The sequence below is a fragment of the Cricetulus griseus genome (assembly GCF_003668045.3).
Source record: "Cricetulus griseus strain 17A/GY chromosome 1 unlocalized genomic scaffold, alternate assembly CriGri-PICRH-1.0 chr1_1, whole genome shotgun sequence".
NCBI classification, from domain to species: Eukaryota; Metazoa; Chordata; class Mammalia; order Rodentia; family Cricetidae; genus Cricetulus; species Cricetulus griseus.
Window position 1 is genome coordinate 165,253,905 of NW_023276807.1, and position 273,757 is coordinate 165,527,661.

Consider the following 273,757-nt stretch of genomic DNA (forward strand, 5'->3'; position numbering starts at 1 on the left):
AGGAGCCCGACAACATAAAACTAACTACTTGAATACCTCGTTCAGTTGGGTAATTTTAATGTTTTTCATTTATCATTCATTATAAAACCAAGGACAACTCTACAATGTTTTTGTGTGTAGATGTGACAATGAGAATTTGTCTTTAAGTAGGGGTAAATTACTCTTGAAAAAAATGATCTTAGGTAATTTATCTCTCAAACAGAGCATCTTGTTGTTTAAATAAACTTCTATTTTAGATTGAAAAATATGAATAATAGTAATTGACATTCTCTACAAAACGAGTTCTGTGGTAGCCAACACTGTGTAACAGAGACACTCTGTCTTCAAAAACTCAAAATAAATAAATAATTGACATTTTATATCTCAACATCAATGAGAAGGCTTCGAGCCAAAGTTCATACAATTTTAAAAACAAAGTCATGACTTTTTTATGCCAAAATATTGTAGAGAATTTTATATCTCCTCAGTTTTGTCCATATTCTTTAGTTCCAGACCTAAGGAAATCTCTTGTGGCTTACATGTATAACTTAATAAGCTGCTACTCTGGGGTGAATATATAGTCTTAACTCTCTTCAAGTAACCTTATTTCTATAGGTATAGTTCAGAAACAAGTCACTTTGCTCCCCTGTGACAACCAAAATCTTGTCAATCATGATGTTATTTTCTAATGCTCAAAGACAGAATTAAACACATTAATAGGGACCAAGACCACCAAGATGATTTCAGGCAAGGAGGCATTAGACATGGCTCTGTGTTCAGTGAGTTGGTCAGGATTCCACAGCAGAAAATATGCAGCAGGAACAGTTGCTTCATCCCATACTTCATCCTTTGCTTTCAGCAGCCATAAAAGACTGGGTAAGCTCACTGGATTTCTCTTCAAATCCTTCCCTTCCTGCTGAAGCCCAGACCAGTAGAGAAAGACCAGAGTTACTCCCAAAATGCATTGCTCAAATACCTTCCCTCCAGCTCAGCCTGACTTCATTTCCCCACATAGTCTCATCAGATAAACCTTTCTAAATTATAGCCTTGGCTAGTTTATTCCATGACCCCATCAAAAGCTCTTAACCTCCTCCCATCTGATTCACAAGATGTTTAAGAAGGTACCTGGAAGTTGAGAGGGGGAAGCTTCAGGCAGTGAAGCAGTTTTGCCCTCGTGCATTGACAGTCCTCAGAGATGCACGCATTTCTCAAGTCACTATAAGGCACAATTTAATTGTTCTAATTAAAGTCAAGATGAACAGTTTATGGATGGAGTTGTTTGTTTTCTGTGTTGATGCCTATTGCTTAGAAAATAGTCCAAATCAACTGTTTGTCCACAGCTGCGCTTTAGAAACCGGCTGCATCAAACTCCTCCTATCCCTTTCCACATTCTAACATACCCTCCATCCCTGCCAAATTAACCTGATTAGCCTGAAAGCACTTTGCGGTTTCCACCCCCTTATCCTTCCTAATGCCAACTACTTTGAGTAAATCATTACCCCAGTCCTGCCCAAATGCCTGTTCGCTTACCTATTGCCTTTTCTTTAAAAACCCTCCCCTAGGAAGCAGTGTGTTGATCATCCCTCTCCTCAGCTGAGTCACTCACCACTCTTTTCTCAATCTACCTTAACCCCCATTATGCACTTGCCCCCATGAAATTACTTAGCATCCTCACTCTCTCCTCACACCCTCACCCCCTGGCTTGGTCCTCACTGCGAGTATCCACAGCACTGTGCCTTGTTCTCCCTCTCCAATTCTACCTTTAGTGACTGAGCAATTGGAAGAGCTCAGTCTCCCTCCTCTCTTTTAATCATTTCCCTTTAACTCAGCCTGTGGAATTACCTTGTACGGGTCCAGGAAGACTCAGCATGATTTGGCTATTACTACTTTAAAAAGTTAAGCAAGATACTATGCTATGAGATTAGTGATCCTTGAAAGAGGTTTTGCTAAGTGAAATGAGCTCTACAAAAAAGGAAAAGGTTTGCTGGAATTCCATTTATAGTTAGTCAGGGGTGGAGAAAGTATAACAGTGGTCACCTGAGGCTGCTGGGGAGGTGAATGGGGAGTTGTTTAATGGGGAGAGTTCGCCTCAGGAAGACAACAGAGTTCTGGAAACAGATAGTGACCAAGATGGCACAATAAATGTGCTTAATGCTACCAAACTGTGTACATACACATGATTGGAGCAGCAAACTTTATTATGAGTATTTTATCACAAAACAAATGTAAATGAATGATTCAAAAAATACAAAACAGAGAGTTTGAGGCAAAGCTAACGTGATGATCTCCATGAACATGTGTCTTTTCTTAGACACCTCACAAGTGGGCTAAATCCTCTCCTGTAATTTCCCTACCCTGAGTATTTGCTCTACATGTACCTTTGTTCTTTCTCTGTTCTTGGCTCCTGTTTATTCTAAGCTGCTCTGTGGCCTGGCTGTGAATGCTCCTTTAAAATCAAGTATTTAAGCAGTTGGGAGCCAAGAGTTGCTAAACAAACATATTTCACCAAAGTATTGCTTCCTACTGACAGGCCTGCTGTTTGATTTTCCCACCTCTGTGAACTTCATTCCCCGTACACTCAAGCTGATGTTCTCTCTGGGTAGAGAGCTTGTTCCACCTTTGGGAGCTATGGAAACAAATCTTCCCCATAATCTGTCCTTGTGTCACAGAGACACTATCAGGCCACTTGGAAGCACAGGCCCTTGGTATCTACAAAGGTAGAGCCCTAATGCCTCCCTAGGGATCCTGTTGCCATGACCACTGGATTTATTTACCATGTAGCTCCCAAGGCTCTTCATTGTTATTCCTCTTTGCAATTGAACAATGTTTCCTTTGTTACCTGACTTAATGCACAGACACTGGCATATCTTCCCAGTCCCTGCAGTAACTTTCACTGTGTGTCCCATACTTGTTTAGATAAAATCAATCATTAAGGTATGATTTATTAGGAATCATACTATCATTACCAATGGGGAGGAGGAGGCTTAGTTTTTAAATTGACCAGAAAACCTCTTTAAACACATTTGTATCACTTTTCCTTCTGTTTACCTGAGTTCTAACAAACTTATGTATACTGTCATGAGAATGCACTGAGTCCCATGGAGACATCATGTACTACACCTTTGATCACGCCTGCTCACTTTAATGAAAATGTCCACAATGATATCTTCTGGGCACCATTCTTTAGTCCTATGATTCACAAATAACCTCAGCTGGGTACTGAGCCATGAAACTCCTAGACTTTGCCTCGTACTATTGATCACGGTTGTGAAAATGGAGTGAGCACCACCTGCCCAAATCTCCCCAGACTGAAATCCATTGTGACAGCTCATTGGAATGTCATCATCCAATGAAAGGAAATGCATTATGCATTATTGCATTATGATAACTCATTGGAATGTCATTGTTCAGTGAAAGGAAATGGTGGGGTTTCCTTAGAGAAACTTCTCTGAGCTGGGACAGGATGGATCTAATATGAACCCAGTGCTTCCTGTGGCATCAAAAAGCTTAGTCTTGGTGGGGGAAGGTGGGGGTGTAGAGAGATGGCTCAGTGGTTAAGAGCACTGGCTGCTCTTCCAGAGGTCCTGAGTTCAATTCCCAGCAACCACCTGGTGACTCACAACCATCTGTAATAGGATCTGGTGCCCTCTTCTGATGTACAAGCATACATGGAAGCAGAACACTGTGTACATAATAAATAAATAGATCTAAAAAAAAAAAAAGCATAGCCAAGTGTGAACACATCAGAGGAGCACAGAATTCAGCCTGAAAGGGGTTCCAGTGGCCAAGGCTGGGTTAATTAAAGCAGTAACAGAAGCAACTGAACACTGGATTATCACCCAGCATTTACGTAATTACCCATGAGCTCATACTGTTGTAAATAAACAGGGAAGGAAAGAAAGAAGGTGAATTCCACTTAGTAAATCTTACTCTTCCAGGAGGATAAAAGCTAATTCCCCACACGCTCTTCCCACTTCAGTATGAACTAGGGATAGTGGCCTGTTTCCAAAGAATGTAATTTGTAAAAAGAAACGTTGGGACTTCACAACGAAGAAATCTGGCAAGCAACAGGGGAGGTTTACATCACCACACAAACATACTGGGCACCTATGCTCCTGAAGGGCTGCGAGAGGAGGTGCTTCGTGCTTCTTTCTAGAACTTTCTAATCACAAGAAAAAGATCTGGTATCCCCAGATCAGGGCCTTTTTCTACCAAAGACCTACCCAGCTCAACGCATAACATCCAAGTCATAGAAACCAGGACAGACTCACAGATATGACAGCTTTGCATAATGCCATGTCCCAGCTTGGGTCGTGGGACAGGGCATTGCTGAAAAAAAAAAAAAAAGTGAAATCTAGAATCTGAAATTTAGTTATTAGTGATGTTCCAGAGTCAGCTCCTGGGTTGTTTGTTCAAGTTATGTTGTGTTGTTTGAACACTTAAAGATTGTGAATCCAGAGATCCCTGACAAAAGGAAAGTGTTCTACTCTAAGCTGTACCCTTGGAAACCTAGACTAGACAGATACACACTGGCCTCTGAAGACTCTGTCCTCTGAGAATTGTCATGGGGCAGTGTGGGAGCTCTACTACTGTCACAATCTTTCTGTGAGTCTGAAGTAATTCAAAGTTGGGGTTATTTTTGGGTTTTGGGGAGCTTTTTTGTTTGCTTGTTTTATTTTGGTTTTTCGAGATAGGGTTTCTCTGTGGCTTTGGAGACTATCCTGGAACTAGCTCTTGTAGACCAGACCAACCTTGAACTCACAGAGATCTGCCTGCCTCTGCCTCCCGAGTGCTGGGATTAAAGGCATGTGCCACCAACGCCCAGCTAATTCAAAGTTTTTAAAAAATGATTTTTAAGAAACTATTTCACACCATCACCAGTTAATGTGAGAAGCAAAAGATGGCTCTACTTCTACTTTTCTACAATGGAATTTATAGACCCAAACCAGATTCCTATCCACACGAATATGGTGGTCCATGCTCTTCAAGACTGAGGTGTAGCTTGGTGTTAAAGCTTATGACTAGCGTGCACAGAGCTTCAGGTTCTACCTGTTACGGTGAAAGTTCCACCCAAGCCTATCTCTCTCCAAACCCAGCTGCATCTCAGAAAGCCTGCCAAATGGTGGCCCCCTCCCCCAGAAATCCTCAAGACCACTCCCACAGGGTATTTAAACTCACCCAGAAACTAGACTTGTGGTTTTCCGGTCTCTCTTTCCTTTCTCCTCCCTGGGGGGCTGGAAGGCCATCAGGGAGCATTGTATCCATTAAACATGGGCTTTTTTTTTCTAATTCTGTTTGATTTGGTCTGATTTGGATTGTTGCATCGGCCGGAGAGGCTTATCAAGGAAGGCCATCAGGGAGCATTGTATCCATTAAACATGGGCTTTTTTTTCTAATTCTGTTTGATTTGGTCTGATTTGGATTGTTGCATCGGCCGGAGAGGCTTATCAAGGTGTAGAAATTTTTCAGTGCCCACAACAACAGTGGCGTCCTCTCATGATGGGAGCTTTAGGCCCTTATTTACTAGAGCTTCCTGGATAAGTTGAGATGGAAAGACACTTGAAATTTACTTTTAAGGATGGCCATCAGAGTCTTGTGCCAAAGCCAGCAAGTACCAGAAGAGTTTGTTTGCTTTTTTCTTTTTTAATCCTAATGTTTACTAGAAAATAGCACTTACAGGCTGGAGAGATGGCTCAGGGGTTAAGAGCCCTGACTGTTCTTCCAGAGGTCCTGAGTTCAATTCCAAGCAACCACATGGTAGGTCACAACCATCTGAAATGGGATCTGGTGCCCTCTTTTGGCTTGCACTATATACATGATAAATAAATAAATCTTTTAAAAAGAAAAGAAGGAAGGAAGGAAGGAAGGAAGGAAGGAAGGAAGGAAGGAAGGGAGAAGAAAATAGCACTAGCAAAAAAGACAGACCAAAAAAAAAAAAAAAAAAAAAAAGGAGGCAAGGAAGGACTAGCTAGCTAATTCATGTTTGAATACTCTAGCAACTGATTTAAAATTATCAACTCAAACAAACACACAGTAAGTTAACAGTTCCTTCTTATAAACAATATATTGGCCATGTGGTGGTACTTGGGAGGCAGAGGCAGGCAGATCTCCATGAGTTCAAGGCCAGCCTGGTCTATACAGAGTGATCCTGTCTCAAAAAAGAATATATATATATTCTTTTAAATATATATATTCTTTTAAATATATATATATATATTTTTCAAAAAACATTGAAATGAAGGCACATTTTATGCTAGGAGATTTCTGAAGCCCTATATACTCTTTTGCTTTGTTAGTAACACAATTAATTATCCAAGGAAATTAATGCAAACAAGCGGAGCTCTTGGTGTTTGATTACAAATTACCAATGTTGAAATTTCAGGATTTTGCTTGTCTGCTACAACAAAGTGAGAGATACTTGACAACATTTTACTAAATGTGCTAGAGACAGTCCTGTAAGATCTCCTCACTCACTACTCTCTCAGAGGGAAAGGAGGACCCAAGAGAATAGTGAGACGTGCCCACGCAGTTCACAGTGACTCTAGTTATGCAGTAAGAAAGAGATGCAAGAATGTTGTATTTGTTCTTGTTCCCAGAGATGGAAGGTTTTTCATTTTTATTTTTTATTACTATCATTATTATTATCAATTGAAAACCAATGCAGGAATGAAGAAATAGAGAGATAGCCTGGGTTCAAACTTAGGAAATGACAGCACCTACCAAATACCACACTGATACAAAGAAAAATAAGAGTATACACTAGGAATCTACTTAAAATCCCTGACAACAGTCAATATGCTCATGTAAGACAATGCTTTCTTTGGATGGTTTCTGTTTCCCAAGTTTAATTTCACTTGACACACTCCAAAGAAGTGGAGCCAAGGGCAAGAAAGCAGCTTTTTAGTTTATTTTTCCAGCTAGAAACAGATGCGCACATGAGAACAATCATTTCTCTGCAGCTAATGCTCTGCTGACAGGGCTCAGGCACCACTACACTCAGTCATCCTGAAGCCTCCTATTAGTGAGGACACTTTTTTATGTAACTTTAGACACTCGAAAGTTGAAAATTACATGCGGTCTTCTTAAAAAGAAAACTCAACCTCATTAAAATCAAGGTTTTCTTACCTATAAATGAATCAAAAAACAAATTTGCTTTCTTTTTCTTGGTTTATCTTTCTGCCATTTGATTCAAAAATGAAATTGATGTCTATTTCAATATTGTATATTATCATTGAGAGACTCTGACAGAACAGTAAGCACTCTTAGCCACTGACCCATCTCTCCAGCTCCTTTGTGGTCCTATTTTACTACTTGATTTTTACCACTCACTCTCTCAGAAAGAGAGAGTTCTAGAATGTCTTCTAAACATTGGATGGTTCAGGCCAGTGAGATGACTCAGCAGGGAAAGAGCTTGCTGTCAAGTCTGGTGGACTAAATTCCATCTCAGAGCACACATGGTAGGAGGGAGCCCACTCTTACAAATTGTCCTCTGATCATCTCACCCACAAGCCATGGAGAATGCCTGTACATGTGAGCACACACACAGAGAGAACAAATAATGAGTAAATGTGTTCACACAATGTCATCTTCTTGCACTCCAGATTCACTGGGGACACACCCCTTCCTTTGCACTTTAGGATAACCAGTTAACCCAGCAGCACTTACAGAGCATCATCCTCTCCATCAGGGCAACTTGTCATAAGAGCAACCCCACAGCATCCAGTTATTATAACTTTATCATTGATCTAAAACATTTGCTTGGTAAGACTCCTAGGTTTTGGTCTTTTCTTCAAATATATATATATATATACTTTTGTTTTATGAGTATTGGTGTTTTGCCTGCAGATAAATCCATGTGAGTATCAGGTCCCCGAGTTATAGACAGCTGTTAGCTGCCATGTGGGTGCTGAGATTTGAACCCAGGTCCTTTGGGAGAGCAGTCATTGCCCATAACTGCTGAGCCATCTTTCCAGCCCCTCAAATATATATTGGTTTTTCAAGACAGCATTTCTAGGTTTTGCTTTGGAAGCTGTCCTGGAACTCGCTTTGTAGACCAGGCTGGCCTCAAACTCACAGAGATCTGCCTGCCTCTGCCTCGAAAGTGCTGGTATTAAAGGCATGTGCCACCAATGCCAGGCTCAAATATATATTTTTAAGCCTTTTCTCTTCCACATAAATTTTAGAAGAAACTTTTAAGATTTTATTTGTTTGTTTTCCAAGACAGGGTTTCTCTGTTTAATAGCTATGGCTGTCCTGGAACTCGATCTGGAGACCCAGGCTGGCCTAGAACTTAAGAGATCTGCCTCCTGAGTGCTGGGGGTAAGGGTCTTCCCCACCATGCCTGGCTTGAAACTAGAAGACTGGAGCATGGAGTACAGGAAATAGTTGTGGAGTAAAATAATATGACAAGGTAAATTAAATGCCTGGAAAGAAGGAAGAAGGAAAACTCCCTTCTTTGGTTTAGGAAATCACCTGGGAAGAGAAGGAAAAAAGCCAGAAGTAGGAAAAGTCCCTGGGGGGCTGCCCTTCTCTGTCCCCTCCCTGCTTTAAAGGCTCTGACACACTCTTTAAATATAAGTGTCATGGTATGGGGGGAAAAGTATTTGTTAAGGTTTTTTGTTTTTTGGGTTTTTTTGCTTTAAACCTTCCTCCACAAAATTAGGAAGAATTTCAGAATACCCGAAGATCTAATACTATAGACTCAGAATGCCTTTGGTTAACTGTTAACTTAGCCATAAGCTGTGAACCAGGGCTAAAGAGATGGGGCTAGTGACACACACACACACACACACACACACACACACACACACACACACACACACACACACAGAGTCATTGAAATGGGTGGGTGTGCAAAGGAGCTGGGAATAACAGCCAGCTTGCTATGGAGGAATGCGGAAGATGGGAAGGACACTAGCTAATGCCATGTGTGACTGGTTCTTGGCAGCAGGAAGAGGCCATCAAAACTGTAGTGATCGCTCTGCTAAGCACAGAACAAACCCATAGGCAAGCCCATGGAAGGCAATACTTTACCATCTTAGGAGACCAGAAACCCCTCCCTAATGTTAGGGTACTGGAATAGTGGGAGGTCAGGAACTGGGAAAGACCTTAAGAGGGAGTTTGGGCTTTGAGTACAACCTCTGGCACTTGGGACATAAGGGCTTCAGTTACATGGGCATTTGCAGTTACTCTGCACATGCAGTGAGTTTCAAGAGGACATCTGTTCACTCCTAAGGTAGATGCAGCACTGCCCTATCCTGAAGAAAGCAGCTGGAGTCCCTGAAGCTTCCGGACTCCCTGAAAGTTCCATTTTCCCAAGGTCGGGTGTTTCATCCCAGGGTCTGCCAAGAAATTGCTTTCCTCTGAAAATCTGAAACTGGGTCAGTTACTGAGCTTTGAACAAAGCCCGGCTGATACAAAATATATAACCCGATTAACACTGGCATATATATACACACACATACCAGACACACACACGAGAAAGAGGAGAGAGAGAGAGAGAGAGAGAGAGAGAGAGAGAGAGAGAGAGAGAGAACATTAACAGTAAACACGTGTAGGAAATAAGATTGCAAAACACTGTTACTTTGTATTATGTTTTGAAATTTTCTCTCCTCCCCACTTCTTTCCAGTGTTGAGGATCAAACCCAGGGCTTCACACTGGTAGACAAGTGCTGGACCACTGACCACACCCCAGCCTATGTTTCAAAGTTTTCTATTCTTCATAGGAGCCTAAATTATATATTTGGAAAAGGATATATAGAAAAATAATGTTTGAGGGCACGTTACCTCAAAATAATATGCCACAGGACTTTGTCTTTTGCGTTTAGTAAGTGGTGGCCAGGCTGAGGACGTAAGACCCCCTAACTCTGACAAGGGCAGGCTGTGTGGCCTTCTACAAATCTCTTGGCCTCTCTGAACCTTGTTTCTTCATCTGTGAAATAAAAAGCTAAATTCCCCCATGATATCACCAACTGTAGCCACACCCTAGCTCAGATTCCACCTCTCAACATTTCTCAGATACACACATGACTGGACATGCTCCAGTTATCCCAGCAGAATTCTTAACTCCAGAAAATGTTCAAACAAACATGACAGGTGCTGCTTGCTTTGCTTCTGAGCAATATTTAACATCACTTTGATGTTTTCCATCTTGCTTTCAAACCGTCTCTATGAAAAGGAACACAATACAACCCAGCACTGCTTGACACCAAAAAGAAAGCAGAACCAACAGAGAACAATGCCCTCTGGAGCAATAGCTCAGCCAGTGATGTAGGGACAGTACCCCAGCAGCAAGGAACAGGAAGAAGAAAGATCCTTCATACTTTATTCAACAGGGACTTGTGGCTTAAAAACAAAACTTTATCCACAGCAGTGGGAGGTGAAATGGAGGTTAGGACTCAATGATAGAGCATTTACCCAGGATGCATCAAGCGCTCGCTTCAACCCCAGCACCTCAGAGAGAGAAGGTTCCTGAAGGATCCAGTAGCCAAGCCCAGGAGGCACTTCGGAGGAGGCAAGGCGTGGCATCCCCAACAAGTACTGTCTGTTGTGGTGGGTACCACTGAAAGCTGGGGAAGCTGATACACACAGAAGGGATACAGCAGGGCTACTAGTGACTAAACAAGTGACATTTACATCTGTTTATCCATGATCTCATCAGAGTCATTTCCCAGATACATTTCTCTTTCTTTTCTATTCTTGTATCCACTCCTTGCTACTTCCTCTGGGAACTGTGGACTCTCCCAGTAATCCATGTCTGGAGTTTTCTCCTGACTTCTTAAATACAAACTCCCCATATATCAGAGGGATGTGCCATGTGGAACTCAAGCTCACATCTGAAGAGACACCTAACTCATCATCTAAAGAAAACAGAAACTCTCACTGCTTTCAGTCCGTGTTGTGAAAAATCCGAGGCCACTTACTCTGTTTTCTCTGATTTCCAGTAAGGGGAAAATAGAAGGGGAATGAACTGGGTAATTCAATTCTAACAAAACTGGGTTCTTTAAACACCAGAAAAAAGGAGAGAGAGAGAGAGAGAGAGAGAGAGAGAGAGAGAACTAAAATTAAAATTTGAACATACCAAAAAAAAAAAAAAGATACAATTAAGAACACTGGTAACCTTGGCAAGCACACTAAGGGGAGTGAAGGGACTCGACTGTGTGGGAGTCAAGTCCAGGCCAAAGAAAACAGGAACACAGGCTGCAAGATGAGATCTGAAGAGACCAAGTGAGTCACCAGTGAATGGGAAATCAGAACAGAACCCAAGAAATAGCCATGCCACCAAAAATAAATAATAATTAATTTTTAAAAAATATGAGAGAAAAAAAAACAACAAAAACCTGAGAATAGAAGCTAGGACATCTGAAGAAGAAAACAAAGAGGTCCCTTCCACAGAACTGCAGGAAACCCCTCAGCAGACATGTCATGGAAGGTAAGACTGTTAGGCAAAGAGAGATTGAGATTTGGCTCCTTGCCCATTTAATGCTAATGGAGAGAAGATGGAGATATTGGGGGGAGGGAGCACAGGGATGGGGGAAGGGTAGAGATTGAGGACTTTGCTGAAGAACCTCAGAAGGGTTTGTCCACAAGAAAGTAAACCATTATTCTCAATCCAATAGAGTGTGCTCTGTCTTTCTGGTGTTCTGGGTTTTGAACCCTGAGCAGCAAAAAGTTTTCTAATATGAAGTAGGGAATCAGGAGGTGACCCAGGAAAAATAAAGGTCCCCCATATTTTAAACAAAGCAGCTGATGGTGGCTTTGGTGGCCCTGAGGGGAACGGAAACTTTTCCTGATCACAGGCTGTGTTGCAGTCACTGCCCATAGCTATCCTCACCAGAAATACCGCGTCTTTCCAGTTGCTTCAAGCCATTAATGTCATTTTAGTTCAGTGACTCCAAGGGTCACCTGTTTTCATGCTCTACTTTCAAATCTTTTGCCATGATTAATAAAACTCAGCAAAACTACTTTGAGATGGGTGTACTGTGGTGACTTTTTAAAAAATGGTCATTTATATTCTGGTGCCCTTGGAGACTTCTGGGAGTGGGTCTATCTGATAAGCTTGGGAGACAATGGTTCCCTTGAACTGTTGAGAGGAAGTTGTTCTGACCCAATTGCTTCCTGTGAACAGAGAACTTTTCCTGACAAAGCAGCTTCATAGTTACAGACACAAGCCCAAGACATCCGCCCTCCTTCCCAAACCAAAAAAAAAAAAAAAATGGAGAGTGGTTGAGGAGGAGGAGAGGTCGTGGCACAACTTCCCCCATTTCAAGAGTCAGTGTCTTTAAGCTTGCTTCCTGGGCAGTTTGAAAAGGAAGAGAAAAGGCCAGGAACGGGAAACAAGCAAACAAAGGATGACCAGGACGCTGAGTATTGGGTTGGTTTTCCGTTGTTGTTGTTGTTGTATCGTGAAAAAGACATTGGTTAGAGGGAGAACCACAAAGTGTTACCAGGCCTATGTATGTGTCCTAATACAGATAGAACACGTGATGTGCAGGAATTCATTAATCTGAACACTTCTGCTGTGCTGAAGATGGAAGGGGACAGTCGGGTGGGCTGGAGCATGCTGTGGGGCAAGCGGCCTACCACTGAGCTGCATGGGCAGACCACCTATATCAGATAAAAGGGCCAAGTTCTGAGGATAAGTGTGTGGAAAGATAGGGCCCTGTCCCCATCCTGTCAGTACTTTCTCTACCCTGCCCTTCCTATAGAGGGGCTGTCTGGTGAGAACAGAGGGCACTTTAACTACAGTCTCTGAAATCTCACACATGGTGTGAAATCTTTCCCATGGTGACCAGGGCCTGTCCTAGTTAGGGTTACTATTGCTGTGATGAAACAGCATGACCAAAAGTAAGATGGGGAGGAAAAGAGTTTACTTAGTTTACACTTCCTCATCAATAGAAGAGCAGCTGGAGCTCTTAATCACTGACCCAACTTTCCAGCCCTCTTTTTTTTTTTTTTTAATATTTTGTTTTGTTTTTCTCTTTTCTTTTTCTTTTTTGTTTGTTTGTTTTGCTTTTTTGAGACAAAGTCTCACTATGTAGCTCTGGCTGTCCTAGAACTCACTATGCAGACCAGGCTGGCTTCAAACTCATAGAGATATGCCCGCCTGCTTGCATAATGAGGTAGCTACAGGGATGGAGACTCACACACACACAGCGAAGAGACAGGTAGACACTACAGATCCAGACAGAGTAAAATGCAGATATTGGCCTGGTACTAACTACTTAAAGGCAGCTACAAAGGAGAGACATTTATTTTCAGGTTGCTACTATTTTAGATATGTGCCACTCAAAATCAAGTGTTACCTGTTACTAATCCAAAACTTGTTACAAAGTAAGCTGGTTCAACCTCAGAAGCAGGCAGTGTGCAGGTCTGCTTGATAAAAGCAATTGGGATTCTTCCTTAAGGGTGGAAAGTAGAAGCCCTTCTTTCATATTGCAAAACATTTAGAGCTTTTCAGGCAGGCCACCAGCTAACAAAGAGAACAGGCTTGAGAAATGGGTGGGGAAGAATCAGAGTCCGGGTACTCAGTGGCCACGGCTGAATCCTTACAAGTTGGAGGTAGTCAGACTTTAAGCAAAGACTGAAAGCCTTCATATGTATGGAGAGTGACTTGTGCCAAACAGCTTATAATAAAAGAAAACGAAGACCTGACACAGTAGAGACTCTCTGGAGTTAGCGGCCAAGCTTTCTGTCCCCCCACCAGAAGCCACTGGAAATGTCTCAGATAACAGCATCTTAGCTGGTGTAAGACCTGCCTTCCCCAAACCAGCAGGGGTCAGGTGTAAGACTTCCTCAACCACCAGCGATCTGCTTCAGTTGCTTTCAGGACCGGCAAAAGGCTGAATATGGACAGGAGTAGAACCCAGTGTACCAGAGAGTCTATATACTGTATGCTATTGTGTTGTCTTTAAGTTATTTGATTGCTAAGAAAGGAATAACAGCTGCTAAAAGACATTTGTGGCCCAGGTGATCCAACATCCAAAACAGCTGAAATGATGCAGCCTCAGACTACTACAGCCAGGATTTGGACAGGTTTCTGGGTTTTCTTGGGATCCCCATGGTACTGACAACACCGCCCCCCCCAACAGCAGGAAGCAGTTTGGAGAGAATGACACCCAAATTCCCAAATATTTATAAATTCCCAATTGTTTATAAATGTTTGTTTTCATCTAAATGGAGTTGATTATAATGGTTAATGAACACAGTCAATCTCTTTCTAAATAAAAGAAAGAGAATATGATATAGAAATATATACTTTGCATTGGTATGGATTTTAATTTATTGATACAAATTTAAGGTCAATTTTGTTATATGTATATTTCTCCTCTTGTTTAGGTATTGTGTTTATACAGCTCATTTAAAAGTGTAATCTATAATTAAATACAGATCATAGATAGTCACCTATAATAATCAAAATGCATGGTTATATTAGTTAGGTTTTCTAGATATACAGAGATATATTTCAAATGGATAGGCATTCTTCAAAACCTTTTAAAGACCTACAGAATATGCCATTTAAAACGGTTTATCAAGGTTTTTTCATGACAATGAGACACAACTACTCCTGGCAACATCAGAGAGGAAGACGGACATTGAAGAAACTCCTTATGGAGTTTGCCTTCAACATGGCAGAACTAGTCATTTGGGCAAGAAACTGCTCTTGACTGGACTGAGCAGGACCCACAGGACCCACAGGAAAGTGACTGCTGAATTTGCCAAAACAAGATGGGACATTCCTTCAGGGTTCCTGCTTCATAGAAGAGTCTGTCAGACATTCTGCTGGACAGAGAAAAATGACTGAGAAACTGCCAATATAGGCACGATAGTTTCAAATTTTCTGCTTCGCTGAGAAGTCTGTCACTCTAGGCCTGTAGGCTGACAATGAATGCCCCAACATTACAGAAAAACTTTGGGTGACTGTCCAGGCAGTGAAATGTCTCTGTCAATTCTAGAGTTTATATATTATACTTCTGAGGTTTTTGATAGAGTTGAAAACAGAGAGTTGTGGTTATGGTTTTCCTTAGTTATGATAAAAGATAAGTTACACATAAAAGTTTAGACTCACAAAGATAGGGTAGATGATAGAATATTTTCTTTAAATTTTGACAAGTGTTAATAGACTAAATATTATTAACTACAGTTCTTGCTTGATAACTGTTTTGTTATATATACAATTTTACTATATTAAAGTTAAAACCTTTCTTTTTAGACAGAAAGGAGACAATTAGGGTGTTCTTCTGTATATATGTTTCTGTTATTGGCTCAAAATAAAACACTGTTTGGCCAGTAGCCAAGCAGGACGTATAGGCGGGGCTACCAGACTAGGAGAATGGGGGGTAGAGTTAAGAGAGGGAAGCCGCCAGAGGAGACGCCATGCAGCCGAGGAAGGAGTTTCAGGTTCAGACCCTTCTCTGGTAAGATAAAGCCACGTGGAAATACTTAGATTAATAGAAATGGGTTAATAATTAAGACAGAGATAGCCAATAAGAAACCTGAGCTATGGGTCAAGCAGTTTAATAATTAAAAAAAGAACCCAGTGTATCAATGTAGTCCAATGTTTGTGTGAAAACGTGAGTCTATACAAGCATTGTGGCTGTCATGACTTTCCTACCAAATAACCAACTGCAAACACACTGGTTGTCTTAAATTGTTGCAATTTATTAGCAATGAATTTCCACAAGTATTTCTAGACAAGTAATGCAGAATCAGTGGGAAGAAATGAAACAGAACATTTACCAATACCTACTTCAGTTGTGATCTTGGAAGATATAGGCAAGGAAGAATCTTCCAGAAGCTAAGGATAAGGACTACATGGTTAGGAGCAAGGGCAGCCCTCCAAGGAAGCAGAAGTATGGCTTCTAGTGGGAGCTGGGTGAGGAGCTAGAGGCTGTCCAACAAGGTGCTCTCCTTGCGTGTTTGTGCTCCTTAGAGGGAGCATCAACCATTCTCCCTTTTCCAGAGAGACATTTCTGTTTCAGTTCCCCTGTTCCTATGCTACTGTAGTATGGGAAAGGGAAGAAGAAGACTTCCATAACTCTGGGTCACTAGACAAAGGGAAACCAAGTTTGAACTGAGTGGAGAAGACCTGAGAAGACCATCACTTAAAGCCTAGACAGTGAAATTATCTGACTGGGACTCTGGGGTTATTCCTCAGAGAGATGGCAGCAGACATAAGTTTATTGGGAGATTATACAGGAAAGGTGGTCCGAGAAGCAGACTCTGACAAAAACAAAAAACAAAAAACAAACAAAAAAAAATGTGGTTTTACTCAGGAGGTTGCACAAGCCACAGAATTTTTGCTTGTGTCTTTATTTTTCAGATTGTAATTGGAATATATTCCCCACCCCCACTTCCTCCCTCCAGACCTTCCATGTGGCCCTCCCTACTCTCCTTCAAATTTGTGTCCTTTTTTTTTTTCATGGTTATTACACACACACACACATATATGTATATATTATATATATATATATATAATATATATATATATATATAATTTGTATATACATCCCTAAACATAACCTGTTGAATCCTTATAATGCTACATATTTGTATGTTTTCAGGACTGACCATTTGGCGTTGGACAACCAATTGGTGGGCTCTTCCCTGGGGAGGACATCTCTCTTGCTCCCAGCTTTCCTCAATTGCCTGAAGTTCTTTGTGTAGGATTGCACCCTCCTGGGTTTTTTCTTGTCTAGTTTGGTATGTCCATTGGTGTCATTCTTGTTCAGTTCACATCTGGGTGGTCTATACTTTACCAGTGTGCTGTCAGACACTCACAGCAAACTCCCTAACCTCTGGCTGCTACAATCTTTCTGGCCCCTCTTCCAAAATGTTCCCTGAGCCTTGGGTGTTTTGTAGATGTATCCATTAGGACTGAGATCCACCACTCTGAATTTTGACTGGTTGTGATTTTCTGTCGTGGTCTCCATTTGCTCCAAAGAGAAGGTTTCTTGATGAAAAGTGAAGAAAACACTTACCTGTGGATATAAGGGGAAATGTTTATAGGTTGTTGTAAGGGATTATGCTGGGCTAGTAAATTAGTGCTTGTAGATTCCCCTCCAATAACCATGACTCTGCTATCATCTAAATGACTCTGCTAAATCTAGTAGTTAGCTAGATTTCCAGGACAAGCAATGATTTCCCTCTTGTTGAGTGGGTCTTACATTCAGTTAGAGTCATTGGTTATCACTAAGGCATGTGTGCCTCTACTTTACCTGAAGCGTAATGTGGTCTATAGGCATCATAGCTGAGTAGGTCTGTTGTTGGCCTTCCTCCTTTGGAAACTTGCATGACATCTTCTTGTTCTATGAAAGCTAATCCTCAGGGAGGGGCATTCTGATCAGTTACAGTTCAAGGGCCTCTGAGGCCTCTGTCTGAAGTGCACAGTGTCTTCAGCAATAGGGATTTACCTTCCACTTCTAGAGGATATCTAAGTGAAAATGCAATAGGATGTATGCTCTGGGAGTCTCTTAGCCTTGGCCAACAACTCAAAAGAGGGCATCTCATGTGTGGCTGGTTTTTTGTTTTGTTTTGTCTTGTTTTTATGTTGTTTTTTTTTTGCTTGGTGGTCTTTGGCTCTAGAAGTCAGCACCATCGGATAAGATTCATTAAAACCAGTTATGTAGCCGGGAGGTGGTGACACACGCCTTTAGTCCCAGCACTCGGGAGGCAGAGGCAGGCAGATCTCTGTGAGTTCGAGACTAGCCTGGTCTACAAGAGCTAGTTCCAGGACAGCCTCCAAAGCCACAGAGAAACCCTGTCTCAAAAAACCAAAACAAAACAAAACAAAAACAGCTATGTGGCTTTATACCCTGAATTACTCACATTGTACTTTATTAAAGGCAAATAGTTAATAGTATGATTCCTGTGGCCTTTTCAGCCATCCATATTGTTACTTTACCTACCTCTCTCCTTCTACTATATTTGCCTCCTCTTCCTTCCCTAAAAGCTCCCTGCTTTCCCATTTCCCCTATCAGATCACTAGTACCCTGCTGTGCCCCCATCACCTCCTCCCACCTCCTTTTGTGTTTACCTTCCTCCTCCCTTCCTTCCTAAGGAGACCCACCTTTTCCCATTTCCATGATCAGATCTCTTGTACCCTGCTGATCTCCTCTGTCTTGCTCCCCAAACCCCCTATCCTGGCAATGATCCCGTTTTTTACTTTCCTGGTTTCTGGAGTTTCTAGAGACCATGTACTCACATCTGGAGACAAGGATCAAGGGCCTCCAATAAGAGAGAATATGCAACATTTATCTTTCTGGGTCTGGATTATCTCATGCGTTATAACCTTTTCTAGTTCCATCCATTTATCTGCAAACCTCATGATTTCATTTTTTTAATCACTGAATACTATTCAATTGTATATGCGCCATATTTTCATTATTCATTTGTCAGTTGTTGGACAGTTAGCTTGTTTCCATTTCCTAGCTATTGTGAGCAGGGCAGCAATAAACACATACAGCAAGTATGTGTTACATATGTTGTCAAGGCCTTTGGACATATGCCAAGGAGTAATGTAGCTGGGTCATATGTAGACTTATTTTTAGTTTTTTGAGAATTCCCCACACTAATTTCCACAGTGCCATAGCATCAGTTTGCAAACCCAACAACCCAACAACCGTGAGTGAGAGTCATCCCTGTCCCCATCCCCGCCCGCCCCGCCCCTTTCAGCTGTATCATCAGCTGTTTCATTGATCTTTGCCATTCTGACTGGGGTAAAATGAAATCTCAAGTGTTTTGATTTATATTTCTCTAATTTCTGGGGACCATGAGCATTTTTTTTTTGAGACATTTCTTAGCCTTTTTTTTTCTTCTTCTTTTAAGAATTCTCTATTCAGGTCCCAGGCCCATTTTTCAAATGAGACATTTGTGGCTTTTTTTTTTTTTTTTGACTTTTTGTTTTTTGAGTTCATTGTATATTCTAGATAATTAAAGCATATTCTAGATAATTAAAGCATATTCTAGATAATTAAAGCTCTGTCAGATGTATAGCTGGCAAAGACTCTCTCCCATTCTGTAGGGCTTCCTCTTTACCCAGCTGTGCAGAACTTTTTTTCTTTTCTTTTTTCTTTTTTCTTTTTTTTTTGTTGTTGTTTGTCTTTTATCGAGACAGGGTTTCTTTGTTTAGCTTTGGACTTTTTTTATTTTCTAAAGCCCCACTAGTCAATTGTCCTTAATTCTTGAGCAAATGGGAGTCCTATTCAGGATGTCCTTTCCTACACCTTTATCTTGTAGGTTACTGCCTACTGGAAGCTTGGGTGTTTCACATTTCTGATTTAGGTCTTTGATCCATTAGGAGTTAGGTTTTTTATTTGTTTGTTTTAATTTATTATATATACAGTATTCTGCCTGTATTATGCTACAGGCCAGAAGAGGGCACTAGATCTCATTGCAGGTGTTTGTGAGCCACCATGTGGTTGCTGGGAATCGAACTCAGGACCTATGGAAGAGCAGCCAATGCTCTTAACTTCTGAGCCATCTCTCCAGGCCAGGAGTTAGTTTTTATGGAGGGAGATAGACACTGGTCTAATTTCATTCTTCTGCATGTGGACATACAGTGACTTTCCAGCACCATTTATTGAAAGTGTTTTTATTTTTCAGCGTATGTTTTTGCCATCTTTGAAAACAATAAAGTTTGTTGAAATAAAAACACTAAGTGGCTAAAGTTATGTGTACTCATGTTTGGGTCTTTGATTTTGTTACATTGGTCTACACATCTATTTTTGTGTCAATACCATATTGTTTTTATTACTATGGCTCTATAATTTATCTAAGACCTAGAGTATAGTGTCGTGTCCGCGCGCCCCCTCCCCCCGCCCCGCCATTGCTCTTTTTTTCTCAGGATTGTTTTGCCTATCCAGGGTCTTTGCAATAGAATTTTTAATGTTTATCTATATTGTGGCCATCTGAAACAAAAGCTATCTTTCTCAAACTCCTTTAAATGCATTATCTTTCTACCCTGTGGTGAAGCATTGACAAGAAGAATATGGACATTTTTGGAAGTAATCTCAAGGGGACCAGACACATGTTTCTCTGTCCATATCTTCTTCATGGTAACTGGCCTGCAAACACAATGAATGGAATGGACTCACCTATTCCATACGAGAAGTCGACTTTAAGTAGAGGCCACAGGAACCTGGGTCTCTAATTCTACAGAGTGCTTTATAAATAAGTCCTAAACATCTAGACTTGACTCTTTGGGATACAGCTAATCCAAAATGAGCTGTACAAATGTGGGTGATAACATGCACATGAAAGAAATGTCCATGTATCCATTACTGTTCTCACAGTGGTGAAAAAATGGATAACAAAGCAACTCAAAGCAGGAAGTTTCGTGGCTCATAATGTATATATATATTATGGGCTGGTGTTATGAAGCAATGGTAGAATGCTAGCCTAATATGTACAAGGCCATATGTTCAGTTCTCAAACATATCCAAACACACACACACACACACACACACACACACACACACACACACACTTGGAAAAAACCTGAAAACATGAATTTGGTTGACGTGTCTATGCCTATGAGATAGCCAAGATTATACTTACTTGAAAAGATTGATCTGGACCTAGAAATTATAAGTTGGAACTGGATAGAAATTTGGGAATTACATACATAGGTTCTAGCATAGTATCTTAGTCACTGTTCTATTGCTGTGAAGAGAAACCATGACCAAGGCAACTCTTACCAAAAAAATACACTTAACTGGGGGCTTGCTTACAGTTTTAGAGGATTAGTCCATTATCATCATGGTGGGAAGCAGTCAGGTATGGTGCTGGAGCAGTGGCTGGGGGCTTGACATCCTGATCAACACATAGCAGGCAGAGAGAGAGGGACAGAGACTGAGCCTGGCATGGGCTTTTGAAACCTCAAAGCCCACCCCAGTGACAAACCTCCTCCAACATGACACATGTCTTCCAACAAGGACACACCTCCCAGTCCTTCATAAACTGGGGACTAAGCAAACAAATGGATAAGTGTGTGAATGGCATTCTCATTCAAACCCCACAAATGGAAATGAAATCTCTAAAACTGCAGAAGGAACAAAGCACAAAAGATGAGACCCCAGGAGGGAAATTAAGAGTGGAGGGCATCCAAAAGACAAGTTCCTGTTAGGATCACATCCCTATTGCAAACCCTAACTGAATTGCAAGAAACCAGGTAGAACGGACAACTCGAATGTCTTTATCTAACCAAGAATTGAGATTGGAGTACGCTATTCACCTTAAATTCCCCAGTGTAGAGGTGAGCTTGAGGTTTTTATGTCCCTATGGCGACAGGAAGACCTTGACCATGCTTCTAGTTACCTTCCCCTTTTAAACAAATGAGGTCCAGGCAGAGGAGATGTTGGAAGAACCCCAGAGGACTCAGGGAGACTTTGGCTGCATGCCAAAACACATTGGTTGTACTATTAGTGACTCTGCAGCTACTTGTGGCTCAACCCCAGCTAAGTTCTGGTCTTTCTGAGGCCCTGGAATCCTCACCAGTGCAGAGGCTCCAGGGTCCTGTCTTCTTCCCAGCAGGGAGTAAACAGTGACTCCAACATCATCTGTGTGACTTTTTCCAATCTTAGATCTTTCCACTCAGACTAAACATTCACAAATGTGTCATTGGGAGATGCTTGCTCTTCCCGTCTGCCCATAACTACTTCCCCTGAGCATTCACTGCTGAGTCCCAGGGACTCGTTCTGTTCTCAAGATCCCTTGTCTGTCATCATCCCAAAGCTGTCAAGTTAGCTTGCTACACTTTTCTTTCTTTATTTAATTTTATATGCACATTTTGTTTAATTTTATGTTGGTGTGAGGATGTCAGATCTGGAGTTACAGACAGTTGTGAGCTGCCATGTGGGGCCTGGAAATTGAACCTGTGTCTTCTAGGAGACCAGCCAGTGCTCTTAACCACTGAGCCATTTCTTCAGCCCCCACATTAAAATTTTGTTTTATGTGTGTGTGTATTGATGTTTTGTCTGCATTTATCGGTACATCACAAGCACAGTTACAGACAGTTGTGAGCTACCATGTGGTTGCTGGGAATTGAACCGGGGTCTTCTAGAAGAGCAGTCAGTGCTCTTAACCATTGAACTATCTCTTCAGCCCCTACAGTTTTTGAAGATGAGACTCCTGGGCCAGGAAAGAGGGACTCTGTCACTCACAGGACAGCAGGCAGCAGATGCTTCATGTTCCTGCCATTTGAGTCCCCACTGGTCTGGTGAATGTGGCGCGTAGCAGCCAGAGGGAATTTTGTGCATTCTTGGTCTGTAAGCCCTGAGAGACTCTGAACACAGCAAATGCCAGCCACTCAGAGCGACTGCCAGACCTGCAAGCCTTTGTCTTGAGAGGAAACTTATCTTGGTGAAAGGGAGCAAACAAACCTGCACTCTGCTCTAGCGACAGACTCCCTCCTCTTCCAAGGTTGTTCTCTATACAAGCAGCCATGAAAAGCGAATCCCAAGGGTAGAGTCATTCTCCCCAAACTGTGCTCTGTGTGGAGATGTGAGCTCCACAGAGAACTGCCTCCCAGGAAATAGGCTCAGATGATCTTTCTTTTTCCTTTTCAGAAACTCCTTTTATTTCTTTTTTTACATGCTTTGCTCCTTTTTTAGAGATATAATTTACTCCACTCACAGTATTTTTAATAAATCAATATTCCATAATGACAGGTGGGTACTTTTAAGCCCATAAACTTAAAAAATGGTGCCTCAGCCTGTCATGACTACAAAGTGTTGCAAGGGAGAGAGAGGGAAGCCTGTTTCATGGACAAGAGGAAATAAAAAATTAAGAAATTAGCATCACAAAGCCAGGTGTTGGTGGTGCACACCTTTAATCCCAGCACTCAAGAGACAGAGGAAGGCAGATCTCTGTGAGTTTGAGGCCAGCCTGGTCTACAGAGCTAGTTCCAGGACAACCTCCAAAGCTACACAAAGAAACCCTGTCTCCAAAAACCAAAAAAAAAAAAAAAAAGAAAGAAAGAAAGAAAGAAAGAAATTAACATCACTTCATTCTGCCTGCATCATGAGATCATTGAAAAGTAGAAAACACCAACCTTTATGAAATATAATTTTGAAAAATATCGATGTGATCATTATTTCCCTAAAATAGTGACACCATGGTTAAAGGAATAGACATGCTCAAACCTCCCCAAGTAAGGAATGCATTCTGAGAGTTCCTTTCAATCCCAGCATTACAAGGGAGACCATGAGTTTAAGGCCAGCCTGAGCTATGCAATAAGATCCTGGTTAGGAAGAAAGAAAAACAAGGACAGGAAGGATGGAGGGAAAGAGGGAGGGAAGGAGGGAGGAGAGAGGGAAGAAGAGAAGGAGAGTCATAAAGATATGCTTCCTCTGCTTAAGCGTCTACATCTAAATCCTCCACTTGATTTCCCACTCACATCTAAAATCCCACCTCCTCCCCATCTTTCAGCCACTTATTCAATTGGGCCTGTTATAAGTTCATCCCCATACTGATGCCTCATAGTCCCATGTGGGCACTCTCCCATCAGGCTCCTGAAATCCATCTTCTAACATTCCTGTTATAATTTCCTTTCTTACCAAACAAATGTGATTATACCCTTCCCTTTGTCTCTGATTTCCCACTAGCTGCCCTATAAAATCAAGCTCTCTTGTCTGGGTACAGTCCCCTTCGTGATGTAAGTCTGTTCCAATTTCATTTCCCTTCTACTTCCCACCACAACCTTAAACTCAAACCACAGGGAACCCCTCACATATCTTTTCAAATCTCCATGCCTCTGCACATTTTGTTCTCTTTGCCTGAAATGCCCTTTCTTCCTCTCCATACACAGCAAATTCCCATCTGCTTTCAGGCCTTTTCAGGGTCCAGCCACCCCACTTGCTATAGTGTATATTTCTGTGTAACCGTTCCTGTGCTTGCATCTTCCACAGATTAAACTGAGTGCGTGAATCATAACCAGTCTTTCAGATTTCTGTCCTCGAGCGTCTAAGCAGAAATATCTTAAATATGGATGAATAAATGTTGATTCACCTACTAACTTAATTTCCAATACCAAATATCAATGAATCCCTTACCCTGAGACCAAATCTCGAACAACTAAATGATATTTTATACACTTTCATGCTCTATATTGTATCAACTTAACCTCTGCATCTTTCAGTCCTGGAGGACTTCAATTTTGGTCACTTAAACACCACTCATAGATGGCTCGGTGAGTGAGGTGTTTACACCACCAACATGAGAACCTGATATTCAATCCCTGAAATAAGACACAGGACCACAGAGATGGCTCCATGGATAAAAGTGCCTGCCAAGCCTGATGACCCGAGTTCTGTCCCTGGGACCTATATGGTAGAAGGAAAGAACCTATTCCTGCAAGTTGTCCTTTGCTCTCTGTACACAAACACATACACAGGTTCTCTCTCTCTCTCTCTCTCTCTCTCTCTCTCTCTCTCTCTCTCTCTCTCTCACACACACACACACACACACACACACACAACATAATTGAAAAGATTTTAAAGCTGGGCATGGTGGCAGCACATATTCATGAACTCAGCCTTCACAGGCTGATCCCTGAAAAATCATTGGCCAGCCCAGCCAAATGGATGAGCTTCAGATTCCGTGAGACACTCTGTCTCAGAAAATAAAAGTAGAGAATGATTGAGGAAAAGACACCTGACATAAACCTTGGGTCTCCACATGCACATATACCACACACACACACACACACACATACACACACACACACACACACACACACACACACACACACACACACACACTAAAATAAATGTGTATAATGAACTATCATATGGGAAGGAAATCAAGTTTAAATTTTATCCCATGTTAGAAGTATCAGAAACTGATAAAGAACAATAGTATGACTATTAACTAATTAAGCGTAAAGAGCATCTATAAATTGTCCTTGCATATTTCATGGTCATATGAAATTAAGATTCTAGCTGGTCAGTGGTGGTGCACACTTTTAATCCCAGCACTCAGGAAGCAGAGGCAGGCAGATCTCTGTGAGTTCCCGGACAGCCTGGTTTACAAATTGAGTTCCAGGACAGTTGGGGCTGTTACACTAAGAAACTCTGTCTCAAAAAACAAACAAGAAAGAAAGAAAGAAAGAAAGAAAGAAAGAAAGAAAGAAAGAAAGAAAGAGAAGAAGAAAAGAAAGAGAAGAAAAGAAAGAAAGAAGAAAAGAAAGAAATTAAGATTCTGACTGTTGAACTTGGACATGAAATGCATCAACATTACCCTTTACTGCATCCAGAACTCTTAATACAATAAAGATGCTTGGGTGGGGAGGGGTTTTGTTTATTTCAGTACTGGGCACTAAGTACAAGCCCTGTGTATGCTCCAACATTGAGTGGAACTATAGCAAACTAAATGATGTTAACTTGAAGATTCCAAGAGGTTATTCCAGCCATTAAGCTTGGTTTCTGTGTAAAGTGCAGATTTCAGCAATTTGAGCCACATCTTTTTATAGTCCACCACATTTTATTGGTCATTTTATCAAACCAAAATACCTCTGTGCTGTGACATCTTGGTGAGGAATGAGGGGCAAGAAACAATGGGCAACGAAGGACAAAACAGAGAACCAAAATGTGCATTATTGTTATACTGGATTTTACTTTGTTTTTTTTCATTTAATTTTTTTTCTTTTTTGTTTGTTGTTTGTTTTTCAAGACAGTTTCTCTGTGTAGCCCTGGCTATCCTGGAACTCACTCTGTAGACCATGATGGCCTTGAATTCACAGAGATCTACCTGCCTCTGCCTCCTGAGTGCTGGGATTAGGAGCTGCCATGGCCAGCTATTTAAATTCCTTCCTAGCTGATTAAAAAAAAACATTTTAAAAACTCATAAGTACTTAGGAGGTATAGCACGGTTCCAATAGATGTATACATTGGGTATTACTCAACTGAAAGCAAACACACCTCTCTCCTCAAACACTTTCCACCTCTTTATAAGGGTGAGAACATCAAAACTCTTCTTCTGGGCTTTGAAATATGCACAACACAATATTGCTACCTATAGTTATACTGCAACCATACACCAGAACATGGCACGGGTAACATATCCATTGCCCAACCATTCTGCCTCTTTCTCCCTCTTCTCCCCAACCTCTGCTAATGGCCACTCTACTCTTAACTTCTCCAGAGATCAACTTTGAGTAGTGTTCACATGAGTGAGATCACTCTGCATCTATTCTTTCATGTCTGGCTTATTTTCCTTTTAACATAATGCTCTCTTGTTTTATCCATCTTACACAAACAATCAAAATACCCGCATTTTTGTATTAAATGTTACATTACAATATTTACAGATAAATAAAATGACAGGAAATCTGAATTATTTGCATTAGCTACCCTGGTAAACATAAGTTCCTTCTGGATGGAGGGGTTTTTATTCAGCCTCCTTCCTCTTGAGCTAATGTGTGCTGGATATACCTTTGTGGAATGGTAATTAGTGAAATACTTAGCCTTCCCTTTACCAGATGCTAGATGATTAATCAAATCGACTTACCTTTGACAAGCTATGGTCAACGTAACACCTGGGAACCTAAAAGAATAAAAATGCTTACTTTTACTCTTATGCAATATTTATCAAAAAACAAATACAAAGCAATTCCTAGACAATCCTGGGGCAGAAAACCCTGCAGAGTAACCAGTGATCCCATAGCTGGGATGAAAACAGGTTTATGTCTGACAACTGAAAAGATAATCTGTGAGGCAGACATTAGAGAAAGGAGCGGTGTTTTCATTCCACAGAACACAGAATGATGATTGAAAAGAAATAGATGCTGAGCAAAGCAAAAATATGTGTATTTATTCATGGAGCCCTTTCAAGTCCAAAAGAAGAAAAGAGTAACTAAGCAAAAAGATAACTTGGAAAAGTATCTCCTAGAGTCTCAAAACTCTTTAAGACTTTAAAGGAATGAAGAAAGTCAGAACTCCTTTTATGTGTCACTGGCAAGAAAATCGGGTTATGAGCTGTCTTTAAAATGCCACACTCCACCTGAACTCTGCTGTAACCTCCCTGGCTTTGATTTTTCTGAGTAGGCTGGGCAGTGAAACCTGTAAGATTCGCCCTCTGGGACAGAGCCATTTTAAATACAGCGCCCTTCTACTCATCAGACACAAGAAAGATGTGACTCACCTCTGCTGACCAAAAATTAAGATACTTAATTGCCTGGCTATCAACCTTGACAGTTAATGTTTACAGTCAAAATCTGGGATAAAATAAATGGATTTTTACAAAAGAAATATGAAGTGGACCATTAAATGAAGTAAACTGAAGTGACACCCCCCCCCCTGCCCCAACCCTTTCTCTCCTTTTGGATGGCAACAGAACTATTTCAAAGATATCTTGGTGCTTGTTTTCCAGTCTGCCTTTTTCTTGACCACAACCAGCATAGGATATAATAATTCTAAAATAACAGCCTTCCAAGTTATGTTATTGTGGACTAGTTTTACAGCCCAACCCAATGCAAAATAAACACCAGTAATGAATTGTTCCCATGACCTGACACAGGAAAGCCTGCTGCCTGCCATGAAGAGCTAGCATTGGAAGGCAGAGCTGAGACACAAGAATCTCCCTGGCAGCTATAACATCTGGGACTGCTCAACAGAGCCATTGCTTCATTAGGAAACATCTCAAGAGGGTCTGTGGCTCTCGTTGTGATCATTCAGAAACTGCTGATCGATTTGACATTTCAAAGGTAAAGCTGCCTTTCCTGAGCACCAGCTGCATTTGTTAGTAAGACGAAAGTGATGACCTGGAAATGACTGATTCAACAGAACAGGTTTCTCACATCCGTCAGTCATCCAAGACACTCAATGTGTCACAAGGGGGCGGGTGGTACAACAGGAATCACAGTTTGGAAAATGAAATTGCTGGGTTTGTGTGCTCCAAATTCAGAGACTTTAAAGAAGAATATTTCGCTGGATTCAGTGTTCTGACTTAAGTAGTCTGGGAACATCTTTACTCAAGGTGGATCATTGGTATCTTGATGCTAAGTGGTTGCCATGACTCATGTATTCCCAAGAAACACAGCACCCCATCATTCTTTTTGTTAAACACTTGATTATCTCACTGATACATACAGAGGACAGACAACTAAGTTAACTGTATATTCTGAATTCTAACTAGCTGTGTGTGTGTGTGTGTGTGTGTGTGTGTGTGTGTGTGTGTATGTGTGTGTGCTGAGAAATGAACCCAGGTTCTCACACATGCTAGGCAAACATTCCACTACATAGCTACATTCCAGTCTCCCTGGCTATAGTTTTTTTTTCTAAATTATCCCTTCATTTCCAAGTGTTCCTTCATTTCTTTTATTAGCCAACTTTGAAATTTTAGATATTGAACACTTAACCAAAACACAGTATAAATCAATTTATATACTTGTCACCTACATCCAGGAAGAGAGTATTTTTATTCCCTGTTTTAATCTCTACCAATAAAAAATTCTTACAGCCCATCACTTTGAGTGCTAATGGTGAGGCCTTATATGTAAGATGGTGTTTTTTATCCATAGCCTTTGACACATATATGGGTCTTAATTATTCTTTTCCCCGAAAGATAAGTTTTTTGTGTGTGTAGTCCTGGAACTTTCTCTGTAAACCAGGCTGGCCTCGAACTCATAGAGATCTTCCTGCCTATGCTTGCCCAGTGCTGGGATTAAAGGCATACACAAGCACTGCCCAGCTTATGGCCTTAATTATTCTAAGTACCTCCCTTTGTGACAATTTAGTAATATTATCCTCTCTGTACTATGAAGAGACAGAGATATAAGAAATTTCACATGAGATTTACCCAAAGACATAAAACAAAACAAATTTGGTGTGAGCTATTGACTGCTCACAAGTAAGCATGTTGTTGGCCTCTTCATTTCTCTCTCCGTTCAATGTCTTATCATCCTCATCAGAAAAATCATTCTCGATTAATAATACAGTTTAGTTCCTGAACTGCTTTTGCCACTCTGAAAAGTTTACATTTCCTCCTTGATGGTTTTGTTGTTCTTTGCTACAGAATGGGTTTCTGACATGTTGTTACTAGATGTACAGACTGGTGTTAAGAAGGAATTAGAGCATGCATACTTATGAATGGAAATAAAACTTATAAGATTCAGCATGTAATTTCAAATCATTTATAGGGATATTCTGGAGTCTACACATGGCCTAGAAACCCTGTGGTAATATTATTATGATTCAACCTTGAGCAGTGACTCATGCTGGCTTGTTGGGGCCTGTGATCTTTGTGAACTGCCATAAACCCAGTTCCAACCAGTTTCCCTGCTTTCGCCTTAATGCCTCACACTGAATAAGCTTAAAACAAACCTGCACACCCTTTTACTGTTAGAGTGCAGGGGTAAATGTCTGCTGCTGAAGCCAAATGGAGGAATGAGAGTTTTGGGTGTTTTTTACCTTTTTTGTTGCACCGAAGCTGGAACCACACATACAAAGCCCCCTTTCCCATTTTTTTTTTTTTTTTTGTCCTTGTTGAAATGTCTAGCATCTCTTTTTAAGAAAGTGAATGTTATCTTTCCAAAGTGATCTGAAGCCCATGATTTAAAACACAGTGGGCAGGGGACAGCATGCTAGTATAATGCACCCTTAATGCACACAGAACCAGGGCTCTATATCCAGAACTGAAAATTATTTTCTTTTACCTTGTCTAGTTAGAAATATCTATTAGAAAAGATCACTGTGACAGGCTTTATATCAAGCTCAAATTCCTTATGTGCTTTAACTTTCTTTTTGTAAATTTTACTTTTTTTAAAATGTTTATGTGTGTGTGCATGTGTAAATGTGTACATATGTGAGTGTGATGTGTGGTTGGTTCATTCCTTCTCACCCTTCTTTGGGTTGGGGGCATTAAATTCAGATCATCAGGTTAACATAGCAAGAACCATTTCCCACTGAGCCATCTCACTAGCTCTTTGATTTTTCTTATCTATATATTTAAATTATATCCAATTATGGTATCAACAAGTATTTAAATCCCTCCCTCCTTGTTTTCCTTGGGTCTACTTTGGATGAATTATATAGAATGTAAAGCGAAGTTTACCTGGAGGAAAATCTGGGGAAAGAAGTTTGAAAACACACCATTTTAGTTTTGAAACCCCGATAGTCAAATATTTTTCTGTTCTTTATACCCACTCCCTTTCCTTACCTAAAGCCAATCAATTTTTAGATAGAAAACCACGAATACATGACTTCAGAGGGAAATGTTTTGTTTTTAAATTCATCTAGATTACTTCATGGTGAACCTAAAAGCTTTCATGTAAAAGCACATTACATACATTAAGGAACATGACAAGACTTTTTAATGTCACTTTCTCAACATTCCAGAGTCAGATGAACTGATATGTATTGTTATCAAATCTCAGCTGTCATCAATTTTAAAGATTTTCCGAAGTCCCCCTCTGTGTACTTATGTGTACAAAATAAGCCTTTCCTCTTACAGCAGAAAGGAGTCTTACTCTTCTCCAGAGACTTTGCAAGAGAAAAATCCATCTTCTTTCAATATTTATTCTTTATAAATGGCATTATTGTTAGAAGATTTGGACCAAATCACTTGCATTCACTTGTTACATACTGTTGCATACATTCATTTGTTACATACTGTTATATACATTTGTTACATACTGTTACATTCATTGTTACATACTGTTACATGCATTCATTTGTTTCATTCTGTTACATACATTCGTTTGTTACATACTCCCAAATATTTATTTTAGGGAGTAGTTGATAAACCTGCCTGTTCTATCTAGAATCTTAAAACTAGGCCAGTTTTACCATTTGGGGCAAAGCACCATTCATCACCCTTATCTCTCTAACAGCTAATCTGAAGGGCTTTAGTAATATATTTGCATTCCCTGCTTCTAACTGACACAACGAGCTATAAACAGTGTTGCAAAACCAGAGGGAAACTGGCATGATCCTGACTGACTCTGAGGTAGAAATCTTAGAAAATTAGTTTCCGTTCAAAATAAAGAGCCTTAAAGTTGCTTTCCTGCAGTTGGCATCTCCTTCCCTGTGCAGTCTTGGGATAGACTAGAACAGACACACAGTGGGCTATGGAAGGAAAGCAGCCTTCTGGCGGCTTCTCGGGTCCATGCCAGAAATAGAGCAAGGCATCTGAAGTCCACGCACGTGAAGTACAAGGCTTGTTGGATTTCCTGAATAACTGGGTGGGTTGCTGCGTGTCATGAGTTTTTATGATGTAATGTAAATAATGTGAGGCCTGTTAGTAGTTGTGGCAACATTTCTAATGACCATTCCAGCATGCCTTAGAAGTTCAGGCTCTGGTGTGCTCCAGGCATATTTGAACTCTGTTTCAAAAGCTCTTTCTTTCTTCCCCCCTCCCCCCACTGAGAGCAATTCACCAAAACCTCCTCCCTCTATTCACTATCAGTTCTTAACATTGTTGTTTTCATTGCTGATTTACAGTGAAGGAAACTTGTCTTGGTGTTATTGGGATCTGCTTTCTTCAGGGAATACTAGCTGTGCCCGCTGCCTAGAGAGCAGAGAAGATGGGAAAAGATGCTATACTGGCTAACAGTCTATGCAAGGCAAGGTTGTTTTAAACTGGACAATCCAAAGATAGATGAGTTTTCACAGTAAAACACTCCCTTATCCCAAAGAATGTGGTCTCCACTACCCAGATATAGAGCACAGCTGTTTGGCGCCCCCACCCCGTTTTTTTTTTCTTTTTTCTTTTCCCACTCCATTCTCCTTTACTGTATTGGTTTGGGTATCCACCACTTCATATTTGGATTACTGTAAGGTCCTTTGCCTTAATAACCTTTGCCCGTAAGGTCGCAGAATGTTAGAAATTCCCTCCCCCGAAATGATCCTCCTGGATGACTCTTGCATCTTTGACTGCACAATTACCTGTTCAAAAAGGTTCAGCAGTTAAAACCCTTGTAACAAAGTTTTAATTATTAATTGAACCTTAGCCTCAAAGTTTCTTTCTTTTTCTTGGAGGGGGGGAGGTGTAGTTTTGAGACAGGATTTCTCTGTGGCTTTGGAGGCTGTCCTGGAACCAGCTTTTGTAAACCAGGCTGGTCTCGAACTCACAGAGATCTGTCTGCCTCTACCTCCTGAATGCTGGGATTAAAGGTGTGCACCACCACTGGCCGGCCGAAGCCTCAAAGTTTCTTAAATCAGATGCCCACCTACTTATCAATTCAGTTGCTTCAATAGCCATGCTGACACTGTAAATGAGATTCTATAGCACATGAGTCACGCATTTCCCCCTAGGATGGATGGCTCCCTAAATTAGATTTCCCTCCATTGAAATCCTACCCACATAAGGTCAAGTTCATATATCACTTCTTCCACGATGCCTACCCAGGATTCCTTTGACAGAAACCGCTCCCTCCAAATGCTTTAGGTTCCTTCTTGTGTTATTCATACGATGCCAGATACTACCTTGCATTGTTATGCTGATTTCTTTCTTTCTTGCAAATGTACAGCCCCACCCACAACATTACCTTGGGCATTTGTTTTATAGACACAAGGCAGCCAGTTGAAGTTTGCGAGGTGTTGAGTGAACAGAAGCGAGCAAGTGCACAGAAAATGAAAGTAACTGTGGGTGGCAACAGAAATCGTGAAAAACTTCTCAAACAGAGAGAGCTCATGTTGAAAAAGAAATTTTATTCCTTTCATACTAATATCTAGATTTATAGTTTCCTTACAGGAAACTTTCAATTTCTCACACTAACATTTAATTCATTTATAAAATGAGGCAATGCCAGAAATATGTTGAGGTCAATGGATAAAACATTTTGGAAATTCTAGGTAAGAAATAAAATCAGAATATATGAAAAAGGACATGCTTGACAATCTTTCTGCCTTTATGTATATTTTTTTGGCCAACAAAATGCATGGTTCATGGTTAAAGTCACCTGCCACTAAATCTACCAACCTGAACTCCAGCCCCAGAACCTAAAGGGTGGAAAGAGAGAGCTTGTAGATCCTCTGATCTCTACAAGTGTGTGTGGTACATGCACACAAATAAAAGTATAATACATTTTTAAAGTAAAAGCCTTATTTTGTACCTAGAGAATTGACCCCCCAGATCTATGTGCTGAAACCACTATTTGTCTTCTACGTTTATGACAGCCAGGCCCATAGGAGGACTGGAATCTCTTCTCTGATTGCTTGATACTGTGAACCCACGTAGTTTTTATTTGCATAGCTGTGAGACAAGCAGTCGCCTGTCTACTGAACAGTGTTGCATGTATATTGGTTTCAGAAAGAACAAGAGAAGACAAGCAGAAGGACAGCTGCTGTTTGTCCCCTGCCACATCTGAACTACAGACTCTTTGTGTCTCCTTTGCCATCTTCCTCCCCCTTCCACCTTAAGATATAGCATGAGGCCGAAAGGAATGCAGCTCCAACACTGGGCATAAGGCACAGTTGTGTGAAGCATTTGCCTTTCCTGTGAATAAAGACACGCAAAACACCACCAAATGGACAGCTTTATCTACTCCCATACTCTGCAACGGAGAGAAATATGTCTGATCCCATGCAGGAACAGAGCCATGTAGAGTTCCTTTCCCCTCTTCCACCATCACTATAAGCAAATATCACTTAGGGTTTTAGGGTTCAAAATTCTGAGGAGGGAGAGTTTGGGTGGGGAGGGCCATGATAGTCTTGGGGAAGAATTCTTCAAGTGTACAAGGTCAGACATCTCTCTGGAGGGAATACATTGGAGCGTTTGCCTAAGTTTGTGGAACAGTCTGTATTCATTCATGCCAGAGCTGATTCAGGAGGCTCAAAGGCCTCCTCCACTGGAAAGCATGGTTTCAGAGTTGCCATCCTGGAATCCTATCCAGAAGCTCTGAATAGATCTGAAGAGCTCCATGAGGGCTTTTCCACACCACTCCTGTTGAGTGCAGCTGGTGCACATATGGAGGGCCTGTGTTCACTCAGAACATAAAGGGGGGGGGGGCAGAAGAGAAAATGGGTTGGCCTTTATGCACTGGCGTGTTAGTGAAGCAACTTCTGTATGTGAATTTGTTTTTAAAAGGTCAGAGCAACATATTTAATTAATATTTTCAGAGCATATCTACCCACACGTGTCAGTTTGGTCAAGATAAACCTCTGTTAAATGGACTAGAAGTTTCCAACTGTGACATTTTTACTATTTTGTCATTTGTTTTTGAAACAGTCTCATTATGTAAATCTGGCTCCAAGGTTGCAATCCTCCTGCTTCAGCCTCAGGTATGCTGGGATCTGTATTGATTTTAGAAGTGTAGACATTATACAAATCTTGAAAGTCTATGATATGAAATAAAATGTCTCCTAACAATGGTGGACTTTGAAGATGTTCTGGAGCAGATTGTTCTCCAAGAGCTAAGTACTTCAATTCACCCGACATACAATAACTGGTTTTAAAAGGTGTCTGGGAGACAAATGGTTGAGGTTGAGGTATAGGAAGAGTATTATGATACAGCACACAAGATTGGACTTTGTCAGGAAGCTCCAGGGCAGGTCAGGGACAAACATGTCATGCAGATGGAGCTTGTGTGGTGAAGTTTTATTGGGGGGGGAAAGGGAGTGAGGGAGGGGAAGAGAAAGATGGGAGAGACAGAGACAGAGAGACAGAGACACAGAGAGAGAGGAAGAGAGACAGAGGAAGAGAGGGAGAGAGGGAGAGAGACAGAGGAAGAGAGGGAGAGAGGGAGACGGAGAGGGGAAGGGGGAGAGACAGAGGGAGAGAGGGAGAGAGGGAGACGGAGAGGGGAAGGGGGAGAGGGAGAGGGGGAGAGAGAGGGGGGGGAGACAAAAAAAGACCTGCCTGCCTCTTCAGAGGAACAGTTGGGAGAATGGGAGTAGGTGGAGCTTGACTCTTAAAGGAAACTTTTGCGCCTGCCTACAGAGCCAAGGTACTTCTCACCCTCGCCATATGCACAGGGATGACACACTCTGCCAGGTCCTGGATGCTAACAAAAGTCTTTAAGAATTGCTAGAGCTAACTTTGCATGTGACTCTCTGAAAGCTCCAGGAGAACTAAATGACAATGAAAGACAATGATGCTTCATGCAGCAGAAAATGATTAAGGGTTTTCAGATCTGTAACCTGGGAACAGATTCCTCCAAAGCTCCCTTGCAAAAGTTGCTTTTTTTTTTTTTTTTTTTTTGGTTTTTTGAGACAGGGTTTCTCTCTGTGTAGCTTTGGAGCCTATCCTGGCACTCGCTCTGGAGACCAGGCTGGCCTCGAACTCACAGAGATCCACCTGCCTCTGCCTCCCGAGTGCTGAGATTAAAGGCGTGTGCCACCAACGCCCAGCTTGCAAAAGTTTCTTAAACTCCTTCCTCCCAGAAATTTCTGCTGCAGATGAAAAAGTAAATTCATGATAAACACAGCTCCACATTATTGGGCCTTTCTACTTGTAGCCAAGCCATTTTTCCCATGTGTTCTGCCTTTGTTTGATCCTTCTTGATATGTAGTATAACTTCTTCCTCTTCTGGTAGGCCTTTTTAGCCATCTTCCTACTGATGGGGTTGTCCTTCTGTGTATGTTTCTCTTATTGGTTGATGAATAAAACACTGTGTGGCTAGCGGTCAGGTAGGAAGGATAGGCGAGGCTACCAGAGGAGGAGAGTTATGGGAAGTATAGGCAGAGAGCTTGGGAAGAGAGGATGTACATCACACATTCTCCAGTAAGATAAGACCATGTAGAAATAAATAGATTAGTAGTTAGGGGTTAATAATTAAGACAGAGCTAGCCAATAAGAAGCCCAAGCCAACGGCCAACAGTTTAATGACTAATATAGCATCCATGTGATTATTTGGGGCTGAAGAGGTGACAGGACCCCAGCTGGAACAAAGAACCTTTTGTAACACCCTACCAAAACATTCATACACTTTCACATTCCAGTAAAGTGATTTCTTACTCTACTTCCTTGGCAGTGGCAGCTCTGCTGTCCACACTGCCACCTGCTATTGGCTTTCACTGTCTTCTTCCCCCAGAGTCAAGGATGAGGTTTACTACTTCTATCCCTGGAAACTAGAACCAAAAGTACTCAGTAGAAACTGTGGCTGGTAATAAATGATGTTAAGATGATAACAGTAATGAGGCGGGGAGCATGAAAAACCGAGACAAGATGAAATCTCTTAGGGCACAAATGACAAGCAAAAACCTGAGCAGACCCCAATGAAGATGTCCTTCTCTGGTTCCATGTCCCCGACTGTGGAACAGTTGCCAGTCACGCCACATAGGCACATGTCGGCAGTGTTTTCTTTGTTCTCTGTAGGTAGTCATCCTTCTTCCTCCAGCATCACACTGTCTTAAACACCACAGCTTTGTGAATCGAGAAGCCAAGCACTGTGAGGCCCTTCTGCTTTCTTCTTATTTTAAAATAATTTTGCTGATACCAGACCCTTCACCTTTCCAAATAAAACTGAGAGCATATTGTTAATTTCTACCAACAAATCTGGTTAGGTTTTGACTGGATTGTATAGATTATCGATAAATGGGGGCTTAGCTGGCATCTTTCAAAGAGAAACTCAATTCAAGAATGTGGCAAGAATCTGTGTTTAATTTCCCATTTCTCTCACCAGCACTTTGCAGTTTTCAGAGTAGAAACATTCCTCACGACTTAGATTTGCCCTTTAATATTCCTGGTACTGGTCCTGTATTTGAAATTTCAATTTCTAATTATCTCTTATAAGTACATAAAGATATAATTGAACTTTACGCATTAATCTTTTAGCCTGTAACATGTTACAACTCAATTCTAGTAGTATTTTTTGGATTGTGGAGAGAGCTGGGAAAATAGTGTACATGTAAGAACACTGAGAGTCTGTTTTCTTCCTCTATAATCTGCATGCCTTTCCTTTCTTTTTCTTGCTTTGCTGCTGAGCAGGGTGTTCAGGGAAATATTTGTCTCCTTTTATTTTCTGTTGTTGCATCGGGATACATGAGTGGAGGAATTGTAAATGAAAGATGTTTATTTTGGCTTACAGGAAGAGTAAGGCACCACCGTATGCTTGTCTTCCAGTGAGGCCTCATGTGGAATGGCAGGAAGGGATGCGCAAAGGAGAAAAAACAAGGTAGATTGTCTTCCTTTATAACGGCCAGTTTCCACGGTGACTAATCCAATCCCATGAGGCCTAGAGCTCATTGTGGGAAGAAGGTATGAATCCATTTATGTTGATCTGCTCATAAAAGCAACATTTCCCAATGGGCCCCAACTCCCAATGCTGTCACACTAAGGACTTAAGGTCCCAGGACACGAATCTTTAGGGGACTCATTCAAGAGTTTAAGTGTGACCATTAATTTTATGTATCAATTTGATTTGGCAACAGGAACATCAATTCAACAGTATTTCTCTTGTGTCTGTGAAGGTGTATCTGGGTGGAATTAGCATTTGAGTCAGTGGACTCTGTTGATTGCCTTCCCCACAAGGCTTCATTCATACTGTTGAGAGCTGAACGGAGGGTGAAGACGAAGAGAGTGTCTCTTTCCTCTCCCAGTGTACCTCAATGAGACGTTAGTCTTCTGCTTTTGGACCATGATTTACAGTTTTGACTCCCCTTGTTCAGGGGATTCACACTGGAAATATAGCACTGTTGTTTATTTGAACAGCTCTCCAGCTTAGAGATACATACTATGGGATTTCTCATTCTCCACAATAATGATTCTCTCACCAGTACAACAGAAAACGCATTCCATCCTGTTAGCTCTGTCTCTGTGCAGAACCTTGACTGCACACAGGGCAAGGGTTTTGTTTTTGTTCTTGATTGAAGGAAGAAAGTAGACATCTTTCATCATTGGGTAGGACTTAAGCTGTAGTATTTTCCTAGTTATCAATACCAGTTCATTTTCTATTACTGTAGCAAGGAAACAGAAGGATCTGCTTATAAGAAAGGAGTTTCGTTGGGGCTGAGGGTGGAGCTTTCCAAGAGAGTAGATACTCAGTACATGGGTGACCTTGGATCTCAGCCTCTGGTGGGACAGGAGACATTGAGAGAAGAAAACATGAGACAAAGAGAGACAGAGACAGACAGGACAGAGACAGACACAAAAGAGAGAGAGAGAAACTGAGGCAGGGGGGAGACCCCTTCCTAAAACAGGAAGCCAGCTGAGAGCCTGCACCCTACTGACTTAAAGGCCACATCCTACTTCTTACAGGTGCACATGGTTTCTCAACCTGATTTTTTTTCAGGTGACTAACTTTGCATTCTTGGATTAGACCTCACTTGATTATAATGTAAGTAACTCATTCAAATATGGAAAGTGGACAAGGATCATAAGAAATTGGAGAGAAATCTGTGTCATGAAACACAAGATCAAAATAAACAGAAAGAAAGGTACATGGAGTAAAGTGAATGTGACAGCCAGGAAAAAATATTGATGCTGGATGGTGCTGGCACATCCATTTAAACCCGGCGGAGGCAGAGGCTGGCAGATCTCTGTGAGTTCAAGGCCAGCCTGGTCTACAGAGTGAGTTTCAAGACAGCCAGAGCTATCACACAGAGAAACCCTGTTTTGGTGGGGGAAAAAAAGGACAAACATCACTGTTTCCTTCAGAGAGGTGTGAGACATGCATCACATGTTAGAACAAGGAGTGACACATATTTTCAGAGGATCAATCAAAGAACCAGAAAGACCTGCTATAAATTTAAAACACAAGCTGTGTCACTTCTGGAAATATAATGTGGAAAACAAAATTCCATTTGAAGGGATTTTGTACACCCATATACCTTGGGGTACTGTTCACAAAAGCTAAGTTGCAGAATCAGCCTAGGTGTGTATCAGCAGACAAGTGGGTTCAGAAGATGTGGATACACACAATAGAAGTGTCTTCAGCCACAAAGGACAGCAAAACTGTGTCATTTGTGGAGAGATGGACGGAACTGGAGACCATCATGCTAAGCAAAATACGCCAGACTTAAAAAGAGGCAGGCAACTCTCTTGTGAGTCTGAGGCCAGCTTGACCTACCTAAGTTCCAGGATGCATTGTGAGACCCCATCTCTGAAAAACCAAGTCTTATATCTACCTTCATACCATAAAAACCTTGGGAAGAAGGGAGGAAGGGAGGGAGGGAAGGAAGGAAGGAAGGAAGGAAGGAAGGAAGGAAGGAAGGAAGGAAGGAGAGACTCTGTGTGTGTGTGTGTGTGTGTGTGTGTGTGTGTGTGTGTGTGTGTGTATCTGTATGTATGTATGTATGTATGTATGTATGTATGTATGTATGTCTGTCCTGTAGCACAGGCCTGTAATTGACCTACTCTGTTCAAGGCCTGACTGGGTTCCAGAGAAAGTTCAAACCAGTCCCAATAACTCAGCAAGACCCCAGCTCAAAGTAAAAAATAAAACATGAGCTTGGGGATAACTCATTGGTAACATTTTTTGGCCCAATGAGAATGAAGCCTTATGTTCAATTCCCAGAACCAGGGAAAATAGTTTTGAGAAAGGAGACCAGTGGAGGAGAGGAGCGAGGAGGCCTACAGAGAAAAAAGTGGGTAAAATCAAAGCTTGATACTTGCAAGCAAGGAAACACCAAATGAACATTTCACAGTGACAATGAACACGGTATAATTCATGTAACTAAATAATTACAAATTTTAAAAATGAGTAAAATTCCCTGAACATGGATGTCAATGAGGAGGCCTCTGGACTCCAGGGGGCCCCTGGTAGTGAATTAGTATTTTTCCCTGGTGTAAGAAGGGACTTTGAGAACCCATCCCACATGAAGGGATGCACTCTTGCCCTGGACACATGGGGAAGGGCCTAGGCCCAGCCCAGGATGATGTGGTGGACTTTGTGGAGTCCCTGTTGAGGGTCCTACCCTGCCTGGGGAGTGGCAGGTGGATGGGATGGGGGATAGGTCGGGGGTGGGGAAGGAGGGATGGGGGTGAGGAGAGGGAGAGAAAGAAGGGACTTAGATGTGAAACAAGCTTGTTCCTAATTTGAGCTAATAAAAAAAACTATAAAATGTTAAAAAAAAATTGTGACAAGGCCAAAAATAAAAATGAGTAAAATTAGCAAAAATGGTGGATGAGTGAACAGATTTAAGTCTTACCCTCTTTCAGCAACTTTGCTTTTCTGTCCTTCAATGGTCATTTCAGGATTGTTAGAAACAAGGAAGAAAACTCCAGAAAAGAGAGCTGAAAAAATTCAGAGTGGTTACCTCAGTGGATGGATAGACTGGGCAGGGGAGAAAATCCCTGGCCCTGACCATTGCTATTTTTATGGGGTTTTCTTGCTGTTTTCAGTTTTCTCTTAAAAGACTCTAGGCACTATTTGTATTATATAATATCCTCACAATTGTAACATGCTATTTTAAAAATGAGCATTCAGGTCACAAACCATTTGGGGCTTATCATTTCCCACATGTAAGACTGTATATAAGCCGGGCATTGGTGGCGCACACCTTTAATTCCAGCATTCGGGAGGCAGAGGCAGAGGCAGGTGGATCTCTGTGAGTTCGAGGCCAGCCTGGTCTCCAGAGCGAGTGCCAGGATAGGTTCCAAAGCTACACAGAGAAACCCTGTCTTGAAAAAAAAAAAAAAAGACTGTATATAAAACACAGCTTACATGTACTATACCTCTAAATATGTGTGATAAATGCAAAAAAGGAAAAATGTTCATGGAGAAGAAAGTACACAAAAAGGAAATCCTTGACGTGATTGTCATCTTACACATCAAGTTCCAACTTGCAACATAATGAAGCATTTCAGACAGAAAGTCCTGAAGATCCAGCCTTGTGGAGGGAAAGCTGCTCAAACCTTCTAAGCAAAGAAAAACCAGGCTCTGAGGTAATGACAGGGTGCCAGCTCTATCATTACCCGGCGGGAAACACTCTCAGTGCCGGGACAAGGACATTGTTTCTAAAAAAAGACAACACTGCAAACAAGTTAAACCTTTATTCCTAATAACTACCTTTAAACATGGAAATACAGCCTTTAAAAGTCTACAGAGAAATACAAATCCAAGAAACTCTCATCTAAACCCAGTATTTTCTACCTGCAATGATGCACCCTTAATGCAACAGGAAACTTCACATCAGATAGGAAGCAGATGTGAGTTCAATGCACCCCTCTGCAGCACAGTGTTCCACTCTTCAGCCTCTGAGAAAGCAAAGCCAGGTGTTAGAGGCGCCTGCTGTTGTTTCCTTCCTGGCTTCAGTGTTCTGGCCTTGGTGTCTCTTGCTGTTTATCATACAGTATGTATCCTCTTTTTTTTTTTTTTTTTTCCTTTTTTAAGACATGGTAGCTTCACAGGCTCCAAAGATATCATGTGTATACAGTAGGAAGTCATGACTGCCACTGACCCTATTCTCTGCATTTCTCCTTGTCACTCACAGATAGACTTTGCTGCCACTCTCACTGTAGTTCTAGGGGTCAAACGCAGGGTCTAACCACACCAGGCAAGAACTCTACCAACACCCCCAGTACTCAGGAAAACACTTCTAACACTATGAGTCCTCTTCATGTTTCTTTATATCAAAAGTAGAAATACAGATACACATATAGGTATGTATTTTTTATATTTCCCATAAAACTATTCAATATCTTCCACATCATGTTTTAGCATAAATTCTAATATTAGTTGAAATCTGTTCACTTTAGAAATACTGTTTATGTCCAGGGATATTATATCTCTATTAAAATAACAATTATCTTGCTAATTATTTAACATTTTAAAAATCTTTTTTTGTTGTTGCTTTTTTTTTGTTTTTAGATACCATGAGAGAAAATACTTTAAAATCAGGTTTCTGGGCATAAAGGCAAATGTCTGTTATCCCAGCACCCAGGAGGCAGAGGCAGAGTGTCAGGAGGCCAAGGTCATGCTTAACCATATAGCATGTTCAAGTCTGGTCTGGGCTGCATTTCTTCAATGGAAAATATACTATGGTTTTAAGGATTTTAAAAAGCTACCAAACAAGGCAAACCTAAAGAAAATTCACACTTTAACAACTAGTACATTTAGAAACAGACCTCAAGATATCATTTGTGTGAAATAAATCGAAGTCTTTGTTTGGCTTGGTGTTGCATTGTTTTCTTTATTTCTAAATAGAAAATGTTTTAAATTTAAAATTATAACCTAACAACCAGTTAGTTTTATTTTGTTTTTTGTTTTTTTGTTTTGTTTTTTTTTGTTGTTTTTTTCTGAGACAGGGTTTCTCTGTGGCTTTGGAGGCTATCCTGGAACTAGCTCTTGTAGACCAGGCTGGTCTCGAACTCACAGAGATCTGCCTGCCTGTCTCCGGAATGCTGGGACTAAAGACATGTGCCATCACCACCTGGCCTTTTTTTGTACTAGATTTTAATTTTTCATATTCTAAACAGATTGTTGGGACTGATGAGATGGCTCAGCCAGTAAAGTGCTTGTATTGTAAGCTGAGTTTGGTCCCCAAATCCATACACAGAAAAGCTGGGTGTGACAGTGTGTGCATGGAAGCTACTACTGGGGAGGCAGAGACAAATAGAGCTCTGGGCTCACTGGACAGCCAACCTAACCTACTTGGCACATACAGGAGACTCCGTCTCAATGAAAGAGTGGATGGTGTGTGAGCAACATCACCCATTAGTGCCCTCTGTCATCCACACACGTGCACATAGTGAAGCATCAACACAGAAACATGCAGGCTCCTGATAGTGTCACAAAGCAAACCTTAAAACCCACTTAATCACATTGCAATCAGTTTATTTCAGCAAGATTTTAATGGGAAGCCAGGTATAATAGTACAATATTATAGTACTATAATAGTACAATACAATACAATATCTGACCCTAGCATTTGGGATCTACAAACATGAAGGTCAAGAGTTTGAAACCAACCATACCAAAACAGAAAACATCACCATTCATTCACCAACCTTAAAAAAAAAAAAAAAAAAGGAAATCAATGGAAAACCTGAGGGAAGTCCTCTCTCTCTCTCTCTCTCTCTCTCTCTCTCTCTCTCTCTCTCTCTCTCTCTCTCTCTCTCTCTCTCTCTCTCTCTCTCTCTCTCTCTCTCTCTCTCTCTCTCTCTCTCTCTCTCTCTCTGTTTCTCTTTCTCTTTCCCTCCCAAGTGGGCTCTGAGAATTAAATCTGGATCATCAGGCTTGGCATCGATTGACTTTAACCACTGAGCCCTCTCACCAGCTATTATTTTATTTATCAATCCCAGTTCCTTCTTCCTCCCATCCCCCCCATACCATGCCCCCTACCAACCCTCCATCCATCTCCCTTCTGCTCTCCAAGGAGGGTGAGGCCTTCCATGGGGATAATCAAAGTCTGACACATCATTTGGGGCAGGGCTTAGCTCCCCCCCCCACCCTGTGTGTGTGTGTGTGTGTGTGTGTGTGTGTGTGTGTGTGTGTGTGTGTGTGTGTGTTTAAGCTGGGAGAATATCCCTTTGTGGGGAATGGGCTCCCAAAGTCCATTCGTACACTAAGGATAAATACTGTTTCAACAGTTATCATTAATTAATGTTTTAGCAGGAACTGTGGGGCTTGACAGTATGTGGATGATTACACCTCTCCTTACCCCCACAACATGGAAAGCAGAGTTGGGATCAATTTACTTTTGTGGAGTACAACAGAGTCTCACTGTGTAGCCCTGGCTGTCCTGGAACTTGCTCTGTAGTCCAGGCTGGCCTCAAACTCCCAGAGATTAGTCTGCCTCTGCCTCCTGAGTCCTGGGATTAAAGGCATGTGCCACTATGCCTGGCTTTCCTGTTTTAATTTCTCAAAGCTTATGATCATGCCTCTTTCTAGAAAGTGTAGAAAGAAATGGAAAGTCCAAATCTACAAGGCAAGACACAGAGAGAAATGATTTCCACATACGTAAAATAAATGGAAGAAATTCAATATCCATTAAAAATTATTATAATCAAAAGAAGATGAGGAATGCTACATCAATCTTCTAGAGCTTGGAAAATAATAAGTACTATTAGAAATAAGATTAAAAGGGGACCGACAGGTTGCTCATTGTGTAAGGGCACACTGGTCACAGAAGCCTGGTGACCTGAATTTAATACACAGAATTCACAGGAAGGTGGAAAGACAGGACGAACTCTTGAAATTTGACCTCTGTGCACATATACACAATAATAAAGATTAATAAATATGAAAAGTAGTCCAAGTGTCAGCTCTCAAATTAAGGACCTTAAATAAAGATGACTTCATGAAAGTCATGTAGGGTCACAAGTTTAAAAATAAAAACAAAAGAAAAATGGTAAGTACTTTGTCAAAACATGCTTGATGATACTTCAGCCACACTAAATTTTCCCAGGGATGCTTGGTTGGAACAAACTTGCTGTGTTCATTCTTGTTCACTTTTGCCTAACCAAGCTGTCTCTCAGTTGTCTGTCAGTGGCAAATGTGTGAGTGTAAATGCTCTTTGTGTCAGTGACAAATTTGTGTGTGCATTCTCGGTCAGTAGTAAATGTGGGTGCGTGGTAATGCTCTGTTAGTGATAAATGTGTGTGCTCATGCTCTTTCTGGAGCAGATTAGATTTAAGAACTTTAAACCCTTCATAAAATATCTACCGTGCGTCTTTGAACACACTATAAGTTTTTAAACACACTATAAGTTTTTAAACATTAGTAGGACGTAGTCCCTAAAGTGCTAGCTAGCATTAATATCTTTCTGGAAATTTCTGAATGACTGTCAATTATTTACATGTATCATCAGGCACTTGAGGTGGCATGTGAATTATGTAGTCTGGACAACTGTTGTTCAGATATGAAGTTATTTATTTATTAACAGCAGTGTTAAGGATCAAACTGTTGGCTAATTTATGTTCCACAAGTGCTCTGCCATTAAGTTATCACACACACACACACACACACACACACACACACACACACACACAAATGCAGGAATTTATTTGCTGTTAAAACCTAACTTATTAAGCTGGGCACAGTGGATCAGCACTTGGGAGTCTGATGCAGAAGGATCACTGCAAATCCAAGATCAGTCTGGGCTATATAGTGAGTTTCAGGTCATTCTTAGCTAGGCTTTCTCTCAAAATATCAAAATAATTAAATAATAACACCATTTACATTTCAAGAGTGTTCATTTTCTGGAACTTCAAAGTAACTGACTTGAAAAGCACACGAGCATGAAAGTACAGGGAAAGTGTACTGGAGATGGAAATTTCTAAGTAGGGACAGAGGGTAAGGGCAAGAGAAGGGGTTGGGAAGGAAAAACTCATTGTGTCTAAGGATTATGAAAAAGCCATATGGAAAGCTACTATTTCCTAAGCTAAGTTTGAAACATAACTTTAAAAAAACGTTTGAATGTAAGTATCCTGCATGGGTGGACAATGCTGCTTTCAGAAGTCAGCGATTATTAATTCATAAATCCTAGTGCTGGCGTGGGCTACCTCCCTACAGGGTGGTCTGGGAAGCCCCCAGAACGATGCAAGCTGTTATCATTGCTCTTGGTTGACTAGACAGGAAGACCCTATTGCCTGAGGACATCATATACACTGCATGCAGGACACAGAGATCGAGCAGGAGCTGACTGGAAGTCTTCATGGTGCCAGAGAGTGCTCTGCAGACAGCTGTGGGAGAAAACCCATGAGCAGACTTACTCAGGTGTAGACCTTGAAGGCAACAGTACCAGCCTGCCAGGTACTGGCAAGGTTGTGCCCAAGGTACAACTGTGGCATTCGATTAGGAGGGTAGCCAACTGCTTTCTGATGGGATTTGAGTTCTTCTCTACTGGAGAGAATTCATATCAGGTAGTATATAACCTAGTCAAAAACCCTTAGATAGGGATGTCATAGGCCCTAACAGGGATGGAGAACCTACCATTATTTTGCCAGGGGGACAATTTTTTGAACTGCCTTCTAAATATTGTTTATACTTGTAAATTAGATTAGTATTGATCTCAGCCTTGGCCAGAGCAGCCTAAATGAGACACCTATCACTTTTTTTCTTTTTGTAACTGAAAATATTTTGACATACAATATATTCTGATCATGGTAATCCCTCTCTCATCTCTTCCTAGGTCCTCCCCACCTCCCCACCCATCTAACTCTGTGCCTTCTTTCTCTGCCTCTTTAGAAAACAAACAGGCAAATAAAAACAAACAAACAAGAATAAAAACAAACAGAAAAAGAAAACAAAAGGCCCAAGAAACAGATACAGGCACACACGCAAAACCTATAAACATGGAATCAGAAACTGCAATATATAGGAAGAAGAGCAGTAAAGTTAAAAAAAAAATCTCCAAAATACCATGAGTTCATGTTGTGTCTGCCATCTACAACTGGCCGTGAGACTGCCCTTAGGTACACCATTTATTTCTAAAGTGAGACAAAAACCTGTCTAGTTGGGCCAATTCAACAGATACTATCCTGCTACATTAAAAGAATTCGTGTACTTTTGAGAGAAACACAATCAAGTGAACAAAGGTTACTGTGTTTCAAATACATCCTCTCACCTGTTTTCACCACAGTAAATCCTGGTTTCTTCTCTGGTCCTCTTTCTGTAGTGTTCTGTATGCCTTGTGCACCGGACTGAGCATCTCTTTCACTAGACATCCTTGTTAGATTTTGTGTCAATGAGAAAAATGCCTCAATTAGATTGACTGCGAGCAAATCTGTGGGGCATTTTCTTAATCAGTGATTGATGTTGGAAGGACCCGCCCACTGGGCAGTCCCCCTCCCCCTTGCTCGGGTGGTTGTGGGTTGTGGGTTGCATGAGCAAGTCATGGGAGTTAAGTCCATTCCTCCATGATCCCTACTTCAGCCTCGACCTCAAATTGCTGTCCTGACTTCCCTTCATGATCGACTGCAGCTGTAACCTAAAATAAACCGTTCCTTCTGTTGCTTTTGGTCATAGTGTTTATCATGGCCATAGACATTAAGACACCAGGTTTGGGACATTTTCTAGTCTATGATTTTGTTGAAGATATTCTCTGTCCCTTCATTGTGCTATTCTTATCCTATGTCTGTAATTCAAAGGTTCGATCTCATATCTCAAAGATCGCATCTTTCTTATATGTTTAAAATAACTTTCTCATTAACATTTACTGGGTGACCCAATTCCTTGACTTTGTCTTCCAACCCTGACTCTGTTTCCCACATGATCATCTCTGTTGCTGAGGTTTTCATTTGGTTTATTGAGTCTTTTGTTTCTAGCATCATTTCAATTTGGCTTTTCTTCAGCAGTTCTCTTTACTGAATTCTCTATTCTTGTCTTGGATTGACTTCCACATCAGTGTGTAGACTCAGCAGATGAAAGGCACTTGCTACCAAGACTTGAAAAGCTGAGTTTAACACAAGACTCAAACCACTGACCAAGAGAATTGACTCCTAGAAGTTTTCCTCTACCTACCTACCTACACACAGAAACACAGACACACACACAGACACACACAGACACACAGACACACAGACACACACACACCGGTGTGTGGGTGTGGGTGTGGCTGTAAAGAAATAAAGTTCCCTCCTCTCCTTGCTGTTCTTCAAAAAAAGCAACGTGTCTGTGTGTGTGTGTGTGTGTGTGTGTGTGTGTGTGTGTGTGTGTGTGTGTGTAAATTTCCTCAAAGATTGAAACATCCCATCCTGCAGGCAAGCAGGATGGTAAACAACTCAAAATACCTTCAGGAAGTCCCTGAAACTGACCAGATTCTTTAAATTCTCCCTGCTAGAAAAGGAATAAAAGCTGAGAGTCTCAGAGAAGCCAAGATGCAAAGATGCCTCTCAGATAAAACCAAGCAGTCAAGACCCTGAGACAGAATCCCCTGCCTGGAAGAGGTTTAGACTAGAGTAGCTTGGAAAGGATACTCTCCAGCCCATTGAGCTGCCTGCAGGCTGCACAGTATGCTCCAGGTTGGCCAGGTTCTGTGTGCCCCCCAGCTTCTGTAATCTGTCACCCATGCTGGGGTGGGCCTTGGTGATTCAGTTGTCTAAGTCATTTCTGCGAGTAAAAGTAACCCCTCATCCATATTCCTGTAACTCCCCAAAAAACTCATGGTTCACCAACTTGGACTTTGATGGTATTAAAGGGTTGGGTTGGGGTTAGGGTTTGTCTGTCTTTGGGCTTCCTATCTGGAGTGAGTAGGCATGTGTTACATCTTCCCAGGAAAGTTTTGTCACACAACAGATGTTCATATTCATTCTCCCTCCCTCCCTCCCTCCCTCCCTCCCTCCCTCCCTCTCCCTCCCTCCCTCCCTCCCTCTCTCTCTCTTTCCCTTTCTCTCCCCTTCCTCTCTCCATTATCTCCCCATCCTCCCCCTCCCCCTTTCTCTGTGTATATTAGGCTGGCCCCAAACTCAGATCATTTTCTCCTTTTATGTGAATGTCATAAGCCTAGATTTGACCCTGAAATAAGAAGTTATCTCTGTATGAGACAAGCTTCATTCTGAGTTTTCCATTAGACATTATTATAGGAGAAATATAAAAACCGAGGGAACGCCTAAATTCAAGATTAGCAGCCGAAAACCATAAGGCTTTGCTCTACAGCTCACATAGAGATGACAGTATGTTCACATTACCTTGCTTGGTGTCTGTTCCAGCCTGGCTGTCTTTCAAACAAAAGTAGAAGGGTTGTGCTTACTTACTTCCTTCAAACCAAACTGAATAGGCAGTTGCATAACTTGCCAGGACAAGTAGTAGAATGAGTCAAGATGGGACCAACCCCAGGAAAATTGTGAATTAGGCAGTTTGTCTTCAGTGCCACACCTACAAGTACTACATACACCTTCCTGATCCCCTCCCTTGTATCATTAGCCCCGAGGGTCCCTGGCATACCACAGGCCTCTCCCCCTTCACATCACTGAAACTGACTACCCTTCTTGCCTCTTCACTAATTAAAATTTACTGCTTCAGTTTCTCTTTCCCTTGGGGGTTTAAAGTGACAAGTGCCTAATCTGATAATGCCATCCACATTAATATGTGGAGAGAAAGCTAGAAAGGTGAAGTGAATTTTAACCATGATCTTCTAAAGATAACGCCTTTACAGGTTAACTCATTAGCAACTTGCAGTGAGAATTTAGGTGTTTGGGCACAGGGAAAGCCCTCAGCAGGTCAATCCAAGTAGGAACAGAAGGATCACATTAGGTAGACACACTGCCAGCACTAATCTGAGAGATGAACTAGCCTGGTCTAGGTGGCAAATGAGGGAGAACCAGAGGAAATAAGTATCAAGAAGAAGCTTGTGGGGCAAAGGAAGGTTGATTTGGGTGATAGAACAATTAAAATTTTCTATCTTTTACAGGGCTAGCTAGTCCTAGGACCTACTAGCCATTTTCCAAAGTTTTTGTTTAGAAGAAAACTTACTTTCATAAAACATTAAACTAATTCTCCAAGCCATATAGCATTCTCTCATTTTTAATGTTGAGTTTACAAACAGTTCTCAGACAGACTTCTATCTCTATTTCATCCTGCAGAATGTTTCCAACCTCCAAAGTGTTTAGAGTAGGAAAATGAGGGTCACAGAAGGCATATATCTTGCCAAGATTTGTACACAGGTCTTCTGAGAGTTGGGCTGTCCTCACCACTGCTGAGCTACCAGACAGCTTCTCCTGTCAACATTTAGACTTATCTGTGCCCTTGCTGGCATGTAACTATGTCCTAGGGGAATTCTTGTATTTAAAAGAGTTCAGTTACTCCCCTCAAAAAAAAAAAAAAAAAAAAAAAAAAAAAAAAAAAAAAAAAAAACCTATGTATTCAGTGGCCCCGGAGGGTAACTGTATTCCTATCTGATTTGAGTCGCCCCATCCCCCACTCCCCCAGGTAATTCTTCATTCCCTGGGAAGTGTGAACAGTGCTCAGGCCTCACAAAGTCTTTCTTGAGCATGGGAGCTGGTGCGCTCCAATTACCTGCTCATGTCTGGGTGAATAACTTATCTTGCTCCTGCTTCTTACCTGGGCAGAGTTCCCATCACAGTTCTCAGTCTGTTTAGCAAGAAGGAACAATATGTTTCTGGGCTTAACAAGGAGGAAAACACTAACATGGCTCATCCAAGCCAGAATACGAATGTTTCACACTGAGAAGAGCCTAAGAAACCAGCTGGGAAAACAGTGTACAGATGTGGATGAACTCAATTTCAGCCTTTAAGGTAAAAAAGGGGGCATTTTAAAGTGACTGATATTTAAATCATGCAATCTTAACATTTTAGAGAGATTGAGACCCTTCCCCCTCCCCTTTACGGGTGTTTGTTAGAACAGAGAGATGATTCCCTTAGAAACAAAATTTAATCGGGTGTGAAATGTGATATGGCCTTGGGTTGTTGGTCACTCAGAAACCATCCTCGGGACACATGGATTTCAGAAAAGTCTGTGTGGAATGGAAGGGCTACCCTACAGCAGACTCCAACATACATTACACATATGTGAACTCACTCCACAAAGTTGTCCTTTGACTTCCACATGCACATCATTTATGTACACATGATAAATACAATAAAGTAAACAAAATCTCTAAAATGAAAAAATATAAGGTATGATAAACAAACCCACAAGAGTTGTAGAAGATAACATTGGAGGCTATTTTTGGTAACAGGAAGTAAACTAGTTTGTAAGCACACAAAGATGGTCATAAAAGAAATTGAAATCATTCTAACTTGCACTATTATGTTTAATTTTCTAGTCCCTCCCTGGCCTGCAGTTCCTTTGTTGCATAGTCTGACGGAAAGCATTCTTGCCTTCTTCCTGACTTCAGTGGGAATAAATGCTGTGTTTCATTATAATGTACATTGCTGGCTTTGTTGTAAAACATGTATTTTAAAATTATATTTTCCAAATTAATTTTTTATTAAGAATGCTGCTGGATTTACAAAAATTATCAGCATCACTTGAAGCATATTATTTTTTTCCTTTGAGCTAGGAACACAGTCCACTATATACATTTTTTCTATTACTGGACTCTTTCTATATACCTAAAATAATTCCTCTTACATTTGGCATATAAGATAGTACTGGGTCCTATTTATTAATTCTTTCTTTCTTTAAAATACATTAAAAAAGATTAACCTTTTGTGGTTTTGGTTTTATTTTAAACCAACCTTTCAGCTCCTCCCAAACAGAGGGGATTACAGTAGTAAGAAGCCTTGAGGGCAGACACCTGAAATGGCTTCATACAAAAGGATAAAAAACGCTCACGACACTGTAGTTTGTCCATTTTTGTGGAAGTTCACAGCCACTATTTTCTCCATTCTGTTGTACCTTCTTTCTGACCGGTCACAAGGTATGCCAAGCTTTATGGATGATACTTTTCTTTCCAATAAATGTATCCATTTTCTTTCAATGGCAAACAGAGTCAAGTGTTCTGTTTTTGTTCCTCCAAACAGGCCTCTCCCTATCTTACCTCCCTGATAAATGAACCGGAACATTCAAAACTGGGGGAAGGGCTCCAACTATTCTCTGTCTCCACTCCAGCAGGCTGGCCTTGCTCTCTGTTATTTACTGACTGGCTCGTTCCTCCTGCTGCTCTCTAGTTTTACGTGGTTTCCTGTAGCTTCTTTCCCTCATTCAGAGTCCAGATTACGTTCCCTAACTCCCTAACTTTTCCTTTGCTTAAGTACTAAAAACTGGCTGAACCTTCTGGCTCTAGCTTTCAAATTGTTTCTAGAATGCCAGCTTTCTCCCTCGGGTTTAGCTCCTTGAGGACAGGGACCTTAGACTTAGGTTGTATATGTTCCACGGAGTTAGAGGAGTCACATTCGGCGCATGCTTGCAAGGCATATTTGAACACATCCATCATAGTTATTCATTTGGTAAATGAGATAATGAAAACTCAAATAGTAGCCAAACGTAAATCATTAATTAATTCCCTCATTCATCACACCTGTACCAAAGCCTCAGGGGCTGGGGAACCTAGGATTGCAGCTCGCCTGGAGAAGCCACATGACCCTAGTGTCTCCATTTTGAGAAGATCCATTAAGTAAATAAAGATCCATTTAGGGGGTCTTAGGCAAAATTAACCGCGCGCGCACGCGCGTGTGTGTCTTCGTGAGTGTAATAGAATGCTATGTAGTACTTCCAAGAACAACAAAAACTTGCCAAAAACCAGATCACAAGATGCCATTCTGTTCACTAATTCTGTAAGACTTCCTTGCAAATAGTTGAAATTAAAATGTTGTAGTTTGCAAGAAAGAAATCACCATCAGGATACGCCTTCGCCAAGCTGTAGTGTGTCTAGAAAAATAGTTCATTAATCGTGTCCTTTTACTGGAAAAACGTAAACGTTGGGATCACCAATTTCACAAAATAATAGGACAAGAAGTTCCTTGGTTTTTAAGAAAACGTGAGAGCATTTGAGCTTTCAGGGGCGGGGGGCATTTGGGGCTGTGCTGCCACAGCACACACCCTTAGGAGTCTCTCTGCAGATGTGGGAACTTCGCGGAGCTGTCTCCACTGCCCACACCATTTCTCGGTTGCCGAGTAGCTGGGGGAGCCGGCATGGCAATGCTCGCTCCCTCCCTCCGCTTCCTCCTCAGCCTCCCGGGTCGCGCAGAGAGAATCTGGAAGCCAGGCTGCGGGGGAGGGGGAGGGGTCACTTAGATTTCCCGGGCCGGGGTTGGCAGCCACGCGCTTGTCACCCTCCCCCGCGCGCCTCGGAAAGTTGTTTCTGAAGTTGAGGAGCTGTGAGGATTTTGTCCTCGGGTCGCGCAGCAGCAGCAGCAGCAGCAGCAGCAGCAGCAGCAGCATCATCATCAGCAGCAGCAGCAGCAGCAGCAGCAGCAGAACTTTGCTGCGCGGCCATCACCCTGAGCGCCGGGGATCAGTCAAAAGAAGAGCGCGGCGCCCAGGCCCCAGGCACCGGTTGCCACGGCAACCGGGGCGCTGGTCTCCCCGGAGATTCCGTCCCTAGAGACGGGGCGGGGCTCCAGGCGGACCAATGAGGCGGAGCGGAGCGGGGAGTCTGAGATCCGCGGTCCTATCCGGGTGCGGACGTGGTTGAGTGACCGGGCTAGGGGCGGGTCCGGCGCGTCGGGCCGAGGAGGAGCTGCGGGTCCGGCGCGCGAGGAACTCGGCCGGCTGCGTCGCGGCGAGGGTGACACACACACCATGGTCACAGTGCCCCGAGGACTCCGCGCCGCTGCCGAGCAGCACTCCCCGGCTCTCACGTCCTCTTCAGCCGCCTGGGCCGCACCGCGCGCGGGCGGCCGTCGCTGAGGCGCTGCGAAGTCGCCGCGGGCGGGCGGGAGCTCGGCGGGGGTCGCCGCCCGGCGATGCTGCTGCTTCTCCCGTCGCCGTCCCTTTCCGCACACGCTCGAAGCAGCTTGGGGAAGAAGAGGCGGCGGCTCTCGGCGCCCGCGCGCTGCGCTCCGGTGGCCTCACCGGGGCTCCCCACGCACCGGTAAGAAGCACGCGCGGCCCGACCGGGTCAGCGGGATGTGCGGGGCCTCCGGGACGTCCCGTCGGGTTCCCCCCCTCGTCCCCTCGCTTCCGTCGGTTCCGGTGGTGGGGTGCCTGGTGCGCCGAGGGTGGGATGCAAGACCTGCAGTCTCACCCAAGCAGAGATTCCCCCTCCCGCTCCCCTCCCCCCGAGTGGGAGCGGTGGGCCGTGTGGATCACAGCGAGTGACATTGCCCCGTGGAGCTGGTGCGGACGGCGCGCGCGGAGGGAAGGGCTCCCGGAGTCTGTTTCTAATTTCTGTAAATGATTGTGGAGATGGTGTGGTGAGAGGCGGCCCAGAAGAATGTGTCTGTGTAAGGGATCGGAGAAGGGGGTGGGGACAGGGGGGGACAGAGGGACACCGGCTGATCAAGCCCTTTTATTAGTTTGCTTCTCTTCGCTCCAGGTCAGTCTTGCCGAGCCTTTCTTTTGCTCGTTACAGGAGCGCGTAGAGCTGCAGAGTTAAAAGTTAAGCCAAAGTCACGGAACTTTTGGAAACCTAATTTCCTTCTGTTGTGTGTTGGGGCGGGGAGGCGGGGAGTCTCAGGGACGAGTTATACAGCAGTGCAGGTTGCTTTGGCCTTTCCGGAGTTAAGATGGACACCTCCCCACAATTGCGACTAATCTTTTCGACAACCTTCTGTTATTTTCGCTTAATTGCATCTTTGAAATAACAAACGCGGTGACTTCATAGGGAGCTGCCTGGAGCTGAGTTTACCTCTCCGAAAATGGGGCAATCGGGTTTGTTTTCAAGGCGGGCCCTGCACAAAATGTGGGACACCTGAACTGTGGGTTGAAGGACGCTGCTAATTAGGAAGATTTAAAAAGGTGTATCTAGAGAGTTTATTAAAGGATGGGAAGGGGAAAAAAAGTACCTGTATTATGAAACAGGCGTTGGTATTTTCCCAAATTCTTGAACTGGGTTGGCAGGGTCGGGGTGAAAACCTGCTTCATTCTCGTTTTCTGCCAGTAGTGGTGATGAGGTACAAATTATTTCTTCACTCAATAAATTCATAAATTCATTAAGATAAATACCATGTCATTCAGTCCTACGTGTGCTTTGCAGTGTTTTTCATAACATTTTGTTCTAAATTCGGTGTTCTTCAGTTTTCCTGGAAGTACCTGCGGGGAGAAAGGAGATGGCTATTAGAATTTAAAATGGGAACTATTCAGGATTAATTAGAAAAAGGATGCATAGTGTCTTTTACTTTCAACATCAAAGAACTGTGACTTCCTTTTATATCATTACATAGATTTGCCTTTGAATTTACATTGTCCCACCAACACTTTGCTATGCCAAGCCTTTCTTTCTTTCTCTCTCTCTCTCTCTCTCTCTCTCTCTCTCTTTCTTTCTTTCTTTCTTTCTTTCTAGGATGATTATCAACATCCAAAAGCGTGAGCGTGCGTGCACACACACACACACACACACACACACACACACACACACACACACACACACACACACACACACACACCACGTTCAGTATAAAGGGCAGAAATGAATAACACAATAGGGTGTCAAAAGTTGTAAAGCTTGTTTTATCTTGTTTGTTTTTAAGATGCCCCTTAAATGCAGGATTTCAGCAGGAGAATTGACCAGCCATTTGTTTTAGGGTAGATAGTAGGTGTTCATCTTTTAGATGGTGGTGGCGATTGGACTGGGGGTGGAACCCAGGGTCTTGAACAGGCTAGGTGAGTGCTTCATACTGAGCTGCATACCCACACCTAGGATTTATCTTACAGAGCTTATCTTTTATTTATGAGCAATGAATCTAGCCATGTTTCACCTTTAAAGATTAGGGATTGGGTGAATGAGCATTGTTGCTTGTCCATCAACAGCTGGATGTTTTTGTATTTCATCTTCTTGCCAAGTCCCAAATCTATTGTAGAAAAAGAGTATCTGGGAAAACTGGAAATTCTTTTTTCTCTATTTCTTCCCCTTTCTTTCTGCCATAAAAAAGTGAATCACTTTTATAGTATAATCAAATTATAATTAATGTTATTTAAAATTGAGATGAAATACAACCTCACTCCAAGCCAGTACATCTGTTGGCATATTTTTATTTGGAATGTGTTTTGGGAAGTCTGTACCTCTCATTAGAATAGTGAGTTTAAAGTATTGTTTTCAGGCCTCTGATGCAACTGGCATGACTCCTTTGAGTTCATATCACTTTAAAAGGTAGGAGATTGAGAAAAGAGGTACGATCCTGCAGTTTAGGATAGATAGCTCTTCACTAATGGCAAAGGTGGGACATTTGCAACTCTGGATTCTTCCTCCCCCACTTCCTTTCCTGAAAGTTTTTCTACATTTAAAAATTAAATCAGGTCTAGCACACAGGAACTGTATTTTTTGAAAGATAGCTTTTCACCAGTAAATTGATACATGAGCTAATTAAAAGTTATACATTTCATGTTATATCAGAACTAGCATGCTAGCTACACTGAGAGAGGAGACCTTATGATAGTCTAGGGAAAAGTAGAAACATTTTAAAAAGATCCTTCTATTCTGTTTTGTGTTCTGTTTTGTTTTGAGACAGGGTCTCTCTATAGAGCCCTGATTGTTCTGGAACTCCCTATGTAACCAGGCTGGCCTGGAATTCACAGAGCTCTGCCTCCCCCTTTCTCCCTACTCTAGATCCTTCTATTCCAATGTCATGAGCAAATACCCTGTTCTGTCCAAACTCCATTCCCAAATGTGTGGCCATTATTAATAGCTTGTAAAGCAGTAGGAAATCAACTGTTTAATTATTTACAAAAAACAATAAAACAAAAGAGTAACTCCTAAGAGATCACATATAGAAGCTGGTGTAGATACGGCCCTCAAACTTAAAGTGTTTCTGTCATGGCTTGCTTGCTATCTGATTCACAGGAGCTTCAGGAACAGAGGCTGCTGTTACTTGTTTAGATGTCTGATTACCCTATGCCTGACCAAAGAAACTTGCTTTTCTATTGTTTTGTTTTCATGATGGAAAAGTGTGAAAATGTTTTCAAAGGAACTGCCTGGAGCAGAACCTGTGCTGAGGAGTTCAAAGGCCCCAACTGTCTGGCAGAGGTCTCCAAACCCCAAAGACCTTCTGAAGGCCATGCCTCACCGTGAATAATTCAACAGTGTCTCCTTCCAGTTTAGCTAGAAGATGAGATTAAGTATGTGCAGACACGGTTAAGTGCAAGTTCACAGTCTTGTTCAGCCTGTTTGCCCTCCTTGCTAACCTGTTTGTTACAGATTGAAATAGCATTCTTAACTTTAGAAGCTTGTGGCTATCTCCTGAGGTCATTTCTGAATGTCTAGACTGGTGGCTCTCAACCTTCCTAATGCTGTGACCCTTTAATACAGTTCCTCATGCCGAGATGATCCCCAGCCATAAAATTGTTTTGGTTGCTACTTCATAACTGCAATTTTGCTACTGTTATGAATCATAACAAAAATATCTGATATGCAGGATATCTGATATGTGACCCTGGGGGGTTGTAACCCACAAGATGAGAATCACTGGTCTAGACTGTGTAGCTCAAATTTAGTATTAGAGTTCTTTCTTTTTGTTTTGTTTTGTTTTTTGCTTGAATCTGGGTTGTCAAAAGGCCGTCAAAGAAATGTCTGCTTCATTTAGCACCATGCTTCCTTTCTCATGTTCTTTGTAGCTTAGTGGTACCCAGCTACATTATACTTTAGAGTCAATTAGATAGGTTTTAATACTTTGTATGCTCAGACATCAGCCATATCAAATAAAAAAAATCCTTAAGGTAAGACCAGGCATCTGAAGTTCTAAAAGCTACTCAAGAAATTACACCATAGAAATACCTTTGGAAGCAATGCTCTATCTTCACCTACATAGTATAGAAAACTCAATTCTCACAAAGCCAGCTATCTTCTAATGTCATTATAGTCATTCTGTGTGTATTTGTGTGTGCATGGGAGCATCTGCTCATGCATGTGCATGTGTTTTCTGAGTCATTTTTCTTCAGCTTTAAATTTAAACCATGTGCAGTCTATTTACTTGTCTTCTCCGATGCTGGCGTTAAATCTGGAGCCTTGCTTATGTCCACCGACTCCATTCCTAGCCTTGAAGTTGTTCTTTTCTAAGATTTGTTTTATTTGTGTGTATGAGTGTTTTGCCTGTATGTATGTATGTGCAATATGTGTGTCTGGTCCATGGAGTCCTGAAGGCAGCATTGGATACACTGGAACTGGAAATCCAGACACTTGAAGCCTCCGCATGGGTGCTGGGAACTGAGCCTGGGTCCTCTGCTAGAGCAACACGTGACCTCAGCCATCTTTCCAGCCCTCCAAAATTGTTCTTCTTTTTTTTTTTCCAGACAGGGTTTGGAGCCTGTTCTGGAACTTGCTCTGTAGACCAGACTGGCCTCGAACTCACAGAGATCCATCTGTCTCTGCCTCCCGAGTGCTGCAAAATTGTTCTTTTTAGAGGAGATAAATTCCATATCTTTTTTTGTTTTTTGGAGGGGGGTTGTTTTTTGTTGTTTTATTAAAAAATTCTGTTCTTTGTGACTGCAATGCATCATGGTTATGCTTCCCTTATCCCCTTCCTCCATCCCTCCCCCAGTCCTGCCAGTCCCCTTTTCCTTATAAACCTCTTACCCACAGTCGTGTCCATTTGTCTTGTTCTCACAGAGTTTACCCAAGGCTGTCTGTGTGGCCACAGATTTTGAACTATCCATCAGAGCCTGCTGTGCTCACCAGTGGGTATGCAACTTGATACTCTGCCTTCCCATCTTCCCAGATGTTGCTATATTGACTGTTCTAGGTTGTCAACATGATTTCATTAGGAATTAACTAAAAGCCAAATGACTGGGTACACCTGTGAGGTGTTTGCTTGTTTTTATTTTTGTTCATTTGTTTTTATTTTTTTCTTTTCTTAATTAAATCATTTGAAGAGGGAAGATCCACCTTTAATTTGGGCCACACCTTCTGCTGGCAGCCTGTATAAAGGACATGGAAGAAGGAAGCTTTTGCTCTTTGCCTTCCTGCTCTCACTGACAAGTTCGTTCCTTCGCTGGCATTAGAGCCCACTTCTTTGGATTCTCACATATACAGAAGATCAGCTGAGACATCCAGCTTCATGGACTGAACAATTGCTGGGTTCTTAGACCTTCCATTGGTAGACAGCCATTGTTGAACTAGCTGGACCACTAGAATGTAAACCATTCTCATAAATCCCATAAATATATGTGTATTTATGCATCCCTTCTATGAGTTCTGGTCCTCTAGAGGATCTTGAATAATATACAGTTGGCAGTAGTTTCACAGTAAGTGATAGGGCTGTGTTATCCCTTCCTCATTCACAATTGACTGTTGCTGAATGTAGCTTGTATAGGCCTGGTGCCAGTAGGTGTAGCTGCCATCATGCTTAGAAATTGCATTGTGTAGCCCTTCTTACCTAATGGCTCTTCCATTTTTTCTGTCCTCTCTTATGCAATGTTCATTGAGCCTTAGAAGGGTGGTATAACTGTTTAGGCTGAGTCCTCAAGTGCCCTTTGTATCAGCATGTTGTGCAGCAGTAAGTTTCTGCATGCCCCTCTTTTCATTGCAAGATGTGTAGACATTTCATTGAGAATATAGCCAGGTGCTTGAATACCTATTTCTGTTTGGTGGTGCTGTTTGGGTAACTTTAGGAGATATTGCCTTGCTGAAGGAAGGATGTTACTGGGGAAGCCATGTGTCATCCCCAGTTCTTTCTCTCTGATTCCTGCTTATAGTTCAAGATGTGAGCCCTCGGCTTGCTAAACCAGCCACCATACTTCCTGACTGCCTCCTTGGCATGATGGACTTCTCTCCCTTTGGAACCATAAGCCAAAATAAATTCTTTCTTAAGTTGCTGTGGTCATGGTGTCTTACCACAGTAATAGAAAAGTCATTAATACAAGCAGTTTCTCTGGTTAAAACTAAGTACCCTATGTAGGTAAATAGTGATATTTAGAATGTGGTTTGATGGTATTAACTCAACCAAGAAGCAGGATTAGGTTCTCACCTAGGGCTCAAGACCTCCTCTGTCATTGGTTTTGGACTGGGTTTAAAGGACTAGGTATGGATTCCCTCTTTGTGGAACAGGCCTCACATGGAGTCATCTAACACTTGGTTACCCCCAAATAGTTGTGCCATTGTTGCATCAGTGGGTACTTGCCTGGTAGGCTGGTATTGTACTAACTAAAGTTCCCGATGATTTAGACCATTGATGTTCTTACTCCTAGTAGCTGTATAACACCATGCAGCCCTATGAGAACCAGCCAGCAGGGAGAACGCTTCCCAGTCAGCTCCAGTTTGACTGCTCTATATGTTGCATCCAAGGTGTGTGGTCTTTCCAGCAGTAGGTTCATATGACCTGGAGAGTAACTTTCCTAGTTAGCTTTTTCTTGCTGTGGTATAACACCCTGACCAAAAGCTGCTTGGGAGGAAAGGGTTTATTTGACTTATACTTCCATAGTTCATCTTTGAGGGACGTTGAAACAGGACTGAATGAAGCAGAGACCACAGAGGAACGCTGCTTATTTCCTTGTTTAGCAAACTTCTTATCCAACTCAGGACCATCTGCCCAGGGGTGTACCACTTACAGTGGGTCCTCCTACAGAAATCATTAATGAAGAAATGCCCCATAGACATGTCCACATGTCAGATCCTTGATAGAGATACCCTCTTTTCAGGTGACTCCAACTTCTGTTAGGTTGACAAGACTAACCAGCACAGTAACCAAAGCTCCCAAAAGCTATGCAGTCTCTTGCCATTCTGATATAAATGAAGTAGGAAATTTTACATGGTATGTCTTTTCTCACTTGAGGACTACCATTTTTTTTGGCAACTCTGACTTGTTAGGGAGGCTGAAAGTTGTAATTTTTTGTGGTCCTGAAACAAATTATAGTAGATATTGGGGATTCAAGCATTGTTCTTTCTGAATTCAACATCTTGTGTCTGTTTGTCTGTCTGTCTGTGAGTGTGTGTCTGTGTGTTTTGTTTTTGAGACAGCATCTAGCTATGTAGCCCAGTCTAGCCTTGAACTGTTTGCTCTTCATTTTCATTCTCTACACAGCTAGGATTACATTTGTGTGACCACACAGGGCTTCCAGTGGGTACCTTGAGTACTGCACATGCTCCTTGGGGAGGCTTGCTTATGGCAGTAAGACCATTTGATACCTCTGTTCTTTGCATTATTTGGTACTTCATTCTTGGTAATATATCATTCATTCATGCAGTTGGACAATCAGCACTTGGTCTACTATCTACCCACTAAGATGAGTTAATATTAACATTTTATCAAAACAAATCAATGTCTATTCATAGCCATTTATAAATGTTTAGCTTTTGTGAAAACAGAACCCAGAGTGTCTTGCTTTGTTTATTCACATTCAGGGGGTAGTTAGGAAGCACAGCATAGCAGAAAGAGTTCAAATTTTTGAGTTTAGGTAGTCCTTGGTGTAAGTTTTAGTTAACAGAGTGATTTTGCATAAGTTTTCTGAGTTTGTTTCATAAAATGGAAAAAAAATATCTCCTTATCACTCAGGGTTTAGCTGCCCTGGTTTACACTGTTTTGTTTTGTTTTGTTTTGTTTTGTTTTTTGTTGTTGTTGTTTTTTGTTTTGTTTTGTAGGTTGGATTTTTTTTTTTTTTTTTTTTTTTTGAGGAGACCTGCCTGTGCTTTTGTTACCAGATTTGTTTATAACTGTACCTGATCTACTTTAGGATTAAAAAGGAAACAAGATAACATAGATGAGTAAACCTATCTGGTGCCTTTGAAAATGTGACATAAGAGAGACTGATGAGAAATGCTCACCATACCTTTAGACTACAGCTAAGACAGCAACAACAGTTGTCAGTGTTTGTGTAAATCATCTAGTTCGTGATGTAAATGGTTTACAACGATGTGAAGCCTTTCACTAGTCACTTAGTGCTCAGGATTACTTTATTTTGAAAAATACTGGGGGTGGGGTGGGGGAAGAAAAATGGTTTCTGTCACCAAACTCAGTTGATTTTTTTTTTTTTTTAGCATAGAAAAGATAGGAAACCATTGTTTATTGTACAGTAATAAACACAGTAGGAGTTTTCACAAAGAAAGTGTGGGCTGATGAGACGAGAGGACTCGCTTGGAAGCACAGCTTGGTGAGCTGAACCTTGAGACTATTAGACACCTAGAATGAGCATGCTGTGTCCTAGAGAAAACAAGTGAATGCAGAGAAAGGAATTGTGCAACCGGAAGTGCTGGAGATGACTTGAGAGAGTGGGGAAAGAGAGAGGAGGGCGGATCCTGGAGTCAGAGACCCAGGGAAGTGTAATGCAGGGAGGGAGTCAGGTGGGACAGTGGCTGCTAAGCCTGGGCAACCAGTGAGAGTCAGGCTGGTAGGAGAGGAGGAACAGGCTGGCAGCTGCAGCCCGGGATGGGGGTGGGGGGAGGTTGCGTGGGTTTTTTCAGCAAAGTGGAAAAGTGCTTTCCCCAGCACTTTGTGAATTTACACAGTAAGCCAGCTATTGGCTGAATTAAATTTATTTATTGTGTACTTCTGCTATCTGACTGTTGTTAGAGCAGGCCTGGGGAGGATCTTGACTATTGATAAAATGTGTGAGGTATTTGTTTCATTGAAAATACCTTGTGATAAGTTGGCTGCTTGATCACTTAATCTAGGCCAGGAGCTTGTGTTTAAAATGAGCCAGACAAGCTGTAAATTCAGAAACTGTTTAAATGAAAACAAATCCCTTTCAGTTGTTCAGCACTCTGCTATTGTAGCTGCATTTAATTTGCCATTGGGGCAATTTTACTGTCAGCCTCAGCCTTTGTGCTTATTTATTGATGATGATAAATCACTAGGATTCAGATCTTTAAAGTAATTGGCAATGCTTTCTAAAAATTATTTTGACTACAAAAGAACTTTCTGTCCTCCTCTTAGAGATTAACGTTGAACTTGGCAGGTTCTACTAAAAGTTTTGAAATGAATCCTAACTTTCCATCTAAATCCAGGTAAATGTTTTATCTGGTTTACCATCAAATGTGATTCAGTTCAATAAACATAGTAAGTATTTGACCACTTGATGTTGACTTTATAAAAGCTTTTAAATTTATTTGTGTGTGTGTATGAGTGTGTGTGACATAGCACATGTGTGGAAGTCAGGACAACTTCATGGAATTGATTCTTATTTCTACTTTTTACAAGTTTTGGGAATTGAACTCTGTTGTGAAGATTAGCAACAAGAACCTTTACCCACTGAACCCTCTCATAGGCCCCTGGTGTACACTTTTCATTTTCAGAAAACACACAGAATTCCTTCACTATCTACAGATACTTAACTGATTGTTTTTAGTGCTCTGGTTGACTCACTTAATCTGTTAACCTCGTGATGTGGTACAAGATTCTAAAACAGCATCCTAACTAGCTAAATCATGACGGGTCCACACACATTGATTGTCATGATTAGTTAGATGTACCCAACAGTTCTAGTGTGTTTTCCTTTGCTGCTACTTTTAAGACAAAGTTCTTTTTTAAGCTTTTGAAAAATTGCATTTATTAATTTAGTGTGTGCATGTGTGCTCAGGCACCCTATGCTTCCTCATGTCTGAAGGTCAAAAGACTGCTTGTGGAATTGGTTCTATCCTTCCATTGTGTGGGTGAGACCCAGGGATCGAATGCAGATCATCTGGCATGGTGGCAAGTGCCTTTGCCATCTGAGCCATTTTCCAACTCCAGAAATTTCTAAGAAAGGAAGTATTTCTAAGGAAAGCTCCAGAGGGAATAATGTTAGTCTACCAACTAAATTATCAAACTCCCGGTTTACTTACTTACTTACTTACTTGAAAATATGTTACTTCTTGACTGTGAAAAAGATTTAAGCAAGAATATTTTCAAGAAAATTTTTCATTTATTATTACTGGAACTATTGTATGGAACTATCTGTGTGTAGGGGGCAGAGGACAACTTTGTGGACTTCGATCCTTCACTTTTATATGGGTTCCAGAGATCAACTCAGGTTACCTTGCTTGTGTGGAAACCACACTTACATCTCAGAGGGTAAATAACCAAGAATTTCTTATTCTGTCACAAGAAAAACATTTACCATACTATGTGCTACAAGGAATAAATCCTATTTATATGATTTATTTAATATTTAAAAATGTTTTGTGGCTCTAGGAATAGAAGCCTGGACCTTATACATGCTAGTGAAGCATAAACATATATAATGCTTGAGCTAGCCCTCTTCTGCAAGCTGTCCCATTAAGTGATATTCCCCAGCACTAATACATATGTTATTATTTTAACATCTTTAAAGCTGTCCTCTAGATTCAGCAGTCTATAAATATGATTTGGTGTCATCATGATTTGTACATTAAGCCAATATGAGTATGAGTGTGTGTGTGTGTGTGTGTGTGTGTGTATGTTTATTGCCTTTCAAATTACTGCTATTGAAATAGATACAGAAAAGGTTACAATAAAATTATGACATCTTTGGGTAGTCACTGTGAATCAAACATACTTATAAGAATTTGAGCTAAGCATGTTGGTCCATGTCTGTAATCCCAGCACTTGAGAGGCAAATGCAGGAGAATTGCAACAACTTTGAAGCCTGGGTTGCACGGATTTTTGAGGACAATCTAGGCTATGTACCCTGTTTAAAAAAAAAAAAAAAAAAAAAAAAAAGACGCAGGCGTCATACCTGTCTTGTGATATGGCTGCTTGACCTAGTTTGTTTTATTGTCATCTTAACACAAGTTAGGAATAAGATAGGAACCTCAGTTGAGAAAATGTTTCCATCCCATTGCCTATAAGCAAATCTGTAGGGCTTTTTCTTGATTAATGATTGATGTGTTAAGGTGCAGCTTATGGGTGGTACGACCCCTGAGCAGGTGGTCCTTAGGGGTATAAGAAAGGTTGAAGAGAAAGCCATAGGATGGTCCCCCATGGGCTCTGTCTCAGTTCCTGTCTCCAGTTACCTCCTTGAGTCTTTGACCTGCCTTCTCCTGATGATGGACTGTAATCTACAAACTACCCCCACCCCTCCCAAGTTGCTTGTGGTCATGGCATTTTATCACAGCCATAGAAATCAAACCAGGATACTGCCATTAATCCTGTTTTATTGATGAGAACAGAGGCTCAGAAATACTTAGCTTCCAGAGGTCACCCTGCTCATTGATAAGGATTTGAACCCATGTCTCTGGTTCCACAGCCAAGTATCTTTACTATAACTTCTCATGTAATTAGTATCTTGAATTGAGTATTGTGACAAGGTAGGGTAAGAAAATGATCTCAAAATTTTGTAGAGATGGAGGGGATTTGGGTACTCCAACATGGAACCTATGTTTATAAAATGGTCCACCAGCCTTTAAACAGTTTGTTGTGAGAGTGGCCGTCATGTCTCAGCTTTTTGTGTCTGTGTCAACATGTTGACTCACTAATACTTCACTTTTGGTCTCAGCATTGAATGCCTCGAAAGCTAAGAAAGACAAGAAAGCGAGGAAAGAAACTGAAAATTGGAGCTACTTGGGTGCATCACAGCATTTTGTTTTAGTAATGTAAAACTAGGGACAACGTCGTGTGCTTACAGAAAAGGAATAATGGGAGATTCTCTAAATTCTTACCTGAATTTTGTGATCTGCAAGAATTAGTAATAAGGAACTCTGTAAAACAGAAATACAGTGTCTAAAGGGGAAGAGAAATCTTAGTAAATAAAGCATGATATAACCACAGTCCCTGTCTTAGTCAGGGTTCTGTTGCTGTGAAGAGCAACTCTTATAAAGGAAAGCATTTATTGGGTGACTTAGAGTTCAGAGGTTCAGTCTGTTATCATCATCACGGTGGGAGATGGCAGCACGCAAGCAGATATGGTGCTGAAGAGGTAGCTGAGAGTTCTACATCTTGTATAGGCAACAGGAAGTGAACTCTCAGTGGGTGTGGCTTGAGCATATATGAGACCTCAAAGCCCACCTCTACAGTGACACACTTCCTCCAACAAGGCCATACTTACTCTAACAAAGCCACACCTCCTAATAGGGACATTCCCTATGAATTTATGGTGGCCAATTACTTTCAAACTACCAGAGTCCTGGTTTTTGTTGTTGTTGTTTTAATGAAGAATTTCACATAAAAGAAAGCAGGAAGATGCCCCCAATGGTGATATGTAGGAGGAAACCAGCTCATTTTCAGAATGTTAGATTGTGAAGAATCTGTTGAATTGAGAATTACAATATCTGACCTGAAGATCCTTTTTAAATGTGAAGTAGGCTGGCTGATTCCCATGCATTGTATAAGTTTGACCAAGTGTTTGTTACAGAAACAAGAAGTACTTAGGCTGAGTGGCTGACTGCCTGACAAAGATGGTTAGGTAAAAATATTATCGATTTCAAATAGAAATCTGATCATCGTCAAAGCAATTCATGGCACATGCCCCTGCTGTCTTTCTTCTTACAGATACGGAAATTGAGATAGTACTAGATAAATTAATTTATGCAAAGTAATATAAATAATAAGTGGAAAAGTCCACATTTTGCATCTATGCAATCTGGTTCCAAGCTTATACACTAAATATTTCAAGTAAAAATCATTTCTTACTGTTGGTTGGGACTGGAAATAATGAACCTACTAAGATATGCCTGTTAGAGACAGCTTTGACCAGCTCCAGCCTGTGTGCTTCATGCATTGAAAATTGTTCCTTGGTTTGCTTGACAGCTGTTGTTTACAGAACTCAGAACTACTACAAAGTTTTCTTCCCTTTTGAGCAGGTTCTTTCAGTGTGGATTCTTTCTTTGGTCTTCATTGTAGGGGTAGAGTTTGCATCCTAAGGGTTCTTTTGTTTGTTTGTTTGTTTTGTTTTTCGAGACAGAGTTTCCCTGTGGCTTTGGAGGCTGTCCTGGAACTAGCTCTTGTAGACCAGGCTGGTCTCGAACTCACAGAGATCCGCCTGCCTCTGCCTCCCGAGTGCTGGGATTAAAGGCGTGTGCCACCAACGCCCGGTTGCATCCTAAGGGTTCTTGTAGACAAAAATTTAAGTCTCCAATAACCATTTTCCTCTACTCTGTTCATACAATCTTTTTTATTCTTAAGAATTATGTACTCATATCCACAGGCGGGTAGGTCACATGGCCATGTGGAAATTTTGTAAAGCAAATGTTTCTGTCGTCCACAGAAAGGCAGGAGCTGTGTGGACTTTAGGAACCGTGGCAGATGTTTACTCTGCACTATCTAACCTGTGGGTATCTCTGTGTAGACTTTAGTAACTGTGGCAGATGTTTACTCTGCACTGTCTAACCTGTGGGTATCTTTGTGTGGACTTTAGGAACCGTGGCAGATGTTTACTCTGCACTGTCTAACCTGTGGGTATCTCTGTGTGGACTTTAGTAACTGTGGCAGATGTTTACTCTGCACTGTCTAACCTGTGGGTATCTTTGTGTGGACTTTAGGAACCGTGGCAGATGTTTACTCTGCACTGTCTAACCTGTGGGTATCTTTGTGTGGACTTTAGTAACTGTGGCAGATGTTTACTCTGCACTGTCTAACGTGTGGGTATCTTTGTGTGGACTTTAGTAACTGTGGCAGATGTTTACTCTGCACTGTCTAACGTGTGGGTATCTTTAGAATAGATAAAACGGTGTCCTGTACCACCCTGAGATACCCTCTGTCACCTTCTTCATTTATATCCAGATCCCTCCCTGAGTGACTTTCTGCAAAGCCAGGTGGCAGCATTGCTGATGCCACCCTGATCTGCTTGTCTTCCTTAGCGTGGAAATGCACCGACTCTCCTAGTACTGGATAAATACATGTCTTCTGAAAAGAGTTTCTTCAAAAGAAGCCCCCGCCCCAGTATCACATATTTTTCTTTTTCTTCACATTACCTAATTTGTCAATTTTTTCACACTTTTGAACTATTATCACCATCCCCAATTATAACATTTAATTTGGAAATTTCCTTTTAATGGAGTTGCTAAGTGCTGAATAAAACTAAAGCAATATCATTCTATGTTTGGGAGGAAGAACTTTTGTCTATTTCAGTTTCCTTAGAAGATGAAGGTGCAAAGAAGCCAGGTGTACATCAATTCTCAATTGTTTTGTTTGTTTATTTATTTATAGACAGGTTCTCACTATGTAGACCAGGCTGGCCCCAAATTTACAGAGATCCACCTGCCTCTGCTGGTGTGCTGGGTTTAAGGGCATGTATTTCGCACCCATCCTTTGCATTTTTTAATTAAAAATTAAAAATCTTGTGTGTGTGTGTGTGTGTGTGTGTGTGTGTGTGTGTGTGTGTGTGATATGTGTGTATGCCTGCTTGCCACAATGTGACTGTTGAAGTCAGAAGACAACTTAGGGAAGTTGATTCTTGCCTTCCACAGTGGATTCTGGGGGATCACACTCAGGTCATGAGGCTTGCACAGTAAGCGCCTTTGCATGCTGAGCCACCTCACCAGCCCTGCAGTTTCTAAAACCATGTTTGTTTGTCTACTCTTGTTGGTTTAAGCATGAACACGAATGCTGGGGCCTCACCAAGTGGGCACTTACTTTGTGTGCTTCAGGGTCAGATTATTTTCCCCACTTAAGTGGATTGAGAAGGATACACATTTTCAGGGGTCTTCCCTTTTAGGGATTGGCTCTTTTGATTATGATTTTATGTAATTCTCTAAGTTAAACATACAGCTTAATGCTGGGACATTTCTAATACAGTTGTTTTTCTCCTAAATGCCTGGAGGGGCAAAGAAGGACTTGGCGCCTGAGCAGGGCAACCACGGTGATGGAAACCACAGTGAACTTGGGCACTCCAGCCATTGCGTGCCTGAGGGCTGCCATAGCTCCTAACTATTCTCCAGGATTTCTCTGAGAAATCTCTCTTAGTTTGTGGAATCTTCTAATTCCTAACTATTGGATATATATTTTTTTGCAAAATGTGATGCAGCCAGTTGCTCTGCCTGCCAACCAAAACAAGTCTGTAGGCCAAACCAAGGCCATGGCTTGGCAACATGTGCCCTAGTTTGTCTTAGCTTCACTCACATGGATTCACTATAGTTTGTTTTGACATTTACTGGAGAATAATAGTGATTGTAGTGATTCCATATGACTGATTAACATTTCTTCCTCACATGTCACTGAAGTAAACAACAGGTGATACCGAAAACAAGAGGAAGATATCCAGAGTGTACATGTATCAGGTACTTAGTTTCCAGGGTTTTCTTAGAAAAATTTTATTGTCAGTCTTTCTTTCTCGGGGCCAGCCATTCCTTTTCTTGCCTTCACATTCAGCATCTCTGTGCTGTTTCTATGAATGTTCTTTTCATTGGCCAGAATTGTAAAAGGAAAACCCTTCTTAGAGAAACTGAAGAAGGAAAGTCACGTTGGATCTGACTTTAGCTGCACAAACTTCAGGCATTCTTCCTCACAGCATTAACATTCCTTAGCCTTAACACTGTTCCTTTCAAATGTGCTTCTTAAACAGAAGAATAGCCGGCTTTAAGTCTGTTAATGAAAAGACCCACAGAAATAATCTAGAGGGCCGACCTCTTAACCATGTAAGATCTGACCCCAGTCCATCCGGGGTTGGGACTGAGCTGCATTTTACTGTGGCCTAGTTTAGAGAAATTCATCCAACAATCTAGTGAGAGTTCTGCTTCTAACACAGGTGGAATAGCAGAATGAAATTTACTTAACTTCCTGCAACAACTAGAATGTAGTCAAACTAATGAACAGTTTTCAATACACTGAACATCAAGTAATGGAAGGCAGTAGTCCCCAAGAGGTGGGCATGACTTGGACTGTTGACTTCCTAGCTTACTAGGTTGAAAGAGTTGCCGGGATGTGACTATGGACTGTGGGGGGGTCGGGGGCTGTTAGAAATGACTGTCTGGGTTCAGATGCAGCTTGGTGTCAAGAGAGTCATGGAGATTACTAGAAGGTGCTGGAGCCCCACAGAGGGGCCTTTGAGTTTCCAGCCGAATAACCAGAATCCCTTATGTGTGAGGAAACTGCCCAAGGTCAAAAAGGAACCAAATAAAAGAACTAGAAGAAACATTTGCACTCACATTAAGCCAAGGATAGCACCTGTTCCTGAAAAGTAGCCTTGGAAATCTCAGGACAACCAAGTATATTGGGTAGGGTGCACAGAAAAAAGCTGCCTAGTAAGATGCAACTGTTAGCCCAGACTGAGCACTGGCCTGGATAAGCCTAAGACATTTTTAAGACAAGACCTCAGAGAAACAAACTTCAAATTCCGCAAATAATTTCACTGACTTTGCACAAGAGACAATCCCAGCAACATAAAATTCAGCATATATAACATCTAATAAAAAATGTTCAGAGATGCAAATAAGCAGAAAAAAAAGAGAAGTAAATTAGTAATCAAGACTGACTTATGAGTCACAAAGAAGTTAACATTGGTAGGTACATTAAAATAAGTTTCATGTTGTATACTGTGTTTGAAAGTTTAGAGATCCAACTGTAAGGATTCAGGCATTATACTGGCTTGCCTGTCACCTGACAGAATGCACTCAGGCAGTAAGTACCCCAGTCATCCCTGGGTTCCATGACTATTAGTCTGCACACAGGTGTAAAGGACCCCTTTAAAAGAAAGCCCCTCACCCACTTACTCTCTTTCCTGCTGTTCTCCTGGGACAGACAGGACTTTTCCTGTCTCCCTGAACTCTTCTGTTCTCTCTCTCTCTTTCTGTGGCTCTTTACCTATTTTCTTACCTCTCCCTCAATAAAACTTTCTGTATGAGTTGTGTCTACAGGTTTCTGTTTCCCCATCAGCCCACTGTTCATCACATGCCCCAAGACTGGGATCCTCGCGGTCCCAGCCCAGTACCTGGGACCAGCTACCTGCTGCCCCAATTCATTATTCATTATTCCTAGTACCAACTGTTAGGGCCATTGATGTTTTGGTATGAAATGTCCTCAAGTTTGGTTCCCCAGCTGATGAGGTAAGTAGATTCTGGGGGCACTAACTAAAATAATGGGTTAATTCTCCAAAACAATTGTTTTGGAGAATAGCTGAATGAGCTATTGGAAGGTGTGGCTTAGTTGGGGAAGGTGGGCCTCTGGGAGCATAGATTGACTTCTCCCTTCTTCTTCTGCCCCAGTCTCTCCTCCCTCTTCCCTTTTTCCCTTCACCCCCTGTCCTTTTTCTTCTCTTTACCCTCCCATCTTCCCTTCATATATATATATATATATATAGAGAGAGAGAGAGAGAGAGAGAGAGAGAGAGAAAGCGTTGAGAAAGGGGATTTATTGGAATGGCTGACAGGCTGTGGTCCAGCTAGTCCAAATGGCTGTCTACCAACAGAAAGTCTAAGAACCAGAAGTTTAGTATATCTACAGATATATCTGTATATCTCAGCTGGCCTTTAGTATACACTCACTGGAATCCTGAAGAAGTAGACTCTAATGCTGGTGACAGACGGACTTGCTAGCAAGGTGAGAGCAAGCAGGCAAACAGCAAAAGCTCTCTTCTTCTGTGCCCTTTATATATCCTGCCAGCAAAGGTGTGGCCCAGATTAAAGTTGGATCTTCTCACCTCAAAAGGTCTGGATTAAAAGTGGGTCTTTCCACTTCAAATGATTTAAGAAAAAACCCATCACAGTTGTACCCAGCCACTTGGGTTTTAGTTCGTCCCAGATGCTATTAAATTGACAACCAAGAAGATCCACCACACTCCATGAACCTCAAACATGTGAAGAAGAGAAATAGCTCTGCGGTATGGCACTATTGTCAGTCTTTGACAAAATCATGTCACCAAAGGAAAGAGACAGGCTAGTTATAGAGGAACTGTGTTAAAAACAACAGTGCAGCCAAACTGTAACGTACTGAAGAAGTTCTAATCATAGAAAACAGCGTCTATAAACAAAGTTATAAGAAACGCTTTTAGAGATACAATACCTTCAAAGAATTAACCATGAGCTAGTTGTTCAGATAGAAGGTAATCATGATGCCAAATGTATCTACACAACAAAATGAAGAGCTGGAGATGACTACAGTGATGTACTTACATGCATACACACTCAAGTAATCAACAAGAAGAGAAGGAAAGGGGAGAGACAGGTATTAACTATGGCATTTTAAGAATAAAGAAATAATAAATCTAGTATTGTTTACTTGCCTATCCAGACTGTTGCTCTGAAATATTTACCCTAATTTGGTTAATTTTTTTATCACCTGGTAGTTGAAATAAATACAGTTGCCACTTATCAGTAATTGCCTGTAGACATCAATCTACCTGGCCTTAAGGGTCTCCAAGGTTAAAGTTGTGTTCCATAGTTTGCCAAGAGGTTTCAGTACAAATGTTTAAATGACAAAAACTACAGTGCAGTTGCAAAGAGAAAAGGCAACTGAGCAAAGTCTAGAGAGAATAGACACAAACTTCCAAGAATTCTGTCCCACTGGAGTCACACCGGCTGGGTTTAATTCTCAGCAGTGAGCTGAGACAATGCCTGTGAAATGTTGTCTTCCAGGAATCTTTACTGAGAACCCAGGCTATTACTGGTTGTTGACTGTGTGGGCGCACTTGGACTAATACATGTTTAAATTCCAGATTCCCAGAAGGAATGCAGGTGTTCAGCAGAAACCACTTTGTTTGCACAAACCATTTAGACACAGTGAACCACTCAAAAGAGTTCTGGTATTGCATTCTGGAAGTGGTGGGAACCCTCCTGCAATGTAAGTTCCCAGATGTTAGCCAGAAGTCCACATTGCAAGCTGGCTTGCTGCTTGAACTCTTTCTGCATCACTATGTGCAGAATAAATACTTTTTTCCTCACGTGTCTTACTGGTAGGAAGGTTTTTCCTTTACTAGATTCAGTCTCCCTAATGTTAGCTAGAGGTTGTGGATGTGGGTTGCTTGTATTCTAACTGCAGTGGTTCTAAGAGTGCTGGCCTCTACCTCTTTTTTTTTTTTTTTTTTTTTTTTAGATTCATTCTTTTTATTTTCATTTTATTTATTTGTCTTTTTATTCTTTGTAGCCGTAGTTGTCCTGGAACTCACTCTGTAGACAAGGCTGGCCTCCATCTAAGAGATCTGCCTGCCACTGCCTCCTGAATGTTAGAATTAAACGTATGCATCTCTCTGTGGGTATATGCATGTGAATACAGGTGCCAGATGAGGCCAAAGGTATAGAAGCTGGACTTTAGTGCTGGGACCTAAACTTGGGTCCTATGGAAGAGCAGTAAGTGATTTTATCTGCTGAGCCATCTGTTCAGCCACTCCCTCTGGACTCTCTCTGAAGATAAACATGACCAACAAGAGGAGGACATGAGATGTAGCTGGGAATGATCTTGAACTATTGATGCACTTGGCTGCACTATATTGGTTACTGGTGTGTGCTTCAGCAGCCACACCTGTTTACATGGTGCTGGGGATCAAACACCAGGCTTTGTGCATGCCAGGCAGTCTACCAAGTGAGCTCAATCCCAGTCCACTGAAGACAAAATCTCTACCAATAGACCAAACAGGAAATCAAGGTCCCACTTACAAAGCAAGCCAAGAACCCCACTCAGAATTGCTTTTCGTTGGTTCATTAAAGACACTGCTTTTGTTTAAGCTACAGTGCTGTAATTTTCCACACAGGAAGCTGTCTGTGCTACTTTTAAAGCGATCACCTTTGGTAACATGGACCTTCATCATTTCCAAGTTACTATTTCTTGTTGTGACTCCTAGGAATTTTCTGTTCTGGAATAGAATACTTCTGTTGTAGTCAATTAAACAAGTAAGCGGTGTAAATTAAGCTAAAAACCAGTTGTGATTGTCAGGTGTGTGTAAAGTGGGCATTTACAGTGAAATTTAAGTAGTCAGAATCCGTTCCTGATAGGAAAACTGCTTACATTGTAAGTGGGTTGGAACAGAACAGTTCTGTAAGAAATGCAGAATTTGCTTATCTAAAAAACTTCAGTACTGAAGAAACACTACCGACTCTAGTAAGACATAGTAATGTTTACAAACACCTGTGATATTAGGCTACAAACTGTAGACATGTTTACGAACGATGAAATGCACTTAGAAAATGTTTGCTTACTCCCATTAGTCCTGGGAACAGGGCCAGAGTCATGCTCAAGCTAGATATGTTTGAAGTTTGAATTAAAAAACAGACAAAACTGGTAGGAGTACAACGGTACATACCATGTAAAACATGATGACTACTATTTGAAGTTTGAGATTACCCTAGAGTCTGATTGTCCTCTGACAGATTCGAATAGCCCACTGAACCATGTGTCTAGTACTGTTGTATGTTTTAGTACATTTTAGCTAATTTGTCAAGATCTCATGTAGTTTACCTATTAGTTGGAGACTTTGAGTGACTCTTATGGTTGGGATGCGGCTGGTTGAGTGAGCACTCACTGGTTTTCAGGTCTAAGTGAAATTGTTGAAGGCTTATGCTGTTGATTTGCTGTCTCATTTAACAAACACTTAAGAGTGACGGACTCTAATAGTGCAGATAAAGGATGACAAGTGCAGTGCTATATTAAGCCACAACTCATTTTTCAGTTGATCCATGGATATAGACAAGTATTGTCAGTTCAGTCTGTTTTTCATGAATATTTCTACAAGCACAGATACAGCCTGTTTGTGATAATTTATTTAACCCTTGTAGGATTCCTATTTTCATTCCTTTCTGTCAACTTTAAAAATTCCTGATTACAGCAAGCAGGAAACAACTGGCCAGAAAGTGACCATTTTATAGACAATATAACATTGCCTTGAAAAACCTGGGTGAGATCCTGTAGGCTCCCAGGGAGATCTCTGATAGTCCCTGCAGATCGTTTTCTCCCTTCTTGACTTCTCTATAGGACATCGTTTCTGTCCTTTGTCATATGGAGTGTACTGAGCTGAGAACAACTTGTTCAACTCTGTTCTGCAGTCTGCTGGGAGCACCATGGAGAACACTAGTCTTTCCAAATGGAAGAGCTTTACTGTCAAAGCAGCCAGGCATGGTGCTACGTAGCCATGATATGTGAGCTCAAGAGGCTGCAGGAAGAGGCCCACAAGTTTAAGACCAGCCTGGGCTTATATATCAGTGTGGCAATTTTAAGGCTGCTATTTTGTTTTCAACTTAATTCATGGTCTTGAAGAACCTCCAGGCTGATTTCACTGTTTGATCTGCTTTGTTCTAAACTACTTTTACCCTGAGCTCCACACGCTCTCTAATGAGAGCCCTTGTAGATAGTTAGCATTGTCTGAATATGTGTATGTGAATATGAGAGCAAGCAACTACTGATAGTTGAATTTATTATCATTTAATATATACTGAGAATCTGTGCTAAGCACTGTCCTAGGCACATGGGGTGCCATATAATGAAGCAAACCATATTCAATGTGCTTCACATCTTAGTGTGAGAAACAGTACAGGTCTGTAGCATATTGTCAGGCCTCGAGAATGCTGTGGAGCACTCTGTAATTGGATAATGATGTGAGAGAGACTGGGGTCGGGACTGGACAGTGCTGCTGCTTTACACTCAAAAATATCTTTATGAAGTAGTAGCTGATCACATTACTGAATGAAGTGGCCAGCCCCAGCCAGTCACTGGCTGGAGTTGAGCATGTCAGGACCAAACTGGAGAGAGTGAGTCGTTGAAGTGGAGGGATGCCCCTTGAAGAACCATGTGGGGAGCTGTACACTGAAGTTAGGTTGTGCATTTTCATTTAAGTGTGACGAGGTGTCATGAAGCAGAGAAACAATATGGTGGACCAGCACTGAAAAAGGATCACCATAGAGGAGCTGTAATATCCTGATACCATAATTTCTAGAGCTTCACTGTATGGTTTGTCAGTCAATGCATACATGGTCATCAACATGTACAGTATCAAAATTCAATAAGATCCTAAAGTTCATTTTCCCAGCCACAGTCACATTTCAAAAGCTTACCAGCCTTCTGTTCTGTGACTATTTGAACAGGGTAGACATATGTCACGTAGCACTGTGCTGGACAGTTAGGAGTAGCTTGCTTTGTAGTGTAGCAACACAGGCATGGAACTGATCAGTTCTATTTAAGACATAATTTGAAAGTAGAGCCAACAGAAATTTTGGACAGAATGTTGATGGAATGTCAGGGGAAAATAACAGTTGACTGATGCCAAATAAATGACTTTAATTCTGTTGAAAGCAGAGGAAAAGGCTGGTAGTTGGGATCAGATTCAGTTGTGTTGTGTTTTGTTTTATATGGTGCTGGAGAATGACCCTAGGGCCTTTTGCATATGAGGCAGATGCTTTGCTACTGAGTTAAATCTCTCGCCCCAAGAATTCAATTTTGGTTTTGATCAGTGACATGTGTTAGATTATCATACAAGTATCATTAGGTTTAGGTACATGGATTTTAGTGTTATAAAACTTTTACAATTACCAGTGTTGCATTAATCATCTGCATTGAAACATGGCAGGTCTATATACTATGGAGTTTTCCTATCATTGAGGATATAACTATTTGTTCTGTAAATATATCAGAAAAGTCCCCAGATTTCCAACTGAAGGTTGGGCAGATTTATGAACCCGTTTCCTGAGTCTGCTTATATAATATAGAAACTCCTAACTAAAAAGTGAAGTAACTATACTATACTTACAAATTGCAAAAGCTTCCAAATGGGCATAAGGAACAATCGAAGCAAGGCGGGGGAAACCAAGTGACGAAAACGCAGATCAAGATTCTTTTTTTTTTTTTTTTTCATTCCTAATGCTGTGACCCTTTAATACACAGTTCCTCATGTTGTGGTGACCCCCCAGCCACAAAATTACTTTCATTGCTACTTCATAACTGTAACCTTGCTACTGTAATAAATTGTTTTTTATCTTTTTTTATTTGAATTACAAACAAGATTGAATTACATGACAATTCCAGTTCCCTTCTCCCTCCCTTCCTCCCCTACTACTCCCCCCAACTAAAACCCTACCTATCACATATCCTTTCTTCTAATCTACACCTGACTCAACCTTTCTGCTCCCTCATGACCTCTGCATCCTTCCTCTTCTTCCCTTCTCATTCTCCTAGCTCCCTCCCCCCTCTTCTCATGCTCTCAATTTGCTCAGGGGATCATGACCCTTTCCCCTTCTCCAGGGGACAAAGTTTGTCTCTTTTAGGGTCCTCCTTGTTTACTAGTTTCTCTGGCAGTGTGGATTGTAGGCTGGTAATCCTTTACTCTATGTCTGAAGTCCACATATGAGTGAGTACATATGTTTGTCTTTTTGTGATTGGGTTACCTTGCTCAGAATGGTTTCTTTGCGTTCCATCCATTTTCCTGCAAATTTCAAGATTCCATTGTTTTTTTTTTCTGCTGAGTAGTACTCCATTGTGTAAATATACCACATTTTCTTTATCCATTCTTTGGTTGAGGGGCATCTAGGCTGCTTCCAGTTTTTGGCTGTTACAAATAGTGCTTCTATGAACATCGTTGAACAGATGTCTTTGTTATATGAATGTGCTTCTTTTGGGTATATGCCTAGGAGTGGAATTGCTGGATCTTGTGGTAGACTGATTCCTATTTTCTTGAGGAGTCGCCATACTGATTTCCAAAGTGGCTGTACAAGTTGGCACTCCCACCAGCAGTGGAGAAGTGTTCCCCTTTGCAGAGCGAGATTCTTAATGCATACAGAATAAGGGCGGGGGGGGGGGGCATTTTGTCCACAAACCCTGGAGAGATATATGATGAGCAGTTAGGCACGAGGGACACCAGGAGTGGCATATGCTATTGGAAAAGAGGGTGATCCTGGCATGGTAGCCAATGCCTGCAATCCGACTTTCAGGACATTGAGACCAGTCAGGTGTACGTGGGGTGGTTCCAGACCAGCCAGAACTACAGAGTAAGACCCAGTCTACTCTGGTTAGTTTTGTCAATGTGACACAAACCTAGTGCATGTGGAAAAAAAGGCTACCTCAACTGAAGAATTGCTTTAGTGTCTATGGGTCATTTTCTTGTTTAATGATTGATGTGAGGTGGTACCACCCTGGACAGGTGGTCCTGGGAGGTCTAAGAAAGCAGACTGTGCAAGCCATGAAGAACAAACCAGTAAGCAATTTTCCTCCATGGACTCTGCTTCAGTTCCAGCCTTCAGGTTACTACCTTGAATTACTGTCCTGGCTTCCAGTAGATAATGTGTAAGTCAAGTAAACCCTCTCCTCTCCAAGTTGCTTTTGGTCACAGTCTTTATCACAGAAACAGAAAGTCAAACTAGAATACATGACATAATTGGAGAAAATTATGGTGGATAGAATTGCAATAAAATACTAAATGTCAAAGTCATTTTCAGGATCTTCCTCTACTACTTCTTAAGGAATTGCTTTTTATATGCCATGTGGCAAATTCATTATAGTCTATCATGTCTTTTTTCCCCCTCTATTCGTTGTTCCCATTTTATCACTGGGATAGGCTAAAATTTAACGCCTTAGGACTACTAGAAAGTAGGGAGACTTGAGCATGGACTTAGAGAAAAAAACACATCTGAGTGTACTATTTCATCTGTTATAAGGAAGTGGAAAATGCACATAAATAAAGCAGACTTTGTGAAGGAACTTGAAATTTAACTGTAGTTGAGGTATGGTATGTATGCATATATGTATATGAATATATATATATATATATATATATTCATTATATCAGTAGTGTTAGCTATTTAGACATGAGGTCCTGACATAGGTCTGGGTCATGAACCTTGGAAAAAGGGTTTTGAGTTTTCACCACACTCCTCCACATGAATATATGTACTGTAGCCATCCTGTCACATCCTTTATTTTGTCTTACATATAAGGAGGCTTTCTTAAGCTATATTTCATGTACAAATACCATTTACTTAGTAATTTTGAAACGAGTCATTTATACATTTAAAATTATTTCAATAAAAAGGAGATCATGGATTTTATTATTGCCTTGAATGGAAGAAAAGTCAAATGTTCTGTAAATAGAAGATAAGTACAAAGTCACTAACAGTGTGATCCATGAAAATACAGTTCTGTAGTTAAATGTGCTCAATGGGAAGGCGGGTAGCTTGCCTGTGCAACAACACTCCAACCTGGGATATGTTTCTGTCTGTTCAAAGGGGAGATTAGCAGCATGAACCACAAACTGGGAGTTCCATCATTACCCAATCAGGAAAGCCGGGACAGAATTTAGAGAGCAGTTTGCTTATTGTTGGCAACCTTTTCTAGAATTCAGTTTGAGAAGTAATGTTTTTTATCATTAGCATCACTTTAAGAAAAGCTGTAGTTTAAGCCAAAGGTGATAATCATACATGCTAGAAAAATGTATGGTGATAAGAATTTGTCTTAGGGTTTCTGTTGCTGTGAAGACACACCATGACCACAGCAACTCTTTTTTGTTGTTGTTATTGTTTTTCGAGACAGGGTTTCTCTGTGTAGCTTTGGAGCCTGTCCTGGAACTGGCTCTGTAGACCAGGCTGGCCTTGAACTCACAGAGATCTTCTGCCTCTGCCTCCCGAGTGTTGGGATTAAAGCCGTGCATCACCACTGCCCATCCATAGCAACCCTTATAAAGGAAAACATTTAATTGGGGTGGCTTGCTTACAGTTCAGAGGTTCAGTTCATTATCATCATGGTGGGCAACAAGGCAGTGTGCAGGCAGACATGAAGCTAGAGAAGGAGCTGAGAGTTCTAAATCTTGTGCAGGCAATAGGAAGTGGTCTGTCCTACTGGACATGGCTTGAGCATATATGAGACTTCAAAGCCTACCTGCATTGTGACACATTCCTCCAAAAAGACCACACCTATTCCAACAAGGCCACATCTCCTAATAGCTCTTCTTTCTTTGAGGACCATTTTCTTTCAAGCTACCACATTCTACTCCCTGGTCCCCAAAGGCTTGTAGCCATATCATAATGCAAAGATACATTCAGTCCAACTTCAAATGTCCCCATAGTCCCAAACTTACTTAAAAGTCTAAAGTCCAAGTCTCTTCTGAGATTTATTCAATCTCTTAACTGTAGTCCCCTATTGAATCAAAATAAGAAAGAAGATCACATACTTTCAACATATTGGCACAGGATATACATTACCATTCCAAAATGTGGGGAGGATATACTGGACATATATATATATAATATATATATATATATATATATATATATATATATTGGACCTATAACAAAACGAAAACCTTGGGGCAAACTACAAACTCTGCATCTCCATGTCTGGTGCCAAAACACTCTTCAGATCTTCAACTCCTTTCAGCTTTGTTGATTGCAACACACTTCTCTCTTTTGGGCTGGCCCCACTCCCTGTTAGCAGCTTTCCTCAGCAGGTATCCCCTGGTTCTGGCATCTCCATCGTCTTGGGGTCTCCAAGGCAACCCAGGCTTCTACTTATGGCTTCATGCAATGGCATCTCTAAGCCTCCAAAGTATCACAAGAAAGATCTGTAGTCAACATATTAAAATTCTTCACTTCTGAAACCTCTTGAACCAGTTCAAATCACTCTTCGTACCACTGTCTTCTGTACGTCTACTGGTACACCCTGTTAAGTGGTGCTTAAAGTATCCCACTCCTTTCTTAACCCAAAGTACCAAAGTCCAAATTCCCCCAAACAAAAATATGGACAGGCAGGCCTATGACAATAATATTACAGTACCTTCTGTGTTAGGATTTGTGTTGCAGTGAAGGGACACCATGACTATGGGAATTCTTGCAAAGGAAAACAATTGGCCTACATTTTCAGGGGTTTAGTCCATTATCATCATGATGGAAAACAAGGTAGCATGCAGACATGGTGCTGGAGAGGTAGCTGAGCATTCTGCATTTTGTGCAGGCAACAGGAAGTGGTCTGTCTCACTGGGTGTGACTTGAGCATATAAGAAATCTCAAAACCTGCCTCCACAGTGACACACTTCCTCCAACAAGGTCATACCTCCTAATAGTACAATTCCCTTTGGGGGCTGTGGTAGTTGGAATGCAATTGGCCCCCATAATCTCATAGGGAGTGTGGCTATTAGGAGGTGTGGCTTTGTTGGAGTGGATATGGCCTTGTTGGAGGAAGTGTGTCACTGTGGGAGTGGGCTTCATGGTTTCCTATCCTCAAGATACTGCCCATTGTCTTGCTCAGCTTCCTGTTGCCTGCAAGAAGCAAAGCTCTTAACTACTGCAGTACCATGTCTGCCTGCATGCTGCAACCACCGAGCTCTAATCGAGCCCCCTCAATTAAGTGTTTTCCTCTAAGAGTTGCCATGGTCCTGGTTCTTTGCATAGCAATTTCTTTTAGAATACCACTAAATTCAAATTTAGATTTTTTTTTTCTTCCTCGTCTACTTTTCTTTTTGTTGCACAAGAGTTTCCTGCAGAGAAGCTCCTTAAGCAGAAAGAAGGTAGACAACTCAAAGTAGCTTCAGGAAGTCCCAGAAGCTGAACAGATTCTCTGGGCCCCTCCCTGCCAGAGTAAGCAATGAAAGCTGAGACTCTCAGACAAACCAAAATGTGAAAATTCTGAGACCAGACCAGCTGCCTGGGAGATCAGAAATCCACCAAGCTGCCTGGAAGAGGTTTAGACCAGCACCACCTGAAAAAGGCTACTCTCCAACCTGATAAGCTGCCTGCAGGCTGCACAGTATTCTTCAGGTTTCCAGCTTTGTGAGCTGTCACCCTTGCTGGGGTGGGCTGTGGTGACTCTGAGTCATTCCTGCTCCTATAAGTGACCCCTGACCCACATTCCTGTAAACAGGACTCCCACCCCCTAAAAAGAAAACCCCTGTGATTCACCAAGTTGATCTTTGAGGGTGTCTTAGTCACTATTCTGTTGCTGTGAAGAGGCATCATGACCAAGGCAACCCTTACAACAGAAAGCGTTTAATTGGGGGATTACTTACAGTTTGGCATTAGAGAGGAAAAAACAACCAACACCAGTAACTTCCTAAGTTCTTATAAGAGGACAGAAGAACTGCTTCCCTTTGCTGTGTTTCAGACACTAGAAAAAAAATTCTTCACTGGCCTTTTTGTTGTCTTCATCTTCTTTCTCCTTTTCCCCCTCCTTCTTCCTCTTCTTCTTTTTCATTCCTTTCTCCCTCCTTCCCTACCTTCTTCTTCTTCTTCTTCTTCTTCTTCTTCTTCTTCTTCTTCTTCTTCTTCTTCTTCTTCTTCTCTTTTCTTCTTTCCCTCCTCCTCCTCCTCCTCCTCCTCCTCCTACTACTACTACTACTACTACTACTACAACTTAAGTATGAATAGAAAGACTTAAAGTCTGGTGATGGTTTTGTTGTGAGTTTATAATATTAACATCAGTATGTATTTTCAAAAAATAATATCAGTAATTCTGTACATGATCTTAGGTAAACCAATTGACAAAATTAAGATTTGCCAAAGCCCCTGGTTTCTTCTTTTTAAACTGTGCTCGTGTGTGTGTGTGTGTGTGTGTGTGTGTGTGTGTTGTGTGTGTGTGTGTGTGTTGTAGGTGGGATTTTCTGTCATGCCAGCCGGATCACAAATAACCACATGGAGACTTCTTATTAATTATCAATTCTTGGCTGATAGTTTAGACTTGCTGCTAATTACCTCTTTTTTTTTTTTTTTCTGAGACAGGGTTTCTCTGTGTAGCTTTGGAGCCTATCCTGGCACTGGCTTTGGAGACCAGGCTGGCCTCGAACTCACAGAGATCTGCCTGCCTCTGCCTCCTGAGTGCTGGGATTAAAGGCGAGCGCCACCAACGCCCAGCTCTAACTACCTCTTTTGATTTAAATTAATCCATAATTCCTTTTTACACTATACTATGGGGTGGTGCCTTTTCTTCAGCACTGCATGTTCATCTCTTGCTTGCCCTGCATCTCACTGGCGACTCCATCGTCGTCTTCTTCCCTATGCTGTCTTTTTGTCTGCAAGTCCAACCTTACCTCTGCCTGCCTAGCTATTGGCCATTTAGCCCTTTATTAAGCCAAATCCAAGTAACAAATCTTCACAGTATGCAAAAGTATTATTCCACAGTAGATACACATTGTTGTTTATGCCTGCAAGTACATACATGCCATGGCATGTGTGTAGAAGTTAGAGGACAACCCCAGGCATCAGACCCCACCTTCTTAAAGCTCAGTTCTAAGTGGAACATTTGGAAACAGGGATCTTTGGAAGCACATCAACACCCTTCGAACCCTGTAGTGGAATTATCCTTTTTGCTTTTGCATGGTTCCCGAAGCTGAAAGTTGAATTCATAACCCAGTGTGTATCTAGATAAGTAAAGTCCTTTGCTGATATGAATACAGAGAGGTGTTCTTGGGCTGCTTCAATCATGTAGGCTCTTGCTCATGTTGCAGATACTATAATTTAATTGCTGGGAAAGTTCATTTATTACTGGATCACATTTCTTCATGTTCATTAGTCAGACTCCTATGGTTAAGTCTTATTCCCACAATCTAGAACCTTGAGCTATCTTAGAAATGCCTAAGTAAAATTACTAGAGTGGAAATAATCTCAGAAATAAATGTCAAATAACAATTACTATTCTGTGCCCACATCCATGGTTCTTTTTAAGTACCCCAATGTTTATATCTAATTGATCCTGGGTAAAAATTGATTTCTTGTCTATTTTTAAGAATTGGGTGTTTCTCATAAAACCTTCCTGTTTCTCCACAAAACACATTACAACCTGTTGTGTTTGTAATACCTCTAACTGGATGTCACCCCTAGTTTCTCTCTGGCTTATTGAATTCCGTTGCACTCAGCAAGCAGAATGTAGGCTAGGGTGCATGACTGGCTGGTGGTGGAGTAGGAAGAAGTCCTTTGTGGGGAAGTTGTCACGTTAACAGTTCTGGGATTAAAAACTCTTATGTTCAGTTTAGGAAATTTAATACTTAATTCAAAATGTTATCTCTCTTCTCTAAAGCAACCTCTTAGTATTATCTGCCTTTACCTTCATAAATTTTATTTGGGTTCTGTTCTAGCTTCGAATCATTACTTTATGCCTCCAAAGACACTGGGATTTCCTGTAAGGGCAACATGCCTCCTTAACAAAATTTGTGGTCATGGTCACTGTAAGAAGAACAAACAACTTGTCCCTTACTCCAGCCCCTTTAAAATACTTGTTTTCTCTTTTTTGTAGTAAGACCTGACTAAACTGATAGGAAGTAATCATTTGTGCCACTTATTGTGGACAGCCATAGATTTCCTTCAGAATTGTTAATGTGTTGGGTTATGGGATGCTGCCCAAAACTTTGGAGGGCTCATTTTGGCATTGACAGTATGAACACTGCACTGCTTCTCCTGAGAAGCTGTCACTACTGAAGTACAGAGCATCCAGAGATTGTCTTAAATGATAGAATAAGATTATATGTAAGATACATTGTTTCTATTTTCCTTTTCTTTCTCATTTTATCGTGTGTGTGTGTGCATGTATGTATGTATGTATGTATGTATGTATGTATGTATGTATGTATGTATGTATGTATGTATGTATGTATGTATGTCCTGGAACTCACGCTGTAGACCAGGCTGTCCTCGAACTCACAAAGACCCCCTTCTTCTGCCTCCTGGGTGCTGAGATTAAAGACATTTGCTACCACAGCCCAGCTCTTCTAAAAATATTTTATTAGCCTACCTTAATTGTATGAAATAATGGGTTTTGTGATGACATTTTCGTACATGTGTAAATGTTTCATGATTATATTTACTCATTACCTTTCCTTCTTCCTCATCACATTTTCTTCCCAAGTTGTCCCTTCTGCTTTCACTTTTTAATAGTTTCAATAAATAAAAGAAAACATGACCTATTTGTCTTTTTGAGCCTGGCGTATTTCCCTTAACATGATGATCTCGAGTTGTGTTTTTGTTTGTTTGTTTTTCTGGAAAGCAATATACTTTTGTTGCTGTTTTTTTAATTAAAATCATTTTTATTGGGGCTGGAGAGATGGCTCAGCAGTTAAGAGCACTGACTGCTCTTCAAAAGGATCTGGGTTCAATACCCAGCACCCACATGGCAGCTTACAACTGTCTGTAATGCCAGTTCCAGGGAATGGACACTTTCAGGCCAATGCATATAAAATAAAGTTAAATAAATTTTTAAAAATCACTTTTATTTTATGTGTATGAATATTTAGCCTGATCCCTTCCAGAATGTCTTTCAGGAAGTGCTCCTAACTGCTGAGCCATCTCTCTAGCCCCAGTTTATAGTATTTTGTTGAAGAATTTCATGCCTGTATTCATGAAGGAAATTGACCTGTAGTTTATTGCATTCTTATCTAATTTGAGAATCAAAGTAATATAGACTTGAGAATTAGTTTGAAGTGCTTCTGTCTTTTCTTTCACAGGGTAGTTTGAGGAGTGTTGCTGGTAGTTCTTTACAGGTCTGGTAGAATTCAGCATTGAGGAGAATAGGTTGTTGTTGCCTGTTACCACTGTATTTGGACCTCTCTCTTAAGTGATGCTTGTTGCATGAATTTAGTCCGTCAATAGATGAAGCTTAGCTATTCACCATTATTTTCTTATCTGTGAGTTCCCTTCATCATAATGCAGAGAATTTCATCACTTTAATTTTGATTTGTAGTTTGATTTGCCAGAATGAGTATATTTGCTCTTTGTTGCTTTAAGATTCCATTTATTTAGAATGTGATTTTCCTGGGTGGTGGTGGCACACACTTTTAATCCCAGCACTTGGGAGGCAGAGGTAGGGGTCTCTGTAAGTTTCAGGCCAGCCTGGTCTACAAAGTGAGTTCCAGGACAGCCAGGGCTACACAGAGAAAGCCTGTCTCAAAAAACAAAACCATAGCAACAAGTATGTATATCATTTTCTATCCTTTTATTTTCAGTCCATATGTGTCTTTATCCAAGAGGTGAGCTTCTTCTTGCAAACAGCCTACAGTTGGATTTTGTGCTTTAATCTGTTCAAATATTTTGTCTTTTAATTGGAAATTAGTTAGTTACTGAAAGATAACTGATTTCTCTCTTCTTCACTTTGCTCTACTGAGCAAAATTAATACTGTCTAATTCTTTCTTAATTCTCTTTCGTTTATTTCTTTTAGTGAGATTTGCTCTTCACAAATTTTTGTAATCAACTTGTATTTCTTCAGCTTCTCTGTGGTTTTCCCTTTATGTGTTGTTTGCTGTTCTCAACCAATGGCCATGAATTTCTTTAGTCATGCTTATCATGGAAGATCTTTGTTTTTCCTTTAATTATAAAGGATAGTTTTGTATATAGTAATAGATATAGTAATCTTAGTTGGCACTTATTTTGTTTCAAGGCTTCAAATATATTAGTCTGGGTTCTCGTGGGCTTGATGTTTCTGATGTCACTTTGATGAGCCAGTTTTCCTAAGTAACATGACAGTTCTCTCCTGCCTCTTGTAGTTTTCATTTATTCCTAACTTGTGGCATTTTATCTATGATGGGTTTTATGGCCATGTTAAATTAGCTTAATGTACTTAGATGTGCATTTCTTTTTCTTTCTTTCCTTTTTTTTCTTCTTTTTTTTTTTTTTAGATCTGATTGCTTTCTGCTATTGTTTCTGTGAACAGGTTTCCTATGCCTTTAGTCTGTATCTTAGTTCCCTCTCTTATACCACAAACAAGTGTTTGGTTTCATAATAATTTTTGTTTTTGTTTATTTTTGAGACAGGGTTTCTAGTATCTCAATTTTTGCCTCAATTGTTACATGACTGAGGGTGAACTTGAATTTTTGACATTTCTGTCTTTGTGTCCCAAATGCAGAACTACAGGCACATGCCACTAGGTCTGATTTTTAGGTGATAAATTGATCAAATTCAGGACTTTGCATATATCAGACAAAGTGAGCTACACTACCAGCTCCATCTTTTGGGCTTGAGTGCTAGGATGGTCATGCTTGTTTCGGTGGTGGTTGTTATTGTAGTGTTATTCTTCATCCGTCTTCACTTTCTGGGATGCTTCTGTCATCTTGATCTAGCATGTCGGTGAGTGCTTTCCACTGCTGATTTGGTTTATTGGACTTTCTAAACCCCTTTCCCTTCCCAGTTCCTCCCCACCTTCCCTCTCCCCTAGGGGTCCCCCTTCAGTCTCTGTGAGCCCCCATGAGCCCCACTTAGTTGGTTATGTGGACCCATGCTCTCCTAGTGTGGAGGAACCTGTTTTTTGAACAGCTTTTCAACATGAAATTTACAGAGCCTGCAAGTCACCTACCTGTTCAGTGTATTCCTGCTGTGGCTTTGGTGTCTACACAGAGTTGTTTAACTACCATTACTGCCTGTATCTGGTGATATCTCATCCTCCAGGAAGAGTTTCCACTGTGCAGAACTTGCCCTCTGCCCTCTCCCATCCATGAAACTGTGGCCATCTTTGATGAGATGTGCCCCCTCACTCTTGTGAGACCTCAGGTGATAACCAGTGTCTTCAAATGCCTGAAGTGTGTATCAGACACTGGCCTAACTCCACAGAACACATCAAGCATTTCACATGGTCCCAGTGCAACCTGTTTCACTCCCTCGAGGTGAGAGGAAGGCCCCTTCCCACACCCCTTCAGCTTTAGGGAAGACATGAAAACCAGCACAACTGTCTTCAAAGAAGCCCTGCTTGTGCAACTTCGTTATGCAGGGTGTGTAGGCTTAGGAGCCATCCAACCGGTTCTCAGCCTCTTTGGAAACTTGCTACAGGGTATACCTTCTTACAAGTCATGCTAGTACCTGGTTGCTAATAGTATCTTGATGTCTCTGTTGAAACTTCAGTTTATTAAAATATTTCATGAGGAAGATAATAACCCACATATCTCTTAGCAGTGCTTCTCCTATTATAATGATATGCTGTTATAATGAAGCACATGAAAACCTAGACACCTTTGCTGTGGGCAGAGGTGTGAGTAAATAACCTCATTTCTTACTTAGCCTTCTCAAGTAGTATGTTTTTTTTTTGTTTGTTTCTTCAGGATACATATAGATAGGTTAAAAGACAAGGTTGGCCTCACTTGTAGCTAGAATTGCTTTTGTGTGTGTATGTTTTGTGTGTGTGTGTGTGTATTCCTAAATATATAAATAGAACCTGCTCAGTCTGTATGTTACTTGTATATGTATGTTTCCTGGTCTGACCATTTGGTATTGGATAACCAACTGGAGTGTTTTTCTCTGGAGAAGACTTTCCCCCTGACCTTAGCATTCCTTAGTTGCCTATAGTTCTTTGTCTAGGCCTGAGGCCTCTTAAGCTTTTCCCCTTCCCCATCTATTGGTGATGTCCCTGTTTACTCATTTTTAAGCAGCTGTGCTGGTGAGTCTTTCTGGGTGTAGCTTCTTGATATTTATAAGATACACAATCTCACAGCAAACTCCGTGTTCCTCTCTGTCTCTCATGATCCTTCCAAAGCCTCTTCCACAATGATCCCTGAGCTTTACTTTGAGGCAGGAGTTGTGTTGTAGATACATCAGTTGACTGGGCTCCACATCTTTGCAGTTTCATCAGTTTTGGTTTTATTAATGATCTCCATTTGTGGCAAAGACAAGTTTTCTAGTAGTCCTTGGCTAGTCACAGCATGTATTCCCCTTGTTAGGTTCAATTAGAGAGCTGTTGGTTACCTAGAAGGTATGTGTGCCAGTACTGCAGCCTTAGGATTATCATGTTGTGCTGGCTGGCCATTGTGTGGATCATAGGCACCATTAGCTGCGTATGACTGCTGGTTGCTTCCCTCCTTTGGAAACTTGCATATCTTCTGGTACCGTGAAAGTTAGTTCTCAGAGAGGAGGCATTCATGTCAGATTCATCGTGGTCTCTGGCCCCTGTATCCAAAGTGGACAGGGTCTTCAACAGTCAGAACTTTCCTTCCACCTCTTCTAGAAAACCAACAACCATAGAATTAGTCTATGTTTCCGGAGTCTCTTGGACAACTTTGACCAACAACGAAACTGAGGGCTTCTCTTACCTGGCTTTGTTTTCTTGCCAGCCAGTCTGTGGCTCTTGTAAGGATCATTAAATTTTCATTTACACACCACATTGAATGTTTTACAGAATGTTACCCTCCCCCTGTATTTATCTTCCCTCCCCTAACTGGAGGCTACCCATTTTCCATGTACTCCTTTGTTTCCTTGGTGGTTGGGTAAACACAGTCACCTGTCTTAAACAGATGTCTTTGTAGACTATTTTTTTTTAAGTAAGTTTCCATTGACTTAAAGTTTCTTAAAATCCAAAACAGAGATTCCTATGCATTTGTAATTGGTTGTTGATGTTTCTCAGCTTTTTACCCATAATAAAAAACTAATATAAGGACTAGAATACTGAGCATACATGTCATAATTCTCTTAGTCTATGAATAGCATGATGATATTCAACCTTTTGAGTATTAAGAATTGCTTTTAAGTGTTGGCAATCGTAGTGGTACATTATGTAAATGATATTCCAACTTTAGGTGAGTTAAAGTTGACAAAAGCTTAAGTTGGGCGTTATAATATCTGCAGTTATACCTACTTGGAGGCTGAGGCAGTAGGAGAAATGTTTTGGTCTAGCTTAGTTAACAAAGCAGACACTGTCTCAAGGTTTGAAGACATGGACTAATTTTTAAATACGTAATGAGTGTAGTTAAGATGACTGCAGTGCCTTTTTTCTTTCTTTTTTTTTCTTTTTTCTTTTTCTTTCTTTTTTTTTTTTTCCTTTTTTCCTTCTGAGACAGAGTTTCTCTGTGGCTTTGGAGGCTGTCCTCGAACTAGCTCTTGTAGACCAGGCTGGACTACAGGGCTTTTAACACATGTAGTTCCTCCAGTCTTGTTTCTGGCCATGTTGGTTTCTGTCTGCTAGCCAGTACTCACTTAACGTAGCATCTTGGTTAGTCAGTCTTTGAGGACTGAAAGTCTCAGAAGTCTCTGTTAGGATCCATTTCTCTGAGATCTGTAAGCTCAGGAAAATGCACATGGGAGGACTTTAAGAAACTACATTACCGCCGGGCGGTGGTGGTGCACGCCTTTAATCCCAGCACTCGGGAGGCAGAGGCAGGAGGATCTCTGTGAGTTCGAGATCAGCCTGGTCTACAAGTACAAGAGCTAGTTCAGGAAAGCCTCCAAAGCCACAGAGAAACACTGTCGCAGAAAACAAAAACAAACAAACAAACAAACAAACAAACAAAAAAAGAAACTACATTACCTCCTTCCCAAATTAAAGTAGAATTATTGAGCTCAATAGAAAATCTTGAATTTGATCTGTATATCACCTACTAAAATACTAGAAAATTTGTTATAAAAATACTGCCTCAGAGAAACTTTTCTGCTCTTTTGTTAATCCAGTTATTGTGCAGTGTTAAATCATAAAATATTGTCACAGGCTTAACCTCTTTTGTCATCATAGCTACTCAAAGGGGCTTCCCAAGGCACAGATGTGTGGTGACATATTATTTATAATTTATTAAAGATTGCCTGAGGAGTCAGAAAGCAAAGTCAGTGTCAAGCTATAGAGATCAGGCAGTGGTGTTACACGCCTTTAATCCCCAGGGCTCAGGAGACAAAGCAGATGGATCTCTGTTAGTTCAAGGCCACCATGGCCTGCACAGCAGTGAAGAGTAACAGCTTATGCCTTTGATCCAGGCACCTGGAATCTCACACCGTTAATCCCAGCATTAGGGATATAAGACAGGAGTAAGATCTCAATATCAGGAATTCATTCTCGAGCCATACTGAGGAGAGGCAGCAGTCTGAGGTTTTGGTGGAGCCAGGATCACCTTTTATTCTGAAGTAGAGTGAGAACTCGTGCCTGGCTGCTTTGCTTTTCTTATCTTCAGCTTGAAGCTTGCACACCAATATCAGTCTCTGGGTCTTCTGTTTATCATGCCACACAGATGGGAAACAGGTGCTGAGGGAAATGCCTTTCCTAGGAGCAAGGGGGGAACCAGCAGCATAGGTGAGTCTAGGAATAGTTAATTCCCTTCGGTGTAAAATTTTCACCATAACATATATGTCAAAGATTATAGAAATCAGTTAATGAACACAAGGAATGTGTTTCTTTGTATTTTCAATTTCATCTTCTGATGGCTGTGGGATCTTTTCTCTGTTCCTCTTTATATTTGAGATGGAAGGGATGAAGGTTGGAGCTAAACACCAAAAAGACTTGAACTACTTATTTGGTGACTTCCTGGTTCCCTGTGCTTTCTATCTTCTCTCAAGAAGTACTCACTCTTACTGTCCCCAATAGCCTTTGTGGTTAAGGCTGTTAAGCAATTGAGGGGCTTTCTTCCAGGTGGCTTGATTTTTCCAAGTTTAACACCCCCCACCCCCAGGCAGGGTTTCTCTGTGGCTTTGGAAGCTGTCCTGGAACTGGCTCTTGTAGACCAGGCTGGTCTTGAACTCATAGAGATCCGCCTGCCTCTGCCTCCTGAGTGCTGGGATTAAAGGCGTGCGCCACCAACGCCCAGCACATTTAAATTTGTATTTAGATTGAAGGCCACACTGAGAAATTAGGTAGATGGGAGTGCATAGCTCGCCCCTGATACAGAGCCTTCATGGATAAAAGTACAGTTCACTTGCTCATGAATAAACTTTCTCTTTTACTTCCTAGGTAATATGCATGTGTCACTAGCAGAGGCCCTGGAGGTTCGGGGTGGACCACTGCAGGAGGAGGAAATATGGGCTGTATTAAACCAAAGTGCTGAAAGTCTCCAAGAACTATTCAGAAGAGGTAAGTCATGTTTTAAAACTTTTTTTTTTTTTTTTTTTTTTTGGCATGTTGAGTAGCTGAAAAACTGGTAACCAATAGTTACCTAGAAAAATTGCTATTAAAAAAATACTTTTCTGGTCATTTGTTAATCCAGTTACTGTGCAGCATTAAATCATAAAACATTGTTGTCATAGGCTTAACCTATTTTTTTTGCTTTGTTTTTTTGTTTTTGTTTTTGTTTTGTTTTGTTTTGGAGACAGGGTTTCTCTGAAGGTTTGGAGACTGTCCTGGAACTCTCTTTGAAGACCAGGCTGGTTTCAAACTCACAGAGATCCATCTGCCTCTGCCTCCTGAGTGCTGGGATTAAAGACATGTGCCACCAACACCGGCTTAACCTCTTTTTATTAGAAATTAGATTTCTGTTTCAGTAGTACTGGTTTTTAGAAAAAAATGATGCCATCATCATATGTTTCTCAGGGCTGGAAAAGTTCAGTCTGATGGTATTAATTTGAATACCCTTCATATGTCTGCCATAGCACCAGTTAGCACTTCCTATCTGTTGGGAGCTTATGTTCCAGTGCAGAAAGGAACTATTAGTAAAACACTGATATAAGCAAATGGAACTGTAACAAAGTCATGAAGCCGGGGCAGTCAGTGACTCTGTAAGACCCTACAGGAGGATTTCACTTGGGTGAAAGAAAGAAGGAAGGCTTCCATGCATTAAGTTTCTCCAGAGCTCAATAGGAGTTGGCCTTTTGAAGGGAGTGAAGAAAACATTTCTGGTAGCGAGTGCTGTGGTCGAGTTCCTGCTGCTGCACCACAGGCAGTGAGGACTGAATAAGTAGTGTTTTTCTTGTAGGTGGTCACTTGGTCCAGGAGGTTGAATTGCATCTGGGAGATGAAGTTAGTTGGACTTTGGTTGTCCAAAATTATTTGCTGTGGTGTGGTTCATGTCACATGCACACCACCTGTGTGGACGAAGAGTTTTATCAAATGGAAGAATCATTCTCTAAAATTTTGTTGGGTGACTGGGTGTGGTGGTGCATGCCTCTAATCCCAGTACTAGGGAGGCAGAGGCAGGTGGATCTCTGTGAGTTCCAGGCCAGCCTGGTCTGCAGAGTGAGTTCCAGGACAGTCAGAACCATTACATAGAGAAACCTTGTCTTCAAAAAAATAAATAAATAAATAAAAAGCCAATAAATAAATAGTCTTCAAAATGTGGGATCTGAACCAATGGTGGAGCCTCATTAAAACCTTGTTAGAATGCAAATGATCAGGCCTATACCACAGACCTACCCAAGTATGAGATTCTCGGGGAACCCAGGAACTTGTCTTTGAGGACATTGTGATGCATACTGCAGTTTGAGAACAAAATTGCTAATCACCATGTGCCATGGGAACTCCTTGAGGAAGTACAGGGATGAGCACAGAAGGAAGATGAGTCTAGAGCAGATGGGAAGAATGTTTGGAGACAGAGCTCAGTAATGTGGGTGAAGCTTGGGTGCTGATACTGTTGATTTTGAATCCAAGGAGGAACTTGAACAAAATGTACCATGACCCTGAGTGCTGATTGATACCCAGGGTGCTGCTTGTTACTTGGGTGGTGGAGACTGCTTGTTCCCCAGGGGGACTGCTTGTTACCTGGGTGGTGGGGATTGCTTGTTCCCCAGGGGGACTGCTTGTTGGGGGCAGTACATGTTACACAGCAGCTTGGAAGACTGTTAACTGAGATATATGCAGACCTTTATTTATAGCTGGGGTTAGTCTAGATAACAGAATTCTTTTTACCTAAAATCAGTTACAAAACTTGTTTATTTAAACACTCTTGCTTCACTAAACTTTTTCAGAATATTCAGAATTAGAGGCAATCCAAAGTGTAGAAGTCTATAGCCAAAGTATAGATCATATAGCCATGCTTCAAAGTTGTCTTACTCAATTGGCAGTTAACAATAGTCAATTAATGTTAAGAACCTCTCCTTGTGAGGTGCTGTGGGAGGGGCCAACCAATGGAAACTGTCATTGTTGCCCTTTGGGCATTGATTTGGATCAGACGACTGCATGTGAGAAATTACCACTTCCAAATAGTGTGCCAGAGGAATGACAGAGACAGTGAGCACTACAGATGTTCCGAGGAGGGAGAGAGATAGCAGCTCTTCATTACATCAAGTGCCCATGACTCACAGCATGGGAAGCATCTTGCCTACTCTCAGTACCCTGAGGGGGTTTCCTTCTTTAAGTTTCATAATGCTGCTTATATTTACAGCCCTCATCTTTGAGCAGTGGTTGCTGCCTAATACACGGGCACTTCTCAATAAAGACACATTATTATATTAACTATATTATAAAATTCACTGTGAGGCAGCAGTGTACAGCGGTGTCTCATACACTATCCAGTGAGGATTGCTTACTGGATGGCCCTCAGTGTAAGTAGCTAGCAGAATAATATCAGTAGCAAGAACAAATTAAGTTTGACTCCTCTGATAGTTGGGAAATCACCAGTCATTGTGATTGCCAATTGGCAATTTCTACTTGTTAGGAAAAAGCAAGTGTTTGACAGGAAATCTTTGCATTTGATAATGCAGCATCATTTTCCTAGTGACTCTGATACAGCAAACAAATGAAATGATTACTAATTGGTTGGTTGGGGATGGACTGTGTGATTGTCTTGATGCTTTAGATATGTTTATCTAAAGTTAGTGGGGAAAGCAGATAGAATGTATATCCTTGCAGATAAAATGTATATCCCCCAACAGTTTACTTTTCTGAAATGTGTCTTACCATCTTGGCCATCTTCATCTTCCTGTGTCTTTTGTATAAACCTTTCTCTGGTTTGGTTGGTGGCTTTCCCACTGTTGTCTTGAGCCTGTTGCTCTGCATCCTTTCAGTGTAGGTGTGCAGTGTCATGCTAAAATTCCTGTGATAGGAGGAGGAAGCAGCCCTCCTGGGAGATTACCGAGCAGAGAGCAAGAAAATAACCCAGTTCTTCTTCTGTCTCAGCTAAAGCTTTTAGCATTTTTTTTTCAAACCTAGGTCTTTATTACTATGCTGAAGTATGGCCTTGTTAGAAGACACCATCTTCAAAGGAGCTTCTCCCCAGAGAAAGGAAAGCAGGAAACTTACCATCCAGTGACATGGCAGTTGTCTTCCTTCTGTTGTGTCTTTTTGTAGCTCTGTGCCCTGAGTATAAACCATCCCTATGATTACTGATAAACATTTTGAGGATTTCTTGTGGTTACACATATGATCTGGCTTTGTAGTTACTCTGTGGTAATTCGAGAGGAACATGTACACTAGGTCTCTAGGCTATAACTCAGGTTTGTTAATGATTGGGTGTGTGAGCTGTAATAGTTCTTAGGAACAGTGGATGATATTAGTGGCCTGGAACTTTCCTTTTTACTACTCTGTGCACCCAGTCCTCTCTAATCTGTCCTGACCACTGCCACCTTGTGACCTTTTTCTTTGTGGTTTGCTGCAGTGTCTTTCTTCCTCCATCTTCATGTGTTCTGTGTTGTAACTTTGATATTTTTTAATAAGTAGCAAGGAACATAGTTTTACATTTTTGCCTAGATTGGGTAGTTGTTATTCTTTAACTTTAATGAGACAATTGAAATGAAATTTCTGGAGGAATTTAATCTAGGGTTTCAATACATTATATTCTCCTAATTATACAGCTCTATGGCTCTTGGTCTGTCTTTGTTGTTGTTATTGTTTTGTTAGTTTTTCAAGACAGGGTTTCTGTGTGTTGCCCTGGCTGTCCTGAAACTCTCTTTGTAGACCAACCTATCCTCACAGAGATCTGCCTGCCTCTGCCTCCCAAGTGCTGGGATTAAAGGAATGTGCAAACCACACCTGGAGGCTTGGTCTCTTACTCAGCTAATTGGGAAGCAGAACTGTATGGACAAGGGAACTTACAAATATTTTTTTTAAAAGTAAAAAAAACCCAATTTCTCCTGCACACTGATATACAAAAAAAAAAAAACCAATTGTATCTCTACATAGTAGCAATTAGAAATTGAATTTTTCAGCTGACCATTTTGTAGTAATGTTAACAATTAAAATTAAAAATATGAAAAAATTATAAATAAGTCTGAATGAAAATAAATGGAGACCTATCTAATGAATAGAGAGTAGAATAAATGGAGAGCTATGCTTTGTTCCCAGGTGAAAAGGCTTCTTATTAAAAGGATGGCAATTTTCTCTAAATCAGTAGTGAATATAGTCCCAACAGGCTGTAGTTTTGCACAAAGTGAGAACATCCTAAAATGTATACAAAAATTTTTTGGAATTAAAAGTAGCTAAACTTTTTTAACTTTGAAAAGTTAAAAAAAAAAAAACAAAAAACAGTAACAAATGCTGAAGACTCAACACTGCCTAATTTCAAGATTTACTATAAGGCTATAGCAATCAAAATAGACTAATTAATTAATGAACATAATAGAGTGCAAAAATAAGTCCTCATTAATAATGAAGTTCAACTTCACTTCCTGGGACTTTTGCCTTTATAGCAAAATATAAGAAGATTTTTATGGACTGGAAAATTTCAAGTGAATCTTTACATAGTATGTTCAGCTTTTAAAAGACTAGGCCCTGCCCAGTCACTTTTTATTGCATTCCTACTTATCTGCTGTCATAATTGAGTTGATTAAGAGGGTGCATCAGTTGTCTTTGGCATGCTACATCTTGCCTTGTATTTGTAAGGGCAGAATTAACAGGTCCTTCAAGTTAAATGTGTTTGAACTAGATGAAATTGCCCTATTTGTTCCCTGGAAACAAACTATAAAACATGAAATTAAATTGAATATTTGACATGGTGTAGGTTATTTGGCAAGTGTATGAAGCACTTGTGGAGAACATCCCCTACCCTGCAAACACACCAGCAGTACACGGTGTATATTGACATCATTTTGACTTTATGCCTTTTAAATAGGCAGTTTAGTATTTATTAAAGAGCTTACAGGGGAAGGTTGCCATAGATTTTGTTCTCTAGTCCCAGCCTTGGTGAGAAATGTAACTTTACCTACTAGGTTTGTTTTCATTTTTACACTTAAAAGAATTTTTTAAAATGTTGGTATAATGTATACAGGAAATAGTATTGTTCTTGATTGTACTACCTAAAGAAGAACAATTTAGGTCTTATTTTTCACTTAAAATTAGTTTTTATACAATTAGTTAAATATTCTTTGAGTAAAATATTTACTAGTTACACTTTCTGGCTTGCTGTTGCTCTTGCTTTTGTTTTCCTTTGTTTCCTATACATAAAACATGCTTTTTTGTTTGTTTGTTTTGAGACTGGATTCTCCGTGTAGCCTTGGAACTTACTCTGTAGACCAGGCTGGCCTTGAACTCACAGAGATCCACCGGCCTCTGCCTCCCAAGTGCTAGGATTAAAGGCGTACATCACCACCATCCTACTTTGCCCCACCCATTTTATTTATTTATTTATTTATTTAATGTTTTTTCAAGACAGGGTTTCTTTGTGTGACAGCCCTAGCTGTCATGGAACTAGCTCTGTAGACCAGGCTGGCCTCAAACTCACAAAGATCCACCTGCCTCTGCCTCCCGAGAGCTGGGATTAAAGATGTGTACCACCACCACCTAGTTTATATATACTCCATTCTATAATGAACTTGTCTAGTAGTATAAAATTGAAACAAGGACAAGAACAAGCAGCAAATTTGTTGAACTTTGGTACTGTCCTTCTATAACACTGATTACCTGCACAGAAATAGCAGTAGTAGCCACTTGTGTTGGAGTGTAAGTTGGTGTGAATATGTGACATTCTGTGTAGCATCCCATGAGTGCCCCTTCTTGAGAATTTACATGAAAGTGCTGTGTGGCTCAGAAACACAGGCCTATGTTGCTTCTTAATGACTTCAAACTCCTAGAATCAGACATTTTGCAAGTATGTTTGGATCATAGTTGAACATCTAGCCACACAAAATTGTAGGATCAGATGCAGTGTTCTCTACTTGAATAATAATTGGGTGGTTGGATGCTGAGAAACTCAAAGTAGCCATAGTAGTCCACATTGAGGAGTTATAGTCATAGTAGAACAGGAATGCAGGGCGTGTTTAAAGCTTATGAGCCTGTGGAATAAAGTGAAATTATAGACACATTTATTCTTTCAAGTGTAGTCAGCTCTCCACATGTGTGAATTCTACCCCATGAATTCAGACAGCCGTGGATTGAAAACATGGCTAGGCCTTGGTGGCTGTGTCTGAACTGAACACAGGCAAGGCTTTATATTGTCATTATTCATTGAACTATGCACAATAGCGACTGCTTACATAACATTAGGTATTATAAGTGATTGTATAGGAAGATTGCATAGCTTATATTATGACATACCATTTTATGTATAGGATTTGAGTATCCCCAGATTTTGGTATCCATGGAGGGTTCTGTAACCAGTCACCAAGAGATACTGACAGACAACATTATTATATATAATGGCAGTGTACCTGCTCTTTAGAGAATTCATAGTTTCTATCTTTAACCACTTAATTATAGAAGAAATGTGTGGAGTACAGTTATAAAACATTTTATTCATAATTTGTCATAATATTTGGAGGTGTAATTTTATTGATAATGAAGATTGTTGTTGTCTTAGTTTGATTTATCTATTGATAAAACATCATGACCAAAAGTATCCTGGGGATGAAAGGCATTTATTTCATCTTACACTTTCAGGTAGCAAGCTACCACTGAGGTGTCAGGACAGGAACCTAGAGATAGGACCTCAGGCAGGGCAGGAACCAGAAGACAGGACCTCAAGTAGGGCAGGAAACCAGAGACAGGGACTCAAGTAGGGCAGGAACTAGGAGACAGGACCTCAGGCAGGGCAGGAACCTGGAGACAAGCTAAAGTAGCCACCACCGTGAAGAAATGTTAATGTTTACTCAGCCAGTTTTCTTATATAACACAGATCACCTGCCCAGGGGTAGCTCACATCAATCAAGAGATGCTCAACAGGCTCATCTACAGCCTAATCTTACAGCGACGTTTTCTCAGTTGTGGTTCACTCTTCCCAAATGACCCTAGCTAATGTCAAGTTGAAAACAAAGCAAAACAAATCAGTAATCTAAGCAGGACAACTGGAAAACACAGGGAAGCTAAAGGAAAATTAGAAAGGCCAGTGTTAGTATGTCAAAAAACTAAAGTATTTCTGGGATGTGATGGGAAAGGAAGAAGGAAATGGAACTTCCCTCTTACACTGAGTTAGGAGGCCAAATGAGGCTGAGGAAGAAGAAAGTCAATGTTAGGACCAGCTTCCTCTATCCATGACCAGATAGTTAAGCCCTATTCCTTTTAAAATCCCACTAGTTCTGTATTACCAAGTTGCATGATTCTGGGTTCTCCTAAAGGATCTTTTAACTACTTAACATAAACTACAAAGCTCATTATCAGGAGCTATGCCAATATTACAATGGTAGGTGCTTAGGCATGCAACTTGAATCTGCTTCATGGGAAGAAAGGAAAGGGAGGGAGGAAAAGGGAGAGAGGCAATCATATGATTGTCATTGTTAATAAATGAAATATTGTGTCTTAGTCTAGTGAAATTTTAAAGAGCTCATAAAGTTGATCAATCAGATTGGATGACAATTTTCTATACTTTTGGTTACCAGCCTTCTACAACTTCTATTATAAATAAAACAAATTCTAAAGCTGATACTATGGTATTTATATTCAAATAAATATTTTCATTAATGTAACCATGTTATAGTTTAGGATAATTGCTAGCTACAGTAAAGCATCAATTTGGCAAGTCATGTAATTAGCTACTCACATACTAATTGGCTGGATTGCCAAACTTTAAGCCAAGTGTTCAACGTGAGGACTTTGCTAACTAGGCATGCTGTACCTTTAGTAGACTACTGAGAGAATAGATGTTCCCCGAGGAATTTAATTCTAATTAAAGAACAAATTCACATCAATACTTTGTTCTTCAAATGGTTTGAATTTCTAATATGACTTGTAAGGTAAAAGACACAAAGATAAAAGAAACAAACTCGAAATTTTTCCCAGACATGGAGAACACAGCAATGTATATTGTAGTTTTTTTCCTGTTTTTTTTTTTATTTAAATTAGAAACAAGCTTCTTTTACATGTCAGTCTCAGTTCCCTCTCCCTCCCCACTCCCCTGCCTCCCACTGAACCCCCCATCCCAACCCCTTTCTGCTCCCCAGGGAGGGTGAGGCCTTCCTGGGGGGGGGATCTTCAAAGTCTGTCATATCATTTGGAGCAGGACCTAGACTCTCCCCAGTGTGTCTAGGCTGCAAGAGTATCCCTCTATGAGGAGAGGGCTCCCAAAGTCCATTTGTGTACTAGGGGTAAATACTGATCCACTACCAGGGGCACCATGGATTGTGGATTCATCCAAACTGACCTTCTCCTTCAGGAGGTCTGGAACAGCCCATGCTGGTTTCCCAGCTCTCAGTCTGGGGTCCATGAACAACCCCTTGTTCAGGTCACCTGTTTCTGTGAGTTTCTCCAGCCTGTTTTTGACCCCTTTGCTCATCACTCCTTCCTCTCTGCATCTGGATTCCAGTGTTCAGCTCAGTGTTTAGCTGTGGGTGTCTGTATCTGCTTCCATCAGCTACTGGATGAAGGCACTAGGATGGCATATAAGGTAGTCATCAATCTCATTATCGGAGAAGGGCATTTAAGGTAGCCTCTCTACTATTGCTTAGATTGTTAGTTGGGGTTGACCTTGTAGATCTCTGGACATTTCCCTAGTGCCATAATTCTCTTAAAACTATAATGGCTCCCTGTATGATGGTATCTCTTTTCTTGCTCTCCTCCATTCTTTCCTTGACTCCATCTTCCTGCTCCCTCATGTCCTCCCCTCCCCTCACCTTCTTCCCTTCTCTTTCTTCTAACTCCCCCTTCCCTCCCCCCCATGATCTCCATTAGCTTAGGAGATCTTACCTCTTTTCCCTTCTCTGGGGGACCATGTGTGTCTCTCTTAGGGTCCTCCTTTTCTAGATTCTCTGGCGGTGTGGATTGTAGGCTGCTACTTCTTTGCTCTAGATCTAAAATCCATATATGAGTGAGTACATACCATTTTTGTCTTTTTGGGACTGGGTTACCTCACTCAGGATGGTTTCTTCTAGCTCCATCCATTTGCCTGAAAATTTCAAGATTCCGTTGTTCCCCCCCCACCCCCTGCTGAGTAGTACTCCATTGTGTAAATGTACCTCATTTTCTCCATCCATTCATCCACCAAAGAAAATCTCAAGTATAATGTAGTTTTTGAAACTCCAATAGTTGTCTGTGCCATACTCCCTGTTATCTTCTGGGGAAAAAAAAATCAGTAATTGACCCCAGGGCTTGTCTGTGGCATACTTCCTGTTGTCCTTTGGAAGAAAACAATAGTTGAGAGTGCACCTAAGTAGTGACTTTTCTTATTTGTGGTGTTCACACTTTCTTTGAGAAGTTTTATTACTTGGTACTGATGGAACTGTTCTACACACTTTTCCCAGTTATCCTCACAACAGCTTTATGGCCTCAGGGCTGCCATCCAGATGTGAAAGGTGATGGCAGGGACAGAGTTGCCTTCCAGATGTGGGAGGTAAGGGTAGAGACTAAGTTGTTCCTAGTACCACAGTTCTGAAGTCTGAACATCAGCTGAGGAGTTGGACTTCAGGTGACCTCTGTTTTAGTCTAACTCTTGACTATTTTATACTCCAGTTGCATGAAGTCCACATTATACTCATGAAGGTGTTACTCTGGAAGAATGACAAGAAGCAGGCAGTTTCTCTGGTACTTTCTAACCTCATGGATAAGCTTGTGGATTTGGGTGATGTCTTTGATCTGAGACCCACTACAGCACAATGTAAGTGCTAGAGACTCAAGCTTGTGCTAGCATACGCTTTTCAGAGACTGGCTGTATCAGAAAACTTAAGTGACATCAAATGCCTTCGAGAACATTATGAGTGAGTGTTGTGAACATTATGAGTGTGTCTTGTCACAGGTACACTTGAAAGCATTTGTGCAGTTTTATTTTCAGAAAGTGATTGTTGTTCTGTCCTGTTTCATAGTAGAGAAAGCAACATTTAATAGTAATAACAAAACTTAGGAATAAATATGTTCTATTATTATTATTAATTACTGTTGTGTTATAGTTTGTTTGTGTTCTGACAAATAAAGCTTTCCTGGACATCAGAGGGTGGTGCTAGCCACTAGTTAACCATGGAAGCTGGCTGGTGGTGGCTCCTCAGGCCTATAATTCCAGCACTTGGGAGGTGAAGTGATAAGGTGGGGTGGAGACAGGTAGGAAGCAACTGGCAGCTGCTACCGGTTTTCCGATCTTCAAGGTTTTTACCATGATATCTGACGCCTGATTTTTTTATTAAGATTAATTAGATTGAGTCTTCAAACCACTCTGAATAGTATGTACTATAATTTCAGTAGATCATAATCTATCACAAAATGCTACTATGAAGAAAATGAACCAGTGACATGACTCAGCAGATAAAGACACTTGCCATGTAAACCGGACATTCTAAAAAAAAAGGAAAAGAAGAGGGGAGGGGAGGGGAAGAGAAGAGGAAGAGAGAAAGAAGCAGAGACAGTGGAGGAAGAGCCAAAATGAAGAATACATGTTCTCAGCAGTTTTTGTTTCAATACTAATTTATATCAGGTGATTGATTTAACGATTTATTAATTCTAAGAAAAGAACTGAAGCTTTAGAGGATATGTATGACAGAGTTACTTTATCAAACCCTTCAGAATTTTTTGGACAGTTAACCTCCGCACAGATTTTTGTTAGCGGCCCTGACAACACAAAACAGGGGTCTGTAAATTCCCCACTTGTACTGCTTGAGCATGAAATGGTTTTATTGTGATGTCTAAATTAATCCCTGGTACTTTTGCCTTTGTTCTCTTATCCATGCTTATAACCCAATTACAATCATTTGCCTAATTTTTTTTTGAGACAAGATTTTCTTGTTATGATCCCACAATGTCCTTAAACTACTAAATAGCCCAGGCTACCCTCAGACTTCCAACCTCCCTGCCTTCCAGTCTCAGCCTCCTGGGAACAGAGGTTATAGGCATAGTTTAAGGTGGAAATCTAAAGGAAATGGCAAGTACCCAAGAAGAAAGCATGGCTGTTGAATGGTGTGTGGGTTCTTAATTGAAGAGAACATTGAAATAAGCTTTAAGTTGTTTTTTTACATACCAAATTTCTGCCTTTTTCTAACTTCACATCTAGCAGCTTGAAACTCTGTCCCAACAGCTCCTCCTGTGAAATGTTAAAGTCTCCAAATAGAACAGTGTTGGCCACTGGAAATAGCTATATTAGATTTACTTTTTCATAATAATAGCAATCTCGGAGTACCATCAGCACACAACTAAAACATGGGACATGACACTATAGCTTTATGGAACTTATTTTTTAAATAGTATTTTGCAAACATTCTTTGAAGGATTTTGAAAACATTTGCTTTAAGTTCCTTCCTTTTAGTTTTCAGCAAGTGGAAGTTAAAGAGTGATCCTAGACACAACCCTTAAGTTCCCTCACGTGTAGGTTCAAGTAAGCCATTATAATTATTTAAAAATACATTTTGTGGTTTGACTATATTACCTCAAGAATCTAGTACTTAAATGTCATGAATATGTCTTAGAAATTGCCAGTAGTGCCTTTTGTGGTCACGGTTGCTCTAGATTTACTACGTGGCACTTTAGAATCACTTTGGAAACATTTGTGGCATTTCTGTTTGTTTTATAAAAGAGCAAAATCCTGACACCCCCCCTCCACTTTATAATTCAGTTTCTCCATGGTTACTACCATTCTTCTGCCAAAATTGTTGCTATTCTCTCTCCAGACTTAATTTGCTGACTGCCTTTGAGTTGTCTGTTTCTCTCTGGAATCCAACCTTCAGTCATGTTCAAGGGGTCACTCCCCTTTTAAAGGGCCACACACAGTTAAAAAAGAAACAAATTTTGTGGGTGTTGTGATTGAGGTAATTTTTTTTATCCACAGAACCGCCTTTTGTGTTACCTGTTTCTCAGCTGTTTTATGCATTCTGTCTTCTGCTCATTTATGTCTATATTCTGTCTCCCCAGTAGTAATTGAGTCTAATAGCAAATGATCTACATGATCATATTATGTTAAAATACATAATGCTTAAAGTTATTCATATACATTAGATACTTACAGACACATACAAACAGCAATTTTATAAGGCAAAAGTTAAATATATATTTTTTCCCATAATAATAGTTGTAAGTGATGTTTGCTTTGCTGGTGAATGACTATATTTCTTCATTTCAAAGTGATAAGCAATAATGGATTTTTAAAAATGATTGTGTTATGTATTTAGTTTTTCATTAAAAATGATTACATTATGTACTTATTTAGCTTTTACTTAATGTGTGCAGACACATACATGCAGAGGCACAGGTGTGAGGTCAGAAGACAACTTTGGGGAGTCAGTACTCTCTCCACTATGGATCTGAAATTGAGCCCAGGTCCTCCAGGCTTGGTAGCAAGGACCTTTGCCTACTGAATTATCTCAGATGCTCAATAATGGGGTTTTTAGATTTAATTTTCCTGCCTCACTCCCCGACCCCATGCCCACGCCAGTCTGGCAGTGAATTATTTCATCCTCAGGACTTTCTAGTTTCCACTGCTGTGCTAAAGACAGGTAGAACAGGTCTGTGGGATGGCCAGCCCTCTTCTGATGTGTTGGGAACCTAGCATCCAGGATCCTAAGTCAGCACTTAGGATTCCCAGTAGCACCCAGTCTGTAAGTTCAAAGTGGTAGCAGGCATCCAGAAATTATAAGAACCAACTCTAAGCCAAGGGCTGTCAAGAACTGGCCCTGTGTGGGGGTGGGCTACCCAAGCCTCAGTGGATGGCCCACACCTATTTGCATATGGTCAGCACTAATTGGACCTGAGGATAATAAGTATAAAAATAATGACAGTAATACTAATAGCAGTAAAGAATGCATGAAGTCAGGATGGAGGCAGGTTGGTGGGTTCCAGAGAGTACAGGATGAAGGTACTGAGAGGGAGGGCATAGATAAGATCAAAAATACAGTGTTTACGTGGATGAAAATTTCAAAACATAAATAAAACGATCATGCTTTTAAAAAAATTGGCCCTGAAGTTTAGAATTCCAGATTCCCAATTCAAGTTCAAGTGAGTACTCTGGAGCTGGGCAAAGACCATCATGAAGGACTGAGATAGCAGTGTTAGGACCGGTATTAGAGGGGATTGTGATGCCATACTTCAGATCACTGATTGCCGGAAGAAAGATGGAGGAAGAACAGTCAGCCCTCATAGTGGGAATATTCATCCTTTGGTCTTCAGTTTCTATCTTAATTATTTAGTTGGTGATCAAACCTCATGAATTTCGGTACCGTCCATTACAACAGCAATTCCCAGAAACGTATATCCAGCCCTGACTTTATCCCATACTCCAAATCCAGCTGCCTACTTGAAGTCTCCATTTGAATACATTAAAAGGTCTTTAATAAGTCCTAAAGAAGAGTTCTCATTTCTGCCACTGCCCTCCAGCTCCCACATCAGTCTGTTATCTGTAGTTTCCTCTATTAAGGCTGATGTGACACCATTTTCAAATCAAAACTACCATCTAGATTCTGCTCCTGCTCTTACTCTGTCTGAACTTCCCCAAGGTTTTGTTATCACTGTGTCTGGGGCCTTACAGCATGCTTGCAACCTGGCTGCACAGTTCTGTCTCCTTGCACAGATATTAATACATTGGCTTCAGTCACCTAATGTTTTTTTCCTGAGTGGGTTATATGAAAAGAATTCATTTTAGACTGTTTTGTTGTGTCTCCTACATCTTAATATCCCAAGTAACACATCTGCCTTGTTTGGGTTATTTTCCAGCTGAATTGTGTACTGATTGTTCATACCAAGAGAAAGTCTTTAACAGAAAATAATATGTCCAGTGGCTAGAATTTATTTTTATTTTTAAATTCTATCTTATTTATTTGTGTGTTTATGTGTATATGTAGGGCTTGCATGTGCCATAGCTCATGTGTGGGGGGAGGTCAGAGGGCAGTTTGAAGTAGTTGGTCCTCTCCTTCCGCCACATGGAATCCTGGGATTGTCCTAGGTTTATCAGGCTTGTCAGCAAGCTCCTTTCCTCACTGAGCCATCTAACGAACCTAAATTTTTATTTATTTATGTAAATGTTTGTGAAATGCATGATTTCTCTGTTGTTATGGTCCTGTGAAACGCTGAATCGTGAAAACCTAAGTTTGTATTTTCAGCAGTCATGTAAAAACAACAACAAAAACAAGTATAGCAGCATGCATTTGGATCTCCAGCACTGGGTAGGCAGAGGCAGGAGATCCCTGGGGTAAACTAGCTAGTCATTATAGCTAGTTGATGAGCTCAAAGTTCAGTGAGAGGCACTGGTCTAAAAGTAGGGTAGGACAGCCATAGAGGAAGATACTCAACCTCAGTTTCTCCCCTCCCCCACACCCTAAACGCTTACCTAAACCAAGTGTTCTTAATCTTCCAATGTGACATCTGAAAATAAGCCATTGGAAGGCCGGTGAACTCTAGAATTTATACACGGCATTTTATATGTTTATAGACTGTTGTGTTGAAATTAGAGTTTTCACTGGGTACACAGAAGAATCAAAAATGGAGAAGTACCGGCCCTTTCCTGTTTCTATATATCTGTATAAAACAGTTGAACCAGGTTTAACTTTGATGACCAGATATTAAGTGATGAAGCCAAAAAAAAAAAGCATTATCATGAACAGCGATAGTAGCTATGTTTAGGTGACACCTGCTCTGATACCATATTAACTCTGTGATGAAGCTGCACATTGATATCTGTGCAGTTGAACCCCGGGATATTTACTGAGGTGGTTATAGAGTCTTCCAATTATAGTTTTAAACACTTAGCATTTCTTTTCTTTTTATTTGGTGCTTACACAAACCAGTGAGCATTGCTGACCCTGCTGCCCTTGGCTTCATCATCTCTCCATGGTCGCTGCTGTTGATGCCGTCTGGCAGTGTGTCCTTTACAGATGAAAATATCTCCAATCAGGACCTTCGAGCATTCACTGCACCAGAAGTGCTTCAAAGCCACTCACTATCTTCCCTCTCAGATGTTGAAAAGGTAAATATTGTCTTCATTTCTGTTGTTGTTGTTTCTTATTTTGGTAGAAGTAAGGCAGGTCAAGACAATGGGCCGCCCTTACTCAGTCCATGGAAAAATCCTTTGGATTTAAAATAATCATGTTTTAAGAAAAGATACTGAGCAGAGAAAAATACTTTTTTGGGAAAAGTATTTTAAAAAGGTGAATCATAAATAAATTTTGATGGCTGAAGCATGCACTGTGACATAGACTGCCCAGAGATAAGATGGACACTGTAAGCCCCTGAAGGCCAGGTGAGGATCTACAGTTTATGCAAGGAAAAATGGAGAAGCCACGTAATTTTAAAAAGCAGGAGGGGAAAAGTTCACACATTTTTTCAAAATGCCAATTCAAGGTAAAGGAGTGGATTGGCCAGGAGCAAGACTGAAGATGGGGAACATTAAAGTGCAGATGTACAAAGAATTACAGGCCACTAAGTAAAGCTGGGAGCAGGAGAGGTGGTGTTCCCCAGGGAAGAGCACACCAACTGCCTGCCCAGTGCCAACTGAAAACATACTAGTAACATGATATGGACTAAACAGCATCCGTTTAGGAATGTGTATGTAATGATTGTGACAAAAGAGCTATGAATTAGAAGGAAATTGGGGAGAAGCATATGAGAGACTTTGGAGGGGAAAAAGGAAGGAAGAAATGTTGAAATTATAGTAAAGCCTCAAAACTTAAAAAAAGTTAAAAATTATGAAAAAGAAAAAAAGTCATTTGACACATTAAAAAATATATACAGGGCAGTAGTGACACAGTAGTGATATGCTTATAACCCTAGAACTCAGGAGGCAGAGGCAGGCAGATCTCTGCAAGTTCAAAGGCCAACCTGGTCTACTGAGCAAGTTTCAGGACAGCTAAGGCTACACAGAGAAACTCTGTCTCAACCTCCCCCCCGCCCCCCCCCCAAAAAAGTGAATAGAGTAATCTTAAAACACTAGCACATCTAAAAGAATCATAAATCAAAACAAATTAATCTTCTGTACTTTATGTGAAGCTTTTGAAAAGACCCCGTGCATAGCCTCTTGTAATGCGGCTGAAGAAATGTGATGTGAACAGACTGTGAGTGCTGCCTGGACTCTCATCCTCATTACACTGAACTCAGCAGACATATAGTAAACACCTTCTGCTAGGTGCTGAGAGGTATACTCAGACATGTAAGACAGGCTCTCAGTGCCACAGGAAATATTAACTAACTGCTTCACTTGAGATAGAAATGAAATTATCTGTGTCATCTCCAAGAGAGTGTGTCAGCCTGTGTAAAAGAATTTACAAAAAAATTGCCTTTGACTCACCCACTAGTGGACATTTTTATTGACAAAAAAGCGTCAGTAAAATGAATATTGCATTGGCTGCTCTTCCAGAGGTCTGAGTTCAATTCCCAGCAACCACATGTCGGCTCACAACCATCTGTAATGAGATCTGTTGCCCTCTTCTGGCCTGCAGGGATATGTGCAGTCAGAATACTGCACATATAACAAATAAATAAACTTAAAAAAAAAAAAAAGAGAGAGAGAATTGTAAAAAAGAAAGGGCTGGAGAGATGGCTCAGGGGTTAAGAGTTTGTTCTTCCAGAGGTTCTGAGTTCAATTCCCAGCAACCACATGGTGGCTCACAGCCATCTGTAATGTGATCTGGTGCCCTCTTCTGTCACGCACTGCATATACAACAAACAAATAAATAAATCTTTAAAAAAAAAAAAAAAAAGAATAGTGCCTAAGAAAAGTTTGCGTTCTCTCTCTCTCTCTCTCTCTCTCTCTCTCTCTCTCTCTCTCTCTCTCTCTCTCATACACACACACACACACACACACACACACACACACACACACACACCACCCAACACACACGGAAAAGAGACGGTGTTAGTGGGAGGGAGGGGAGGAAGAGGGAACTGGGATTGACTTGTAAAACAATCTTGTTTCTAATTTAAGTAAAAAAAATGGAGAGAAAAAAAAAGAGTGATCTAAGCCCTGGGATACCTGACATGGAACTCCATCATTTACTGTTTGTCATTTGAGGTTTCAGTCTTCATTTGGTCCAGGATTTCCTTACTGTGACCTTCTTTAGAATAGAGAGAGGGAGAGAGGGAGGGAGGGAGGGAGAGAGAGAGAGAAAGAGAGAGAGAGAGAGAGAATAAAAGGGAGAGAGAGAGAGAGAGAGAGAGAGAGAGAGAGAGAGAGAGAGAGAGAGAATAAAAGGGCTGGGCCCGGTGCTGAAATGGTAATTCCAGTGAACATAGTCCTGGCAGAAGTTTGACTGTAGAATTGAGCTGGAGGCTAGTCAGAGGGAATGTAAAAGTCATTAAGAAAATTTAGAATAAAAAAAATTGGAAGTATTGAAAATGGAGCAGGTTTTCTAATCTACAAACTGGGAACAAATTTAGGTGACAATATAAGAAGTAGATTAAAATGCTGTGACACTGTAAGAATGTCAACATTATATTTACGCATAGATTGTTTTTCCACCATTTTCTAAAAAGAGAACTGGAAACAGGTCACAGGATTTAAAAACAAAGCTTAGAAATCAGGAACCAACTAAAATACAGGCAATAAAATAAGAAAAAGCCGAAGTAAAGCCCCCCCCCCCCAATCCCATAGAAATTAAAACCTTCATATGATGTTAGGCAGGGCTCTCTGGAGAGCAGAGCCCATAAGATGTATATTTATCAGAAAGGGGGCTTACTTACTAGATTCCCAGCAAGGGGCATCTGCACACTGGAGATGCAGAGAACCTGGTGGTTGCCCAGTCACAGATCTGGTTCCCTCAGGGACCTCAGTCCAGCATTAAAGCCTGGAAATTTCTGGGACAGTCGATGATGTGTAGTGTGTGTAAGAAGGCTGAAGAATCTAGAGCAGTGGTTCTTAACCTGTGGGTCTTCACCACTTTGGGGGTCTCATCAGATGTCCTCCATATCAGATACTTACAATATGATTCATAACAGTCTCAAAATTACAGTTATGAACTAGCAGCAAAAATAATCCTCCAATTGGAGGTCACAAAAACATGAGGAACTGTATTAAAGAGTCTGTCGCAGCATTGAGAAGGCTGTGAACAACTGTCAGAATCTAGGGCAGCAAGGGCAGCAGCCACAGAATATACAGGCAGGCTTTTCTTAGGATCCCTTAGTAGTACATGGATGCTATGTCCTCTGCCTCCTACAGACTACCACACACACCCATCAGTAGGATCCCAACACCACCACCCCCTTCCCTTCTCCAGCCTTTCCCATGAAGCATCCTGTCAGCATCATGATTGGCTATTTTTGAGCAAATGACAAAAAAGTCCTTTGCTTCCTCTTCTTCCTCTCCCAAACCCACAAGTATGCTAATCAAAACTCCAGTTAGATTTCCCTCTCGCTTTTCAGACGGACAAAAGTCTTATGTGGAAACTCTTCCATGTTGCTAGTTAAAATGAAAATGATAAAATTTCTGTATGGGGAAATATGATTCTCTCACTCTACGTGTGTTTGTGTGCACCAGGTGCATGTGTGTGCACTGGGGGGTTGTATACAGATACAGCTTTCACATAATTTCAGAACCAATTCAAGAGAAATGCCCGCATTTAAAAAATAATGTTTCTTTCCTAAGCCGAGCATTGCTGGTGCATGCCTTTAATCCCAGCACTTGGGAGGCAGAGGCAGGCGGATCTCTCTGAGTTCGAGACCAGCCTGGTCTACAAGAGCTGGTTCCAGGACAGCCTCCAAAGCCATAGGGAAACCCTGTCTCGAAAAACAAAAACAAAAAACAAAACAAACAAACAAACAAAAATGTAGCATAAAGTTTGGGAAACTCTTTGTAAATAGTACTGCTATAGATGGCAGTGAAAAGGGGATAAGCTCTCCAACCGTTAACACAGACAAACCTCTACTGGTAAATTAAAAATGCAAGGCTTGCTGGGCAAGGTGGTGCACACCTGTATTCCCAGCACTGCGAAGGTAGAGGCAGGCAGAATTAAGGACAGCCTGATCTACAGATCAAGTTCCAGGACAGCCAGGACTACACAGAGAAGAAGCCCTGTCTCTGGTGGGAGTGGGGTGGGGTTAGGGGGAAGCAAGGCATAGAGTACATTTTAAATATTATGTAAAAGTATTAGGAATATATGTTCACATTTGCTTATGAAAATACTAAGTAAAAACTAACAAAATGACTATTGCTTGAAAGTAGACTCTGAATGGATGGCGGGATTGTGTGTCTAGTTTGATCAGTGCCACTCTGATTTTTAATTTTAAACTCTCCTATGCTTTTATTTAAGATGGAAAATTATTTTTCTCAAATTGTATATTGTACTCCCTTTGCAGCAAAGAAAGCATACTACTTGTTAATTTTTTTTTATTTTACCTTGAAGTGATTATTGTGAAAACATTCTATTTCTAGATCCATATTTATTCTCTTGGAATGACGTTGTATTGGGGGGCTGATCATGAAGTGCCTCAGAGCCAGGTAAGTGAAGCGTCACATTTGTGATGTTTTCATATTGATATGTTTACACTTTATACAGGGCCCTTTGGTGTGTTTGTGTGTTGTTCACAGGCTGCTCACATGTGTACAGTCAGAGCGAGCGTCAGGATGAACTAACAGTGAGTGCTAGTGAACACAGTTTGAGGTTTTCCTAAGAATCGTAGCACTCACTGCCTAGGTTTCAGTGACCCAGCCTGTGAGGTGGGGCTGGGCTCTTCCAGAAGTATAACAGGTGAATAGGAGATTACTTTTATGTCTTACCATCTACTGATTTCGGAGCAGGATTTAAATGTCCAGTGTGTCAATCTTGCACTATCATGAGTGGGAGTAACAGTGTTGTCCCATTCTGTGTATGGTGGCAGCGGTGGCACCTCTATCCCAGGCGGCCTGAGGTTAGGGAAGGCAGAAGGGGCTCTATCCCTGTTTCAACCCTTTGAGGTGGTGGGGAGCTTGTGTTAGTTTGGGGCTCTTGGTGTGTAAGAATCCCACTTCAGGGCTCCTGTAGTAGCAGAGACACATCTGAGGTTAACCCTTGTGTCTCGGATTCCGATCGCTAGGCCCGTTGTAGCAGTTCTTATTCCTGAGATCTCAATTCATCAAAGCTAAGTTGTAACATTTAGTATTTCACTTAGGGCCAGGGAGAAGACTCAGACAATAAATTGCTTGCCTCACAAGCATGACAACTTGTGTTCGGATCTCTGTCACATACATAAAAGCAGGGCATGATCAAGCATGTTTGTAATAGTAGTGTCTGGGGGATAGGGATAGGCAAGTTCTTATAGCTCACTGGTCAGCCATGTGAGTAATGGGTGGCTACAATTTTAGTGAGAGAGCCAGCCTCAAATGACAGTGTAGAAAAGGATAGTGAAAGTCGCCCAATGCACACATGCACACACGTGTGTGCATATCTATATACTCACCCACAAGAGCATTCATACACACACACACACACACACACACACACACACACACACACAAGTAAAGGGAAGAAGAGAAGGGAAAAAATTTGGTTTATTCTAGTCATTTAGAAATACAAAAGCAGGTGTATTTTTTTGTTAAGTATCAGAAGAATTAAACACTTGAAGCTTTTTCTTTTCTTTTTCTTTTTGGGAGGGAAGTTTCAAGGCAGGGTTTCTCTGTGGCTTTGGAGGCTGCCCTGGAACTAGCTCTTGTAGACCAGGCTGGTCTCAAACTCACAGAGATCTGCCTGCCTCTGCCTCCCAAGTGTTGGGACTATAGGCGTGCACCACTACCGCCTGGCTACACCTCAAGCTTTTAGTCCAAAATTCATGCATCTTAAAATTCATGAGGTGAATGATACTATTCAACTTAGCTCAACCTAATTTACCTTTTGGAAATTTTTGTATATTTCTCTCTCCTTAGTTTCAATTCTATAAATATATATATATGAGAAAGTTAGTTGTTACTGGAGATGTTGATGGTTTTTTGTCATGTAAAATAACTCACACAAATGTAGCAGTCTACAGTTAACATTTTGTATTTTTTTCTAATAGTTGGAAATAAAGTCAATATCAATGATACAAAATAATACAAAATCATATTTTAATGATCATAAATTGTTTTAGAAGTGCTTAACATTGTTTTGCAAATATTTAATATGTATATCTTGTATCAGACAAAACACTGGACTTCAGGCCTGCTGTTGGCCATACCTGTGGTATCAACTGGAAAATAAAAAAACTAAATAGATAATTAAAATGTGACACAATGAATGCTCTGTTAGGAAACAGAAGAACATGGCTGGGTCTTCCGGTTAGACCCCAGACTTAGCATAGGTTTTTAAAGGAGATGGCATCTAAGCTGAGATGTCAGTGTTACCCGGAAGCCTTGGTTAGAGCTTAGACATGCATGGCAGTGGCTGGCCAGTATGTACTTTATTAGACTTGGAGTTCGTTACGTACGTATTTGGGGGTATTGGAGATTGAACCTAGGACCTCACACGTGCCAGGCAGGTATTTTACAGTGAGCCACATACCCAGCCCAACAGTGCATTTTCATAATTTTTATTTCTTGATTAATAACAAAGCTAACTATCTTTTTATATGCTTATTGGCCATTTGGTTGTAGAAACTTAAAAATTCATTTTAATTAACAAAAATAATTTCACCTTCTGCTTTCTGTTTCATAAGATTAATGAGACTCCCATTTCATTTAGCTGTTCTTGAGTCATTTAAATATCTGGACTTCCAATTTATCATAAAATATCAAATTTCATAGAGAAAATATATCTTGTTGAACCCTGGCTATTGAAACACTGCCTCTATTTCTCAGTATATTTAAGTAATTGAAGAATTCCACTTCTGCCAGACATGGTGGCACACACCTTTAATCCCAGCACTTGAGAGGTGAGGCTGTAGTCTCTGTGAGTTCAAGACCAGCCTGGACTATAGAGAAAGTTCCAGGACTTCACAGCGAGACCCTGTCAAACAAAAACAAAAACAACCCACCTCTTCTTTATCACAAAATCAACAGGTTTTCTGTTTTTTAAATCATATTTTATATCTAGGAAGACATGTTAACCTCCTTAAGTTAATATAGGTTTTTGGGTCACATAGGTGAGCAAGACATAATTGCAATAGAAAACAATTCATTTCCTCCAAGCATATGTTGTATTTCTGAGATTCTGATAAAGACTTTACTTGTGGTAAATCTACTTAGCTTCTTCATGTGGTTTTCCCTTTCACTTTAGCCTATCAAGCTGGGAGACCATCTCAACAGCATTCTGCTAGGCATGTGTGAGGATGTCATCTATGCCCGGGTGTCGGTACGGACTGTCCTGGATGCCTGCAGTGCCCACATCAGGAATAGCAACTGTGCGCCTTCGTTTTCCTATGTGAAACAGTTGGTAAAGCTGGTTCTGGGAAATATTTCTGGGGTAAGATACAGTTCTAACTTGAAAACAGTCATATTTTGAAATTCAGTAACATCAAGTTTTCTTTAAATATACAATAGCAGTTTTTCAAAAATTAAGTATAAAAATGCAATTATTATTTTAAAGTTCATTGTTTACTCCAAATAGTACTTTGAAATTTAGAATTCCATTGCAGTTAGTTTCCCACGTTTTATGAAAGCCATCCATTTTTGTAAGTACTTTATTCTAGAAAAGAGTGTAGTGTTTTCATACTGGGAGTCATCTGTGCTTCCCTACTTACCCCTGTGATCTTTACCCACAAAGCTCTTAGCAGATCATTGTAATCGTCTTGAGGAAATGCGTTGGCATACAAAGTGAGTGTCAGAAACACTTAATGTCCCTCCTATTTCTAGACCTCTTTTCTTGCCCCTCCTTTGTCAGGACCCCCTTCTCCACATTCTCTGCTGGGAAGGGATCATGGTCTGTTCTTGCCTGGGACATGGGTGCCTCCCTTTTCTCTCACCCAGGATGTAAAGAACTAAAGAATAAAATCCACATCTAATTATCCTTTCTCTGCTCTTCATCCCTTAAGCTGTTCTTTCCTCTTCTCTCTGGCTGGGACTGTCATTGGCTTGGCTTTTTGATCGACATATATACTTGCCTACTCTTAGCATGTGATGGTCCTTCAATGTTGTCCCTTCTTGTGGGCCCCAGATTTATGCTGTCACAGTGCTCTTTGTGGCTTCCTCGTAATTCCTTGTTCTTAGGGGGTTTAATTCCTCCATCTTAACCTGGATGCTGCCTGGTGAACGGAATATATACACATTCCACACATTTTGCCATTTGGTGAGAAATGGGCTCAGAGTTCTTCTAAACACAACGTGAACTGTCTCCCAGTAAACCATGGAGATTGTGTGATGGGAAGGCATGTAGGTAATGGGGCTGATAGATGGAATTCTCTTCCTCTGGCTGCTTCCATTTTACTTAATTTGTTTGTCTTAGTTCTATATGTTCATTTGAAAAACAAAACTAAAGCTGCTAAAGCATGGTGTGATACATAATAGAGACATAGTCAGAAGCTCCGAGTCTCTGACCTCAAGGCCTTGCTGTTCCTTCCATACTTATGAAGCTGTTATTGCCTCCAGTGGCCATTGTGGTAGCACTTAAGATTAATCAACTGTGAGTTAGTCACCAGGCCAGCTCCAGTGCCTTGGTTCTTCTAGTCTTACACTATATTTACCTTAATTTTGACCAACTATAAAATATGATCATTGCTATGGAGCATCTTTCCATGTTACCTCAAACAGTTGTGAAGGTAACTGAGCTACCTCTGGGTACCTCTACCTAGGCTTTGCTATTTCAGAGCATCTGTAATTGTTATGAAAATAAGAATGGTGTATACCACACAAGGTTGTTTTGAAGATCAGGTATAACATTCACAATGCACTACACAGTGCCTGGCATATACTAACCGTTCACTAAATGGAGTTGTTACTAACAGCTGCCTCAAAGCAGACAAAGCAGTATAATATTCACTGTTTTCCTGTCGCCCACAGTGTGGTATGATTTTGGCTGATGCCAGTAATACAGTTCAGGGACAGCATCATTTCAGAAACACTTCCATCTAAATCTTCTCTTAAATATGAGATAAAATGCTATGAACCATGACTGTGCTGAGACAGAATTTTATCTACACATGAAGTTCTATAATGGAAAAATATTAAAATGTGTGAGCGTAGATACAATTGTGGACACATGCCCATGACCACATTGATTACACTTAACTTAGCATCACCGTTCTGTTTTCAATTTTAATTTGTATTTGCCCTGGTTTTCGTTGTCTGAATAAACAGTATCCTCTAACTCTTTATCCTATATAACAAAGAATGTGACCTAGTTTGGGCTCATTTTATATAACTATACATGATTAATTAATGTCACTGAAATTTCCGAGTGCTGAAACATTTTTGTTATGAAGAGGAGTCCATGGAACATCAATTTAAATTGTCGGTTGCCAGCATATCCAGTTTAAAAATTAACTGACTATGTAATTCTGGCAGACACTATCTAGGAAATTAATTCTCAAGTAAGTTAAAACTGGAATTCTCAATGGATAACTGCAACCAGAGGAAGCTTTATAATACAAAATTAATACAGCTTTAAAATTATATGTCTAATTTGAGAGATGAAAATAGTTATCAGAAAGAGAAGAAACAAATTCTTCAGTACTGCTTCCAGAAGGGGGTGATTTTTACCCACGACCCCAGGTAGAGCACTCTGTTGCATTAACGTTTCATGATGGACTAGCCAGTTCTACTCCCTGAGAGTCTTAACCAGACCATAAAATTACAGTCAGCTGTGGAGTCTCTTTGTGCTAAGCCCTCAAGACTGGCTAAGGTGCCATTCTATGGGTGGCCACTGACAAAAGGGGGAGATTATTTTATCAAACTTGATTTTTGATTACCTGTGTACAGACGGATCAGCTGTCCTGTAGCAGTGAACAAAAACCTGATCGAAGCCAGGCTATTCGAGACCGGCTGAGAGGCAAAGGATTACCCACAGGTAAGAGCGTGTTGATAGGAACTTTCTAGACCTTAATCTTATTCTCTTGTCTATGAAAATGTGCTTTCTTGCTTAGAAACCCACTCAGTCCCAACTGTGGCTCATGAGAATACAAGGATGCAGAGTGGAAGCCAGGAGCAGAGAAAAACATTGGGCAGTACTAAATAAACATTACAGTTATGTAAAAACCTTAACTATCAGAGATCCCACACATACCTCTGTCCTTTCCAGTGTTTTCTGCAGTGCCGTCATTTGCTTACGTTATCAAGGTGTTTATATTAAAAGTCAGGTGAAACCACAACCAGATGAGCACATACATATATTTATGAACATTGACACCACTGAACAAGAGCACCAGAGAGCAGTACCTCTCTTACTGCACGCTGGTGTTTTCTAGTTCTCTTTTAATACTAGTCACTAAAATGCTAATCACTAAATTAATTTCATGAGTAAGTATGTCATAATTTGCACTTGTCAAATACTGTCATAAGTTATAGGATGCTTGCTAAATAAAAATGAATGATGATTGGTTATTTGGTAGTAACATGTAATATGGATCTGTAATTATGTAATGGGATTTTTAAATTAATGGATATTTTAAATACTTGAGATAAAAGTAGATGTAAAAATTGGATTAAAAAAATTTTTTTGAAACAGGGTTTCTCTGTGTAGCCTTGGCTGTCCTGGAACTCACTCTGTAAACCAGGCTGGCTTTGAATTCACTGAGATCCGCTTCCGCCTCTGCCTCTCCGCCTCCTCTCCTCCTCCTCTCCTCCGCCTCTCCTCCGCCTCTCCTCCGCCTCTCCTCCGCCTCCACCTCCGCCTCCACCTCCGCCTCCCAAGTGCTGGGATTAAAGGCATGTGCTACCACTGCCTGGCAGAAATGGGACTTTTTTTTTAAGTGCTAAGAATCAGGCTTGGCTTTTTTATAAGATGAATTTTGGCTTTATAGATTGTATTATTTTCTTTTTACTTCTCATCAAGAATTATTGAAAGTCACAATTACAAACACTCGCAAGAATATTTCGTTTTAAATAAAAATAACAAGTATAGCCGGGCGTTGGTGGCGCACGCCTTTAATCCCAGCACTTGGGAGGCAGAGGCAGGTGGATTTCTGTGAGTTCGAGTCCAGCCTGGTCTCCAGAGCGAGTGCCAGGATAGGCTCCAAAGCTACACAGAGAAACCCTGTCTCGAAAAACCAAAAAAAAAAAAAAAAAACAAGTGTGTACAAATACGACATGTTCTAATGTATGGAGTCTAATAAAGTCAATTAGAAAAATAGCATTTCTAACTTCTAATTTAACCAGACAACCAGCATATACTATCTTATTTAAAAAACAAAACAACAACCTTGTGAGAATTTCGGAGTTCAGAAACCTCTTGGTTAGGTGCAGCCGTGGGGGACTGGCAGGACAGGTGTGTCCATGAGGGGGCTGGCAGGACAAGTGTGTCCATGGGGGATTCTCTTCGGTGCTCCTAGTTGGTAAGATGGCCCTCTTTGTGCTTTGTTTTATTTGCTATAAGTAAATGTTATTATTGTTTATGAAAAAGTATCTTAACTTTTGTTTCAAGATAGTAAATTTTTATTAGATCAAGATTCTTTCTTAATATTATTTTTGTGTGGATAAAAGCTACAAAGTGGGAGAGAAGGGGAGTGGGGAAAATGTATAACTCAATAAAAAAAGTACAAAATGAGGTTTGTCTAACTTAGTTTTTAGAATTCTCTGATGACAAGTGAGGTACTTTTAATCCCTGTCATGTATAGTTTATGAAATTTTAAAGGCTTTGAAATGTTAACACAGTACATTTTATTACCATCAGTATTTCACAGTTTTAATGTTTCTGACACTAATTGTTTTATAGTATTTCAGGGGTAGCAACCAGAGACCCAATTGAATCTAAATCTACTCTGTAGAGTATCCTAACTAGCAGTTTATTTATGTGTTTTTAAATAAGAAATTATGTAAGGTTAGCTTCCTGGACATAAGAAAAACCTGCTGATGATTACGTTCCATTTCTTTTCTAAATATTCAATGAGTATCTGTTGACAGGATGAGCATGAGAAAGAATTTTATCAAAATGTGAGACAGTCAAATATAGTTAGAACCCTGTTTTCATAATACAGCTTTTTAATGTTTTCATAAATAAATATGCTAGACTCCTGTTATTTCACTGATTTTACATCCTGGCTGAGATATGGGTAAAAAGAAAAAGTATCTCACTGCCTGGGCTTGTATTATTTGACCCTTTCCGTAGTGTAACAAAGCATTACAAGCTTGAAAGTGAATTTTAATCCCTTTTATGTATGACTTTGATTTTATACTAAACATCACTCAGTGGCATTGCTTACTAGATCGTTAGAATTATGATGGGTGGACTATTTCGATGCAGGTAATTTTTACAAACCATCAAATCATTAATAGATACTGATTTTATTTTGTAAAAGTTGGATCAGAATACAATCTCTCATCACTCTAAAGTGAAGAGAATTTGTAAAGAATTACAATTTGTCACTCAGGTTAAACCAGTTGTTTTTCTGCTTCCATTTTGGAGTAAAAATAGAATCATGCATTTCTTTCAATCACATTTTAAGTAGAAATTGCAGCCTTGTTTTGGTTGCATATAGTAGAGGATGAATCCTCTGATGTTCTTGGCCAGTGCTCACACAGTAGCAAGGATTTTACAGGAGCCATTTTAAGTTCCTAATTCAGTCTTACAAACCTCAGCAAGGCCGAAGCAATGAAAGTGTGCTAATTAAAGCCCCACAAGCCAGAAGCAATCAGCAGCCAATGGTCCATGGCAAACATTAGCTTCAGAGGTCAAGACTGGAGAACAATTAGCTGTTAAAGAACAGATGCTCTTCTAGGATGCTGATGTTCTTTGGGGCAGCTTGTTCCCTCTCCCTGTAACCCTCCATTGCAGTGAAACATCGTCTGCAGTATTCACCAGTTATAAGTGTCTATAGCTGGTGCTACATTGTATTAGGACCCTGACCAATGTGTTCAATAAAGAAATCAGTAGGACAGGCAGTGCAATACAGAACTGGGTTGAACAAAGCAAGCCCATTTATGGATAATGCCAGTATCTGTTGTTTGTTTGCTAATTTAGTACTGCTTACTATTTTGTGTGTGAGTAACTGACCTGGAAAGGTGTCTCTTGAATCTTGCTTCTGAAATCTGTCACAAGAGTGAAGTCCTAAACCAGTGGGCTGTCTGCCCATACTTTGTTACTTAATACTGCAAGTACTGATAGCATGGCTTCACTAGGAACACACACAAAAAAACACAAGCATTTCCTGCCAAGTGTTAGGGGAAGCCTACACCACCATCAGATAGGTGGTGATGACTTCAGAAACACGGGAGTGTGCATATGGTTCTGTTTCTGTCTTTTATGTACTTGAGCACATTGTTAAGGACAGCTGGGGACTCAGGAGCTTCCTTTAATAATGAAGTTCCCTTCTCAGAGGTGCTGTGACTTTGAGTCTGTGTGTAAGAGGAAAAAGGTAAATTATAGGATACAAATTAAGGATAATATTAAATCACATATAATAAGAGCTAAGGCATGATGTGCTTTGCAAGGAATTTTTCCCAGTTTAATTGAAATAACCAGAATATACTCCATAAAGACTTTTTATAGTCTTAGACCTTCTTTTGTTTGTCTGTTGAGACAAGTTTTCTCTGTGTAGCCCTGTCTGTCCTGGAACTCACTGATAGACCAGGCTGGCTTCAAAATCAGAGATACACCTGCCTCTGCCTTTCAAGAGCTGGATTAAAGGTGTGTGCCACTTCGCCCTGATCTTTTTAAAGATTTTGTCTTCACTCTATTTATTGCTTCCTACTTGGTTTTAAGCAAACTGCACACTCTGCAGGAGAGTGTTGATGGTTTTGTTGTAAAATTTCATTGCTTATAATTGGTGATAATATGGGTCTGTAAATTGAGCTCAGAGCCTCCTGAAGAGATAGTAAAGTCTACCTTTTATCCTATTTGGAGCAGTGTGATGATCTTCTATTCAAGAATAGAGACCTTCTGGTCTCTGGTTTCATTATTTTCTCTCAAAAAAAAAAAAAAACCTTGTAAATCCCTCTTGGTAAATAATTATATGCCTAGGAAAAAAAACAAGGCAGAATTAGAAAAGAGACAAAATTTAATTTATATCCCCTTAGTTCAGAGGGACTCGGAATAGTTCAGCTGTGCTAGCTCACTTCTGTCATCTAGAAAAGAGGGAATGTTAAATCATTCCCACATGTTGTAGATGGGGGAAACAAGAAACGTGGAGATTGACTGGCTGGCATAAGCTTATGGATTGATTAGGAAGACAGAATCTCTTGATAGTAGTCTTCTTTCTAAGTGATGCTGCCTAAACTGGAGTTTAAACGTTTTATAATCAAGTTACAACCATCGTTCTTTTGGAAGCTATCTTATAAGAAATTATAGGTATAAAACAAATAAGACACAATGTCTTATTGTTCTGCTTAGGAGTAAGGGTATGGAAAAACTTTATGGAAGTGACTAAATAAGGTGAGATAGTGTATAAATTTAACAGCGAAACAAGTGTCCTAATGTGGTCTAGTGTGCTCTGCTAGTACAGTAGAAGGAGTGTGTTAGGATGGGGAACTTTCATTGTTTCTTCCACGTCAGAAGCTCACAAGCAGCCCCATCAAGTGTTTCATCATTGTTTTCATCAAGTGTTGCCTTCACTGCCTGGCAGTGGTCACAGCTGTCATGCAATTGTATTTATTGCTTACTGGGTAAAATAATTCAAATAGCTTGCACAAATGTTTAGAACTATGGGGAAAGCAGTCAAATAGTATACATTTTGTTTAGTCTCAAGTACAAATGATTAAATGGCACACACTGCTGTTATCAACACATGCTCTTTGGCCAGCAGATTCAAGCATCCAATCAGCACTAGCCTTGGATGCAATGTTTCTTTTCGACAATATGGCTAGGTTCTATATTTGAACTCCCTTTTTAAGTTCTAGATTAGTGGATTTTTCCCTTGTGCCTTAGCAACATAACATAACTACTATGCTGCTATATTATACCCTTACTTCATCTTACTAAAGATTTGTGATTTTCAGAATTCTTATTATTTTATATTACATCTTTAATTTTAATTTATAAACATCTTTTATTTTACACATCCTATAAGGTGTAAATCAGGCAATTATGTGTCTGGTGGTGCAGTTGAATTCAGTGAGAGCATCGTTAGCATGATAGAATGTGATGATAGTCCTGCCAGGTAGGAATATTTGGTTTAAAAATGGGTTGTTTGGAACAGCTGACATCTGACTTCTTACCATAAGCCTACACACCTACCTATGAGCATGTCTCCTTTTTATTCCAAAATTCAAATAAAACCAGTCACAGACAAAGAGATGCTGGGGGCGGGGGCGGGGGCGGGGCGGGGGGGGGGGGGAGAGGGACCACTTGGCTTTGTTTTTCTTGTTTTGTCCACAATGTTTTTTTCTCCCTTTAACATTTTTGTAACTTACAACTTTGTAACTCTTACCCTTTCCTATTAGACCGTTTGTGACAAATACATACCTCTGTCTTTAAACCTTGTTTCATGCTTCCATTTTCTGCTCAGTTTCCTCAGATGTTACCATTCTCCCCATCTCTCTCCCTTTTTTGACCCTCTTTGTATTTCACCAGTCTTTTCGTGGTCCCATTGGCTTTAATTATGATTCAAGATTGTCTTTTATACTTTTATAAATAATTGTCATGAGATTTCAAGTTTGTGATTATAATGTTAGCAGATATGATTTGAAAACTTCAAGAACAAATTGCACTATAGTTATATTTGACATTTGGAGGAGTAAAAAAAAATTGTGACAAACTTTCAAGTAGATTGTTTTATTTCCACTGTATATTTTCATGTATTCTTTTGAAGATTTGTTTTTATTTTATTTGTATGAGTGTGCATTTAATTTAATTTGAGAACTTCATACATGAGCATTGCTTCTAGCTCACTTCTGCCTTCCCCTCCCAAATTTATGACCTCTTCTAATTATTGTTGCAGGTATATATACAGGTATGTGTGTATGTGCACACATATAATCCATTGAGTCTCTTTAACATTGACCATCTTCATATGTGTCCAGGATGGACCACCTATAATTAGACAACTTTGGGATCCTGTCCCTGGAGGAAACTGATTTTCCCCCTTTTATCACCCATTGACCATCTATAGTTCTTCATCAAGTGACAGGATTTGTGAAATTTCCACTGTCCATTTTGGCATGTCAGCTGGTGATGTCATTATGCCAATATTGTTCAAGCAGCGATGTAGTTGGGAGTTCATGGTTTCATTTTCTTATGATGTCTAGTGGATGCTATCTAGTCTAGCAGTAGGCATCTTGGTCCCCGGCTCTTAAAATATTTCTGCCCCTCTTCTGTGATGTTCCCTGAGCTGTAGGTTTAAGAGTTGCACTGTTGATACCAGTTGGGTTTGAGCACCTCAGAGACACACTTAATCTCTGCATCTTGAGCAGCTATGGACCCTGTAGTGGTTTCAGTCTGTTATAAAGGAAGCTTCTTCTGTGAGGGGTGAGGATGGCTGCACTACACTTACCGCTGAATGTAAGAATCAGTGTTTAGACTACAGTTTGAAATTGCATAAGTTTAGGGAGATGGCAGTAGTAAATTTTCCTCTAGGGTTTATTGGCATCTCCAGTCATGTGTGGTTGCCTTTGTCTATAGTACCAGGCATGAATCCCTCCCATCAAGTAGGCCTTAAGTTCAATCAGGCAGTTGTTGGTTACCCCCAATGAAAATGCCAGTATTGTACCTTTGGAGACAAGTTAGTTGCCAGGCCAGTCACTGTGGTTTGTAGGCTTTATACACCAGGCTTTTGTTTATAGGTTTTGCTGCTCTTCCTAGGCAGGTTGCATAGCACCTTCCCATACTGTAAAAGCCAGTCCTCAGAGGGACTTCCTAGGTCACTTTCAGCTTTATTTCTCCTGTGTCTGAAATGTGTGGTGTCTCCAGCAATAGGATATTAGTTTCAAGTTCTGGAAGGAAACAAAGGGCAGTGACAATAGCCTATATTGTTTTAGGAGACTCACATATTCCCTCAAACAATAATTCAGGGGGTATGGGAGTTCCCATGCCTGATGATGGAATTTTTGTTACATAGCTCTTGGGGGGGGCACCATGACCCCATGTGACATAACGCCATTAAATATATATTTATGTGTGTATGTATATACACAAATATATGCATACACATATTTTAAATAAGCTTATACAATATTTTTCTGTGTATTTTAAATCCTCACAGTGTTATTTATCTTTCCTTTCCTGTGTTACATCACTCTTCCCCCCTCCATCCCCAGTTAGCGCCCCCTCCTTCCTCATTGCCTCCCTCATAGCACCTTTCTTCTGCTGTTGTCCTCTTATGTGCATGAATGCTTTGCTTATAATGTATGCTACATGTGTGTAATGCCTGTAGAGGCCAGAAGAGGGTTCCAGTTCCCTGGAACAGAGTGACAGACAGTTGTGAGCCACCACATAGGGACTGCAAACTGAACCCAGTCCTCTGTAAGAGCAGCAAGTGCTCTTAACAACTAAGCCATTTCACCAGCCCCACTTTTTATTTCTTTGAGACAGGGTTTTAATATATAACCTATGTTGGTCTTAACTTCTTGAACTTTGAATAAATGTATACCGAAATGTTTCTGTATCTGAATAATTTTCATCACAACCATAGAGCCCTGTCTGTAAATCAGCAGCTTCCCAAAAGCCATGTAGTTAGCAGTTCCTTTAGGCCTGTGTGGTTTGGGCGAAGACATGCTTCTGGAGATGCCGTGACCAATTAATGTACTGTTAGTAAACAAGAACGGTCTAATGCTCTAAATGCAGACATGCACTTACGTCCTACAAGGCCATGAGCCTGCAATGCATCTGTTAAGTGGTTTGCTTCTATTATAATGACAGAGGGTTGACTGCTTTGAGGAAGTCCTATTTAAAGTAAAACCATGGGGAGCCTGGAGAGGTGGCTCAGTAGTTAGAGCACTGGCTTCTTTCAGAGGACCTGAGTTCAATTCCCAGCACCCCTGCAGTAGCTTACAACCTCTTGAATTCCAGTTCCAGGTGATCAAACACCCTCTTGTTGCCTCTTTAGGCACTGCACACACGTTCATACATACATACAGGCAAAATACCCATACACACAGAGATAAATAAGTTAATTGATTTTTTGAAAAGATTAAAATAAAACAACTGAATGCAAAGAAACTGGACATGAAAAGAAACTGGACATGAGAAAGAACTGAAAAAGAAGAGTCAGAAAAGTGTATATATTATGTATAATTTTTTTCTTTGGTTTTTCAAGACAGGGTTTCTCTGTGTAGCTTTGGAGCCTATCCTGGCACTTGCTGTGGAGACCAGGGAGGCCTCAAACTCACAGAGATCCACCTGCCTCTGCCTCCCGAGTGCTGGGATTAAAGGCGTGCACCACCAACGCCTGGCCACAGAAAAGTATATTTTTATGTATAAGAACTCAACAGAGAAAAGCCTATGACTTAGATAAAATGAGGAAATAGATATCAAATGTAAAGAATTCAAGTGGCAGATCCAGACGTTTCAATTTCCTGAGACTGTGATTTGTTGAACAGGTTAGTGACATGAGAATTTACATTGTAAAAATATAATTCTGGATGTTGAAAGGAGTTGATAGAAGCAGCTAATGTAAGGGTTACAACAGTGATCTAGCCAATCAACATCATTAATTGGGTATGATGCAATGGCAGTGGAATGGATATTAACACATGAAGCAAGGTGTCTTTGAAAAATTTAAACAGTAATTGCTGATGGAGGTAAGGAAGATGAGTCATTTAAGGACAGTGCCCATATTTCCATTTTGAGTAATCAGTTGGGTAATAGTGCCACTTACAGTATTAGGAAAGACTGGAAAGTAATGGATCATTCTGGAAGCAGAAAACACAAGATGAGTGAATCTTGAACAGTCTGAGGTGCTTCTGAGGCACAGCAGCAGCAATTCAGTTGTGTAAGACTGTAGCTTCTCCAGAAAGATGTTGTTAAGAAAGTGAACTAGAGATGTTTTCAAATCCAGATAATATTTAAAGTATTGTTAATAACATTTTATAAGGAGAAAGACAAAAGAGGAATTCTGAACCTGATACTCGAGGAAAGCCAACATTTGGAAATACATTAAAGGATTAGGGAAAAGCAAGAGTAAAGAGGGGTAAGCAGCCCCAGCAGGGGAGCCAGGTGTGAAGAAGAAAGGGAGCCCATGAGAGACCTTCACCTGGAGCAGAGTCACTGAGCTTGGCAATTGGGAGGCCACCCAGGTGCAGAGTAAGTAGCTGGAGCCTGACCAAAGTAGGGAATGAATGAATGGAAAGGAAGGCACTGGAAAGACAGTAGCTAAAAGGATGTGTGGTAATGGGAGGAGTTGGTCTTGGTTTTGTTTGTCTTTTGAGAAAGGTTAGATTAAATTTGTATTACTTCGAAGTGATAATTGGTAGATTCAGATGAATTTGTAAGCAATTTCTTGTTACTAAGAAGAATCTAGTCATATTATACAGCATGTTTGTTTTCAAAGAGAGGTCACAGAATATACCAGAGAAATTTGTCACTGTTTAGGGCTATTGAGGTAGCAATTTCAAATATTTCTCACATTTTTTTCAGTACTGGACAAATACCATTTTGGTGTTGATCTGTTGATTCATAGAATTAATATAACCAAACGGACATTTCTGGTGTGTCTCCATAAAACTTTAAAAACCAACAGAATAAATACCTGGTTTTAATTCTATTGAACTGTAAATATAAAGCTAAAATTGAGGTTGCAGCTAGCAAATAGTGATGCATTCCATTCTAAGGGAAGAAATTTTAGTCTCTATAATAGTCTGTCATGAAAACTTGGGTTTCTTTAGCAGTTTAGATAGAAATTAACTGGGTTTCAGACATGGTAAAATTTTCTGAAACTATATCTAGTTATAGTAAAATCTTGAACTTGATAATTCCAAGTGTTAAATTTTTCTTTCTATGCAGAATACAAAGAATTCTGTTTCTTCAATTAAACATTTATTTGAAGGATCAGAATGTGCTAGGACTTTTTAACCCTGGAAAAAAATTTTAAGTTACATTTTTAGAAGTTAAAAGAGTATAGTATGCATTTTATTACCCCCAATAATTTCATGAGTAATTACTGTTTTACAAAATTAGATGTTATTAACAACTTTTATCTTCATTTTTAAACCAAATACTTTGCTTCTGAGGACTGAAATACTCAAAAGTGCATGTTCAATATATTATGTACGTTGTTCGTAAGAGGCATTGTGATGCTAGCATAGCTCAGTGGCAGAGTTCTTGCATGCACAAGGGCCTAGGTTCAATCCCTAGTAATACCAAAGCAAAGCAAGAGACATTTGACTCAAGACTTTATATACTCTGCTTCCACTCTCACAATTACCGTCGTCATTTCACCTCTGGTCTTCCACATGGATAATTTAGGGAGCTGGCAGCACTTTCACTATCAGTAGTAGGTTACATTCTAGCTGATTTTCTAAAGATGCTGCGCATACATGATAGATTCTTATCATTCCAGGAAGAAGTTCCACTTCTGACGCTCTAGACATACACAAGGCTCCATTCTCTCATCAGACTTTTCTTAACAAAGGGCTTAGTAAGTCTATGGGATTTCTGTCCATCAGAGACACACACGATGAGGAAGATTGTTTCAAGGATATCCCATCTGATAATAACTCCAGGCTTGAAGATTCTGGGACTGTCTCCTCCCCTTACCCGTTCAAAACTAGCAGTCCACATAAAAAGGTTTTCCCCGGAATCGACACGCTCTCCAAGAAGAAGGTCTGGGCTTCCTCCATGGACTTGTTTTGTACAGCTGACAGGGACTTTTCTGGAGAGACTGGCAGGTACCAGCACTGTGACCCTGAGGCTGTAACAGAACGGACTTCAATCACTCCCAGAAAGAAAGAGGCCAGGTACTCTGATGGAAGCATTGCCTTGGATGTCTTTGGCCCTCAGAAAGTGGAGCCAGTGTATCACACTCGGGAAACGCCAACTTCCTCTGCAGTATCAAGTGCTTTGGACAGAATTCGAGAGAGACAAAAGAAACTTCAGGTTCTGAGAGAAGCCATGAATGTGGAAGGTTAGTAATTCTGTGTGTGTCTGAGAGACGAGTAAATTAAGATACCTGAGGTTGTGTCTTAAATCAAAGAAGGGTTATTAAACCACTCTACAAGTCTGATTTCTACTGCCAAGCCTTTGCATCTAGGCTACATTGACTTCTCTGTCAGTTTATGTTCACTCTTCTATCAGAAGAGTCAAACACCCCAGTGTGTGCTATAAAGTCCTCCCTACAGCACGTCCCAGCACTCCACAGTGTGCTTTAAAGCTCTGAGCCTCGAGGTTTTCTGTGCTGTCTCACTGGAGGCCTCAGGGAATGGCTGGCTTGTGCTTCTCAGAAGCAGTGGGTCACATGACACTCAGGGAGGTGAACTAGCTAGGTACCAGGTGGGCGCCAGACCGCCAGCTTCCAGAACAAGCTTCACAGTGCAATGGCAGGTGTAAATTTGGCATCTCTTTTTCTCAAATGATGGTACTTAGGTGTATAGATTTAAAGTCTGTCTAGATTAGAATTGATTATGTCATCATGTCTATGAGTTATCTTCCCTAGTCTGAGTTATACATCTATAAAATGGACCTAACAAAAATAAATCAATTAGATAATGAGTGTGAAGTGATTAAACAGGTCACTTACTACATTTTTAATTTGAAAAGCATAAAATCAACTTTAGAAGTTTATATGTAGCATGGTCTTACTGTGCCACATTGGCTAGCCTCAAACTCAGAGATATGCTTGCCTCTGTCTCACCAGTGCTGGTATTAAAGGTGTACACCACCATATCCAACACATTGTAAATTCTTACCATTCTGTATCCTGCATGTGATAAATTTCTTCAAGTCAGGAATTAGGAAATAATGGATATTTCATTGATATTGTGAGTTTGCATATAATATGCATCTTATAAAGCATTAGTGCCTTTATGAGGTAATTCAATAAATCTTTACATGTTTGTGTGAGTGCTTCATGTATGCTTGTACACTGTGTGTGTGGCTAATGCTTGTGGAGGCCAGAAGAGGGCACCAGATCCCCTGGAACTAGAGTTACAGATAGTTGTGAACCACCATGTGGTTGCAGGGAACCAAACCCAGGTCCTCTGCAAGAGCAGCAAATGCTTTTACCTGCCCTGCCATCTCTCCAGCCCTGGTGCTATATATTTGTGATATGAAATGGTTTTGAGCCTTTCTAAGCTGAGAAATGAAATTATAAGCTTATTCACTCTATCAATTTTAGGTTTTAGAACTGTGATGGTAAAGAGTAAGCACTTCCTGTAGCTTACGAGAAAGGACTTCAGAAGTTGAGTCATCCCCCCTTCTGTGTTACACAGCAGCAGCTCACATGTAAATAGTAACTTAGTCTGAACTTAGGACTGTGTGCTCATGAAGACACACATACAGAAATGTTTCCATTGTAGGAAAACACAATTGTCAGTGGATCAAATAGATAAAACTATTATATTTAACCTGTGAATAATGAAGATAGATACAATCAAGATGAGTATTTCTGACACTTAGAATGAGCAGTATGTTTTCTTTATGTGAATATTAAAATAAAACCACAAAGCTAGACATGATGACTTACATTTTCAATTCCAGCATTTAGGAGATAGAGGATAGCAGATATCTGTGAGTTTGAGGCCATCCTGGTCTACTTAATAAGGTCCAGGCCAGCCAGAGCTATCTAGTAAGATACTCTGTTGATGGTGGTGGTGGTGGTGCTGATGGTCATGATGATGATGGTGGTGATGATGGTGATTTGGGTAATGGTGATGGTGGTGATGATGGTGATGATGATGATGTTGATGATGGTGATAATGTTGATGGGGTGGCGGTGATGATGGTGATGATGATGGTAGTAATAATAAAACCATGAAGCTGAAGAGCTGGCTCAATGTATAAGAATATTTGCTCTGTGGACAGAAGGACTGGATTTCATAAGAACTGAAACACTAAGAATCTGGCCATGAATTTGTATTCCTGTAAACACGTTGTTGGGATGTAGAGTCGTGCAGATCCTGGGAGCATGCTGGCCAGCCAGTGTAGCTGAAACAGTGAGTTTCCAGTGTTGTCGGAGACTCAGGCATAAAGAAGTAAGGTGAAGAACAGTGGGCATATCTGTTGTCTTCTCCTGACCCACACATGCACACACGCAGGCACACACACCTGCTTACCTGCATGAAAGCTCTGCACACAGTACACACGCACAGAAGAAAGAGAAATTAAATATTGTCTAGCATTCTGATGTATTGGTTTCAAGACATTATTACTTTGAAAGTTAATATTAGCATAGATTAGTAAAATTGAGTTTTTTTATATTTGAACCTTGGTTTGAGAGTTAAGGAGATCAGATACTAATGGAATGAAAATCTTTAAATTGTACCATGATTGTTAGTTTAATGTATTTTGTTTGAATAAGTAACTTTTAATTGGACTACCTGTAACAAAATACATTCACCATGTGATTTGTTTATCTTATGAGGTAGAGAGTGTGTTCATACTTTAATAGAACACAGATGCACCAATGTGAGTCCAAACAGGTGTTTTCTGTAAAGATAATTCATGGTATTTTTAAGTTTTATTTGTTCATGTAACTAGTTATGACAGTACATCATTTTCAGATTTTGAAATTTTATTTTTGTTAAAAGACATATACAGAAAGGAAAAGCTTTCTTTTTGGAACCACAGTGTGCTTTGAACTGTTTAATAACTAGACATTTTCCATTCTGAATCTTTCTGTTGTGAAGATTTCAAAAACATTTGCTGTCAATAAAAGCTCGCCTGTGTTTTTCCAGAATGTGTTTCAAGACCCAGTAGACAAAACCTGAACATACAGGTTTAATGTGCAGATACTGACATCATCTTAAATGCGCCTCCATTATTACAGAGAAGTAGCGGTCACTTACGCTTGCTTTACTAGCATGTTATGTGTGGGGACATTTGAGTGTGGAATTCAAGTGCAGCAATTCCAATTCATTTTTTAGTTTAGGGGCTGACTGGTTTACAACTGTGTTGTCTCTCTGCACGTGAGGTAATTTACACAAGCTATGCAAACAAAAGTGCAGCAAAGGTTTTAACTAGTCCCCAAAGATGAGAGTAGAAAATAAATTCTGTTTGTCTCATTGAATTTTCATGAAAATAGAGGTCTTTATGTGATAAACTAAGCAGAACAGTCTACCTCACTAATGTACACACGATTTATATTTATGTATTTTTTCTTAAATGTCCATATTTCGAAACACTCTGTACAGTCTCTTGTGATCTTGATCCTGGCAGCTGCTAATGGATTTCAGTAATTTTAGGATTAGATGATACCGCAGAGTACATCTTTATCCAAACACCGTCTTGGGCTTTAATAGCATACTCACTATTCCAGAATTAGTTGATGATTGAGTTTCTTTCAATTGGAGGATGGTTATTTCCATGATGGATTTTCGTAGTTCTGGCTAAATATTTCCTGTTGTTACTTAACTTTTAAAAAATGTTCTGGGGCTGAGGATATAGCTCAGTGGCAACAGCACACAAACTTACATTTCATCCCTGACACCTCAAAAAGAAAAACAGTTTGTTACAGTATTTAAAACAACTAAAAAAAAATGAAATTCCCACATTTAATTTGTTCTTTAGGTGTGCAAGGAGGATCATTGCACTGATAATGAACACAGTAGTCTCCTTCAACCTCAGAGTTTCTCTGGAACAGACCTGTCCTCATGAAAGGCGCCTTTCCCTTAGCCACCTCCATATTACCTCAGCTGATGTTAGCCACCCAGCTAGCCCGGTGGAAACCAGACCTTAAAGTCACGGAGTTTGCACTGGAAAGAATCTGGGTATAGCTGACTCTTAGCTCTTTGCCCAAGGCTCAGAAAAGTAAATTGACTTGTCAGAAGAGGAACATGAGCCATTTTTAATGACCAGCCTGTGCTTTGAACTCTGTTATAGGTTTTTCTGTTTTCATCCAGTGCTTTGAACTGCCATAGGGTTCTTCCATTGGTCATCTAGATTTCATCAGAGACCAGATACATGGTTAGTTGTTCCTGCCTGGGAATGTGGACATTGGACTTACTACTTAACAAGCCCTAATTTCTCCTTACCAAAGTTACATGTTGTTTTTTTTTTGTTTGTTTGTTTTTTTTAATATAATGAGACAGGATAGCATTGGGAAAGAAAGGCCTTAAGGGAGACAGTGCCAGGGTTAAGACAGCACTCCACGACAGCCTACTCTACTGTGATGGGTGTTCCAATGAGGTGCTGCCGTGGGAGGATCGTATTGTTAGGGCTAATCCTGCAGCTAGAGATGAGGAAGAGACTTTTCAAAACAGTGATAGTGAGTTCTCCAACTTCTTGGGGAACAGAATGAGAAATTTGGGATCAACAAAAATCCTATGAAAGAAATTGGTATTTAAAGCTTAAAAATGATAAATTATTACTATACTATTAGTTGACACTTAAGTGTTCAGATAGTTCTCTATAGAAAGCTGGGCAGAAGGCACAAGAATTCAGTGTTAAGAACCAGTTTTGATGCCACTTTCTTTTCTTCCATCTTAATTTCACTTTTTAAAAGGGGGAGCTGCAGCGATAGCTCAGTAGTTATGAGCACTTGTTCCTCCAGAGGACCCAGGCTCAGTTCCAAACACCCACATGGTGATGTACAAATGTAACTCAGTTCATGGGATCTGACATCATCTTTTAGACATGGTAGGTATGCATGCACATGGTGCACAGATACACATGCAGGTAAAACACCTACACACATAAAATACAAATAAAGGGATTTTTAAAGGGTTGATTTATTTACGTCTGAGTGTTTTTCGGCATGTATGTGTATGTACCACATGTGTGCAGTGCCTGCTGAGACCAGAAGGCTCTTGGGTCCCCTGCACCTGAGATACAGGGGGGCTGTGAGCTGCCATGCGGTGTCTCTGTGAGATCTCTGCTCTTCACTGCTGAGCTGTTTCTCCAACCCCGCCCAATATCACTTTTCACTTCAGCATAAGACTGCTCCTACTTGGTTCTTTTTGCTTTCTTCCTCAGTGTCAGAATTTCTCATTTCTATCTCTCTGAACTGCATCTTACAGCCTGTGAAGTTGTCTGGTTTTCACTTGGAGTCTCTAACAGCCATCTCTTTGTGTTTTAATTACCATGTACAAGCTATGCTTTCTCCGTGGTTCGTAATAGGTTCTCCACTGTGAGAGACTGGTGTGGAAACAGCACTGTGAGGTCAGTGTGAGCAGTGCTCCACACCTGTCTGGGGATTAACAGCATTGTTCCTCCAGCATTCAGAGCTGCTCTGCATTTTGTACAAAACATAAAGTATTTTCTTCAAAATTACAGTTAAATATTATTTATTTAGTGAGCTATGCAATCAGTCTACTTTATCTCAAAATTAGATACTGCTCCCTTCTTTCAAGCTCTATGACCTCTGGTCCTGGCCCAGTTTGATTGTCCTCAACAGCCTTGTTGCTAGGGCTGAAAGTCTGCTGGAATACACACGAACACTTGTATGGGTGTCCTTATTCTTAATTTTGAAGTTATGACATTGCATTTGAGAAGGTTCAGTTTTCAGTGTTTAATTTTATAGTTAACTTTAAGAAAAAGCAAAGGGGTGAATTCAGAATGCTCTAGTCCTTAGGAGGAGACATACTTTTTGCCTAACGTGTTCTTGTTAAGATCAAAATGCTAGTTATGAACTATGTCAGCTTTTGTTTCTCTACTTTGTTTACAAGTAGAAAAAAAGAAAATAAAAATGTGGCTAGATTGTTATCTTAAATCATTCCATGAGCTAAAATAATAATAATAATAATAATAATATTGCACTAAGATCAGTTCCACAGAAGTAAATACCTGTAAGGAGGAATGTTACATAATTAATAAATAGCCATGGATTCAAGATTCTAGTGACTTTATTATTATATCCCTAAGATTACAAATGAATTTTGTATATTTGAAGTACAACTATTGTAAATGTATCAACATGTTAGAAAGAACCCAGGGTCTACAGTGTTTCCAGGAGCTGGCATCATGGAGTAGAACTATTAAGTGCAGGAAATACTATGTCTGCACATGCCCACCCTCTTTGAGAGCCACATGAGACTAGTCTGCAACTGCTGTGTGCCTAGTGCAGCTGAGGGACTAGCTTGTTTCACAGACAAAGCCACACTGGCAGTGGCCACCATAGTACTCAGTGCAGGTTAGAGCAACACAGTGTGAAGTTAGTCCAGGGTAGTTTTAGCAGCATGTGTGATGAGGAGAGCAACACATTACTCCTCAGTATCAATCAGAATATAACTAATAATAGGCATTTCTCTTAATTCATCAAATGGAAAAATATTTTCAAACAACAAGGAATGTTAAAAATGTAAACGCTCTTGTATCTATATTCAATAAAACAAAATACTGATTTTGGATCCACAAAAATAATACTTTTTATTTGGAAAGTAAGATTCTAAATCAAATCTAGTCACTTAGAGACCTAGTTTGGCTTTGATATCACTTCTTGAGAAGTACAGACTGACAGGTAGATCTTAAAAATGTGTATCATAAACAAGTCTAACTAGCAACAAGTTTCCTCACAGTATTTAAAACCCAGCCATGTGTTCGGTCTCTTGGTTGGTTAGCTTTGTTCTATTTTGTTGTTTGGGACAGACCAGGCTTCTGGCTAGCCAATGTAGGTGATCTCAGCACCTTATCCAGCTGAGAGCCAGCTATTTTAATCTGCAAACTATTTCATTTCTTCCCAGAACCTCTGTTTCTGCTGTTGTCAGTTACACAAGTCTGAATACACTTCTGGCATCCACCCTTCCGTAGGTAGCATTCTGTCCAGCACATGGGCTGGAGTTCTCGGCTCCCCAGGTTGTCCCTGATCATTCTGCCTCATCCTTTAGGCTTGGCTGACATTCTCACTCTCTGCCTCCTTTTCTATGTTTTCCTTTCTCTTTCCATACCTCCCTTCCACATCTCTGTATATACATAAAGGGAAATAAATGTAAATGTACTCAACATTTGTATATAAATAAAAGATGTATGAAGAATTTCCAGTGTATGCCTACATATATTTGTAAATACAGTACAAGAAACTCCTGCCCACCTACCAGCCAGCTGACCCATATGAGGCTGTTTTACATTTCCCTGCCTCCATCCTTAAGAATGCCAAATGTTTCGGGCATTGCCTGGCTCAGGAATATTTCTTATTGGCCAGTTCAGGATGTGACCTGTATTTGTTTATTTGAAATTACTTATTTTTAAGGGCTTGTTTCTCCTCCTGTAAGCCTCAGAAATTTGTGTTGTGTGATTCCCCACTATGTCCCTAGAGTGTATCATTACCCCTGACATATACTAAGTACTACACACATGCTTGATAATATAACCTGAGTGTATCCCAAAGTGGCTGATGAAGAATGTTACTGTGCCTGGTGTTGCCGCTTTGGATATATAACTTAGTAATAATCTCTGTTCATTTATGGAAGTAGTGCCAATTCTCTTTTTGTCCACTCTAAATAATCAAATCACATACTCAGTGAGGTAGCAACAACAGAGAATCCTGGATGGTGTTTGATGGGTACTGGTTGTCACCATAAAAGGCATGGCCCAGATATGGCTCCACCTTGCTCTGGGTCCCTGGGGAAGCTGGAGACTTTTTGTCATGCCTGCCTCTGCACAAGGTTTACAAATCTGGAATGGTTCCGGTCACTGAGTTTCCCCATGTATCCCTCTCCACTTTCATACTTCCAAAGTTTCTTCTTCTAGCTCCAATTTTGTATTCCTCACAGTCACCTCTTGGGCTTTCAGACGATATTTTGCTGATTAGAGCACAGTGTGATATGGAATAGAACACATGACAGTAACTTCTTTGGAAGTCACTCCTCTGAAATAGAAGCACAGAGAGGTTTGTCCAATGTACAAATATCCAGCAATATAGCTTGTGTTTCTCTGCTGTTTGAAAATTGAAGTATCCCATTTATTTTTTTTTTTTAAGATTTATTTATTATGTATACAGTGTTCTGCCTGCAAAACAGAAGAGGGCACCAGATCTCATTACAGATGGTTGTGAGCCACCATGTGGGTTCTGGGAATTGAACCCAGGATCTCTGGATGAGCAGCCAGTGCTCTTAATTTCTGAGCTATCTCTCCAGTCCCCAGTATCCCATTTATTAGGGCTATATTCTTTTTTTTTTTTTTAAAGTGAGGTCTTTAAAATGTTTAATAGTTATGAAGTAGAAAGTTTAAAAGTTATGAACTGTTGTCATTCCAAAATTGACATCACTCTCTAAAACTGACATCTGTAATTTGAGTCATGTAGTAAAGGCAAAGAAATGGCAAGCTAAACATGGATTCCTGACACTGGACTTGGCTTAGTGGCACCTCCTGTACATGAGTAGTCTGAGCTTGACTCTGTGTCACTTGTTGTTTGTGCTGACTTGGATTAAATTTAACGTGAAAATGGTGGAATGAAAGCTTTGTGTGAGCCCAGATCATATGTAAATCTTCATACATGGAGTCTGATACCTCAATATTTAAACCACAGTGATCACGATCACATGAATGATTTCATGTGTTTAAGGCACTAAGTATGTATTGCAATAGCAGACATTGTGATTCTTGGTTGTAAAGAACATGTAAAAAGGGGCTGGAGAGATAGCTCAGTGGTTAAGAGCACTGACTGTTCTTCTAAAGGTCCTGATTTCAATTCCCAGCAACCACATGGTGGCTCACAACTTGAATGAGATCCAGTGCCCTTTGCTGGCATTCAGGCAGAAGACTGTATAGACTGTATATATAATAAATAAATAAAATCTAAAAATAAAAGGAACTTGTGAAAAACATTGTAGCCTATTGAGGCACTGCCTACTAATTGTCAGTGAAGTCAGTGTGGCCATAGAATTGGTGTCACTTCTGTTTGTAGGATGAAGCTGTACAAGAGGTAAAAACACATGCTGCGGTAATGTGAGAACTTAAGGACTCTCTTCTGTTTGAAACAGTGCTGTGTGTAATATTACAGCATTTAACTAAACTTCTCAAAGTCACTCTCCTTTAATCCCTATTTGTTCTAGTCTCCCTCCCTCCCCCTCCCTCTTCTTTGTTTTTTGTTTGTTTGCTTGGTTTTTTGTTTGTTTGTTTGTTTGTTTTTTGTTGTTGTTGTTGCTTCAAGACAAGGTTTCTCTGTGTAGCTTTGGAGTCTGTCCTGAAACTCACTCTAGATCAGGCTGGCCTTGAACTCACAGAGATCCACCTGCCTCTGCCTCCCAAGTGCTGGGATTAAATGTAGACAACACTACTGCCTGGCTTGTTCCAGTCTTTCCTACTGGACAGATGATTTTAGTGTGTGTGTGTGTGTGTGTGTGTGTGTGTGTGTGTGTGTGTGTGTGTGTGTGTGTATGTGTGTGTGTGTGTCACAAACACAGTTTGGTGACTTTGATCTCACTGAGGTGATCAAGTACTTTTTATTTTTACCCTTAATATTCTTAACACTGATGATTTCCAGAACAACTTCTTTTGTGTCTGAATTCACACACTCCCAGCAACTTTTGATGAAGGAAATTCTCAGAATGAGACATAACCTAGAATAAGTGATCCCTTGTATACCAGTTTCCTCATTGCATATTTCTACACATTTAAGAGGTGTTAAAATTTATAAACCAGCAGATGAGACATAGAGAATAACTTAACATACCAAAGGTGAACATATTCTTCAGTCATAATGATGAGAGCCCAGAGTTTCCCTACCACAGAAGGAACATTGTGCTGAAGGTAGAGGCGACATGGGAGCTTTATAAGATTATATATTTAGATAAGTGTGTTATGGGTCCATTGCACATTATCACAATTTTTAGTATTCAGAAAACTTAGTAATATTCTGCAAATAGGCTTTTAGGAGGATCTTGTGGGTTTGATATTTCAATAGGTTGAGATGTAAGGATATAGCTCAGTCATTAAATGCTTGTGTTGCAAGAGTGACAGTTTGAGTTCAATTTCTTAGAACCGAAAGAGAAGCAGGACATGGCAGTGCACAACAATCCCAGTGATGGGCAAGTGGGACAGGTAGAACCTCAGTCTCAGTGCCACCAGCCTAGCCAGATCAGCAAACTCCAAACCAAAGAGAGAGCCTGTCTCAAGAAACAGGTAAATAGTATCTCAGGAACAACGTCCAAGGTTGTCCTTCAGCCTCCATAGGCACATATGTACTAGAGCACACACGGACATGTACACAAACACAAAATGGTCTGGTTGGTACTGAGAAATGTATATATGACATGTGTATTATTTATTTTTCTAAATATTTGAACAATGTCATAATAATCAGACTTTTTTCTTAATTATGTAATTAATTCAACAGTCCTGGGATCTGTACCAAATCCAGAGTAATAGACTTGTATTTGAGATATGGATAGAAAACATTGCCAGTTGTGTGGTACATGCCTTTAATTCTAGCACTAGGGAGGCAGAGACAGGCGCACCTCTATGAGCTGGAGACCAGCCTGATCTACACAGCAAGTCCAGGGACATTCAGGGCTACATACCTGTCTCAAAAATTCAATAAAGAAACAAAGATAAATACCAGTGGCATCTGGGTCTTGTACGAGCGAGGTGTTCAATGATGCTAGGATGCTTCATAAAAAAGTAGGCTCTACCTCCTGCTACAGTCCAGAGCTGAAGTAGAAAACCTCTTCTTTCTGGTCAGTGCCTACTAAAACCTCTGAGCATGTAGATCACAGAGCCAAGAACAGTTGCCACCTATGTGGTCTGTAAGAATGGAACATGGCTTCTCCATTCCAGTGTCATATGGCCTTGACATAGGGTGTACAGTTTTACATTTCTGAAATGGCTGATTTTATTCTTAATTTAGAAATGGATGGGGTAATGATGGCCCACACTTTAATCCCAGCACTTGGGAGCCAGAGGCAGGTGGATCTCTGAGTTTGAGGCCAGCCTGGTCTACAGAGCAAGTTCCAGGACAGCTAGAGCTGTTATACAGAGAAACAATATCTCGAAGAACCATTGGGGGGGGGGTTCAGAGAGAGAGAGGGAGGGAGGGAAAGTTCAGGCTCACAAAGTTTAAAGATTTTTATTTTAGTAAGCATGACTGTATGTTAAATTGTGGATTAGAACTTTAATCTGATTATAAACATTTTTTAAAGCATGACTGAGAAGAAAATACTGTGTGTAACTTTTAGTCTAGTTATACTACCATGTTATTACATGAAAAGAACATGGCTAACACCACTTTAAGAACCCACAAACTAAATCCCTTCCATTTTAATTAATATGACTGTTCCTACCCTTCCCCTACTGTAAAGAAGGAAAACATCTTCCTACCCTTAGTAGACAAAGCTAGTCATCTAGTGTGTTTGCAGAGGGCAAGTACTCCAGCCACATTCATAACTTGGTGGTGCCCCGCCCCACCCCACCCTGTCCCCCACCTAGGCGTAGCCCTGAGAATGGCTTTTAGAGACAGAGGGTTGATCAAGGGAAGTATTCTTAAGAAGCTTTCAGAGGTTTGAACAGAGTTGCTTTTGTCTTCTAGAAGGAACCCCGGGCTGAAGAGAAAAGACAAAGCACAGACTATAAGCTAAAGGAAACATAGACACAAAACAAGACCTGACAAATGGGATTCAGTTTGCAGAATTAGTTCAGAAACAGTAAATTCATGCGCTATTTTATACAGCATGAGAAGCTGGAGTTTGGGAGGCACAGCATCCCAGCACAGGAAAGCTCTAGTCAGTTTATCGAACATGTTTACTGCTTTGTAAAACAGCAGAGCCTGTGGTCTCTAAAGCCAGTCCTCTCCTGGGCCTTGCTAGTTTAGCTGTCCTGAAACTTGCAGTTCTGGATTTGTGATTTGGTACCGGTTCCCTGGAAAATTCCACATGGCATTAGTGGGAGAGGTTGGTAACAAGAAAACAAAAGTGCTTTGGTGCCTTTAAATGAAACAGTTTCCCCTAAGTAACTGCTTAATGTGTACATAATTTATTATATTAGTAAATATAAAGTGGCATTATGCAACACTATTGTTTTCATTGAAATACTGGGGTTTTGGTTTTTTGTTGTTCCTTCTCCTCCTCCTTCTCCTTCTCCTCCTCCTTCTCCTTCTCCTCCTCCTTCTCCTTCTCCTCCTCCTCCTCCTCCTCTTCCTCCTCCTCCTCTTCTTTCTTCTTCTTCCCTTTCAAATCACATTCAAATTCACCAAGTGAATTTTAAACCTTATTTCACCATGAGATTTCTCTGGAGTGTAATTCAGTCATTCACAGAAGACTAGGAAATACTTCTCAATTCTGAAACCTTTTCCATTGATTAGAGTATTACTTAATACTTGTTGACTATTCACAAGGCTGGGTAATGTACTCATGGGCAATAGTATGCCTTGTTCTTCAGATGAACATTATCCTAGAAACTTCCTTTTCATGAGTTCATGGCCAGGCATCTGCTTTTCTCTCATTTGTTGCAAGTTTCTTTCTCAGCAAGGCTCCTGCTCTACCTGGATTCTCCCAGCACATTGTTCCTGGTTTCATAAACATGGCTTTTGTGGCGCCATTAAACCACTTTATTATTCATTAACTTCATTTTCTTTTAAAATTTCTGTTGAACGTATAGCAGAAACAGTTCATCATGTGATGTTCCTATCCTCGAATTTGCAGACTGCTTGGGAAAAATAAAAATAATTGTCTTCACTTCTTCTGGTGACCTGCAGTCAGGCATCTCCTTCTCTCTTCACTTCAGGGCATTTCCCAGGGACTGCTCCCTCTAAAATCAACAAGAAGCCACAAAACAGTTTGGATACATTTCACGAAAATTCATGCATCCTTAGCCCTAGGGCCACATGAAAGAGTCCTGTGGGTTTTACTAACCCTCACAACAGTTTCCCAGGATGATGTCTGTCTTGGTGTCAGGACTCTAGCCACAGTGCTCCCTGGATGATGTCTCCTGGTATCAGAACTCTAGCCATGATGCTCCCAGGATGACATCTGTCTTGGTGTCTGGAGTCTAGCCATGGTGCTCCCATGATGTGACTCACTCTTTATTACCAACTGACCTTCTGAAGTTGGGATCTTGAGATTTCAAATTTCTTTGTTTATTTTTACAGTTTTCTTTGCCTGCTGTTTCTCCCCTTATGTTTTTTCCATCTCCCATTTCCTTCAGCACATTTTCCATCAGCTTTTCCGACTATCATCTGCAGCTTCAAAAACAGGCTTTTGTCAGCTACCTGAAAACATGAACAGTCCGTCCACTGGGCCAAAAAACTCTCTCCTCCAAACCACCAAGCTTATGGAAACAATAACGCATGCTTGCTTTCTCAGTTCTTACCATCTGTCCTCCTCTGACCTTTCTGTTCTACTTGTACTGTGAAAATTGATTCTGTCAAAGGTCACCTAAAGGTTCCCTTGGTGTAACCTATGTTTTCATTCATCAACTCAGAAAACATTATATCCTTGCTGCACACTGGGCATGTGCTGGATGCAAGAAGGAACTCATCTGCTTTCGTAACCAAATTCTAGCCTCTAAGGGCACCACGCACTCGAATGGTACAAAGACATACACTTCAGCAAAATACTCAGAAACATATAATAAGCATTAAAAAACATAAAGTAAAATATAAAATGTTCTAATCAGATTGAATGTGTCCTTTTTTAAATTTGTGGGGCATTGCTAATAAACTTTTTAATTTTTAAAAATTCTTTTAGAGCCAGTTCGAAGATACAAAACTTACCACAGTGATATCTTTAGTACCTCCAGTGAAAGCCCATCTATTATCTCCTTGGAATCAGATTTCAGACAAGGTAAGCGCACCTAAAACAAGCAAAGTGTCTTTTGTAAGAAGCAACTATCACTATTTTTTAATATTGAGACAAAACTTGTCAAAATGTTAAGTTGTAAAATGTTTCCTTTGAAAATTGTTATATCAAATAATAACAGTTTGATAAAACAGTGATACAGTCATTTCATCATATAGGAAGGAAGTCATTGTCTTTAAAACTTAACCTGACTAGCCAGGCATGGCAATGCACACCTTTAACCCCAGCATTGGGAGGTAGAGGCAGGCAAATCTCTTGAATTTGGGGCCAAACTGGTCTATGTAGTGGGTTTCAGAACAGCCAAGGGCTATAGAGAGAGACCCTAATCTCAAAAAGAAACAAGAAAATGAACAAGAACAACAACAATGAAAAAGGTGATGTTACTTGGCCTTAATGTTACAGCATGTCATTGCCCACATGATGGTGGTTCATGCAAATTATCTTATTTCTGCTTTCATGTTCTTATCACTTCTACCATTATTCTATTTTTATTCACAATTAGTGAGACGAAGTGAAGCTTCAAAGAGGTTTGAATCTAGCAGTGGTCTTCCTGGAGTTGAAGAAGCTGGTCAGGGCCAGTCACAGAAACCAAGGTATGGCTTTGGAAGCACTAATTTCTGGTCACAGGAGCATGGGTTGGGTTTGGTTTGGTTTGGTTTGATTCTCTTTAATTGCAGTTGGCACTTGCCTTTTTAATTGCCAGTACAAATAGATATAACACTCAAGAAGGTTAGGGCATAACATTAAAAGTCTGAAAACATAGTAAACCTTTATTTCTAAAATGTAAATAGTAGTTGTCTGTACTTTGAAAGACTGGGGCAGCTCAGGTATTCAACATGAATTGGTTGAATAGTTAATGATATTAACACAATATAAGCTATTATGTAAAAAGTTAATTATTCACTCACTGGTTGATTTCAAGAGGTTCTCCGGCATATTTCTACAGCCTGTTTGAAGCTGTGTAGTGCCAACTTCACACTGAATGAAATACTTGGCAAATTTCTTATGAGATATTAGTGTTTGCATGTCCTAGATCTGGGGTAATTGTGTCATAGTTATGTATATTTTCCTTTGTTTAAATTGAAAGAGTTTTTGGACAAGCAGTCACTGTATTGTTTGTGTCACTGTAACGTGTATACACTTACCTTGCATGAACGTAGAGAATGCTCGTTTAAAATCTGTAATGTGATACTTGAGATTCAAAGTTGGCTTGAAAGTGTTTTTCCAAAAAACATTAAAATTCCTTAACTTCACTGTTCGCTTACTTCAGAACCTAAGAAAAATCTTCTGGGAAATTTCAAATGTTTGTCCTTAGCTAATGAATATGCCAGACAATGTCCTTACCTGTGAACTATTAATAGACCATGAAATCCTAGCTGTGCGATTAAAAGGTATTCATGGCTTAGAGCTCAGGTAGTTAAGCTCATGTACTAAAAACATTAATCCTTAGGTAATGTCCCAAGGTGTTTTTTCTTTCATTTCTTATAAATACCTGTAATTTTTTATAAAAATATTTTCTACTTACACAATGGCATTTTAATTAGTACTTTCTTATGATAAACACTTTTTGATCATTTTGAAATAAGAGGAAGGCTGTACTCAGTATTGAATGCTTTCCCAGTGAAGCCAAAGCACTGGGGATAAACAGAAAGAAGTTGGTGTTAAATACCATCAAGCTCAGTGCTGAGTTGAGGGAGAATTTTTATTTTAGGATTTCGTCCTCTAATATGTTTGATTGAGAAAAAATTATGAGTAGTTTTTATTCCCTTTGAGCCTCAGTGAAAGAAGAAATGGAGATAACATCTAGAAAACCCGTTGGGGTTGTATGTGTTAAACCTGATTTTAATCTGTTACTTAAGGATGCATTCCTTCAGAAGAATTAAGGTGTCTTGGGAGCTTTATCTGTTTTCTTAATAAAGAATCTCAAAAGCATGAGTCATGAGAGACTTAATTTTGACCCTCCAGGTTTTGGTAAGGAAATGTTAACATTAAGGCCACCTTAACTTGCCAATCCATGTTTTAAAGGTAAACTATCTTTGGGGCTACAGCTAAGTTATATATAAGAAATGGAGGAGAGAAGTCTGGGACATAAATGTTGATCACTCAGTGTGCATATGTGATGTTGCATGGAAACTGCTAAACTTCCACTTCTTTTAACTAGTCCCATCATTTCCTGCCCACAGGAGTATATGAGTAAAATAGTGTCAAAATTCCTTGTGGAGGCGCAGGCTTTCCTGGGTGTGGGCCAAGGTTTCTGATGGCACCCTCACTGTGTCAGCACATGCCAGGCACTCCTGATTTTTTCTTCAGGCAGCAATGTATTTGTCCATGTTGCATGCTTCCTTACAAGAAAATTTCCATTCCCTGTAGCTAGAATGAAATGTCGAAACAGACGGAGGGTGTTGTTGAGCTGTGTTATGGGGCAGGGAAGACACTAACAGGAAACAGTGAGTCAGATGTAGCAGAGTGAGCAATTTCTGGATTCTGAGCTATCAAAAGTGCCTTCTAATGACTAAAAAAGATATTCAAAGCTGCTTCCAAAGAGTGTCTCCTAGCCTTTTTGTGTGCTAGCTTTTGAAGTGACTTTAAACACCGTGTCTTCCCACAAGGCCTGTGCCTCTCTACTGCGGGTGTGACTCTCTTTCTGAGTGTATTAACAGTTTTCCCCTGAATATATTAGCTGACAGTGTACGTACTCACTATCTAGCAGTGTAATGCTTTTCTAGATTTAAAACTTGTTTTATTTTTTTACGTGTCAAATGCTTCAGTTCTTAATGAGACGTTTTATATCTGTATCGGAAGAGATAAAGTGACAAGTCTTCTCTGCTGCTAAGATTATAGTTAATGAAGATAAGTTAAAATGCATAGACTCGAGTTTTTACTGCTTTGAATCCAGGTGAAGGTAAACCATAGGACCAGACTCACACAGTGCCTGCTAGGCACCCACCACATGCTAGATACTTTCAGGTACCAGAGAGCTGTCAACAGCAGCAGGAAGAAACAACTCCCCCAACATATCACCTAGAGATGCAGCCTAGGCAGCAGACTGTAGAGAAAAAGGAGGCAGGAATCCACCATGCTGTGTACAAGTTGGAATGCCACAGTCTCTGCACTATGGCCTGCATGAAACTGTGAGACTAGGAAGCCCGGTACAGCTCTGTTTTTTGTTTGTTGGTTTGTTTGTTTGTTTTGCATTTAGAACCCTTTTTAAGCTTTTGTCGGGTTTTACATGGAAATTCTTGACCCACGTGTAGGTGCCATTTTGTTGATGGAGTTTCTTTCCCAACTGGTCCCACAGCAATTTAGCCCCAAATAGATGCACAGAGACTTATAATAATTATAGACTGTTTGACTGACTAATGGCTCAGTCTTATATTGGCTAGCTTTCTCTTAATTATTAACCTATTTCTATTAATCTAAGTATTTCCACGTGGTCTTATCTTACCTGAGAATGTCCGGGCCTGTTACTCCTTCAGCAACTACATAGAATCTTTCTCGATGCCTCTCTCTGTGTCCTCTCCCCAGAATTCTTCTCTGTTAAAGTGTATTAGAGACTTATTATTAATTGGCTAATAGCTTAGGCTTGTTTCTAACTAGCTCTTTTAAAATAACCCATTTCTTTTAAACTATATTCTTTTACGTTGTTCGGTAGCCTTCACTTTGGAATGCCCGTGGTGCTTACTCTAGAAAGTCCACCTTTCTTCTTCTCAGAGTGCTCTCTGTCCAGAAGTCTCACCTATACCTCCTGCCTAGATATTGGCAGTTTTGCTTTTTATTAAACCAATCACAGTGACACATCTTCACATACTGTAAAGGAATATTGCACAACAGGAGATGTGATGGGAACCAGATTCAAAGACCAACTATTAGGACAAAGATTCTCTGATCACCCTGTCTCTCAGGAAATTACAAAATATTATATGATTTTATCTGGAACTGGACATATAGCTATACATATAATTAATTATAAGAGTTTTTATATATCATTTCACTGTGTCACACCATGTAATACCAACTCAGGTTCTGTTCCTAGCACTTACATTAGGCAGTTCATAAATACCTGTAATGCCAGTTTACAGGGGAAGCAGCACTCTTGGTCTCCTCAGACACTTGCACACATGTGGTGTACATAAACTCACACAAGCACACAAACAAATATATATTTAAATTAAATAAAAATAGTACATCTTTAAAAGTACGTAAATGTGTGCATTTTTGATATCTTGACACAAAGTTTCCTGCATGTTTTTTTACATGTCTTTATTTTTCTTCTCTTTTCTCTACATTAGACAGTATGAAACATCTCTTGAAGGCAACTTAATCAGTCAGGAGATGATGCTAAAGCGACAGGAAGAAGAAATGGTGCAGCTACAAGCCAGGATGGCTCTCCGCCAGTCTCGGTTGAGCCTGTATCCGGGGGACACAGTCAAAGCTTCCATGCTTGACATCTCCAGAGATCCACTAAGAGAAATTGCCCTGGAGACAGCCATGACCCAGAGAAAACTGAGGGTGAGGCTGTTCTCAGGCCATCTTCCAGACTTGCTCTCTGAGGGCTGTTAGCCAGAACGTTTGAAAATATGAGTTAGGTTTTCTTCAGTGGTGTAGCTGCAGATAAGCTGTCCATGATGTAAATAACCTCTCAGATTCAGTGAGTGCTCCTGTGTGAAACCCTAACTACGCTCAGTGAGTGCTCCTGTGTGAGACCCTAACTACGCTCAGTGAGTGCTCCTGTGTGAGACCCTAACTACGCTCAGTGAGTGCTCCTATGTGAAACCCAGATAGACTCAGTGAATCACAAAGAACTCACTTTTGTTTTTTGTTTGTTTTGTTTTTTTGAGAAGGTTTCTCTGTGTAATAGCCCTAGCTGTCCTGGAACTTGCTCCATAAACCAAGCTGGCCTCGAATTCACAGAGATTCACCTGCCTCCACCTCCCAAGTACTAGGATTAAAGTTGTGCACATCCACCACCCAGTTTAAGAACCCTTGAACATGGATGTCAATGAGGAGGCCTCTGCACTCTAGGGGGCCCCTGGTAGTGGATTAGTATTTTTTCCTGGTGTAAGAAGGGATTTGGAGAGCCCATCCCACGTAAAGGGATGCACTCTTGCCCTGGACACACGGGGAAGGGCCTAGGCCCGGCCCAGGATGATGTGATAGACTTTGGGGAGCCCCTGTCAAGGGCCCTACCCTGCCTGGGGAGTGGAGGGTGGATGGGGTGGGGGGTAGGTCAGGGGTAGGGGAGGAGAGGTAGGGGTGAGGGGAGGGAGAAGGAGAAGGGATTGATATATGAAACAAATTTGTTCCTAATTTGAACTAATAAAATAAATAAATAAAAAGAACATATTCTTTTAAAAAGAGATCTGAAAGTAGAAGGGGAAGAGGAAGGAGTGGAGAAGGGGACAAAAAAGGGTAATGGGGTCTACTTATGGCCAGACTACAATGTATGCATGTATGGAGATGTCGTGAAGAAATCTTTGTTGTTTATAATTAATATATGCAAATAGAAAGTTGCTATAGATATCCTAAAGATGACTAGGTAAAATTGATATTCCACATTAGTTCTCAGTGGGATCAAGCATCTTGTTTGATATTAGAATCAATATTTAGCTGCTTATATTATTTTATTTTTAAAATAGCACTAGTTGAATTTTGAGTGTCTTAACCATCCTTTTATGATTTATATATCTACCCAAGCATAATGGTACATGTCTATAATCTCTACACTCAAGAGACTGAGGCAGAGGATCATGATTTTGAGATTTGCCTTGATGACATAAAATTCCGTAGCCAACCTGGGCTCCATAGCGAGATCATATAAAATGTATATGTATTGCCAGGCATGGTGTAATGTCCTTGTAGTCTCAGCTTCTCAGGAGGTTGGAGCAAGGTCTTTGTCTAGCAGTTTGAAAGCAGTCTGGGAAACATAGCAAACACATCTCGGGAAATATTTTTAAAAAACAAAACCAAGAATAACATATGCATGATCCTTTATTCAGAGTAACAGGGAGTTACTTTTAATAGTAAGAAATTCATTAGTCCATAAATCAAGAGATGAACTGCCGAGTTCAAGGTTAGTTTATAAGTGCAGGAATGTTGTTAAGTGCATTCCATCTCTCTACTCAGCCATTCTCAGAATTTTGGCTCTGATTGTCTTTTTTGTAAAATTTTATCATCATCGTCATTGTATGTATGGGTGTTTTGCTTGCATTTATGTCTGTGCATTGCATGCAAGTCTGGTGCCTGTAGAAGACAAAATAAAACATCAAATTCTCTAGAACTAGAGTTGCAGAGGTTAAGAGCTGTCACATGGATGCAGGGAACTGAGCTACAGTCCTCCAAAGAGCAGCTTGAGCTCTTTCCTGCTCAGCCATCTCTCCAGCCCTACTAGGATCCTAGAAGATTGCATTAACTCCAAGTCTTGAGTCCTCTTACTGCAATATTCAAAGCAGTAAAGGAGCAACTCCACATCTCATATTTTGAAGGGAGAGAGGATAGCTTTTCTTTATGCAATTTGCAATATTTTTCTTTAATCACTAGACTTTTTGTTTTGTTTTTGTTTTTCTAGACAGAGTTTCTCTGTATTGTTTAGAGGCTGTCCTGGAATTCACTCTGTAGATCAGTGTCCTGTCTGCATGTATGTCACCATGTGGTTGCTGGGAATTGAACTCACAACATCTGGAAGAGAAGCCAGTACTCTTAACCACTGAGCCATCTCTCCAACCCAGCACTTGACCTTTAATATATTTTTATAAACATACATTGAATTTAGGCTTCCATCTCAAGAAGAATTGTAAACATTTTGTTGCTCTGATCTTTTATATGTAGAATTAATTTCTAAGGCACTGTACAGTTCTAAAGTTTTTAGAGTGACAGTAAAATATAACTAAATGTATTGTAAGTTAAATAGAACAAATTTAATGAAATTTTACCAGTTAATTATTCTAACTAAACAAGTGTCAAATACAGTGATAAGCTGGATGTCATACAATATACTTTCGGCTTCAAATGTGATAATTCTGTACGAACATGATGGACACACATGTACAGACCTTTTTTTATAAGCCTTAGTTTCATAAAGCCACATGAATATGTACACACACATTAGTGCACACACCATAAAATTTTCATATAAAGCATGCTGCTTTTCTGTTCTAAGCAAACCCAATGTTCCTCACTGAAACTTTGTACGTATGTTAGGTAGTGCCTCGTTCTGAAATGTGATTTTTTTTAATTCTTGCACTAATATTCCTTTTAAAGAAAGACCTAGGATAAATGGTAAAAATGATTTATTCTGTTTATGTGACTTGCAGAATTTCTTTGGCCCTGAGTTTGTGAAGATGACAATTGAGCCATTTATTTCCTTGGATTTGCCACGGTCTATCCTTGTAAGTAGTAAAGCTGCTTAGATCAGTTGAATTGTTCTCAGAAAGCAAGTCTAAATGTTATAAATGCTTCTCTTAATAAACACTGTCTTTTTCCCCAATGGTAGAACAAGAAGGGGAAGAATGAGGATCACCGTAGAAAAGTCAACATAATGCTCCTTAGTGGGCAGAGACTGGAGCTCACCTGTGATACCAAGACCATATGCAAGGATGTCTTCGATATGGTCGTGGCTCACATAGGCTTAGTGGAGCATCATTTGTTTGCTCTAGCTATCCTCAAAGGTAACTACATGTTTTAATTCACAGTTCAGAATGGGAAGCCAGCATCAAGATGACCTCCTATACCTTACCATGCTGAGCCTCATTTGGGAAAAGGGAAATTAAATAGGCAGATCCGTGTTGAGAACGGAAGGGAGTTAGGAACTTTCCCTAGTTTCACTCTTGTGTTTGTGAGGCTCCTTCTGTATCCATGGAGATTTTTTTTAACGTTTGTGCTCTAAAAATGACAATTCATTCTGTAGAGTCACCATTAAGTGTTCGGCTAGTACTTTTTTTGATCCTGGTTTACAATTAAGCCAAGTGGCCCCAGAGGGTGGGTAGGGCCAGTACCTAGCTCTAGGACTTACTTGCCCTCCCTCTGAACTAACTAGGTAATATTGTCTATTGAAAGATATTTTTGAGACAGAATTTATGTTTATTTCCCAAACATTCTGTACAGATCATGTTTGTGGAATAATCATTCAGTTAGTAAATAATACCTAATATTTATGTACACTGCTTTAATACTTGCCTTCCAGCATGTTTTGTGTCCATTTTGTCATTTGGTTTTTACAACAATGCTATAATGCAGGAGCCACCATTATCCTGATCTTTCAGACAGAGAAATTGATGTCTAGAGTGGAACAGTAATTTAGTCACACATGCCGTAAATGATGAGACCAGGAGTGGAGTCCAGGTCTGTCTGATTTACCCCTGGTTTTGAAAAAACTGATGCACACTGAAGGCAGCCATACGCAGTGCTTAGACCCTCACTGTGCCTCTGACAGTCAACTAAACAGAAATGAAGACATCAAAGGGAAAGAAAACTCTGTGCCTTCTGAATGCCTTTCTCATTTCTGTTTCAGAGAATGAATATTTCTTTGTTGATCCTGACTTAAAATTAACCAAAGTGGCCCCAGAGGGATGGAAAGAAGAACCAAAGAAAAAGGGCAAAGCCGCTGTTGATTTTACTATGTTTTTCCGAATTAAATTTTTCATGGATGATGTTAGCTTGATACAGTGAGTGCACAAGGGTTTCTTTTCACTCTTTCTGGCCCCACTCTGTTGATCTCTTTAACCTGCTGGCACTGAACCCCTTGATACGGATCCACGACAGCTTCTTCTTCATTTAAAAGAGATGCACTGGTCCCTCTCTGTCCATGTTTTTGTTGCCAACATTTCAGTTCCTAGTGCTCATTCATGATGAGAAAATACTCTGGGAAATTTCATCGTCAGACAGTTTTCATTCATTGTAAGTTATGTGTAGTTCTGAGTGTTTTGATGAAATTTGTGTCACCCTTTTACACCCTGCATAGGGCATGAGCTGTCCCTTCATCCTGTGTACCTGTGCCATGGACACCTTCTTCCTGTTAGTTGCTCAATGGTGTCATGTTATCAGATCAGCTGTGGTGGCATTGAAGTACTTGTGTTCATGAAACCACTACTTAGGGATGGTTCTAAAGCATAAGAGTGGTGACTGGCAGCCGTGGCAGGCCAGGGGCCTGAGGAGTGGGGACTGGCAGGCCAATGGACTATACTGTGCTGTTTTTAAGTGAGCAGGTAAAAGTTCTTGACTTCATAAGGAAACAGGACACTGTGAGACTGCTAAGGTCTCTTTCATCTATGCTTAATCTCTTCCTGCACCTAAGGTAGACTTTATCCTGTATATGTGTGCTTAGGAAAATACAATATGCAGGGTCTGGTACTTTTCATGGCTTCTGGCTTCCATACAGCTCATAGAATGTATTCCCTACAAATGAAGGGCAGTGTCAGTATTAACCTTAAATGATTTCTTTCTTTTTTATTGAAAAAACAATAAATTCCAGCCACACTTTCCCCTCCCCTAGCTCATCCCAGATCCACCCTTTCTCTCTTTAAAAAAAGAACACAAACAAAAGAAACACACACACACATATGAAAACAGAAAACAAAATATACAAGTAAATGACCAATAAGAAAAAAAAAAAAAAGCCCAAACAAAGGAAAAATGAGACAAAAAAAAAAAATCTACAAAAATACCATTGAGTTGGTTTTGTATTGGCTGTCTACTCTAAGGCAAGGACCTACTCTGAAGTATGGTTATTATACCCAGTGAGACTATTGGAGAAAGCACTTTTTCTTGTGCAAGAGGGTATCAATTGCAGATAGCTTCTTAGTAGTGGGAGCCTGTGTCTACTCCCCACTCTTAGTACTCAGGGTTTGGACATGTGCAGGCCTTGTACGTGCTTCCAGTGTCTGTGAGTTCATATGTACACCAGTCCTGTTGTGTATTTAAGACACTGTTTTCTTGGAGTAATCCATCTTAGAATCATGCCACCTCCTTTCTACATAGCTCCCTGAGTCTGGAGGAAAGAATTTGATGGAAATACCCCATTTAGGACTGAGTGCTCCAAAGTCTCACTCTGCACATTGTCCATCTGTGGGTCTCTATGTTAGTTCCCATCTACTTCAAGAAGAAGCTTCTCTGATGATGAACAGGCAAGGCACTGGTCTAACGCACAGCTCCTTGAATGCATTAGAAAAGCTTAATGCCAATCTGAATTTGAAATGTTGGAAACTGTGCCTATAATCAAAGTCATCCCAAGGTTCAACATCAAAAGTCAAGGTGTCTGTTTGCATCTATATTTTAACAGACACAGCCTAACCTGCCATCAGTATTATCTTCAGCTGCGGAAAGACATTCTGGAGGAGAGGCTGCACTGTGACGATGAGCCATCCCTACTGCTTGCATCCTTAGCTCTCCAGGCCGAATATGGAGATTACCAACCAGAGGTAGGATTGGCTTTCTCTTCTGAGACCAATTTTTGTATTGGTAGATTTGTTTCTTTTCTATATATGTTTTGCTTTGCTTTGCTTTGTTGTTGGGGATCAAAGTCAGGGCATAGTGGATAAGCATTTCCCACTGAGTTATATCCACAGCTTTGACACTGTCCTTAGCAAAATCTTCTTCTCCTTAGCAAAATCATGGTTATGTCATGATTTTTTTCAAAACTCCTTTGGTTCCTCAAAGTGCCCTAGGTGCCCTAGTTCACCACACACCCTCCCCATCCCATCCTTTTGACTCTATACAATCACATAGTGTGAGGTTTATTTTTCTGTTTAAAATTGTCTTGTGTTAGAGTTTAGGGTTATCTAGCTCCAAGCCCTCCTCCTGTGTTTTGAGCAATAAAGAAAGAGACTTAGTAGAGGAAGTATTGGTGAAGCATGGGCTGGAGGACTCTGCCTTCCACACAGATCCACACAGCTACAGGCTGAGAACCTGGCAGAGGTCACTATGTGGAAAACTGTTCAAAGCTTCATGTTCCCAAATGAAAGAGACCTAAGAGAAAGCAAGTGACGAGAGACTGCCACCTTAGCAACACCTTTCATTACTGTATTACCCTTTAGCTATGGTGACAAAAAACCTTCAAATGTCTCCTGAAATTTGCCAATCAGTCCAGCCTCACTGAGGAAGAGAGAGATGCATTCTGCAGAGAGAAGTAGAAGCATCCCATCTCTTGACAGAGGCAAGAACTTTAAGGCAGGAGGAAGAGGCTTCACACTGAGATAGGCAAGTGGAACTGTTTACAACAGCATCCTTCCTCCTAGGTCCATGGCATGTCCTACTTTCGCCTGGAGCATTATCTGCCTGCCAGAGTGATGGAGAAGCTTGACCTGTCCTACATTAAAGAGGAGTTACCCAAGTTGCATAACACATATGCAGGAGCCTCTGAGAAGGAGACAGAGCTTGAGTTCTTAAAGGTAAGCATGCAAGTGATAAGCAGTGTCACGTGTTCAAAATGAGCAAGAGTTGGAGGACACATCTAAAAGTTAAGGGGCAATAAATATCTGACCCTTTGCAGCCTCTGGCTGATTCCTGCCTAAAACTACAGCAGTGTAATTCTCATTGTGAAAGAGAAAATGAGGCTCAAGGAAAACATGATATTCCAAGATCAGTAGCACTGTGAGGAACAAACCTCTTGCCTGAACCCATATCTATCTGGATATTAATTCTATGTCTTTATCCTATTCCACACTCTCAAAAACCAAGCTGTATCATAAAGAGGAAAAAGTGAATTTGATGATGATGTGAGACACAAGTTCAAGTTTACCCTAGTTTTTACTGACCATTTTATTTTCCATTCATATAACTTCTTTTTTGATATGTATACATAAACCTTTTTCAACCTCATTCACATCTGATTGTCTCTTAGTACATTTTCATTATGTATTACAGATACTGATCCTTTATCAGATGCATGCCTTACAGATGCTTGCTTCTCAGTTTGTGTTTGTCTTTATATCTTGTCACTGACTTCTCATGACCAGGTTTTTAATTGTTATTGCCATGATTTCTTGTTCCTTCTTTGGAGTAAACTTGCTGAATCTTTTGATGTTTTTCGTGTCCCATCTAAGTACTCTTGACCTGACCAAGCTTACAAAGTCTTTCAAATGTGAGGCACTCCGCTTCTGTATTTAGGCCTCTGATGCATTTTGGGTTTGTTTTCCCATATCACACAAAGTGAGTATTGAGATATTCTTTTGGAATGTGGATCCCAAATGTTGTAGCAGAATTGCTGAGAAACCTGACTGCAACACTGAGTACATTGACCCTGACCCAAATCCTCCCCATACACCACGGCTAATGGAAGTACCACTCTGTGTGTTCCAACAGGTCTGCCAAAGGCTGACAGAGTATGGAGTTCATTTCCACCGGGTGCACCCTGAAAAAAAGTCACAAACAGGAATACTGCTTGGTGTCTGTTCCAAAGGTGTGCTTGTGTTTGAAGTTCACAACGGAGTGCGTACCTTGGTCCTTCGCTTTCCATGGAGGGAAACCAAAAAGATTTCCTTTTCAGTATGTCCATTTTAACTTCTTTCATTATATTTTAATTGGTATAATCAATTTTAATTATAACATATTTACTGACTTTCTTTAGTAAACTTCAGTACTACTTAAAGCCCCTTTTCCTTTTTTAGTTATAGGTGGTGTTACTGAGATTTTGTTTCGGGATTTTTTTTTTTTTTTAAAGCATGGGATACATTCATGAGTAGTTACATGCTCAGTTAACTTGAGTTAAATTACAACCAAGTTGAACTTTCTGTTCTATAAAAACTTACTCAAATTCCAGTAATATTTTTAAGATAATGATCTCCCTTGTAATAAACCCTGTCATGCTCAAGAGAAGACCTCTAATAGCACCTGTTATGTGAGTTGCAGACATCCAGGCACCACTGAATTTTATAAACTAGTTCCAGTTTTAGATTTTAATGCCTACTCTAGACATTAGAAAGACTCTAGACATTAGAAAAGTAATTTTTGTTTTGTTTTTGTTGTTGCTGTTGCTTTTCAATTCAGGGTTTTTCTGTGTATGTAGTCCTCACTGTCCTGGAACTCACTTTGTAGACCAGTCTGGCCTCGAATTCACAGATCTGCCTACCTTTGCTTCCCATGTACCGGAATTAAAGGCATATGTCGCTGACACTACCACCCCCCCCCCGCCTTAGAAAAGTGACTTTTAGGAAAATAACATGTTTAAAAAGATCTCTAAAAGCATGTCCTGATTTTGAATGTAGCATATCAGAACATTGACGCATCCACTGGCAAGCCTCAGAGATGAGCAAAAGTATGTTTATTTCTTTCCTAATAGTCTGTGAGGATCACTGATTTTTGGGCTGACATATGTTCTCACCAAAACAATGCCCATAAGAATGTAAAGGTTATGCTGCATTCTGAACAAAGCTCAACCTAGGCCCTAGCGCTAGTGGTTAGTCGTCTCCTGTGAAATCTGGAGGTCCACTGAGATTATCAGAAAGTAATTCACCCTTTCAGGAAAATCCAGCCTACCCTCATCTTCCCCAAAGTGTTGAAACCAGGAAATTACCTGGGTTTAATTTAAATTTCTCTAAGTGGAAACTTAAGTAGAGCAAATATTTGAAGGAAACTTAGGTGGATGGTCCCCTTATCCATCTCTGCTCTCCCCAGAGTTCCTCGGTACATTTTCTGTCCCTTCAACCCACCAACAGAATCACACCCTCTTCTAATCTGTCTCAAGCCAGCACATTGTCTGTAATATCACTTTCCATAATTACTCTGGACTTACGACATCATTGGCGGGCTTTTGTGATCCCAAGTCTGCAGCTTTTTTGATGGTTGTCTCAGTGGATTCTTCCTTTTGTGTTAAGACTTGATCACTAGATTTATAGATGTGCATTTTAGTGTCATTGTGAACTACTTGACAGTTAAGTACTTACATTTAAATATCAAACTACCTGAGGAGTTAGTAGGTGCCCATAGACGAGATTCTGGTTCGATGTTACTGTATTTTTAACTTATTCTAAAACTTGATGGGTTTCCTTTTTAACAAAGAGAAATCAGGTTCAGACCCAGAGATTTATCAGCAGCAATATCTGACCTAGAATTTAAGAACATTTCTATATTTTATCACATTCATTATAACTTATTTCTATTGTTGTGTTCTGTTTATAGTATTCACACATTGTTTTCTCATTATAAAGATCTTTAATGTAAATTTGTGTAAGATATATCTATTTATGAATTAATAAGGTCAGCTTTTGTGAGCACAAGAGGCTTAGAGAACACTCATTATAACTTTGGGCTTCTATTAAATTAGACTTTTCTGTGTCTATTTCCGTGTTTTTAAATAAAGATAATAGAGACTAATTTGCATAGCAGGTAATGGGTAGAGTACAATCTAACTGCATTTAAGTAAGTGCCTATTATTAGCCATGGCCCTTGGCCTGTTGGATGCACCAGGGACCATTTACAAGCTTTAGCACAGGTTTTGGGAAGCCCTCTTCCACAAGATATATCTTTCAAGAACCATCAGACAAATAAAATTGATTTATTCTTTTTCCTACTTTTTTTTTGAATTTTGTAAAAATAGCCATCTTTAGATACTGAAGTATTTAGTGTCTCAAGTTACGCCATCTGGTATCACTGTATTCACATATTCTCTGTTTTTTTTTTTTTTTTTTTTTTTTAATCCCCCCTGGCTTTTTGTCTGGGATGCCAGCTGGTCGGTCACACTGCCAAGACTGGTCTTGAATTCCTAGACTCAGGTGATCCTCTTGCCTCATCCTACCATGTCCTTGGGAATACAGGGATGTACCACACCTGTCCAGCTACCCACATCTTCTTTAACATCCCAAATCTACCATCCCAGCCTTCATACCACCCAGATTCTCCTTAACTGAATCGTAACTCTTACCATTACTGTTAATCTTTAAAATGTCTTTTCAACTCTTCTTTTCTCATGGAGTAAAATGCACAGTTCTAATCATTTTTATTAACATTTGTAAATAGTCCCATCAAGTCAAATGTAAATATTATTACTTTTGAAAATTATTTCAATCTGAGAGGAACATGTTCAAATATATACTTCCCTAAATATTGTCTTAATGTAACCCTGGATATTTTGTGTGTAAATGTTAATGCCTGCATGAACATCTGTACTTGCTGTGCACTGTGCCTTTGTAGGCCAGAAGAGGGCATCAGATCCCCTAAACTGGGTTATACCTAAGAACTAAGTGTTAAAACCTGTGTCCTCTAGAGGAGCAGCCAGTGCTCTTAACCCCTGAGCCATCTCTCCAGGTCTCCTCTCGGTAACTTTTAAATTTTCCCTTGATGATGAATGGAGTACATAGAAGCCATAGTTGCTGAAAGTGGCAGTTAATACCAATTTATTTATCAAATTTATTTGGATATAGAAGTATAGTTCCTATAGTTATATTTATGTCTATAGGTGGTTAAAGGGCACTTATACCTAATAGTTGAAAATACAAGTATCTCTACTTACTGATTATAGGTTAGAATATTTGGTCCTATGAAAGTCCCAGGAAAACGTCCTAGTTACAGATACCTCTCATTATTATTACAGAAAAAGAAAATTACATTACAGAACACATCAGATGGAATCAAGCATGCCTTCCAGACAGACAGCGGTAAGGCTTGCCAGTACCTGCTGCACCTCTGCTCTTCCCAGCACAAGTTCCAGCTGCAGATGAGGGCACGACAGAGTAACCAAGATGCCCAAAACATTGGTAAGTAGAAGTGGGCCATGTCACATGACTCTCTTAGAAAGCAGCACTGCAGACAAGCATGGACTCTTCAAAGCATTTAAAAGGTTTAACCATGTTTTAGCTTATAACTATGAAATGATACATACAAGTTTTTTAACTATCTTATTTCATATGTATGGGTGTTTTGCATGAATGTGTATATGTATACCACATGTGTGCGGGGTCCACAGAAGCCAGAAGAGGGCTCCCTCTGGAACTGTAGTTACAGATGGTTTTAAACCACCCTGTGTGCTGTGAATCAAACCTTGGGCTTATGGAACTGCAGCTAACGCTCCTCACTGCTGAGCCATCCCCAAGATCCTAACAGGTTATATCATGTGGGTTCTAGGATACCCATAGCTTACAAGAGGAAGCTCTGAGCTCTGGAGAGGTAGGTGATAGTTGACTTAGGTTTGAAGGACAAATGCTAAATAGTTTGGAGGTCAATGTGGGAAAGAACAGGGCAAGTAGGACACAGGCAAGGGGAGTGGTACCGCTGCAGTGAAGTCAGGCATTCGAACCGTAGATTTACCACCTGCTAGTCTTATTTGATCATCCCTGTCTTGAGGCTTTGACAAGTAGCCATAGCAACCAGGACAATGGGTTTTCAGCTGCAAAAACCATCCAGCTCTGGACAGAAATCTATCCATCAGAGCTGAAGCTTTGAAAGCCACTTCTGCACAACCATATGTGGAGATTCAAGTGATTTGAAATCACTTCTTTCTGGTAAATCCCTAAGACTTAAGTGGACCACTCTGAAGGATGTGAGGGAGAGTCCAATAACAGACTCTGGTGGCCCGTGTGTCTGAATTCTTTTCTGGAACTTTCATTCTGAAGTCTTCTTAGGAAGTTTCTCCTCTAGCATGGCCTGGGCATGGCAGCTGTAAGGGGATGTTTCTCCCCTCTCGGGGTATAAGTGAAGACCATGTGTCTCCCTGACATATGGTTCTTGGAGCTTATGTGAGCCTGCAGAGTCACAGTCTTTGAAAGTTGGAGCCCTAGAATCTGCATTTTCACTGAACTTCCTCATATATAATTTTTAATATATGATAGCCATGGGTATTATCACATTACCTTTTATTTTCCTACTTTGCTTTGCTAAAAATTGTACGTGCTTTAATATGTTTTTAAAGTACAGTAAAGCACCAAACCTATTAAAGGTGTTGGCATTCCTACTTGGATCAGTGTTCAGTACAAACCAGCAATGAATGATGAAAGATCATACATTTCTATACATGATAGACTAGGGAGACTCAGAAGATGAGAGTGTGATGACTGACCTCTCTCTCTTCAATGTTTCACCAGACATGTTTCTAATTTTGAAGTTTTAAGAGTTTAGAATATCTGCAAACACATGAGGAGATGCACATGAAGGATGGGATCTAACTTAAAGAGAACCTGTTATGTCTCCTCTTTACCTCACACATGGACCTGTGGTGATTTTATGCTATACTTAGTGTTCCCACTGACACCTGGCAAGCGAAGCCAAGCACTGGTTTCCATTGGAAAACATCAAAGTCTCAGCTCTTTGGATTGTGGATTTTCACATTAAGGGAGTGCTTGACCTATAGTCATACATGATTCTCACCTTAATAAAACTGCTGATATTCAATCCAGACCGTCACAGACTCTGAAGACTCAGGGACACTACAAAAGCTGTCTGTCTTAGTTCCTGTGTCTGGGAAACTATTGTCACAGTGATATATATATATAGATAGATAGATAGATAGATAGATAGATAGATAGATAGAGAGATTATATATATCAAAAGGCCATTGGACAGTACAGATTAATCCATACCTGTAGAGCATTGTAAACATATCCAGCAGTCAGGGGTGAAGACATAGAGTTGAATGGGAATGTACTTGTCTAGCACACATGACGTCCTGGGTTCAGTCTTCACCACTGCTTTATCACTTCTCTCTACCCCTAATCAGCAATAGTGATATGACCAGTACTCATACTAATGGTGGTAGTGACAGCAGCAGTAGATGTTACCACTGCCACCCTGCTGTATGCTTCTGTACCACGCACCATATACCATGCAGTAGTAGCAGGTCGTTTGTGAGTGACCTGAGGAAAGAAACTGAATTTTCAGAGTCTTATTTTCTATCTCCACAAAAGAGAGTGCTTTACATATTTCATAAACTCAGTTCCAGACTTCAAGTAGCAAGATATCCTTGAATGCACAGAGAAAACACTCCAAGATGGTATTGTCTGTATGCTTTCCCATATTTTATAAAACCTTCAAAGGAATTATGTCCCTCTTCGAGTTGGGTTAGAAGTAGCCATGTACTTATTTACCTGCCTGAACTAAACAAGTGAAAATTACCAGTATAATCCATAGGAGGTTGCTAGACTATCACATGTATGTTACATATTAGTACTGGAAAATGCTGATTCTATAAAGAACCCTAGAGGTCATTAAGTCCCAGTTTTCCTAATAAGGAAATAGGTTCAGATTACAAGTGTCTCCCCTAAATAGATGATGACAAAAATCCTGTTTGGGGTGCAGTGTTGGTCTCCTCACTCCTAGCAAGAGTTTACATATAGCTAGCTTTCATGGAATGAATAAATAAAGCATTTATTTAGCACTTACTGTTAAGTAGTAAGTACTAAGAAATAGCAGAGTAAATGGAGGCTGTCTTCAAAAGAGCCTACGGGAAAGTCTGTATGAGGAAGTACAGAATGCTGAAGAGAATGAGCAGGAGCAAATGTGGATTAGAAGGAGCAGCTGCAGGCTGTATGAAGCCAGCAAGGCTGTAAGCTTTAGATGGAAACACAACACTGTTGTTAGACTACAGCTTCACTGTCTTTCCGTAGCTGTTGGTGCATGCTGGAGTGTATTCCAGGTACAGGCAGTGGGATGGATGAGATCAGCAAATGGTTATACTACTATCCCATGGATCTGTGAGGCAGTGAGCTTTGAATGGATTTGAAAGGGACAGTCCTTGATAAGCCAGGACACAAAACCTATTGAACTAGTCACCCTTATTGCTGCCAGTTTGGGGTGTTGAGATGTTTGCTGTCATTGAATTGATGGTTTCCTTCTTAGATTAAAGAGTCCTGTCATAGTAAAATAGACTAGAAATAATGTTATCCACTGCAGTAAAAACTCCATAGATTAAGTTGAAGATGATTCTGGGAATTCTTGGGTACAAAGATCTTGAATTCCACTTCCACTTCCACTTCCGTTATAGAAAAGGACCTCTGTTCCCTGGCGATAATGAGGCATATTAATTCAAGGTTCCTTCTGATGCATGAATATTATTAATCTTCTCGGAAATGGAAGATACATGAAATGGAATCTAAGTCAGTAATCACAACATTTTCTTTTTAAAAGGAAGTTTTCCAGCTATTTGACATACTTGTCACACTTTACCACAAATAGAGTATACCCCTATTTAGCCAGTTACAGTGGGCCCCAGAAGATGATTTATTATATGGTTTGCCTAATTCATAAACAACAAAATCATTTGAAACTCTTTTCCTAGGTATTGTTTGCATATGATACGGTGGTTTTACTAATAGCTTCAAATGTCAAAATACTACAGTAGTGATGTAGAATAACCAAGGGCTTGACCTAAAGTATCTCTAAATTTAACTTCTAAAAGCAGGCTTTTGGACTTCATTTATTAGTAAACAAAATTTAAGCATAGAAAATAGACGCAAAAAGAGAAGAAGACAGAGGCCCTTTGGCTGTCCCTGGCTCTGGTGCCTAGTTAATTCGTAAAGTGAAAATGGGAAGGTGGGGTTGGCATAATAGTGTAAATAGCATGAAAATTTGCCCTAAAGGCATTTGACTTATAACAGCATTATTGAGCTACAACATATGTAACAGACAATCATGGTGTGTTCATCTCACTGTTTTGTGTGTGTGTGTGTATCCATAGAGTAGTATGCCATCTTCTCAATCTGTAGCTTTTTGAAAATACAGTAATAATCAAGGACTTCTGGGCAAAGCTCTCCTCTGCAAAGCTGCTTTTTTCAGACATGGCAACCCGTCCTGGTTTCACCAACCCTTCTTCCCATTCTTAGTTTCCTAATATTGCAGCAGAAACCACTACAGGGGTTAAAATTTTCGTTGTCAGTGTGGAAATCCATAAGGAATTTTGGGTGTCCCCACCTAAGTCACAAACATAACAGGATGAAAGAGAATTGGTGGGTGAAGTAAGAAATGCTTAGGAAAAGGATGAAGTGATATATGCAAGCCAGGACGCTCTAACACCTTTCTAAAACCCTCAGTTGCCAGCTTTGAAAGCTCCCAGCTAAGACTGGCAGTTGGGATTATTAAAACCTGCATGCTGTGTTTTGCCTATTAAAATGACTCTTCTCATAAAGGTTCTGCAGTGTCTCCATCGTGTAAAGCAATCCTATTTCCTTGTAGAGAGAGCTTCGTTTAGGAGCCTGAACCTGCAAGCAGAGTCTGTTAGAGGATTTAATATGGGCCGCGCAATCAGCACTGGCAGTCTGGCCAGCAGCACCCTCAACAAGCTTGCCGTCCGACCCCTGTCAGTTCAAGCTGAAATTCTGAAGAGGCTCTCCTGCTCAGAGCTGTCGCTTTACCAGCCATTGCAAAACAGTTCAAAAGAGAAGAATGACAAAGCTTCATGGGAGGAAAAGCCTAGAGGGATAAGTAAATCTTATCATGACCTCAGTCAGGCCTCTCTCTATCCTCATCGGAAACAGGTCATTAACATGGATTCCCTACCACCAGCCTTTGCAGAGTTGGTGGAAAAACCAATGTACCCGATGGCAAGATCTGACACAGAGTCATTGGCAGGACTCACAAAGCTTAATAAGTAAGAACATAACTGACTAACCCAAAGTAGATACTTGTAAATTCCCCATTTCATGCATTTGTGTTTGTTTAGACATTTTATTATTTTCGCCATATTCCTTTTACATTGACACTTCCCCTCCTGCCTTCCTTTTCCCCCTTTAGTTCAAAGTCTGTTGCCAGTTTAAATAGAAGCCCCGAAAGGAGGAAACATGAATCAGACTCATCCATTGAAGACCCTGGTCAAGCCTATGTTGTAGGTCAGCACTACCAAGCTTTGCTTTCTTCTCCCGTAGCTCGTGCTCCTAGTGAAGTCAACAGAACCGTGTTAACTTCCAGCTAGTTGCTGGGGATTCTAATTGCTCAGACTGTCAATGCTTAAAATACCTCAAGTAAAAGTCAATCCCTGATTGAACTTGGGAATGCTTCATAGCAGTACTGCTTAGCTTCCTCTTGGTCCTGTGGCCATGGGCGTCCTAGAGTACCCGGGCCTTGCACACAGCTTCGCATTGCTTTCTTTTGTCTTCTTCCTACCAGCCTGTGTGAGCGGCTCTGATGGTGCTGTGTTTTGAAGGATAATTTTTTGTTTCTTTTACCTTAAAAGGATTGAATAGCCTCCAGAACCTTACATAATTTTTATGAAAGGTTTTTTTGGTTTTTTGGTTTTTTTTTTTTTTTCAGATTTTACCAGCTAGTTACATGGGGCCTATTAATTACCTAGGTCTTGAAATTGTGTGACTCTGGGTGTTGTAGTGCACTGCTATAATCCCAGCATAGAAGGAGACTGAGGTCTTAAGATTGTGAGTTCAAGACCAGCATAGCAAGACCCTCACCCCATTAAAGAATATGGGAGTGTATATGAAAGTGTACCTGCACGTGTTATGTGTGTGTACTGAACATCACCATACAGTGAATAGTTCTTTGCCTTGTGCATCTTGAAAAGGAAATCCGATGAAGCCATCATCAAGAAGATTAGATATTTGAGCCCAGAAAACTAAACTGCTGCTCAGAATGTGAGCAATTGAAGAGACAAAGAGGATCCCCTCCTATTGTCATCAAACTCTTATTTCTCTCCTTAGACCCAAAGTTGTTCCTAATTACCTGATGTTAAAACTTATTTTTTTCATTTGTAGTTGGATTGGGGATATATGAAATAAATGAAGTAATAGGAGAATCCCACGTTGTAGTTGATAGTTATTTATGAATGGAGATGTTCACGTCTTTCAGAGGTTATACTATCACCAATAGAAATTGAGTCAGTGGAAAAGACTGAAGCAGAAAAAAGGCAAGATTTTATCCCATAGGGTAAACCTAATATTGAAGATGAGAGTAAGAGAGACTGAAGGAACATTTTAGGAAATGATTTTCAAAGTATGTTTACATATAATGAGATCTTATGAGCTGTAAGATTATCCCCTTTGGAAGGCTTCATTCTCCATGAAAAACCTGTATTACCAAGAGAGTCATAGCTGTCCACCATAAAGCCTGGAAGCCCGCTATGGGTGTGCGTGGCGCATAGTCCCAGCACTTGTAAGGACAAGCAGAAGAGGCAAGGGCTTAAGGCCAGCTTCTCCTATATAGTATGTGTGAGGCTAGTCTAGGCTATGTAGGATCAAAAACAAAATAGCACAAACCTGTGAGATCTATTTATTTTCTGATTTTTTAAAAAATTGTATTCATTCTCATTGAATATTAACTTTTTTAACATTTGGACAAGTGGTTTTGAAACTCATTTCATTATAAATATTTCACATTTGATATATCCAACTGTCATTGTTAGAAACAATGCATTTGAGCTTAAATATGTGGCCCAAAACAAGTAAATATGCTTCATTGTTATTTAGAAATAGAAAGCACACCCTATGTGATAAGACATTTCTCAGTGTAAAACAAAGAAAATATCACTGTCTTAGTGTTTCGTTGATTTTTGTGGCGCTTTCAGAAAAAAAAATTACTTCTATAGTTTTTGTCCGTTTTATAAAATGTCTAATAATATAATTTATACCACAGGAATGACTTTGCCTAGTTCTGGAAAATCTTCATCCCAAGTACCCTTTAAAGACAATGGTAGGTTTACAAAATGTTTACCCTAATTCTAACATACCCTTTCTCTTTTCTTGTACCTTACATAATGATCTGGGCATAAGTGTGGAGACTCTTTATTCCATGCCAAGAATTTATGCCTTTGTCACAGTTAGAGAAGTGTGATGTGCGCAGCATCATGACTGAGTGATGGGACCTGTGGTTTTGGCTGTTGCTGATAAAGGAAATGAGAGGTTCGGAAAGGGCATTGCTTGGAAGGCTAAGACAGTGGTGTGGGATAGAGGTAATGTTGAGGTCATTTGAAGGGGATGCTTGAGCTAAATCTTTGTGCTGTTGTTTTTTAAATACCAAGGGGTTGTACTCAGGACCTCACAGGGGGATTTTCTCAGAGAAAACAGTAAGACGAGCATTTCAGATGAAGGGCACACTCTGGTTAGAGACATGAAAATCTGTAAAAACAACAGCAGGGGTGATGGTGCAGAGCATGTGGGTCAGCACGAACTTGTAACACGCAGCGGGACCAGTTTTGAGCCTTTTCCTGAATATTGGAAGTAAAACTGAAGACTAAATGTGAATCTTCTCAGCTTAGACACTAGGGAAAAAACTGTAGGAGGATGGCCGGCTGTGGACAGTGACTTCAGTCTATATTCAAACTGTTTATAATTTAGACTGAAAGTATTTAGATCTTACTTGATCTTCCTAACAGCTTTGTGGGTAGGAAACAATACTACATTATTATCTATACACACACACACACATTTATATAAACGTGTGTGTGTGTGTGTGTGTGTGTGTGTGTGTGTGTGTGTGTGTGTGTATTACTTTGCTCCAGCTCTTACCCTTAAATCCTGAAAGCTGTAATATCAAAAGCCTCTGAGAAACAAGCAGGTTTGCAATGAAAGTTAGTCATGTCATTGAGACTGGAGAGATGCCTCAACGGTTAGACTTGCTCTTGCAGAGGACCTAGATTTGGTTCCCAGCACCCACATGGTGGCTCACAAAGGCACCTGCACTCCCATACCAATATCCACAGTCAGATAGGCATACGACACATAATTTAAAATAATAATGAGGCAGCGAAATTTGATGGCTCTTAAGTTTAATTCTAATTTTCTTGACAGTAAAGACGAAAGGAAATTAAGAAGCAAGATCAAACCACATAGAATTGGTGCTCTTGTAGGCCAAAACTTCAAGCACCAACACATTCATGTCTCATTCTCCAGTAGAAATAAACATACCAGTTATTCAAGAGAATAGAATTGTGTTGGGGTAAAATTGTTTCAAAAGTTATAAATAAAGATGCTGTCTTAAATAGTCATGGGAAATAAGGAAGGGGCGGGAGAGTTATTTTTCATCTCCATTACAAATCCTCAGGAAAGCTGAAGGCATGTCCTAGGAGTCAAGTGTAATAACCATGTACGTGGACGGGCCTCCGTCACCAGGGTCAGGGCACAGACTGCTCACATGGACTGAATTTTGATCATCTGCATAGCTCACAGAATTTTACTCTTAACATGTGAAGGTGGTGATAATGTGGGTTAACAGTTACTAAGACTTTATATTACTTCTCGTTTAGTCCCCACAATACCCCTGTCTGGTGGGTGCTAATGCTATTTCCTTTCCACAAATGAGAAACCAGACATCAGCTCTCCAGCCTGCAGAACTGGAGAGCAGTGAGTCATGATCTGAATGCAGACAGTTTGTTTCCAGAGATCAGACTCCAATCCACTCTTTGGACCCCTGTTGGCATGACATTAGAAACAGGGCACCTCCCTGCTAAGCTTTGGGAAGGGCTTTGCTGATAATTGCTCTGTAATGATAGCACACACATGTTTTGATTTAAATTCTGATAGACAAGAATATGAATCTGTACCAACTATCCATGAACATATACAGACTTAAGAATTTTTTTTCTCTTTAATTTTTTATAAGCCTCATCTCACCAGCTAGCCTGAACAAAAGGGCTAGTCACCTACTTACAGAGGGACCGGTCAGTCTTTTTTTTTTTTTTTTTTTAATTCCTTTTGAACCTGACCAACTAAGTGGGATTGAAACTGTTGAGAATTAAGTTTTCGTCTCAGCAGTAGTGGTGCATGCCTTTAATCCCAGCACTTGGTAGGCAGAGGCAGGTGGATCTATGAGTTCAAAGTCAGCCTGGTCTACAGAGTGAGTTCCAGGACAGCCGGAGCTACATAATACAATCTAAAAAAATTTTTTGTTTGTTTGTTTAAAGAAATAAGAGTTCAAGTAACATAGCCAGGACCTAAGATTAATTTTATTCTGTATCAATGCTAATTACCATCTTATGGCCAGTCTCTAATGCCACCTAATACAGTGTTCAAGGATAAATAAAATCCTACAGTACACTGCTCTGTTCAATCAGATGTCAAGGGCCATTGTGATGTCAAATGCTAGTCTTCCTGTTAGTAATATTCAGTTAAAATACTTGCAAAGCCAAGCATTATACTCAAAAATAAAAGTCCAAAGTGCCCTGAAAAAAACTGAGCAGACAGGGAAACTCACTGGATGCATCAGAAGTTGACTGAGGAATCGAAGGAACTTAAATGTTTATCTCACTGAGCTTTTTCATTCTGTGGATTGTGTGTGTCCAGACAGATAGTACATAACTCACTGTCTTAACTAATATGTGCCAATGCAGAAATTAAAGAGTGTGTTTTTTCCATCATAATGGATAGCAGATTAAATAGTACCACAGAGCTGGGCGTGCTGGTGTACACCCTGAATCCCAGCACTTGGGAGACAGAGGCCAGGAGATCTAGTTCCAGTCTAACCGGGGCTGCATAGCAAGAACCTGTCTTCAAAATAAACTTAAAAAAATAGCACAATTAAAAGATCCCTTTTTTTTTTATGCCAATATGGTTCCACTGATCCATATTAATCCCCAAGATTTGAATTAGCTCTCTTCCCTGGGGTAACATTACCTGAGCATCCTCTCAAGTCAGTCAACTGAGGCTGCCTGATATGGGTCAGGGGTAGTCCACAACTGAAAAAAAAAAAAAAAAGAAAAAAAAAAGTTTCCCTTGCTTAGAAAGCAGTTGAAACACTGCTCCACTAAAATCCTACCATTTCTTCAAGAGTTCATCTCCAGCATAGTTTTTAGCTTGTCAGAAGAGAGTCACACTGTTTGAAGATAATTGAGTATTCTAACTGAAGACTGCATAGCTTCCACAGGAACTTCCGAGAGGCAAACAGGCCCTGATACAAGAGCTTACACACAGTCCTGTCACTGTTTCCCAGTGACTGGGTATAGCACAGGCATATACTTGTTTTACTTGAAGAACTGGAAATTTCAAGTTAAGATTCTTTTCTTTGAAATAATTGGGGGGAAAACACAATGCTGCATTTATAATGCATATTAGTAGGAAATGCAAATTATTTTGAGGATTTAATAAGTCCTCCTCATATTCATGCATTCATTCATGCTTGTTTTCATATAGTTGAAATGACCCAGAAATGTCTTCCCAAGTGTTTGCCTCACAAACTCGCCAGCCCTATTGGTTGAATAGAACTGCAGGCATATAACTGTTTGCATAGACATAACCTCAAAAATGCCTCCCAGTTTGGGAAAAATGAAAATGAAAAGGTATTTTCAACATCTGCTGTATACAGAGAACAGAAGGAAACCACACTCGGCTTGTCTTGTATGATGAAGTATTAGCACCTGCACAGGTGATCCTGCTCTCCTCTCTGATCTGTCACTGTTGACAATACCACAGCTGAGCAAAGAATGTTTGGAAGGGAGCCAGGTAGCAGAGCTCCTTTCCTTTCCTATTCAAGTATCCATTCAACTGCTGACCAGTCTTAACTCTGTTCCTAGTCTCTGTCACCACCTGTGAATGACCGACTTAAGTCAGAGGAGTTATGTGGCTCCTACTCGGAGCACCTTACCCTGCTTCCTTGATTTGTCACCTCCTTTATAACCAGAGGGGAAGAAGCTGTCAAGGCTGTAGCTATTGTAGCACTTCCTAGGATGACTCTGTAGGCCTGACACTGCTTTTGGAATGCAGCCATTTGATTGACATTATTTTCCCTTTTATTATAAACATAGGGTTTTTTTTTTTCTGACATTATTAATAGCAGTCTGTTTTGTGCTAAAGCTAGAGGTTGGCCTCCTCACACTTGCTATACTAGCTAGCAGGTTTCATTTCCATTACCTTGCTTTATATTCCCCCAAATGCCTAATGATAGATGCTGATAGGAAAGTTGCTCAGTGAGTATTTGAAGGATAGTAGAATAACCGAAATAAATAGTTAAGTGCTGAAGTCACAGTCAAGCATCTTTGAATAAACAAGCTCTGTTGCTTCTAATCAGGGAGATATATGTGTATGTGTGTATACACATATACATATGCACACATGCACAAACACACACATACACACAGTGCCTTTAACCAGATGAGTATTATAAATAATTAATCCTGTCAATTACCTGTTAGAGGTGGAAGTGAAAAGATTGCCCATCTCTTTTGAAAGACCACTTAGAGTCTGGTCATACATACCTCATAAGACCATTCATAAAACTGACAAGAGGCAGGAATACTCTGTATAAACCAGGTGGACCTTTTCTTCACAGTTGTGAGTAAAGTTTCTCTTTAAAACTTGCAGGGTTACAGGCCTTTCTATTCTTAAGCTACAGTAAACAAAAGAGTAACCTGGGAGCCATCATTTCCCCCAGTCTGATTGTCATTTATTTTATCCTGTCCGTAAATGCCAGGGAATTTGCTTTTCTACTAACTGCATGCATTTGGACTTACCAAGTACCATAGAATATTGAATCTCACCAGTTTCTAAATCTCCAAATCCCTATGCACCAAAAATTTAAATCTGAAAATTGGAGAGGAGGGAGGGTGGAAAGTTCAAAGCAACTGTTAACCATTTAATTACTTTGCAGTATACTTTGATTGTATCTAAAGTTTTTTTCTTAACACCTCAATTAAATACTTTTTTATTTCTGTTATTAATGTGACCTTACTGTTGTTTGTTTTGGGGTCTTGTTCTATATTGTTTTCTGGTTGTTCTACCTGAAAACTAAAGCTTATTGGCTACTTCAGGGAAAAAAAAGTAGAGGATGTTTAGACAGTGTTGTAAAAGCTGCTCGTGAGAGCTGGTGCACTTTTCTTAATTCTGTCTGCTACAGCTGGCTCCTCGCAACGTTATCCAGTGATGTTCTGTGTAATTTCATCAGAAGGTCATTCCCCATTGCTACCACTATTACTGATTACCTATAATAAGTTTTAGTTCTAAGGGACATGTGAGTCACAACAAATAGATTTGTTAAGATAGCCCTTAACACACAAGGCCAAAGTCTCTGCTGACAGGAAATAATGGTTCTGTTTCCCTCTGGGTAAAAGAATTTATTTCTAGACTTTGAAGTGTCACATTTTAATTATTTGGGCATCAATACATTTTTGTGTTTTAATTCCTATAACATACTAACACTAGTTTAAATCCATGCCTGGCCTTCCATGGTGGAACACACAGCAAAAGTGATCTGCGCTGAGAGTGGTTTCAGTTCTTAGAAAAATATGTGTAGAGGTTTAAGGAATTTCTGATTTCGGCTTCAGTGGAAACATAATCTCTGGGTTTTGGTTTTGTCTTTTTTTTTTTAACAAAAAGCATCGATATGCTTTAGAACAGTATAGACTTAAACTTGAAAGTTCAATTTATAAAACTTAACTTCTGGATGTTAAAAACTTAACCAGCATGACCACCTTCATGCAGACCAGTTGACTCTGCAGTCGGTATTAAGAACTCATTTTCGTGCATGCCTGTATGTGTTTGCATGCATGTGTGTATGCGTGGTTGTCTATTTGCTTACATTTTTAATATACTTGTCTAATGTGTCAATTAAGTGTCATGTTTATCAGCTTACTTAAGATGTTTGTGAATGATAAGAAAAAAGTAAGAAATTAGGAAAAGCAAATTGCAGTTCAGATGTTGAAATTCATGTAGATAATTGAACTAACTGCCCTGCCTAACTATTAAGTCATTACTCTGGATGGTGAAGATGAAGAAAGTTAAACTTTTTACTTCTCATCCTCAAATGGTGATGGGGACTCTTGAATATAGATGTGATAGACCAGTTGTTATTTTATATAAAATCCCCACAAGAAGTGGGTTTTGGAAACTAAATCCAGTTTATTTTTATTACTGTTTCACTCAGGTGTTCACTAATACTATTTTACTAATTTATATAATATGTCAACATATTGGAGGGAATTTTTTTTCTTTTAGAAACAGGGTTTCTCTGCATGACAGCACTGGCTGTCCTGAAACTCCCTCTGCAGAGCAGTGTGGCCTCGAACTCACAGAGACCCACCTGCCTCTGTCTCCTGGTTTTTCTTTTATATGTATGAGTATTTTTCCTGCATATATGGCAGTACAGCACATGTATGCAGTGCCCCCAACAGCCACCCTGGTTTGTTGCCAGGAACCAAACCCTGGTTCTCTTCAAGAGCAACATGTGCTCTTCTTTAGGCCCTGAGAGAAAATTTTAATATGATAATCGTTGAATTGAAGCAATCTACTATGATGCAACAGAAAGATGAAATGAGAAAGCCTGAGTATGATGTTTCAGGGCTTCTGCAGTGGCAGCTCTGCTCAAAGCACATGTTCTCTGAGATCCATAAGCTCATTGTCACTGAAACATACTGTTCCAAGAGAAAGGTTTGGAAGGAATAAATGTGATGCAATATGCTTATAAAATGATAAATCACTATAAAATGCTATACCTGCAGTGACCTGAAGTTTTATTTTTAAGTGACCAAGTAAATCTATTAATATTTTGTTACTGTTTAAATTAGAGCAAGCTAATAATCTTAATGCCTCAGTTTATTATGTTTATTTTTTTTTAATTGCAAACTCTTAATAGATACACTACACAAAAGATGGAGCGTCATGTCTTCCCCGGAAAGGGAGATCACACTGGTAAATCTGAAGAGAGACTCAAAGCTGGGCTTAGGTGAGTGAGTCACCATGAGCATCCCCGTGAGAGAGCAAAGCAGCTCTGACCCTTTGTCTTGCTTTTGCTTATTTACTTCTTGGTTAGCCTGCAAACAAGTGGTCTTCATTGTAGCATTATGATGTGTTGCTTCTTGCCCCTTCCCTGCCCTTAACCTATTCCCCCGTCTTCTGGCCATCACCTCTGGCTAAGATGTTGTTGACTTCCCGCTCAGTCCACTATTCCCCACGCCTAGTCATCAAATGCTAAGATAACATGCAGCAAATACTTCTTGAAGACTTAATTATTTTATCTAGGTATCTACACTTGTTTCAGGCAGACAAATCATGAGTCATTAAGAGAATCGAGATCACAAAAACCTTTCCTTGATGATATGTTTTACAGGATTTCAAATTATTGGTGGGGAGAAGATGGGCAGGCTGGACCTGGGTGTGTTCATCAGTTCAGTTACTCCTGGAGGACCAGCCGACTTGGATGGATGCTTAAAGCCTGGTACTTTACATCTTGATGATTTCCTATGTACTTTCTAATATGTGAATTTGGACAGAGAGCAAAAGTAAATTTAGGCAAAGCTAAAATGATGAGAAAGGGTAGAATTTCTTTTTCTTTAATGTATTTATATACCAATCACAGTTTCCTTCCCTCCCCTTCTCCTATTCCTCCCCATCTCCCTTCTGCCCCCCCCATCCACTCCTTCATTTCCATTCAGAAGGGGTAAGGCCTCCCATAGGAATCAACACAGCATGGCATATCAAGTTGGGGCAGGACTGAGCTCCTCCCCCTTGCATCAAGGCTAGGCAATGCATCCCACCATAGGGAATAGGTTCCAAAGGGCCAGCTCATGTGCCAGGAATAGGTCCTAGTCCCACTGCTAGGGGCCCCCAAAAAGACCAAGCTACACAATTGTCACCTAGATGCAGAGGGTCTAGGTCAGTCCCATGCCAACTCCCTATCTGTCAGTCCAAAGTCTGTGAGCTCCCACAAGCTCAGGTCAGCTGTCTCTGTTGGTTTCCCATCATGACCTTGACCCCCCCCCCCCAGAAAGGGCAGAATGTCTAAGGTTTGCTATGAGTCTTGCTTTGTTGTTTTAAATACTGGCTTATGCATTTTTCAGGAGATCGTTTGATATCTGTGAACAGTGTGAGTCTGGAAGGGGTCAGTCACCATGCTGCAGTTGACATTCTGCAGAATGCACCTGAAGATGTGACACTTGTCATCTCCCAGCCAAAAGAGAAACCATTCAAAGGTAATGCTGTGACATTCCCAGTAAATGGGATGTAGGCTGTTTAGTTCCCATCTGGTAGTCTTGACACATGCTCATCTAATTGTTGTAATTTATGCATCAGTATAACTTTCATTTTGAGGTTTTTTTTTCTCTATCACTCATCTTCAGTAATATGAAAACTGAATTCAGTCTTGTAAAATTGATGTCACTTATATTCCCACATCTTGGTGTATTTCCTCTCTTCTTAGTCCTGTGAGAGAATTCGACCTTGTTGTCATTATGTGATTGGTGTGGTTATGTAATACCTGTCTGTAAAAGTCCTGTCCAAACGTCAACTTTTACAAAAGGAAAATAATAAACCAGAAATGTAGTAAAAGCTAAAAGGTTGTGTTTTTGCTGCCGCTTAAAAAATAGACAGTAGTCTCCATCCCTCCCCACTTATCCCACCTGCTTCTCACCCCACCTGCCCTCCTCTTCCTGCCTCCATCACACAGAATTACTAAGAGTATTGGTGAGGACAGCACACCCTGAAGCTGTCAGCCCCTGTGTGGTAAACAGTGCCATAGGAAATAGCCAGGCACCAGTCCAGTCTCCACTATCCAGACTACTACCTTGACCAAAAGCCCTGAACAGAGAGCAAATAGTGAAAATTAAGTTACATGATTAGTTCATTTCAGGTGCATATTAAGAACTCTTTGACTGTCATTATTAATTATATTTTTCAAAAATAACAAAGGAGGCAGGAGGAGGGTACTTCTTGCTAAGTCATCTCCTGGCAGAGCTGTGCACAAGGGATGTTGGAGAGGCAATGAAGCCATGCTTCACACTGGCAATAACACTCTTGTGGGGATGGAGCCACGTGGTCTTAACACCTCCATTATAAGCTCCCTCTGTCTCCAGCACATGCACTTCAAGGGTGCGTTCATAATACAAGCAGTTTTCTCTCCCTCTCTCTGCCAATTTCTTTAAAGTGATGTGTTAGTATGAACTTAATTTATACAAAACACAGAATATGTACTAAAGATCCACTCCATTTCCCAATGGAAACTGATGCGTGTGTTGTCTTCTATGTTGTTGATATTTGTGTGGTTTATGTATGTGTGGTAAATGTAGAAAACACATTAACATGAAAAAAATTTACAGGCTGGGTGGTAGTGGCACACACCTTTAATCCAGCACTCAGGAGGCAGAGGCAGACACATGTTTGTGAGTTCAAAGTCTGGTCTACAGCGCGAGTTCCAGAAAAGCAGAGCTATTACACAGAAAAGCCCTGTCTTGAAAAACCAGAGAGAGAGAGAGAGAGAGAGAGAGAGAGAGAGAGAGAGAGAGAGAGAGAGAGAGAGAGAGATTTATGACCGTCTATGATTCTGTCTCACATATTCATATGTTCGTTCAGGTTTTGACAGATGCTACCAATTTGCCTTTCAGAAAGCTTATCAATTTTGAACTTAATATATATATCCATCTTCAAATGTGGCATAATAATTTATATTTTGAGAAATATAATAATATAATTTTTTAGGCATTGGGGTGCATATCTTTAATCCCAGCATTCAGTAGGCAGAAGCAGGCAGATCTCTTGAGTTTGGCACCAGCCTGGCCAACATAGCAAGTTCCAGGCCTGGTAGACGTAGTAAGACCCTGCCTCAAAAAAGTGTGTGTGTGTGTGTGTGTGTGTGTGTGTGTGTGTGTGTGTGTGTACATCCATGAGCCATGTGTGTATGTGTATGCATGTGTATTTGCATGTATGTGTATGTGTGAATATGTGTGCTTGTGTGTATGTCTGTAGGCATGTTTGTCACTTGACTTACTGTTTTCATTATGAACCTTAACTTTCAGTGCCTTCTACTCCTGTGCATGTTGCCAGTGGGATGAAAAACTACATGAAGAAACCTTGCTACATGCAGGACGGTGCTCCAGACCCTTCAGAGGACCAGCCCTGGCCACGTGGCACTCTCAGGCACATCACAGAGAGTCCTTTTGGGCTCTCTGGGGGCTTGCGGGAAGGAAGCCTCAGCTCCCAGGACTCCAGGACTGAAAGTGCCAGCTTGTCCCAGAGCCATGTCAATGGCTTCTTTGCTAGCCACTTAGGTGACCGAGGATGGCAGGATTCACAGCATGGCAGCCCATCCCAGACTGTAACATCCAAGGTTGCGGAGAAGATATTCTCTGATGGTAACCAAAGCAAAGCTAAAAGGCCAGGCATCTCTGACACAACTGAGCTCTCTGACCGTGGTGATTCTGACATAGATGATACTGCCAGCAAACAGGATCATCAAACACCAAAAAAGGTATGGTTTCATTTTAATGCTTGGGGCAGTGGGGGGGTGGAGGGGACATAAACACTTAACTTCATTTAACAACACAGGAAGATGGTCAATCTATTAGGGAGTAATATAAACTTCTACATGTCTGCATGTCTCTGCAAAGGAGGAGCAGCATGAGTCGTCAACTCCTGACCACTGCTACCGCAATAAATGCTGACCTACAGAGTGGAGGCTTTGAAAACTAACCCTGAGATAGCTGTGCACTGACTAGGACACGTGTCCTAAGAGGACCCAGAAAAACTGCTTGTGAATAGTTCATGGGACGGGCAGTTGGAGTCCTAAGGTGACAGTGGCAGCAATAGAAACAGCTTATTCTAGAAATGACACATTCCCAAGAAGGTTTAGAGAGGAAGTCATAGCTCTTGTTCACAAAAGAGGCAGTATTCCTCATAAGAGCTTTCTGCCCTCAGACATGAGGCTTAGCCATTGCTCCCTTGTTTAGACTTAATTTGCAAACATAAGCAAAGTAAGTCAGGTGTGTGTTGACTTTTACAGAGTATGGGCACAGGCTCTTCCAAAGTTAAGTTCTAAGTGGGTTCTAGGTTTCCCTCTGCCTTATCTAGTTTCTTTTCTGGTGTGAGCTTCCTAAACAATAAAATAAGGGTGCCCTGAACTGATAGTGTCTGGAAAGTCTCTTGGCCTCTGTGTTTTTGATATATTCTCTTCCCTAGTAACTTGCTTTAAAAGAAAACTCCCCCCACCCCAAACAAAAACAATACTGGTTTCCACTAGCAGTTCATTTCGGCTCTAATTAGGATCTTCTTTTGTTTGTTTGTCTTTGTTAAGGAACCTTCCTCCTCAGTGAATACAAGCGACAAAATGAGCTTTAGAACTTTCTCTGCATCACCTCCTAAGCCTGGAGAAATCTTTGAGGTTGAACTGGCTAAAAGTGATAACAGCTTGGGAATAAGTGTCACGGTACTGTTTGCCAAGGTTTTTGCCTTTTCTCTACTTCACTTCCAGAAGTCTGTAGTAGCCCAACTGAGTAGTTGAATTGTTTTGCTTTAGAGGGGACATGTGTCAAATTTTTCCAAAAATCTAAAAATTGACTGTCTTAAAACTTTTTTTTAGCTTTTACACTACTCTTTTTTTCTTGTGGTTTAAAACAATGGCAATTTCCTGTTCTTCATACATTAAATACTTACATAATTTAAATATAGCATGTGCAGAATATGAAATTGATATATTTGTTTAGTATGCACCTGACAGGTTCTGCATGAGTGTCAAATCAAGAGCTGCTGTCTTTCACCTAGTCTGTGAATAACTAGTGACCATAATAATTTATGTACCAATTCTCTGCAAGATACATATTACCTTGTTTAAAACCTTCATTAACACCTTTAAAACATTTTAATAGAGATTTCAAAACTGTACATGTATCTTTAAGACAATGTAGTTATGGTTGCTTTTTTGTTTGTTTGTTTGTTTCCTTTTTGAGACAGGGTTTCTCTGTGGCTTTGGAGGCTTTCATGGAACTAGCTCTTGTAGACCAGGCTGGTCTCGAATTCACAGAGATCTACCTGCCTCTGCCTCTGCCTCCCGAGTGCTGGGATTAAAGGCGTGCGCCACCAACGCCTGGCTGACAATGTAGTTATATACATAAACTATCTGATAAAGTTATTTTAGAATTCTGTAATATGTTATTCCTGAATTGCAGCTTTATCATTGATCACATTCTAAGAGTGCCTGATCATTACATAAAGCACAAGGTTAAAGCCAATGAAATCAGCACTGTAACATACTGAGATCAAAAGCCTAGTTCCTACATTTAGACTGTAGAGCTTTCCTCTCTCTCCTACTTCCTTTATAATTACATCATTGTTTTATGATAGAAGAATAATACATTTTCTTGAAAGGTGGAAAACAGATTTACTAGACCTTACTTCAGCATTTTTGAAAAGCTTCTCAGAGGATCTGGAGAGATGGCTCAGTGGCTAAGACAACCGATTGCTCCTCCAGAGGACCCAGGTTGATTCCTAGCACCCACATGGTAGCTCACAACTGTCTCTGACCTCCTTGGACACTATACTTGAGCCAAAACACTTACACACATAAAGTACAAAACAACGACAAAAATATTATTTGGCCAGGTGGTGGTAGTACAACCTTTAGTCCCAGCACTGGGGAGGCAGAGGCAAGTGGATCTCTGTGAGTTCAAGGACAGCCTGATCTACAGAGTGAGTTCCAGGACAGCTAGGTCTACACAGAGAAACCCTCTCTCAAAAAACAAACAAAACAATAAAAACTGGATACACAGCTCACACCTGTAGCTCAGCACTGGGGAAGAAGGTGAATCCCAGTGCTTACTGATCAATCCAGCCTAGTCAGAGAGGCTCCATGTCCAGAAAGAAACCATACCTCAAAATTAGAGAATTAAAAAGACATCCAACATTGGCCTCTAGCCTAACATTCGCGTGAGTGCACGTGTGCGCGCGCGCGCGCGCGCGCGCGCACACACACACACACACACACACACACACACGTGCACTTGCACAGAGGTACATACACTTGCATGTGTACATACAAACACACAATCTCTCCTACCAGTCTGTTTTGTTTATTTACTTCAGGTTTATTTTATTTTGTTGTTTTGGGTTTTTTTTGTTTGTTTGTTTTTGAGACAGAGCCTATCCATGTGTTCTTGCCTGGCCTGTAACTCATTATGTAGACTCTGCTGGAACTCTCAGAAATATACCTGATGTGCTCACTCTCTCTCTCTCTCTCACTTGCTCTCAGATTGGCAGATATAATCTAATGTGCATACACTAGGTGTTTCTTGGGATTATGTTCTTACACTGATCTTGCATAGACGGAGTTTGCTATCTGCTTGCTCATAATTCATGACAAAGAAAGGAAGGACAGGTCCTCATCTAGTCAAGATGCAGCAGATTGACACCTTCTGAGTTCAGTGAGCAAATGGACTTTGCTGTTTGGGGAGCTTAGCTGAACAGTGTTGCAGGTTGTTAAAAATAACTGAACATGCGGATGCAGTGTCACAGCCTTCTCTGATGACTCGAACCCTTCCTAGTGCTCGGATGTGAAAGCATGCAAATGTTTTCATGTTAACACACAGTACTTTGTCTTTTCTATCTAGGGAGGTGTGAATACCAGCGTCCGACACGGTGGTATTTACGTGAAAGCCATTATCCCCAAAGGAGCAGCAGAGTCAGATGGCAGAATTCACAAAGGTATGATGTCCACATGGATCCAGGAATTACAGGAATTAAATGTCACAATAAATAAAAATTAAGGCCAAATGTGATGGTGCTTGTTTTTAACCCCAGCACTTGGGAAACAGGAGCAGGCAGATCTCTGAGTTTTCAGGCCTCTGCATAGTGAGTTTCAGGTTATTCAGAAAGAGAGAGACCCTGTCTCCAAAAAAAACAAGAAAGAAGAAAAACGGCATTACATAGTTCATAAGAACATAGAGTCACGTAAGAACACGCTCAGCTTTGAGGCTGTATTTTAGAAAACTACTTGGTGACATAGCAACAACTCATCTTCCCACTGATTCTATAGCAGCAGAAAGTAGCTTCTTCCCTGCTCAGCCATGGTCACTGACTGTCCCTAAGAGCTTGCTTAGAAAGGTGCTTTCTTTCACTTTGTGCAGTTACAGCTCAGCTTCTCTTTCTTGATTTAAGGGCATTGATACAAATTCATATTATTCTAGCCAGACAGTAGGTGTATACCTACAATCCTGCACTTGGCAAGCTGGGGTAAGGGTCACACATTATGGCCAGCCTGGGTGGAGCAAGGCCTCACTGTGAAAGCCACTGAAGTTAAAAACATTTCCTTCATGCATTGTTTTCAATTATCAGGAATACTTCAACAGTATTCAGTTCTCTAAAATTTGCCTTGAGTCTTTTCTCAGATAAATGTGAAATAAGCCACTGGGTATTAAAAACCCTATAGAATTTTTTTTTTTTTTTTTAAGGATTCACTTCTTTGAAATCAACTTTCTAACTTACAGGTGATCGTGTGCTCGCTGTTAATGGCGTCAGTCTGGAAGGAGCTACCCACAAGCAAGCTGTGGAAACACTAAGAAGCACAGGGCAGGTAAGAGACCACTATACCTTAGAGCACAGCCGTGTGGAAATAATGTCAGTCTCACCCAGACCTGTCAGCCGGGAAGCCAAGGCAGGCAGTGCAGCCACTCAGCACTGTGTTGTTCATACCATTGTTTTCCTCCAAGTCAGGAAGCATGTACTCTGATGAGATTCTCCACCAACGAGGCTCAGTCTGTTGGTGTTTAACACTGCTTATCGAATAACTAATGGGAAGTGGTGGAAATTGCATTTTTGAATGTTTCATGAGCATCTACAAATGTCTAATGAATTTTCTACTCCTGTCATCTTTCAATCCAAGAGCTAAATTTATTGTGTTCAAATATCTTTTCAAGCAGGAGTTGAACAAATCATTTATAATGGTCTTTATAGTTACTGTGACTTTCCCCCAGTACCCAAATTATCTCTAACACACATACACATGTATATTTTATATATGTTTGTGTGTGTGTGTGTGTGTGTGTGTGTGTATGTGTACATATGACATGTGTGCATTTTTTGGCATGTTTTATAATAACATTTTCTCTTACTCTCATGCAGAAAGTAATAAAAACTGTAAGACTTTCAGTTCCTTTCTTCTGTTTCTATGTTGTTCTTTCTCTGTATCTATATTTTAGTATACCAAGCAATTAGTTACTTTATTATACCTCCAGCTATACAGAGTCCTATAACTTGATCTAGTTTTCTGGTCTTCTCAGTTGGCAATACACTGTTGTGTTTTCTCAGGTGGTTCATCTACTGATAGAAAAGGGGCACTCACCGACACCCAAAGAACCTGATCCTGCAAGTGCACAGTGCAACCCTCCAGGCCAGGATGCCCAAGGTGACGCCCCAGAGAAGATGGTGAAGAAAACAGCTTATGTCAAAGACTACAGCTTTGTTACTGAAGGTCAGGCCTGCAGTTCAGGTCATGTCACTAAATTCCTCCACCTATTAAAGTTCATACTTCAGTATCTCTGTTCTTGTCAGTTATAAAACTCAGGCAGCACCAGCCTGACCAAACCACACTTGAAGGTCTAGAACAATGAAGTCATGTCTGAATGTGGTTATATAATAGTTACCATAAATAGCTGTTAGGTTTTCTACACACAGCAGTAATTTATCCTGTAGTGTTCATTTGGTTTCTTGAGACATGATTATGTCTCATTCATAAAAGAGCAGCCCTCTCACCTCAAGTAGCAGAATATACAGCAGCTATATTATGTAGTTGTTAAATTTTAAATGAAATTTGGTAAGGAAAAATTAAGTATATATAATTGCTGAGAATGGCTTCAAACCCATCTACACATTAAGTTTTTGTTTGGTTGTTTGTTTTGGGTTGGTTTTCATTTTGAGAGAGGATCTCACTCCATAACTAAGTTGGCCTTGTTGCTCACTATATAATCCACTGGCCTGTTTCTGAAGTGCTAGGATTACAGGCCTGTGCCATCACCCCTAGCTCTAAAGATTTTATTTTTCTATTTAGGATTACCCTGCACAGTAATCTATTTAGTATTTCCCAAATGCTGGTCTTCTTCACAATGTACCAGCCTATATAATCATAATAATAATTGGTAATAAGCCAAGAAAAGAAGCTGGCTGCTGCATGAGTTCTCACGAGGCTGACGATCCCTGCTTCTGAGATCCCATAAGTGGCTCACATGCTCTCGCTTTAGAATTGGTGATGGTATATACAGTAAATATTTTCTGTCTTATTTAAATTTCTATTCATTTCACAAATCTTAGTCACCCTGAATCAGTTCAGAACATAGACGACCAGCCTATACTACTGTTTTGACTGTGAACTTGAAGGGAATGTACCTACTTAATCATTTTCCTCTTTAGCTCTTTGTGCAATTTTTTCTGTTTTTAATTCTATTAATGTATTTTATTTATGAGAATTTTGTCGGAATGTCATTATAACTTAATGCCTTACCAGAACGTTGCAGTTTCAACTAATTTTCCCACACCTGAAGGATGTTTTGGTATTCTTAATGTCTCTTCACTGTATACCTGAATTTCTTTGTAATCCTCGCCTCCCCTTTTTTTAATTTAGTGTACTCCTTTTAAAACATTGAAACATGACTCTACTTTACAAATGATTCGCATTCAGACGGTTAACTCCAGTTTTATGAATGGAGTTGGGGAGATGGCTTGGTCCATCACCTTCTGCAAAGCAAACATGAAGTTCCGAGGTTGGATCTCCAGCACCGATGGGAAAACTGGGCATGGTGGATATATCTGTAATGTTAACTGGTGACCAGTAATGAATCAGTGAACTCCAGTAATGAGTCAGTGAAAGACCCTGTCTCAAAAAATAAAACAACAGGTGGAGAGTGACAGAAAAGCACTTCACATCAACCTCTGGTTGTTGTACACACACACACACACACACACACACACACACACACCACACACATATGAAAAAATAAGAAAGCTTTCCCAACGTTAGGAAGAGAGTATGCGATAGTACAGTGAGTTCTGAAAAAAGTGTGCCAGAACAGGCTTCTTTAAAAGCGTGTGAGAAAGTGTGCATGTGTATGCCAAAACAGGCTTCTTTAGAAGTGTATAAGAGAGTGTGTGCATGTGTGTGTCTATGTGCTCATGCATGCATACTCAATAATATTTAACTTTTTCTCTAGATAATACATTTGAGGTCAAGCTGCTTAAGAATAGCTCGGGCCTAGGATTCAGTTTTTCTCGAGAAGATAATCTTGTGCCAGAACAAACCAATGCCAGCATTGTAAGGGTTAAAAAGCTCTTCCCTGGACAGCCAGCTGCAGAAAGTGGAAAAATTGATGTTGGAGATGTTATATTGAAGGTGAACGGAGCCTCCTTGAAGGGACTATCTCAACAGGTGAGCGAGGATTTGAAGGTGGGCCAGTGGGTGAGCTGTCCTTACTTCCTGCTGCCTCATCTCCATCTTTCCCCCCTTGCCTCTAGGAAGTCATATCTGCTCTCAGGGGAACAGCTTCTGAAGTGTCCTTGCTCCTCTGCAGACCCCCACCAGGAGTGCTACCAGAAATTGATACTGCATTCTCGGTAAGGTTCTTGGACACTAATTTCTGTTGTAGTAGATTATCCATCTAGTGTGCTAAACAGCGGTTACTAGCTGCTGCTGTTGTTTCCTCATGGGTTGGTGTACTGGGTTCATAATTAGTTGACTTTCTAAAGATAATGCCCTTTGTAACTTCTGATGTCCTTCACTGTGTCCCTTCCAGACTCCACTCCACTCTCCAGCACAAGTGCTTCTAAACAGCAGCAAAGAGCCTTCTCAGCCACCATACTCAGCAGAGCATAGTACCACCTCGAATGAGACTGAGACATCCGGCAGAAACAAGGAGCAGCGCAAGTGTCCGTCCAGGAGAGAGAGCTCCAGTGACAGCAGCGTGAGTGGAGAGGATGACTTTACGAGAGCTTCAGCCAAGAAACCAAATGTAACCTTGGCTTCAGCTTTGACTCCATCTCTGAGCAACATGGTATCACAGGAGCACAGTCAACATGAAGCATCCAGAGGCCAAGAAGAACCCAAACGTACCATGTTTTACTTCCCTCAGAAAATGCCCAGCAAACTGGAATTCGAGGACAGGTATTGCCAGTGTTGCATAGAGTGTCCAGAGCAGCAGCAGCAATATGTATTGTTCTAAGAATGCCCCATCTGGTGGGCTGGAGACAGCTCAGCTCCACCACGTATACTGGGCACCTTGGCTGTTGGTGTCTGTGTGTGTTTCTGTCCAGCCACACTTGCCTACATTTTCCCCTCCCTCCTTTCTGTTCTTTCATCTAAAGTGACCACAGCAACCAGGCCTGTCATCCCAGGTACTTGGAAGACTGAGGGAGGAAGGAGTTAAAAGGCCAGCCTAGACTCTCTCAAATTTAAAAAATAAAACAGTTTACCAAGAGCAGGAGATAAGAACAGAGCACTTGTGTAGCATGGATAAAACGCTAAGTTCAATCCCCACTTTTGGAAAATAAATATTTAAGTAAACAGGTAAATGACCACAGGAGTAAAATGTTGTTCTAATCTCTCCTTTTCTTAATGGGCAGAAATCAAATTTAGACCCCTGGTAACATTAGCTTCCATCTTGAATAGCAACTAGGAATAGAAAGTATACTCAAGTCTAGCTTGTCTTACTGTCCTTATCTAACATAGTGTGAAAGCAGATAAAAGCTGGTGAGGCTGTCACTCAAGACCAGACAGAAACATTGACTAAATATCAACACTGAAATGTGTCTACAAATAGCGCTGCTTCCTTTACCTCTATAGCCGCCATCCTCCTCTGCCACTGCCAGATGTGAGTCCTGGACAGATGTGTCAGCCCCAGTCACAATTTGATGCTTCTGACTCAGTTGGGAAATATTATACACATCTTGCTGCAGAGCTGAGCAAACCAGAAAACCTGACAACTTTGAAAAATGACTTGGGAAACCACCTTGAGGACTCTGAGCTGGTGAGCTTCTTTATCTATTACAGACAATAAAATGATTGCCTTTTTTCTCAATGGAGGTATAGATGTATGCATTTTCTGTTAGCTGGAGCAAAGCTCATATTGCATTTATAAATGAATAACAGCCCTCTCTGATGTTTTGCTGGTGAGAAATTGGGGGAAAGTGAAATGTTGCCCTGACTTTCTCACCTCCTTGCTGCCATTTTGGCAGACACCTGCAGACAAATCCCCTAATTCTTCAGAGTCCTGGTAGCTTTGGCTGTGCAGTGGGGCTGGTGGCTTCAGAAGACTGGAAACAATTGCATTAAATTCCATATATAAAACTGCTAGCATAATGCTTAGACACTGCTACACACAGGTGCTTGTCATTGTTTTTATATCTTAGATCTCGGTGAATTATGTTGACTTTCCGTGTGTGTGCATGTGTGCACACATGCATATGGATGTGTCGTTCACATGGGTGTATCTGTGTATGTGTGTCAACCTCAGACATTGTTTTTCTGGAGCCATCCATTTTGATTTTTTGATACAGAGTCTCTCATTTGCCACTCACCAAATGGGCTAAGCTAGTTGGCCAGCGAGCTCCAGAGATGGGCTTGTCACTGCTTCTTCAGTGCTGGAATTACTAAGCACACACCATCATACCTGGCTTATACCTACTGAGAGAGTGTGTGCATGTGCACTTGTGTGTGCCTACATGAGCGCCACACATACACATTCATGTATGGGGGGAGGGGGTTCACATATGTGTATAGACGCTTGGGAAGACCAAAGGACAGTCTTGAGTGCTATTCATTACTCATAAGTGCTATCCACTTTGTTTGAAACAGAGTCCCTCACTGTCCCAGAACTCACAAATTGGGATAGACTGTGCCAGCAAGCCCCAGGAATCCTCCTGTCTCCTCCTCTCAATGCTGACGCTACAAGTGCATGCCACCACGGCCAGCTTTTATGTGGGTGGCAGGGATTCAGCTCAGTCTCTCATGCCTGTGTAGCAGCACTTTCCTGACTAAATTCTCTCCTCATCATGAGTTAGTGGGTTTCTAATACTTGAATATAATTTTCTTTAAATTTTTGTGCATATAACTGGAATATGCTATTTAATATACATTTAAATAATACAGATGTATATATGTAATAGCCTTTAAATATATATATGTGTGTGTATATATATGTATATAGAGAGTTAAAACTATATGAGAGATAACTGAGAATTTCATTCATACATAAAACGTATTTTGATCACAATCACCCCCCAGTTCTTTCCCCTGCACTCCTCCCAGATCCATTCCCATCCCCCCATCTCTACCCAAGCTCAAGTTCCCCTCTTTTTTTTTCCTAAATAACCCACCAAGTCCAGTTTGTGCCACCTGTATAGTCATGGATGTGAGACTATTGAGTGCAGCGTGGTTGACCTACTGGTGGCCACACTCTCTAAGAAAACTGACTCGCCCTTTCTCATCAGCTTGTCAGTGGCCCCTCAGCTGGAGACAGGGCCACATGAGTCCCTCCCTCCCTCTGTGCTGCAGAGTTGACTGACTTAGTCTTGGGCAGGCTACCACAGCTGCTGTGAGTTCATGAGGACAGTGGTCCTGTTGTGTCCAGAGGATACAGTTCCACACCAGTCCTTCCTAACCTCAGGCTCTTACACTCTTCCCACCCCCTCTTCCACAGTGGCCTGTGGACCTTGGGGAAGGGTATATAATACAAGTGTCCCATTTATGTCTCAATTCTCCATACAATAGTCTCTGTACTTTGGGAGTACCTGCATTAACTATTTTTCACTCTACAAAAACACTTTTCTGGTGAGGTCTAAAAGGCACTAGTATTTAGGTATAGAATTAACAAATTTAGAGGGAAAATTGTCTATTTAACAAAATAATAGTAGTAGGTTGGTTCCTGGAGCCTGTGAACACTCCAACTGTGTGTTCTTGGTGTGATTTACAGTACTGGACATGTTTCTTAGTTAGGGTTTTTATTGCTGTGAAAAGACACCATGCCCACAGCTGTAACGTGAGGTACCCGCAGCCTTTCACCCTGCGGGATAAAGATACAGATGGTATGTTAATTATGAAACTGTTGGCCAATGACTAGGGCTCCTTATTGGCTAGCTCTGTCTTAACTATTAACCCATTTCTATTAGTCTAAATATTTCCATGTGGTCTTATCTCACCGGAGAAGGGTCCAGCACATCCTACCTTCCTGGTCTCACATGGCATCTCCTCCCTGCCTGGTAGCCCTGCCTATCCTTCCTGCCTGGCCACTAGCCACACAGTGTTTCATTCTTCAACCAATAAGAGAAACATATGTTCAGAAGGGTATCCCCCATCACAGGGCCTCCTTGCTTATCCTGTATATGAAGACCAAAGGTGGGCTGAGGTGCAGCTCACTGGGGACAGCCTTACCTGGCATGTATAAGGCTCTGTGTTCAATCCCAGCTCTCTCAGATAGGGGGGAAAAACGTGAAGAACAAGAAGGAGGGAGGAAAGAGTCTTGAGACAAACATTTAACTTCATACTTCAAAATGTCACATGCTTGGAAAGAAAGGAACATTCTATCTAGAATTGAGAAAACTTTTTGTGGCCAAGTTAACTCAGCTTGGGATTTGGGTTTCTCCTCTCTGAACCAAGAGCAACAGTATTCATGTGTGTTTGTCTATAGGACAAAGTAGACAACCATAAATCAAACTGCTCTTTCTCTAGGAAGTAGAGCTTCACATCACCCTAATTAAATCAGAAAAAGGAAGTCTGGGATTTACAGTGACCAAAGGAAGCCACAGTATTGGCTGTTATGTCCATGATGTTGTACAGGATCCAGCCAAGGGGGATGGAAGGCTGAAGCCTGGAGACCGCCTTATAAAGGTGAGACATTTGGGGACTGGAGGGACACTTGGTGGTGGAAGAGCTTGGCTGCTCTTCTAGAGGACCTGGGTTTGATTCCCTGTACTGTCATGTTGGCTTACAACCTTCTGTAACTCTAGTTCCAGGGAACTCAGTTTCCTCTTCAGGAATCTGCAAGTACCAGGCCCACAGATGGTACAGGCATAGATGCACAAAAAACACTCATGTGCACAAGAAAAATTTGTATTAAATGAGACATTTAAGTGGAATGGGGATATTTGTACAAATGTGACTCTCTTGATCCAATTTTTGTGACTATTGTAAAATTCCTTACATAAGCCAACTTTTAAAACAAAAGAAATTTATCCAGCCCACAGTGTGGGAGCTCAGCCCTAGTGAAGGCATCATATCTGTCTTAGTTAGGGTTTCTATTGCTGTGAAGAGACACCATGACCATGACTCTTATAAAGGAAAAAATTTAATTGGGTAGTTTATAGCTCAGAATTTTAGTCTATTGTCGTCATGGTGAGACATGGTGACATGCAGGCAGAAATGGTACTGGAGAAGAAGCTGAGAATTCTATATCTTTATCCAAAGGCAACAGGAAGTGAACTGAACTAGGCATAGCTTGAACATAGGAGACCTCAAAATCTGCCCTCACGGTGACGTACTTCCTCCAACATAGGCTACACCTACTTCAACAAGGCCACACCTATTAATAGTGGCACTCTCCTTGAGCTTATGGGGGTCAATTACATTCAAACTACCACAATACCTGTGTGAAAGGAAGAAATCACATCTCAAAAAGATGCCAGAAGGCACACCCCCTGACTAGACTTCACAATTAAAGCTCCTACTGAAGACCTAGCTTCTAACACACAAGAGTCTCTGGGGAACATACGAGCCACATTCAGACCATATCAGTGACCAAAGGCAAGTCAGCACTGAAGAAGGAAGGACATTGAGTTAATTTGACAGTTTCTTTGGTTTATGTTTTCATTCCCCACCACTTTAAAAATGAAGGCTTCAGCAAGACAGTGTCACATGCCTGTCATCTCAGCACTAGGGAGGTAGAAGTGTTAGGATCAAAAATTCAATGTCATTCTTGACTGCAGCATAATGAGTTCAACATGGGACCCAAAGAGGGGCACACAGGGAATGTAGCCCAGTTGGTAGTGTGCATGTGTAGCTTGCAGGAAGCTTTGGGTTTCAAACCCCAGCACTCCATAAACCTAGCTCAGTAGCACAGACCTGTAATCCCAGCACTTGGGTTGTAGAAGCAGGAGGATGAGGTCATTCTCCAATACAGCCTTCAAAAATAGCTATTTGGGAATTGCTTCAACTGCAAGTCCTTTTAATCTCCTCAGGGTCTCTCAAGTGCATGAGACAGCAAGTTTCTTAAATTCTGAACGATAAAATTCATATTTTAGCAGAACAGTAAAGTATTTGTTCATTTATTAGCAACTTTATATTGCTTACAATGGTTTGATCATTGTCCCTATGATTTCTGCAGGGAACAGGATTCTAACAAATTAGAGATGACATCACCATAAATCTTGTACTTATTATAATCAGATTCTCATTCTCTCTCTCTCTCTCTCTCTCTCTCTCTCTCTCTCTCTCTCTCTCTCTCTCTCTCTCTCTCGTTTTGTAGGTTAATGATACAGATGTTACAAACATGACCCACACCGATGCTGTGAATCTGCTTCGAGCTACACCCAAGGTCGTCAGATTAATTATTGGGCGGATCCTAGAGTTACCCAGGATGCCAGTGTTTCCCCATTTGCTGCCTGACATTACAGTAACACGCCACAAAGAGGAGTTAGGTAAGAAAAGCACAGGCTGTTAGGTAGACTTTCTCGGCATAATTAAATTAAGAGTCCTGTGACTGACAAACGACTGTTTTCTATTCTTTGAAGGATTTTCTCTATCTGGAGGTCATGGCAGTCCACATGAAGTAGTGTATATTAGTGACATTAACCCAAGGTCAGTTGCAGCTGTTGAAGGCAACCTGCAGCTATTGGATATCATCCATTATGTGAATGGAGTCAGCACACAAGGAATGACATTGGAAGAAGCAAACAGAGCGTTGGACCTGTCACTTCCTTCAGTGGTGCTGAAAGCAACAAGGTACTGGGCTTTGCAGAACTACTAATTCTCAAGCTGTTGGAAGAGTAACATTAGACAGAGTTCCTGACAGAGTCTGAGAAACCAAGCAGGCAAGTGTTGCAGCCTGATTCCAATTAATAGGCAATTAGCATGTATCAGAATGTCTTCAGTTGCAAGTAACAGAAATACAGCTCTGGAATTTCACATAATTTCAAAGTAATAATAAGGTAGTCATCAGGTTCCTTTGTGCTGTTTGCCATTATCCCCTGTTTGTATCAGTTTTCTCTGTAGTGGTCAGATGGTTGTGTCAGTTATGTATCTTAAACCTCCACACCACATCATCCAGAACCATCTTCCAGGGGACATCTCTGCAGCCACCACTGATAAACAGTGAGTGCCTAGGACTTTGAGAGGGTCACTCTCTAAACTGCAGCAGAAGATGGAGATAAATCAGGTGGCTTTGGGCAATTATGCCTCATTCATAGAACAAGGGTGGCATCAGCCCTCCTGGAATTCACGTCAGCTGTTGAGGCATGGAAGAGCCATGCCCATAGCATTAAATGCAAATGCAGTTTCCTCTACTTGCAGAGGAAAATGTTAAGAAAACATGGGTATTGATTTCCTATGGTTTCTCTAACAAAGTTCTGTAAACAACACAAGATTATCATCTCTGCAGTTTGTTTTTGAGGTCAGAAATACAAATGGATCTCATGGATAAAGTCCAGGTGTAGGTTACAAGAAGAATCCAGCTGCCTTGCCCTCACCACTTTCCTTGGCTTCTTGACCCCTCTGTGGTCAAAGGCCCTGTGTCTATTACCCAGTCTTTCTCTGGCTTTGATTTGATTTTCCTGCCTCATCTTTGACTTGTTAGGGCTCCAGCAATGATGACAGGTTCCTAATAATCCAAGTTAAAGTCCTGTTTCTTCTGCTCTGTAAAGTGGCATCTCACATGTTCTCTGCACTATGGAATAATCATCAGAGTACAGACCACGCACGGCACCCATGAACCCAGGCTTTCTCGGTTGTAGACTGAGCTAAGCTATGTGGAGGGAAAATTGACAGTGTGTCTATTAATAATTTCTTCCAAAATACAAGTGTAACAGGAAACCATTGATAAACTTGCTTGTTCTTTTTAGATGGTGTACTTTTTCCTAATCCCTGACCTGACTCTCTGTGTATCTAAACTTTGGATTGATACATAGTTGTTTTCCTCAGTGAAGGGGAAGAAATGGGAAAGAGAAACTATTGTGTGGAAACTCACATCCCTATCAAGCTTAGGTATAGGCTCAATCCTTTACCTCAAAATCAGGGGAACACTCTTCACCTGGTCCTGGAGTGGCGTTCTGTTCCCTTTCTTCCTGTCTTAGCTGCTGTCTCTTCAGATGTCTGAGTAATGTCTTCCATGTTCTTTCTTCAACTCTCTCCACACTCACTGTCCATGATAAATAATAGAAGCAATAATGGAAGGTTGGACATTTGAGGTGACTCTGTGTGTCAGAGACTATAAAAGGACTTAATTGTCAGAGACTTAATTGCAAGCTAGTGACTCTAGCCTGATACTATTTAATGGATTCCAGAAGACGATGTGCCTCAAGAAGTAAAAGGACTTTTATTACTAATGGCACAGCAAGCAGCATGAGCTTTGTGGATTGCATGTTTTGTCCAGAGGTCCTTGAGAAGGTGTGTGTGAGTCTGATGGAGACCATAGTAAACTTATATCACAGGAGAGGATTATTATTGAAGTTATCTGAGGAACCCTCATTTCATAGCAGCCTATGAAGAGAGCCGGGTTTGCTTCAGTTTGTTGAAGATGCTGCAGATCTCTAGGTCGCTCCTTGCAAACATAACCTTGAGAAATAGCTTGTGTTAAAGATGTAAAGACTTTGCACTCTTATTTTTTTTTAATTTAAATGAGAAACAAGCTTGTTTTACATGTCAGTCCCAGTTCCCTCTCCCTCCCCTCCTATCCTGCCCACCACTGGCCCCATATCCCACCCTCATTCTGCTCCCCAGAAGGGTGAGGCCTTTCATGGGGGAATCTTCAAGTCTGTCATATCATTTGGAGCAGTAGGGCCTAGATCCTCCCCCATGTGTCTAGGCAGAGAGAGTATCCCTCTATGTGGAGTGGGCTCCCAAAGACCATTTGTGTACTAGGGATGAATAAGACTTTACATTCTTAAGCAGCCCAGCAGGACCATACAGGTGTGCTGAGGGTGTGTGGTATATGCATCTGCCATCACAGTGCCCTTAGGCATTCTTGAGTATCAGCAAACTGATATGCTAGCCCCTATTCCCAGTCTGCTTGCTTACTTTGTGGCTGCTCTTGACTTTGGGTGGTAATGTTCTTTGTGTGATTCTTAGAATAAAGGGTTTTTTTTTTTTTCACCCTATTCTGAAAGAAAGGCGTGTTCATACCAAAGGCTCTATATATAAAAACTTGGTAAACTTACCTTTGAACTGTCCACTGAGTTAAGTTGTCAACCCATCTCGATTACCATGTTCCCAAGTGGGATGAGCACCAGCACGGAGTGCTGAGCTAAAGCCTGCAGAAAGATGATGTGCAGAAGTTAATTCTCAGTGGAGACACAGTTCAGTGTTGAGGCTTTTAGTTCAATCTGCAGCTCTGTCATTAACAGTAGTAATAATAAGGACAGCACTTGCTGAGCATGGTGGTGTGTGCATGCCTAGAATCAATGTATGTGGGAACCCAAAGCAAGATCTGTAGTTCACATACCCTTGCTACAGAACAAGCTTAAGCCAGCCTGGACTAAAGGAGAGGAGAAGGGCAAAGAAAAGAAAAAAAAGTCATCCTTCGTCTTCTTTTTTTTTTAACCTTTGTGAGGAGAGGGTGGGGAAGATATGAGTATATATCTCACATGATATGGTTTGAAGGAAAATGGCCCCCAAAGGGAGTGGTACTATTAGGAAATGTGGTCTCCTTGGAGTAGATGCCAATTGTTGGAAGAAATGTGTCACTGTGGGGTGTGTGAGCTTTGAGGTCTCCTATGCTCAAGCTACTCCCGGTGAGGCAGACCACTTCCTGGTACCTGCAAGATGTAGAACTCTCAGCTACCTCTCCCAGCACCATGCCACCATGTCCCACTACGATGTTAATAGACTGAACCTCTAAAACTGTAAGCCATCCCCAATTAGATGTTTTCCTTGTAAGAGTTGCCAAGGTCATGGTGTCTCTTCACAGCAATAGAGAACCAAGGACACATGGTGTAGGCCTCACTTTTCACTTTGTTTAGAGAGGGCTTCATGTTCACTATTACATACATCAGGCTGGCCTTCAAGTTTCCAGGACTGTTGGATTGTCCTGCATCCATCTTCCATATCACTGTGGGAGCACTGGAGTTACAGACACACATGGAGAATTTCATTAAATCCTGTCCACACTTTGCAGGATGCCTGGACTAAGCCCATAAAGTCTGAAATGACTAAACAGTGGTCCAAAGGGTGTTTAAACATCTTGAAACCTTTGTAATTGTTATTTCTTTGTGTGCTTTACAGAGATGGTTGTCCAGTGGTGCCTAATTCAACAAGATCTGCCATCTCAGCACCGAAGACCACCAAAGCCAACGGTATGACTCATTTACTTTCACAGGGCTTACAGAGAGTTGACTTTCTTCCTGGACAGCAAGTTGGATACTGTTGCTAAATTTTTTTTTAACTTTCTAGAAGGCTTTACAGGATCGAAGTGAAAATATTCTATTTAAGTGATACCATCTCTGGAACTCAATGTATATTAGAAAAGTACCAAGGTGTAAGTCTAAGTCTTCGGAAAGTCCCCTGATGCTTATATAACCCTTCATTTCCTATCAGTAAGGCATTACTAGTGTTGACCTGGTGAGGTTCTAATGAGGCATATAAACTACTGAGCAATTTATACAGACATTGATGGGATGTTTCCTCTGTGCTAGGGACCCATCTGGGCATTGTGGATTATTCAGTGTGCAAACAAGTGTCTGTCTCACATGGTAACATAATGACAGAAACAATAGAAGAGCTGTAGCAGCATTTGTCTTTAGTGCTCATTTAGACAAAGCATTCCTGTAAGTGCTTTAATCCTCACAATAAATGGATAATTCTAAAATTACTATTGTATCATAGCAATACACTGTGAAAGAAACTGAGGCACTGAGAACCTTGATAACTTTGCCCAAGCCCACGGTCTTAGTTAGGGTTTCTATATCTGTGAAGAGACACCATGTCCATAGCCACTCTTAGAAAGGAAAATATTTAATTGGAGCTAGCTTACAGTTTCAAAGGTTTACTCCATTATCATCCTGGTGGGGCATGGTAGCCTGCAGGCAGACATGGTGCTGGAGCAGTAGCTAAGAATCCTGCATCTTGTAAGCAACAGGAAGTGAACTAAGGTACCAGGTGTGGCTTGAGCATATATGAGACCTCAAAGTCTGCCTCCACAATGATGCATTTCCTCCAACAAGGCCACACCTCTTAAGAGTGCCATGAACTTGGGGAGCCATTTTCTTTTTTTCTTTTTTTTTTTTATATTTGAATTACAAACAAGATTGAATTACATGATGATCCCAGTTCCTTTCTCCCTCCCTTCCTCCTCTTCCATCCCCCCAACTAAAATCCTACCTATCATATGTCCTTTCTTCTAATCTACACCTGACTCAAAATTTCTGCTTCCTCATGACCTCTGCATCCTTCCTTTTCTTCCCTTCTCACTCTCGTAGCTTCCTCCCCCCTCTTCCCATGATCTCAATTTGCTCAGGGAATGGTGACCCTTTCCTCTTCTCCAGGGGACAAAGTTTGTCTCTTTTAGGGTCTTCCTTGTTTACTAGTATCTCTGGCAGTGTGGATTGTAGGATGGTAATCCCTTACTCTATGTCTAAAATCCACATATGAGTGAGTACATATCATGTTTGTCTTTTGTGACTGGGTTACCTCACTCAAAATGGTTTCTTCGAGTTCCATCCATTTTCCTGCAAATTTCAAGATTCCATTGTTTTTTTCTGCTGACTAGTACTCTATTGTGTAAATGTACCACATTTTCTCTATCCATTCTTCAGTTGTGGTGCATCTAAGCTGCTTCCAGTTTCTGGCTATTACAAATAATGCTGCTATGAACATGGTTGAACAGATGTCCTTGTTGCATGAATATTCTTCTTTTGGGTATATGCCTAGGAGTGGAATTGCTGGATCTTGTGGTAGACTCATTCCCATTTTCTTGAGGAGTCGCCATACTGATTTCCAAAGTGGCTGTACAAGTTGGCACTCCCACCAGCAGTGGAGGAGTGTTCCTCTTTCTCCACATCCTCTCCAGCATAAACTGTCATTGGTGTTTTTGATTTTAGCCATTCTGACAGGAGTAAGATGGTATCTCAGAGTTGTTTTGATTTGCATTTCCCTGATGGCTAAGGATGTTGAACACTTTCTTATGTGCCTTTCAGCCATTTTAGATTCCTCTATTGAGAATTGTCTACTTAGTTCTGTACCCCATTTTTAATTGGATTGTTTGGTGTTTTGGAGACTAACTTCTTGAGTTCTTTGTATATTTTGGAGATCAGCTCTCTGTCAGATGTGGGGTTGGTGAATATCTTTTCCCAGTCTGTGGGCTGTCATTTTGTCTTGGTGACTGTGTCCTTTGCCTTATTGAAACTTCTCAGTTTCAGGAGGTCCCATTTATTAATTGTTGATCTCAGTGTCTGTGCTACTGATGTTATGTTCAGGAAGCGGTCTCCTGTACTGATTAATTCAAGGGTATTTCCCACTTTATCTTCTAGTAGGTTTAATGTGGCTGGGTTTATGTTGAGGTCTTTGATCCATTTTGACTTAAGTTTTGTGCAGGGCGAAAGGCTTGGGTCTATCTGTAGTCTTCTACATGTTTGCATCCAGTTATGCCAGCACTATTTGTTGAAGATGTTCTCTTTGTTCCAGCATATATATTTGGATTGTTTGTCAAATATCAGGTGTTCATAGGTGTGTGGGTTAATATCAGGGTCTTCAACTCTATTCCATTGGTCTACCTGTCTATTTTTGTGTCAATACCAAGCTGTTTTCAGGACTATAGCTCTGTAATAGAGCTTGAAGTTAGGGATGGTGATGCCTCCAGAAGTTCCTCTATTGTTCAGGGTTGTTTTGGCTATCCTTGGTCTTTTGTTTCTCCATATAAAGTTGAGAATTGTTCTTTCAAGGTCAGTGAATAATTGTGTTGGGATTTTGATGGGGATTGCGTTGAATCTGTAGATTGCTTTTGGCAAGATTGCCATTTTTACTATGTTGATCCTACCTATCCAAGAGCATGGGAGATCTTTCCATTTTCGGGTATCTTCTTTAATTTCTTTCTTTAGAGACTCAAAATTCTTATGGTACAGGTCTTTGACTTTTTTGGTTAGTGTTACTCCAAGGTATTTTATGTTGTTTGTGGCAATTGTAAAGGGTGATGCTTCTCTGATTTCTTTCTCCACCAATGTGTCATCCGTATATAGTAGGGCTAGGGATTTTTTTGAGTTAATCTTGTATCCTGCCACTTTGCTGAAGGTGTTTATCAGCTGTAGGAGTTCCCTGGTAGAGTTTTTCGGGTCACTTATGTAGACTATCATATCATCTGCAAAAAGTAAGAGTTTGACTTCTTCCTTTCCGATTTGTATTCTCTTGATCTCCTTTTGTTGTCTTATTGCTCTAGCTAGAACTTCAAGGACAATATTGAAGAGGTATGGCGAGAGTGGACAGCCTTGTCTTGTTCCTGATTTTAGAGGAATTGCATTGAGTTTTTAAGTTAAGCTGTTCTGTATTTTATTCTACTTACTTGGTTTATATATTTTGTATTCTGACCTCTTTTCATACACAATTAAAAATAACATCCTTAGAAATATGGAGTTTATTTTATATGGATCAGAATTTCTTTAAGTTTTTTTCACATTGATTAAACACTCATGCCACAAAAGATGAATGGGGTCAAACAACTACCTGTGGGAGTCGGATCTCATCAGCTCAGGTGTTATCAGTCTTGGTGACAAGTACTTACCCTGTTTATCCATCTCACTGGCCCCTGTATTGGAATTTTAAATCTTCAGAGTTATGTATCTTGAACAATGTCTCTCTTGTAATTTCAATTGTCTCACATACCACTCTGTGCTGTGTGTTTCAGGCCATACCAGTGTGGAACCTTATGGCCACCCTGCCCTCACACCTAAGAATTCATCCTCCAAGGTAATAGAAAAACTATTTTTATGTCATATTTACTTTTAATAACCAATGTGCTTATGTTTCATACCAAATTGATTTTGTAATTAAATGTTCTTAAGCACATATTGCTAACAGTAGGAGTCTATGTGATGAGCTAAGAGACTTTGCTAAGAAAACTCACAGTGCCGACACCCTTTGGTACATTGGCTTTCATGGCTAGTGGCTTGGCTGGGTAATAGCAGCAGGATGTTTGGTTAATATGCACAGCTCCTTCAGTTGTCTCTTGGGCCATAGGAAGAGAAGTGTGTAATTAACAACAGAGTTGCCCTTTCAGATTAATGTTAGCTACCAGTAGCCTGAGAAGGCCAAATCTGTGGCCCTGGGAAGGAGCAGCCATATTAGCCAAAGAGACTTTTGCTTGCTTTAAATGTGTTAAGCAGTGTTTTCCAGATAATAAAATGAGGTCTTAAACCATTAGGATTCACACAAAGAAATCGAGAGTTGTTTGGCAAAGTTTTAAATGCTATGTGGGTTCGACTTCGTGTTCTCTCTTTAAGTGTACTTGAATACCATTGCTTTGGGTAGTGTTTATACTTTTTGCTTTCCTCTGTCCATGTTACATGATTTTTCTGAAAGGATCACAGCTGGATTTGTATTCAGTTGGACTGTTTTAAACTATACTCACCCCATGAGTCTAGTCAACCCTCACTATTCAGATGTCTGCTTGTGTAGTATAAAAGGCATGTCTTCCCATTTAGAACACTTTTTTCTTTAGTAATCTGAAAAAAATCATACCATCTTAACATAATTCTGGACATGAATTGGGTTTTCAAGAAGAAATTTTATGTAGTGAGCAGAAGGGCAACCTATGCCTTTCTGATATCACACCATGTTGTGGCACACACTTTACATAGTAAGTCCTGAAACACACAGCAGCAGGAGCCATGGGTAAGGCAGAAATGACTGTAACACAAAAGTAGCATGGTGTGTGTATTGTTTGCTTTCCTGCTGGTCCAGATCTTCTACTTTACACAGCTGAAGCAATTGAATTTTCATTGGTTTCTACTGTTACTCATGTTGGGTGGTGTTTGTTTTCTTTTGAAGTATCAGTGTGCTGAAAGACAGAAGTGTAGAGTTGCTATTGAATTAATATCAAACCCTGGAACTTAGGACTTTTACTATTGTGTGTGCCAACATTTCTGTCGGAATTCAAATGTCCCAGGAAGTCTCCTTGACAACATTCTGTTCTGTAGCACTAATGCCCAGGCCATGATTCTCGTGGAAAATGGGTTTCACAACTGGTGATGCTGTGGGTGCTACACGACCAGCTAATGAGATGTAGTTATGTCCTATCTAATCCTTACTAAGAAGAGTTAGGCCTCCTGAGTGAACCACCATACACACTGTGATCTAGTCAGCTAATTTACAGTCTATCCAAATCTACCTTTTTTTTTCTTTGCTGTCTTTTTTTAATTTTTCTTTTTTTCTTTTATTGAGCAGAGATTGTTTTCCATATAATATAATCTGATCATGGCTCCCCTCCCTCAAGTCCTCTGAGATTAATGCCACCTTCTATCAGAATCCAACCATTTCTGTCTCTAGATATAAAACAAACAGGCATCTAAAGAATAATAATAAAATAAGATAAAACAAAAACAAGCAAGAATAGGACAAAACAAACAGAAGAAAGAGCCAAAGAAAAAGCATGAAATACAAATGTAGATGCAGAGAAACACAAGTTCACATACACTGAAATCCTTTAAAAACAGAGGAGAAATGAAGATCAGGGGGTCGGGACCAGGCTGGTGAGTCCCACAGAAACAGCTGACCTGAACAAGAGGGAGCACATGGCCCCCAGTCTGCTGTCTGGGAGCCCATCACGGGACTGATCCAGACCCTTGAACATGGATGTCAACAAGGAGGCCTCAGCACCCTATGGGGCCTCTGGTAGTGGATCAGTATTTTTCCCTGGTGTAAGAAGGGACTTTGAGAGAGCATCCCACATGAAGGGATGCTCTCTCTGCCTGGACACATGGGGGAGGGCCTAGGCCCGGCCCAGGATGATGTTGTGGAATTTGGGGAGCCCCGTGGAGGGCCCTACCCTCTATGGGGAGCGGAGGGGGGAAGGAGGAAGGGGCTGCTGGGGGTTGTGGGAGAGGAGGGGGAGAAGTAGAAGGGATTGACATGTGAAATTACAATTTTGTAAAAATTAAATAAAAAACACAAAACTAGAAGCCATAATATATACAAAAAAGGACCTATAAGATAAAAATAAATAAATAAAAATTTTAAAAGCCCTGTCACAACCTCATAAGACAAAGAACCCCCAGAGAGGCCATTGAGCTCAGTTTGTGCTGGCCATCTCCTGCTGTGCTTTGGGCCTAGCCTCAAGAGTGGTTTGTGTCCCTAGTGAGACTCTTTTGGAGTGAACCCATGTTTTCATTTGTGAGTAGTTATCATTTGACATATAACTGAAGACCAGATAGGCCAGGGACTTAGGGGAAAACCAAGTATTATGGTTTTGCTAAAGGAATATAACCATAAAGTGACTCCTAACAACATTCTCTCAATGCTCACAGATGAGTTTTTCCTCAGTCATCATCATCCTGCAGTAGACAGGAGCAAACACAGAGACCACAGCTGGACAGTGTGCAGAGAGTGAGAGATAGGAACCAAACACAAAGACCACAGCTGGACTGTGTGCAGAGAGTTAGAGACCTTAGAACATTCAGTTCTAAGTGAGATGTCTCTATAAAATCCCTTCCCTCAGGGCTCAGAGAATCCTGGGAAGAGGAGGCAGAAAGATGGGGGGGGGGGTGGAGTGGGGATGAAGGACACTAAGGAAACAAGGTCCTCTAAAACACAGTAGGACCGACACATGCAAACTCATAGCACTGTGGCAGTCTGTGCAGGCCCTGCATTGGTCTGCACCAGACACGGTCTAGCATGAGAGGAGAACTGAACACATGCTCCCATCCCTAACCCAGAAGCGATGTACTTTTTAATTGTGCTGAGGACTGAACCCAGCTGTGCAAGTGCTCTAGCACTGAACTACATGGCTGCTACATTGTCCTTCTAGGCTGTCAGCTGCACTGGAATGTCACAGTTCAGTTCTATTATACATCTAATAATTACATAGTTACAATCCATTGTTATGTCCCTTAAACTCACAAGAGAGTTAAACTACACAGCGAAGTGTTTAAGCCTAACAAATGGTCAAGCCACTAAATTGGAGCATGCATCCATGTAACACCCTTATAAGTAATTAAATGATTGATTGTCTTTTGTCTAAGAATAGTGGTGTATACATATGATTCCAGCGTTAAGGAGGCTGAAGCAATAGGAACATGAGTTTGAGGCCTCCCTGTGCTGTATAGCAAACCCTATGTAGGAGGGAGGGAGGGAGGACTAAAAAGAACTATTCCTTTCTCTCAACCTCTAGGCCTTTGTAATCCTATGAAACTTTTCTAAAATGTTCTTTGGAGGACAAATGTCAAAAAAATATGCCTCAAGTAAGAGCTTTGTGTAGTCTAATAAATTTAAGAAATACCACAATTCCAGATGTGTTCAACAATAGGAACCCTCATCCCCTTTGCACACTTTACTCCACAGATATTTTCTAGTAACACAAAGTGCAAGAATGGAAAATGAGTCTGCACACAGCAGAAAGAGGGGGAGGGACCACATCCAGCCCGTCCTGGAGGTTAACTAAATAGTAATCTGGTGATTTGCTGTGTTCTTTTACTTCAGGTTAATGGGGAAGAAGTCATCGAATCTGTGTACCCTGGAGGAAAATGCTCGTCTTCTCAAATAAGGGAATCAACAAATGGGACTGAAACCAAAGGTAGTTTTCAAATAAGCCATCCAGTTACTGTAGATGACCTAAGAGTTCAGTAACAGAAGTGGTCCAGCTATCCCTCCTGCACCTCACATGCTAACACAGCTTTAAAGGGAGGATTGATGGGAGACATGAAGAGTAAGAGAATATAAAACTGGCGTTGTTGGTTGCAGAGTGTGCAGTTGTCAGCATCCACTCTCGTCTCTAAGGCTGAAATGGCTTAGCATGTTGAATAGACAGCTACTGTGTTTGGTGTTTCCTGTGTGCTGTGGGGCAGCCTACATAAAGTACCAAATGGTTTGTACATTTTATGTTGAGGATATTTTATCGGGTCTGTTATATCCTTAATCTTCAAAAAACAACTTCTATATTTCTTTAGTTAATAAATAATTTGACATTCATTATATGCAATAAGCATTATATTGTTAATGTTTCACGAAAAGGTATGTATCTCCAATATTGAGTTTTATTTTTTATTTCTAAGTTGCATTTGTGTGTGTGGTTGTCTCAGCAGCCACATACTTGTAGACTGACAGGACTAGGTCACCTTCAAAGGAGATACTTAAAACATCAACGTACCTGTCGTCTTAAAATCGAGACTGTCCCTTTCTCAGTAGTTTTAAAATCAAATACTATTTTTCAAGAATCTGGCTCCCAGGTTGATGACATCTATGCTGATCCTCAAGAAGCTGAAGTTATCCAGTCCTTGCTGGATGTTGTGGATGAAGAAGCCCAGAACCTCTTAAACCAGACTAATGCTGCCAGAGCAGCCTGCTCTCCAGGTCAGTGAAGCAGATGAGTAAATCGGTGTACCCAGGAATTCACGCACATATGTGGAGGAAACGAGTAAAATTGAAATACATTAGCAATACCATCATCAATTTCTAGACAGTGTTTTCAGAAATAAAATAAAATTTATTGTCTTTTCCATGTTGTTTTGTGGGTGAGTTAGCTCATTATTTAGACTTAGAATGTATCATTAGAGGCGTTCATGGAGCTGTGGGTAGAGTGCTTCTTGCTTAGCATGCACAAAGCCCTAGGTTCAATGCCCAGGACCGTGTAAACTCTGCATGCTGATGCACACCTATAATCCCAGCACTTTGGATGTGGAGGCAGGAATACTAGACATTCACTGTCATCTTCAGCTACATAGTAAGTTCAAGGCCAGCCTGGACTACATGAGAATATCTAAAAAGTGTGTGTGTGTGTGTGTGTGTGTGTGTGTGTGTGCATGTGTGCATATGTATATATGTATATTAGTCTAAACATCTTCCCCTCCAGTTGACAATAACCGAGTGTTAAAGCATGGCCATTTCATAGATAAATGTAACTAATATTTATCCTGTGTATCATATCACTTATTCTTTGCTTCCCCAGTTAGAGCATTGGTGTGGTCTATTACTGCCTTCTTTTATGGGTAAATGAAAACTTTCTGTTGCCTCAGTACATTTCTTAGTTTCTCTTGGCCTGTGTGTTTCTCTCCAGACATACTAAGGACAAATGGGGAGGCACCAGAAGAAGGAGGAGCAGATATGGACTGTGATGGCTCTCCGTTGCCTAAAGACAGTTCTGAGGTAAGGGCTGCACCTGCACCTGAAGGGCTAGGATTCTGTTCTAACCCAGAGGACAAATAATGGCAATGTCACTTGTTTTACTGACAGATTATTGCTTGGAGGGTGGATGAAGGTAGAGTTATTTAGAGTCATTTTGTTACATCGCAGTGTCATCTGTACCCAGCAAAATCTGAATTACCTCTCAATTGAAGGAAGGAATAAGGAAAGGGGAGAAGGAGAGGGAGTCAAGACCATGCTGACAGCCTCTTACAGTTGTCAACCACCAGTCTATTTACTTCCACACCACTCAGACACACAGGGCTACGTTCACTATTTCCTTAGAGATATATATGGGTACCAAGAAGATGGTGACTTCTGAGTATTTCTTAATGCATAAAAATTATATAAACATTGACTGTCTCAAAATATGCTATTCTCTCGAGGGTTGTCCTTTTATGCTTTCACAGCATTAGTAGTTATACCATGGGCTCTTTAAAAGGCTTCATGACTCTTACAAGTCATAACAGCATAATTATATTTTCACTACAATATTTTAAAACTGACATCTAATAGGGGTGTTCAAAGTCACTTTTAACTAATAATAAATAAAAAGTTTTGACTGCCATTTAAAAATTGTCACCTAAAATTAATTTTCTCTAAAAAAGGATAAAAAGCCTATTCTTTATATTCATCATTATAATGGCCTATAATAACAAACGTTTATGTCAGAAAACTTATTATATTGACTTTTAGGATATATTTTCATGCAAAAGTTACTTTAAATGTAACTCTTTATTAATGTAAAGTTCCTGCTTATTTTATATTTTTGTTTGGTTTTTTTTGTTGTTGTTATTGTTTTTTGAGACAGGACAGGGGAGATGTTCATGAAGTGTCTACAAAGCAAGTGCAAGGGCCTGCATCCAGATCCTCTGTACCTGCATAAATAGAGGGCACGGCAGCATGCACCTGTAACTGCAGTGCTGGGTGCAGAGAGAACCTATAGCAAATACACCCTGTAGAGGGGAGGGAAACATACCCCACATGAGCTTTAGATTCCATGAGCCCATCTTAAAATATAAGGTGAAAAGCAACCAAGGAAGACACTAGACATCAGCCTCTGGTTTCCACATGCATGTCAACACACACACACATACACACCCATGCGCACGGGCACACACACGTAGCATGCTCATATGTGGCATAAAATTAATCCAATTAAAGAAAAAATTAAGCTTTATGAGATTGGTTTTGTTACAGTGAACTAATTTGAATTTCATTTCTCTTCATTATAGTCGGTGAATGGCTATAAAGAATATAAAGAAAAAGTAAACAGTGGAAGGTAAAAAATAATTTTCAATGTGTGTGCAACACTTTGTTCTTTTTATTCTAATGAAGTGAAGAATTTTTTTGTTTTCCAATAAAATTACTGATCAAATTATGGAACCATGATTAAATTTTTAAGTTTTCATTAATAAGAAAATGAAACCAGGGTCAGCAATATGGCTCAATGGGTAGAGGTGCTTACTGCAAAACTCGATGACCTGAGTTCAATCCCTGGGACCCACATGTTGGAAGGAGAGAACGGACTCCCAAAGATTGTCCCCATTTGTGCACTGGGCATGTGTGTAAACACACATAAATAATTAAATAAAATATAACAAAGATATTTCAAATAATAGGAAACCAAGAATGTTAGGAAATTCTTTTTTTTTTTTTTTTTTTTTTTTTTTGGTCTTACTCTTGAGAGAAGGTCTCACTGTGTAGCTCCAGCTGCCCTGGAACTTGCTATGTAAGCCAGGCTGGACTTGAACTCATGGAGATATGCCTTTCTCTGCCTCCCGAGTGTTGGGATTAAAGGTGTTCACCACCACACTAGATCTAGGACATTCAACCCTACAAAATCTCCCTCTTTGAAAGTAGTTTCTAGCATAATTAAGATTTTTGTAATACTAAATGTCTAAGAAATATTTTATATGTGTAAATACATAGGATTTAATAACAATGATTAAGCATAAATTTTGTTTTACATTTGACAATAATCACACAGTGATGTTATATGCATTTTTCCAGAAAGGCAAGATGGCATTAAAATTTTGGTTGAGCTAGAAAAGAAGGAACATCACTTAATAAAGTCATGCAGGGCTAGAGAGATGGCTCAGCAGTTAAGAGCACTTGGGCTTTTCCAGGAGACCCCAACTTGGTTCTTAGCAACCACATCCAGCAGCTCACAGCTGCCATAGCTCCAGCTTTGCGGGGTAACCCCCTCTGCTACCTCCCTGGGCATACACACACAGAGTTTTAAAAAAAAAATAAAGTAACAAAAACAGCTTTATAACTAATCATCAGCAGACATCCAAAAAGCAGAGCACTCTTTATTGGACAGATAAAGAGGAAAGGATAGTAAGTTAGTGTGATCTCCTGGGAAGACAATTAAAAATACCATTAAAATACAAGTTTTTGCACATTACTGATTCTTGAATGTGCTTTTTTGTTTTGTTTTATCTTAATGTCATTAAAACCATGAAGAAATACAGTACACTCTAACCTAGCAATTTGATTTTAAAGAATTTATTCCAACTCCTGTAAGAGAATATTCTTATAGAATCATGATGACAAATAATTGCAACATTGTTTATAGTAGAGAATGCAAAAAAAATAAAAAAATAAAGATAAATTGGAGGGAGGGATACTATGATACCAAGCAAGTATTCAAAAGAGTAAGAAAAAAAGGAATGCCTATGGGAAGCTTGCCAAAATATGTTCTTGTAGACAAAGTGTATTACTGAAATGCAAAATCAGCCTCATGGATGCAAGAGAGGTGGCTCAACAGTTAAGACTGTATACTGTTCTTCCAGAGGCCCCAAGTTCAGTTCCCAACACCAACATGAGGCGGCTTACAACAGCCTGTAGCTCCAGCTCCAGGGTGGACATACACTCTCATGGATGTAGACCTTGCAAATAAGTATAAACTGCAGCCCACAATGAGTTGGAGCAGAAAAAGAAATCCCCATAATAAAACCAATATAGGGATCCAGACGACTGAAGTTTAGTTCACAACACCCACATGGCAGTTCACAACTATCTGTAACTTCCCTTCCGAACTACCTGCTGCCATCCTCTGACCTCCAGGAGCACATGCCTGTTGTCCATACAAACACATAGATAGCAACACACTCATATACATAAATAAATGAGGAAAAAACAAAAACCCAACAGGATAATTGCTGCCCTGCTTTTGACATTTGGGGAACATCAGCCTGAGCCCTGCTTTAATGGTGTGTACTGGTATCCTCAGAGAACTCTGCTTAGTTCCCCTGACTGTCAGAAAGTGAAAACATGAGATTTTACCTTACCTATGCCTGGACAGTAGTTTTCTGCCTAGTTTCCTTTTTTTCATCACTTCACCAAGGACAATCTTGAACTAGCTGTCTGCAGCTAAAACTGCTACTGTGCACTTAGGTTCATTTCATATGTACCACACATTTCAAGAACTGCATTGAGGGGCCTTATCTAAGTTCAAATGATCCTCCAGAGAAGCTGACAGCATAGGCATGTGCTACTATACCCAGTTTGGATTTGATTTTTTTTTAAATCAGAAAGTTTGTTAATTTTTTACATGTATCTATTTATTGTGTATGCGTGCCTGTATGTGTGCATATGTGTTGCAAGCATAGCCTGCAGAGAACAACTGTGACCATTCTTTTCCTTCCATGTGAGTCCCAGGGATGAAACTGGGCCAGCAGGCTGGGTAGCCAATAGCCATCTCACGAGCTTAGGGGTGTCACAATATTGTAGTTACAGTGGAAATAAGTAGCTTGAATCATGGTATTTAAAATTATCTTGAAAACAAAAACATTTCAAATGTGTTTGTTGGCACAGCTTAACTCAAGCATCACAAAGGGGGAAGTCTGTGGAAGATGGAGTAACACAGAGAAGCAGTGACTTGCCAGTAGAGACAACAGACCATGAGGACGCCAGCAAAGGCAAGGATTTTATTACCAGTTTTTTTCATTAAAAATAATAGGTAGAAGATTGTTGCAATTCCCTGCAATTGCTGCTGACCCCTGCAATTCCCCAAATGCAGGAAACGTGTAGTAGTGGGGGACTGTGTTTGTGCTCTCCCCTGAAAAAAAAAAGAAAAACAATAGGTAGGGAAACATTCTTTAAAAGATGACTTTTACAATACATGGATGTTATTTGGTCATATGTATATGCTTTTTGGTTTTATGTATAAAGCTAAGTCACACACAGACATTGACTTTGGGTACTATAACCAAATTATTTGCATAGTTATAAGAGCCTAAAACTCTCAGTGGCTTAGGGTACATAAAGCACAAAGTATATTGACCTAAAAATAGAAACAAGGACCCCAGACTGATAGCTAAGAAGCCAGCATAGGACTGATCCAGACCCCCTGAACATGGATGTAAGTTTGGAGGGCTGCACAATCTATGGGGCTTCTGGTAGTGGATCAGTATTTATCCCCAGTACACGAAAGGACTTTGGGATCCCACTCCACATAGAGGGATACTCTCTCAGCCTAGACACACAAGGGAGGGTCTAGGCCCTGCTCCAAATGATGTGACAGACTTTGAACACCCCTATGAAAGGCCTCACCCTCCCTGTAAGGCAGAAAAGGTTTGGGATAGGGGGGCCGGTGGGGGGCAGGGGAGGAGGGATGGGAAAGGGAACTTGGATTGACATGTAAAAGAAGCTTGTTTCTAATTTAAGTGAAAAGAAAAAAAATAGAAACAAAAAGTCATGATTTTGCTATTTCTAATGAGAAACCAAAGAGCTCAGCTTATTTGCAGTAAAACTGGTGGAGTATATAAAGTGCAGGAACTATGTTACCCTTGACTGCCAGCCTCTTCGGGGTGCCAGTTGCTCTGTCCTCTCATGCTGTTTCATTTTTACAAACAAACCAGTGGAGAAACACTAGTGCTTCACTTCTCTCTTCTTGTATTCTTTTAATGTTGCATTACCATCGTGGAGGGTGGAGTTTTATTATTTGAAGTCTGTTCTAGTTAGGGCTTGGGAAGGGTTTATTGACCTTGCATGTTCTGCTTACAGTCCATCACTGAGGGAAGCCAGGGCTGGAATTCAAGGAAGGATCCAAAGCAGAGGCCATGGAGGATGCTGCTTCCCGGCTCCTCCCCAAGGCTTACTCAGCCTGCTTTCTTAGAGAACCCAGGACCACCTGCCCAGGGGTAGCACTGCCCAAAGTAAACTGAGCCCTCATAAGTCAATCGTCAATCGAGAAAATATGCCACACATACACAAACACACAAACACACATACACACACACACACACACACACACACACACACACAGAGAGAGAGAGAGAGAGAGAGAGAGAGAGAGAGAGAGAGAGAGAGAGACTTGCCTCTGTGCCTTTTGATGGAGGCATTTTCTCAGCTGAGTGCCCTCTTTCCAGATAACTCGTGTCAAGTTGAAAAAAAAAAAGGAAACAGAAAACCTCTAAGCACAAAGTCTTAGTATTTTTGTTTGTCTTGGTTTGCTTTTGGCACACCCCCTGTCTAACCTGGAATTTGTAACATAAGCCAGGCTAACCTTGAACTCCCAGAGATCAGGCTGTCCCTGCTTTCTGAATGCTGGATTAAATGGCGTTTTAGTATTTTAAAAGGAATTCATGGTTTGAACCTTTTTCTACTTAGGTCGACTGTTGTACTGTTGTACACAATGCTCCCATGGACTCCTGAAGCCCATGCTCATCCACCTAGCTTTTGTGCTCCTATTGCATTCACACTCCATTATTGAAAGAGTTACCATTATTTCATATGAGCCAATTGTGCATCCCCGCTAACCATGCACCAGCCAGACACTGATCCTGTCCAGCCCTGTGATCCTCACGGGGCTCAGCATTACTGCCGCCTGCACAGAGCTGCACCACCACCATGCCCTAACTGCTCAATGGGTTATGGAATCTCCTACTTTATCTGGGATGGTAATTGACTTCTGTTGTAGATAGTCCATACAGTGGACACTCACTTGGACCCAGACTTTTCTGAGGTTCTTGTTTAATTCAACCCCTAAACACTTCAAGAAAAGCATTCTTCTGCAAGGACAGCACTATCAAACACCAGGGCACCAGCAATGAATGCCAGGAGTGGGTAGTGAAAAGAGAAGCCTATATTTGGAGAGCAATCTGATATGTGGGATGTCTGATGTCTTTGTCTCCATCTTCCCTAATTCCTAGGATATAATGTAAAATAATAGGGGAACTAGGTAGGTTTTCCTCATACAAACAGTGCCATTAAAGCCAAGCAAAAGTGAACATGTGCCCCTTCAAAAATATAAATAGCTGGGAGTCACAAACCTTCCAAACTTGTGAGCAGTGGTGAGGTAGACTAGGTGAAGCAGCTGTGCAGTAGCAAAGTCTGGGTGAACTACCATGTCAGCCAGTCAGCCACGCTGCTCTACAGAGACACCCCTTTGTGTGAGATGATGGCAAATGAGCTCTCTTATTCATTGAATCAGCTCTGGGGAGAACTGAGGAGTCATCTGGTCCTTTCTGGTAGGTCACCCCTTCTTGACAAACGAGGAGCTGGCTGCCCTGCCAGTGGTCAGAGTCCCTCCCTTCGGCAAGTACACTGGCACTCAGTTGCAGGCCACCATCCGCACGCTTCAAGGCTTGCTTGACCAGGGGATCCCTAGTCAGGAGCTACAGGTAAGTGGCTTGTGCATTTATTTGATGGAGAATGTGTCCTTGCTAGCCCAAGGTTAGGAAAAACTTTTGAAAATACCAGTTGCTCTCCCATACTACCCTTACTTCCAACTCCAAAAGCACTGTCTTATCATATCTAATGGTAAATTAATTTTCCCGATGAGAATCTTAATGATACTAACGAAACAAGGTCATATTAACTGCTCAGAATAAATTTTTTTTTTAATGAAAGAGATCTGGACATGATGGCATATGCTTGTATTCCCAGCCCTTGGAAGTTGAAGGCAGGAGGATCAGGGCTTCAGAGTCACCCTGGCTTCTGCAGCAGGTGTGTTGGTACAGGCAGCTGCTGCAGCTAGACATGACCCTTTTGGAGTATGCAAGCCAGTTTACAGTCCTTGCTCCTGTAGTCTGATGACAACAGAAATGCAGCCCCAGTGGGGTTTTGTGATAACCTTGTCTCTGTCCCTCAAACCATTGGCTTCGTTGCTCATCCTTTCTTGCCACTGAAGGGAGGTATGCACTGAGAGTTGCTGCCATGTGTGTACTGTACTTATCTTTTCCGAGTTAGGCGATGAATGAAAATGAGAAAGAATAGGTGATACTATCAAGAAAATATTCCAGATGTTGCCTGAAACTAAACTTGCTTCTGTAGGGCCTTTTAAATGTATATATAGACATTTTAAAACTGAAATTAAAAGTGCTGTCTATTAAGTAAGCTGATTATGGCATTTTCAGTCAAAGGTATTTGCAGTTAATACTTTCAACTGTGGCTCACCGAATCTGTACTGAAGTCTCTGTTCGTTAGCACTCACTTGTCAGCCCTGATCTGTGGAGCGGAAGCATTATCCTTGGCTAAATTATGGCTTTAGTCAACAAATTTCAACCTTATATCCATTTTTTTACTTGTAGAATCTTCAAGAATTAAAACCTTTGGATCAGTGTCTGATTGGACAGACTAAGGAAAACCGAAGGAAGAACAGATACAAAAATATCCTTCCCTGTAAGTTCCAGTGTGGCTGTAATTGAGTGTGTGTTCCTGTGAGTTCTGGTGTGGATCACTGCTGAGAAATGGTACCTGAGGTTGACTCACACATATGCACACATGTGTGCATGTGCATGTTCGTACACATACAATATATGTGTGTATATTATTTATATTTATGTACATAGTAATTGCTTCCAAAGGATCATCCTTGGATTTATGTGTAACCATACCATCAGCTTATTCTACTTGTTTTAAGTTTACAGAAATGTGTATGGTAATGAGCAGCTGTGAGTTCTGGTGTGGATCACTGAGTGTGTGTTCCTGTGAGTTCCAGTGTGGATCATTGAGTGTGTGTTCCTGTGAGTTCCAGTGTGATCACTGAGTGTGTGTTCCTGTGAGTTCCAGTGCATAACACTGAGTGTGTGTTCCTGTGAGTTCCAGTGTGGATCACTGAGTGTGTGTTCCTGTGAGTTCCAGTGTGGATCACTGAGTGTGTGTTCCTGTGAGTTCCAGTGTGGATCACTGAGTGTGTGTTCCTGTGAGTTCCAGTGTGGATCATTGAGTGTGTGTTCCCTGTGAGTTCTGGTGTAGCTCTCACTGAGTGTTTATTCGTTCCCTGTAAGTTTCAGTGTGGATCTCACTGAGTGTGTGTACAGTATGAATTGAACTGTTTAAGACTCTCCTGCTAGGCTGACCCATTGCACCTCACACACAAGTGTGTGCACACAGGCAGAAATCTTTATGGTAACAAGTAAATGTAGATTACAGTACACTTGTTCTTTTCAGTGCTCTGTGTGCTCTGAAACTCAACCGTGGCCATCTTGAACATTTGTGGAGATATCCTGAATTTTCCAAAACCACTTCTAGGTTAGAAATTAATTGGTGATACCTAATCAGTAATTCTAAAATTGTTTTTGCATCTAAATTGGCAAGCATGGAAGATAGCTCAGTTGGTGGAATGTTTAGAAGTAGAGACAAATGGCTGCTTGAAGCTTGCTCTTCAACCAGCTCCACCTAATCAGCAAGCCCCAGGTCCCAACGAGAGACTGTCTCAAAGAAAGAAGGTAAATGACTGCTGAGAAATGATACCTGAGGTTGACTCACACATATGCACACATATCCGTACATGTATCCACATGTGCATGTTCGTACACATACAATATATGTGTGTATATTATTTATATTTATGTACATAGTAATTGCTTCCAAAGGATCATCCTTGGATTTATGTGTAACCATACCATCAGCTTATTCTACTTGTTTTAAGTTTACAGAAATGTGTATGGTAATGAGCAGCTGTATGCAAGTGTGTGACTGGTGAACTGCCAGGCTACATGAACCTTTGAATTGTTTCAGATTCTAGAAGGAAATAAAAGGAATGATTTCAACCCATGTTTTAGCCAACAGTGTGATTTGTGTGTGTGTGTGTGTGTGTGTGTGTGTGCGTGCGTGCGTGCGCGCGCGCGCGTGCACGCATCCCAAACTTTTAACTTGGCAGCTTCTTACATGTTAACACTTTGGATCGTAGCATATGACACTGACCCTATCCTCACTGACAATCTTGTTATAAATAATTTTTAGAGGTTTTACCTTGTCACCAAAATGACTTGTTTAATTATAAATATTTAAATAAAAATGAGCCCAGCACAACAGGTAAGGATACTTGCCACCAAGCCTGGTAGCGGCATGGTGAAAGGAGAGAGACAACCTTGTCATGTTGTCATGTTGACCCCCACACATGTGCTGTGGCATCGTTCCCCCAAAACACACTCACATATATACACATAAGTAATTCAAAATGACAAAATAAAAAGTACTTCTCAGGTCTACATGAGAGTTACATATGTTAGTAAGGATTGTAGCAGCTGCTTCGATGGTGTCATTTCAATGTTAACTTTTGTTCTATGAAAGTGTTTGTCCCATCATTCAAGACTGTTATCACTGGTATCAAGATATTGATTGACGGAAGGAACAAAGATGTTTGTGTCTGTTTTTCTAATTGCTAACTATGAAGTTCTACTTAGATTTGTTAAGTTTAATTTCAATCACATGTTATCACATTAATTATACATATTTATTATATACAATATAAAGTATATATTAGCAAGCACCAAGTTTCATAGAAAGCCAACAAACTGACACCTTAGATACAATGTAACAAAAACATAACTGCTGCCATTTAAAAGTGTCCTCTACCAGAGTATGTGGCAGCAAGTCCATGGAAGGCAACAGAAACCATCATGGCCTTTGACTGGTTCTGTATGAAACAGTGACAGTGCATGATCATGACATGGACCTTTTGCTGTGGACATTCACAGATGACACCACCAGAGTGCCTCTTGGAGATGAAGGTGGATACATCAATGCCAGTTTCATCAGGATCCCAGTGGGGACACAGGAATTTGTGTACATTGCCTGCCAGGGGCCTTTACCCACCACGGTGGGGGATTTCTGGCAAATGGTTTGGGAGCAGAACTCCACAGTGATAGCAATGATGACACAAGAGGTGGAAGGAGAAAAAGTCAAATGCCAGCGCTACTGGCCCAGCATCCTGGGCACGACGACCATGGCCAATGAGAGACTGCGCCTGGCCCTCCTGAGGATGCAGCAGCTGAAGGGCTTCGTAGTGAGGGTGATGAGCCTGGAGGATATTCAGGTGAGTCATCTGAGCCATCTTCCTTTTCCTAAGCTTTGTCTCCTCCTCAGAAGGCAGCTTGCACATTTCCTGTGACTGTTGCAGTGGGATCAGATCCTCTACTATGATGCTGTTTTTGAGACAAGGTCTCATGTAGCCCGGACTGGCCTCAAAATCACTGTAGACCTACAGACAGCCCAGAAATCCTGCTCCTCCTGCTTCTACCTCCTGGAAGCTGGGGTGACAGGGATGTGCAATTCTGTAAAACCATAGCCAGCAGCCAGTGGAGTTTTACATGTGGCCCTCTCACAGTTTGCTCTGCTAGATGCTGTATTAGGACAAAAGGGTGATGTTTCTAATGTGTTCTCATTCTTTGCTTAGGAATAACTAATGGAAACTAGGGTTAGGTTGGGGTTAAGGTTAGGGTTATAGGGTTAGGGTTATATAACACACTGAAACTCGCTTCTAAAAATAAGGTCCAACATCAAAGTAGACTAATCAAGGTTTTTGTTTTGTTTTGTATTGTTTTGGAGCCTGACTTGGAACACACTCTGTAGACCAGGCTGGTCTCGAACTCACAGAGATCCGCCTGCCTCTGCTTCCCAAGTGCTAGGATCAAAGGCATGTGCCACCAATGCCCGGCTAATCAAGCTCTTTTTAAAAACCTGTGGCTATCAAACATGCCTTGTACAGGCAGCTACTGTATTTAGAGTGTGTGAACAGTTGTGTCATAATAGCTGATGTTTCGATGCTTCCAACTACAGTTGTTAGACACACTGGATAAATTTAGTGCAGGTTAGCTCAGTGATCGTCCTTCATACAAAGCCACCCTGCTTGTTTCTTCAGCATTGCATTCCCTTGCCTGGTGCACCCCTTCCCAGAAATATGAGCCATGTGGAGCCATGTTTGCTACAAAATATTCAGCTTTTTCTTCAGTTTTGTGTCTTTGTGTGTGTGTATATATGTGTGTGTGTGTGTGTGTGTGTGTGTGTGTGTGTGTGTGTATATATATATATATATATATATATATATATATATATATATATGGGGGGTGCGTACTTGTGTGTGTGCATAGATGTGTGCAGGTACATGTATGTGCAAGTACATATGGAGGCTGGAGGTTGATGTTCAAATCTTCCTCTATGGCTCTCCACCTTTTTTGAGAAATGGTCTCTCACTAAATGTGAGCTCACAGATTGAGCCGCACTGGCCAGCCAGTGAGTGCCAGAGGTCCTCCCATCTCCATCTCCACAGCACTGGGACAAGGGACATAGCAATGCCCAGTGCTTTCTGTGTGTGCTGGGATCCAAATTCAGGTCCTTGTGCTTGTGTGACTAGCATTTTACTCAATGATCTGTGTCCTCCATTCCCTTTCTTAAGCTTTTCTAGAAAAAAATAAAAAGAAGATGTATTGATTCACTTCTGTTGGCATCATCTAGACAGTATATGATATTTTCCATTGTGGTTTATTATTTTACAAAGTAGTCAAGGTTTTACTCTTTTATGAAACCTAGACATTTTGAATTGACACATAAAAATTGCACATGCTCCTATATCATGAAATGTTTTAATACACCTGTTACCCATTGCTTAGGCTGATACATCTGTTACCCATTGATCAGGCTGATACACCTGTTACTTACCCATTGATCAGGCTGATACACCTGTTACTTACCCATTGATCAGGTTGATACACCTGTTACCCATTGATCAGGCTGATATACCTGTTATTCATTGATCAAGTTGATACATCTGTTACCCATTGATCAAGTTGATACACCTGTTACCCATTGCTCTGGTTGATACACCTGTTACCCATTGATCAGGTTGTTACATCTCTTACCCATTGCTCCAGAGTTTTGTTGCTCATTATTCCTCAAGTGATCTGATTATACATGTAGTACTAGAACTCAAACCCCGCAGTGGATCCCAGTGGTTCAGCATTTTAACAACAAACAAAGCCATTCCCTACCTCATGGAGCTCAGTTCCTAAGGAAGAGAAGCTGATGCAAATAGCACTGTGGGGAAAATGAAGCAGGGAAAGCAACAACAGAGGACAGTGAGATGTATGTTGTATGTTCAGTAGTGGGTCAGGGGAGGCCTGAGAGTTGCATTTAAGAAAAAATGAAGCCACAGAAGATGGAGGGGGGGGCAGTCCCTAACTGGAAAGAAAGGATAAAGGTTCTGAGACTAAACATTACAGTGTATTTAAATGAGTCCACAATAGCTGGGTATGGCTTTTGCCTTGTGTACACACAAGGACCTGAATACCATTCCCAGCCTCTAGGACTATGGGGGTGGAGGTGGTTGTAGTGGGGATGGTGTAAAACTAGAAACCCTCTTGATACAGTTTCCTTGTATTTCCTTTCTGTATGTTATTTTGAGTCATAGTCTTGCTATATATCCCTAAGCTGGCCTTGAACACTCCATCTTCCTCTCTTGGTCTGAATTCTGGAAGTTAGATATACACCATCACACCTACTTTGTGTATTTATGAAGCCTTTTTTAATCTTTTCCATTTTTTCTTTTGGTCTGATCCAATATACTACTCAAATTTGGACAATCACAATGATATTATGAGGAGCTGACTTAGGAATAGTGTGACATTGTAACTCACTCTGTTTTTTAAACTTTCAGACAGGAGCGGTGCGGCATATCACTCACCTGAATTTCACTGCCTGGCCAGACCATGATACACCCTCCCAGCCAGACGACCTGCTCACTTTCATCTCCTACATGAGACATATCCATAGGTCAGGCCCAGTGATCACACACTGCAGTGCTGGCATTGGACGTTCAGGGACCCTCATATGCATAGACGTGGTCCTAGGATTAATCAGCCAAGATCTTGAAGTGAGTAAAGATATTGCTGAATCTACTATTTAATAATGTGGCTATTTAAAAGTGTAATAAAGCTCTGTGGGCACTATCCTTTCTTACCCCTTACAGTCCATAAGTTTCTCTGTGAGATATTCTATTGCTCTAAGTAGTTATTCCTAATTTTAAAAATACTGCTAAAAGTCAGAAAATGGTGCTTGCCTTTAATCCCAGCACTTGGGAGGCAGATGCAGGCAGATCTCTGACTTTGAAGCCAGCCTGGGCTATACAGAGAAACCTTGTATTGAAAAACCAATATACATACATACATACATACATACATACATACATACATACATACCTACATACATTAAAGCAAATAACAGTATTATCTTACTTTGGGCTCTTAAGTTAGTATAAAACCTACTTAATTGACAAAATATCTTGCATTTACCTACATATATATATACTCTGATTAAAATCACTGTCTCTTTTAATTAATTAATTAATTAATTTTTCGTGTATGAGTGCTCTATCTGCATGTACATCTTCTGATGCCAGAAGAGAGCATCAGATCCCTTTATAGATGGTTGTGATCCACCATGTGGTTGCTGGGAATTGAACTCAGTACCTCTGGAAGAGCAGCCAGTGCTCTTTCTTAACCACTGAGCCATCTCCCCAGCCCCCAAACCACTGTCTCTTAAAGGATTTTAGATGAAGCAGTTCTGTCTTGTGCTTGATACTATTATAAACTATGATAACTGAAGTGGGGCAAACCCAGCAGTCCAATCTGCCCTTGCTTCAGACTGTTCAATATCAGCTAAATTTAAAAGATTTGGAGTTTTATTCTGAACAGCAGTATGTGAGGAATATTGCTTATATTATTTTTTTTATAGTTTAAGAAATGAACTAAATTTCAGAGGAAGAGAACTTCTGTTAAAGATTTTCAAACAGTGGACTCTCATTCTTAGAAACATCATAAATGTTATAAAAAGTCATTACATGCAGGAGCGTTCAAACAATGATAAGGAGGGGCAGCACCGGATTGGTGCCTGGCTCAATTGTCAGAGAGGCTTAATCCAGCAACTTATGGAAACAGATGCAGACCCATAGCCAAACATTAGGCAGAGTTCAGGGAATCTTGAAGAAGAGGGGGAGAAAGGATTATGGGAGCTAGAGAGGTGGAGGACACCACAAGAAAACATAGAATCAACTAACCTGGGCTCATAGGGGCTCACAGAGACTGAACTGACAACCAGGGAGCCTGCATGGGACTGACCTAGGCCCTCTGCATATATGTGACAATTGTGTAGCTTGGTCATCTTGTGGGACTCCTAACAGTGGGTGCAGGGACTGTCTCTGACTCTTGCTGACTTTGGGGGCCCTTTCCTCATACTGGGTCACCTTGCCCAGCCTTAATACATGGGGAGGTGCTTATTCTTATTGCAACTTAATATGCCATGGGTTTTTTGTCTGTTTGTTTTTTGTTTTGTTTTGATATTTGTGGGAAACCTGCCCTTTCCTAAACAGAAACAGAGGGGGAGTAGGTTGGGGGGTGGGAAAAGAGGGGATGGGAAGAGGCACTTGGAAGAAAGGAGGAGAAACTGCCACCGGGATGTAAAATGAATAAATAAATATATATTAAAAAAAAAGAATTCTAAGATGAATCAGCTGTGCATCTTCCGGGTCTGTGTCTAACGCCCTGTTGTGTGTCCTGGCAGTTCGACATCTCTGACTTGGTGCGCTGCATGAGACTACAAAGACACGGCATGGTGCAGACAGAGGTGAGTCTGTGCATGCTAATGAGGACTCATTTTAAGACACTCATGCTTTTAAGGCGCTCTTAAACTTTTATTCTCTTTTACCTTTTTCTTTTGGGGTGCTCTTGCTATGTTGCCCAGGCTGACCTGGAACTGGGCTCACTCTTCTTGCTGAAGCTTTTCAAGTGGCTGAAATATCCAGGAAAGCAAAGCAAAACTACTATGCCCAGTGATCTTTTTTTTTTTTTTTTTTTTTTAAGATTTCCTTCCATTGCAGCATAAACCCAACATTTCTTGTCATAATAAACTTTTTTTTTTTGCATGAGGACTAACGTAGAAAATAATAAGTCTTTTAGACTGTCTTTTACATACTACCGTTAGTTTAGAAAAAAAAAAAAATGGAGAATGGGAGCTGAGGAGATAACCCCTTCAGTGAAGTGTGAGGTCCTGGTTGTGACCCTCAAAACCATATAAAACCCAGGAATGGTGGCTCACACTTGTGATCACAGGCAGGGAGGGTGGAGTCAGGAACATTCCTGGGGTTCATTAGCCAGCCAGCTTGGTTGAGTCTATGAGCTCCAGCCAGTGAGAGACACTGTCTCAAAACCTAAGGAAAAACACCCAAGGTTATCATCTGACTTCCTCACACGTATGCACTCTCATGTGCGCGCACAGATGAGACAGGAGGGAAGGAGAAGGAGGAAGAAGAAGAAATGCAGTGTCCTCACTAACTTGGTCACAGAGAGCGCACATGTTGTGGAGGCCCAGAGTAGAAGGCACCCTGCCCCACCCCCAACCTTCAAAAGACAAAAGCTGCTGCCCTCTCACTGCTGGTGTCCCCAGGGGGTGTGGAAGGGCAGGGCTACTACAGCAGCAGTTCTTTGACACCAAGATGGCTTTGCAGGGTGCTGGCTGCAGCTCCCATAAGTTGTTAGTGTTGGATTCGGTTTTCTTTCCTGAACCTGAACATGGATTGTATCACCCAATGACTCCCAGCTGAGCCCACCTGTCACAGAAAGTGTACTGTTCTAACCTTACCCTAACATTGCTGAGTCCCTCCACCCACCTTTTCTTCTATATTGGGACAGTGTGGGAGATTTGCATGTCCATAGAGTCATATTTATCTGCTCTTCAAAACACAGCTGGCTGTAGCTTGCCTGCGTTTCCAGTCGTGTACAGTTTCAATTCAAATTGAGGCTTGTAGACATTAAGCTGATTTACAGCTGTGCTGTAGTCGGCTAAGGAAAACACATTGAGTGGTTAGGATAAGCAGTTTCTTTTGCCTGCATGTTCACTCAAGACATGTGAAGTCTGTGTGCCTGAAGCTTCTCTGAGCACCTGGAACACACCATTGTGACACACACACACACACATTGCTACAGTACCAGAGACACTGCATGGGACAGTGAGTGTGGCAGGCCAGCACATAGCCCTCAAAGACTGGGTGGAAGTCTGGAGACACAATTTTAAACAGAGTGACACCATTAAGAAAGTAGCTCCAGGGGCTGGGCGTTAGTAGCGCACACCTTTAATCCCAGCACTCGGGAGGCAGAAGCAGGCGGATCTCTGAGTTCGAGACCAGCCTGGTCTACAAGAGCTGGTTCCAGGATAGGCTCCAAAGCTACACAGAGAAACCCTGTCTCAAAAAACCAAGAAAAAAAAGAAAGAAAGAAAGTAGCTCCAGCCAGGCTTGGTGCCCCACGCCTCTGAGTTTGAGGCCAGCTTGCTCTACATAGTGAGTCCCAGGCCAATCAGAGCTGCATAGTGAGCCCCTGTCCAAAATTTTAAAAAAAGTAACCCCTCCTTCAGTTGTGTGCCCACATATGAGTCCTGTGGGTTTCAGTGTGTAGCCCCAAACTCATGATCCCACAGATGGCCCTGAATAAAGTCACTGAATCACAAATCAAAAAGAGAAGAACGAGAGAGAGGGTCCTGCAGGGACAAGGGTGGTGACCATCGTGTAGGGAATAATAAGAGGGGTGGCGGTTACTTCAGGGAGAAAGGATGAAACTGTAAAAGGGCAGTCTCATAAAAGTGAGTTTTTAAAAAATAACATTTAAGCCAAGGTCTGGGGAGTCCTCAGGCAGAGTGCGTGCTGCATGGAGGGAATGGGCTGTGTCTTCAAGAAGGAGCCTGTCCAGTGGGGCATAGAGGGGGGAGGAAGGTAACAAGGCCAGGGCTGTGATTTTTCTTTGAGTGAGAGGCAAGCTTTCACAAACCTGTAGCCTGAAGAGATGGACTGCACTCATCTTAAATAATTGCTCTAGCAGTGTGATGGAACATGAGCTGTGCCAGGGTTAGGGACACACAGGGACCAGTTACAAGGTACCTAGGGAGGGACACACAGGTAGAGAATCAGTTGCAAGGTAAGCAGGGTGATTGGCTACAAAGTGTTGACTGTGGACAGAAAGACATCTGTGAAATAGACTTGCTGGTGGCAGCTATGAGAGAAGACTGCCATGAACATGGGGGTGCACAGAAGCTAAAATGCCAGATGAATAACGGGAGGCTGAAGGCAGCTAACACTCCCTATTAAGTTGCTGATGTTTCAGATCTGCGAAGAATTCTTGCTCACATACACATATGTGCAACAGTTACAGCTGAGCTCCAGCTGTCCACTTAATCTACTGTGGGCTTTGTTTAAGATTTTATTTTAAGATCTGCTAGGGCTGTAGTTAGAGGCAGCTGGGAGCCACCATGTGGATGCTAGGAACCAAACTCCTATGCTCTGCAAGAACAGCAAGTGCTCTTAACTGCTGAGTCCTCTCTCCAGTCCACTGTTATTTCATACCATTTATTTTCTGATACATTATTTCTTTGCCAGATAACAAAAAAACCTCAGATCTCAGCATCATCAGCTTAGGCATTAATTTCTCCATAAGGACTCATTATCAAGGCTCATTGATTTCTGCACTCTTTTGATCAAAAGTATTGAAAGAAAAATTATTTCATATTTATTACTTAAAATTGTGTTATTTTATTGTATTATATGTTAAGATTATATCTTAATCTTTACCTCTAGCCAGGCAGTAGTGGCACATGCCTTTAATCCCAATACTTGGGAAGACGAGGCAGGCAGATCTCTGTGAGTTCAAGGCCAGCCTGGTCTACAAAGTGAGTTCCAGGACAGCCAGGGCTACACAGAGAAACCTCACCTCAAAATTAAGTAAATAAATTTTATTGCTGTTTTTGCTCTGAAATATTTAAAGAAGTTTGTTTTAATAGATTCTTGGTTATTGACTTACTTAATTTTAAAACAAGAACATGAGTTCAGTAAATGTCGAATATCTAGATTTTAGAGATTGGTGATACAGTTCAGTAGTAGAGCACTTGCCTTGAAAGCACAGTCCTGGGTTTGGTCCCCAGCACCAAAAGGTAAAATAAAATCACACACAGAGAGAAAGATTTATTGGGATATTTATGTAATCCATGATCATTCTACACGAAACCCATTGCCACTTTGTCGTCTCCTTTTTTATCAGTTTGCTTTATAATTTTATGGTACTGTACAGTTCTGTGCCCTGACTCTTACATTCAGCATTTAAACAAAAAAGTTCATAATTCCAAAATTTTTAAACCTTAGTGGTATAAACTTACCTTATATAAATGAAGCCTCTCCATCTCCCCCGCTTCCCATCACCTCCTCTACAGGGTCAGTACGTTTTCTGCTATCAAGTCATCCTCTATGTCCTGACTCATCTTCAGGCTGAAGAACAGAAGGCACAGCCATGACTCCCACGGTGACCGAGAGCAGCCTCCGATGATCCCCGTGCCCCCTTGCTGACTCCTGCTCCGCTCAAACAAGAGCAGCCAGGCCAAGCAGTCACAGTGACAATGTTCAATCCCTCATCCTTATCTGAGGGCGCCTCTGTGAGATACACATCTCAGGATGTGGTGTTTTTGCAGATACTTTAACCACTGATGGTTATCAAAACTCATTTAACATGACCTGAACAAGGCAGGTCTTAGGAACAAGGCAGCATTTGGTCTTAGTGGACATTGTTACAAAGACACACTGAGTCTATTTTTAATGTACCAAATCTTGTTTATAGCAAATTTTCCAGTATTTTAATAAAGTAGATTTATTTTATAGAGGATACTTGAAGCCAGTATTTAAGCTTTTAATGACAGTAATATTGGCATAGAAAAGAAACTAGCAATGTTTACTGTATCAGTTTCTAATGTTTACTATATACAATTTCTGTAATATATTTATATACTTTCCATGAAAATGGAGTTCTGAGATACCCACTTGTACCTGTGTCATCTATTTTTAATGCGTCATCTCACTTTGTAAATAAAACCACATCTTAAACTCGGACAGCCAATTCAGGCATCTTCAATTTTCTTAACAGTATCCAGGCCTCTAGGAGCCAGGGACAGCTGCACCCTAACTCAGCCATTTCCCAGTTAGCCCAGGGATACCACATTTCCCAGTTGGTCCAGGCACACCAGCCGCTTCTGATTTTACCTAAGTGCATGTTCTAGAAGCATATCCATAGGTTAAATTGTAACCAATACTGTCATTGTGGTTGAGGGAGGAGAAGGGAAAGGGGGTTCTATCATTACCAGGGTGCCAGGCCACAGAGGGCCAGGAACCAGCATGGGTGGGGGTCATTGGCTGCTGTCTGGAGCCAGCACAGCTGGGTGAGGACAGCACTGGAGGAGACTTTTTCTAGAAAGAATGTAGCTGAGAATTGGAAACTGAAAGGAAGAGGCAAGTGGAGGTTTTTGACATCTGAGTTACAATTGTCTCTGCCCTAAACTGAGTGACCGGTTATTATAATTGTGTCTCTGCCATCATCTGAGTCTCAGCTCCACCCCAGGGAATGTCAGGGCCACCATGGTGAAAGTGCCAGGTAAGGAAGGCCACAGTGCCAGGGTATGTGTTGGGGAACTCATGTCAAATCCGTGACTAAAGACAGCCCTGTGTTTGCTGTGTGCTGGGAACACCTGCCAAAGCATACAGTGGCTCAAGCAAAGCCTCATCTAACTTACCTAACAGTTGTGGGAGGCCAGCAGCCCAGCAGGGTCTCTGTCTCCCTGCCTCTCTCTATCCCCTCCTGTTCCAAGAATCCAGGATGATGGCTGCTCTGTGAGCCACAGGTACTCTCCATGTCATCCTCAGAAACAGAAGAGCACAGATGGCCACATGTGGAGTGGATGAAAGCACCCTTTCAGGCCTGGGCCATTCATCACAGAGGACAGCTTGCATGCAGGACAGCCTGCTTCCTGAGACACCTCTACTAAAGAAGGGGAGACCCGTGATAATTGAAGTTGTTACCAAACTGAACTAGATTATGCTTGAAGGTAAATGCTAGAAAGGATGGGACTTGTGGAAGAAACACTGTTGGTACAATGGAAATAGTGCAGCCGTTACGAGGAGGTAGGGCACTTCCTCAAACACTCAGGACTTGAGCTACCTTGTGGTCCAGGCACCACCAGTCTACATAGCCAAAAGAAATGCCTGTATGTTAATGTTTAGTACTGGAGTTCTTGATATTCCTAATAGCTGTTCTACAGGACCAGCCCAAGTGCCCATCTGTGGATATACAATGAATTATCATCTCGCTGTCAAGGGGACTGAAATCTGCCACTTACCAGAAAGATGGATGTACCTGAGAAACACCATGTTAAACAAAACAAAATAAAATAAATAAATAAAAAAAAAAACAAGTTCTCTCTTACATGTGGAAATACAAGGAAAAAAACCTGAAAAGTGGTCATTACTAGGGAATACGGAGGAGTTTGGGGAGCCAGGTAAAGGTGAGAGAGGAATGCCTGGATAAGACCAATGCTTGCCACACACATGTATGGAAACACCATTGTGGATTCCACTGTAATCCCAGCACGGAGCTAGGATTGCTCAGTTGATCTTCCCTCTTCCCAGATGACTCCAACATGTTTCAAGTCAAAAGACAAAACAAAACTAAGCAGCCCACCAGGTTTTACCCTCTGTTCTAGGAACCATGGACGTCCCTGCAAGCAACCTGGTATTATCCAGAATCAATAGCCTGGTGTTAGAATCAGCAGCAGTCTTCGGACGTGCCATTTGCGGTGACTAGTGTTTCTGTCTTTAACAAAGCAGGCTTTCACATACGTGTCCCCTTCCTGGGGATTCCCTAAATGGTGAATTCTGACCATATTGCTAACTCAGAGCAGAATATTGAATTCTACATTTTCTGTAGGTGCTCATGTAGACAAACATCCAGAACATCATGGGTCTTCTAAACCTCTTGGTGATGCTCCTTTTTGTAGTGGCATCTTGCTTTGCCAGTGTACATTTGGTGGTGGCCACATCCTAGGGGCGTGGCTTCAGATGCAGATGTGACCTCTTATAAGGACCAGTGGCCACTTTAATCTTGTCCATGCAATTTAACAGAGTAAAGACTCATCATAAAAAAAATAAAATAAAATACACAGTAAAGACTGATTCAGATTGGGGGGGGGAGAAAACCTCTAAAGGATTTACAGTGTGTTTAAAAATATATGTAGGCTTAGGAGAAAAAAAGAAAAGGATGAAAGTCCTTTAAAAAAAAAAAAATAGAGTAGCTGGGTGTGGTGGTGCACACCTTTAATCCTAGCACTCCAGAGACAAAGGCAGGCAGATCTTTGTGATTTCAAGGCCACCCTGGTGTACAGAGTTCAAGGACAGCCTTTTGGATCTTAACACACGACTCTCCTGCCCATGTCCCTCTCAGTGCTCTGACAACTTCCCTTAGACTATGAACTCCCAAGGGAAAGAACCCTTTCTGCTTTGATTGGCTTGTCCTGTGGGCCCAGTGTGGCATGGCATAGACTAGCTTCCCTTTGAACATTATCAAGTGGGAAAGCAAGGACCCCCCCCAAGCAGCAAAGCAACAGGAACTTAGGTTAATTAACACAGCAATAATATATATATATATATATATATATATATATATATATATTGTCATAGAGATGGCTCAGTGGTGAGGAGTATTTGTTGCTCTTCCCGAGGACCACAAACTAAAGTATATATATAGAATCAGAGCTGTAGAGATGGCCCAGTGGTTAAGGGCATTTGATTTGTTGCACTTGCAAGGGACTGGGGTTTGGTTCCCGGCACTCACCTAGTAGTGGTTCACAATGATTTATAACTGCAGTTCCAGGAGATTCAACTCCATCTTCTAACGTCTGCAGGCACAGACATACATATGGACACATACATTCATACAAGGAATAACATTGATACATGTAAAATAAATACATCTAAAAACAAATATTTAAATAAAATCCTTGGGCTGGGCAGATGGATCAGAGGGTAGAGCATTTTCCTCACAAGCTGACAGGCCTGAGTCTGCGTGCCCAGAACCCACCTACAACTAGATACAGGAGTGAGTGCATCTGTAATCTCAGCTCCTGTGGCAAAATGGAAGGCAGAGGCAGGCAAGTCCCCAGAAGCACTGGACAGCTATCCCGGCACACAGTGACTAACAGGAGACTCCATCTCAAACCTGGCAGAAGGACCAATCAAACAAGGACCAATGCCAGAAGCTGTCCTCTGACCTCCACATGGCGTGCCAAGGCATGTGTAGCCCCTAATACACATATGTGGTGATGCCTTTCTTGCACAAATAAAGCCTGTCTGGGGTCAGAGAATGGAGCTTGCCACTAGCTAACCCTAGAGGTCTGGAGGTCTATACAGAAAGACAGGAAGTGACATAGCTGGGCAGAAACAGTATAAGCAGTGAGAAACAGGAAATCTCTTCTCTGCTGATACGCTTAGGAGGTAAGGTGACTGTGGCTTGCTCTTTTTCTCTGATCTCTCAGCATTTCTGTCTATATCTGACTCTGGTCTTTTATTATCTAGACCAATTAAGAACTCCTTTTACACACATATACCAAAGTAAATAAGGGCAGATTTTCAAAATAGGATTTTAATAACACACTGCACCAAGAATGAGGGATTGGCAAGTATTAAATTCATGAGGTAACAGAAATGCATATGGGAAATGCTTTTAATAATGTCAGGGTAGAGAGGTTTGGATTTTACTGGTTGCCAGGCACCATCACGTGGGCAAATACCCACTGCAGAGAGCAAACAACTGAAAAGGGTACACGCATTCTCCACAGGAGGTATATGACAACTCATAATCCACATAAAAAAATAACATTCCAAACTCCTGGCCTTTACGGAGTTTTCTAGAAGACTGATAAAGCTAAAATGTGTGGAAAAATATAAGTCTCTACAGCAAGACACATAATAAGGGAACAAGCTAGGAGAGCCATGGCAACACACAGGAAAAAGGCGCAGCCACCTATAACAAAGTACAAATGAAGTAGCCAAGCCCTGCAATTTTGAACACTGGAGAGGCTGAAGAGGAGGATTTTTGAAAGCTTAACTACCTTGGGCTACCATGTGAAATCCTGTCTTCAAAAAAGGCAAAATTTAAAAAAAAATTAATTAAAAAAAAAAGGCAAAATAAAAATGTCATGGGAAAAAAGGCAGCTCAAACACATGAAGGGGAAAAATGAACATAAAAAACGTTCTAGTTCGTGATTTTGATGTCATAATTTTAATGAGATGCTTTCACAAATCAAAGTGATGAAAGATCATTTATTAAACTGGTAAGATTGAACAACAGAGCCCTCCTGAGACAGAGCAATCTGCCCCAGATTTTGAGGAGCAGTGGGCCTGCCCACTAGAGCTGCAAGAAGGAGCCTACAAGGACTTGAGCAAGAGGGCCAGGGGTTCATAGCAGCGCTACACTGCAAGGTCTCTAAATACCCACTAATAAAGAGGAGTTAAATAAATTACAGTCCTATATAACACAACACTCGGACATAGCCACTGTTCTAAAGAATGAGGTAGGTAACACAAACAGATGTATGAAGATGCTCTGAGATCATCGTCAGTCCACTGTCAGGACACATAGGAAACAAGCTCCAGGCTTTTTAGATGGCTTGGTACACAAGAAGACTCAAGGGATGTGCATGCATTCTCTGCTGTTTTGACGATTCGCCGCAAGTGTTGTATCTGTTTTGGAGATTCTGGCCACATGTCTGTTCCTCTCTGGAGAAAGAACTATCCCCGACATTCACTCTTTAGATTCTTCTAATGTTTTCTTTAGATTTTTCTCTCAGCTTGCATTACACACATAAATTACAAGATGCTTGATCCCTTAGCAATTGCAGCTGGGGAACCTGCATGGGACCAGGATCTGACCCTGGTGCATGAACTGGCCCTTTAAAACCTATTCCTTATGGTGGGATGCCTTGCCCGGCCCTGATGCAAGGGGGAGGAGCTTGATATGCCATGCTTTGTTGACCCCTATGGAGACCATACACATTCTGAGTGGAGAAGAGGAGTAGATGGTGGGGGGGGGAAGAAGAGAGGTGGGGAAGGGAACAGAAAAAGAGGAGGGAGAGGAAACTGTGATTGATAGGTAAAATAAATAAAAATTTTTTAATTAAAAAAAATCACATCGCTAAAACTCATTTTCTCTTAGCCTATCTTCACTAAGAGCTCCAGGGCACCTGCTGGAAGCCAAGGAGCCGAATGGATCTAAATCCACTCCATCCTGCACCATTACACGATGTTCCCTCTCTCTCTCTCTCTCTCTCTCTCTCTCTCTCCCTCCTCCCTCCCTCCCTCCCTCCCTCTCTCAGGTTAAAATACACAATAGGAGGCCAGCTTCGCAGGGAGATGTCTACTGCTCACTGCCAACCACCATTCGCTGTCCCACAGGAGGTGGGGACAGAAAACACGTTGCATATTCACACAGGCCTGCCAACGATGTTCCCACATCAGCACACAGTCTTTACTGGCCATGAAGGAAGATGCACGGCCAAGCTGGCCCATGTCTCCCACTGTTCACATGAAGGAATGTGGCTGATCACTCAGCAGCTCTGTGTTGCTGCTCTGGCCCTGATGGCCTCAGAGTTACAGCAGCTCCATCACTTTCCTCCAAGAAAGCACTGGTCTCCCTGGGCTGCTTCTCATAGCCGACCTCTGGGCAATCTGGGTGCTGCCTCCTGTGTTTGCTCTTCTGCCTCCTCTTGTATGCCTGATATGCTAGGTGGAAAAAAAACAAATAGCATTAAAAGTCACTTTAGCAAAGAGAGTACAAGTGGGGGACAGTGCATACTCACCTGTAATTCAGGAGAGTTGCTCAGTTTGCATGATATGTATGTGGGAACATGGGGGAAGAAGTAAGAAGAAAGATATGGAATGAAAGGGTGTTGGGGTATCAGAATGGTTCTTTCTATTTAGAATTGGAGTTTATCAGTCTCTGAGCTTATTCACTCAGTCAGCCAACAAACCCTTGTGGGGCACTTACTGTGTATCAGGCACTTGCCTGAGTGCTAGGATATAGCTGCAAAGAAGGGTTTCAGAACCAGGAGTTTCTTCTAACAGTACTTCTGTATCTCATGGGAAACCTCCGACCCCAAGTGTTCCTTACATCACTGTGATCATACCAATAGCATATGATAATCAGTACTGTGGTGGTTAGTATGAGAGCATGCCCCAAGAACCCATGTATTCCAACACTTGGACCCCGGTGCTGAATAGGAGACAGAGCCTTGCTGGTGTAAGTGCTTCACTAGGGACACAGCTTGAGTGTCTTTATAGCCTGGCTGTGCTCCCTGCACTCTCTCTGCTTCCTGTGTGCAGCTGAAATATGACCTGCTAGCCTCCCGATGCCCTGCCTCCTGCCAGTATGTGCACACTCTCTCTAACTGTAAGCCAACATGAGATCTCTCTTCTATAAGTTACTTTGGGGCTCTGCATTTCACCACAGCAACAGAAAGGTATAGAGTGTACAATCAATTCCATCAGTACCCACTAACCTTCCTAGAGCCTATCCCAAAGAGCAAGACCAAAATAAATAGATGTACATGTACACATGTGTATTCACACCTTCTTGCAGTTTACCTCCTGCACATAAGTATTTACCCCGAAAGTAACGTGTATTTGGCTGAGGAGGTAGGAGACTAGCCCATGTGGGTCCATGTGTGCAGAAGATTGCATGTGTCTACATTGTATATATGTGTTAGGCTTGTATTTGAAAAATCCTCTGCACCCACTGAGCCTGGGTTTTCCTTCTCTGGGGCCCAGAAGTAGCTGAACATTTGGGGAAACTCAAGTCTCTGAGTGAGATAGGACATAAAAGCTAGGGGGATGGTTTTATACAGTTCAGTTGTTTGTGGTTTTAAGATCTCACTCAAATGGCTTTTTAAATATTTTCCAGGAAACAGCCACTACATCAGAGTATCCTGGCTAAAGTTACAACACAAGGGCAGGACATGCAGAGGGAATTCATCTACCTGTGACAATGAGGAGCCCATGCAGTACTTGGAAGAGTCCGTAAGCCAACGCAAAGTTAAACAGCTGGGCCAGGTACTCGGCAGTGAAGGACAGCTGCAGCATGGCGATGCACACCTGGATGTTCTGAGCTCCGGTCTCAATGGAAATTGTCCTGCACCTGCCAGTGAGCAGATTGAAGAGACGTGAACCAGCAAAAAGAACTGTCTTGAGGGTTCCCTTCGAATAAAGACAGGTCTGAGCTACAGACTCAGGCAACTAAAAGCTTGTGTTCATTGACAGTTACTACTGTATATGGCAAGGATGCCCCGTGGAATAGGGCCTCGATCAGAGTAGAAGGGCAAGATGCACACCAGAAAAGATTCACAAACAATTTGAACAATGATCAGGGCCAGGAGATGCTATAGAAACTCAGCAAAGTGGCAGCGGCGGTTCCAGAAAGCTTTGCAGCGTAGTGAAGCTACAGAACTTGAAGAGGTGATCAGTATCAGGGGAGTGGCAGCAAGGAATGTGTGAGCGTGGAACAAGTGTGAGCAGGCACAAGTGTGAGCGTGGAACAAGTGTGCGCAGGCACAAGTGTGAGCGTGGAACAAGTGTGAGCAGGCACGAGTGTGAGCGTGGAACAAGTGTGAGCAGGCACAAGTGTGAGCGTGGAACAAGTGTGCGCAGGCACGAGTGTGAGCGTGGAACAAGTGTGAGCATGGAACAAGTGTGAGCATGGAACAAGTGTGCCCAGGCACAAGTGTGAGCATGGAACAAGTGTGAGCAGGCACAAGTGTGAGCGTGGAACAAGTGTGAGCAGGCACAAGTGTGAGCATGGAACAAGTGTGCGCAGGCACAAGTGTGAGCATGGAACAAGTGTGAGCAGGCACAAGTGTGAGCATGGAACAAGTGTGAGCAGGCACAAGTGTGAGCAGGCACAAGTGTGATCATGGAACAAGTATGCGCAGGCACAAGTGTGAGCGTGGAACAAGTGTGAGCAGGCACAAGTGTGAGTGTGGAACAAGTGTGAGCAGGCACAAGTGTGAGCATGGAACAAATGTGCACAGGCACAAGTGTGAGCATGGAACAAGTGTGCGCAGGCACAAGTGTGAGCGTGGAACAAGTGTGAGCAGGCACATGTGTGAGCGTGGAACAAGTGTGCGCAGGCACAAGCGTGAGCGTGGAACAAGTGTGAGCAGGCACAAGCGTGAGCGTGGAACAAGTGTGAGCAGGCACAAGCGTGAGCGTGGAACAAGTGTGAGCAGGCACAAGCATGAGCATGGCTTCTTCAGAAGGGGCTTCTTGTACTAAAAGCCAGTCTGCATGCAGAGGAGGAATGGAGGAGACAAGAATGGGAAATTGAGTCAGAGGTGTGCAACTGAACAAACTGAAAAGCATGCCAAAACTCTAGATGAAAAACAAATGTCAGAAAAGGCTGCTATAGTAAATAATAAGTTCAATAATAAATAATAATTCAATAATAAAGTTCAATTATAAATTTCTCTTTGTTGGTTTTCTGACCACAGAAAATGGAATAAATCTTACTTGAAAATGAAAAATGAGAGAAAAAGGAAGCAATGGCAGGAGGCAGGCTTGGAGGGTGGATCAAGTGATTCTGTTTGTCTCCAGTCTATAAGGTGCTTGCATCCTTCATATATGAAATGAAAGGTTAGAGGTGCTTTGGTGGAGCCAGGATTCCTTGTAGACACAGGGTGTGAAATGGGGCAAGTTCTGTGATATGCTGTATTTATTCCTTCTTCCTTCATGCAGTGTGCACTTCCCTCAAACTTCCTAACTTGCAGCTCACCAGGATCATTCACAAAGCAAATGCAGTTATGTCTGGCCTCATCTCTGTCAGGCTAGGGAATATCAGGAAGACCAGACAGCTGACAGCACCTTGGCATAAGAACTCAATTTTTTCTCCAGATCCAGCTGTCAATCTCCATCGCTCAATAGTCTATGCTCCTAACTATTGACCTTGGAAGCAAACCCAGGCTCAAATCCAAACTCCACCTTCCAGCTATAGGAACTTGGTTACATTCCTAATCTTCTCTGGAGGGCTTGCTCATCAGTGGGCAGGATAGCCATAGCTCCCTGCTGTCAGGTTGCAACAAGAAGAAAGCAGGGTTAGACGAGGCGGGGTGTCACTCAGTGCTTATGCAATGCTCACTGGTGTTCCTGGGTGGAATGGGAGCAGTGTAAGAGCAGCCCAAGCCTTCCCCACCCAGCCTTTCCAGTCCAGATGCTTTCCTGTAATCACTCCCGATTTAAAAATAAACTCACTTTGTGAAAAACAGAAAATACTCCCAGGAGTTATGAAAGAACAGAAATTACCCTTGACTTCCCTGCTCTAAATTGCCATTTCTTCCAGTATTTTTCCATATTCTTTTTGCTTTTTTCCTCGAAAAGTAGAAATCAACAATTTTAAACAAGTTTAGCTCTGGATCATCATTCAACATCATTGGGATTGATGCATTGTACCCATCACACGCATGCTGCATAAATAAACGTGACCCTGTTGTTAGATATTTGAATTGTTTCCATTTTTTCATTTCTAGAGGGCACTAATTGGCATCTTATTGTATCAGTATTCATGTGTATATCTGATAGAGCTAGCACTAGAATAGATTACTGATGATTGCGGTGACACGCACCTCTTTAATCCCGTCACTCAAGAGGCTGAGACAAGAGAACACAGAGTTGAAGGTCAGCCAGATCTACATAGCAAGACCCTGTTCTCAACCAGAGTCAAAAGCGCTGAGTTAATAGTCATAAACACACACGAGGCTGCTAATACAACACTGCATTGCCTTTCAGAAAGTTAATGCTGGTTTCTGTCACCAGCCCCCTCAGTATTATATCACTGCATTCATATCATGACATGCATGCTAACATGGAGATTGTCATTTTTAATATTTATAAATGTATACCCCAGTCCAAAGGATAATATTTAAGACAAATTCCTATAAGTATTTTTTTTAAGATTTATTTATCTAGTAAGTATATAGCACTCTGTTGGCCTATGTGCCTGCTGGCCAGAATAGGGCACCAGATCTCATTACAGATGGTTGTGGGCCACCATGTGGTTGCTGGGAATTGAACTCAGGACCTTTGGAAGAGCAGTCAGTGCTCTTAACCTTTGAGCCATCTCTCCAGCCCAGATTCCTGTAAGTATTATTCTTAACTAGTAATTCTTTAAAAATCTGACACAATGAACAAGGATTTAATCTCTTAAAATTTACTCATGCTCTACTGTGATCTCTATATTAAGCAAAAAAAGTTCACCCCTGTTATTGATCCACGGGATTCACACATCACCCTTCTCGGGTTCATAGTTGAGACAGGGTCTTTTGTTGTAGTCCTGGCTGGACTTGAATTGTTCAGAGACCAACAAGCCATACTAAAGCCCTAATCCTAAATTCATAAACTATAATCGGTGTTGATGCTTTGTCAACTTGGCACGAGATAGAGTTATCTGAAGGAAGGGAACCTCAATCAAGAAAAGGCATCCATAAAATCCAGCTGTGGGGCATTTTCTTAATTAGTGATTGATGGGGGAGGGCCCAGCCTGCTATGGGAGGGACCATCTGGGCAGATGGTCCTGGGTTCTATAAGAAAGCAGGCTGAGCAAGCCAGTAAGCAGCACTCCTCCATGGCCTCAGCATCAGCTGCTGCCTCCAGGTTCCTGCCCTGCTTGTGTTCCTGCCCTGACCTCCTTCAATGACTGACTACAATGTGGAAGTAGAAGCTGAATAAACCCTTTCCTCTCCAGGTCCTTGTTTTGGGGGTTAAGCCGTTTCCTTGCTGCAATAGTAACCCTGACTGTATAAACACCATCTATGTGGCTTTTGTCTATGTAAAGAATCACCATAAGCTTCCTTTCCACAATTGAAGTGAAACCCTCCCTGTTTCCTGGCAGAGACAGTAAAGTTTGCCATGGTGGGTGCTCAACACACCTGCCTCAGAAGAGCTTACAGAGCCTGGCAAGAATAAGAGGTAGAGCTTGTGTCTAACATACACAGGTCTGAAAACCTGAGTCTCAGACACATACATGCATGCACACACGCACCAGCACGTGAAAACAAGAACACCTTATAGGTTATGTAACTATACCTTTGCCAAGATTGGTGGGTGAGGAATGCCAGTAGGAAGCCAGTGACGTGGCCAACCAAAGGAAAAATGAAACCGATTATCAGAAGGGTGACATCTGTGTTCCATCCTTTTGACAGAACTACACCAGTGACCGCCACCACCAGAAGAAGGATGCCACCAACGATGGCCCCGACCTGTTACAGCAAAGCAAAAAGGTCAGTGATTGGGAGACACAGCTGAGGTTCTTCCCCATGAAGCCGAGCTCAGCGCAGGTGTAAAGGTTTAAACTTTAGGCATTTAGCGGGTGCATCAAATCAGATAAAGTGAAGGCTGGATCCTGTAAAATACACATGTATGCACTTTCTTCATAGGCATAACTATGATGAAGTAGATTAACAACTACATAACAGATGGCTTGTCCCTGATGAGGAACACTGTGTAATGGTACAAAAAACCGCAAGTACACAGAAAAGCTGAAATGGGATTTTTAAATTGTTGTTGTCAATTAATGCCCCTTTAAGAACAATAATTAATGACAAAGTACTTGAAAAGAAAGTTCCCATAGTCACACTGCCCTCTTGTTCTGTAAACATTTCCCCTGGGAATGTTCTCCTTTTAAAGTGACAGTGACAAGTGTGGGAATGAAGGGGCCTAGCCCATGAGTACAGCCCAGTGCTCCATGCGCTCACACAGGGTCTCCCTCACCTGTCCCTTCTCTCTCTTTGAAGCAACAATGGGCACTGTTCCAACTGAAACAGCAGCCCACAGAGGCAGAGTGATCTCAGATTGGACCAAACCACAAACTCCAAGCTGAGATAAACAGACATTTTTGCTGAACCTCCAATTAACCCCCAAATGATCATTTCTTCCTAAATGTAAAAATACAGCTCAGTTTCTTTTTCAGCTTTGAAGAAACACAAACTTCTATCTTCTGATGTGATTTTTAAAGTCATTTTAGCAAGAACACTCATTTCTCAAAGACAGCACTGCCAAGCAAGGGAAGGCAGGATGCCTAGGTTCCCACCATTCCATGGCCAGCCCTCGGTGCTTTCAGGATGATTTCACCCACACCTTGTTACTGATGAGGTCAGCAGCCCTTGCTTGTGTATACCACTTACAACTCCAGTGGTGTGTGTGGGAATGCTTCAGCAAGACAGCCCTTCATTCAGTTCCCACACACTGAGATTCCATTGTACACTCTGCAGGGAGGAGCTTCACCTTGCAGGTGCTTGTAGGAAGCCCAGGGGAGGAAGAGGTCCTGGTCATCACAGGTCATGTCAGGCCTAAGTGTTTCTGTCCACTAAGGGCATCATGTTTTCCAAGGTGTCACAAATGTGTGTCGGCCAATGGGAGTAACAGAGCAAGGCTCCCAGACAAACAGCAGGAAACAGCAGGGGCTGTACTAGGATAGCTCACTGGTTCCACCTTTTAGTCTCTGCATCTGGTGATATGCTATATGTAGGAGGGGGTGCTGACCTTAAGAATGACTTTTGCTTGCTTTGGCCACCTATAATTCATGTAGACACCGAAGGCCACAGGAACAACCAGGGACCCAAGGGTAATTCCTAAAAAGAAAAAGAAAAAAAAACAAAAAACAAACATCAGACAGTGCCCCCTCTTCCCTAGTGCCCCATACTTTCCCAGTAACTTCTGTTTCAATTAGTTGACAGCTTTAAAATAACTTTTGTGGAGGAGGGGTTTGAGACAGGGTTTCTGTGTGCAACAGTCCTGGCTGTCCTGGAACTCAACTTTGTAGACCAGGCTGGCCTTGAAGTCAGAGATCCACCTGCCTCTGCCTCCCAAGTGCTGGGAATAAATGCGTGTGCTACCACCACCTGGCAAGACAATTTTTGAAGAGTATGTGCTACTAGTAAATTCTATCACACCTGGGCCACCATTTCTCTCAGAATTCTCCAACAATCAACCACAGGGATTTTCGAGACAACAGAAATATACTGGTGAGAAATGAGAATGGTCCCTCTAAGTCTATGACATTCCCAGCTAGGGGACGGGGCTCATAAGAACATTCACTACGGTTTGTGGATGCCTAGCCAGTGTGGGACACGCTGTGAGCTCAATAAACCACTCTTCTTCATAAATGTGCTGCCTCGGGTACTTCACTACACCAACAACAACTAGCACAGAGGGCCTGAGAGTCTGGGTGTTAGGGTCGGAGTCCTGAGTTAGGATTTCAGTTCTACACTGCATGATCTTCGTGAAGTTACCTAACCTCGATAAACCTGAAAGAATAAGAAGTAGAACTAGAAGCTAGGAGGGTCGATTTAGGTGATGCTAAACTGATATAAAGAGATTTGTAATTATCTGTCATCTGTACCATTGTCATTGCTCTTTCTACTCGTTACACAAGCCCCATACAGACCCATGCTCTGATACGGAATGGTGAGACTCTGTGTAAGGTTCCAGGACCGGGAGTAGAGGTAAAGGCAGAGAGGCATCATTCCCAGGGCAGCCACTGTGGAACAGGTGGTCATACTGACGCTGAAAGGAAAATGAAAATCTTAGGAGGGAGAGCCAGAAACCTGTCCCTTACCCACTTTAATATGTAATCTTGGGACACATGTGGTAGCTCACTGGATAAAAAGAGGCAGGTGGATCTCTGTGAGTTCAAGGCCAGCCAGGTCTAAATAGTGGGACTGCCATCTCAAAAGAATTAAGAATGTAAAAATAAATAAATAAACAAATAAATAAATAAATAAATAAAATTAAAAAAGAATTAAGAATGTGTTCTTTGCCAAAAGCAACTCCTAGAAACCATTTTTTCAAAGCAACTCTGGGACTCACTTTCTCAGAGATTACAGGGGATGGAATACTACAAAGCTCATTGCTCTCCACTCTAAAGAAAACATGCCAGAATTTCTTAAACACCTTTGGGGCTTGAATAAGACAAGTTAAAACACCAAAAAGCTGACTAAACACCTGTCTGGTACAAAGTGTTAAATACTAGGAAGCCATCCAAACACTTGTGTGAGATTCCCGCTGGATACAGAGGAGCCTGTAGTCACGGACTCCTGACAGAGAACATTGGAAAGCATGAACCCGGAATCTGAGAGAGGGACTCCATGAGAGATGGTGGACTGAACTAAACATGCTCCTCCAAACAGATTGTACACACTTACTTCTCCAAGACCCACCCTCTTTAATGCTTCCAGCCTCTTCTTGCCCTCCTCCCTGATCAATCTGCCTTATCTGACCTTCTCTTATTACCTAGGAGGGCTCTCTGAAAATCAGGGTACATAACATTTTGCATGACTCAAAGTTTTTTTGATAAATTTACTGTTTATCAAACTTTGCTCATGATGTCTGTCATAATTAAAATTTATGTAGTGAAAGGTGTTGGGTATTTTTGCCAGGTGTGATAGTGTATCCCTTTAATCCCAGCTCTTGAGAGGCAGGTGTATCTTTGTGAGTTCAAGGCCAGCCTAGTCTACATAGTAAGTTCCAGGCCAGTCAGTGATACATAGTGAGATGAGACCCTGTCTCAAAAACACAAATGAAACAACAAAAGGCTGTTGTTCTCTGAGGGCCTCTAAGTTTTTCATCCTTGTAAAGATGCCCTCCATTCCTGGGGGCATTTGGACATCACCCCTACATTTTACTTCTTTATGGCTTAATAGTCTATGTTTATATTTGTAACTCCTTTGAAGTTTTTGTTTTATATGGTATAAGATATGAAGCTATTTTGTCTTGAGAGGCAAGTGTGTGGATACACTTTGCTCACTAAGCTAAGTGACTCCTTTATCATGTACTAATTAAATGCCCAAGTTTTTCAAATATTTTTGAAACACTCTAATCTAGCCCATTGGTAAGTAATTTTCTTCCTAAACAAATACCAGACTTACTTAACTAAATTGTATCCATAAAATATAGGGTTGCCAGGTGGTTGTAGCACATGACTTTAATCCCAGCACTTGGGAGGGAGAGTCAGGTGGATCTCTGTGAGTTCAAAGCCAACCTGGTCTATAAAGTGAGTTCCAGGATAGCCAGGGCTACACAGAGAAACCCTGTCTCAAAAAAAAAAAAAAAAAGAAAGAAAAGAAAAGAAAAGGAAATGTATAAGGTCAATATTCCCACAAAAATTTTCCTTTTTAAACTTTTTCTTCTAAAAGAAACTTTTTGCATATCTTTCAGTCCATATTAAAAACCTAAAATTATTTTATTCTATCCAGAGTAGCCTCTGAGATCAATCCCCAACACCCAAAACAAAACAAAGATGTCTTTGGCTAAGCTAAAGGAAGACCAGTATTTTGCCACAGCTCTTAAACCTGTTTCCATGAGGATGGTACCCAAGGAAGTTTTCCAGATGCTTGATCTATGTTGTATGCCTTGGCTCTCTGCTTACCAAGTCCTGGAAGGAATTCTACATTGCATCACTTTAATCTTGAACTATGGAGTCTGGAATGCTCCACACCACCCCCAGATCCAGCAGCAAAAGGGTGAGATTCCTCACTGTAAAAAGCCAAACATCAGCAAGACTGTGAAAACTTGTTCCCAACCTCTGCAGAATCATTCCATCCTGTGATACATTTGATGGTGGCTGTAGAGGGGCAAGAGAAGATCTGGTGGTCTGCCATCGGCTGCAAACACCAAACAAGGTGGAGAAGCACAGAAACTGAACTGCGTGGTGTTTAATGGAAAGCCACGCCTTCCAGTACCTGCTAAGAAATTCCAATGCGGCATCAACAAAGGATGTGGCTACCTGAATCCCTCTACTGTTCACATGGTGGAAAATCCTCAGGCATTATCTGACTTCAACATAACAAGATTCCACTCGCACAAGGAAGAATGGCACCACCAAAAATTATTACAGAGAATAATGAGACAGGATCAGCAAGACTGGACAAACAGGTAAATCCTGAACCTCCCTTGCAGCGAGGAAATGGCAAAGCCACACATTCCACTAAAAGGCAGTCAATAACATTCTGCAATTGGGGCTTAAATTATTCAAATGTTTTAATTGTAAACCCAAAAAAATCAAGAACTCCAGTGCATTGTGGCCCATGCCTGTCACTCCATCCTTTACCAATGTGGGACCCAAGAGCCAGGCATGGTGGCCCATGGATGCCATTCCAGCCCTTGGGGGAACAAAAGAAGGTAGAATAGGAATTTAAAGACATCTTTAGCTATGGATGGAGTTTGAGGTCAGCCTAGGCTGCATGAGATCCTGCCTCCCAACAAATCAAAACAAATGTGGAAACTGAGATGCAGTAAGATCAATGGCTCTGTGGGGCTCAGTTCCTTGAGCAGACACAGTGCTCTATTGCCTGCCTCAGAGATGACAGGTCAGTTGGTGGATTGTGCTAAGTAAGCAGTCTAAAGTACACACACACACACACACACACACACACACACACACACACACACACACAGACACACACACATATACACACACAGACTCACAAACAGACACATACAAACACATACATTCACACACACACACTCACAGACACACAGACATACCACACACATACACACACACTCACATGCACACACAGACATACAAACACACACACACACACACACACACACACACACACACACATGCACACACAGACATACAGACAAACACACACACACATACAGACATGCCACACACATACACACACACACACCAAACAAATATAAAACAAAAGTGAGAACATTGCAGCACAGATAAATTCCATAACCTGCCCAGATGTCTCTGCCAGTCAGTGATGCATCCCATTACTATATCTTGATGCACTAAACTGCTGCATGGCATGTCCAGTTCCTGATTCTTGAGCTCTCCCCTCAAAAACAGGAATCTGGCTGTCTCAAAAAAGAGCATACTACAGAAAATGTTACCAATTCCTTACCCATGTCCTCTGCAATGTACTTTGTAGTCCAGCCCATTGAGGGGCAAAATCAGCTTGCACCCAGGCTGAACCCAGGCTGGCCTTGCCGTTTGCATTAGTGATGGAATGTGGTGGAACAGATGGTGATCGAGGTTCAAACTCAGGCCTCATACAGCTTTGCATGTTTCCCCTTTCTCAGAATCCTGTGAGCAGATCTGGTGGGTCTAACACACACACACACACACACACACACACACACACACACACACACACACACACACACAGAGAGAGAGAGACAGACAGACAGACAGACAGACAGACAGACAGACACATACACAGAGAGAAACAGAGAGACAGAGAGAGAGCTCAAGAGCACATGTGGACATTAACCAAGTTGTCTCCCAGCTAAAGCCATCAGTCCACACCTAACCCCAGCCACCCCAAAGGGTCCAGCAAAGAATGCCTGGCTACTCAGCCAGGCCCTGGAGCACTGTGTCTAAGCTGTTTTGTACACATCAGCCAATTACTGTTTAGACCAATTAGGGAGACTCATACTATGACTAGAGCAGACAGACCAGCCCAGCTGACACTGAAAGGTATTTGAAGAACACGGGCAAATGGGAATGGGAAAACCAGGGTGTGTTTAGTGAACAATAAGGAGTTCATTTTGATTGGAGGACACTTGCACCTAAGGAGTTCATGTGAAATAAACCTAGAGACCTGAGGTAAACTGGTCGATTCAGTAAGCGCTAGGATACTGCGTACATAGGACACAATTCCATGATGGAAGTGTTTTAATTTCCAATTACAAGAAGGGAGGCCTGGAACTCTGCTCCTTCCCTATCCAGGGACAGCCACATCTTCTTGTGTAGTGCCAAGACACATGGTAAAGGTCAGAGAAAATTGATTTGGCCTTATCGGGCTCCTGGTCTCCAGGGCTGTCTTCATCGCTGGCAAAGTGAATATTGTTGTCATCAGTGACTCCTTCGTTGACCTCAACTACAGGGTCTACATGTTTCAGTATGATTCTACACACAGTAAGGTCCACAGCACTGCTAAGGCTGAGAATGAACCTTATCATCAATGGGAAAGCCATCTCCATCTTCCAGGAGTGAATCCCCTCCTACATCAACAGAGTGACACTGGTGCCAAGAATGTTGTGGAACCCACTGGTGCCTTCACCACAATGGAGAAGGTTGGGGCCCACTTGAAGGGTGGAGCCAGAAGAGTCATGCCTCTTCAGCTGGTGCCCGCAAGTTCATGATGGGTATCATCAGCAGGCCTCCCCTGACCAAAGTCATCTCTGACAATTTTGGCAACGCCCTCATCAACCACTTTTGTCAAACTCATTTCCTGGTATGACATCAAACTCATTTCCTGGTATGATGACGAATTTGGTAACAGCAACTGAGTGGTGGCCCTTATAGTTCACATGCTCTCCAAGCATTAAGAATCCCTGGGCAACCCAACCTCAGCAAGAACATGAGAGGAAGAGAAGGGCCCTTAGCTGTCTAACTGGGGAGTCTCTGCCCCAATTCAGCCCCCACTACACCAAGCATCTCCCCTCCTGGTTTCTATTTCAGGCCCCAGAAGAAGGGGAATGGCTTAAGGAGCCCTACTTTCTCAAATATTGGATACCATCAATAAAGTACACTGTATGAGGCGGGGAGGGGGGAGCACAATTGGAGACTCTTTATCTATTTATAACAAAATGATAACAGAGTCTGAATGTGGAGATGCAGCTATTGGCCATGAAAGAAGTCCCTTGGGCCTAACCTCAGGAAGCAATAGTAGAGGATGACAAGAAGCCAGAGCTGTGAACATCTCAGCAAAAAGGTGGGCTTGGCAGTGGGCTGAGGGAACAAAGAGAGAAACAAGAGGAGTGAGTTGGGGGAGCAAAAGACTAAGGAGAGGAGCCCAGGGCCCTGGGAAGGTAGCTGGTGCTGCCACACCTGGTGTGAGGACATCTGCTCAAGTCAGAGACACCTATTTAAGGTGAACACAGGAAAAACCACGTGCTGAGTAAAGTGGAGTGAAAGCAATAGAGTTGTACTAGGGATCATCTCTGAGAGCTTTGCCTCCGTTTCCCCATTTGTGATATAAAGATGAGGGATTAAGCATGCTTAGATTTCAGCCAGAATGACTGTAGATGACTGGCCACTAGGTTTTACCCCATGTGATTTTTGTTGGTAATCAGTTGTGAAGCAATGTGATGAATACGGACATAGTTCCATTCATCAAGACAGAATATTCTGAACCGGGCAGTTGTGGTGCCTTTAATCCCAGTAATTGGGAGGCAGAGGCAGGCGTATCTCTGTGAGTTCAAGACCAACCTGGTCTTCAAGAGCTAGTTCCAGGACAGGCTCCAAAGCTACACAGAAAAACCCTGCCTCAAGAAACAATAAATAAATAAATAAATAAATAAATATTCCACTTCTAAGAGGATTGCTTTCAGCTCAAGGCCAGCCTAGGCTACATATTGCATTTGAGGCCAGCCTGGGCTACACACTGAATTTGAGGCCAGAAAGACCCTGTCTCAAATATGCATAATAAATATCATTTTATTCTTATAATTTATTTTGTATTGTTTGTGTTTGTGAAACTCAAAATTAAACTCTAGAAAAAGGAAAAGCACAGGATAGGGGTACTCTGTCGTGAAGTGCTTGCCAAGAAAGAAAAGGAGGAAAGGAGCTAACATTCCTGCATTCTAGTGTGTGCCTGGCTCTGTGTCACATGTATACATGTGTTTGTATTCTCAGACAAGTTACTATGATCAGACACTAGGGCTAACTGATGGCTCAGTGGTTAAAAGCACTGGCTGTTCTTCCAGAGCACTCGGGTTCCATCCCCAGCACCCACATAGCCATCTATAACTCCAGTTCCAAGGGATCTGATGCCCTCTTCTGGCCTCATCTGGTACCAGACATGCAAGTGTTATACTGACATACAAGCAAGCAAAACACCAGCACACATTAAAATAAAAGTCCTTTTTTTTTTTTAAGTTTAGTTTAGTTTAGTTTAAATGCTGATTAAGCCGGGAGTGATGGCACATGCCTTCAATGCCAGCACTCAGGCGACAGAGGCAGGCACATCTCTGAGTTCAAGACCAGTCTGGTCTACAAAGGAAGTTTGTGGACAGCCAGGGCAATACAGACAAACCCTGTCTCAAAATCATCAACAACAACAGAGACGGTGCCAGACATGGTGGTGTACAACCGCAATCCCAACACCAGGGAACCGAAGGCAAAAGAATCAGGAACTCAAAGCCACCCCCTCTCAATAAAACAAAAGCAAAATAAATAAAAGAGATAGGGTCAGTAATAAGAAATAAGACAGACTTTATTTTCCACACACATGCTATTCATTGGTGTTTCTATGACAATGCTGATGAGCCAGGGGTGTGTTTCCACAAAGAGAAGTGTTTCAAAACACGGTTAAAGACTTGGGCTCATACTCCAAACAGATGATGCAGTTACGTTGCCAAATGTCATAGAAAAGAACTGCCTAAACCAGGCGTTGGTGGTGCACGCCTTTAATCCCAGCACTCGGGAGGCAGGCAGATCTCTGTGAGTTCAAGGCCAGCCTGGTCTCCAGAGCGAGTGCCAGTTTAGGCTCCAAAGCTACACAGAGAAACCCTGTCTCAAAAAAAAAAAAAAAAAAAAAAACCTCCCTAAGTTACAAACTGATATAAACCAGATGTGAATTCCAGTGTGAACTCTGCTCTACTCCTTGTAGCTGTTGTTGAGCTACTTAACCAACTTGAATCGTCTTCTCAGGATAAGAAAAGGTCACTTACAAGGTGATTATGAGCGCCCAGGAGAGAAGATGAAGCCCAGACCTCCCAGAAACCTATGAACATTAGTTTCCTTTCTTTCCAGAGTTCCTTGGGACCCAGACTTCATTTCTGACATGTGAGCATTAATAGACAACTGCCCTGACCTTCGAGAAGTTCAGTATGAGTGGAGATAGAAAACCACCAAGAATTTTTTTCAAGTGGGTAACTAGTATGCATTGCCATACAAAAGTTACTTACTTGTCTGTGGTATGCACCCATTAAAATGTATAGGCAAAATCTGTTCAATACACTAAATATTCAGTACATAAAGTAAGAGAACTAGAAAGAGACCTGAAGCTGACTCACTGAGGTCAACTCCCACTTCAGTCATCAATTCTGACTCACTGATTCATTCATTCATTCATTCATTCATTCATTCATTCATTATATAGTAAATCTCAATTAAATGGCATACACATGCAAAGATTTAAATTTATATGGAATACTGTCCGTAGGCAGGATGTAGACATGTGTTTATAAGCAAAAACTAATCTAGGAAGACCATTGTTTTTTCTAACTCTTCCCCCCCAATACTGACTCATCAATTCTTCCTTCAAATGTTGTTCTACTTCTCATCAAAACATCTGACCCCAAAATTGTGGGATTAATTCACCATTGTTAAAATGGGAATAAATGATAGGGTTTAATTTCTCCTGTAGTGCTTATCTACCCCCTCAGTAGACACTGGTGTAAACCTAAAGGAGACAAATGCAATGAGTCAGTTTATCATCGTGTCTATCTGCTGCCCTGGAGTCCTTCATGCAGGCTCTCAAAACATTGCTTCTGAAGAAGGACATCATGGAGACAGTGCTGAGAGAGATGTGGGCAAAAGAGACAAGTGAAAAGAACAGGGCCACATTGGGCTTCATTCTGAGTATATATCTTGCTACCATTCCCATCACTATCATTGGCTATATGGAATTCTGGTGCTGTCCTGGCAAATTATGGTTAGAGATGCCAACAGGCATAGAATGAGCGCATGCTTGGGAAATGTCATCTCTGCATATGAACCACATCCCATCCATGACTCAGGACAGGAAAAGCTGCCAAGAAAGCAGAAGCTGATGACAGCAGAGTGAGCTTGGAGCTGAGAAAGGCTGCCCAAGTATTGGTGATGTTTGTAGTACTTTCCACTCAGAGCTACCCAGAGATTACAAGATTTTGCACCAAAGTGTCCTTGACTCCCAGGCAGACCAGGAAACCTCACAGAGCTTCCTTACTGTGACTTACCTGAGATCCATATCTCCATCAACCCAGAAGGTGAGAACATTAGAGATGGTGCCCCCAGGGCAACACCCCATGATGAGGACAGCAATAGCTTGGAAGGGTTTCAGAGAGAAGCCAATGGCTAGCAGATAGCCTGTCACAGGCATGAGCCCAAACTGGCAGAGCAGTCCAACGGCAATGCCCCAGGGTCTTCTGAGGTGTGACCACAGCTTCCGAATCTCCACAGAACATCCGAAAGAGAACATGACCAGACCCACCATCACAGCTGACACCACGGTGAAAACAAGCTTCAGGGTCCCACGACCCTCCATTATCCCCGGCAGTTCTTTCTCCATGCTGTTGGCAGAGCAGGTGGAGTTGCTCGAACAGTCTGAGCTCATCTCATCTCATGAACTAGACAGCAGGAACACAGAGAGAGGAACATTGGCAGTGAGCACTGGGCAGGTCTCTCTGGATACATTTCCTAATAGTGCAACAAAGTGACGCTGGAGAATCCTTCCAGTTGCTATTGGCCAACCACATGATTCGCCCTAATCTGATCAAGTTATTCACAAGTGACATTGTAAAAGTAATGTGGTCAGGCAGGAAACTCAGCAAACTATGGCAAGCACAGCTTTCCATTCTGTTCTCACTAGCCACTGAATGTGCAAGTGCTGGGAATGAGACAAACATATTGTCGAGTGGAATGACTGGCCCTTGTTTGACAATATCACATCGTGTTCTAGGGAAGTAGGCCAGATGCCAAGACATAATTCCTCCAAATTCAGTAGGGATTTCAAACAGCCAGGATGCAATGTTATATAGACAGAAGGACTAAGTCAGGGAAAAAACAAAACAAAAAAACAAAGACAGCTGTGCCAAAAAGCCACGCCTCACAGCATTCACAAGACGGTTCAGATATTAAAAGTGAAACAAGGCCAGTCTGGAAAATGTCAAGGGGGCTGAGGATAATTTCAAGAGATTTTAAATTGGCCTCCTCTTCTTCTTCTTCTTCTTCTTCTTCTTCTTCTTCTTCTTCTTCTTCTTCTTCTTCTTCTTCTTCTTCCTTCCTCTTCCTCTTCCTCCTCCTCCTCCTCCTCTTCCTCTTCCTCTTCTTCCTCTTCCTCCTCCTCCTCCTCCTCCTTCTTTCTCTGAGGACTTGTGTCTAAAGCCAGTAATTAAACACCTGCAAGTATTAAGCACCTGGTTGTGTTTCATAAAACATGTGGAAACTCGGTTTCTCTCCTAACATAATTCAAAAGAGCTGTTGTTTTCTTTTGGAGATTCAAGTCTGCTTTGTGACACACTCTCTCAGGCCACCTAGTGAAGTCAGGGAGTTATGCAAATGCACACCATGAAGTGCTTGCTCCGAGGACCACTCCTGATGTCATACAGTGGCCCTCTGTACATTCTAACCAGGTCCGAAGGGAAACAAAAGTCCTAAACCATCAGCTGTCACCCTCCTGTCACTGACAGCAGAAGGTTTTTTGTTTTGTTTTGTTTTGTTTTTTCAGTGTGCAGAGTGGGGAACAAGGCACACTTTGTCAATCTGTCCCCAGTCTATGCATTGCTTGTTCTTGGGTTAGCAAACATGTGTCATAACAAAATGCTCAAGCATGCTGGCTGGCTGCATTCTGTACACTGGTTGACTGCAGGTGAAAAATAAAGGATAAGCTAACCCAGACATATCCTGACAGCAGCACTGGAACTCTCAGCACTTGGAAGACAGATGCAGGCACATCTTGGTGAGTTCAAGGCCAGCCAGGTCTATTAGTAAGTTCCAGGACAGGCGGGGATATGTAGAGAGATCCTCCCATCCTCCCCGCAAATAGAAATCAGCAATCACAAAAAAGGCAGGCTGTGTAGACATGACCCAAGATGAAAGGGCTAATTTAGGATCTTTTCAAAAGCTAAACTTCAGAAATAGAAAGACTAATACCTCACAGAAAAGAAACAAAATCCTAGAAAAGAAAACTCACCAACACCAGGCCCAAGTGTCTAGCTCAATGACACAGGCGTCCCTAGCCTACAAGGCCTGAGAATCTTGCTCAATGACATAGGCCTCCCTAGCCTGCCAGGCATAATATCTAACTCAGTGACATGGGGCTTCCCTAATCTGCCAAGCCCTAGGTTCCTTTTCCAGCACTGAAAAATAAAATGAGGTGAATATCACCCATTTGTAGGTGCTGAGGGAAACAAGGTATTGTCCTGTAGTTCACACATCAGGCTGAAACGTCACAATATTTCTGGGAGGAAAACATATGTAGCAATAGACTTGTAGTTACTATGGACCTAGTAAATAAGTAATATTGGCAAAGGCAAACTTGTTCTTCTTTGGGGCAGAGATTCTTACCCACGGCAGTCCTGTTACTTAGGAATGTGTTCTTAATTATAATGACATTGTATTTATAAAGCAGAAACCTAGACATAAATGTCCAAACAGAGACTAAGGATTTTATGGCACAACTAATAGTGAGATATTATGGGCTGCTTAAGAGGTAAACATTTTCACAAGAAAAAAATGTTATGATAACTAAACAAGGAAAAAAATCAAGATCAGGCTGGGCGGTGGTGGCACATGCCTTCAGTCCCAGCACTCAGGAGGCAGAAGCAGTTGGATCACTGTGAGTTAGAGACCAGCCTGGTCCACAAGAGCTAGTTCCAGGACAGCCTCCAAAGCCGCAGGGAAACCCTGTCTCAAAAACCAAAAATAAGAAAGAAAAAAAAATCAAATGGTATGAATAGAATGCTCCCAGCTATTTTAAAATTTTAAACAGAAATGCTAGAGGCATAACTCAGTGGTAGAGGACAAAGTTAGCTTGTTCAAGACCCTAGGTTTGATTGTTCACAACATGGACACACACACACACACACACACACACACACACACACACACACACACACCCCACAATTATTACCATTGTTTTTAAACAAACAGGAAGAAAGATCATGATGACTACTTCTAGCTAAGGAATTATTGATTTTTATTCCTCTGTGTTTTTTTTACCACGTTTGTCATCTTTAAAAGGGCTGTTGATCAATGTTTTTATAAGAAGAAAATTGGGAAACTGAAGAAAAGGGGGCTGAAATGAAGAAGCTGTGACTAAACCACAGCAGCTCCCTAGAGGGTAACAACCTGATGACTTGTCATGAGGAAACAGATTGTCACAATGTCGCAATTTCCATCCCTGTTCTTAGCTTTGCATGTGGAGAACAACAGATAACAAAAGCTTCCAGGTAAGGGACATGTACAGAAACGGAAGGTCAGCCAGGTATGGAGGAAGGCTGACCTGCCAAGTCACAGAGAGAGTGGAAAATGGAATTGCTAGGAGCTTCCCCTGAACAGCACATTCAGGGGGAAATAGCCAGGGGCAGAGAGAACAGACATATTTACTTAGAGTTCCTGTGCCCCAGGCCCTCTGATGGGCCCTGAGCCCCTCTCTGTCAGTCCTGCCAATAGCCTGCCAAGTAGACCGCATTATGACTCACTCACTGACCGTGAGGGAAATGACCATCGAGGAGATTAAACAGCCTTCTGGCTGAGTTACTGAATAAGGCAAGATGTGGAAGCCACTTCTAAGTCTCAGCTATGAAAATAAATAAAAACACATGGGGCATGCTGGTCTACACCTTTTATCCCAGCTCTCCTGAGGCAGAGGCAGGTGGATCTCTGAGTTTCAGTCCAGCCTGGTCTATATAGTGAGTTCCAGGCAAACCTGATGACTTGAGTTCATTTCCATATAAGCAAATGAAAATAAATAAAGCTCCCCTATAAGTTCTTCAAAATAAAAGACAAGCTGGGAGGTGGTGGCACACACCTTTTAATCCCAGAACTCAGGAGGCAGAGGCAGGCGGATCTCTGTGAGTTGGAAACCAGCTTTGTCAACAGAGTGAGTTCCAGAACATCTATGGCTGTTAAACACAGAGAAACCCTGTCTCAAGATACAAAATAAATAAATAGATTAATGAGAAAAGCATGAATTTTAATTGTACATTCCATTGTTACTGATACTCAAATTCAATGCCATGTCCTGTCATTATTATTTACTTTAACCTTTGACTCCTGTATATACAAGTACTAAATGATGCAATAAATAAACTAATGGACACTAAAAGAGTGTGCTGGAAAGGACAGCACCCTAACTTGTTCTCTATTGTGCAGTAATTACTTGGTTCAAACACTTGTGATCCTAAGCACAAAAACTATGTCCTAACATGTATTATGGGTTCTAAATTGCTTTATCGTAGCCTTGCTAAGATACATTTAAAAAAATCTGAGCATGCTTGCTGACACCTATAATCCCTGCACTTGGGAGACTGAGGCAGGAGGATTACCATGAGCTCCAGGCCACCACAGACTACAAAATAGCACTGTCTCAAAACATACTAATAAGCAAAAATACAGAACCAAAATGGCAAAGGAGAGACAGATCCAGTGCCAGTGGGGACAACAAAAGAGGCTATTCATCCAGTCCTTCTACACTTTCTTCTTTTTATTTATTTGTTTGTTTATTTATTTTCAGTTTTCAAGACAGGGTTTCTCTGTGTAGCCCTGGATGTCCTGGAACTTGATCTGTAGACCAGATTGGCCTCAAACTCACAAAGATCCACCTGCCCCTGCCTCCCCGGTGCTGGTATTAAAGGTGTGTGGACCACTGCCCAGCTCCACTTTCTTATTTTTTATTTTATTTATTTATTTTTGCTTTTTGAGACAGGGTTTCTCTGTGGCTTTGGAGGCTGTCCTGGAACTAGCTCTTGTAGACCAGGCTGGTCTGGAACTCACAGAGATCTGCCTGTCTCTGCCTCCTGGGTGCTGGGATTTAAGGCCTGCAGCCACCACTGCCCGGCCCCAATTTCTTCTTTTTAATGGGTTCAATTTACTAATAAAGAGATTGGCTTGTTTTATTGGTAATCCTTTTGCATTTTGCTTAAGTTTCATATATCTAAATAATTAACGTTAGCTATTTTCTCCCCTATTTCCCTCCTTCATCCTTCCTTTCTCCTGCCAAAGCCCTTCTCACCAAGTCCCCCTCACACTCTCGTGCTCTTTTTGTGTGTGACCCTCTGAATTAATAAGAATTACTTGCCCAACTGGGGACAAGACACAGGCACAAGTGTCTCTCCTTTCACAGCAGGGAAGGCCAAAGCCAAAGGGCTGCAGAGTGGTGTGGACATCCAGGTCAAACATCAGAGGAAACTTCCATGATGACACCATGAAGGCCAGTCAATGTGTCATTGGACTACAGATGGGCAGTATATGTTCTAGTCAGTCTGATAAGACTGCCTGTGGTACCAAACAACATCTTTATGACCCCAAGAACCACACACTGAAATCCGCAGCAGCATCAGCTTCCAGGTGGGCACCAACAAGTGTGCCAGCCAGAGGCATGACAGCGCCAAGGATCCAGAGACACATTTAAGGCACCACGTTGGACATGAACAAGTGTTAACACCTCTTCCAGGCCACTGTGGATGGGCTACATGTGGGGTGCCAGCCAGAGAAGCTAGGTCTTTGCTCTGGGAAGGCAGGTGTGTAACCCCAAGTATTGACCACAGAGCACAGAAGCCAAGGGGGGTTCATCCTTACTGTCAGGAGGAAGTCAGATACTGAATACCTATGGGTGCCAGCCAGCTCTCCACATCAGTGCCTTGTGGTGAGTTTGTTGGTTTTCTGTGTTTTCGTTGTGGTTTTTATTTTTTTGTTTGTTTGTTGAGACTAACTCTGTAGTCCTCTCTAGCCTAGACTTCGCTACAGTCCTCGTGCTTCTGCTTCCTGGGAGTGGAATGACAGGCCAGAGCTGTCTATGACTGGCTTTCCCGCTTTCTTCCATCATGCACTGTTTCCCAGGGTTTTGTGTTTTGTGCCCATCCCTGCCCCTGCTGGGGAAAGGGGCCAGTGGTAGGGGATGAGTGCCAAGCAGTGGACACAACCTTAAAATACTGAGGTGTTTTGAGGAAACTCATCTATATGTTTCTCTTAGACCCTCCCAGTAGCCCAGTGGGGAAACTGAGGCTGGAATAGGATGATGGACCAAGAAGCAAACCCGGATGCACCTAAACCTGGCTCCTCTGGGTTTTGAACTTCCTAGCTCTTCCTACACCAGCTTGATTAATCATCCCAGGTCTATGCTGGCCCTACAAGTGCTGCATGTGACATGCCTAGAGGCCCCTGAATCTGAGATACTTTGTGTGGACCAAAAAGGATTTTAGGCAGGGTGTTGGTGGTGCACACCTTTAATCCCAGCACTGGAGAGGCTAAGGCAAGTGAATCTCTGTGAGTTCAAGGCCAACCTAGTCTACAGAGCAACTGCCAGGATAGGCTCCAAAGCTACACAGAGAAACCCTGTCTCGAAAAAACAAAACAACAACAACAACAAAAAATTTAAAAACCTCTGTTTTCAAGGGAAAACAAAAATCACTAACTTGAACATAAGTAGGAGGTTACTTAGTCCAGCAAACACCGCTAAGTTACATTTTCTGCCCCATAGCCGTTCATTGCTAAAGTGCCTGTGGAAGGTGTGGGGCCTCATGGGCCCCTCCTCTATCGATGATGAAGTGTTGAGGGACCCAGGCTTGTCTATGCCTTGTGCATATAAGCATAGCTTCACTGAGTTCATGAGTAGATAACTCCCAACCTCAACTCTTCCAATATTTCTGCTCCTCCTACCTCCAGCAAAGTTCCCTGAGCCTTGAAGTGGGTGATGCGGCTGATACACTGCGAACTGAACTGCCACTGTCGCTTATTATACACATTTCAGGTAGTTAAGGGTTTTGGCATTAACTGCCACCCGCTGAAGCAAAACCTTCCCGGAGAAACACTGGGCACGACATTAATCTATGGGTAGAAACATGAAGGTTATGTTTGCTTGCTTTCTGATTTTTTTTTCTAGACAGGGCTTCTCTGTGTAGCCCTGGCTGTCCTGAAACTCACTCTGTAGACCAGGCTGGCCTCAAACTCACCTGCCTCTGCCTTTGGAGTGCTGGGATTTAGGGTATGTTAAACCAAGCCCAGCTGAAACATTATTATTTCAAGGCAGTTTGACAACTCAACATTTTAGCAGAGCATGGTAGTAGGTTTCCCCTGGGGCCTATTGCCTCCACAGTTGTGCTCTTAACCAGGATTGCAGAATCAGGCATGAGTTCCCTAACGGGGAGCTGACCTCAAGTCCAATCAGAAAAGTTGGTTTCTGTGCTCCCTAATTTTATATCAATTTGACACAGGCTAGAGTTATCTGAGAGGAGGAAATCTCAACTGAGAAAATGCCTCCTTAAGATCAGGCTATAGGCAAGCCTGTAGAGTATTTTCTTAGTTAGTGATTGATGGGGGAAGGCCCAGCCCATTATGGACAGTGCCATCCCTGGGCTGGTGGTCCTGGGTTCTTTAAGAAAGCAGACTGAGCAAGCTATAGAGAGCAAGCAGGCAAGCAAAACTCCTTCATGGCTTTTGCATCAGTTCCTGCCTCTAAGTTCCTGCCCAGTTTGAGTTCCTGTCCTTCAATGATGAACAGTGATGTCGAACTGTAAGCCAAGTAAATCCTTTCCTCCCCAGCTTGCTTTTGGTCATGGTGTTTCATCACAACAACAGTGACCCTAAGACAAGTTAGTACCATGTTTGTGGGGTATTGCTGTGATAGACCTGAACATTTTTTTTTAGATTTTATTTATTTATTATGTATGCAGCTGTCTGCCTGCATGCAGACAGAAGGCACTAGATCTCATTCAAGGTGGTTGTGAGCCACCATGTGGTTGCTGGGAATTGAACTCAGGACCTCTGGAAGAACAGTCACTGCTCTTCACCACTGAGCCATCTCTCCAGCCCGACCTGAACATATTTTGAGGAGGATTATGAAAGGACTTTTGGCTGGAGGAGTCATTGCATGTTGAGAGCTTGGTGAAGTGTTCTGTGTGAGCTTAGAAGATAAGAATCTTGAGAGCAGTGCAGACGATAGGGGCCCGGCTTGTAAAGTTTCAGAGGAAAGCGAAGACCCCACTGGGCCATACTTGTGAAGAATCTGTGGTGTCTGGTCAGCTGGAGCTGAAGAACCAACTGTGACTAACAAGAGACCAGAACCACTAAAGTAAAAGCTCTGCTTTGCTGGAACAATGGATGCTGGACAGCTGGGACTGAAGAATCAGCTGTGATGAACAAGAGACCAGCATCACTGAGGTGAAATCTGGGAAGGGTTTCCTCAGGGCCAGCACACAGAAGCTGTGTTCCAGAAGCGGCTCAAGTTGTACCTTCTCTTAGCAGCTGACCTTGGTAGTATAAGAGCCCTGTAGGTGGTGCTGGATTTGAGGGCACAAAAGGCTTATAGAAAGCAGCTGAAGCTTAGCGTGGTGTGCCTGAAGAGAGCCCAGGAAATCCTGAAAGTGCAGCCCTGGTTGCAGCAGAAGACCCAGCATTTTGAAGATGCCAGTGCCATGGGATGGTCACCAAGAACAGCAGAAGCCATGGAGTGAAGCCAGCTGGAGCCTAGAAGCTGTGTGTGCTGTAGAGGGTGGAACCAGAGAAGTGGGTGGAGCCCAGACATGGGACACGAAATTATTTATACTGTTGGAGTTTGGTTTGGTTTGTGTAGCAGTGGCATAGAGCCTGTCCTAGCTTAAAGACAAGCTGTGTGTGTTGCAGAGTAGAGAAGTGACCCAAACCCTTCGAAGGAACCTAGAAGATCATGAGTGAATACCAGATATTGAATATTGAATTATTTATACTGTTGGAGTTTGGTTTTGCTTTGTTCAAATTGTGACTGTACCCACACTCTTCCCTCTTGAAGTGAGAGCTTTTTTTTTTTTTTATGGAACCCACAGTTGAGAGACTTTGAATTTTTAAGAGAAATTTGGGATTTTAGGAGACTTTGGATTTCTATAGAAACTGAACTTATTTTTTTAATTAATCTTTTGTTTTGTTTTAAAGACCTTATTTATTTGTTATGTATAGTGTTCTGCCTGCACACATCATTAAAGATAGTTATGAGCCACCACGTGGGTGTTGGGAATTGAACTCAGGACCTCTGCAAGAGCAGCAAGTGCTCTTAACCTCTGAGCCATCTCTCCAGCCTGAGACTGAACTTTTAAAGTATTTGAGTTGGTAAAGACTGTGGGACTTTTTAAAGTTTGTAATATGTTTTATATTTGTGGTATTTATTAATCTGACATCTTGGGGATGAACCAAAAATAAGGAAAGATTATATCTTTAAAAGTATTATTTGTCAGGTTGACAAGGTCAATTGTGCTGGCTAATTTTATGTCATATTGACACAGGCTAGAGTCATCAGAAAGGAGGGAACACCAATTGAGAAAATGCCTCCATAAAATCGGACTATAGGCAAGCCTATAGGGCATTTTCTCAACTACTGATCAATGGGGGAGGGCCCAGTGCATTGTGGGTGATGCCATCCCTGAGCTAGTGGTCCTGGGTTCTATAAGAAAGGAAGCTGAGCAAGACATGGGGAGCAAGCCAATAAGCAGCACCCTCCATGGCCTCTCCCATCAGTTCCTGCCTCCAGGTTCCTGCCCTGCTTGAGTTCCTTCCCTGACTTCCTACAGTGATGAACAGTGCTATGGAAGTGTAAGCCAAGATAACCCTTTTCTCCTCCACTTGCTTTGGTCATGGTGTTTCATGGCAGCAATAGAAACCCTGACTAAGTCTGTTAGCTTCTGAGTAGTCAGACACTATTGCATTAGAGGACGCCTCTTTCCTAGGTGGTGGTTATTGTGGCTTAAATGCTTCATAGCTGGGTAAGACTGCTGTTAACATTTCTCCCCCAGCGGACCATGTAGCACCTCCAGGCACTACGAAGACTGGCTGATAGAAAGCATCCAGCCTGGCTCCAGTTTGATTTCTCTATGCCCTGTGACTAAAATGTGTTGTTTCCAGGAATTGGGTCTTACCATCAACTTTAACCAAGCAAACAAAGCAATGGCAATAGCCTGTTTTTAGAAACTTTGGGACCTTCCTGGCCAACAATTTATAGAGAAGTGATGCACACCTGACATTGAAATTTATGTGATAACCCATGGCTTCTTGGAGGAGCATAATCTATCCATGGAAGATATCTCCATTTAAAATGGGTTATTATTGTGTTTTCAGTAAGCTTATAAACTAGGCTCCGGTATAGCGTTTTTCATATATCTAATTTGTGTTACCCTCCCTGCTCCCCTCCTCTTCCCTACTCTCCCCACCCCTCCCTGATTAAACTTTTCTACCCATTATTTTATTAGCCATTTGTGTTTTCTTGAGAACTCAAGTTCCATAGACAGTTTTTAAAGCAGGTTTTTGGCTTTCTTGATGTTGAGTTTTTCAAGTTCTTCCTGTAGACATTAACCTTCTTTCTGTCAAATGGATTTGGTGGTGACACTGTCCCATTCTATAGGCTGCCTCTTCACTCTATTAATAGGTTTCTTTGCAGAGCAGCCTTCTGACTCCGTGAGATCACACTTGTCGGTCCCTGGCCTTATGTCCTGTGCTACCTTTTCACAAAGTCCTCACCCATGCTTGTTTCCCTCTTGAAGCACATCCTTCCTTTGTCCTCTGGTGGCTTCAGAACCTCAGCTCTAAGGTCTTTGATACATTTGGAATTTATTTGTTCAATAGGACAGATGAGGACCGACTTCCTGCTTCTACATGTAGATGGTTAGTTTTCCCAGCACCTTTTTTTCAAGATGCTATCTTTTCTTCAATGTGTGTTTGTTACTATTACTACTTTATCAAATCAGGTGGCTATCATTGTGTGTCCTCTATTCCAGTCCACAGACCTGTGAATATATTTGTGTGCTGGTGTCATAATGTTCTTATAGCTATCGTTCTTGAAATCAGATGTTTTGATACATCCAGCAATTGTTTATGGGACAATGAAGCTTTTTGTGTTTCTGTGTGCATTTTAAGATTTGTTTTATTTCAATAGATAATCTAATTTTACCAAACACAAAAAGAAACAGGAGGGCGAAATCCAAACACAATGACACCACCAACAATAAATCCAAAACAAACAAGAACCAATGAACAATGGACATTAATATCCCTAAATGTCAATGGTCTTAACTTACCCATAAAAAGATATAGGCTAACATAATGGATACAAAGACAGAATCCATCCTTCTGCTGTTTACAAGAAATACACCTCAACTTCAAAGACAGGCGATACCTCAGAGTAAAAGGATGGGAAAGATTTTCCATCAAATGTGCTCAAGAAACAAGCTGGTGTAGCAATCCTAATATCTAACAAATTAGACTTCAAACTAAAATCAATCAAAAGAGATGAAGAAGGGCATTTCATACTCATCACAGGAAAAGTCCATCAAGATGAAGTCTCAATCCTGAACATCTATGCCCCAAATACGAAGGCACCCACATTTGTAAAAGAAACATTACTAAAGCTCAAACCACACATAAAACCACACACACTTATAGTAGGAGACTTCAACACCCCCCTTACACCACTAGACAGGACCACCAGACAGAAACTTAACAAAGAAACAAAGGATCTGACAGAAGTTATGACACAACTGGGTTTAACAGATATCTATAGAACATTCCATCCAAACACAAAAGAATATACCTTCTTCTCAGCGCCACATGGAACCTTCTCAAAAATTGACCACATAGTTGGTAGCAAAGCAAACCTCCACAGATACAAAAGAATTGAAATAACCCCCTGTATTTTCTCAGATCACCATGCATTAAAACTAGAATTCAACAGCAATACGAATTGCAGAAAACCTACATACTCGTGGAAAATGAATAACATCCAATTGCACCATTCCTGGGTTGAGGAAGAAATAAAAAAAAGCAATTAAAGACTTCCTAGAATTTAATGAGAATGTAGACACAACATACCCAAACTTATGGGACACTCTGAAAGCAGTGCTAAGAGGGAAGTTCATAGCACTAAGTGCCCACATGAAGAAACTGGAGGAAAGTCACATTAGAGAATTGACAGAACAACTGAAAGCTTTAGAGCAAAAAGAAGCAAACTCACCAAGGAGGAGTAGACGCCAGGAAATAATCAACCTGAGAGCCGAAATCAACAAAGTAGAAACTAGGAAAACAGTACAAAGAATCAATGAAACAAAGAGTTGGTTCTTTGAGAAGATCAACAAGATAGACAAACCTCTAGCCAAACTAACCAAAAGGCAGAGAGAGAGCATGCTAATTAACAAAATCAGAAATGAAAGGGGGATATAACAACAGACACTGAGGAAATCCAGAGAATCTTCAGGTCATACTTTGAAAACCTGTCCTCCACAAAATTGGAAAATCTAAAGGAAATGGACTGCTTTCTGGATAAATATCACTTACCAAAATTAAACTAAGATCAGATAAACAGTTTAAATCGACCTATAGCCCCTAATGAAATAGAAGCAGTCATCAAAAGCCTCCCAACCAAAAAAAGTCCAGGGCCAGATGGCTTCACTACAGAATTCTACCAGAAATTCAAAAAAGAGCTAATTCCAGCACTCCTCAAACTGTTCTGCACAATAGAAGCAGATGGGATATTGCCAAACTCTTTCTATGAGGCTACAATCACTTTGATACCCAAGCCACACAAAGATATGATTAAGAAAGAGAACTACAGACCCATATCCCTCATGAACATCGATGCTAAAATACTCAATAAAATATTGTCGAACCGAATCCAAGAACATATCAGAAAAATCATCCACCATGATCAAGTAGGCTTCATCCCAGGGATGTAAGGATGGTTCAACATATGAAAATCCATCAATGTAATCCACCATATAAAGAAACTGGAAAAGAAAAACCACATGATCATCTCACTAGATGCTGAAAAAGCCTTTGACAAAATCCAACATCCCTTCATGATAAAGATCTTGGAGAGAACAGGAATAACAGGAACATATCTAAACATGATAAACGCAATATACACCAAACCAATAGCCAACATCAAACTAAATGGACAGAAACTCAAAGCGTTTCCTCTAAAATCAGGAACAAGACAAGGCTGTCCACTCTCTCCATATCTCTTCAATATTGTACTTGATGTTCTAGCTAGAACAGTAAGACAAGAAAAGGGGATCAAAGGGATACAAATTGGAAAGGAAGAAGTCAAACTTTCACTATTTGCAGATGACATGATAGTCTACATTAGGGACCCAAAAAACTCTACCAGGGAACTCCTACGGCTGATAAACACCTTCAGCAAGGTAGCAGGATACAAAATTAACTCAAAAAAATCAGTAGCCCTACTATATACAGATGATAAATCCAATGAGAAAGAAATCATGGAAACATCACCTTTCACAATATCCACAAGCAACATAAAATATCTTGGGGTAACACTAACCAAAAAAGTGAAAGACCTGAACAATAAGAACTTTGAGACTTTAAAGAAAGAAATTAAAGAAGATACCAGAAAATGGAAAGCTCTCCCATGCTCTTGGATAGATAGAATTAACATAGTAAAAATGGCAATCCTGCCAAAAGCAATCTACAGATTCAATGCAATCCCCATCAAAATCCCAACACAGTTTTTCACAGACATTGAAAGAACAATACTCAACTTTATATGGAAAAATAAAAAACCCAGGATAGCCAAAACAACTCTTTACAATAAAGGATCTTCTGGAGGCATCACCATCCCCGACTTCAAGCTCTACTATAGAGCCATAGTTCTGAAAACAGCTTGGTATTGGCACAAAAATGGACAGATAGACCAATGGAATTGAATTGAAAACCCTGATATTAACCCATGCACCTACAAACACCTTATTTTTGACAAAGGTGCTAAATCTATACAATGGAAAAAAGATAACATCTTCAACAAATGGTGCTGGCACAATTGGATTTGGACATGCAGAAAATTGCAGATAGATCCATACCTGTCACCATGCACAAAATTTAAATGCAAATGGATCAAAGATTCTCACCATAAATCCAGCCACACTGAATCTTCTAGAAGAGAAAGTGGGAATTACCCTTGAACAAATTGGCACAGGAAACCACTTTCTGAACATTACGCCAGTAACACAGACATTGAGGCCTGCAATTAATAAATGGGACCTCCTGAAATTGAGAAGCTTCTGCAAGGCAAAGGAAACAGTAAGACAAAACGACCACCCACAGAATGGGAAAAGATCTTCACCAATCCCACATCTTACAGAGGACTGATTTCTAAAATATATAAGGAGCTCAAGACGCTAGCCACCAAAACACCAAACAATGAAATTAAAAAGTGGGGTGCAGAACTAGAGAATTCTCAACAGAGGAATCTGAAATGATACTTAAGAAAGTGCTCAAAATCCTTGGCCATCAGAGAAATGCAACTCAAAACAACTCTGAGGTACCACCTCACACCTGTCAGCATGGCTAAAATCAAAAATACCAATGACAATCTATGCTGGAGAGGACGTGGAGAAAAAGGAACACTCCTCCATTGCTGGTGGGAGTGCGAACTTATAAGACCACTCTGGAAATCAGTATGTCGGTTGCTCAGAAAAATGGGAATCAGTCTACCTCAAGATCCAGCCATTCCTCTCTTAGGTATATACCCAAATAGTGCATGTTCATACAACAAGGACATATGTTCAACCATGTTCATAGCAGCATTGTTTGTAATAGCCAGAACCTGGAAGCAACCTAGATGCCCCTCAACTGAAGAATGGATTGAGAAAATGTGGTACATGTATACAATGGAGTACTACTCAGCAGAAAAAAACAGTGGAATCTTGAAATTTGCAGGTAAATGGACGGAACTAGAAGAAACCATCCTGAGTGATGTAACCCAGTCACAAAAAGACAAACATGGTATGTACTCACTCATATATGAATTTTAGACATAGAGCAAAGGATTACCAACCTACAGTCCTCTTCACCAAAGAAACTAGGAAACATGAAGGACTCCAAGGGATAAATGGTCCCCAGGAATGAAAGTGGCATGAAATCCTGAGCTAATTGGGAGCATGAGGGTAGGGGAGAGGGAGCTGCCACAATAAGAGCAAGAGAAGAGTAGAGGAGAGGAAATGGAGGGGCAGAAATATTGAGTTGGTGGAAGAATATAGGAGAGAGAGCAGGATGAGAGATACCATATCAGAGGGAGCCACTATAGGTCCGAGAAGAGATCTGGAACCAGGGAGATCTCCAGAGACCTACAAGAATGACAAGATCTGACAATCCAGGCAATGGTGGAGAGGATAACCTAAAAGCCCTTGCCCTAAAACGAGATTAATGACTTCTCTTTATCCCATCCTAGAGCCCTCATCCAGTTGCTGATGGAAGCAGAGACAGACATCCACAGATATACACTGAGCTGAAATCGGGAATACACTTGAAGAGAGGGAGGAATGAAGAGCGAAGGGGTCTGTACCAGGTTGGAGAAACCCACAGGAACAATTGGCCTGAACAAGGGAGAGCACTTCGACCCCAGATGCTGTCTGGGAGGCCAGTACAAGACTGATCCAGACCCCTGAACATGGATGTCAATAAGGAGGCCTCTGCACTCCAGGGAGCCTCTGGTAGTGGATTAGTATTTTTCCCTGGTGCAAGAGAGCCCATCCCACGTGAAGGGTTACACTCTGGCCCTGGACACATGGGGAAGGGCCCAGGCCCAGCACAGGAAGATTTGGTGGACTTTGCAGAGCCCCCATTGAGGGCCCTACCCTGCCTGGGGAGTGGTGGGTGGATGGGGTGGGGGTAGGTTGGGGTGGGGAGGAGGGATGGGGGTGAGGGGAGGGAGAGGGAGAAGGGACTTCCATGTGAAACAAGCTTGTTCCCTAGCTTGAACTAATAAATAAATTAAAAAATAAAAAGATTTGTTTTATTTCAGTGAAGAGTTGAGCTGGCACTTTGGTTGGAGCTGTGTTGAACTTGTAGATTGCTTTTTGTAGGATGGACATTTTTGCAGTATTACTCCCTACCCATAAGCATAGGAGACCTTTCTGTCTCCCATGCCTGTTTCCACTTCTTTGTTCCGTGTTTTCAGGCTTTTTCGTTGTTGAGTCTCTTTCCCTTAATTTCAAGGCACACTTTTTAGGATGTTTTGAGTGGGTTCTTTCCTTGATTAGTTTCTCAGTATGTTTGCCATTGGTATATAAAAATACGACTGGTTTTTAGAAGTTGATTTTGTAACCTGCCGCTTTGCTGAAATTGTCCTTAAGATCTGGGAGTTTCCCAGTGTTTTCCTTAGGGTGTCTCGGGTATGTAGAATCATGTCATTTACAAATAAGGCTGCTTTGGCTTCTTCCTTGCATATTTGTATCTCTCTTATTTCTTTTACCTTACTACTCTAGGGATGGCTTCTGGCACTATAATGAATAGCAGTGATGGCAGTGAGCACCCTTGTCATGTCCTAACAATAGTGGAGATGCCAATGTTAGTGGAGTGTTTGGATGTGTAGCATCATCTTGACTACAGATTTGCTGTAAGTAGCCTTTATTAAAGTGTGAAGTATTCCCTCCATTTCTAGTCTCTCTGAGGATTTTATCATGAAGGGATATTAGATTTTTGTCTTAGGTGTTTTCTGCATTTATTGAGATGATCATGTGATCCATCGTTCAGACCATTTATATGACAAATTACATGTGTGTGTGCATGCATGCAAGTCCTGATAAGTTTCATTATTTGCTTATAGTGAGCACTCATTCAGAGAAGCATGGGCACTTTATCAGCCCATAAAGAAAACATTTCCTCTTTATTTGCAACTTCGAGAGAAGTTGGACGATTTTCCCCTTGGAGAAAACAGAATTGCAAATTTTTTCCTGATGTCACTGTGGTGTGTCGTCAATAGGGCGGGGCTGAGAAGCTGCTGCCCTTCAACAAGAATCATGTCTGTAACTCTCAATCTTTGCACAGCATCTTTATATAGTCACTGATTGGTTTTGACCATTGATGCTACTTACTTGATGACTAGGCTTGGGCTCACAATGCTCATCTTACTAGATACCAGGATGAGCAGGTCCATAAATGCCTTTCTTTCTTGATACCAGGATGAGCAGGTTCATAAATGCCTGTCTTTCTTGATACCAGGATGAACAGGTTCAGAATGCCTGTCTTCGCTGATCCTGGGATGAGCAGGTTCATAAATGCCTGTCTTAGCTGATACTGGGATGAGCAGGCTCATAAATGCCTGTCTTAGCTGATCCTGGGATGAGCAGGTTCATAAATGCCTGTCTTAGCTGATCCTGGGATGAGCAGGTTCATAAATGCCTGTCTTAGCTGATACTGGGATGAGCAGGTTCATAAATGCCTTATTTGATAACTGGGATAAATAGATCATAATGCCCATCTTACTTGATATCAGGATGAGTGGATCCATAATGCATATCTTTCCCATAATCCTAAAATCCTAGAGTGAATGTCATACATTCAATTGTTCAAAACAAAAACAAAATACCAGGCTGTTGACATTATATACATGCCTTTAATCCCAGCACTGTGGAGGCAGAAGCAGGTGGATCATTGTGAATTAGAGGCCAACCTAAAAAGCTATTCAAGAACCATCAGCACCACCATGTGTGTGCTGGAAATCAAACCTGGGTTACATGCAAGAGCAACAAGTGCTCTTAACTTCTAAGTCATCTCTCTGACTCCTGGGTTCGGTCCTCATCAAAGTAGTAGTCTGGATGAAAGGTTAGAGGCTACTGAGAAAAGTAAACACGACAGTCCATTCCCTCAGCACGGATTGGCTTTTTACAAATGCCTACGTTTCAAGGGAAAGTTATAAGGTATGCAAAGAGAAGTTTCTCTATAGAGTGGATGATAGTTAATAGAGACAACCAGGGAAAGTGAAGAGAATATATGAGACTATGGAGTGCTAAGCCCTAAACCTGACATCTACATCACACCCTTTCCCTCACTCAAAGCTCAAAGAACATCTAAGAGGAGGGGCAGAAAGAGTACAAGAACCAGAGTCAAGTTGCTGTGAAATGTCTTCTGGACATGACTGGAGACACTGCACCCAGGAACTCATAGCCACTGTGCTTGCTGGAATAAGATCTGCACAAGATCAAGCAGTCAGTACCCCAGTATAAGATCCCACCCCTGCCCAAGGAGATAATGGCACTTAAGGGCTGGCTGCTCCAGCAGGGAGTGTCTGTTTTCTTCAGTGGTTCATGGTCATTGTCCCATGCTCCAGGAGGACATCCATGAGTACTATGGGTAGCTCTATTTAGACTCAATGGATTTGTTGTTTGTTTTTTGGACATATAAGTTGTAGGCAGAATATGGAGGGTAGCCTGTGTGGAGTTGGAGAAGGGAATATTGTTGTATGTGATCTAAATACATTGTATTCACATATAAAATTACCAAAGAATACACTTTAAAATGTGGCTTTAAAACTTTTGCTCAAGAGATGGAGAGTTGATTCAGCAGCCAGGATCATGGGCTACTTTTGCAGAAGACTAGGGTTCAATTTCCAGCACCCACACACTGACTGTAACGTCACTTGCAGAAAATCTGATGCCCTCTTCTGGCTTTCTGAAGCACCAGGTATGCATGTGCTGCAAAACACACATGCAGCTAAAACACACACACACATTCAGGTAAAACAGACACACAAACATTTTATAAAATAGAGCCTTCACTCAGGTTATTTAACACATGCGGGTAAAACACACATGCAGCTAAAACAGACACACAAACATTTTATAAAATAGAGCCTTCACTCAGGTTATTTTGCAATGCGGGTAAAACACACATGCAGGTAAAACAGACACACAAATGGTTTATAAAATTGAGCCTTCATTGAGTTACTTTGCAATGTTCTTTACTTTTCTACAAGCAGTACTAAGAGATAAAAAAAAAAAACACGTGCCTTAAACTATTGTGTAATCAGAAGACTTGTGCAGCTGCAGAAGGCACTTTTCTCTCAACTATTGAGGAACTACTGTGTCTTCAAATCTCCTCTTTTCTCAAGACACTGTTAGATGCTTTATGTGGAAAAACTTTTGAGGAAAAAAATGAAAAGGTACATGTTCATTAACTTTCACAACAGCTCGAAGACTAAAAACCTAACAAATCCTGTATCTGAGGGAAGATGTGACGCATGTGACAGGCCCTACAAGGTCCTGAGAGCCAACTACAAGCTACTCACTATCTGTGTTATGAGCAACTACAGGGGGACACTCGGATGTCACCTTTCTGCACACAAACTATCCAGGGTGCTTTTAGGAGACAGAGATGTGACAAGCTGTTATAGAAGATGACACCACTTTTTAAACAGACACCTCAGAACTTCCATAAATGTAGTGTGCCTTGATCCTGGAATCCTGCCCAGGGTCTGCAAGGAAATAAAGGACAGGCACACGGACACACGTGCAGAAAAACTGGGGTCTCCAAAAGAAGCACATTCATACAACAAGGGCATCTGCTCAACCACATTCACAGCAGCATTATTTGTAATAGCCAGAACCTGGAAGCAACCTAGATGTCCCTCAACTGGATGGAGAAATGTAGTACATTTACACAATGGAGTACTACTCAGTGGAAATAAACAATGGAATCTTGAAATTCGCTGGCAAATGAGTGGAACTAGAAGAAACCATCCTGAATGAGGTAACCCAGCCACAAAAAGACAAAAATGGTATGCACTCACTCATATATGGATTTTAGACATAGAGCAAAGGAGTACCGGCCTACAACCCACACCTCCAGAGAAGCTAGGAAACAAGGAGGGCCCTCAGAAAGACAGACATACATAGTCCCCCAGAGAAGGGAAAAGGGACAAGATCTCCTGAGCTAATTGGGAGCATGGGAGGAAGGGAGAAGGAGCAAGAAGAAAGAGAGGGGGAGAAGAGAAGGGGACAGGAGGACATGAGAGAGCAGGAAGATTTAGTCAGGGGAATCGAGGAGAGCAAGAAAAGAGATACAGCAATAGAGGGAGCCATTATAGGTTTAAAAAGAACTCTGGCACTAGGGAAATGTCTAGAGATCTACTAGTTAGACCCCAACTAACAATCTAAGCAGTGGTTGAGAGGCTACCTTAAATGCCCTTCTTTGATAATTGAGATTGATGACTATCTTATATGCCATCCTAGAGCCTTCATCCATTAGCTGATGGAAGCAGACGTAGACACCCACAGCTAAAAACTGAGGTGAACTCTGGAATCCAGTTGCAGAGAGAAAGGAGTGATGAGGAAAGGGGTCAAGACCAGGCTGGAGAAATCCACTGGGACAGCTGTCCTGAACAAGGGGTTGCTCATGGAGCCCAGACTGATAGCTGGGAAACCAGTATAGGACTGATCCAGACCCCCTGAGCAAGGATGTCAGTTTGGAATTCTGGGCAATTTACGGGGCCCCTGGTAGTGAATCAGTATTTATCTCTAGCATACAAATGGACCTGGGAGCCCTCTCCACATAGAGGGATACTCTCTCAGCCTAGACACACAGGAGAGGGTCTAGGTCCTTCCCCAAATGATACAGATTTTTAAGATCCCCCATGGAAGGCCTCACCCTCCCTGGGGAGCAGAAAGGGGTTGGGATGGGGGAGCAGGAGAGGAGGGGAAGGAGACAGAGAGGGAACTGGGATTGACATGTAAAAGAAGCTTGTTTCTAATAAAAAAATTTTAAAAAACAAACTGGGAGCCGGGCGTTGGTGGCGCACACCTTTAATCCCAGCACTCGGGAGGCAGAGGCAGGCAGATCTCTGTGAGTTTGCCAGGACAGGCTCCAAAGCTACACAGAGAAACCCTGTCTTGAAAAAAAAAAAACCCAAAAAACAAAAAACAAAAACAAAAACTGGGGTCTCATGGAGCAGCACACAAGCAACTGGTAACCTCTATGTGCAGGATGGTAGGGCAGCTTAGCTGCTCTCAGAAGCAGGTCCCTGGAGGCAGCAGCCTTGGGCTGTAAACAGAAGGAGGACAGGGTTCTATTTTTGCACATGCTAATCAATACTCTGCAAACTTGTGTACTTGAACCGGAGGAAGAAGAGAGCTTTGCCAATTTCTGTGGCCTTGGCCCTTGTCATGGCTGTGCCCACATCAATAATAATATTAAAATAACAGGCCACACAACCTGAACACACACACACACACACACACACACACACACACACACACACACACACACACACTCAAGATCTCACTCTCTACCCCAGGATGGCCTCAAACTCGTAATCCCCCTGCCTCACCCTCCAGCCTCCTGCATGGTGGAATGGCAAGAGTACATACTACACCTGATTTCAAGACATTTTCTGAAAAATTCCACAAAGGTTGACAGAGTCAGGTAAACGCCATCTTCTACATCTAGATTATAATGATACAACAGGGTGCTGTGCCCACAGCAGTGGTTAACAACCAGAGGAATTCTCATTTTGCCCCAGGTAATTCACCCAGTCCCATGATGCCCCTATAAACCAGTTACCATTGTTATCACCACTTTGCACATAGACTTGAAGACAAGTCACCCACCCCGAGTTCACCCAGCCTGAGTCACATTACTATACATAACTGAAGAAAAGCAAGTCTAGAGTCTGTGTTCTTTTTCTGTTTCTCAGTGCTGGAGACCCAGACCTCACATACACTCTGCCGCTGTGTTATACATCAGCTCAAGGCTGAGAGTTTAAATACCGCTACGTCACAGAGCCTTCTATGAATCCAGGGGATGAGACGATCCTAAGGTCTCTGTTGAACCACTTTAAAAAACAAAAACAAACAAAAAATGCTTAAATATAACATTATCCAAATACGCTTTATTGTATGCAAATTCTAGAAAACTTGGTTCATACAAATTCAGTTCTTTCCAGTTAATTCCTCATTCCCCAGCCACTCTGCAAATATGAGTTTTCCTCACAATAAGGCCTTCTTTGTCCCTTCACGTCCCTTTCACGAGCACGCACTGCACCTGCTCCAGGTCCATTGTAGAAAGAACATTAGCTGGAAGGAAAGTGACTTGACAATTTTTTTTCAGGAGAACAAAAACAGAGTAAGTCTCTCTTTAAAGGGCCACATGATCAAGCATTAAAAATAAAGTGCCGCATGAGAATAGTAAGTGACACTTTACCAAAGAGTGACAGCTGTGGAGTTACTGAAATGTAATCTACCATTTTCTTAACCAGACGAAAATGTGCAGTTTCTCCTTTTTAAGAGAACTTCTCTCTCACCACCTTTCTGAGAACTCTCCTTGGGATCTCAAAGATGCACAGTCCCAATGTTTCTTCAGAATGCTGCCTCTCACGAGGACTGTTCTCCACGACATCTTATAAGCATGAAATGAAAGACACAAAACTACTCAACTCCAGGTGAGTTTTCATCTACTTACAGGGAGGGCTGCTGTAAAGTGACACAAAGAACAAGAGTGTGGCAGGAACCCAGGAGTTCCGTCAGTGTCCACCAAGCCATGTCGAGAAACATTGGCCAGTCACTCATAGGCATCACTTGTCTACTCAACAGCATGAAAGAAAGACCTCCATCCCTGTGGTTGCCAGAAACAGGTTCAGATTCAACAACACAATAGGTCACTTGGGTTGAAGTGGTCTTCTCAAACCGACTCTCGTTTGCCTTAGTGCAACCTGAATCTCCTCACAAGCCTGCTCCTGATTCTTCAGCGTGGTTAGGCGTTTCATTTCAAATTCTTTTTCCAGTTTGATACCTAAAAGGGTAAAACAAATGAAGCCATCTGAGTGGCATTTTCACCTTTCACCATCTCAAAACACAGAGCAGGTGGACACTGTTGAAGAATGAACAACTTGACTGAGGACAGACGGGAAGCACAGTGTGGATAACAAACTTAAAAGTACTGTGGTCACTAGCAAATGATAAATCACTCATTTATTAAAGTAGATATTTAAGAGAGAGAGAACTCACATTCTAATGAAGGCTGCAGTTCATCCTTGAAGGTTTTGCGTGTTACAAGCTTTATGGGACTACCAAATGCAATTTCTCCCAAGAATGGCAACCTGATTTTCATTAAGTTTGTGTACCAGATCTTAGTGAGCTCTGCAAGGTCCCATGGTTCCTGTCTGAGACAAAAGTTCACGAACTTGTTCAAGTTTTTATTGGGCGTGCTATGTGAAATACAGACACCTTGCTATCTTTCCCTCCAGTTCAGTTTTTGGAGGATTTTCCAGAATTACCACCTTAACTAGGAATAAAAACCTACTAATTAACAGAGACACTGTGCTAGGATTTGTTCACAATCCTGTTTACAATCCACTAATGAGATTGTAAACAGGAACTATAAGCTACAATGTCTTTTTTTTTGTTTAAAATATATTTTATTGACTATTTTATGGAATACATAAAAGATGATTAATACATATATCAGTTATAATCATAAGGAAGTAATGTTAAATATTAAAATCTTTAACATTCTCTATCACAAGTTATCAAATATGTAAAGGATAATTTTAAGGATTTCATTCTTTTTTTTCTTATTTTTTTTATTAGTTCAAATTAAGAACAGGCTTGCTTCACATGTCAATCCCTTCTCCCTCTCCCTCCCCTCCCCGAAACCTTCCCTCCCAACCCCTCATCTGCCCCCCACCTCATCCACCCTCCACTCCCCAGGCAGGGTAGGGCCCTTGACAGTGGCTCCCCAAAGTCCACCACATCATCCTGGGCCAGGCCTAAGCTCTCCCCATGTGTCCAGGCCAAGAGTGCATCTCTTCACATGGGATGGGCTCTCAAATTCCCTTCTTACACCAGGGAAAAATGGGCTGGAGAGATGGCTCAGCGTTAAAGGCTAGGCTCACAACCAAAAAAAATTTTTTTTTATTTTTATTTTGGCACAGGGTCTCACTGTCACACTTTGGCTAGCTTGGAACTTCTATATAGACCAGCCTGGCCTCAAATTCAGAGATCTGCCAGCTTCTGAAACCACCCAAGTGCTGGGTTTAAAGGTGTGTGCCACCACACCCACCTGAAATGTCTTTTGTGGGTTAAATAATATCATGAGCTGGATATGATAGGGCACACTTGCAGTCCTGAGTCGATAGGACAACTATAACCCTAGTACTTAGGAAGCAGAGGCAGGAGGATGGTGAGGTTGAGGCCAGCCTAGAATATATTGTGTTCTAGAGCAGCCTGGTGCACATGGTAGAATCCTGTCTTAAAAAACAACAAAGGGATGGGACTGAAGAGATGACTCAGTAGTTACGAGCACTTGTTGCTCTTGTAGAGGACCAGGGTTCAATTCCTAGCACACACCTGGTGGCTTCCAACCATCTGTAACTTCAATTCCAGGGAAAATCCAATATCCAGGGAATCCAACACCACCCTCTTCTGACCTCTGAGGGTATTGCATGCACATGGTGCACAGAGAGACATGCTGGCAAAATACTCATACACAAAAAGTAAAGAACGTACATCACACATTGAGCAGGCTATGTAGCATATGCAAGGACTTCATATATAACCTGGAGAAATAAATGAAACTACAAACTACATTAAAATGATTGCTATGGCCAGGGAGGCCATATGCTCGGGAGGCAGAGGCAGGTGGATCTCTGTGAGTTCCAGACAAGCCTGGTCTACAAAAGCTGGTTCCAGGACAGCCTCCAAAGACAGAGAAATCCTGTCTCAAAAAACAAAACAAAAAAAGATTGTTATGAACCTTAATTTTACTTAATTCTGAGGGACAAATATCAGCTACATGTTTCTACAGTCCACATTCCGTCAGCCCCATTTACTTTAATGAGTGGGGGGACATGTGACACATGCCATCCTTTGATTTTTCTCCTCCAGTTTCGCTGATACTTCACCATGCAAATTTTGTTTTGTTTTGCTTTCTGTTTTTCGAGGCAGGGTTTCTCTGTAGCTTTGGAGCCTATCCTGGAATTCACATTGTAGACCAGGCTTGCCTCAAATTCACAGAGATCTGCCTGCCTCTGCCTCCTGAGTCCTGGAATTAAATGTGTGTGCTGCCACCACCACCCGGCTCATCATGCAATTCTAGGGAGTTGGCTTAACAGTGTAAAATTATTATAGAAACAGTGGAAAAAATCACAAAGATGTAAAAATTCTCACTCTGGTTTAAAAAAAAAAAAAACAGACTGAGATGGCTCTGTAGGTCAGAGTTTGTGCCATCGAGGTCAATGACCCAGACTTGATCCCTGGGATCCTTAAGTGGCAGGAGAGAATCAACTCCTACTGTAGGTTTAGTGTGTTTTATGTCTTATTTCTTTATTTTGTTTCCTTGGTTGTTGTTGTTGTTGTTGTTGTTGTTTTTCCTAAATAGCCCAGGCAGGTCTTTAATTTATAATCCTCCTGCCTCAGCCTCCCAAGGCACTGGGATTACAGGCCTGTGCCACCTGACCTGGCTAAAATTACACTTGTAATGATACTTACTTGAATGGTACCTTATGTAATCCAAGGTTTAAATACACAGGACTGGCAAAACCAAGCGGAATGTAATGAAGTGTTAACTTCCCTGCCACTCTAGTCATGTAGCCTTTAAGGATCCACACTGACATCTCAGAACATTATTTAAAAAGAAAACTTTGCTTGACTCATAATGGTAAATGTCATAAACCAAAACAGAGGGGCTAAAAAGTAAAAGTCAAGCATGGCTGTGCATGACTTTTAATCCTGGCACCTGGAAGGCAGAGGCAGAAGGCAGAAGGCAGCCTGATCTGAACAGCCAAACAGCTCATTCAGGCCAGCTATGGTCACACAATAAGACTGTCTCAAAACACACTGTAAAACAAATGCAATTCTCTAAGGCAATACCACAGACTGTGACTACTGTGTGGTGGTAGAAGTGTGTGTTCGTTATGTGTTCCCTATAACCCAGGCAACTAGCAGGTCTTAGACCTACATCAGTTCATTTGCAAGCCCCTCAACGGGAGATAAGCATGCACTGTGTTACAGATGTGGAAGATAAGGATAAGACAGTGTACAAAGGGAGCCAGGCTTGGAGCCCAGGACTCCAGACTGAAAAGTCCATGTTGACATACACTGCCTGCCAAAGAGGACAGGAAGCTAAACTGAATCTTTGTACACCAGCTAAGGAAGTGTTCTATACAAGTCTTATTAGTATATTTGTATACTCTAAAGATGTGTGTTAAGATGGCAGCAGTGAACCTGGTTTTGAATGACTGAAATGGAAGAAAAACATACAGACATATGCATTTAGACATATATACTAAGAAACCTGCCTGGTGGTGGCGGCTCATACCTTTAATCCCAGCTCTGAGGAGGCAGAGGCAGGCAGATCTCAATGAGTTTGAGGCCAGCCTGGTCTACAAAGTGAGTTCCAGGACCACCAGGACTGTTACACAGAGAAAGCCTGTCTTGAGAAACAAGAAGAAAAGAAGAAGAAGAAGAAGAAGAAGAAGAAGAAGAAGAAGAAGAAGAAGAAGAAGAAGAAGAAGAAGAAAGAAGAAGAAGAAGAAGAAGCCCACTACTTAATATGCTAACTTAAAAATTAAAATGTTTTTAAGAAAGGTGACAGAGCCTCCCCCAGAATATCATAAACACGTGGCTGTGGTTTGATCAACCTAGAAAACTATTTTCTCATTTCAAAGTCTTACTTTGGTGTGAAGACTAAATAGAATTGTATCTCAGTTGTAACTGTCAACTTGACACATCCTAGAATGACCTAAGAAGGGAGTCTCAACTGAGGGATTTCCCAGATCACAAGGCCTGTGGCCTCATCTGTGGAGGCTTATCTTGACTGTTAATTACATAGGAGGGCCCAGACCACAGTGGGTTTCACCACTACCTGGGGACAGGTCGCCTGGGGTATATCTGGTTAGTTAAGCATGAGCCTTGAGTCAGCCAGCAAGCAGTGTTCCTCCAACGTTTCTTCTTCAAGCTCCTGCCTAGAGTTTGAGCTCTGGTTTACCTCCGTGATGAACTATGGTGTGAAAGTGTCCTGGAAATGACACCAAATAAATCCTTCCCTCCCCTGTATGCATATCTAATTTTCAGATTATTTTATATAGGTGTTTTCCTTTCACATATGTATGTGTGGTCATGCATGCTTTATGCCCATTTGGTCCAGAAGAGGGTGACAGGTCCCCTGAAATGAGTTAGAGACTATTGTAAGCCAGCATGTGCTAGGAACCAAAGTTCTGATCCTTGCAAAAGCAGTGGATCACAACTCCAGCAATACTACCGTAGAGTGAGTGTGTGTGTGTGTGTGTGTGTGTGTGTGTGTGTGTGTGTGTGTACTTACATTTTATAACAGCTGCCCTTCAAAATGGTTTGCACTGTGTTTCTTCTTGGCAAGCCATATGCCATAGCGAACGATCACAATCTTTTCCTTACATAGGAGCCTGATGTATCGTCTCAGATGCTCTATTCACTTTGCCTGAAAGAACAGCAACAGTTCTAGTTAACAGATCTAATTTAAATATGTTATAGCCAAATAATCAAGGTCGCGACAAAGCATTGAAGGGTGTCAGGAAGCACTTTCGTAAATATTCGTTGTATCTGAACATAAAAGCTAGTTCTGTTCGTTTTCAGGCAGTCGTTCTCAGTTCAGACACCATCGAAGGAGAGGGAAAACCAAACGACAGTCGTCCTGTCCGAGGTTGCAGTAGGCAGCCGTACGCCATGGCACCATAAGTGGTCACTGCCTGCACCTGAGTCCCCACGCCGGGTATCACAGCTGCGCGCCCTTGTGGCTGTGATAGGGACAATGAACCTGCAGCTCTACGCGCCGGCATCGCCAGGTTTGCACTGGCCACCCCCCTTTCCAGGGTGCAGTTCCAGACAGAATAGGTTGGGACGGAGCAGCTAATTGCCCTCGTGGCCCTCCCACACCCATCGGCTCCCAGCCCTCTGTACCGGGCTGGAGCCGCGGCCCCGCGACCCAGGGCTAGGCGCACATGGCCGCGCACTCGCAGCCGCCCTGCCGCGGACGCGCGCCTGCCTGCTTGCTGGTGCCTGCTCTAGCGCCGGCCTGCTTGCTCATGCGCTCCTATTTGCCCCGCGCTCGCTCTGCGTCAACCGCCGCTTCAATAAAGGGCTTTGTGTGCGCACAAGGGGATGCTCAGACTCAACCGGTCCGCGGTGGGAGTCACACCTCACGAGTCACGCCTACAGTCGAGGCTCTGGCGATAGCTTCTACAAAGAGCAGATGAATTTGTGTGGATCGTCATCAAAACAGTGACCGTGAGGGTCCATCTAGTCACTTCTTAGGGTCCCAAGCAAATGGTGGCACAATGCGGGAGGGTTTGCCAGAGCTGCTCCTGGCTGAGGCCAGGACCTTCCCAGTGTCCCTCCTCTGATCCTAAAGCAAGAAGAATATCTTGTGTGTAGATTTCCTGGGTTGTAAGGGTTACAGATAATGCTCGAGAGTCTCTGACCCAGGAAGGGACATATTATATCATCCTGAGTAGCGACGACTCTATGATAAAACAGGCAAAGAGTTCCGATTGAGAGGGGAATGGGCACTCAGTAGGTATCAAGTTACAAGGCCAGCTTTTAAGGTCAAACACACCAATCTTGTTACCTGTCACACTTCTTTGCTTTTGGTTTTATTGAAACAGTCAATCCAGAATGGCCTAAGACCACTATGTAGCCCAGGGTGGCTTCAAACATGCAGGTCATCAGGCTTGGCCGCAAGCCTTTATCCCTGAGCCACCTCGACAATCCAACCTATACTTAGCTGGCAAGGGAGATGTCGTGATCACAAAGGTGGTATTTCCCAAGACGAGGCTTATCCTTTACACTCTGGACGTGCGGAGCCCAGCAAGTTCCCCAAATGTGAGATGCTCCACTGCATAATTTGTGGTAGTAGGAGACTGTATTTACACTTTGGCCTGAATTAGAAGAGGAGGGGGAAGAGGAGGAAGAGGAGAAGAGTAAGATAATAACGAACAGAAAACATTTTTGGCCAGTTGTGGTGGCGCACGCCTGTAGGATTTGAGGAAGGAGGAAGAGGCAGGAGGATCACAAGTTCGAGGCCAGCCTGGGCTACACATTTTTGCCGGGCGTTGGTGGCGCACGCCTTTAATCCCAGCACTCAGGAGGCTGAGGCAGGCGGATCTCTGAGTTCGAGGCCAGCCTGGTCTATAAAGTGAGCTCCAGGACAGCCTCCAAAGCCACAGAGAAGCCCTTTCTCAAAACCTCCCCCCACCCAAAAAAAAGAATTTTTTTTTTGCAGACATGTGACATACGATGATCTAGCAAAAACTCTCATCCAGACCCACTCATAATCCTTAACTATATCAACAAAGAGTATATGACACCACTGCACCCCCACAGCTACAGGAGAAATAAAACTTAAAACATTCAAGGGTGTGGAAGATGGCTGTCCAATAAAGACCTACAAATAAAGACTATTTTCTGAATTTTCTCTAGAAGTACCAAATTTGGGCTGGAGAAATACCCCAGTGAAAAAGAGCACCTGTTGCTCTTCAGAAGACCCAGATTCCATTCCCAGAATCCACGTGGTGCTAACAACCATCTGAAACTCCTGATCCAGAGCATCCAACACCCTCTTCCAGCCTCTAAGGGCATGTACATACATGGTGCACAGACATGCATGCAGAAAAAAATACCCTAACACATAAAATAAAATCTTAAGGAATAGAGAGATGGTTCAGCAGTTAAGAGCTCTGGCTACTCTTCCAGAGGACACAGATTCGAATCCCAGCACCCACATAGCCATTCACAGCCCTCTGTAACTGCAGCCCCAAGAGATCTGAAGCCATCATCTGACCTCTGCAGACACTACATGCATGCAAGGAGAAAATACCCATACACATAAAAATAAAAATTATTGTTTAAAAAAAGATCCTGGTGGTGGTGGCACACACCTTTAATCCCAGCACTCAGGAGACAGAGGCAAATGGATCTTTATGAGTTCTAGGCCAGCCTGGTCTACAGAGTGAGTTCCAGAACAGCCAGAGCTGTTACACAGAGAAACTCTGTCTTAAAAAAAAAAAGGAAAGGAAATACCAAATTCTAGCAGGAAGGGACATAGGGTCAGTAAGAAAAGATAATGAACTTGAACAAAGTGAATACATATCTAAAGTTCCTGGGATAAAGCCCATTACTTTGTATTCTAACTTTAAAATAAATTACCAAATTCTACCTCCCTTTTCTTCCCCTCTTCCTCTCTCCTCTTTCTGTGTCTCTTGTTTATGCCCATCTTCACCTCCATCTCTTCATCTCTTCCCCATTTTGCTGCTACCTCTCCCTTATCCTGCAGTTAGGTAACGTTCCTCATTTTAATGTAGGTGAGAGCTGCTGCCACCTAGTGTTAAAATGAAGTCACAAAGAAGACTGAAGAAGAGATGGGTGTCCAAACACAAACTTTCAGTAACTGTGATAGCGTTAGGTTTACCATGTTTTAGATGCTGCTCAATACAGTGCACAATTGACTCGTTTAATTACCACATGATTGGTGGCCTCCTGGGGTTAAAGGTATGTGCCACCACCTCCCAGTTTTTACTGAACTTTCGGTTTTTTCAAGATGGGTTTCTCTTTGTATCCCTGGCTGTTCTGGAACTTGCTCTGAAGATCAGGCTGGCCTCAGACTCAGAAATCTACCTGCCTCTGTCTCTCAAGTGCTGGGATTAAAGGTGTGTGCCACCACCACCACCCAGAACAATGAAAACTTTAAAACAATGAAAAAAGAAATTGAAGAGTATAAAAAGATTTGGGGAAGACTTCCAAATCTCCTGAATTGGCAGAATTAATACTGTGAAAATGACAAACCTACAAATTCTATGAGAGTCCATCAAAATCCCAGTGCTATTCTTCCTAGAACTAGACAAAAAAAATCCTAAAAGTGTTGTGGAGACACAAAAATGCCACAGCAGTCCTGACCAGAAATAAGCTTCCAGCAATGTCACAGTACTTAACCTCATACTCCAGTCAATCACAGTGACAAAGACAGTACAGTGAGGGCACAAAAGCAGATATGTAGGCCATTGGAACATAATAATAAACCCAGAAATGTACACACACGGTTACAGCCTTCTAATTTTTGATGAAAAGGTCAAAATGATATACTAGAGTGGAAATACTTATTTGACAGATAGTGCTAGGAAAAACTGGATACCCACCTGAAGAATAATTAAAATCCATTCAGTTTTCTCTTTCTGCACAAAAAAACAATTCAAAGCAGATTAAAGACCTTAACTTAGTGCTAAGACACTGAACTTGCTAGAGCACAATGTAGGGCATTTCAAGATAGAGGCACAGACAGGGTTTCTAGACAGGACTCAAGGAGCAGGAAAGAATCCCAAAAAATAGAATGATCAGCTGATCCACAGGGTGCCAGAAAGTCCTCAGCAGCTCTACACAAACAAGGAGTGAATATCTAGAACGTATGGAAAGATATGCAAAAATTAAACTAAAAAATTGCCAGGTGTTGCCACACATGCCTTTAACCCCAGCACTTGAGAGGTGAGTTCGAGTCCATCCTGGTCTACAGAGCAAGTTCCAGGACAGGCTCCAAAGCTACACAGAAAAACCCTGTCTCGAGAAGAATAGGAGGAGGAGGAGGAGGAGGAGGAGGGGAGGAGGAGAGGAGGAGGAGGAGGAGGAGGAGGAGGAGAGGAAGAAGAAGAAAAAGAAGAAGAAGGAGGAGGAGGAGGAGGAGGAGGAGGAGGAGGAGGAGAGAGAGAAGAAGAAGAAGAAGAAGAAGAAGAAGAAGAAGAAGAAGAAGAAGAAGAAGAAGAAGAAGAAGAAGAAGGAAAAGGAAAAGGAAAAGGAGAAGAAGAAGAAAATTGAACTGGGTATCGTCAAGTTTACCTTAATCCCAGCACTAGGGAGGCAGTGGCAGGCATATGGATTTCTATGAGTTCAAGGCCAACCTAGTCTACACAGTGAATTCCAACTCTGGAGACAAGGTCTCTCTGACCTCAGAGGGCACCCACACTCATGAGTACACACTCACATATGTAATATATACACATATATATTCAATTGAAGATAGTTCATTTAGTTGGGGCAACAAGACACAAGGACCTGAAACACAGGCCTACATCCAAACTCTCATCTTTTTCCCAGCCTGAGCCCAATGCCCCAGCTCTCCACATGTGAGACAGAGTCTATTGTACATACATATATCATGGTCATAATTTGAGACTGCATAGTAAAACATAAGAGAAAGTTTAACAATGCTACATAATAAATATAAACTCAGTATTTTGAGAATTTGAAAGTAAAAATTTAGGTCAGACAAGGTGAAGCACAACTTAATCCCAGCACTCAGGAAGCTGAGACAGAAAGACTGCTAGAGATATATAATAAGATGTCTCAAAAACTCAAAAAGAAGGTTCAACTTAGTTTTCAATGTTCTTACAAACCAATTGAAAGAAGCTGGGAAGTAACAGAGTCAAGGAAGTGCTTGCTAAGCAGGTGTGAGTCCGTGAGTCTGAGCTTCCCATAAAAAGCCAAGCATGCTGGTGTGCACCTGCAACCCCACTGCTGAAGAGGAGGCAGGAGGATTATTAGGCTTTTGCTGGCTGGCCAGCCTAGCCTGCTTGGCACTGTCTCAAAAACCAAGGTGGGCAGCTCAGGAAGGACAATAGCCAAAGCTGACCTATGGCCTCTACACGCATGTGTACACTTGTGCACATTCTCCTGCACATAGAGGGGTTCTGTGTACCACTGCCCACATGAGACTGTTAATCCTAAACTATTAGATGAGTAAATCATCAGTGGATAATCTGCTACTATAACCAGTTTTGCATTTTGCTTATGGCTCTTCTGGGAAGGCAAAAGAAGTTTTGATTTATGGGACAGGTTATTTTTAATATGATTCAGATTGACTTCCAATTCCCCCATGTAACCCAGGCTGACCTCAAACTCACAGTCCTCTTGCTTCAAGTATTGGTATCCTAGGTAGATGCCACCATATTTCCAAGCAGAAAAGCAGATACAAGAGCAAGAGATTAATGCAATCAAGTCACCACACCCTATGCCCAAGTAGCAGTTGACCCTTGAGGTCAGCTTACTGGATTCAAACTACTGGCACCTAGAACACTTCCAAGGCACTCTTTTGAGTGTGTCTGTTTCCAGATAGGACTAATAGGAGAGGAAGAAACCCCCTTACACATGGGCAGCCATACATCATGTGATTGGAGCT

General features: G+C 41.3%; 3 protein-coding genes and 1 non-coding gene across 4 annotated transcripts in view; 2 read left to right on the forward strand and 2 right to left on the reverse strand.

Moving 5' to 3' along the window:
• The first annotated feature begins 53,085 nt into the window (after positions 1-53,085).
• Positions 53,086-218,908, forward strand: Ptpn13 (protein tyrosine phosphatase non-receptor type 13). The gene is given in 49 exon segments (XM_027388500.2): positions 53,086-53,234; positions 90,626-90,745; positions 105,658-105,836; positions 110,232-110,297; positions 113,026-113,211; positions 115,662-115,749; positions 126,326-126,889; positions 140,535-140,630; positions 141,148-141,238; positions 144,935-145,154; positions 147,956-148,030; positions 148,135-148,309; positions 149,152-149,305; positions 150,919-151,057; positions 151,874-152,026; positions 152,940-153,122; positions 156,166-156,328; positions 160,734-161,148; positions 161,292-161,386; positions 163,137-163,193; positions 170,061-170,150; positions 170,535-170,642; positions 171,265-171,396; positions 173,215-173,666; positions 174,489-174,620; positions 176,797-176,890; positions 177,673-177,758; positions 178,493-178,655; positions 180,388-180,602; positions 180,689-180,787; positions 180,967-181,334; positions 182,013-182,196; positions 184,896-185,054; positions 186,688-186,859; positions 186,953-187,163; positions 190,656-190,726; positions 194,266-194,327; positions 198,054-198,147; positions 198,786-198,923; positions 199,627-199,715; positions 200,987-201,033; positions 203,574-203,677; positions 206,235-206,383; positions 207,293-207,383; positions 209,687-210,024; positions 212,641-212,856; positions 214,542-214,604; positions 218,232-218,306; positions 218,308-218,908. Coding segments are annotated over 48 exon segments (7,473 nt in total). The 5' UTR covers positions 53,086-53,234; positions 90,626-90,630; the 3' UTR covers positions 218,365-218,908.
• Positions 218,909-224,203: 5,295 nt separating this feature from the next.
• On the reverse strand, positions 224,204-241,830 carry Slc10a6 (solute carrier family 10 member 6). Its single transcript, XM_027388499.2, has 6 exons — positions 240,838-241,830; positions 232,322-232,440; positions 231,418-231,506; positions 229,963-230,135; positions 225,870-226,027; positions 224,204-224,616 (listed from the first exon to the last, which is right to left on the reverse strand). Exons 1-6 carry the CDS (start codon positions 241,212-241,214, stop codon positions 224,438-224,440), a joined length of 1,095 nt encoding a protein of 364 aa, XP_027244300.1. The 5' UTR covers positions 241,215-241,830; the 3' UTR covers positions 224,204-224,437.
• A 20,600-nt stretch (positions 241,831-262,430) lies between these two features.
• Positions 262,431-273,757, reverse strand: part of CUNH4orf36 (chromosome unknown C4orf36 homolog) — a 19,621-nt gene continuing 8,294 nt past the window's right edge. The window contains exons 2-4 of the mRNA XM_027388498.2: positions 267,884-268,018; positions 263,572-263,726; positions 262,431-263,356 (exon numbers count right to left, since the gene is read on the reverse strand). Of these exons, the coding sequence (XP_027244299.1) occupies positions 263,223-263,356; positions 263,572-263,726; positions 267,884-267,948 (354 nt within the window). The 5' untranslated portion in view covers positions 267,949-268,018 and the 3' untranslated portion in view covers positions 262,431-263,222. The remainder of the gene's footprint in view (positions 263,357-263,571; positions 263,727-267,883; positions 268,019-273,757) is intronic.
• LOC113831176 lies at positions 269,313-269,477 on the forward strand. Its single transcript, XR_003479751.1, has one exon. It is a non-coding gene; the product is annotated as a U1 spliceosomal RNA (small nuclear RNA).

Excerpts from the sequence above, each read along its gene's own strand:
- Slc10a6 (XM_027388499.2), bottom strand. The coding sequence starts at position 241,214 with ATGAGCTCAGACTGTTCGAGCAACTCCACCTGCTCTGCCAACAGCATG. Across the intron at positions 230,136-231,417 it reads AAGCAAAAGTCATTCTTAAG|GTCGGGGCCATCGTTGGTGG; the intron begins GTCAGCACCCCC and ends TTGCTGTAACAG. Across the intron at positions 224,617-225,869 it reads TGGGCTCCTCATTGTCACAG|CATATCAGGCATACAAGAGG; the intron begins GTAGATGAATTC and ends TTTTCCACCTAG.